This window comes from Lygodium microphyllum, chromosome 20 (genome assembly GCF_053477565.2).
Source record: "Lygodium microphyllum isolate KBCC chromosome 20, Lygodium_microphyllum_v1.1.10, whole genome shotgun sequence".
Taxonomy (NCBI): Eukaryota; Viridiplantae; Streptophyta; class Polypodiopsida; order Schizaeales; family Lygodiaceae; genus Lygodium; species Lygodium microphyllum.
The window spans coordinates 65899396-66174514 of record NC_141154.1 but is presented as its reverse complement, the minus strand read 5'-3'; the positions used below and the strand labels follow the sequence as shown (position 1 = coordinate 66174514).

Below are 275119 nucleotides of genomic sequence, written 5' to 3'. Positions count from 1 at the left end.
GTCGCCAATACCCCAAATCCCTATCAATGCTATTGTCGACAGCCTATCCACCTCTAAGAGTAATCAATTGTTGCTGGTCTACTCCCTATTGGTTAGAAATGGCCTCTTCTTACTAGCTCCTATATTCTACAACACTTGCTTTGTCTCCCTTAGCCTCCATTGGCTTTAAAATGGTTGGAATGACCCTTAGCTAGTCCCCCAAATAGTCCTCATGTAATTTGCATTGGTAATTTTGATTAGTAGCAATCTATTTTATCGCTTGTCAATCTTCTAATTAAATTTCTAGCATTAATTAATTTTAAAATCCATTCACCTTTAATGTACTAATCACCATGGGATATGTAATTGCCTCAATATTAATTAGACTTGGACTAGTATTAGTTTATTAATTAATGCCTAGTCTTGAATGCCATTACAAGACATTTAATGGCCTAATCAATGGCACAGATCCAAACTAACTCTAGGCACCCACAATTACTTACCTATCATGACTTTAAACAACTTTTGCCAATGTCACCAATTGGGATACTTAGGTTGCCAATGTCATGCATTGATTAGTTGGGGTACTTAGGTAATCAACATGACTTAATAGACTTGCTCTTCCCATGTGCACCTCACATGCATACAACCTAATAATACCAAAGCTAAACATTAAAAATACATATCCAAGTGACAATGTGTGTGCATATACATGCACATGCACATGCACACGTACGCACACAGGTGTGCACACACATACACACAGAGAAGAATAATAAGAATAGTATATTAACATCTCTAAAAGGCCAATGTGGCCTATGAGACCAAACCAATACATGCAATGCTATGCATGTCTCATCTTAAAAGGTAAAATATATGCCTATGAGACCAAACCAATATGTACAATGACATGCATACACACACACAGAAGAATAAGAAGAACAATATATTAACATCTTGAAAATGCCAATGTGGCCTATGAGACAAGACTAATACATACAATGACATGCATATCTCATCAAGGTAAAATATGTGCCTATGAGACTAGAAATTATGCACTATTCTGTGTAAGAATATGCTCGTGGTATAAATTGAAATAATAATACTGAAACATGGAAGAAAGGGCTTGTTTTTAGTGTTATTATTTTCTTTTTTTCTTCCATGTTTTAGTGTTTATTATTTACATTTGTATCGTGGGTGAAGTCTCTCTCTCAGGTGGAGATGTATCTCTATGTGGTTAAGATGCATTGGCATCTATCTCCTATAGTGCTCGATGATAGCTCTAATTTGTTTGTGATAAGGGTGTATGGGTCTACTCCCAAGTAGATGTGGGCATCTTAGTCGACTGAATGCCATTGCTTTATCCAGGGAGATACCTCATGAAGATGAAGTTGCTTTGTGGTGTGTCCTTATTGGTTGTTTTTCGACAATGGTGGCCAATCTAGAACTGTGTGGTAGTGAAAAAGTCTGCTCCAATCACATGGTTTAGCTTTCATTGAGTGAGTTGAAGTGTAGGAAAATTCAACATGTAATCATAGGGGGGTGGTCAATCAATTTGTAAACCATGTACACTCATCCATGTATCCATTTAAGCATACTAGTAATGTTTATCACCCTTTGTTTCAAATTGTCTAGATAAAGCCAATGCTAGCCGTAGGTATTTATCTTAAGGAAGTTCACATAATTTATGTATAAAACTCATTGCTTAGAGAAAGGCCTCAACCACCATAGATGCTACTGCCATCTATACTCTGATGATCTTGTGTGGGGTTGAGCTCTTATACATGATATCATCACGACTAATGGTCACTCCATATGCTCTCATCCATCATAAAACTCCCTCTTTGGTCCATCATGATCTATCAAGGGCTATCTCCTCATGTGATAGAGGCTTGGTCCCTAAATGGCTGCCCCATAGAGGAGTGTGGGTGTAACCAATGTATCAAAGAGCCATAGTTTGGTGCGTGGTTCATGGAATTGTATATGTGCATATTGCCTCTCTAGTATACCTAATGCTACATATGCTTGTGCTAGTTGAGTTTCTAATGTCTCTCTCCAAGAAAATTGTGGCCCTTTGAAAGTAACTTCTAAGTATATATACTGTCGGAAAGTCTCCATTGATTCTCCACCAAATGTAAACGGATGCTTAGATCTCGTTACCCAAGTGGTTGAGATGTTGAATATCATAACCTTGGTTTTCTCAAATTCACCCCAAGGTCTCTATCTTTGCAAAAAGTTGATAGTGCATCCAAGTGTCTCTGTAGTCCCTCAGGCAAGTCTGATATAAGCATGATATCATTTGCATAGAGCAGTATTAGTATCAACACCCTAGCTAGAGTAGCGTGGGCTCCTCCCTTGTTGAGATATATGACATAGGGCAAGCCTATATCCTATGCATGCACTAAATAAAAAAGAGGTTGTTTGTAAAGTGACTTTAGAGTCAAAATGTATCTATCATTTTGTGAGAAACTTTGTATATAGATTGTTGACAATGGAAGAAGAAGAAGAAGAATAAGAAGATTGATTGAGCCTTCATATCTTGTGCCATCTCCCTTTCATGTGTATCTGAATCGAATCCTTTTAGTTCATATCAAAGCATCAGTACAAGAGTGAAATATTAGATTGAGGAGTGTGACAAATCGAGGTCTACATTGAATTGAAAGCTTGCCGTCTGCCATTAAATCAGGTACAAATCCTCATCAAATCCACCTAAAAAAGATACATGAATTTGAAGAGCCATTGGAGCTTGGATTTGGGGTGTTATTGCTCACTTTGAATGCTAATTGGAAGCCACGGAAGGCTACATATTGATATATGATAGCAAGACTCTGATCAATTTTGGTTCAAAATTTGGTCCATGTATGGATGCTAGAAGCAAAGGGGTTGCTTAAGCTGAGGGCCTGCTTGAGCCCAAAAGCATAAGGGCAACTTGTGATAGAAGCACATGGCTTGCTTGAAAAAGAGAAGTAGGGGGTTTACTCAACATAGACAGAGAAGGAGAAAGAGTGTGAAGATTGTATATTGCCTTTGGAAGAGTTTAAGGCTCTCAATTCAAACATTAGGTACTCTAGTATGTTGAAGATTGATTTGTTGCCGGCATCAACATATCCCGAGGTGTTTTTGACTGATTGGTGACAACATAGGTTGTTTCCCTACTCACAATTATTTTCTTTAAAAAGACTTATGTATAGCCTTAAACCTTACTACTTAAAACCCCTTTTCATACCAGACTTTAAATTGGTTTATATTACTCTTTGTTTACATTGCAAAGTACTGAACTAGATATCTTGCTAACCACTTTCACATTGGAAGAGCATGAATTGGTTCACAAATGTAGTTGTTCACACTGCAATGGATATAACTAGCTTTTTCAAGGACAAAAACATTGTTTCTATGCATTTCAAGTGTCAATTTGAAGGGCAAAAAGTCTCAAGAGAACTCTAAGAAAATTATTATGAATTGAACTTGTCTGGGAATTCATTATTGTCTTTGAAAATTGTAGAAAAACAAGAAAAATGTTCAAATTTAGACGTGGATTTCAATGTTTTTTGGATCATATCGGCATTGTTTAACCCAATTTTCAATGTTTCTTGTTGGACAATTGATATATGACATATGGGCATGATGTATGGATGCATGTCATAGTAGTTGGACACATGTGATAGCCAAATAATTGGAACTCGATTTGTATATATTTTCTTGGGCATTTTTAATGCTTTTTGGTCTCAAATTTGAGTGGTGATGCTCGGACTTGTTCACATGCTTTTTGAATAGTGGTTTGGCACATTGCATATTGTTGGTTTTTTTGAATTTGTAGCTATCCTAATGTTAGAAATGGCACAAATTACTCAAATTATTGGTGACAAGTTGACTAAGAATAACTACAATGTATGGTCCTATTGCACGATGAAGTTTTTGATGGGGAGAGGTCTATGGGACCTCATTACAGGTGAAGATGCATGCCTTGGAACTTCTTGAAGATCCCACAAAGGAAGAAGGCTTACAAAGACTGGATAGGTAGAAATATGAATGTTCTGTAGCATCGGATATCTATATGCATTTTACATACATTGATCTCGCACATCAAGAAGGCTAGTATATGTATAGATGCTTGGGAGATCATTGAGAAAATATGTGGCCCTTGCATAGAGACAAGAAAGATATAGCTAAAGTAGAGGTTGCATGGTGCAGGGCATGAAAATTGAAGCATTAGCGGTTATTTTGCATAGATAAAAGTAGATTGTGGAGGACCTTGCTTCAATAAATGCATATGAGGAGTGGAAGTCCTCTCAATATACATATAAAAGTAGATTGTGGAGGACCTTGCTTCTTTCACTCCTAGATTGTGGAGGACCTTTGTTGCTTATTGAAGACATGAAGTTGGGCCTTAATACATCTAGGAGTGGAAGAATACAAGTCAGCATAGTGTATTCTATTATTAGAGAGATCGTGGTAGCTTAGAGGATCTTCATATGATTGTGGAGATAGTTTTGCATGTGGTCATAGGTATTTTGGATGTGGTGACTTTATGCCTAAAGGTAGGAGAACATCCTACTCTAGAGGTAGAGGATGTTCTAGTCCATAAAGAGATGGCGTATACCATTACTATGGTAGTTTGGCCACTTTGAGAGGGATTGTTATCATAGGTAGAATGCTATGTTTAGGGGTTGAGGAAGGACCTATTTTGGATACTATGCACGTGGATATAGTGGTGTTGGCTATGGTTTTAGAGGTAGTTCATCACCTAGAGGCCATCTTTTTGCTACAAAGCATATACTTGGCAGTTTGACACATTCCCCTAGACAGGATGATTGGTTTTTGGATTCAGAGTTACAAATCGTATGATACATCATGTCGAATGGTTTGATAGAAAGCAACAAATACAAAATGAAGAGTATGTGGCTACAAGAGATGATGTATTGCATAAAATAACTCATATTGGTAGTGTTCTTTTGGTGACTAGGGATATGATATAGAATAAGCTTGGAGATGTCTTGTATGTGCCTACCATCACTAAGAATGGACAAATGGTTGATCAAGGGCTACAAGTAAGGTTAAAAAAATATGGTTGCTTCATAGAGAAGTTTAGAAATGGAAAACTTGGTAGGTTGATTGCTCCTGGCCAAAAGAAAGGCAGAATGCTTGCTTTGGATGCATGAACTATTGTCATACAAAGTTCTATGTATGTGGAGATTAGACATGGACAAGATAATGATCTTGAGTTATGGCATAGAAGAATTAGTCATGTTAACTTGCAAACATTAAAACAACTGCAATCTAGATAGGTTGTTCATGGGTTTTTGTAGTTTAACTATATTATCATGTATATGAGGCGTGTCAGCTTGGCAAGTAGTCTAGAATCTCATTTCCAAAGAGAGGAAGAATTAGCATATATTCTTAGGAAATGGTACATTCAAATATTTGGGATCCATGTTAGAATGTTTTCTTGAGTGGAAAATGTAGGTTTTACATTACTTTTATTGATGATTTCAATAGGATGACATGGATTTATTTCTTGCAATATAAAAGTGAGGCTTTTGAGAAGTTTTTGGAGTTCAAAGCTATAGTAGAAAGTAGTTTGGGAGTTGCATAAAGTTCTTGTGATTAGATAATGGAGGTGTTAAATGAAAATAACAGAATGGTGTTGCAAAAAGAAAGAACAAGATCATTGCAGAAGTTGTAAGAGCTATATGAACCACATGCATATACCTTTGACTTGTTGGATTGAGGCTGTACATATTGCAGTTTATATTATGAATAGGACTCCTATATCATTAACTTATCACATGTCACCATATGAGAATATGTATGGAAGAACACCCATAGTTGCATATTTGAGCGTGTTTGGTTGTGCATGCTATGTTCATGTCCTTGATGATTTGAGGAGAAAAATTGAACCGAATGGTATCAAATGTATTTTCCTTGGCCATCCAAATGAGAAGAAGGGTTATAAATGATATGATTATGTCACTAGAGAGGTCTACATAAGCAAGGATGTAAGGTTCAATAAATACGAGTCTTCATATAGACCTAAAGTTGTCATTGAGATGGATGCTTATGAGAGTAGCGATGATGATGGTTATGAAAAGAAAATTGCAACAAATAATAGTCAAAGAGATCTGCATATTAGGAGATGTTTGAACCTCAAGACCATGAAGAAATTAGTGGGATTTATAGCCCATGGAGTGGCAAGTTGAGGAGTGCACAAAAGAAGACAGAAGCACAAGGAAAGAAGCCTATGGGTGAGAGTCCAGAGGATGAGTCTATGGATGATGATTTTGGGATGCCTCATGTCAAAAATCTAGAAATAAGAGAGTAGGAAAGTATGTACCATCACATGCAAGAATGATTGAGACAACATCTAGTGCACCTCAGTTGAGGAGATTGGAAAGAGTAAGGCATCCAATTGATAGGTTGACATATAGTGGCTTTATGAAGATGCATTATGCATACATGGTATCTTATGTGCAACATGTAAAGCCTACTTGCTTTGAAGAAGCAGTTGGAAGAAAATATTGAAAGGTAGCCATGGATGACGAAATGGATGTATTGACTAAGAATAACACATGGGGATCTAGTTGACTTACCTTATGGGAGGAAATACATTGCATGTAAGTGAGTCTATAAGATCAAGTGCAAGTTGGATGGCCAATTGGAAAGATACAAAAAAGCAAGCTTGGTTGCAAAGGGTTATGCATAGGCATATGGATTGAACTATGATGAGATATTTAGTCGAGTGGTAAAGATGGCTATAGTGAGATCAGTCGTTAGCTTAGCTTCAATTTATGGCCGAAATATATACTAAATGGATATCAAGAATGCTTTCTTGAATGGCACATTAGAAGAGAAAGTATACATGGACTAGCTAGAAGGGTATGTGTACCCTAAGTATTCCATTACGTATGCAAGCTAAGAAAGGCATTGTATGGGTGGAAGTAAGCACCTAGAGCTTGGTGTGAGAGGATCAATAGGTTTCCATACATCACGAGATTTTAGCAAAGAATGGATAATGATTCACTCTATGTTAGACATAGAGAGAATGGAATGGTGGTTATGGTCATCTATGTTGATGATCTTGTCATAATAGGTACCCTTGAAAGAGAAATTGCTGAAGTAAAGCATGGTTTGCAAAATGAGTTTGACATCAAAGACCTTGGATTGTTAAGGTACTTTCTGTGCATTGAAGTGATTGACAACGTGGAATTTGGTTGGTGCAAAGGAAATATTAATTGGAGATGTTAGAGAAGTATGGGATGATAGCATGTAAGCCAGTATATACACCATCCGACCAAAACATAAAGATGATTGATGATGGATAATATGTTGAGGATATCACTATGTTCTCAAAGATGGTTGATAGCTTGATCTACCTAACCATAACAAGACTAGACTAGAGTTATTCAATGGGAATGATAAGCCAATTCATGGAAAAGTGATGCAAGTCCCATTTGGATGCAATGAATAGAGTGTTGAGGCATGTGAAGAAGAGAATTATCTATGGCTTGTTCTATGAGAAAGGGATCAAGCCTACATTGTTTGGATACATATACAAACTAGGCAATAAGTATAATGGATAGGAGATCCATCAATGGTTATGATTTTTGAGTTGGTTCTTAGCCATGGTAACTTGAAGGAGCAAGAGACAACCCACAATTGCTTTGTTAAGCACAGAAGTAGAGTATACATGTATAGCATTGGCAACATGTGAGCAAACATGGTTGAGACTACTTCTATGTGATACGGGGATTGGGATAGATAGTGAGTTATCATGTAATTTGATAATATTAGTAGTATCATGTTGGCAAAGAACCCAATCTTTCATGCAAGGAAAAAATATATTGAATTGCACTATCATTTTATTGGAGAGGAAGTTATGGGTTGTGGATGATCCCTAGTCAAAGGAACAGAGAGACAGAGATGCAGATAGGCAAGAGTACGAGGAGAGATACCGGAAAGAAGACGACTAGAATGGAGAGGAGAGCGACATGCACAAATGCTATACATCCCAGTTTGGTGATGTGGATGAAGAGGAAGGAGTGTACGAGGAGAGGTACTAGAGAGAAGACGACCAGACTGGAGAGGTGAGCAACATGCAAAAATGTGATACAGCCCAGTTTGGTGATGTGGATGAAGAGAAAGGAAGGTATGAAAGAGAGTATTGGAAAGAAGATAGCCAAATTGGAGAGGTGAGCGACATGTAAAAATGTTATACAGCCCAATTTGGTGATGTCAATGCAGAAGAAGAAATGCAGGGGGAGAGTCATTGGTATGTAGAACGTTAGTATGAAGAAGAGCCGAGATGGCAAGGAGGAGATGACCAGTTTCAACAAGAAGGGCATTATGGCGAAGATCCAAGACGGAGAGCAAAAAATGAATAGTACAACCATTATTATAATCAGTACTGTGAACCTAGATATGAAGCTTATGGTGGAGGGTAGCAAGGAGACAATGAGGAGGCTTACGAGCCTTACTATGTAGATTATTCCCATGAGCAACGGCAAGAAGAACTAGAATGGGCCGATAGGCCATATGTAGAAGAATACTGTGAAGAACTTGTGATGGCACGGATGAGTATAAGCGAAGCCGTGGCCGGGGAGCCTCCGATGTGCATACAGGTGGCTAGTGTGTCTAGTTACATGATGGATGGAGTGCTCATTGAAAAGTATGCAGAAGAATACACAACCTTCGGGTCGTTTTTAGATACAGAGGAGCAGTTTGAAGAACTCATGACGGCATGGGCAAGTATACAGAAAACCGTGGCCGTAGAGATTCCAGTGTGCATACAGGTGGCATGTGGGCCCAGTTACATGTTTGATGGAGTGCTCATAGAGGAGTGTGCTAAAGAGAAGGTGACTTGCGGGTTGGATCTATTACCAGGAGGAGTGATTCTTGAAGACTGTAAAATGGTGGACCAGGCAATTGAGGCCTAGTCCCACGCAGATGACCCCCCCTATGGCATGGAGTCGAGTTCGAACTTGCATGGCCATTTTACATGTGAAGACTCTTGGAGCTGGGAGGATAAACAAACGGCCACCTAACTACCATGTTGAAGATTCCTTGTGCTGGGAGGATAAATGAACGGTCAACAATCAGGGTGATACTTATGAAGACTCCTTGAGCTAGGAGGATAAACGAACGATTATCCCTCGCAATGTTATCTCTGAAGACTCCTAGAGCTGGGAGGATAAACGAATAGTTACCCATCATGATTCAATCTTTGAAGAATGGCCATCCACAATGTTGATCCCTTTGAAGACTCCTTTAGCCAGGAGAATAAATGAACAGCTAATTTCCATGATGATATCTATGTAGACTCCTTGAGCCAAGAGGATAAACGAACGGCCATTTTCCATGATGACACCTTTGAAGACTCCTTTAGCCAAGAGGATAAACGAACTGTTAATTTCCACGATGATACTTTTGAAGAATCCTTCTGCTAGGAGGATAAAGAAACGGCAAATGTTTTTACTGATACTTTAGAAGACTCCTTGCAACGGGAGAATAAAAAAAGGGAAAAACCCTATGCATATGAGGGATATCTAGCAAGCTCATTGTGCCAGGAGGATAAATTAAAGGCCACTTATCTTGTGCCCCCATCAAAGATCAAAAGGATGAAGAACTCATTGTGCTAGGAGTCTAAACGAAAGACCACTGTTTAGGCTGCCAGACGCGTAGCAACAGACTCGCGTAGCTACGAATATAAATCAACAGCCATTCCCCTTTCCAATCACACTTTATGCACAAAGAGAAGTACCATCTTCGCAAGATGGCGGTATACTCAAAAGATTTGGGCATATCAAGCTCAACTTTTTTCAAGGGGAGGTGCGTCTTCAAAGCACACATTGCGCAAGTTGAGGCATGCGGTCACCCCACGGTGGTCAAATGTTGCCTCATGTAGACAGAGAGATGCAACCATTTCAGCATGGTCAAATGCTCTCTCCTACCGTGTTTGTGGATTGACAGATAGGCCAATTGGGGCCATCTTCCATAGGGCACTACTTCTTGGGCCCTTGCATTCATGGCGTGGCATGCTCCCTCTTGAGCTACTTGCCTCGCCTCCTACTCCACTGGCAGTTTCTGCACACTCATACTGTCAGGACAATCTATTATGGCAAGTGAGCACGACTTGTCTTAACTCGGTTATCCTCCATTCTGTGACTATAAATCTAGTAAATTAAAGTGTCCAATATTATCTGTCTGCCTAGTTAGCTTGTCTAGATCAGTCCACAATCGTAAATTGAGTTAGTGGGTGATTACCTTCCTTTGAGTCTGAGAAGACCATGTTTCACATTTGTAATTGAGTTCGTGGGCATGGCACCTAGCAAGTAGACCCTGGTCGGCTTGATAGTGAGTCGGCAAAGACCCCCAAATTTTTGAAGTAAAAAGAGTCTAGTGGGTAGACACTAACCGTCTTGATAGTGAGGCGTGTTTAGACCCCCGAAGTTTGAGTCCTCATATCACTGCCCCTTGGGCTCCGAGTATGGTTTTTGTTCGCTCGACGAGGATGTCGAGTTCTTTCAAGGGGAGGTGTGTATGAGGGTAGTCCTCCTTTGAGCTCCCTCACCCACGTGTTTGGCGTCGTGTTATAGCGCATTGATAGCTCCATCCTCCACACGTGAAATCTAGCCCCGCAAGCCTTCTGGCTTTATTGTAAATATGATCGTGCCTTAGTTGCACCTTAGAATACATAATCGGGCCTTAAGAAGGGCCCATCGTTTTTCGCCCCATTTCACTTGGCGTTTTCTATGTCGTGTCGTGTTACCTTGATACCGTATTGTGTTACCTTCCATGACATGTTATGCTTCTACGTTCCGTGTTGTGTCATGTTATGCTTCCGCAGACTTGTGGGAACGTCGATAGGTGGATGTTACCCCATGAAGTGGGTCCCATGGGGTGGGTGTTGCCTATCCCTTGATGGACCTTGTGGTGGTCCGTCACACTTGGTGATGAGGGTAGTACCTCCTTTGAGCTCCCTCACACCACGTGGTTTGAGTGTGTGATGCGAGTTGATAGCTCCATGCTTCACCTGTGAAATCTAGCCCTGCAAGCATTTCGACTTTCTTGTAAATATGCTCGTGCCTTAGTTGTACCTTGGAATACATAATCAGGCCTCAAGAAGGGCCCGTCATTTTTCATCCCTTTTCACTTGGTGTTTTTTGTGTCGCGCCATGTTACCTTGATACCATGTCGTGTTACCTTCCATGACGTGTTACGCTTCTGCGTTCTGTGTCGTGTTGTGTTACGCTTCTGCAGACTTGTGGGAATGCCGATAGGTGGGTGTTACCCCATGAGGTGGGTTCCATGGGGTGGGTGTTGCCTGCCCCCTAATGGACCTTGTGGTGGTCCGTCACACTCTGCGCACCAATGATATATATCAACCCTATAGGGATCCCTAAACCACTTGCTTATATTATTACCTATCCACCAAGTGAAGCTCCAGTGAACCCCTAGAGAAAGATTCTTATTTGAATCTTTATGTTTCTTACGAGATGAAGAAGGCAATCCAATATTGATGGACTATAGACCCATGCCTATCATGGCCTTAGGCAAAGGAAGAGATGGAGGCCTAGGAGGAACTCAGAATCAGGAGCCCATAGCATATTGGACATGTGGTCATCCAAGGCATATCTTGTCTCGTTGCCCTGAAAAGGAGCATGTAAATAGAGAGAAGGTTGATTTCAGGTGCCTCAAATGCGAAGTCACACATCTATTCATTGATTGCCCTAGGTGGAAGTCCTCCACTAGCTTGACAATTGTGCCATCTGTACTGCTTGGGATCTTTTGTGTCGAGTCACATGACATCGATGCCATGCCTATGCCCCTAAAATTGACGACATGAGCTCAAATGAAGCAAGTCACTACCTCACTACTCGGGCCTAGCAACTTTGATGTATCCTCCATAGGGAAGAATAATCAACAATAGTGAAAAAAGCAAAGAGGTGGCCCAGAAAGAAATCAAACACAACAAAAGAAGCAGGAAGGGAAATGGTTGAAAGCGTAAGGGTGGCCTTAAAAGATAAGTCAAAGGCAAAAACACATTTTTAAATGTAAGGTGCTCCTAAAACTCTTTGTAAAAGAGCGCCAAGCTCCCTCCTATGCAAATTGTAAAGGTCGATAGCAGTAGGAAGGAAGCTAGGAAGATAGAAGAACAATGGGAAAGAGGGCCTAGGCCGGCCATGTAAAAAGGGGATGACCGCTCAACATGGATTTAGGGTTTTTTATATAAAGTTGAAAAGTGAATGAAGAGCTTATTCTTGTATGTGGCCAAAAGTAGCTCTCCGCCTCCTCCTCTTTTTCTTCTTCTTGCTTGCTTGCTTGAGCTTGTGCTTGAGAGAGGGAGTGTGAGAGTGTGAGGGAGTGAGTGTGTGAGGGTGAGGGACCGTGGTGGAGAAGCTCTCCATATTCTCTTCTCTTCTCTTGCTTGAGACAATGGAGCTTGGAGCGTGGAGCTTGAGGATTGAGCTCGCTTGAAGCTTGCACTTGGATCGTGGAGCTCCTAGAGTGTTGGTAACTCGATCGGGCATGGAGGTAAGCTCATTACACTCGTATAGAGAGAGAGCACATCGGCTATGTGAGAGGTAGCCATTAGTGCTCGACTTGAAACACTTGAAAGAATAAGTGATCTATGGGTCTTGGTGACGGTTGAGGCAATCATGTCGCTATTTTGGCTACGGGTACGCCTCACCCCAAGGCCTACCACTTGGAGCACAAGGTGTAGCCGCCTCTAGTGCAGCAGCAGGTGCTTCCCATAGAGCACAATAACCACCACAGAAGAAGAGGAGATGAAAACCGTGGGCACTGCTGCCCTTTAGGAGATAAGAAAATCCATCATGGATACGAGATTCTCATCCTGAAAAGATATTTTCATGAGGTTGTTTGGGAAGTTATGCAAGACTTGGAGCTAAAAGGGATGGAAAGATTTTGGGCGTGAGTGTGCAGGATGGGCCACCAACAAGAAAGTAGACTATTGCAGCTATGAAGGCCCTACAAACAGATGTAGAGGGGTTTCTCATTGACTTGTTTGATGATACACAACTAGTGGCCATCCATGCAAAGCGCGTCACAATCACAGATAAAGACATGAACTTTTTTTTTTTGGCTTCGATAAGGCAAGGGGACTCCTCCATAGGTTATGAGATTAATGATGCAAGTTTGTGTTATAGCACCTAGCATCTTGGAAGGCCAAAACATTTTTATACTCTACCATATTGGAATATATATATATATATATATATATATATATCGTGCGATGTGTATCGAATTCAAATAATTGAGTAAAGTTTTGTTTTGTTTCTTGAAATGCACGACTTTTAATTTTTGTTTAACGTACACACACATTGAAAGTAGTAGTACAAACGGATACGAGTCATGTTATTACCTATGCACAATTACAAGTGTAGTACTACACGACTATACATTGTCGTTACACTTACATGAACCACATATTCATTCAATGAATACTTATTTATAAGAATAAAATAAAATATCTTATATATATCAAGAAAATATATGCGATGGATAGTGATGGCAGATACAAAAAGTTGATAGCCAATAAGAACTCACATTCATTCCTTAGCTTTTTCATCGGTGGAGAGGAGGGACCAACTTCCGGATGAAAATAGAAGTTCCTTCTTTGCTTTAAAAACGATATGCTCTCACTTTAGCTCTTTCTCCAGGAGAAGCGGATCTGACACTTTAGAAAGGTTACCTAATGTAGCAAGCACACACATTGCTCCACCACGTGTTTGGTCAAACAAGTAAAGAAGCTTTGATCACTTGACTAGCACCACCTTCTCCAAACTAGATGTCATAGGTATCACTCTAAAAGGTCCAAACTTGATCAAAGCTCAATTTTTCATGATTGTTTGTCCTCGTGATGAGCACTTCTTATGGAAAACAACCAAGTTTGCAGCAAGGTTGTCAATGTACTCATTCAGAGCTAAATCCTTCTGTCAATTTGCATGTCGCTCCTCCTTGGCTTGATGCAAAATTATTTATATACAGTATGTCCTCAATGAAGAAGTCAAATCAAACAATATAATTTGCAACTAACCTAGAGTTATCAAAAAGCGACGAAACTTGACAGTAAGGTGCCTCGGGTCCCTCGGAGTCCCACGATGAAATCTTGGCAAAAAATGATGCATGCAGAGAGCAGCTGCCCTGTCCAAACATTTCATTGTGGCAAGAAAGTAGCCCTAGATGCTAGGACAGGGTAGCTGTACTATAGGCATCATTTTTTGCCAAGACTTTACCAATGGACTCTAAGGGACCTGATGCACCCTATCGACAAGTTTCATCGCGTAAAAATATATGGTAGTTAGAAATCTCACATTCTCCATATCATCTTGTATCTTTATTTCCTCGTGTGTCAGCAAGGTACCTCTTTGGGTAGAGGGATCTACAAGCTCCTTGGTAGGAAGCTGGGGCCTTGGTTCGAACAATAGATCATGCTGTAGTACTTCAAATTCAGTATTTGGCACAAGGTAATCTTCTTCAACCGAGGTAATCTGCTCTTGTGCTGCTATGATGGCACTCACTGTATTTAAGCTTGTGCCATCATATATTCCAACCTCTGCCATCGTTGGATGCACATCCATGTAATCATAATCGATCAGGCCTTCCATCGAATCCTTGACTAGGATGGAAAACAACTCTTCTTCCTTCATTTTCAAGTATTACAACACATTTGACATAAGCAAGTACTGTACACTATCTACTTCAATGGGTGTCAAGGAGGCAAGGTTGGGTTTGTCGGCTTGTGGGCTGTTCTGAAGAAGATGGCACCATGAGAGCCAACCCTTGCGCTGCCACTACCCGATGTTCTTCTTCAATATTTATGAACTTTTCAATCGGCTCTTCTCCCGTGTACGTGATAGCACAACTTGTGGAGTTGTATCTCCATTGCTCTTCTCCTCTAGGGGTGTTTCTAATGAAAGGAGGTAAATTGCCAAAGCATAATCACACTCAATGAGATCCAAATGTGTTGTACCTGGTGCACTGCCCATGGGAACAATGCATACTATGTGAGAATGATCCACGTGGGCCAAACACCTTTTCACCACTTTTTGGCGATTCTTCCCTACTTGAAATACCATGAGTTCTTCCAGAGGCACCTAAGTCATGTTGGATTCCTCGATGGAGTATGTGCAAGTAGAAATTGTTTTCACAAAGTCTTCCAAAACCTAAAGGGGGGGATCCAGCGATGGGAGCATGCTTTCAAGGTTGAAGTTCTTAGAGAAAACCTAAAATATATCATCACCCTGACAAGAAAATATAGTTCTGTGGATCCACTAATCAAAGTGTGCGCGAGCATCCGTCGTAGCAGGTAGGAGGGATGTGGTGGATGTAACATCCACAACTACACTTTCACACGTGTCTTGATCAAGGTATAACCACTTACCCTTGAGCATCCTCCATCTATGATACTTGAACACTAGGCATAAAGTCTATTATGTGACAAAGTACCTGTAATTAGAAAGGAAAGTTAGCTGATCCATACCAAAGTAAGATAATAGTTAACTAAGAGAGAAAAATTTTACCTGAAAGTCATGTCCCTTGTTGTGACTTGACACTCCATTGTGTTAGGACTGTGAGTCATTTTTGATGTCCAAGTTTTGGCTAGAATCCTTGTTACATAATCATCCGATGCACTTTTTATGATGTATGTGCTTTTGGTACATCTCAAACTCTTACATTCCTTGCACGTATGTGCAAAAATTACAATTGGTATGAATGAGCTTAGATGTGTATTCTTTGAGCAAGTGCTTGGCTTCATAGAGTTCAATATGTCTGTTGAAATTTTTATGCTACACATGTGCAAAATGTCGCTACTATACAATGGCCATTCTTTGCTATTGAGATTTGGTATGGGCATAGACTCAAGGGTTTCATATTCTCAACCCCCCTTGGGCAATATGTACTTGGAGTCAAGAAAAAAACAAGGTCCTCTACGAGTTGCTTAGCTGTACACCGCTCAAAGTGCAACCTACCAATTTCGAGGTGGTAACACTTGAAAGAACGTGTAACTCTTGACATTTTACCACTCACATCAATCGGAAGGGTATATTTCTGTAAATACGAGACAAGTTGTTACATAGATATCATGAAAATTCTCATTCTCAATGAGTTGCAAATACATGTTTGCAATGTTTCGTTGAAAGGGCATAGTGGGTGCAATATATATTTATTTTTGCATGAATACATGTTGTACCAACGCCTCTGCTACAAGGTTAGAATCAACATTTCTTTGTCTAAGAGCTAACATTTTACCCTTCCAGTGCTTTGATACATCTGCAATTGCAGATGCTTTCACTTTGAAAGCTCTCTTCATACTTGGACACATATGTATCCAAGATGAGCAATGATATGTATATGTGATAGACAAGTAACCCTTCTATAAGATTTGAAACCCCTCTAATGCCTTTTCAGCTTCCTAAGGAGCAAGCTAAGTCTCCATAGATAGAATAAGTCGGTTTCATTGGAACCTCAGGAGACCACTCCCTTGAGGGAGTTAGATCTCTACCCTGAAGCAGTCAGTGGGACCTTCATATGTGAAGTGGAAGGCAAAAAGCAATTAATGTTTATGGATGCTGATGGTACTGAATGTCATCCGAAGGTGGGTATCGGTCTTCTAAAAGAAGACTATCGGTCTCGCATGACCTACTGAAGGTGAACTTGGATGTGTTTGCATGGTCATACAAAGATCTAAAGGGGATTGATCCTACAGTATGTTAACATCACATCAACCTAGAGCCTGTGATGCCAAGCCTGTGAGGCAAAGACAAAGGTGCATGAATCCAAATTACTTTGCCCTAGTGAAAGCCAAATTGTTGAAGCTCCTTGAAGTGGTGTTTATCTATCTAGTGGCCAATAGTGAATCGGTTTCACCCATCGTGGTAATACCCAAGAAGAATGGAAAGCTATGAATATGTGTGGACTTTTGAAAGTTGAACTCCAATACTAAAAAGGATCATTTCCCTATCCCTTTCATAGATCAACTATTGGACACAGTGGTGACAAGCCATGAACTCTATTTCCTCTTAGTCGGATTCAGTGGATACAATCAAGTGCAAATCATAGAAGAAGATCAATCCAAAACAACCTTTATAACAGAATGGAAAACCTATGCTTATAGAGTGATGTTGTTTGGGATCTGTAGTAACGCTCCTGCTACATTCCAACAAGTGATGATGGAGGCATTTCAAAACCATATGCATGACTTCATTGAGGTATACCTAGATAACTTATGTGTCTATAACCTAATCCACAAGCATTGGGGACACCTAGAGCAATGCTTTGATAGATGTCGAGAGTATGGGATCTCTCTCAACCCTGACAAATGCGTCTTTGGAGTCTTATCTTTAGGAGTTCTTCTGGGCCACAATGTCTCTACACAGGGGATAGCAATAGACCCTATCAAGATCGAGAAGATTACAACTTTAATAGTGCCAACCAACCTCAAATAGTTGAGGGGATTCCTTGTCCATGTGGGCTATTATAGAAGGTTCATTGCACACTTTGCAGGAAAGGCATCTCTCTTGCACAAGCTCCTTAGAAAAGATGCAGAGTTCACGTGGACCATTGATTGTGATGAGGCATTCAACACCCTGAAGTAGTGTCTAATTGAAGCACCCATCCTGCAACTTCTTGATTGGATGAAGGAGTTCCATGTGCACACTAAAACATTTGTTGAAGGCCTAGGTGCAGTCCGATGCCAAAAAGGCCCCTAAAAGTTGGATCAACCTATATATTATGCAAGTCAAAAAGTAACCGATAAAAATAAAACTACATGGTGATAGAGCTTAAGTGCATAGCAATGGTGTTTGCCTTGGAGAAGTTTTGACACTACTTGGCTATTGACATACTTCAAATTCTATGTGGACCATGAAGCCCTATTCTTCTTGATGAACAAAGTAGATGTAAAGGGAATAATGATGAGATGACTCCTTTTGTTTAAGGAGTTCCACTTTGAAGTGGTTACTAAGCCCGATCGTTTCCATGTTTGGCTAATCATCTGTCACGAATCCCTCAGAGAGATGAAGAAGAGCAATATGACCCAGACCTCCCCGAGACTTCCCTCTTTCTAGTCAAAATGGTTATCCCATGGTACGTAGACATATCTAATCTCTGGGCAGCACAATAGTATCCCCCTAGTATCTCTAGCTGTGAGAAGAAGAAGATCCTTTTGAAATCAATCTTCTACACCATGTTAGGCAGCCCATTGTACAAGAAAGGCAAGGATGAAGTACTGCGTAGATGTGTTGCAGGAGATGAGATTCGGATTGTTCTGAAAGCATGCCATGATGAGCCGTGTGGAGGAAATTTTGCAGGAGAAGTGACATCCAAAAAGGCCTTACTCAGGATATTGGTGAATGACCGATCCTTCACAAGGATACCTATGACTATTGCAAACGTTGTGATGCTAGTCACAATGAATGGGAAAACTTACCAAATCTAGTACCATGCCCCTGCAACCCATCCTCCCCCTAAAGCCATTCAATAAATGGGGAATTGACTTCGTGGGCCTCATTAATCCACCAACCAGAATGAAGCATAATAGAAACATTTTGGTTTGCATAGACTATGTGACGAAGTGGTGTGAAGTCAAAGCTCTAAAGTGGGATGATGGCAACAATGTGGCTTTGTTCTTGTACGAAAACATAGTCACCCATTTTGGCAATCCCCTAGAGCTAGTAAGTGACAGAGGTACTCACTTCCTTAACAAGATTATGGAAGACTTGATAGAGTTATATAAGATCCGCTATCGCAAATCGACACCTTATTATCCCAGAGCCAACATCCAATTTGAAGTTACGAATCGCATCCTCAGCTCGATTGTAACAAGGATGATTGTTGCATATCATCGTGATTAGGACGGTTGACTTATAAAGGATCTCTGGGCATAGAGAACCTTCCATAAGGTTGCTACATGATAGACACCTTTCTAATTGGTGTATGGTACAGAAACCATTTTCTTTGTTGAATTAGAGTTACCCTCTTTGTGCATGGCTATCAAAGAATGCTTGGGAGATGATGAGTCCCTACAATGCCGTCTCTTGCACCTAAAATGTCTGGATGAGACTTGCAAGATGGCCCTACAGTGTATGGAAGCCATGTAAGCTCGCAAAAAGGCCTATCATGTGATAGCTTCATCAAGCCGAAGGAGTTTAAGAAAGGCGACTTAGTCCTTGCTTATGATTTGAGATTTGGCAAGTTTCCAGGTAAGCTTCAACAACGATGGATGGGTCCTTATAAGATACTTGTCATCAACCCTACTGGCTCTGTCCAAGTGCAGATAGTCGATGCTTGTGATTATCCCTTCCTGAATAATGGCTATCGCCTCAAAAAGTATTACCCTCATTGGGGATCCTGAAAATCACCATTGTGATAGCTCCTTCACTTTTTGCGCATCGATGTACTGCTTTACCTATTGCTCATGATAGCCCTCGTTCTTATCTTGATGAGGTGGCCTCATTTTGTTAGGCCCTCATAGCCACCTTCCACCTCTCCTTTACTCCCTTTACATCTGATCCAACAGAGGTGGCGAGGATGGTTCTGATACATGTTGTTCTTGCCAATCACCTATTTTAAAAGAAAAAAAGAAAGAATAAATATATATCGGTCATGGGAGAAGAGGACTTTGATCGTTGTAATGCCGACCTATTCTTCAAGAAAAGGTGGAGACACCCTTAGAAATAGAAAAAAAGAAAAAAAAAGAAAAAATAAACAAACAAAAGCAAAACTGTTATGGGAGAAAAGAAAGAAACTCCCTGTCATAGCAGGCCCTCGTTTCACGAAAAGATGGTATACACCCTTGAACAGAAAGCTGGCTATAGAAAAGGTGGCAACACCCCACAGTCTCCAGGATAGCTTTCAGAAGAAATTCCAAAGCCGCCTCCCTTGGGGCACTGAATCTTGCAACTCCATTAGTGCTTCTAATTCCTACAACACACGATATTTCCAATATGCAATCCAAGTACTCGACTTGTTGGCTACCTCCCCTAGGTACGCCTCTTCATCAACCGATACAAGTTGACATCCTCAACCCAATGAAGTCGATCTTCATTGACAAACCTTAAGCGATGTGAGCTTTCATCCTAGCTGGATGGAGATGTGAGTATGGGCTACCATGTGTAACCATCAATAGAGTGTGAGATAGAGGGTGGGGTGAGTGACCAATCTTTGCCCTTTATATCCAATAGAAGGTGTGATGTGTGAATGGAGTGTTACATGCACAACATGGGCCTCTCAATGCACAAAGCACAAATTGTTCTTATGTGCATGGCACTATAAGGATCCCTGGCCTTCCTTCTCGCACCATGTGTCGACACAGGGTGGGATGCACTATTGCACCATCAATTGCGCACGAGACATACAACATTCGCACACGTGGCAATGAGGATTCAATCAACAAGGTGTAAGGAACTTCGTTGCCCTCCTATAATCATCAACAGAGCATGAGACAGAGGGAGGGGTTGAGCGTGATTGATTTCCCCTTCATCAACAACTGAGAGGTGAGGATTGAGGGACATTCTAACAATTGGAGTCAAGCACATTCTCATTTCCCCATGCACCCACGGGATGGGTCTCCTTCACCACCCATCATGATACACATCACTCTATTTGGCACACTGCATGATAGGGATCTCTGGCCTTCTTGCTTGCACCTATGCCAAAATGGGTTGGGATGCACTGATGCACCATCAATTGTGCACATTGGCATACTCCCTTTGACTCATCCCTCGTGTGTCAATTTCTAAACCAGATGATGTGAGATATGAGTTTCAATCCTTCCCATTGAGTGATGCGAGTTATGGGGCGAGCGACTGATCTTACATTCCAACACGAGTGATTATCGCAATTGAGTGTTATATACCTTGCCACACCAATGACCTAACCAATGCTTCATCAATAAAGCTACCTCCCTGGGTGTTGCTGCATGGTTTCTATCATGCTGGACGAGTGTGATATGGCGAGTTGTGGTACCTCCTGGCGATGACTACAACTCTTCACGTGACATTGACAGTTCACCTCGACCATCTTCGAATCGAGCCAAGTTTTTCTAACCCTACCCCTTTTGATTACAAGAGTCAATCATGTTTTAAGTGTGGGATGTACATATATGGGTTGTGATTTAATGTTAGACCCTTTGGATTAGTCCATCTGATTTATTAAGGTCTTAAGTATGGAGACGTGGCCCTACGCGTCCACATTGCATATCTTTCCTAATGGATGATTTAAGCATACCATGTCCTTATTTTTCCTTGATGGGCCACCCGTCCTATTCTCACCCCATCTTGGGGTCGTTCCTCGTCTGTTTGGCTTTATCCTTTGTTTTGCTACTTTTTAATGAGAACGCACTCTACATTCACCAAAATTATGATTTGACCTTCCAACCCTATTTTTCCCTTTGCAATGGCCACTTTTCCTTTTTACATCCCCCAGTTTGGAGCCATGGATCATGAGTTATTAATTTTTGAAGGATTTTCTGTCAATTTACGGTGTTTCCACATGAACGCATCTTTGTCACTTCAAAACCATGATATGATGTCATATCCCTAACCTATGCCTTGCCCTTGATATTTTTCCTTTTTACTACCCATCATTTTGATGCACGGTTTATTCGTTTATTAAATTTTTTGTATTTTTAGGTATTTTTGTGTGCAATTTTGGCTCTTTTTTCATGTGAACCTGCCCTATGCACCTCGGAATTCCATTCTGACTAAATAGCCTTGTTTTCCTTACTCACATGCACAATTTTCCTTTTTTCCTCATCCTGTTCTGATCCACCGATTTTATGATATTAATTTTTCAGTGAGTTTTTGTTACCAAAATTTTTCATGTGAACATCCCCTAATGCCACCGAAAATGCATTCTACCCTAACAGCCTTGTCCCATAGGTTTTCCTTGCCATTTTTTCTTTTCGTTGTACTCCATTTTGATGCATAGATTTTCTCCTATTAATTTTCGACTCCATTTTCGTTTGTATTTTTACCATTTTTTCCATGCGAATGCGCCCTATCACCCTTGGAACCACATTCTACCTTACCCATCCTGTCTGTCACTTCCCTACTACAAACATCCTTTATGCTCATTCCTCATTTCCACTATCAAAATTTTTTGTATAAAATTTTATTCCCATTTTTTGGTGCATTTTTATTGTTTTTTCCATGCGAATCAATCTTATCCCTGTTAGAACTACATTCTAATGTGATAGCCGGTCTGCGACATCATCAGGATATTTTTCCTTTTGTTTGTAGTTCACTTTGGTTGACACATTTTTAGTATTAATTTTCATGTTTGTTTCCTAACCCGATTTTTGCCTTTTTTTTCCATGTGAACACCCTTAATTGTCACTGGACATCTTGTTTCACTTTCTTGCCCTTTTCTCTCGTCCTTCGACATATTTTTTCTTTTCACTATCCATCCATCCGATGCTTGATTTAATTGCTATTAAATTTTCCATAATTTACGTTTTACCATTTAGCGTATTTTCGTGCAAATGTCCATGTTTTTGCGATTTCTTGCGCGTCCACACGTCCGGGACACCGTTTTTCCCTTGTATATACACCTTGTCTATTGTGTCAAACTTGCTGTCACAAAATTTTTTACCTCCCCCACCCATGCTCGTGCGCATGACGGGGGATCCTTATGCTTTTTTTAAAACAAAAACAAAAACGAAAATTTTTTAAAAAAGAAAAAAAAACACCCCCCTTCACCGCCCCCAATTTGTCATCCCTCTTTCCCTTCCCCTTCTCCCTCTCCCCCTCCTCCACGTCTTTCTCCTCTTATCTCCTCTTTCGTCCTTCCCTCTTCCCCGTGCAGTGCCGCCCTGCCCCTCGTGATGTGATGAGCCATCGCCTATGGCCTCACCTAACATTGTTGTTGCCATTCGATTCATTAGCACGCCGCTTGAGGAGGCTGTTGCCCGCTACTCCATCGGGGAGTGCATGCCTGCCACCCATCATCATGGCCACCGCTAGCTGGAGCCGCCACCTTGTGTCTCTTTCCCTCTCACCCTCGCATCGCCTCCTAGTGGCCTTGCCCACTATGAATGCTCCTGACTGCCCTGTTCAGCCACTCGCGCCCTAACCTCACCCCCACCAGTCCTACCCGCCCGTGCCCTAACCTAACCCTCCATAAGTCCTACTCGCCCATGCCCTAACCTACCCCCCCACAAGTCCTACCCCCCGCCCATGCCCTAACCGAACTCCCCACTAGTCCTTCCTGCCCGCACCCTAACCTACACCCCCACCCACCGATCGTGCCCGTTCCTTATGCCCCTTGCCGACTTGTGGACCTGGTACCCCCCAAAGAAAAAAAAATCCCTCATTGAAAAAAATTATTATGTTTTTAATTAGAAAGTAAAACACACTTAACCATTAACAAAATTTTTAAAAACCCACAAGACAACACCCCCACATACATACATACATACATATATATGTATATATATATACTTTCCTCCTTTACATTGTAAATTCCATTTAAAAGTTAAAACACAAAAAACACACAAAATAAACACACCACACACAATACACATTAATACCAACTTGTTTTCCAACACACATTAATACCAACACACATTTTTGCATGTGACCACCTTGTTTTCCACCGTCTAGTGCGTGTGCCCCCCTTACGGTCTTATTCATGTGCGAGGTTTTTAACCTTGTTGCCTGTGTTCGTGATCACGATCGTTCACACGCATGCCGTTTTGTCCATGTGGTGGATAGCCTGCAGCTGTTCACACGCAGTCCACATTGTCTGTTACCAGGTACTAAATCTCCTTCCTTTTTTATTAAAAAAAACCATAAAAACATTTAAGAATGATTTAAAATCCATAAAAATCAAATAAAATGAAGAAAAATACCAAAAAATCATAGAAAAAATTTGCAATTTTTGAGAAATTGAAGTATTTTTTATTAAAGAAAAAATACTTAAAAAAAAGAGAAATGTTATAATATGTTTTAAAAAATCATAAAGTTTCAATATGCATATAAATTTGCTAAATTTTTGAAAAAAATAAAAAAGATAATTAAAAAAATAATAATTTCCATTATGATTATGACTCGTTAAAAAACATAAAAATTAGAAAACATATTGCACATGATTTATTTGAAGAAACAATAACTTTAACAATGAGACATTGCAAAAGTTTTCAAAAATAGTTATTTTTAATATGTTAAAAAATTCAAATAAAAGTATTTTTATATTTTGAATTTACCATTTGGGTACTCACATTTATTTATCTATTTATTTATTTATTCAAAAAAAGAAAAAAACACCAAAATCAACAAAGAAACAAGAAAGGAAAAAACAAAAAAATCAAACCCAACTTACCATACGTAACAACACATTTAAAAAAATCCATTTAAAAAATAATAAAACAAAACAAAAACCCCAACACATGATTGTCCAAGTGTCAAACCCTTTTTTTGTCCCCGTTCTTTTTATATTAGTAATTGGTTTTTTGTACCTTACAGGAGGTTGACTGCCACTTAGTTGCCCTGTTGTTTGCGTACAAGGATTTTCCTATTTTTTTGGATTGTTTGGAAGTGGGGTTTTGTGCGTCTTACCTTGTGGATGTCCACATGCTGCCATGTTTTTCTCTTTCCCTCCTTCACAGATACTGTTACACACAAGAAATTGTAATGAAAAATCAATTGACCATTACAGCCACAAAAGTGACAAAATGCATATCCTAAATTTTTTATTAAAAATAATTGGTTAATTTATAAAAGAAAATTCACCGTTGCACGAGCAGATAGCACCATAATCCACTTAATTTGGTAACTTAAAATCCATTCATAAGTGCACGCACGTGCTATACACACAATTAATTTGTAATTAATAATGAGCACCCCAAAGTCACGCATACATGCGCCTTGCGCCACAGATCATATAAATTTTTAAAAATGAATTGCATTTATAGAGACTCCTAATCTAATCAAGTCAGTTTAAGTTGGGGATGGGGGCTATACAAATGACTCACCATGCATTAACATAATAATTTAACAATGATGAATTGTGAGTAATTGATTATCTAATACAATGAGTCATGTAGTTTTCACTCACCCACTTCATCACACCATAGGTATATGCCATATATTTAGGGCGAATGTGATTTTTCTTGGTTAAAGATAAAGGTCTTCTCTATCTATATTTATTGTGATGGTTGGAGTTTATGGGTTAGTCATGATTTTTGTATTATGTATGGGATACGAAATGCGTGAAATTTTATTTTCTTTTAAATATTTGATTACGGGGTTTGTGAGTGCATGTATGTATGCATCACATGAAGCTTTCGGTCCCATATGTGCGTAGGTTATGCCAAATGTTTTGTAGGATGTGAAATGCTTGGGGAGGTCAATGTGTTGATGTTGCTGTTTTTGTTTCCCCTATTATTTATCTCAATGGTTGTATGTGTGGGTTTTGTAGGAATCCTGCCTCATTTTCCTGGTTTTGTGTGTATGTGGATACTCTAGTGTGGTCTAAATGGCATCTTCTTTCACTCCCCACTTGTGATCCAGTATGTACCATTACTGGTCCATGATTATTCTCTTCTGTTTGATGCTGATGAATGTATTCAAAAAAGGTTGGTCTTCATCTCTTTGTGGCCTTGAAGTTCCCTCTCGTGGATGCAAAGCTCTGTTATTCTTTTCTGGAGACTTACAAGAAGCTTTCGGGCTTGGTTTATGGTCGTCAAATTTTTTTATCCCTTGTTATTGGCAATGAGGCCTTGTTCTTACCTTTTGCAGCTTTTCTTGTGTCTTGTCTCGCAGAAGGAAACCTCTACTCCTTTGGTAGCACCTAAAGTTATCACTAGTTCAGGAGTATCAGTGACACATATTTTCTCTCCTTTATGGAACCAATTATGTCAATTTCTCCAGGATCGCTTTATGTTAGGCAAGCCTGCTTTAAAGTGTTTGTCCAGAGGACTCTTTACAGTCTCTATCAGGATCCTAGAAGGGGATAAGCTTAGTTGGAAAACCTTTTGTTGGCTAAGATGGATCAATAATTTCAGCGAGTCATGAAAGGTCAACTTAGTAATGTGTCTTATGGGGTTTTTCTACAAAAAATCATTCAGTTGGCATCTCCCCCAGGTGGTATTCCTGTCTGTCTAATCCTATTCCCCTTTCACAATAGTCTCCTCCACTTGTTCCTTTTGCTCTTATGGAAGTCAATTCAGATCGAGCAGATATACCCCCTACCAAAATCATTTGAAAGAAGCACTACACACAGGGTCTTCTGATACTTTACCTGTTCCAACCCTTGTTGTATAGATTCCGATCCCTGAGGTGTTTGGTAGCTCTCTTTCCTCGTTCTTGTCTTGTATCAATCTCTTTGTCGCACAATAGGAAGGACAATCGGATCCACAGATTCCTCCTTCCTTGTAAATAGTACTGTTTAGATCTATGCTATCACAACTAGTTTCTGGTGTTCAGAATGCTTTCGAGACTTCCATGAGTTTATGTCTTCAAACAATCTAAGGTGGGATTTTTGACTAGTCACAGCTGAGCAAAGCTCTTGTAGATTTAGCTTACGAAAAGATTGCTTTGAGTGATATCCATACACAAATGACTGGAATTATGGCTTTGATGGATTCATAGCATGCCATGATTAAAGAGTTAGAAGCTAAGGTTGCCATTTTGGAGGAAGTGAATGTGTTCTTAACCAAAGAGAAGATTGCCACCCTTGAGGAAATGATTGAATTAGCTCGAAGCTTGGTATTTATGAAGACCAACTACAATATTCTCAAGAGACTACAGAGTTGCAAAATAAATTTAGAACCTCCAAAGTATGGGTGGTAGAATCTGGGTCAGCAGATTTAATCAAAGTAGTATTTGACAGATTTGTTGATGACTTAATCTCTCATGAATCTCAACTATTATCTTTTATGTATCTTCAAGGAGATCTGCACATCTCTGATGGAGGAGGACATGAACCTTTATGTAGGAGATGCAATTTTGCAAGTAGCCATGTATGTCCATTCAATTGAAATGACTTTGGTTGATAGCATGAAGAATTATCATCAATAGAAATTGTGGTGTAAGGGCTATGCTTGGCATCCTCCTTTGGAGGATGATGTTCTAGAGCCTCGCCGTCGATGAAGTGTACTTTATAGGTCAGATATTTAGACCTTGAGATCCCAACTATTAAACCATATTGCTAACAATCCTTTATTCACTAAGGATTTCTTTTCAGCTTTTGATTTATGTTGTTCCATCTATCCTTATGAACCTCATGATATCCTATCTTATTCCTTAATCTCTTATCGATTACCATTGTATATTGCCATCCTCCAATTAATCTAGATAGTATTCCTCTTTTATCTTTTACCCTTGCAGTTTTCCCTCACATTCTTGTTTTTAGTACATGCCCCTTTACTATCGATCCTATATCCTCGCCTACTCCTATTGAACCACTTCTGTTGTTCAACCTATTACTTCTTTTTTCCAGTAGAATCCCTTTAGAAATTTCTACTTTCTTTCCCTTCTTTCCCACCCTCATTATCCCTTCAAATATCTTCATTCTATGATTTATCCTATCCCCCTCTTCATTGTTCTCCTATTATCCCTTTACCATCTACATCTGATTATATTAATCTCCCTCCCTGATCAATGATGGATACTCTTGGTGGGTATAACAATGATATCCTCCGTCGACAGTAGTGGACATTGAATGATTCTTTGACAGGACCAGTTGGCCTATCATTCTTGGTTTCTGGGACACTTCTGCACAATGTTCCATTTCTTATCTTCAAATTGCTAGAGCACATGCTTGTTTTGAGGATACTTCGGTACACTTGGTGTATCATTTTTGCTGGTATCTTGCTTTTATGCATTAATAGTCTCACCTGAATACTAGGAATAGTATGAAGTTCAGGAAAAAATATATTTATCCTACATAGCTCGTTGACACTCTCTTGGGCGTTTTATGCACTAGTAGTCTCACTTGAATAGTAGGAAGAGTATGAAGTTCAGGAAAAAATATATTTATCCTACATAGCCTGTTGAAACTCTCTTGAATGTTTTATACAATAGTAGTCTCACCTGAATACTAGGAAGAGTATGAAGTTCACAAAAAAATATATTTATTCTACATAGCATGTTGAAAATCTCTTGGATATACTGATTCTTTTTAATGGAAATCTTTCTCTTTGCTCTTCAATTTTTGGGAGCATGTGCCCTTTAGACTACATTGTCTTGTATCCATGTGAGTTGCGTATATGTTTTATGGTGTATATGTGGTATTTTATCCCTCTTGCATGGAGTTGACGATAAAGATGAAGCTGATTCAGAAGATAATTGATAGTGATTTGAGATATTAGCTTATGGATGGATGCTTATGGCGAAAGAAAATCAACCTCTTATATCCTTTAATAGTTTGTCATGCTTTCTTGTTTCTAAGATGTGATAATGGATAAAGATGTTTTCCTTTCATTGTATTCTTTATTAGATACATGTTATGAGTTGGGGTTGTATTTGAATGGTGTTCCTAAAGAAGTTGAAGAAGATCAAGTTGAGCTATATTTTGAACTTGCATTTTATTTTTCCCAGGTTGCGAGGATACTTCCTGATTAAGTGTGGGGATATGTTGAGGGTTGAAATGACTTGATTTTTGGCTGTTTTTTGTTGTTTTTAAGAATTGAATGGTTGATTTTTGATGGATTTTGAATGATGATTAGTTGTTTTGGAAGTGTTTGGGAGTGTTTTTTATGAGGTTGATTGTGTTTTGAAAGCTCATGATATTTTATAGTGGAGATATGATATTCTAACATGTTTTATTTAATGTCTTGTTAGCGTCTGATTGGTTCTATTTAGGTCTGTTGAGCTTTTGTTTTGCTCTCTTTTTCTTTTGTGTAAGAGGTTAGAATGATGATTGATGAAGTTTGAGAGTGTTTGGAAGTTTTGACCATTTGTAGAGTCTCTGCTTTTGTTATGTTTTCTGTTCTATATGCCTCTATAAGTGTGATATGGGATGAATATAAAGCTTGGGGAAGTTTTCCAACCTTGGGAAGAGATGAATATAAGTTCAAAATAGCTCGAAGAAGTTGAAGTAGCTGCTGTGAAACTTTGAAGTAAAGACTGAAGTGACAGTGATAGTAATGAGCTCTCAAGGGACATTGTAGTGGTCTTGGTGACCTTTCATATTAGACATACTTTTTGGGAGGGGTATCCACGACCAAAGAAGGATTATGGATGATTATTATTGATTATTCCATTGTACTATTTAGAGAAAGAATATATGAGAGAGAGTGTTTGAGTGTTAATCCTCAAACAAACAAGGTGGAGAATTTAGAAAATCTAAAGTAGAAGACAAAGGCAAGGCAAATGTGGAATGGAGAATGAAGGCACACCAAGAAAAATCAGGAAATACAAGAAGTGTGAAAAAGTTCTAAATCAAGGAGAGACGCTCAAGAAAAAGTGCAAGTAAATATTTTTGTAAAAGAGCGCAAGGTGCATCGTGATTTATTTTAGGAGCGCCAGGATCTGACCTGTGCAAATTATAAATGTAGATGGGCGGTAGGAAAAAAGCTAGGAAGATAGGAGAACAATGGAAAAAATGTCTTAGGCTATGGTCAGCCATATAAAAAGGGGATGACCGGCCAAATGGGATTTAGGGATTTGTATATGAAGTTCAAAAGATGAATGAGAGCTTATTCTTTGGTGTGTGGCAAAGTGGACTCATCTTCTCCTCTCCTTCTCTTCTCTTTGCTTGCTTGTGTATGCTTAAGGGAGGGAGAGTGAGTGTGTGAGGGTGAGGGATCAAGGAGGTGAAGCTCTCCACTATCTCCTCTCTTCTTATTCTCTTATCTTCTCTTCTCTTCTCTTATCTCGCATGCGGCTATGGAGGATGGAGCTTGGAGGTGGAGGTTTGAGGATGCTTGAGCTTGCATCAAGGATCGTGGAGCTATTAGAGTGCTTGAGAGAGGAAGCAACTCAATCGGGCATCAATGTAAGCTCACTACACTCGTAGAGAGGGATAACGCATTGGCTATGTGATAGGTAGCCACTAGTGCTTGCTTGAAATGCTTGAACAATAAGCAGTCCGTGGATCTTGGTGGTTGAGCTTGCGCTTGCCTCTACATTTTGGTTCCATTGCCGGGACCAATAGATTTAAGTATGAGCACTTGCGTTCTTCAAATCGAGCATTGAAGCAAGGGTTTCAATCATCCCAAACCAGAGCTTTAGATAGATAGAAAGTTTTGGGTTTTAATCCATGCTACAAGTAAGTATTTTTGGTTTTTGATGATTGGTTGAGTAGGAGAAATCTATTCACTACCATGCTTTTGATTTTTGTCGCATTTAGAGTAGGATAGGTAGGAGAAATCAGAGGAAATCAGAGAGGGAAGCTTGTAGTTCACTGCTATAAAATAGTCCTGAACAGGGAAATAATAGGGGAAAATGAGAACAAAAGAGTGCTCAAATGTCTTAGGGTTGAAGGTCGAGTGATTGGGAAGGCTAAGGTGCAGGCCAGTGTGGGCTTAAGGTCATGGGTGACTAGGGAAAACCTCATTTACAGTCTGGCTTTGAGAGAGAGAGAGAGAGAGAGAGAGAGAGAGAGAGAGAGAGAGAGAGAGAGAGAGAGAGAGAGAGAGAGCTTGTAAGTCTAGGTCTACATTAGGTCGATTGGAATATATCGGGTTTTTAGTGAGATTTAGGTATGGAATGTCCTTGGCCTACACTCCTCCTTGATTCTTGAAAGTTCTGGTAGCTACTAGCAACACTTATATTTAGATTTTTGGCAAATAAGTGATCGATACGTATTTCGGTTGACAAAATCAAACGCCTCGCACAGTGTTCGATTCTCAGAATCGGATCGAGCGAACTTGTTCGATCCCCAGGATCAAACACTCGGACAAACCGACCTCGTCCGATCGGACATCCTGTTCAATTTTGAAAATCGGACAACCCATAATCGGACTACTTGGACTCGGACTATGTCCGATTGGCTGATTGGACCAACTCTAATCGGATGCTCGGCCCGTCACGACCGCGACGATCGAACCATAGAATGAGACACTCCAAAATCAGTTACCTGTCAAATCGGACGTCTGATTCCAAGAATCAGATGCATAAAAATTGGACACACGACAATCGGACTGCTAGAATTGTGGACTAGCTTCAGTTTTTCGATCGGACATATAGCTGTCCGATTGTGACAATCGGACCCGAACGTGTTTGATCCTCAGAATTAGACATTGGTAAATCGGACCTCCGATTTTCAAAATCGAACACTGGTAAATGGGACATAGCGCAAGAAGGAAAACTCGGGAATTGAATGAACCCCGACTAACGAGAAGTGTGATCCGCACTGGAAGAACCCACTGAATGCCTCACAGGTAGTTACAAACCTAGAGATTGTGGTCGAATGGTCTGAAAGGGTGATTGGTGTTGTGTGCTGATTATAAGACCCCAACTCGACCTGAACCGAGCTGAACAAGATAGCGTAGGAAATAAACACACGACCTTATTAAGCCAACCCATAGACAAGAGCATCGGAGCTACGCACACTTTGTTTTTTCACTCACTCTGGGTTCCATCACTCGAAGCTTAATTAAGAAAAGCTAAAAGCCTGATTTTGCACAGTGCATAGAAAAGAGCACACATACACGTACCCATGCACAAAGTGAGGGTAAGTTGAGGATTGATTGTAAGTAACAAGGAACACACCTGGACTTAAGGACTTGAAGGAACCCAACAATAAGAGAAGACCCAAAGACATAGAAGGGATATCGAATCCCCAAAGGTAGGACCAAGCGGAGACCACTGCAAAAAATATTTAAATGCCACAAGAAGGGACAATACCACGGAAGTGGATATGCCTGGCCTTGATCGACAACTTGGTAGAATAGGAAGTCCTAGACATGGAAGGAGGTAGCTCAGGTCATAGAAGCAATGAGGAGCTTAACCTAGGAGACTTTCCTGAGGTTGTCCAATATTCAGTGAACCAATATGACACTCAAACCCGGCTAGAACACCATGGTAGGCCGGTAGAGGACATCATAGCAAACCTAGATGAAGAGAGAAAACTGGCCCGCAGGGCTCTGCAAGGCCTGATTGCATACAACCAGGATCAGCAAACCAAGAACTTGCATCAGAGCTTAGAAATGTGAGAGATCCAGAGAGTGCTAGCCTTAGCGACGGGCAGGAATCGGTCAGAGAGTGAGAGAGCGCTGGAAGGAGATCTCACACTAAGCGAGCTCCTAACAAAGTGACTGCTAGATAACATGGCCACTGCAGAACAAAGTGTTGTAGCATTGGAAACATCGCTACTAACAGGGTTGGGAGTCAACCAAGGCTCTAAGAGTCAATTAAAAATCCCTATGGTAGCAAAGCAGCTGGACAAATACCAAGCTACCAACGAACCATACAGCTTTGTCGAGTAGTTTGAGCAGTTGTTGAATGGTGATAAGCTGAAAATCAGATCTACTAGGGATTCCCTGTAAACGGATGAGCTGTCCATTGGAGAAAAACTCCATATATAACTGTGAGAAATCCATAGTAATCCTGCCTAAGGTCATCAACCAATCACAACCAAGTACAATATCTATAGGCCCCATTTCCAAAGTGATCAGGTTTACTTTGACTTCAAAACTTTCAGCCATCTGCAAAGAAACCTGTGGGCAAATCTGTGTGCTGATTTCCTCTTCACCATTAGCCACTTGTACTCTAATGGGCTGCTGTAAGTCGGTGGGAACACAATTCAACTTGTACATAATGGATTTATTGACAAAACTGTGGGTACTGCCACTATCTATCAGGATGAACACTGGCTTTCCACATATGCTTCCCTTCATACGAAGTGTATTAGGGTTCTTAGATCCCGTCCAAGCATCCATAGAGATAGAACAATTAGTGGCAGCAGGCAACTCATTACAAAATCCACCAGGATCAAATGGGATATCACCGCCTGGATCAAAAGGAAAAGAGTCAGATGGATCATAGAAGTACTCCTGTCCACCATCATCCTCGAAATCTTCATTTTCAGCATTGATTGTGACTGCATTAACTTCATCTATGTCATTTTCAAGGTCCTCAAGAACTAGCATACTCTGAATTTTTGGCTTGGCATTTTTGTATACACACTTTGAAGCATGGTCAGGAGTATACTTTTCTCCACACTTGAAGCATAGGCCTTTGTCCTTTCTTTCCTTGTAAAGATCCACGGGAATTTTATCCCCAAAAAGAGATGTGGATCATAAGATCAAGTTGATCCCAAGAGCAGTACCACCAGCCAAAGCCCCATATACGACATGAATCACACTGACTTGATGGAGTTAAACAAGAAATTGCATGAGTTGGAAGAGCAAGGCTTCATCTAACTAATCAAGTTCCCATTTAGAGCCCCAGTGTTGTTCATCAAAGAAGAAAGATGGAGGACATAGATGGTGTGCAAACTATAGAACACTCAATAAGATCACCATAAAAAACTAGTGCCTCGTGCTCTTAGTAGAGAATTTGTTAGATAGATTGCATGGGGCCAAATACTTTAGTTTCATAGATCTTAGGTCATAGGCTACTAGCAAATCTGCATATCTGAAGAAGACATCTCAAAAACCACATTTTTCACTAGATATGGAAATTTTGAATGGCTCGTCCTCAGATTTTCGGGCTTAGGAATGGGCCAAGAACATTTAGTGGATTAATGGATGGAGTATTCGTGCGTGAGAAAGATGTGCTCATTATAATTTATATAGATGATTTTTTATTCTACGGTGAAACTTTAGAAGAGCACAAAGAACACTTCAAGTAATTATTCAAGAAGTTGTAGTAGCATAAATTGTATGCCAAGCCAAAGAAGAGTGAGTTTGTAGCAAAGGAGCTAGAATTTCTAGGATTTGTCGTAGGGGAGGAAGGAATCAAAGTAGACTTAATGAAAGTAGAATCATTGAAGAAGTGGCCCATCCTAAAAACTATCCATTAGAGAATCTCTAGGCTTCACAATATTTTGTAGAAGGTTCATGAAAGATTACAGTATGGTCAAAGCCCCACTATCTCAACTACCAAAAGAGACAAAAATTTCACATGGGGGAGTGATTAAACAAGCAACCTTTGACTTGATGAATGAGTGTATGAGCAAGACCCTTGGACTCAAAGTGCCAAACTTCAACAAGCCCCTTGAGATCTCAACAAAAGCATTTGGTTATGGCATTAAGGGAGTGTTGATGCAGGATGGTCACTTCATTGCCTTAGAAAGTGGAAGCACTATGTGCAAGACAAATACACAATTGTCTTCACATACAACATCTACTCAAATGCTTCTAATCACAACCCAAGTTATCTGCCAAGCAAACCAGATGGCTCAACTTCTTAGCAAATTTTGACATGGAGATCAAGATTCTACAAATAAAATAGCTAATGCACTAAGTCAAAAATTAGACTTAAAAGCAATGAGCATAGCCACCAATAGCAACTTCTTAGAGTTATTGAAGGAGCCCCTAGATCATGACAAGGAGATGCATGACCTCATAGAAAAAGTGAAAGTTGAGAAAACACCGCATGGCATGCATATACTTGAAGAAGGGATCATTTTTAGAGGAAAGAAACTATACATTCCCAATAGTGTGGAGTGAAAGAAGATTATATTACATGAGATGCATGATGGGAAATTAGGGGGATAGAAAGGCCAAAGCAAGTCCCTAGAGGCCTTAATGAGGCAATTCTACTACCCAAATATGAAGGAAGAGGTTATAGACTATGTCAAGACATTCCCACTTGTCAACTCTAGTTAAAGCTCCACGCACAAGGATACTCACTTGCTTCAACCCAATGCCAATGCCAAGCTACCCATAGGACGTCATCAACAAGAATTTCATTGCGGGATTCCCAGAATCCCATGGTTATACAATCATCTTTGTAGTGGTGGACTATTTTTTCAAGCAAGCACACTTCATCTTGCCAAGCCATCATTGAATGCTACTGAGGCTCAAATTGCACTTGCTATTAGTACTTTTATACCTTACTACTAGTATACATGTAGAACCAACATATGTAAAGTGACTTAAAATGTCATATGAAGTTTTTACCTGACATTTAGGTGTCTTGCTGATGTTCAAGAAATTGTATCTTTTGAGATCCTGCGTGATGAGGAATGGGATATTCTTCAGGACAACGCTAGATTTTGGTTGCTTATGTTTGGTTCTATTAGTGTGTACCCGTTTCCTGAATATTTACGCTATTTGTTTCGAGTTATCTAATTAGGAGTGGTCATGATGACAGAGAACTGTGTGATAGTTTTCAGGACAGTAGTTGTGCGTTGATGAATGTGATATGTAGTTCGTGTTTGCATAGTTTTCATGAAGAATAAATGTGTGGAATGGTTGTAAATCATGTCAGGAAGTTTCCTGTAGTAACACAATTGTTTCAGGCAGTTTGATGTTTCATGTATTTCTTGTTATGGTCTTGATAGGCCATAACACTTTGGCGATCCTGCTAGTTTCATAGGAATAACTCTCATGATTTAGGCATCAGGCTTCGAAAGAATAATTACAAAATTGGGATGCATGAATTCAGGATGCTAATGGCATTGGAGATGTACAAGTTGCTGTGTATGAGCAATCTTTATGTTAGACAATTATCCTTATTTATCCAATCCTATCCTCACAAGGAGCAGATTTCAAGAATTGAGGGAGGTATTGTTAAGATAGCAACAACAAACTACAAGGCCTAATGCTACAAATGAAGTAGTGCAATTAGGTAGGTTGGATGAAGAAGAGTTCACAGATGTTGGACAGAATCCCTTGGGGGTGGTTTCCTCTGAGGGTACCTCAACAGTGTACCATTATCCTACCACCTCTACAGAGTCTCCCCCAACACCTCCAACTCCTTCAAGCATACCAGGTTTGTTAGATAATGAAGAAGCAATATTTCCTCTTGACTATTAGGGTACTCCTCCAAGACACGCACTTGAAAGATTGTAGCATGCAGTGTTAGGAAGGGCATTCCTATGAAGGAAGGCAAGGGTTCCAATAAATAAATCATTGAGTTTTAACCCTTTACCACCATAGAGGAAGCCCAAGAAGCAAAACAATATGAATCAAAATCAACTATTCAACCCAAAGGTGAGAGCATCTAAAATTTCAAGCAAGAAGAAGGAAGATCCAGATTGCCATGTGGCTCAGTTTGAGACAAGGTGGACATCAAGTGGATTTAATCAATTGTATGGAGATCTGGTCAAAGAATAGCAATTTGCAGCCACTCTGCAGGGAAGAGCCATGGACTGGTTTACCAATTATGGTATGGCAACATTTAATACATATGATGAATTAAAAAAATTCATTTTTGGACAGGTTTCGAAAAGATAAAACCCAGGGGGACATTCTGAGGAAGATCAAGGGGAGTAAGCAAAAGAGTATGTTGGTGGAAGATTATGCTCAAAAGTTTAGAACCTATTGAACAGGTTGAATAATGTTGATGCACCATCAGTGGAGATACAAATTACTTACTTCATTAAGGTTTTGAGGAGTAGAATCGGGAATCCAATCGCTAATGTAGAATTGGGACAAAATGGTACATCGGATACTATGATTAGGGTTGCTATGAGAGTCGAGAGAAGGCTGGGTACTTCTCGTTCAAAAACACATAAAGATGATGATTCTTCAAGTTTAGATTCTAATACAGATTCAGATTTAGGATCTGAAAGTGATACTGATCATGATGATAGTGAGAATAGTTCAGATTCAAAAAATGATTCTAGTGACTTCGATGATGAGGAGTCTAGTAGGAAGAAATATAGGAAGAAGAAGAAAAAAGCAGGACCAACCAAGTCTAAAAAGAAGAAAACAAAAGAACGAAGTAAAAGAAAAGCAGAGGAGAGTAAATTGGATATGAAGATTAAGCAAAACCTTAAAGATTTAGGCCTGTAGGACACTAAGAGGAAGGAAAAGTATAGTGAGATATGCCAAAGAAATGGCCATGAAACCAGGACATGTTGGTACAATCCTAATGTGAGGATGCTACAACAGATGCCAATGGGGCAGCCTAGGCCAAGACCTATGCAACTAGTTGCAGTAAATTAGGTTGTTTACTGACACAATGCATCAAAGATCTTTTAGGGGATCTGGAAGAATGCATGCAAGACAACCTTGGGGAAATTTAAGAACACATCAGTAAACTACTCAAACCAGAGCATGCCACTATTGTGGAGGTCAAGGACACTTTGTTGGACCAAACTGTGAACTTTGGGCAAGGCATAGGATTGAGAGAGGAATGATAGTAGCAAGGACCCATAATGACAGAAGACCTACGGGAGCATCTCATCTATAGCATCCACCTGCCCTAGTTGCAGCAATCCTTAAAGAGTTACATGACCAAGATAAGAAAATGCAATTTTTAGATGGTACAAGAGTTGCTAATTATAGGAAAAGTCAGCAAGAAGAGGTTCAAGAATGGCGAGAGGGGGTATTAGGTGACTCAAATGTTGCAAGTACGCATGTTGAATGTGATTGTTCTAATTGCATTAAAGTAGAGGATTGTCCTGATGAAGCTATAGTATTAGCTGTTACTAAAAGCCAAGCAGACTTGAAGCTTGATTGGTAGAAATAAGAGAAAACCAAGGAAAAGGCAACAAAACACTTTAAAAGGTTTCAAAAATTTGCAGGGAAAGTTAGATTTGAAGAGCTTGATGATCAGGTAGATTCAAGAATCCTGTATCCTGATGAGCAGGATCAGCATCCTGAAGATAAAGAATTAGGAAAATTTCAGGAGGGACTTTCAACAGAGCTATTCCATGCTCTAGCAAAGTGTTCCTTGCAATTAACATCGGATTAGATCTTGGATTTAATTCCAAGTTTCAAGGAGAAGTTGCTCCTGAAGATTAGGGAAAAGCAGCAAGCGGTTCTTGAAAGTACACCAGTTCAGGATTAGGCAGTTCTTAACTATCAAGCAGTTATACCAACCCAACAAGAAGTTGTGGATTATCAAGTGCCCAATATTCAAGTTGCATATGCACGAAGGAAGCATGATGATGTCTTGTTGGATGGGGGTTCCGGAGTTAGTATACTCCCTGAACATACATATATAGCAACCAAGCACGATGAGTTGCTACTAGCTCCGTTTTAGGTCAGGATGGCAAACCAGAGGAGTTTACAACCTCTAGGAATTCTCAGGAATCAAGAAATTAAAGTAGCTGGCCTGAAGTTTAGGGTAAGTTTTGTTGCATTACGAATGTCAGAGATCGCAGATTCCTATAAGATGCTTTTGGGTAGACCATGGTTTAAGTTAGCTAAATTGAAGCAGGATTGGGGGAATGATTATGTATGTATACCAAGGGGATTGAAAGAGACCACATTATCAACAGTTAATAAGGTAAACTTGAAGAGTTCTTCTCGATCTGTGGTAGCTCATACTATTAATTTGGAAGATGAAGTGGAAGATGATGAGGAGGAAATGTTTCTTCAAGCAAATCCTTTTGTAGTTCCAGTGTTTGAAATTGATGTGGACAATATTATTCAGAAGTATCGAGATTCTTCAATAACTACAGGACATGAAGTTTTGGACCACTAGGTTGTTCAAATTGCAAGTAGAAACCAGTCAGGATAGCAATTTGAAGGTTTTCCTAACGGTCAGGAGCAACATAATGTTTAGGAGAGATCAGAAAATGAGACCCATAAAACGATTCATCATCGGGATAGTAGCTATCCTGAAGAATTTTAGCAAGAAACACTTGGAAATCAGCTTACTGATGTGGATAACTGTAGGGATAGCCATGAAGTACTGGATGTTGAGGGTCAAAAAGCAATTATTCAAGCTAAGTTGAGATATGAGCATACCAACTTGAATCTTGAAGGGGAGGTTCAACCCATTAAGGTTAGTATCTTTGTGGAAGAAGAGTTCAAGCAAAACCTCATCCAGTTGTGTAAAGAATTTAAGAATATATTTGCTTGGGATTACACAGATATGAAGGGATTTGATCCGACTATTTGTCAACATAGAATAAATCTTAAAAAAGATTCCAAGCCAATTATTCAGAAAAGGTATAGGATGAATCCGAATTATAGCAAGCAGGTCAAGGAAGAAATTGACAAGCTCTTGAGGGTTGGATTCATCAAACCTGTAAATGAGGTCACTTGGCAATCCCTGATAGTGGTGGTGCCTAAAAAGAATGGAAAGATCAGAGTTTGTGTGGATTATAGGAAGTTGAATGCAGCCACTATTACGGATCCTTTCCCTATCCCTTTTGCTGATTCTCTTCTTGATGATGTGGCTGGCCATGAAATGTATAGTTTTCTGGATGGTTTTTTAGGCTACAATCAAATAAGGATGCATCTGAAAGATATGGGTGACTAAGTGGGGAGTATATGTTAGTACAGTCATGAATTTTGGGTTAAAAAATGGGCCTCCTGAGTTTCAGGGAGCTGCCCATAGGACCTTTGGGCCGTATCTAACAACCTTTATAAGGGTGCTTATTGATGGTTTTTGTGTTTTTGGCACTAGGAAAGAGCATCTCCAACACCTTAGATTATGCTTTGAGAGATGCAGAAAATTTGGTATGTCCTTAATCCTTTCAAGTCAGTGTTTGCAGCAAAGAGAGGTGTGCTCTTAAGTCTTATTCTATCTAAGGAAGGTATGCACATAGATCCAAGAAAGATTGTAGCTGTATAAAAAGCCAAATCTCCAGCCAATGTGAAAGTAGTTATGAGGTTTGTTGGACAAGTGAAGTGGCATAGCAGATACTTAAGGTATCTCTCACAGATTTGTGCTCCTCTTACTACTTTAACCAAAAAGGGGATGCAGTTTGTCTGGAGGGAGATCATGACAAAACTTTCAGCGTCCTCAAGAAAATGCTCGTTGTAGCTCCTATATTGCAACCTCCTGCATGGGATTTGCCTTTCCATATTTTTGTTGATGCTTTTGATCTTGTTGTGGGAGCTATGTTAATGCAAGACAAAGTACCTAGATGGTATATACCTATTTACTAATGCAAGTCGAAGATTGAGTGTTGTTAAAAAGAATTATTTAGTAACTGAAAGAGAAGCACTCGGTATGGTGTATTCAATTCAGAAATTCAGACATTATTTGCTTGGGAATTAGGCCATATTTCATGTGGACCATCATGCACTCTTGTTCCTGATCAACAAACCTCAGACAGGAAGATTGGCTAGATGGATGTTGCTGTTGTAGGAATTTGATTTCAAAGTTATTCATACTCCTGGGAAAGTGCATGCTATAGCTGATTATCTCAACGGACCGAACAATGATGATATGGAGGGAAGAGTTCCTAATCAACTTGCTGATGCTGAACTTTTTGAAGTTCAGGTAATAGACCTTGACTCCTATTATGATCAACTGTTGCATTTCTTAGAGGATGGAGTGATACTGCACACTTTACAGCAGATCAAAGGAAAAGATTGGCATTGAAGAGTCGGTCATTTCAGGTAATTATGAATCTTTTGTACAAAAGAGGAGTTCATAATGTTTTACGGAGGTGTGTTCTTGAATTTGACCAACCAGCAATTCTTTATGACGCTCATTTTAGACTTTCAAGATGTCATTTTTCTGGATAAATTATAGGTAGAAAAATTCTATAGGCAGTCTACTGTGTTGAAGGATGCTCATCAATATGCTAAGAAGTGTTTGCAATGCCTGAGGGAGGGTCAACCTCTTGACAAGGATAAAATGTAGGATCATCCTGTATTACCACTTGAACCATTTCATAAATGGGGAATAGATTTTGTTGGACCCATTAAGCCAGTTGCAAAAGGGACAGGTAATTGGTACATTTTGGTTTGCACTGATTATACCACAAAATGGGTGGAAGCTCAAGCCTTGAAGGATAATAAAGCTATTAGTGTGGCCAAGATTTTGTATAGTAACATCATGACTACGTTTGGATGCCCCATTGAGTTGGCCAGTGATAGGGGTAAGCATTTTTTGAATTGAGTTATTCAAGTCCTAATTGTCAGATGCATGATTCTTCATAAGAAATCAAATCCATACCATCCTTAGGCTAATGGGCAAGTTGAGAGTTTCAACAAGATCTTACTCCATATCCTAAAGAAAATTGTTGAGGATAACAAGAAGGATTGGGATGTAAAGTTGGATTTTGCATTGTGGGCTTTTAGGACTGCATACAAGGTGACAACCAGACTTACACCTTTCAGGTTGGTGTATGGATTAGAGGCTGTGGTCCCTATGAAGTTTGTGGTCCCAAGTTTAAGAGTTGCTGTTGAACATAAATTGGATCCTGAACAGTCAGTGCAACATCGGATGGAACATCTCTTGAAGTTGGAGGAACACAGGGTGTTAGCTGTCTATGTGTCAGGAATCACACAGCAAAGGAGACAAAGGCTTGGGTGAATAGACACATTAAAAATAAAATTTTTGAAAAAGGGGATTGGGTTGTTGTTTACAATTCCCAACTGGAATGGGAAAATTCCCGGGTAAACTGAAGCTTCGGTATGGTAGACCATTTATCATTCATGAAGATCTTGGACAAGGGTCACAATTGCATGATTTTGACATGACAATTGGCACAAATGAAGGGTCACTCAAAGATGACTTAGACTTCACTTTTGCAATGGAGAAGGACATAGGGTCTTTTGCTGTTTCTTCTCTTTCTCCATCACCGTGTGCCTCACGCCCTGCTATTGCCGCCATGACTCACACTCGTCGAAGCTATGCAAGGAAGTTGGCTTTACCAAAGCATGCTCGACTACTGGAAGAAGAGGAGGACGAGGAGGAGTATGATGTGTTTGATGATGAACGACTTATGCGACATAAGGATGCCAAATCAACACCGAAGTAGGGGTTGCAGTTGTTGGGTCCCAATGCTAGAACACTGGCATACCGAATTGGGCAGGATTGATGCTTGATCGACTAATGGTTGGGATTAAGATATCAAGGCCTAAAAAGGTTTTTCAGAAATCTCGAATGGGGTGTTATTTAGTTGCACTCTATGAAAATGCTCAGTCATAATACCCTGATGTTGCTTTGGAGACTTTGTATGGTTTGAAACAATTGTCTACAAAGGGTGATGCAGTGCACATTGATGGTCAGAATGCAGGTTTTGATTTTATAAAAAAGGATGATGACATTGATAGCCTCTTTGTAGGTGGTGAACACAAAAAGGCTATTTACAGGGATTTAGTGCAGGTTGGATATAACAAAGAATATGCTTGCAAGGTTATATTGGAATTTGTTAAAAAAAATCATCAAGATGTGTCTTTGGATGATGTTGTTACTCATGGGAACCAAGAACATGCAGGTACTGTTAAATTTGAGGGCCAAGAGCATTTAAAAAAGAAACAAAAAATTGGCAAAATTTGGCTAAGAAGTATGCATGGATCTACTATTAAGCAGCATGATATTTCTGCAGATATTCAAGTTCCTACAGAATCTGTGGTTGTTGGTGAGTATGTGGATGTTGATAAGATAGATGTTCCATTTGTTTTAGCTCACTCTCGGGTTGATGATGCTGCATTCGACAGTTTGTCAAATGCATTGAATATGATGAAGAAAGTGATGCTATATTTTGAGCAAACTGAAAAGAATAATGTTCAAACAATAGTTGAACTTAAACGGGTAAAATTTCAATTGGATATTCAACAGAAGAGGTGTGATGAGTTGTCCAAACACTTGCAGGTGAAGCAAGTTGAATATGATTCACTACAAATTGAGTATCTTGCAAAAATTGTAGATTTGGAGCAGTTACTGGGATAAGCGGAAGATGTCAAAATCATTGTTTGAAAGACGGACTCATGAATTGAAGGATAAATGTATGCAAGAATTGCAAAATTTTGTGGATATGGATGTTGGGTTGCAGGTTGAACATAAGATGCTGATGGAGAGGTTTAAGCCTCTTAAAAATGATAATTTTTTTAAGAAACTTCTTAACCAACTTTGAACCACGAGATATTTTGAGTATTATATACTACAACTTATGGATCAAGCAATTTCCAATTTAGATATAACATTGCCTTGATTACTCTCAAGTCTATCCCCTTGGATCGGTTTGGCAGGTAATCCAAGAGGAAAGTTAGAAATTGTGTATTGGAAATTACTTAGTGGATGTTGAAAAGATCAAGTACATTGAAAATGATATTCTAAGAGCTCAAATTCTCAAAGAACTTAACTTCATCAAAGCCTTTTGGTTCTTCATGTAAATAAAAATACTCTTGAAAAATATATAGTCAAGCCTCACAAAACCACTATCAATTTGCCAACAAAGTATAAATTTAGGCGACTAGAATCCTTGAAGTTCAACTTGATAGAATCCTGGAAATCAGAGAAAAGCCCTTGAGAAATTCTATATTACAAGAATATCTAATCCAATGGGGAAAGAATTCCCAAGTGAAGATACAACCTAGATTGAGGAATCAATCCCCCAAAAGAAACACCTTCACTTTCTCTCAAGATGAGGATATCTCGATTTCTCTAAGGGGAAGAGAATGTTACACACCCAAAAATCACCATCAAATATACTAAATTTAGATGTTTTTGTCATTCATTTCTACTTAAAATAGCTTGAAATAATTCAATTAATTTTTTAAACATAAATAATTGTTATAAATTATTTTTAATTTAAATAGTTTATCTTAAATTTTGAGAATCATTTTAAAATTTTGATAAATTTAAAATCAATTTTTAAATTTATTTTATTAATTAGAAAGCATTTTTTAATCATAATAAATTTTCTTTAAATTATTCTCAATTTTTTTCTTAGTCATAATCACACACACACACACACACACACACACACACACACACACACACACACACACACACACACACACACACACACACACACACATGTATGTATGTATGCATGCATAAGATTAAAAAAAAAGTGGACTAAGCCTTAATGCTTATAGGAAGTTGAAATTGTTCATTTTTATCTTTTTTCTTTAATATCTATATCTTTTAAAATTAGAAATATAATCAAAATAATGTCAAATTTTTAAAAAATTTGATAAAGTTAAAAATATAATAAACAAATTAAATTAACATTTAAATTAATTCAATATAGATAAGAATAATAATGGTAAAAAATTAATTTAGAAATTAGTTAAAAATTCTTATTAACACTTAGAGTTTATGTAAATTTTTAGAAAAAACTTATTTAATATCTAATATAGTTGGTTTATCAAATTATTGAAATATGAATTTAATTTTCTTCTCTTAAATTAAAAAGTAAACTCTATAAAAAGCAGATTTTCTTGTATAAGGTCATTTTAAAATATTTTTTAGTTATTTAATATAAATTATAATAAATACTCAAATGTTTATAAATTAATGTTTTTTCATTAAAATTTTGATTTAGTTTCTCATTATTTCATTAGAGTGCATTCACATGTATTGAAATACTTGGTATACTTTTGTGAATCGAAAAGTAGGAAATAAGATGCGTTTAATATGTACATAAGTGAAGTACATACAAATATACAAAGTTGAATTTTATTTAATTGATAAATCATAATAAAATATTTAATTAATTGATTTTTATTTATTAAAAATATTTTAAAATAAATGATTGGTAAAAAATTTAAAAATTGAGTGTGGTTGCTTGAAAGTATAAAATTATATGAATCATGTCCATGGCTTCAGCAAAACAACAACCAGATGGGAATGAGGCATGATGCCATCCCTAGGGCCATCTAGGTTACCCTTCACTCGAAGTACTTGTACACTACCTAATGCGATTAACCATTGCTTACATACGTTTGGTCTTTCATGTAGGAAGGTTCACCTTCATAGTGAGTGAGAACCAAAGAGGCTCTAGTTTGAGTTGTAATCTTGGTCTCAAACCTAAAATAGTGTTGGAAACCTATATGAGCCTAGTGCATTAAGTGTTAAAAGGCTTGGGATGAATAGAATAAGGGTGATAACCCAATTTCGGATTGGTTCATTTTTGAAGCAATTGTATGTTTGAGAATAAAATAAAAAATTGCTTTGTTTTCAAATGGATTGCTTAGTATCAATATCTTAAGGGCATGCCAATAAAGTCTATGCAACCACCACTAATCAATGAACCTATTTGTATATGACATCATAGCGTGGTAGCATGCATATTTAAAATATTAAAATACACCTCAATACCGTGGGAAGTTGGTGGATGACTTTTTGACAGAATGGTCCTACAGTCAGGTAGGCCTAGTTGAACGGGTGGCTTTCCCCAAGTTATTGTAAAGATTGACAAGTGTGGCCTTCTTAAGAATCAATTTAGAATTGGTAAGCACTGTTTAAGGGAGCTAATGTGAGACTACGTCTTATGGACAGAGGGGTTGATGCTTAGCTCCCCCTCATTTCTTACTCTCGTTGAACCAAGTGCGATGCTTGTCTACCAGCTTGATCTTGAACTATTCATGAAATATGTGCATTTTAAGCTCGATGTTAGATTACTCCTAAATACCGTATACTATGCATGCTATGAAACATATAAAAATAGTTTATTTGATTAATCCTTATACAAGTTTGTTAATACATTCTTAAATACGAATACCAAAACAATCTCTTTGAAAAACATAGTGATTTATATTATTTTTATACTTTCAACCACTCTGAAGAGAAAACCAACCCAAAAATCAAGTTGACACCTTGCCTTGTTCCCAAGTCGTCCAATGCTAAACCATGTTGGACTCACATAGGTTTCCTTTCCTATCTTATGACTGAGATTACGATTATAACCTCAAGCCAAAGCCCCATTAGTTCTCGCTTGCAAGCGGTGATCGTTCATCTTAGATAGTTTATATATAATTTTGGGCAAAGAGTAACCTAGGCGTGGCCCTAGGGATAGCATCATGTCTTAATCCTGTCATGTTATTAAAGGCATAAACATCATTAGGATCTTTTTCCTTGAATCAATGCAATCAAAATCACTCAACAAATAATTAACAACTAGTCATCAAGAACCAAACCTTTTTAATAAGGATCAAGTTCAAATTTTCAATGGAAAATTTAATCATTTACAAAATTTCAATGAAATTTTTTCATAATATCTATTCAACCACTAAAATCCAACTCATGATTTGAGTTTAATTTTACATGTGTGAATGCACCTTAAGAAACTTAAGGTATTTAGATTGTTTTTTTATCAACTTGGAAAAATACAAAAGGAACAACTTGTTATTTATTATACCTCTCTTACTAACTATGATAAATATAAGCATGATGTGTATAACCTATAAGAAAATTACTTTTTAAACATGATTTCTAGGTAATGACTTAAAAAAATACTATCAGATACCTTTTCTTCACTGTGATCTTATTAAGATCCCTGTAGTCAATGCACATTCTAAAAGATCCATCTTTCTTTTTGACTAACAGAACTGGAGATGCATAAGGTGAAGAACTTGGTTCAATGAACCCCATCTCAAGAAGTTCCTTGATTTGCTTGGCTATTTTTGCTATATTTTTTCATTTGAAAAGTTAATGATAATTCAAAAGATAAAGGTGATAAAATAAGTTTTAATTCTAAATTTTTGAGAAGTTCTACAATTAAAATTGAAATAATACAAATTATTTGGAAGATTTTAAGAATAAATCAGTATATCTAGGATGTATCCATAGGCATATTCTCAATGTTTTGGTTGGTTGACAATCCCATCAAATCAACACACTTGCACGAGGCAATGGCATCTAAGAAAGGGTGTTTAGAAAGAAAGGATTTGTAGGTAGAGTGTTAGCACATGAACATGTGTTATCTCCTTGTAGTGAAAATTACCTTACCTCTCGCTAATCTCACTCTTTTACTCTCATTAACTCTCACATTTACTCTCTCAAGAGTAGCCTCCTCTTGATCATGAGTTGAATTGTGAAAATATGGCACTCCTTTATTTAAGGGGGAGGGCATGTTCATTATTTATTTATTTGATTAATAAGGGGGAGTCTTTGTTTTTTAATTAAGTGTAGAAGAAAAGAAAAAATCTATTACGATAATGTAATTTTTTTTGTATTTTTTCTGCAAGAAAAAAAAAAGCAGGGGGAGGGGAGACATCGATATCTCATTCCTAAGAGGGAGGGGGGATTCGTGCATTGCGTGCTCCTTTAAGGGAGATCCCCTTATCCCATAGCCCCCCTTAAGGTTTAGACTAAGGCTTTTTAAAATTAATTGGATATATAATGGATTTTATTTTTATTTATATATTCATTCATTTATTCTAAAAAAATTAAATACAATTAAAAGTATTTCAAAAATTTTACTTAAAAATTAACCAAAATTTAAGATAAAATCCAAGATATTTTTCATATAAAAAATTTACAAAAAATAAGAATAAATCCTAATAAATTAAAAAACCAAGAACTAAAATACGTTAAAACATTATCAATAAATAAAAAATAAATCAAGAAGATTAACATAATTTAAAAAATATATTAATAATTAGAATACTAAGAAAAATTGATAATAAATCATTGTAAAAAATAAAATATATCTTAAATTTTTTATAATAAATAGAAATATAAATATTTAAATTTAAAAAGCATAATTAAATTTTAGTAAATATTTGAAGCTAATAAAATAGAAGATAACTTTATTTGAGCTTTTACGAGGGCATGCAAACATATCTAAATGCGAAAAGTCATTGATAAGCATGCAAAGAGATGGAATTAGGATAGTCACATGCAATTGATTGAAAGAATTTGGGTACTTTATGTACACTCCATAACCCAAACATGTTCATGACACTTGTCTTTTTTCATCTGATGTTTCTCTTGGCACATTAAAAAATTAATCATGATGTATGCTTGAGAGTATTTAGGGTTGGAGAACTAGTGATCCTTGGCTTATTACTTCATGATTTATGGTTTATTAGGGCATGTAATGTCATTTGCATGATTCAATATTGTATCTCATGTTTCATGTAAAATGGTAGATTCATATTCTTTCTTCGTGCTATTGATATTGAAGTAGTAGGCACATTTGAACCACTATCCCTATACACCCTATGTTTTTGTGGTATACCTGTAGCATATGACATAAATATTACTTACTTGTTTCTTAAATTTTGCTCGCACACATTGTAGGCAATGAAGGAGTTGTGGTAGTAAGGCTTTACACTACCTAACAAACTCTTTGAACTTTTGAGGAATGAGTTGCATTATTTTGTACTGAAAATAAAATGATCCAATTCTAAGTATGTATGTTTTCATTGAAGAGTAAAGGCTTTTCATTGCTGGTGAATATAATAATGAACTCAATAAACTCTATGTATCTCAAATAATATGCATATTTTAGAATTGAGACTTCAAAATATTTTCTTCCTCAACCCATTCTTTTACATGTAATGATCTATATTGCTAGTAGCTATGGAATAGGTTTGGCTAGGTCCCATTATTTCTAGTGGCAATTCCATACCTACCTTACTCCTCCAATGGTAATGGTCTTCTTTCCAATTGTAGTGTTAATTTACTAGTTTTTTTCCACCTTAGTTAATTAAAATAGTGTAATGGCTTTGACATCCTTAGGTTTCTTTGATAGTATAGTCATCATGTCTTATTTATTTCATTTTGCATTGTCCAAAGGCCTCCACGAGTTGCTAGGGTCTCACACATGATTGTGCCATTTTTGTTATCATGAGTTGACCTTGATCCACATCTACATGGCACTAATAGTCACTCACTGATACAATTCCTTTATCATTACCTTGATAAAGCTTTTCAAGAATTCAAAAGGTCATTATTTGCATGGCCAATATTGATAGTTCAAACTCCATGCTCTCCCACTATCAAAACAATAATTTCCAACATTGTAAAACCTCAAATAATGGCTCCCAACCACTATTAATAGTAGCCCATTTGAGCTAATTTCACCTAGCCCATTGCTGTACATTTGCTCTAGTCATCCACTACTTTTTCACTCGTCTCATATAGTTTCCATCATCAAGCCTAAATATCTTAGTATTGTCCTTGCATTTTGAGAAAGAGCCATGCATTTGATCTTCCACTCCATGTGTTCTCTATCTTTTAATTCTTCTCAAGATTCTCCAACATTGTCTCAAGGCACCCCACAATCTCTATCTTATAGTGTACCCATTCAAATCACCACTCCTCTTATTGTGCACCACTGCATCCCAATGTCCTCCATTGTCTTGCAATACCATAGATGCTAATGCCCCTCCACCCTCTATAGAGAGACATATGACTACTAATCACTACTCCTATTGAGACCACTAATGAGGAGAACACCAATCAACCTTGCAACAATGTAATGCCCAATTAGGACTTCCATTCTACATGAATTTTCTTGGTTTAATGGGAGCGTGCTTTTGATGATGCAAGATTGGAAGGGGGCTACTTAAAAAGTCAAAGAAAGAACTAAGAAATGAGACAACATGGCATGAATGTGTGTTTAGAGAGGCATTGGAGTTAGGTGTGGCTAAAATGGCATTGACTATAGCATATTGATTAGAAACATCACATTCCAAGTGTGAAAATAGTTATTGAATGTTGAGATCCAAAGGATTGAAGAACCATAAGTTTCATTATTTGAATTTTAAGCGCACTTGCTTGATTTATGGAGAGAACCTTTGGTTACAAGAGAGTAGTAGATCCCAATGTCCATATTATTGATTCATTTAAGACCCTTCACATAAGTGTTTTTTTATGTATTATCATTTTCTTTTTAGTGTGGTTTATACCTATGCTAACCTCATGAGTGAAGAAGGATGAAAATTCAAATGGAACCATACAATCCAAATATCAAAATTATTTTAGAAATGACTACTTTTTCAATGTGCAAGTAATTTGGTTGTGCTATTCTTTTCTACCACCACAACAAATATGAGGTTACGTGAAGCAAAAATTTTCTATTCACTTTAGGTAGAGATGGTTCAATTAACATAAGTATACATAAATTAGAAAGACCAATCAAGAACCTAAAAAGTGGGTAGGGTGCCCAGCTTATAGGAGGAAACTCTAAATCTAATCCAATAAAAGCTAAAGAGTGAATAGAGGAGCTCATTCTTGTGTGTGTAACTTTGAGAGCAACCCTTCTTCTTGCTTCTATCTCATCTTCTTGTGCACCTTGTTGAGATTTAGGGAGATTGAGAGTGTGAGAGTGTGAGTGAGGGAATTGGAGAGTGAAACTTCTATGTCTTCTTGCCTTTCTCCTCTTCTTACCTTTCTTTCTTCTTCCCCCTCTTCTTCTATAGCTTAAAGGGTGGCAAGTAGAGTGTCAGAGGTTGAGAGTGGTACTTCTCCTTATTCTCTACCTTTCCTCTTTTCATGATGGATCACTTGTAGTGGTATCAAAGTAGAGCAGAGATCAAGAGCTTCCAATCGCTACCAATCTCGGGCGAAGGCAGAGCTCCAGGAACAAACGGGCTCTACAGTCAATCTCGTCGCGAACCGTCGATACAGGCAGACTTCTGGCGATCAAGAACCCCTGTTTTTACTGTCAGATCGCGAAGGACCAGGCTCTGCAGGCGGAGGACCACTCCTACATCCTCACATACAAGTCGTGAAGAAACAGTGAGAAAAACTCTTAATCCTCTTAATCAAAAGCTTAATCTTAAGCTTATAAGCCTTAAAGAAGCTTAATAAGCTTCATAATTCAAAATCGTGGAGAAACGGCATCATTCCGTGATTTTCGGCACAAAAAACGGCCCCCCCCTCCCCCCCCCCCCGGGAAATTTCACGCCGCCTGTAGTCCATTAAGCTATTAAGCTTAATCTCTTTAATCAACTAAAGCTTAAAGCTTTCTGCAAGTCTGACAAGACAGACAAGTCGGCAAACTCCAGGTCCTGCGCTGCCAAAGTCAAGTTCAGCAAGTCAAGTGGAATCAAGTTCTGCAAGTTCTGCAAGTCGGCCTAAGTTCAGCAAGTCAACAACTCTGCAAGTCTGCTAAGTCTGCAACTCTGCAAGTCAGACTAAATCAGAACTGACTAGTGCTTAAAACTCCTAGAAGACTTGTTCATATGCAAAAACTCTGAACTGGAAAGTTGTTCGCAGCAAGCTGTTCTACCTATCTACAAGTTCGTTGAAGTATTTTCAGCAAACGGATACAGAAATATTGTAGATTTTCTGAAAATTGAGAAAGAAATACCCAAAAATACTTAGCCTTGTAACCCCGAATTTGAGCCACGCTCATCCCGCTAACCTGATTTTGAGTGAGAAAGGTTTATTGAGTTTTACAGGATGACGACCCCACATATGGATGATCCTATGACTGAAGACGACTTACCTGAGCCTACCATGGAACAAAAGCTGGATCTAATCATGCTGCAATTGGAAGAAGAGCGAAGGGCTAGGCAAGCACTGCAAGCGCAATTGACAAAACTACAAAGAGCATCCACCGACAAAGAAGAACCACAAGCTGAAGATTTGATTCGCCGTACCATTGACGCCACCCTTGAAGCACAAACCATTCGCAAGGAATCAAAGATAAGTAAACGAAGTTTCAAGTTTCGTACTTTCAATGGTATATGAGAAGGAAAGACTGTTTTATCATTCATTAGCCAGTTTGATGACTATTTCCATGAGGAAACTTATCTAGAAAAAGATAAAATCAAGTGTGTTACTAACCATCTGATAGACAGAGCATCACTTTGGTGGACTGTAGTCCGCAAGAGCATAGAATGTCCTACTACATGGGAAGATTTCAAGAAGAAGTTCATGCAGAATTTCCTTCCACCGCAATTTCATGAGAAGGCTATCAAGCAATGGGATTTACTTCAACATCGAGATCGTGAGCCTATTCCACAATATACAGAGCGTTTTTGGAATGCACTCCTACAGCTACGCATGCTTGAAGACGTACCAGAGACGACACATAAGCGAAAGTATATGTCTGGACTTCTTGGACATTACTACGCTGAAGTGAACATGTTCAAGCCTGCTACCCTTGAAGACGCCATCTCCTTAGCTCACGACACTGAAGATAAGTTACGCGGAAGAGACAGACGACAACAACAATTCCAAGTCAACGGTAATTATGGATCTAAACAATTCAATTCCAATTTTAGAAGGTTTAATCCAGGTCGTTTCTCATCACCATCTTTCCGCAAGAATTGGCCTAAACCACCTGCATTACCCTCAAATGTCAATCCAAATCCTAAGTCTATTCCACAAGCAAATCCAAATGTACCCAGACTTCCAGCCATTGCAAATAATGTAACCAAAGCCAAGCCAATAGTATGCTATAAATGTCACCAGCCAGGGCATCTCGCAACAAATTGTCATTCAAAGAAGCCACCAGCACATATCAACTATCTTGGAGCCATGGACGAAGACGAGCATGAGGATATGCCGGATTTCACTGAAGATGAGGATGATCCTACTACTACTTCCGACACTTTACTAGGTATGCCTACCCCACATTCATTGTTGACTATGAGATGTTTGGTGCATGGAAAGGAAAGAACTATCTTGCATGATGACGGTAGTACTCATGACTTTATTTCAGCAAAATTGGTAAAAGAATTGAATTTACAAACTGTACCTACGCATTATCGTATAAAAGCTGCATTTTTAGGCACTAGGTACAATGGCACACAAGAAGTACAAGATTTAGAAATTCAAATTGGTGCATACATTGAAAGAAGAAATTTCTTAGTTGTTCCATTACAGTCAAGCGACATTATTTTAGGAATGCCATGGAGACACCAGCATAATCCAAATATAGATTATTCCACGCACACAATGAATATTAATTTTCAAGGAAAATCTATTATATTATATGGTATGCATGCATCTCATATTTTTCCACTACTTTCGTATACTCAAGCAAAACGTGCACTACGCAAGAATACTAAATCATATCTCATTTGGGTGAATGAATTGCAAGCAAAGGAAAATCATATGCACCCTAGGCATAAGGAATTTCTTGCATATTTTAAGGACTGTTTTGCAGAAGACCTACCACCAGGTTTACCACCATCATGTCCAGAAGACCATAAGATTGATTTAATACCTGGCACACAACCACCTTGCAAAGCACCATATAGGCACAATCAAATAGAGCAAAAAGAAATCCAGAGTCAAGTTGAAGAATTACTAAATAGAGGCTTAATTCGACCTAGCAGTTCTCCATTTGGCGCACCTGTACTCTTAGTCAAGAAAAAGAATAATACTTATCGTATGTGTATTGACTACCGAGCATTAAATAAGATCACTGTAAAGAATAGGTATCCTATACCTAGAGTTGATGACCTTATGGACAAACTGCAAGGATCTTCTATATTTAGTAAAATTGACCTTAAATCTGGATATCATCAGGTGAGGCTAGATAAATCCGACATATTTAAGACTGCATTCAGGACACAGTTTGGCCATTACGAATTCTTAGTCATGCCATTCGGATTGACTAATGCACCTGCTACTTTCAGTAGAATGATGTTTTTTCTGAAATATCAGTATTGTGTGATTGTTTTCTTTGATGATATTTTGGTGTTTAGTCAAAGTGAAAAAGAGCATTATGAGCATTTATCATTAGTTTTTCAATTACTGAAAGAAAATCAATTGTTTGCAAATCCTGAAAAGAGTAAATTCTTTAAGACAGAAATAGAATATTGAGGTCATATTGTATCAAAAGAAGGAATAAAAGTTGATCCTAAGAAAATTGATGCAATATTACATTGGCCTATTCCTAAGAATGTACATGAATTACGCTCATTCCTTGGTCTTGCTAGTTTCTATAGGAAGTTTGTACGTAATTTTTCATTACTTGCTTTACCATTAACAAAACTTCTTAAGAAAGGAATTGTTTATCAATGGACTGAAACTCAGCAGAAATCATTTGACTTATTGAAACGTGCATTAACTAATGCCCCTGTTCTACAGTTACCTGACTTTAACAGACCATTCTTTCTAGTTGTGACTGATGCTAGCGGATCAGGAATAGGAGCTGTATTAATGCAAGACAATCATCCAATAGCATATTCTAGTTCTAAGCTGAAACCCTCTGAGCTCAAATATTCCACTTATGACAAAGAACTATTAGCAGTTGTACAAGCATTAAAACAGTGGAAGCACTATTTAATGGGTTCAGAATTCATGATAAAGACTGACCAGCAAAGCATTAGACATCTACTTAGCCAACCCTAAATTTCCGACCATCATATCAAATGGGCTTCCTTCATCCAAAGCTTTCATCCTATCATTCAATACCAACCTGGAAAAGAAAATGTAGTTGCTGATGCATTGAGTAGAAGACCTGCAATTCATAATATTTCTATCATATCTTTTGATTCTTTAATTGCTATGAAAGATACATATCACCAGGATATTACTTTTCATTCTGATTGGCAAAAATTAGTTCAAAATAATTTCATTCCTGTTGATTCATTGTCATATAATGATGGATTCATGTTCTTTGAAAAGAGACTGTGTGTTACTATTCCATTTCGATCTTTTGTTTTGAATGAAATTCATTGTCCCCCATATCAAGGTCATAGAGATATCATTTCTACATTACGCATGTTAATTGAAGATTTTTATTGGCCGCATATGGATGCAGATGTATCTAATTTCGTTTCTGAATGTTTGATTTGTCAAAGAATAAAGAGACATCATGGTAAACAGTATGGATTACTAATGCCTTTATCTATTCCATCTAAACCTTGGGAACATATATCTATGGATTTCATTACTGGTTTACCAAATACTAAATCTAACCATGACATGATTTGGACAATTGTAGATAGATTTAGTAAGCAAGCATATTTCATTGCATGTAAGAAAACTTTAACAGCATCACAAGCAGCACAGTTATTTTTTAAAACTGTTTTTACTAACCATGGATTGCCAAAAGTGATTATTTCAGATCGTGATTCTCGATTTTGTAACAATTTTTGGATTACACTGTTTGCAAATCTAGGCACAAAGATTGATTTCTCATCTGCATTTCATCCAGAAACAAATGGACAAACAGAAGCCACAAATAGCACCATTCTAGATCTTTTACGTGCATATACTATCTCTAAATCTCAAACATGGGACACTCATTTGTATTTATTACAGTTTGCATACAACAATACACCGCACACATCTACAAAGAAAGTACCTTTTGAAGTCATTTATGGATATAGATTATCTACACCTGTTGCATCATTGTCTAATAGAATTCAAAGTGCTGATGATATTGCCACTATGCATAATACTATTTTTGATGAGGTTAAGGATATGATTGCTAAAGCCCAAAAATCATATACCAAACAAGCCAACAAGAAAAGACAAGCTATGAATTTCAAAGTTGATGATTATGTTTGGCTTAGAATAGAAAAGCGTAGACTGCAAAGTGTAGATAGACATCCAGTTGTCAAATTAGCTCCTAGATTCTATGGACCATTTAGAATCATTCATAAGATTAATGATAATGCATTCAAGTTAGAATTGCCATCTCATTGGAAAATTCATAATACATTTCATATTAGTTTATTGAGACCATTTAGAGGCCAATTACCTATCCACCATGTTTATGAAAACCCACCTTTATTAGAGGAAGAGACTGAAATACTTGAACCAGAAGCCATCATAGACACTGACTACATGACCACTAGAACTGGCCGAAGGTATTCTAGATATCTAGTAAAATTTAAGAACCATCCTGTAGAGGAAGCACAATGGATGCACGCTAGAGACTTAAATGCTTTCCCCACTCTGTTAGCTCCACATTGAGCTAATAGCAATTGAGGTCAATTGCTATCCCACCCCGGGGGTATGATGCCAGGAGGCATATTCCACGGTGGATTCCGTGAGGTTTTACCACCGATTTCGTAAACTTAGATGACCGGGGCTCATACACAAAGAGGATTCTTTGTGCGAGAAGTTGATGGGGACGCCTGTCCTTTTCGGGCGTTTCATTAATTTAGTGTGTACATGGGTGATTCCATAGCGGGTGATTCCGCAAAATGCATATTAAATTAATAAACGTTTATGAGTTTAGAGTGCGCACTCGTAATAAATTAAGGTTAGGATTTATTTCTAACCAGTTGATTTATTTATGTAGCTGAAGACTGCTAGGTATTCACTTTTGTCGGTTTAATTGTATTATTTTACTAACGATTGTGAATGCTTCAGTTGATGTGTAGAGATAGCAGCAGTGGCGGAGGAAAGCATTGGAGTCTAGCGAGTATTCGACCTTTGGACTATATTTTGATAGGCGCCACGCCTATATTTTGTTATGTCTATTGAGACATTGATTATTGATTATTATTTTGTATGCGCCTATGCGCTTGGATATGTTATTTCTATTTGGACATTGAGATTGGGCGTGCCAGACTCTATGGGCTTTGTCCATTAGCTTTATTTCCTATTTTTGTAGAAAGCAAACTCAAAAGCTAAAAGCTTGTCATATTTTTGTAAATTGGGCTATTATTGAGCATGAAGATTGAAATATACATAAAATACATGCTTTGTGAAGCGCTCACACAAGGCATGGGGGATATTGAACCCAATTTGTCTCTTGTCTCTTGTCGTTCAAGCTTTTACATTGTTTTTTGTGCAAAAAGGTAGAGTTCATTGTTCTTGGGGACCTTCAGGGATTCACTACGTGAGCTATCTGCGACCGATCTGCGCACCACTTGTAGATCAAACCAATTGTGATGAAGTAGCAAAAGTGGATTGAAGAGTAGCACATGAATCATGAGGCTATCACAACAAGCCTTCGAAGGCATTTAGACTATAATGCATGAACACAAGAATGTGAGTTTACCCTAAACTCTTAGTCTTAAATTTCTTGCTTGCATGGGATGGTGAGGAGAGAGTGAATGGCTTTGAGATTAGAGTGTGAGCTGACTATATGAGTGATGGTTGTGTTGAAAGTGTTTCAAACTCTTGAAAGGATAAGCGTCATCCAACATCCCATTGTTGAATGAGTATTAGTGCCAATATTTTTTATTTCATTGCTAAGATAAAGGACGTAATTAAACACCCAATGTTTCTTTCATTCCCACTATGTGATGGAATAGGAGGCTTGTGTGCTTGAGAGTGGGGTGGAGCAATGAGGAACCAATATCCCATTTTCATGCGCCACCTACTCGAAAACTCATGTGACTAGATTAGAAAGGTTAGATCAAAAGGGGATTAGTTTTAGGAATTGAGATTAAGTGCAATAAGATACATTCTAGTGTAGAAGAAGAAAATGAAACAAAACTCAAAAAACATGAAAACTCCAAAATAACACAAACCTCAAAATCTATGTTTACCTCTTGTGTGAGTGGAGCACTCATCCACAAGGACTAACTCATCATAGGTGCATAGGCACTTGCAAACAAGACCTGTGTAATAGAGTAGTTTTAGAAAAATTAGAGTGTATGAAGGATGAAAGAAGGGCTCTCTTTCTTCTATAGGACTCATAGTTTCCAGACCATACCTTCTTTGTAACCTGATAGTCAAGAGTAGTACACGGGGAGTGATTAATCGAGTGTACGGTAGTGGTAACTGACTTAGCCCAAAAATGCTATGGTAAGCTTTCCTAGCTAAGCATACTACAGACTCACTCATGAATTGTCCTATTCATACATTCGGCCATACCATTCTAGGATGGGGTATATGGGGTGGTCAACTGATGTTGCTTGATATTCCTCTCGTAACACAAAACTGCTCAAAGACTTTAGAGACATACTCACCCCCATTATCTGACCTTAGGTATTTCAACCTATACCCAGACTGGTTCTCAACCAAAGGAAGTCAATGCTAAAATATAGCCAAGACTTCTTATTTCTGCTTAATTGGATATGCCTAGACCTTATGTGTATAGTCATCAATGAGGATAACAAAATACTTTGTGCTACCTAATGACTTGTAGGGCATGGGACCACATACATTAGAATCAACAAGAGACAAAGGCTCACCTATGTGTGTCATACTAGACCATTTTATGCGTATTACATGTCTGCTAGCCATATAAACAATGATCACAAGACTCAAAACACTTATACTTTAAGCTTCATCGGTAGAAGCCTTTGGGCTTTATACATATTTGTTTTACTCATGCAAATGCAATCATAGTCTAAGTGTGACATAAGCAAATATGATAAGCCTATAATATAAGGTGTTCAATAGGTTCAATTCCTACTGTATAAAAAAAAATGCATTGAATAGATGCCTAGGCATTGTGAAGGAAGGACGCTTTCAGTAGTGAAAGGCCATGGGGAGATATTGTTTAGAATCCATGGATCTCCATTCGGGAAACCGTATTCGAGCCCATTGGGCCTGCCATATGCTGTGCCTTCATTTTGAATTTAAATAACTTAGCAAATTGAAACATAATTATAGCTAAAGAAAATAAAATCAATCAAGACTCCATTATAGTAGCAGCAAGCGAACATTGATTAGGCAAAGAAAAGGAAAAAAACTGTTTTCTCAAACCCCTAAAAGAAAAGGGGAAGACTTGTGGAAAAGGAAGCATGAGCACCGTAGATTTCTATTAGCAAGTCTAATTACTATGATAAAATGCAGATACTGTATTTAAATGACAATTAATTTATATGCAATAAAGGGGGACCACCCCCTGGCCTAAGTATTCCTCAATGACCGATAGCATACTATAAGTACTATGAGGGAAATGTGAAAAGACCCTGTCAGGAGTGTAATAGAAAAGTTTAAATTCGATGCAAACTATTAGTCAAAGGAGCAAGGCTGAGAGAGCAAGATAGCTTTCTCGAATGAAGCCACTAGTGTTCAATAGAATGCATACGTGAGGCTAGGAAGGTATGATAGCTTTTTTTAGTGAAGTTACTAGGATTCGATAGAACTCCTGAGCGGAGCTTAGCATTGTTGACTTTTTCTTAGCATAATTATGACTTTAATGGCGTACCTTTTGTCTAATGGGTTAGTGAGTCAATGGAAAGAGTGGCTTAAGCCATTAGGTGCAAGCACAAGGAGACAAAGTTCCTGTGTTGTTTTTGTTGGACTCAAAACTAATTGATCCAGCCATGAGCAGGTTGAATTGAGCTCTCCATAGAGGCCTTGGAGGACCGCATGTATGTGGCAAAATACGGGGATGATTTGTGGCTAGGGGTGAACTAAAGAGCTGTAACTCTGTTGAGGGCCTATGACTAGGCATATGTATGCCTTTTAAGCCTTTTGTCTCATAAGTGTGCCAACGCTTCTTTAATAATTGGCTCATAATGGTGGAACCAATGAGTTTTTTTAAAGGGGGATAGCCATACCATGGGAAGTCATAGGGGCTTTTTTTATTTTACAACCGAGTACCCCAGCTAATGGAATATATTGAGGGACGTGGGATTTTTTTGTCTTATTTTCTGCCCTTTTAGTAGAAATAGAAGCACTTTTGGTTGGCATGAGGGATTTGATTTCAGTATCTTTCGGGATTGAAAACTAACTTGTCCCCTTATCAATTGTGAATTCCAATGAAGGAAGGTGATCTAACAAGGGTCACTTGTCAAACAAAATGATATAAAGCTTGTTTCTTGCTACCATAGTGCAAAAACTGGAATCGTAACGAATGATTGGGTAAGACCTATGAGGACTAGGGAAGCTGAGTGGTTACCAAGTTGATTTTCTTATGCCTATTAAAGAACCTTTTGAAGCTAATTCACGGAAAACTATGTGAAACATGCGAAATAACCGGTATATGGAGCAAAAGCGACCAATGAAAATATGTTGGTTTTTTACTCATGTAAATGAACTATTTCTTGGCAACTTATATAACTTTTTGAGAGTCTTATTTCGGTTATGGTAGACCAATCAGTTTCATGTTTGACAGCCAATCTAGAACCACTCATGACGGTTTCCTATCATATGGCTTTGTGCATTCGGGAAAAAATAAACAAATGCAAGCTCTTCTTTTTCCTTTAAAAAATGGCGATGTCTATATAGCAATTGCCACTGCAGGTTATTTGATTGGTTTTGATTTGTCAATGGCATAAGTTAAGTTCATCTATTTCCACTCATTGGACGTAAAACAAAGAAGCACTAAGCACATCATATACTTTGTGCTTGGAGTTTGACCTTAAAGAAAGGGGCTTTGGGCCTTGTCCCTATTCTAGAGATTTCGTCTATCCATCAATATGACTCGCCTATAAAGTTTAATGTTAGCTGAGGGATGGGAGATGGTTTAAATGAAAAGTGATTTTTAAATAGGCCAAAATCCTTGTTGTTTCTAGCCACAAAATCATCTACTTTTAAATCTTTATTCCATTATAAAGTGTTTGTCAGTATATTGGCATGGCCATTAGTTACTTACTTTTCCCTTTTGATCATTAAATTGCCCTAATAGCGCCATAGCAAGATCGACTTGGCATGATTAAGTTTTGATTTTGCTCTCGTTTTGTTTTAAAATCATGTGGGCTTCTAGAAAAGCCACATCTTTTATTACATTTGCGCTTGTCGAAAAATTAGATCATATATTTTATTTGTAACAAAGCAGGTGCTCTTTGTGATCTAGAGGCAAGGTATTAGCAGTTCTTTGTCTCTCCTTATCTGCACACATTTTTATGTGCTAGGGCTTCTTTCGCAATCGGATGCAAGAACATTTTAGCATATCCTAATTATGACTTTAGGGCTTTTGCATATTGTCCCTTCCTTTTCATGTCCACCCTATGATTAGCTTTTTTGGGCGCAATCCCAAGAGTGTACATGGTTCCCCAATTCCAGAACTCCATATATTTTGCATCGAGTCGTAAGGCTTCTGCTCTATGTCAGAGGTGCATTCGAAAAACAAAAAGAAACAAACAATCCCTTTTCCTTGGCCTTTGCTCCATGTTATGAGCACATGAGCAAAAATATTGTCATGTTTTCTTGTCTCGCCGCTTCATATGCTAGGGCTGTTGTTCCCTATTATCTGTTTTAGCTTGGTTTAGCCTGCAGGGTTGTAATATGGAAATTGAGTATTCATCGTGCATGTGAATACCCGAGTTCATAAAATAGGAATAACTTTAATAATTACTAAACGTACCCTTGCTTGAGATTAAAAACTCCCTACTTTCACCAGGTTTCAAATCTCTTGATTGCCCAGCTTTATGCCTTTGGATCCCATTCTCGTAGTTAACATATGAACAGGCTGTTACCCTATCTTCAAGGGAGGAGGACTTTCACCTTCATGAAGACGAGATTCATTACATTTATCGCTTTAGATTATTTTTCTTTTCGTAAAGAAACAAAATCGACCCAACAAACAGAGAGCTTTAAGGTTGCTTGTGAAAAAGAAGGCAAGAAAAGCCAATTGTCCTATGTGAATGTTTATTTTAATGAAAATAAAGCCTTCCAAAAATGAGACTTTCCAAAGCAAATTGCAACTCTCTGGCCTAAAGGAGGCCCATGAGCTAAGGGTTGGGATAAGGATAGTTATTTGGACTAAAAGACAAGAGCTGGGTGGCCATCAATATATTTTCAATTTACTTTGCCTTAGTACCTAACTTACGAGTAGTTGGATTAAGGAATACGCCATTTAGAATTGCCGAAGAAAGTCAAAAGTCTAATGACTATTTCCTTGCATTTGGATGGACTTGATGATTTACTGACTTAATTAATTGGTTTAGCTAAGACAACCAAAGGCCTATGACATATCATATAGTGAAGAACCATTGACTTTGCTTAAATGAGTTTTTTAACTTGACTAGGTTAAACTTTTAACTAAATGCAAAAATATCTAGTTTTAGCCATTACGAGTCCAAATGGTTTGAGCCTCCAAAGCCGCTTCAACTGGATAAGAAAATAGCCTAATGTCTAAGGGTAGTCGAAAATTAAAAGGTAGTGATGTTATCATCTATTTAGAGATGAGCGAAGAGCAAAAATGATATAAGGGCAACACAAGACATTCCGCTTGCACAGTGTTAGTTATTTTAAAAATGGTAGTTTTGTTTGTGCGAGTTGTTTGATATATTTTTATATCATTTAATATTTAATCATTCTTTAATGCTTAAACAATTAAAATTGCATGGAAAGGAGGATTTATGAAGTTCTTGCCAATATCAGATCTTAAGGATCTATTGTTACTAGAAAGTTTATTTGGCAAATCGACTTAAAATATCATAGTTTATTTTTGGTGTTGTTTTGTAGATATAATTTAAACTTAACATCAATGTTTGGGCATTTTAGTTATTCGTAAACTCATTAATCCTCATATGATTTAATATGGCTAAAAAAAAAATAAATTTCCATACAAGGGTTTCGGATTAGCTTAATTGGTAGAGCAATGGACTGTTAATCCATAGGCTGTAAGTTCAAATCTTGCATCCAGAGTTTAAAAATAAATAAGCAAAATCGGGATGGGATTTAATTAATGAGAGCCAGTCTACACTTTTAATTTTTTGTTGTGCTATGATTTCATATCTTGGATAACGGGAATGTATCTCTTTCTTAATATATGTTGTCCTATTTTATCGACAAATGTTAAAGCTCTGATTATTGGCTTATATTGGCAAGGATTTAACCTAACACATACATGATAAGCACTTTAAATGTATATACATTTAAAGACAATAGTATGTTAATTACTTTAGTTTGCGTGGTAAGACTATTTAGTTGATTTAATTGTGTGCAATGTATAGAGGTGTTCATGGGTTTGAATGCTATTTTATTTGCTAGGGTTTTTTCAATATGAAAATTAAGCTTTTTGTTTGATGGCCTTGCCATATGGGGCTTATGGAATGATTTGTGGGGTAAAGGATTGAGTTTTCATATATGCTTTTCTCCTTTAATGCTTGCCTTGTTTGTTGGGTGAGTAAATGATAGGTTTGTTTGCTTTGCTATCGTTTAGTTTTTGGCTTTTTGTAATTAACAAGATGTAGTAAAAGAATCGGTTAAGCTTCTATCCCTGCTCTAAGTACAATCCATTTGTTATTTGGTTCATTTAGGAGCAAATGAGTTATTTTTAAATTGTTTATTGATTTATTAATTGTTGGATTGACACTGAAAATAGGCAGTTTCCACTGTGTAGAAAGAAATTTTATGGTCTAGCTTGAATATACGTACATGGAAGTTTGCTACTTGGAAGGAAAAGCGTGATGACTTGTAATTTGTCAAAGATGCATAATGCACTGCATAAGAGTATTTTAGTGAAACTAAAGATAAGAATCACAAGTTTCTTTGATTTTTCCTTTCAAAGGGATGTTTGGCAAAGAAATTATGATTTTCATAGAAATTACTTAACAAAAGAAAGCTTAAGACAATAATTAGAAATTTTTATGAATACCGAAAATGTTTGACCCAAAACTCTTAATTCTATTTGTAGCTAAACTAATCTAATTCTTGCCATTGCAAGCCTTACAAGAAATGGGAAATAATGAATGCAAGCTATATAAGAATTGCTTGAAATAAAGGCTATAAGCTGTACAGAAAATACAAAAATTAGGAAATTGCTTAAAGTAATGGCTACAAACAAAAAGAGTAGGAAATTGTGTAAAATAACGATTTAAGGTGAAAACACTAAATCTAATATCGGAAATACATGACCCTAATTTTACATTGCAATACAACACATTAGAAAATGGTAATCCGAAGCAATTAAAGCATAAAACAATAACCAATATTAATTGATTTTATTCCTTCCACGAAGGTTGTGATAAACCATAAAGCATGTCTTGTTTGAACACATATGAATACTAGAAACACAAGAGAAGTGCACAAAAGAATACATAGATGTTGGCTTTGGGATCTAAAATCCATCATTAAATAGGGAAAAATGTTTGAAATAAAAGAATTCAATCTAAGAAAGAGAGCCCTTATTTGGAAATGGGAATTTCCCTTCATTTGAAAAGAAAGGTTGTTAAGGAAATGGAGTAAAGCAAGTAGGTTCAAAAATTTGCCTTTGACTTTAGGATTTTCCTCTCTATTGCAAAGAAAACCATTCAAGAAGTGTCAATCCAAATATTTATCCGGAAAGTCAAATACCTCGTGAAATTTATCCCTTTCCTACGGATTACCCATTAAGGAAAAAATATAAAAGCTAAAAACGATGAAAGGAAAGCATGTTAATCTCTCGCCCTTTCTAGAAAGAAGATCGAATGCCATTTTGGTCTGCATTCTCTTCCGCGAGCACATCTCCTAGGCCAGATAGTTAATAAATCATAAACATATTTATGTCAATTTTAAAATACTTAGTATCCCTAGTTATTTGCGGTGATCTTATATTCGTTAGAGAAGCTTCTTAAGATCTTATCTAATACAACATAGGTTGATATGGAAATAAAAAGGAAAGGATTGGAAATTCAATGGAATAACTGAAATGGAGAAAACGATCTTTTCTAAGACCTCTCCTTTATCCTTCTATGCGTAGAGATTCTTGCTATTGTCTTTTCTGTCATAAAGATTATTGGATATCTGAAAAGCATTCCCTTATTTTCCATGAAAACAAAACAACCTTTATTTTTACTTATCACTATTTAGATTATTACTATCCACATTATTTAGAGATTGAGCATGAAGGACTTTATGCCATGATATTTATTGAACCTTATTATAATGATATTGAATTGCCCTATAGAAATAGTATAAAAAGATATTGTCTTCTTTAGAATGGGATAAAATGTATGGTCTACATAAGCTACATAAATCACTAGTAAAGTCTTTTAATTGCAGACCCCCATTGTTTCATTCATATATGTCTTTGTCATCCATGTTATGGATATAATATCCATATATGTATGGTCTACATAAGTTACATAAATCACTAGTAAAGTCTTTTAATTGTAGACCCCCATTGTTTCCTTCATATATGTCTCTATCATCCATGTTATGCATATAATATCCATACATTATGGATAATTTACTCAAATCACTGGCATGGTGGCTATTCACTTCAAATGCCACCAGCGAGACACTTCTTTATAATGTTTTTTATTTGAGAATTTGAGTTCTTGAGTTATATAATGTTTATGAATATACAAGCAAAAGTAACAAAATAGTAACAAATGAACTACTTTAATCCAATAGTTGTGCATTTCTTAAATGAGATGCAATTTTTCAATATTAAGTCCAATTAGCTATTCGATTTTTATAATGAAATTCTCTTGCATAATTTCTATATGTATCTTTTATCGGTTTGATCAAGTCATTTGTTGTTAGAAATGAATGTGGAGTCGGAATCCTGCCCTTTGAAGTTTTGGGAAATCATGAAGTCAAAGGAAATGGAGACATAATCCATTACTTGTGTTAATTTCAGTGCCTCAACAAGCACTGCAAAATCCTGCAAGCACTTTAAACTCCCATAGCTCATTTATTTGAGGCATCTTGATTGAAATATTTGAGAGGGATCTAGAGGTTTCAATAATTTGATTCACCACTTCTAGGTTTGGTTGTGGTAATCTAAGTGTGAGCTATTAGCTAATACACTCCCTCACTTTGCTTTTATGATTGGTCTTTAGGGTCCATGTCTCATTGATCATCCTAAATTGGTAGTGGAGAGGTTAGTCTTGATGGTTCTAGTGTTTTTGCTAGTCCTTTTTGTTGATCACGAGGTGTAACACTAGAACTACATGGCTCTGTTGATGTAGTTGCCATTGTGAAGCACTCCTCACTTTGCTACTATGATTGGTCTTTAGGGTCAGTGTCTCATTGATCATCCTAAATTAGTAGTGGAGAGGTTATTCTTGATGGTTCTAATGTCTTTGCTAATCCTTTTTGTAGATTGCTAGGTCTAATAGTAGAACTACATGGCTCTCCTGATATAATTGCCATCTTGAAGCCCCATATATTTAATTTCCTAGTTATCATAGCCAACATTTCTATAAGTTTCGATTAGGTCCTCTTTGGAAATTCTACATTTGTCATTGGTAACATTGTGCTAAAATTATATACGAGAGATACTTTAGCGCAACCTTTTTCCTTAAGCTCTCCACATCAACCTCAACTAGACTTCAGTAGTTTGCATGGATTTTAAATACATACATTATTGAATGAACACGAGATGTCTTATGACCAACTCTTTCTCCTTCAATAGGTCTCCTCTTGATGACTCATTATTTATCCTTAAGATTCCTTTAAAAGTATTGATTGCTTAAGTTGCCTCAAGGATCTCACAAGCTACATTCTTTTCATTTGCTTGGTGTAAATCTTTCTCTTGATATAGCAAACTTTGTGCCTCCTACCTCTCCTTGATTGCTTTATCCTTGTCTTCTTGCTACTCCTAATAGAGTTTCTCAAGAATAGGAGTTGAAGCATCCACTCGTAGTACCTTGGTAGGCCAGCTTATTTTGTTGGAATGACATCCACAATTTATGCTGCATTCTTTTTATTTGCTTGGTGTAAGTCTTTCTCTTGATATAGCAACCTTTGTGCCTCCTACCTCTCCTTGATTGCTTTATCCTTGTCTTCTTGCTACTCCTAATAGAGTTTCTCAAGAATAGGAGTTGAAGCATCCACTCTTAGTACCTTGGTAGGCCGGCTTATTTTGTTGGAATGATATCCACAATTTATGCTAGTAAGAAAGCTTTTGAAGTTCACTATAATGAAATTATTATTATTGTTCCTTTTTTTCACCATGATTATTATAACACAATATGTTAGGGTCACACTTACTTTTTGTGAGCCCTTGCAAGTGCAATGCTTTGTTTTGAAAATTTATATGGTGGACAACATGTTGATAAGTATACACAAATTTATTGCCACACACATCCTTTCATACTTAGATGCCTTTATTTTCACATTTCCATTTTGAATTTGTTACATCTATTTATTGATAAATCTATTATTTATTATTTTTGAAATTTTTTTGGACAAATAAAAAACGACTTTCATCTCACAATTATAGATATTCCTAAACATTAAAGTTTATAAGATATATATGCATGTAATATATGCATTTTTAGGAGGAATACAGTTTGCACGTCACAATTTATAAAAAGGGCAATTGTCTATTCCATTACAAGTATTCTAGAGTAGTGGAAGCTTCACTATGCCTCTTAAGGTTAATGCATTCTTATTTAATGACTAAATATAATCTATGAAAGAATATTCTTTTAAAACAACTCACCCATGACTACTTTGTATTCTACCATGGCCATCGACTTGTAAATGAAGAATAAATCTAGTTGCATGAGCCAAGGATGTAGAATTAGTGAGAAGGCTCTAAGAACATGAGAAACCTATATCTATAGGCACTTGAAGCTTTATACCAAGTTAAAAACTTCAAAGATAGTGAAACTTAACATGCTTAGAACCAGATCTAGTAAACACTAGAACAAGTGCCTAGCAAAATCACGCACAAATGATGTCCAACATTAGACTACTCTTAGAAGTTGCAAGCTATCTAGGACCTTATGACAATAAATGTATAAAGGAGACTTCCCTCATTTGTTTCAAAATTTTGCTTCCCATCATTGACACCATCGCTTTTCATCTTTTATGCCATATTTTTCCCATTCCTACTCAAAATTCAATCTTTGCACAAACATAACTTCATTTAAGCAATAAAGTTTCCACCTCGATACTCTATTACCAATGTTGTTGCAAGTCCAATTCTACCTCCTACAATCTTATTGTAGCACCCCCCCCCATCTTGTCCTTAAGTCCCTTTCTCCCTTCCTTTCCCCTTCAATATTCTTTCCCCCATACAAAGAAAATTATTTTAAAAGCACCTCAACAATACTTCAATATATGGGTCAACAACTTCTTGGCTATCTACTCAAGGGAGTTGTCTAGTCTAAGGCTAGTTGATATATTTAGTATTGTGACCAATAATCCAATACATGTGGGCCATCCATAAGTAGAAGGTGATAGATTCCCACATATGTGAGATGGTATCGTGCCTTCTACTCATGCACTTCTTACCTCATGGATTTTGCTCATATGCTTTGAATCACCCTATAATCTCCTTGAGTGAGAGTGTTTTTGTTTGAATATAGATTGTCACTAAAGTAGGAATGGGATGGTCATGTATATAGCTTTATTGTATTTCCTTAACATTTACATAGAACGACACTATGGATAAGATCCCATTTGTGGCATTGTACTAAAATTAATTGGTCTAACAAAGGAGTGGGGATAACTCTAGACTATTGATATGTTTTATGTAAGGCTATGCTCCCTTAGAAGTCCATATATATGTAAGTAGGACCTTTGTTTTGTGGCACATGCTGTTGCTCCCTAAGACACTATCATGTTTCCTAAGATTGATTCAAGAACTCCCTTCCCAACCTTTTAGGCCCTAGAATATTCCTAATGCAATGCCTCTATCCCTTTTTTCACACCACATGTTACACAAGCTATTCAAGAAATCCATTCCATTGCCTACCACCAAACTCTTGTACACCAAAATCCAAAAGAAGTATTTGATCTTTGAAAGGGTTGAAGTCACTCAAAAGTCTTAGAAATGCCATGCTATACCAAGTTTCAACAATGAAAATTTATAGAGATTATGATTGAAATTAGCCTTTGATGAAAATAGATGATTGTAGAAGGTCAATGATTCCCACATATGTGAGAAGGTATCGTGCCTTCTATTCATCCACTTCTTACCTCATGGATTTTGCTCATATGCTTTGAATCACCCCATAATCTCCTTGGCTTTGAGTGAGAATGTTTTTGATTGAATATAGATGAAGGTCACTAAGTAGAAATGGGATGGTCATGTATATAGCTTTATTGTATTTCCTTAACATTTACAAAGAATGACACTATGGATAAGCTCCCATTTGTGGCATTGTACTACAATTCATTGATCTAACAAAGGAGTGGAGATAACTCTAGACTATTGATGTGTTTATGTATGGCTATGCTCCCTTAGAAGTCCAGATATATGCAAGTAGGACCTTTGTTTTTGGCACATGTTGTTGCTCCCTATGACATTATCATGTTTCCTAAGATTGATTCAAGAGCTCCCTTCCCAACCTTTTAGGCCCTAGAATATTCTCAAATGCAATGACCCATTTTCCCTTTTTCACACCACATATTACACAAGCTATTCAAGAAATCCATTTGATTGCCTACCACCAAACTCTTGTACAACAAAATCCAAAAGAAGTATTTGATCTTTGAAAGGATTGATATCACTTTAAAGGCTTAGAAATGCCATGCTATACCAAGTTTCAACAATGAAAATTTATAGAGATTATGATTGAAATTAGCCTTTGATGAAACCAAGCTATTGTTGAAAAGACTAAAAATCACAATATGCCTGATTTGAAGTTCAGCAACAAACGATAAATTGATAAGTATGTAGCTAGAATGCTCCCATGTTGAAGAGATGTTAACAACTAGCCTCAAAACTTGGCACCCCTTTGGTTTTTATTTAGTTTATTCAAGATTGTTACAAAATGCTATGTTGACGCTTAATTTGGTAATGGCTTCACATAATGCCTTTTGGTTGATCCCCATCCATAAATGAGAGTATTTATTGCAACATGCAACTCTATGTAGCCCCAATTCAACATAAATATTGTCAAAGAGAGAATAATTAGCCCTGATCCAATACAAATCCAACAACAAGATGCTACATAAGATGCCATACATCCTAGTTGTTTATCCACAACATCAACATGATGCTATTAGTAACCACTATTTTGGCACTTAAAATGAAATTTCAAATTCTAGCCTTTGGAAATTCTATACCCCAAGGTCCTACTCATGTCCTATATTACAACTAATGCATGTCCATCATGTCTAGATCTAGGAGTAAGTTCACATGCTTATAATGTACCCCACCCTTATCAATCCTTATCAATTTGGTCATGCCTCGAATATGTCTCCAAGATTCTAGGAACAACCCAAAAGCTCATGAGACATTTAGTGAAGTTGCTACACCTTTCTCATCGACTCAAATTACCACTTAGGGAATAAACAAATCACCTTGTGAAGCGCCTTCCCTTGATTTCCTAAAACTAGGAGGTAGGCTATCCTCAATAGTAATTAGTCTACATTGACTTGCACATTTTTCCCAATTTGGATCTAGTTGCATAACCAACAAAACATAATGCATACAATAATTTGTGCTTGTTGTTGAGCAGTCCATCCACTTATGGAACTCCACTTGTTGAATTTGTGTTGAAATGTATAGGTTAGATCTTTCCAGTTGTTGAACTTGACTTTGTGGATCTTTCATTGGAGTGTACAAAGACATCTTTTGCTACTACTAATTTTATCCCTAAGATCAAAATCTTTGGCCTAAGTTCTAAATATTTCCCTATTTTATATAACTTAGCTCTCAAGCTTAAAAATTTTGCCTAAAGGCTAAATACTTGTGTATGTTAAGGCAACAACCAAGGATAAACTAGTCATTTTGAACTATTTACAGATTATTAGGATTATCAAGGTGGACTCACTTGATTGGATGTTAAGAGGCCATGTCTAGCACTAGAGTATGAGCTAGGGATAAAGATGGCTTTCTATTGAGAGCATATTTTCCATATCATAGGTGATGGTTATTATTGTTTGCTAGTTGTGCACCTCCTTGACCAATTAGAGTTTAAGACTAGCAAATATAGATCCATACCTCTAGAGAAGTATATATGCTAGATATGTTAGTTGAAGCCAAAGACAAAGGAGCGCTATGTTTGTTATTGCTAAGCATATATTGAAGTTTAAGGGCACTTTCATTCTCTTCAAAGATGGGTTTGGGCTACTATTGAGAGTCTTGGATTACACAAATTTAATGGGAGTAACATGATCATATTGTGTTGAAGATAAAGAGTACCTAATTTTTCATGGTCTATGTTGAAGATTGAAGACTAGTCTCTCACAAACTAGCACACAATTACTAAAGATTGCGAGTGCTGATAGTTGGGACCAATAATGCTCACACAACCCACTTTGTAATCCAGAGTTGTATATCAAAACTTAGGAATCCCAATGATGTTTAGACATTGCCTCAACTTCCAAGGCTGAAAAATAGACCCTAGTAATTAGTACTCTTTTTGTTTTAATCTTGATTTTGTACTTGGGTCATCCTTGAAGAGATGGGATATTATTTTAAGGACTAGTTGGGGTTATGAGACTAGGCTAGACCCACCTGTTGTGGTTGACACAAATCAATGATTGGCTAGGCAAGAACCTTAAAACAACCATTGGAAGAAAACTAATTTGACTCTCTAGTAAGACACCTGAATACTGACATATTACGGTCTTGTGCATTACCATTTTGTAGGCCATCAATGGTCTCTTCCATATGTCAAACAATGATATGTTGGAAGCCATAGCTTTGGTGGCTGAGCAGGGAAGAGTGGGTCAAACTCTTCTTCAAATTTTAGCATAATGCGCTCTCTTGTTTCAATCTTATGAAATGTTGGACGACAAACATGGTCTAAGCACAATTTCCTATCATCAAAATTGTGCTGTCTAGCTAGACTCATCATCATTACACTTATTCTGTGATACTTTTCCCACAATGTGGTCCAAGTCTCCCATATCTGAGGGAAGGCAGACAGGACCCATGCATGCGAGCCCATCTCCTATATGCAAGACCCTCCCAAGTAAGGCATGGTGAGCTCATCCAGGACAAGGGCGAAATCAAAACCTATTTTTGAGATCACCTATGAGCCATTAGAAGATGACATGTGAATGACAATGTATAAGTTGAACATTTAGAGTTGAGCAAGCGTGGTCCAACTCATCATGTTGACTGTTCTTGATATTCTGTACTATATTGTCAAAAGATGGTTCAAAGTTCCCTTCTGTTCATGGCCAAGGTGTGCAAGCATGTAGTCAGAGCCATGTGCACTTCAATCTTGTATTCATATCCACTACTCTTTGGAATGTTTCAGTAGGTTTATGATCGGCACGCATCATGATTATGCGTTAAAGATTTCCATTGAATCTGTTTCTAGGTCAGCCTTGTGGCACAATGAAGCAGCCAAGGTTTTTAGAATATTAGACTTATCCAAGCAAAAAAGGTTTGGAATAGAAAAACCAAGTTTTCTAATCTATACCAATGGAGACGGCATGCCAAAGACATCACACAGCTGTAAGTTGGGACAAATTGAATGCTATACACCATCGTGTTCCCTTACAGTCCATCCACTGTTACAAGAATTGGTAATGAAGCAGTTTTGACATTACACATTCATCCACATTGGCAAGCAGACATTGCCAACAGTACGGAATCATTGTACTAGAAAATCTCTCATGATTTGGATTGTGTCTTGAGAACTTGCAGAACTGTTAAGTACCCACAGGATTTCAGCTTTGTATAGTACACTTCCATTTTCTGCACAAAACTCTGTGTTGCCTACAGACCAAAGGTCATCAATACAAAGCTCACACAGATAGCATGAGACATACAGTCAGCTACACCTGATTGGGAGAGTTTATCCTGCTTGTATATAGACCTGACCACGCCTGCACCTCTAACAGGTCACAAGCAATGCATATATTACAAGAGCTTCTAGCCACTGTGGAGTGGGATGACCAAGATGGGATCTCAATTCAAGAAGAGGTGCAGGTGATAGTCCTGTTTTGAAAATACAGCTGATAGTCTTTTCTTCTTTCTTTGTCCTGTGGGAACATCAACATTGGTCGAGGATGATCACAGAGTTAGCCTGGTTCCTGCTCTTCCTTGAAAACTATGGAATCAACATGTTTGGATTAGAGCCGCCTTGCAGATAATCATGATACTCTCTAGGTCAGTCTCTCTCAAAGAGGACACTGCTTTTCAGAAGTGAGCTCTCAAACCAAACTCAGCCTCAGAAAGCAATCTGGTAAAAATTTTTGCATCAAAATCCCACAAAAAGGGCACACCGGTTGAACATCATCAAGTGGTAGACTTTCAACTAACTGATCAGAAGGATGACCAGAAGAAAGTGTAAGGAAAGATACTGGGGTCTGTTTTGAAGCCCGTCTAGCACAGCAGTTGCAAAACCAGAGGGCATCAGAAGGACATAATCTAAAAGTTGTTGCACATCGAGGAAGCTTGTGATGACTCATGCCTTCACATTCCCCTGTTTCTGCAGAAAGGTATGGAACTTTTGCACCGCATATACTGCATACTTCTGTTTGAGAATATGTTTCTCTGCACATAAAAAGATTATCATGAGGAGCACTTCTAAAGCAAAAGTTAATACGCTAGTATCTGTAAAAACCAGTCTGCATTGAATCTAAAACTTACAAGTTTTCAGCAATCTTCTGTGCTTTCCCCAATAGATGTGGTGAGATTCTGAATGAATTGGCCACTACCCACTGTAGCATACACATGACACTCATCAAGTTCATACCATCAAAAGCATCCTTGCCTTGACCTTTGTTCAAGCTAGAGATTACTGAATTCAAGGTCAAAAATACAAGGCGCTGCCTCAGCTCATGCTCTACATCAGACAAGAACCTCCACCAAACTTGGTCAAGGTTCCCTAAACTGCTGCTTTCTGTACCTGCAGAGTCCACATCCACTAATGTCTTACCATTCACTGACTTCAGGTGCCTGAATATCACACAAACAATTTGCAGGCAACGAGAACTGGTAGATCTAAGACTCTGTTCATAACTCTCCGACAGCATTAGGTCCTTGTCAGATGCTGACTTAACTATTTCCAAGCTGAGAAGCCATTCAGATATAACTGATTTCACAAATCTGCTCCCAGCACATGTTGAGAGAGAAACCAGGCAAGTAACAACATCCCAAAGTACCAAAGGTATTGCACTGTTTTCAAAATGATGAAGAGCTGTAAGCAGTCGAGACTTCCATTGGACCAAGTCACTGTCAGGAATCTTGTACTTGATATGCTTCAGTGTGACTGATATATCTGCAGTAACTTGCTGACTGCCAACCCAATATACTTGTGCCATTGCTTTCATAGTCCTGAAAATATCAAACAAAGAAGTGACCATCTAAATCTACAAATTATTATGCATGAGAACAATACCAAGCTGTGGTAAGGGTTCAACGAAAAAGATCACCCAATTACATTACGATGTGATATTATTAAAGTTGTTAAGGGTTTAACAATAAAGTTAACTGACCACTCAATTACCAAAAATCTTAGCCACCAAAAGAAAAAGCAAACTTTCTAGTGTCCTATCATCTACAGCCATGTAGTGTCGACAAGGTGCACGGACAATGAGTGAAGACCATACAAATAATCTCAAGCCATAGAGCAGATATAAAGCATATCACCTGCCATAAATAGAAAGCCTCTATGGAACTGATATCATCGTGAATGCCAGATGCTGAATTGAAAGACAAGTGTTCTTTGTATGCCAAATATGTTAGCCTGGCTATGTTAGTTATGTCAATCTGTCATCTCTTGGTTGTGAGCTCCTATCAGAGTTTGATGGAGACATCAGAGCTCTGGCAGTTTAGGTGCAATTTCTTTACTTGTTGGCCTCCTGTGTGCATTTCTAGGCCAGTTACTGCTTTCCATAGTCTGCCTACACCTGCCGGACATTGTCATTGTCATTTGGGAATTTTCTGGGGTCACCCTATGTTTATGGCATTTTTTTCTACAGTGACCAGCATTTATTGCTAGTTGGCCAGCATTTATGGCCTCTCCTGGTGCAGGCTGGCCAGATTTGGGCATTCATGGCTATTCATAGCAAACTTTCTAGTGTCCTATCATATACAGCCATGTAGAACAAGGTGCACGGACAATGAGTGAAGACCATACGAATAATCTCAAGCCATAAAGCAGATATAAAGCATGTCACCTGCCATAAATAGAAAGCCCCTTATGGAACTGATATCACCACGAATGCGAGATGCTGAATTGCAAGACAAGTGTTCTTTGTATGCCAAATATGTCAGCCTGGCTATGTTAGTTATGTCAGTTTGTCATCTCCTGGTTGTGAGCTCCTATTAGAGTTTGACAGAGACATCACAGCTGTGGCAGTTTAGGTGCAATTTCTTTACTTGTTGGCCTCTTGTGTGCATTTCTAGGCCAGCTACTGCTTTCCATAGTCTGCCTACACCTACCGGACATTGTCATTGTCATTTGGGAATTTTCTGGGGTCGACCCTATGTTTATGGCATTTTTTTTACAGTGACCAGCGTTTATTGCTAGTTGGCCAGCATTTTTGGCCTCTCCTGGTGCAGGCTGGCCAGATTTGGGCATTTATGGCTATTCATAGCAAACTTTCTAGTGTCCTATCATCTATCGCCATGTAGAACAAGGTGCACTGACAATGAGTGAAGACCATATGAATAATCTCAAGCCATAAAGCAGATATAAAGCATGTCACCTGCCATAAATAGAAAGCCCCTTATGGAACTGATATCACCACGAATGCGACATGCTGAATTGCAAGACAAGTGTTCTTTGTATGCCAAATATGTCAGCCTGGCTATGTTAGTTATGCCAGTTTGTCATCTCCTGGTTGTGAGCTTCTATTAGAGTTTGACAGAGACATCACAGCTGTGGCAATTTAGGTGCAATTTCTTTATTTGTTGGCCTCCTGTGTGCATTTCTAGGCCAGTTACTGCTTTCCGTAGTCTGCTTACACCTGCCAGACATTGTCTTTGTCATTGGGGACTTTTTTGGGGCCACCCCTATTTTTATGGCATTTTTTCCTACAATGACCATCATGTATTGCTGGTCAGCCAGCATTTATGGCCTCTCTTGGTGCAGGTTGGCATAGAAAAATGCAGAAGGACCGAGGAGAGAAACATAGAGGAGGTGGAGGTGGCTAACTAGGGAGGCCGGCAATGAGTAGACACATCAACAAAAGGTGGGTGTGGAGGAAGAGGCTGGGCAGTGGGAAGGGCAAAAAGAGGCAGAACATATGGCTGGGATAGGCATGGCACTGCCTGTGCACAGTGCAGGACTGTCTCTTTTAAAACCCTTGTATTTATCATCAATTCTGAAAAGGTATGGCAGCTAGCCCTGGAGAGGAGATATAGGCTTTTACACATTTATACTCCCTCTTTTATGAAAGTCATATAACAGCTTTAACTTTGTTCCAGAATATGAAATGTAGCATGTTGGATGTATATCTGCTGATGAAATTGGCATCCAGATTCAAGGGATCCAAAATTGCGGAAGGTTCAACACAGTTTTCTTTTGGGTCCACTACTTGTGGTGCAAGGTAAATTTAGATATTGATAATATGGCAATACATATTTCAAATTTTGAACTAAAATTATTACCATCAAACTAGGAGGTTTGTTTTCTTGGGTAAAATGCTAGAAGAAATTGAAGCCTTTAGAAAAATATGGCATAAGCCATGATGTAATCCAACTAAATTCAAGGAAGTTGGAGAGAGTATGGGAGTAGAGTCTCAACCTTAGGAAAGGTGGAGATGATTTAGGTTGGCCATTTAAAGTCAGAGGAGTTGCAGTTTGCCTATTTAATGGTACCTTGAGTAATGTAAAAGTTAGTGTATCCATTCCACTTGTGTAATGATTCCCACCTTCCTTCGTATTCCTGAAGTAGCTGTTGATGCTATCAGCATTTAGTTTTGCCATTTGTGCTTTAACTTCTGATTTCTGGTTCAGCTTTTAACATTTGAACCTAGCTTTTTCCCAGCAGAAATGAGAAATTACTGAGTGTGGGAACAATGTGATTATTGATAAAAGCAGAGTGCTCATTCATTAGTTTTTTAAAAGAAAATTCTATTAACACCACCTTGGCATAAAACCTGAGGCAAATACAAAGTACAAGGAACTCTATAAAGAGTAACTAAGTACATCATAAAGACAATGGTTGTGTGAACAACCAATTTGGTAGGCTATAATGCCAAACCATTTGAAGGGCAGTATGGAAGAAGGTGTGCAAGTTCCTTGTCTGCAGGAAAGCCTCTCTTCTCTTCCTCATCCTTGAAGAACTGCCCTTCATACTCTCTCATCCCTTGTAGAGTGTGTGAATGATCTCTATCCAAATCCTCAATAGTCTCCAAAGTGGATACTTCTCAAGGTCAATAACATGGCTGCATCTTGTGGTTCAGATGTATCAAGCTATGATACTGGCAATCAGCTCCCATTTTGCCAGTCCTTGGGTCCATTGTGGCTGAGTCATCTAGGGTAGGGACCCTACTTATATGCTGTCCAATGATGAGGAAAGAAAGACTCCCTTGAACATCTTCATAGCTGCATGTTGGGCCTCTATCTATGACACACGCTATAGCCCCCTGTGTCACCACCATGGTCTCTACTATGCCATGGAGTATCATCCTGAGGACTCTCTTTCATACCTCTTGAGCTCTAGGGCAGTCACATAGGTAGTGTCTCTGTGTCTCCTTGGGCTCGTCGCACCATACACATGCCACTAGGTCCCCGTTGTATCCAAGCAAAGTGTCAACCACTAGGCTACTATGAGCTATAAGGCATAGTGTGAGAGAGATCTTCCTAGGCATGAAGCTCTCATGTAGCCTCCTCCAAAAGTCATATCATATAAGAACTCAATTGAGATTCCCTCTCTATGCCAATGAGGGGTGGTTGCTGGCTGTGCTCTAATCCTGCTCATTTGTATCCTCCTCCCTAGCCTACTAGTGTACCCAAAGAAGGCCACATTGCATGGTCTACTAAGAAACAGATCCCACCACAACCATTCTCTTGGATCCCACTACAACCTTTGTAGAGGCCTCCTCCGATAAGCCCAATATCTCCATCCATCTACAAGGCTAGGCCCATGTCAATGTGCTACTTCCTCTCAAAGTGTGTCACTACTCTAATTCTTTGTTTGGAGCATTTGCTGAACGCTATTTGGTCAACGTACTCACATTGAAGGCAACCATCCTCTCAATCATGAAAGTGATTGTCCTATCTCTGCTAGTTGCAATGCCTACTAGAAGAATGTTCCCTCTAAAGAAGAGACCAATCCAAGTCTAAGAAGCGATTGCATCTATTTGCTAATTTGGTGGAACTCACTCCATCACAATCTCAATCATAGCTTTGGCTTCCCTAAGATCCTATAGTCTTTGTCTTTGAGTCTCTTGCGATAACTCCTAGAGTGAAAACCAATCTCTCACTGATGTAGTGACCTGTACACAAAAGCTCCCCCATGATAGATATGTCCTCTATCTAAGAGTGTGGTCTAACTCTAATCTCAAATAGTGATTGAAAACAAAAGAGGTTGCTTCCTCTTCTCTTTGATTGTAGTCAAGGGTAGTTGATCAAGGGTGAATGATATGGATATCCACGCTCTAATAATTGCAGGTTCGAATCAAACCTCAAAATTCTTCCCTAAGTCCCTGGTACTAATCTCTTGAAAGATCCATGGGCTGCCATGGTCCTCCATGTGAAGGCATCATAGTCTGTAGCCTCCTTATAAGAAGTTTTTTCTAGGGCTTCTGGCATGGAAGCAAAGGGTGCAATGTACTTGAATTACCCACAACACTATCCATTCCAAATGTGTATTTGCCATCAACTCAAGATATCCAAATTTTTTTTCTAGATAGTTCTAGGTCAGCCACCCATATATAATTATGTGAGATCACATGCACTATTTCCATGCAATAGACATCACTTAACCCAAATTCTCAATTTGCAATTCTCTAAGAATTCTATGGATTTTTACCAATTGTTGTTGTGGGATGGCTGCAAGGGGTGCTGCAACTTTATGAAGCTCAATAACTGAAGCCTTTTATCAATGTTGAATGCTTTTTGATATGACTAGAGGATGTAATCTTGTAAATGGTTGTGCACAACAATGTTTTAGAATTTGTGAATATTGCTATAAGGCGATGATAAACCTATTTTGGATGAAACATACAAAAGTATCCCATTTCGTGAATAGATAAAACAAAATACTTGGGACTTTGTGGTGCAACCATACTATAGATCTCCAACATGTGTCAATTGTAGACGCTATCTTGAGAATTTGGACAAAGATTATCTATTGTCACAAGAACGTAAAATTTTAAGATGCTTTAATCTTGCCGATAACGTTTGATTAAGTTATTTATCAAATATGCAAGGTTGTTTAGCACATGTGATGCACATGGCAGTTATTTCATGGTAATAGGCCAAAGACCCTGAGGATGTAGTGGGTGTCAAAGGCAAAAGTTGTGATAAGTTTGTGATAAGTTATGCCAGCTGGGCTTGGGGGTTAGTCGGTGTCCGTTTTGACCCTAGCACAGTTATTGGACCAATAAGTGTCAATGGTGAACTAGGGACTAGCATTAATTAATTAATGCCAATCTAATGGTCAAGAGCCCCAAGTTGTAAATGGCCTAGACAATTTAATTATGGATGGGCACATTTAATTTTGAAAAGTAATTATGGATGGTCAGAAAAGTTGATATTAATGTTTAAGATTATCTAATTCTGAAAATGAATTAAATGGTTGGATAGTGCTGAAAAATGGATTTAGAAGGCTATCACTAGGCAAAAATGCCCATGCAAACTGAGAAAACGTTTTTTGGGGCTGGGTCTTAGCTATTGAGTTAGTTTACGGCATGAGAGAGAGAGAGAGAGAGAGAATAGCAATGTGCTATAGAAGATAATCATCTAGGGGCCTCAATAGGGAGGGGACAATAGAGAGACACCTTCTAGGAGCTGGAAATAGCATTGCTGATCAGGTGACAACATTTTGGAGACTTGGCAATAGTAGGTGATTGCATTAAATCTAGGTTGGAGTAGGCATTAGGCATATTTCAGGGTTTTCTCGCGAAGAAAATTTGATCTCTCTCTTATCTTGGCTTTCTCTCGCCTTCTCCGGTAATTTCTCAAAAGATCTCAATATTTATTAGCCATTTGGAGTAGATCTTAGCCATATCTGGTGAGAGTAGGAGGATTTCTACTGTAAACTCTAAATTTTTGTAGAGATTAGGGTTTGGCAATCACCTTGGGGTCCATGCGAATAGGAGAAGGCAACATACTCTAAATCCAGCACTTGAAATTTGCGTAATTGTCAGGAAATTCAAATCCTTTTGGATCTTTAATAACTGATGCTCAACAAAAGAGGAACAGGAATTTGATGACCAATTTATGATCACTTGAGGTTAGTAGCTGAAATGCTAATGCAATTGGCAAATGATCCTTAGTTCATGCGCTTTTTGTACCCTTAAAAAAGGGGACTAAAGGCAAGAAGAGAGAATTGTCTTCAAGAGCTTTGAGACAATAAGATACACTAAAGGAAGAGCCAATACAACAGCATGATGTTTTAAATGTGGATAGTGAGCATAAGCAAATGATGCAAGTGGGGCAATTGTTGCATATGCAAGGCCAACTTGGAAGTGTCGATTCAATGCTTTTTGGATAGCAAGGCATGCATGCGATTATGAGGCAACCACGTTACTTTGGTGGTGGCACTAGTTTCCATGCTATGGTGGGTCAGGACCATTTACGGGGATTTATGGCACAACTCCTTATGGTATGTAGTAACCAATGCGTGGTGTGCAAGGCCCAATGTATCCATGTATGGCTTGTAGTATGCATAATTCCATGTAAAACAATGTTGGCATGATGTTGGGGCACAAAGTGGCAAGTTTGGCAATGCATATATACAGCCCATTATGTTTGGGACTCGTGGTATTAATGCTAGTTATGCAAATGCTCCGTATAGTGTTGGTTATGAGGAAAAACGATGCTAGTAATGCATGCAATGTATCAAAAAATATATCTTGTATGGCTAGTAGTATGCAAATTTCCATACATAGTCACATTGCAATCGTCCAAAATATGCAAACAATAATGTTTCCTAATATATTGGTGCTCCTAGCATGTTGAATACGCATGAGGGGCTGCATTGGAAGCAATGTTGCATATTGGTTAAGTTGGAATTACAACAATGTGAAAGTATCAAGAATCGCAATGCTTAAGGGGAAGCATGGCCTACAACCTAGTAGAGGTTTCCAGGTAAGTAAAGTCGGAGGTAAAGTTTTCATATGCTTCTTGGTGAAGCTTTAACATTGTTTCACTAATAGATATAAAGTGGATGGAAGAGGATGACTTGGTAGACTATCCGCAGTTGTTGCAACTTTACCAAGACGCCTTTTAATTAGAGCAAACTTTGGTTCAGTTTTAGTCAGGTTTAGCAGAGCAAGGGTTCGAAGTATTGCTTGATGCTCAAGGGGGAGGTACCACTTTCACTTTGCAAGTTGTGGACAGGTCTTGTACGTAGTGGATCTTGAATCTATTCAGTATGCATCCAAGGTATTGTGCTGATAGTATGTCTGCAATGAGGTCACTACTCAGTGTATAGTCATTATGAGATGTATACTCATGCCTCACTTTTTGTGAGATCGAGACAGGATCGAAGCTCAACATAGAAATCAGTAGACAGTGTGAGAGTGAAGCACGACACCCAATGCAATAGACTGAAAGAGTGTAAACCTAGAAGTACAAAGTAAGGGGTGTTCACACCCGAACATGATAACTGTCCGTAAGTGTATGACATAAGCACATACGAAATAAGACCATAAGTCTAGGGGAAAAAACCTCTCCTACCGAGAGTAAAAAGTGCCCCAGTGTCCTACTAATCACCGACACTCCTATAAGCATAGACGTAAGTGAGGCGTAAGTGAAATACCCAACAAACCCCCTGGAGTGAAGAGTGATCAAGAGTACAAGGATCATCCGCCACCAAAGGAGATCAAATTTAAAGCATTGCGAATTGCTTCAAACTTGTCACGAGGAAGAGCTTTGGTGAAGATATCTGACATATTACTAGTGGTAGGACAATAGACAAGGCTGATATCACCTGCATGTAGCCTCTCTCTGATAAAGTAATAATGTATCTCAATGTGTTTTGTGCGTGCATGAAATACTGGGTTTTCCGTGCCACTGCAATGACACTCGGACTATTAGTGAACAAAGAAGTAGGCTCCGTAATAGATACATCCAAATCAGCTAGCAAGTGTCTAATCCATACGCATTCAACTGTGGTAGTGAAAGCTACCTTGTATTCAGCTTTACATGATGATGTGGCAACAATGGACTGTTTCTTGCTAAGCCAAGATATGTAAGACGAGTCAAGAAAGAAACAATTGCCACTAGTGAAGTGATGTGAATCATAATCACCAACCCAATTAGAATCACTATAAGCATGTAATTGTAGGGTCCCCCCTTGGCATAAAGTAATCCAAGAGATCTAGTACCCTGCAAGTAACGGAAGATATGCTTAACAACTTGCCAATGTGACATGTGTGGTTGATGCATATATTTGCTCAGGGTTGAAACTACAAACTATATGTCCGGCCTAGTATTGTATAGGTAAGTAAGATATCCAACTACTGGAGCATATGTGTGTATATCAAACAAATCACTGTCATCATGTAATGATAGCTTTAGTCCAGGTTCCATTGGTGTACAGACTTGCTTGCAATTTTGCAAGCCAAACTTCTCAAGAAGTTTACCAATGTATCTTGACTGTGATAAACCAATACCTCTAGCATCATGTATGAATTGAATGCCCAAAGCAAGAGATCATCAACATATAGACAAATGATTAGCATTGATCCCCCCTCTTTACATACGTAAAGGATAGACTCAGATGAGCTGTTTATGAACCCTTGGCTAAGCAAGAAAGCATCTATCTTTGCATACCAAGCTCTAGGAGCTTGTTTTAAACCATATAAAGCTTTTTTCAACTTGCAAACCAAGTGTTCTGATCCCTCAATTGCAAAACCAATGTGCTGCTGTACATATACTTCCTCATGAAGTTCCCCATGTAAAAATGCAGTTTTAATATCCAATTGATGCAAAGTCCATCCATAATGAGCAGCCAAAGCAACCATAGACCTGATGGTCGTCATGCGAGAAGTAGGAGCAAATGTCTCCTCATAGTCAATGCCTTTTTTCTGTGCATAGCCTTTAGCTACAAGCCTTGCCTTATATTTGTCAATGGATCCATCTGCATTTCATTTCAGCTTGTAGACCCATTTTCTTCCGATGGCTTTCTTCCCAAAGGGCAAAGTTATCAAATCCCATGTTTGATTCTTACTGATAGAATCCAATGCAAACTCTATTGTACATCCTCAAAACATTCAAGCTTCTCATCATCAAGGGTGCTTGTTGCCATAACAAACTCTATGGTATGTGCAGTATCATGCATACGAGCTTGCCTTCTAGTACGACCAGCCATGGGTGCATCCAGATGACTATCTTTCATAGTCTATAAATACCATCTAGACATTTGTATTGCCTCTTGATTGTGCATAAGCTCTTACTAAATTTCAATTTCAGCACTTTGTTGAATATTCAGATAAGCCAATCGTTGATTTTCTGCATTTTCCAAAGGAGCAGCTGGCTGAACATTGAGTTCACTTGCTGAAACTCCAGCTGAATCACCAAATGTAATTGGCAGCAACCCGCCAAATACATCACGGGCAGCCTGATATGTGTCTAAACCAGCCAAGGAAAGTTCTGATTTTTCATCAAATAGTGCATCCCTACTGATAAACACCTTTTTAGAGACAGGATCATAGAGTCTGTAGCCTTTGCTCTCACTACTATATCCCACAAAAATGCATTTGATAGCCTTGTTATCCAACTTTTTTCTAAGTATCTGTGGAATGTGTGCATATGCAAGGCACCCAAAGGTATGAAGGTGTCCAACAGAAGGTTTCCGGCTATTCCAAGCCTCAATCAAAAGGTGTAATTTTCTTCAATGCTTTGGTGGGGCATTTGTTCAAAACATGGCAAGCACACATGATGACTTCCATCCAAAAACTATGTGGCAAGCTCTTTGCTTTCAGCATACATCTGGCCATCTCCATGAGTGATCGATTCTTCCTCTCTCCAACCCCATTCTGCTGTGGAGTATAAGCAGTAGTGTACTGATGGACAATGCCCTTTTGCTTTAAAAAAGAATTCAGCATAGAGGACATATTTCCCCTCTCGGTCCGAACGGAGAGTCTTTATTTTACAGCCACATTGGTTCTCAACAAGTGCAACAAAAGCCAAGAATGCATCATACACTTCTGACTTTTTGACCAAAGAGTAGACCTAGCAAAATTGAGTAAAGTCATCAATAAAAGTCACAAAATAGTAACATCCTCCCAATGACTTTGTCTCCATAGGCCCACATACATCTGAATGCACTAATTGCAACTTGGTTGTTGCTCTAAAAGCAACATCACGGGGAAACAAAAACCAATTGCATTTTCCCCAAAATACATCCTTCGCACAAGTGCTCAGGAGATCTCTCTAGTAGAGGTAATCCATCTAGCATCTGTCTATGCTGTAAGAGCATCAAGCTACCAAAGTTTACATGCCCCATCCTAGCATGCCATAACTCTGCCTGTATCATAGTAGGAGTAAGAGTAGATACCAAGTACGCTGACTAATCAACTGAAAGAGCATCCAACTCGTATAACCCATGACATAAAGTGCTTGTCAAGACCAAAGTCATGTGTTCTTTGTCTCTCACCATGTTTCTGTCATCATCAAACGTGACTTGCAATCCACAACGTGCCAAAGAAGAAATAGAGAGCGAATTCTTCTTTATGTTGGGCACAAACAAAGCATCCTGTAGCGAGAGAATAGAGCCATCAATGGCTGTGAGCACAATCTCCCCAATACCTCTAACAGGGTATGATACATTGTTGGCACACTATACAGACTTGCCAACTGGAGCTGCACCAATAGAAGCAAATAAATCTTTGCGAGATGTAATATGCCTAGAAGCACCACTGTCAAAAAACCAAGTGCCTGCATCCTCAGTAGAGCTAAATGCTCAATTAGCCCAAGAAGTGTCATAACTGCATGTGTAAAAGAAACAGTCCATGTCTGTAACAAAGGATGCAGACTCAATAGCAGTGGAAGGAGCATCAGAAACAGACATTCCTGACTCCTCCTCAGCGATGCGCTTTTCTGCACTCAGTGATGTAGTGGCCTGGCTTCTTGCGATAATGGCATTTTCTCTTTTTGGCTTGCATGCCCCCTTGTTTTTACTTGCCTGTGATGTGCCAGAAGTCCCAAAACTCTACGGAGCATTATTTATTTGACTGCCTTTGCCTTTCTGTCTAGCTCTAAAAGCATGTTCAAAGGCTATGGCATCCACACCACTATTTCTTCTTGTTTGCTCCTCTTCTAGAAGCAAACTGACTAATTGAAGAAAAGTGATTGGCTGTGCAGCAATCCTCATGTTGAAGTTTAAGGCCGTATGAAAAGCCAAGTACGAAGGAGATAATGAGTTCAAAGTGGTAGATATCATTTGTGCATCCAAATAGTACTCATCAACATTCATGAGTTGCTCACGCAAGTCCTGAATTTTGTTCAAGTGATCCTGAATAGAATCACCTTCATCCATTTTCAATGTCTCTAGCTCTTTCTTAAGAAAGAGATGCGAGTCTCATTCTTGCCTGCAAACATCTACTTCAAAGCTAGCCAAAGCTTATTGTGAAGAAGTTGCTGAACGAATGTGGGGGATGATGGACTGCTGAACTGCCAATGCAATCAGCAACAAAGCCTGTGCATCCCGTGTATCCCATGCTTTTTGAGTTGTTGATCTGGGGAAGTGGCTGAAGTGGAGCAGGCTGAGGTTCCCATTGTGCACGTCCTCCTAGAGGAGGAGTAGCTAGAGGCCAAAGATTTTTCACCACAAGCACATTCTTTATCATAAAGGACCAAAGTGAGTAGTTGCTTCCATTCAATCTGTCCTCCTTGGATACATATATAAAGACATCTCTCTTGGCATCCTCAATGTCTATGCCCCTACGGAGGTTAGGGTATGCAACAAGTTTTGGGTAAAGATCGCAGATGGACTCCCAGAGGTGAACTCTTGGATCGTTGGAGGAGACTTCAACAACCTCAAGGCTTTGGAGAACCAGCAAGGCAGAGGCAGAAACTACCAAGGGATGGCTGGGGAGGAGCAAGAGGCATGGGAGGTCTTTCTGCTAGCAGTAGGAGCACGCGATGCCTGGAGAGACTTTGCCTTCCACAGGAGGGAGAGGTCGTTGGACTTCTCTTGGGGATACGGGAGGCTAGGTGGAGTCCTGCTAGAGCGGTTGGATAGGTTCTATGTGGGAGAGTGGGGAGGCTCTCATGGAGGCTAGATTGAGCAGTTGGCAGGCACCACGTTGTCTGATCATTGCCCAGTTCTCTTGACACTTGATCCCCTAGCATCCGCTCTAGATACATGATCCTGTCGGATCCCTGACTCGATCTATAGGAGGGAGGAGGTGACGAGACAAATAGAGCAGATTGGACCAGAGAGTGGGATAGAAGGGACCGGATAGCAGAGGAGCTTGCAGAGGTCCTAGCTGAGTTGAGCAGAATCTGCCACGAGGTAGCTATACAGGCTAGACAGCAGAGCTGGGAGGAGGAGAGAGCACTCCGGTAGGACCTAGCAGCCACGGAGAGATTATTACAAGAGGCACCAGGGGATCCAGACTCTAGAATGGAGTGGGGCGTCCACCTGGGATTTAGATGGGTGAGCACAGGATAGACCGTCCGGTACCTAGGGTTCTAGGTGGGACTTGACATCACTCCTGCCACAGCAGTTTCTTCCTGTCCTTGATTCTATTCGGAAGAAATTGACCTCCTAGCAACGGCCTAATATATTACCTCGTGTTGATGCTTCTCATCCTGCATAGTGCAGCTTCGTCGCCTAGTGTGAAACTTCCTTTGATTAGGGTCAGATGGTTCCAGGGATTCCAAGGCCAAGGTGGTGTGGGCGACTATCATATAGTATCGGTTAGAGGGAGGGCTGCCAAGAGAAGATAGACCGTCAGTCGATGATTTGGAACCCCTAGGTCAAAGATCGGGTTGGGGCACAGATCGGCGAGTGTCCCCACATCCAGTGGGCTGGTTGGGAGGCCGACCTGGCTCATACCATCAGGACACGACGGCAGGTGTACAGGATGGCGGACAAGGAGGTACTGCAACAAGTATTAGGCTGCTAGAGAGGAGTGGAGTTGAGGAGAAGGGAGATAGACACAGCAATATCTCTGGAGTAGCTTGCTTCTCCGATACGAGAGCCGATAGAGTTCGGGGAGGTATGGGCACCTAGGTTTTCACCAACATGCATCCCCCTACAGGTGGCAAGCAAAGTGGGTAGCGCCTTGCAAGCGACTTTCTTCGCCGTTTAGGAGGGAGGGCGTCTGGCCCTTGACAGAGCAGTAGGATGAGGGGATAGCCGCCCTTTCGTGGAAGAGGATTTGGGAGGTGGACCTTCAGGTAAAGACATGGCGACTGGGCCCCTATATTTTATGGAAGGAGCTCAAGGAGTGGCGCCTTTGGATCTGGGAGAGCAGACCACTTGATGAGTGGGACCCAGGAGAGTGGCTATGGCCGGCCACAACAGTCGCGACTCGCCAAGAAGCCATCCAAGTTCATGGAGTACACTGCCATGATTGGCAGACATGTATTGATGCAGGAGGATATGGATTGGGCGCCGTCACATAGCAAGCATCGGGCGGAGCATAGCATCACAGAGCCTTTCCGACGGACCTTCTGGCGCCGCCTATGGGATAGCCTTTCTGACGGACCTTCTGGCGCTGCCTATGGGATAGCTGGAGGCCAAGGAGGGTGTCGTATTTCTTATGGCTGGTGGCACATGAAGGCTTGGCGGTGGGAAGTTGGCTTGCCCAAATGCAAAAGAAGGGAGGTTGTAAGCGCTGCACACAGCAACCTCTGGAAACACCAAAGCACTGCCTTTGGTTATGCGAGGAGGCGCAGCTCGTATGGAGAGGAGCATGCCGCATTCTTCGCCGTATAGCACCCAACCTTGGATGAATCCCATGGGGAGCTTTCTCTTGGCAGGCAATCAACCAGGGCCGTCACCTTCTGTATGAGGCTGGGATGCAGGACATAATATTCATTATCGAGGCAGGGTCGTGCACAGTAGTTGGTTTGGAGACCCTATGCATCCGCCTGGTACTAGAACCCACAGCAGACCACTCGGAGGTATGGGAGATCATAGGGAGTCCAACTGGATGGCATATGTGGAAGGCACGGTGTCAGATGGCTTTCGGTAGAGAGAGACTCTCGGTACACGCGACCTTAGCGGAGCTCTGGACCTCCATCATCCACTCCCTCCGCGGCCGATGGGACTAGGTGCGTGCAGGGGCGAGTCCAGGGCTTGTTAGGAGCTCTATTGTCATTTCATGCGCACTTGGGGCAGCTAGGACCTGTTCTTTATGTCGTCACAAGGCGCAGGCGGGCTTAGTGGTTGTAGGCATTGTCAGGGGCAGATGGACGCATTTCTCTAAGGCACAAGAGGCGTTTTCAAACGACGGGCGACGTTCCCTGACGCAAGCGGCGTTTGCCACAGACGTAGGCGGCTAAAGATTGGCGGGGCACTGTTGGGGCAAGGTATTGGACGTCGTTGCCAAAGGGCAGGCATGGCCAGAACAGGGGCGACGCAGGCAACAGCCTGGCGAGCAACCTTCCAGGTGGACTGGCGAAATGCAAGGTAGCTCCAATAAGCAGGTCGAGTTGCTGTAGGACAGGGCGCAGCTCTGCAAAGCAGAGGGGCAAGGCATCTTTTTTTGAAGTTTGAGGCTGGACCCTACTGCTGAGCTGAGAAGCTGGAGCTTGAACTGAGCAAGAAGCTCCTGGAGCCTAAGTGGAGCTGTGCAAAACCTGAGCTGAGCTGAATAGAGCGAATGCTCTAATACCAAATGTGAGATCGAGACAGGATCGAAGTTCAGCACAAAAATCAATAAATAGTGTGAGAGTGAAGCACGACACCCAATGCAATAGACTGAAAGAGTGTAAACCTGAAAGTACAAAGTACAACCCTTAAACCTTCGGTTTGTAAGGGGTGTTCACACCCGAATACAATAAGTGCCAGTGAGTGTGTGACATAAGCACATACGAAATAAGACCATAAGTCTGGGGGAAATAACTTCTCCTAGTGAGATTAAAAAGTGCCCCAGTGTCCTATTGATCACCAACACTCCTATGTGAGGGTAGATGTAACTGAGGCGCAAGTGAAATACCCAACACTTTTGAGATAAAATTTTTGATTAGTTTGAGAATCGGTTATGATTACTTTTAGGATCAGTTTTGCATTAGTTTTTACACTAGTTATTGATCAATTCTACCAATCAGTTTGTCATCAATTCTCAGATCAAAAAGTGATTAGCTTATGATCAGTTGATACTCAATTTTCAATGGTTTACAGTTGATTCCATGGACAATAGCACATTAGTAAATGCAATTGATAATTTTAGCCATGGTTTATGTTGAGAATATGCTTTTAATTTCAATCCCCTTCTACGCCCAAGTTCATGCAAAGTAGGGGGTAAACATTACAATTTTATACTAGGCTTTATTATGGTTGAGAAACATGAGTTATGGATGCATCCAATGGGTTTCTAACAACAATTTCGGACTATATTTCAGATTTATATCATGTTTATGCTGGCTGAAAATTTTCAGCAAGATTTGGGGCATATAGCATGGTTAGACAATAGTGACCAATGTTGTGATGTGATGCCCTTATGGAAATTCGAGTGCAATGTGCTTTCCTTTGGCACAATGCAGTGCAATCGAGGACGATCGTAAGGTTTTCAAAGGGGAGATTTGTCACAAGGACATGAAATTTTCAGATACTTTAATCTTGCCTATACCATTTGATTAAGTTATTAATCAAATGTATAAGGTTGTTTAGCACATGTGATACACATGGCAATCATTTCATGGTAATAGGCCAAGGACCCCGAGGATACAGTGGGTGTGAAATGTAAAAGTTATGATAAGTTGTGCTAGTTGGGCTTTGGGGGTTAGTTGGTATCAGTTTTGACCCTAGGACAGTTATTTGGCCAATAAGTGTCAGTGGTGACACTATTAGAGTCTAGCATTAGTTAATTAATTAATGCCAGTCCAAGGGTCAACAGAGATTGGCGACCACTCCAAGTTGCAAATGGCCTAGCCAATTCAGTTATGGATAGGCATATTAAATTTTGGATAGGGTAAGAAGTCTTGAAATTAATTTTCAAGATTATTTAATTCTGAAAATTAATTAAATGACTGAATAATGCTGAAAAATGGGTTTAGAATGCTGCCACTTGTTGGCAAAAATGCCCATGCAAATTGAGAATAGCAGTGTGCTGCAAAATATAATCATTTGGGGGTCTCAGCAAGCAAGGAACAATGGGGAGACATCTTCCAGGGGCTAGCAACAACATTGCTAATGATAGCATTTTGGAGGTGCTTGGCAATAGGTGACTACATTAAATACAAGCTAGAGTAGACAATAGGCATATTTTAGGGTTTCCTCACAAAGAAAATCAGATCTCTCTTATCTTGGCTTTCTCTCACATTCTCTAGTAATTTCTCAAAAGATCTCGGCATTTCTTAGCCATTTGGAGTAGATCTCAGCCATATTTGGTGGACAACAAGAAGATTTCTGTTGTAAATCATAAATTTCTACAAAAATTAGGGTTTGACAGGCACCTCCAGACTCGTGCCAATAGAAGAAAGTATTGTATACTAAATTCAACACCTAAAATTTGTGTAATTGTCAATAAATTCAGATGCCAAGAGCTCCTCATTCTTCTCCACAATGCGTAGGCCTCTTCACACGCAAGCGGTGATCAAGACAAGCCTCTATCACAACCTGATAATGAGATGTTAACGAGTGCCGGTGAGAATTATTGACTTTGTTGGATGTTGGATGCACAACACAACACAAAAAATTTAAATATTCAACAAACACCACAAGACATACACGAACCCAAACAACACACAATGCCTCTTGTAGCTCGGAAACAATTAAATAAACTTAATTCCGGGTAGAGCATCACACAAGCCTAACAAAAACTTCGAAAACACAAACTTCGAAGACAAATCCAATTGAATTAAATTCTCATACCTTGACAAGAACCTTGAGCCGACACTCGGCACCTCAGCGTCTTCAACTTCCAAATTAGCACGACAAGAGCACACTCTCGCATGTGACCCTACCCCATGTATGCTTATTGTATCTTGTGAGGAGAGTTTTCATCTCTACATATAAATCTTGAGAAGGACACATGTAAGTCAAATTGCTACTATTGGACTTGCAAGTTTTGTGAAAAGACGATTACAAGTAGCGTGATGGGGCTTATTATTTACTTGACCAAGGCAGGTGGTCAATGCAGCCGGTATCCTTGAATCCCTCAATTCATAGCCGATGATATCATGAAGTACTCTCTTCTCTCCGATCAAAGCAACAATGTGTCATTGAGCATGGCAAAGGCTAAAGAGGAGGTGGTCACTACTGACATGAAAGTGATTACTTCAAAATCCTAGTCGTAGTTTATGTGCCTTAATAGCCTCGTGCTCTACCAGCACTGTTGAAAGCAAAAGGCCATGTAGGAAATCTTTAATAAAAAAAGCTACGGGTGGTAGTTCCGATCCTTGGTTCTTCCTTAAAAAGAGGCCAAAAAATGCAAAGGTAAAGATTTCACCCACTATCATTGAGTGCAATCTCCCATTCCATTTGCTTCGAGTGGATAGATAAAAAAGAATGTTGAACGCTATTGCCATAGTTGATACATATAAGAGGTGCTACGACATCACCTATAACCACATGCTGACCAAAAAGCTCAATGAGGAGAGGGAGAGAACCACCGAATCTCTCAACCCCGTGCATACCAGATGGGCAAAGTATGGTTGTATCATACTTTTCAATGAATAGAGTGAGAAATGAGGCACCATCAATATTCTTGTTTCTTCACCTCTTGACACATTTTTCTTGTGAGCCACGGATGCAAGGCAAAGAGGATGAAGAACGGCAAGATCTTTTACACACATACACATACAATAAACTATAAATGAGATAATCTTATAGAACAAGATTTATCTTTTAGTTCATAATTCATTATTTATTTTATGTTTCAACTTTTTATCTCTTATCTCCTCATTCATGAATCATGATTCTCCTAGCCTAACATCTCTTCTATATTCATAAATCTCTACCTCTTCTACTTCATCTACATCCTAAATCTTACCAAACTCCTGTTTTACTTGTGCCATGTAGATTGATATGGCCACCAAAAAAACCATAAACTGTAGTGAACAAAGAGGAACTGATGTTGCCATCGTGTAGTGCTGAAAGAGGCTCTCTTTGGTCAAGCCTCTATTTTGATGAAACCTTCTTAATATATCCAATGTCCAAAAGATTGCCCTTACAGTGCTTGCACAAGTGAGTTGAATCTTGAGGTTAAAAGTTCACAATTTAAACTTGTAAGTTGTTACCTTGAACTTAAAGAGTTAATAATCTTTGATTGCTACATGAACATTGAAGTTGAAACCACTTAAATTATTTGCCTAACATAGGATTGCTCGATTGGTGCGTGTAAGAGAAATTGGTCAACATACTCTTTGATACACATTAAGATCCGAAATAACTTGAGCACATAGCAGTTAAATAAGTTGAGAATATGGTAGTTAGAGCAACTGATTTATTGTGGCTCTAACTTACATATGCTACGGACCATGTATGAGATACCTATTGCCAAATAGGTAAGTTGTAATAGTCTAATGTCTTCCACTTGTTAAATATTGTAAATAATGAGTTAGATTCGAATCTTCGTATGCAAATTATCATTTTGCTCCAATTACGTCTTTGTACTTTGTACTCTACATCAAGGGATTTCCTTTGAGTTGTTATTAATAGAATTTTCTTTTCTTTGGAGAAAAAAAGGACAGTATGGTTATCTCCAAAAAAATTTGTAGATCATGGAGGTGTAGATGCAGGGAAACTTCCTATAAATTGACATTTCTTTTTAGAACACTTCTTTGATTAAAAAGAGGTTACAGTAGTAGTTCAGCTACAAGTATTGGCATTTCACAAGTGTATTGGGGATAAAGCATGCCCTTGACTCGTTTGTTTCCCAAGGCAACTTGATATTCCCTGGAGCATGGAGAATCTATTCCTTGCTGAACAGAGACCTTCAATGGCTGGGAATTTTATTAAACACAACATGATTCCTAAGCTTGTGTTTAATCAATCACAAAATGAGCTGGTCAAGACAGGGCTATTATGTTCTCTGAGCGAGTTAAGTGACATGCAATCCATAAACCGTTAAAGAAACGGCCTTTTTTCTGTGTACACTCAGGAGTAGGATGACTCTAGATTCAAACAATAATGAGCTTTGTGTGTCAAGATGATGGTTCAATTTCAATGTGTTGGCTGACAGCCAGACCAGACAATCTCCACTGTACTGTAGGACTTTGACAGATGTCTAGATTGGCACCCTCCATACAATGGTCATTGGCATAGTTTGACCTTTGCCAATGGCATGATAAAGAAAGGGCACGGCACTATCTTATAGGTGATTTAAGATTCCATACTTGGAAACTCTTCAGCCTTTCAACTAGGATGGGGACAAACTAAGGTTCAAAAGAATGATCAACCTTATTTATTTGAAAATTACTGAGTCACTCAACCTAAGATTTTTTATGGACTGGATTTTCTTTACTTTAACCTTTGATCGCTGTTGCAGATGCCTTGTGTTTGTCATTGCACTAGATGTTTCTTGTCAAAGCTTTGCTGTTTAAAAATGTTGTATAAGCCTCAGCTAGTCTGGAAATAGCAAAGTGACTGATAACAATGCTTTCTTGCACGCCCTTAGTGTCCTTGTTCAATTTATTTGACCAATTTCATTGACCATTTTCTTGACTTCCAATGCCACAGACAACATTGCAGCATTTCCTAATCCTAGATTTGAAGGAACTGCAGCCCTTGTCCTTGGGCCCAGTTTCTGGATGCTGTAGTTCCCAGTGGTTTAGTTGGCAACAGACACACTTTTATAACAACCTTTCTTGCCCTATTGACCTGATCCATAAAATGGTCATTTAATGTGCATGTCATTGCAAACAAAGAATACAAACTTGGACAGAAACTTGAGATCCAAACTTGCCTTGACTGGTACATTTGGTCCACCAGTTCTTTGTCGACTCCTCGTACCTGTCCCAGACACATTAGCATTCTATATATACTTTCACATGCATATAGACAATTTAAGCTCAATTAGCAAAACATTGACATAGCTGCCTAACAGGTAAGAAACCAAATGACCACTTACTGTAGCAAGTGCAAGACATCCCTTTGATATGGCCAAACCATAATAGCCATCAAATACTGAATCCAGGAGCTGCAACATTTGAACAATATAATAAACTCGTATCAGCCTTACTGGCTTCTGATGAAGGAAAATCATTGATCTTGCAACAAAAACAGGAACAACTCACATTACATGACTTCTCTGTTGAACAAGTATCAGCAAGGAGAAATGCATGAGGAAAATTTAGCGACAGTAGTTCTCTTCCAACAAACATCCAAACTCGTAGACTGTCATCCTTGTCACAGTAATGCAACTCGTAAGCAACATAATTTATAGTTCATAAAAACAATCAAATCATAGAATGGCCTGAAACAGTACTTCTGCATGTAACCATGTGCAAAGAAGGCATGAACTGCCCAAAAAACTCTAGCTCAAGCTTTTCTAATAACACAGTACCTTGAATGTGAAAAAATTGAACTGCTTATTGACGTACAATTGCAATAGGATTACATACAACATGAAGCAAAGTCATTATTCAAGACATCTTCTTTGGTCTGACTGCTTAAATACAGCTTTCCTACTAACTTCAGATAAGAAAAAGATAATAACACTTTTGCAGCTTTCTGATATCAGTGAACTAAGTAATTACCTGACTTGTTGAGTATAAGCATTGCCCATCGAATGACCATACAATCCCTGTAATCTGCAGAATGTCAAGCAACACAGAAATTATACACGTCCTTGTCAGTACCACATTATCAGCTGAACCTTGCCCATATTTATTTTCACTGCAATGAAACTGTAATTTTTTTATAAAGAGATGAAAATTCATTAACGTAACCTTAGAGAAATTTCCCTAAGGTAAAAAATGAAGTGCACAGAAGGCCATGTAAAGGGAAACTAAGTACATCATAAATATTTGTGTGAAGTTTGAACAACCAATCTGGTGGGGCAACTACATGCCAAACCATATGAGGGCTAGCTGAAAGAAGGTGCCCAAATCCCATATCCACAAGAAAGCATCTCTGTTCCTCATCCTCTTAGTATTACAATTATCGTGTTCCTTTGTTGTTTAGTTGTGAACGCTCCCTTATCCACATGCACTTTTTACCTTGTACTTGGAGAACGGTTTCTTCACTTGTGTGAACACCCACCTTGGGTGTGGTACTATAGTACCTTAGGGATTGTGCTTCCATTCCATCATTCTCACATTAGTGGATGTGACTTTCTAGCAATCTTCTCCTCCCTCTTGTTCATTATTCAATATCAGTGTGCGCGCGAGTACGTGCAGTTGAGCATTGACCTATCAATGGTCATCCCATTGAGTCATTGTGCCTTGAAGTATGGAAAGTAAGGATGGGTAGCCCCACTACCTTCATAAAACAGGTAAAACAATCCCACACACTACTTGGATAAGTGCCTAGGGATTACCTGAGGAGGGGAGGGGGAGGGGGGGGGGGGGGGGGGGGGGGGGGGGGGTGGTGCTAATAATATAGAGAATATGTGAAGAGAGACATGAAGATTGGAGAGGAAGTAAGATAAGCAGAGCCAACATGCAAGCATAGGGAACTGCCTTTGGAGACTACCATGTGCAATGCCACGAGTATGGTGGATCCAAAGTGGACCACTCCAAGGGTGACCAAAAGGGGATAAATGCACACAAATGCATGTTGTCATGAACAGAATGCCAATACACTGGAGTTATACAAAGGGGAATGCAAGATGTCACGCTCACGCAAAATGCTATGCAATGGTGCCACTTAGATAATACCCCTGCAGGGGAATTGTTCACTTGCCCAAGCACCCTTTTACAATCATGCCATCCTGACAATGTGGATGAAGGTATAATGTTCGAAAGAGTACAAGTACAATGTCTGAAACAAAATTTGTAAGCATTATCACTACCACTATTAAGAGAAGAAGCTGCCCCCTTGCAAAGTGGAAGGAAAAACTGTAGACCGCTCCCTCTCACCATTGGACGGTGGAAGGAGAAGTAAGCACCCCCTCTGTTTACAAAATGTTCACATCGATGGGGAAAAAGAGTAGCACCCAAATAAGAAGAATGACATACATATCTAGCTGAAAACCTATGAAATGAATAGCCTCCAAGGTGGCCTCCAAAGAGGCAATGGCAAATCGTGTGAATGAAGCATCACTAAAAGATGCAGCCATGAGAAGATGTGTCAAACAATCCAAAGCTTTGCTAGTGATACATTCGGTGGAAGCAAATGTCAACCTGCAAAAGGAAGCAAAAACAACTACATAAGATCATAAAATATGCAAACCTCGACTTCAATGTTAAGTGCAAGTGAGTCCTATGGACAAATGTGAATAGGATTCCCACTACCAAAAGATAGAGATGCTAAGAATGTGAGAAAGTAAAGGAGAAATGTGCAGCAGAGAAGAGAAGAGAAACTAGAGCATGCCCTACAAGGATCAAGTGATGTGTAGGTAGGGGGTGGAAAGGAATCCCCGTCAGTATCACAGAGATTTCAATTAGAGAGAGACTCCACAATTTGTTGTACCATATGGTCTCTAGAGAAAGTGGACTCAAGTGCTGCTGGCTGAGAACTTGAAGGAGAGGGCAACTCGGAGTAGAAAGGAGACTCATCAAGTCATTCCTCAAGAGAGGCAACACATGCCCAATGATAACTAAAGTCCACAATAGTAGGATGGGCAGAAATTTCTAACAACTCCTCAAGTGAAGAGGGACTAGAAGAACCAACTGCCATGTCGAAGGAGAGGGCAGCTCAGAGCAAGAAGGGGACACATCAAGTCATTCCCCGAGAGGCAACACATGCCTGATTATAACTGAAGTCCACAATAGTAGGATGGGTAGACATTTCTGACAACTCCTCAGGTGAAGAGGAAGCAGAAGAACTAGCTCCCATGTGAGTAGTGGGTCTACCCTCTTGTCTCGGCTGTGGAGGGGGAGCAAGAGGGCCCCCACCAGATGGGTTCGAGACAGGAGTCTTGGGCGGACTGCCCTTAGCCTTTGAACGACACTCATCAAAGTGACCAGCCTTTTGACAATGTTGGCAATACTGACTTTTCTTTGGTACATCCTACCACCCACGTTTGAGTTTTGAGTGGGAAGTGTTTGGTGACTCACTAGCTTGGTTTGGATATGCATGTTGATTGGAAGGTGGAGTTTGTCCTTTCCTTGTTGCCTCTTCTGAGAAGATGCAACAAAGGCCTCCTTTGTGGAGAATATCTCATGAAAGTGATCGAACACCCAAGCATAACGCAAGAGCTGACACCCAAATTCATAAAACGTGGGCATCTGAGGCTATGAGATCACCTATTGCACAAAAAGGAAATATTTCTATGGTAGCTTATTAACGAACAATGTAACCTGATCATCAAGGGATTTAGGACCCCAGTGGTTGAGAACTCAGCGAGTAAATGCCAATACTCAGCCAGCTTGACTTTCAAGTCATCCTTATCAATGATGGTGAAGTTTTGAAGCTCATGATCTAAGTTGATGCGACGAGTCCAATCCTGTGCTGCACAGCGATCAATCAGATGGGCCCATCACTCAGAGGCAAGATCAAAATATTGGAGTTGCTATTGAAATTTAGGAAGGAGACATTGCATCAACTCGACGATGGCTATGGTATTTCTGCTTTTTCAAGAGCGACAAACCTCATACGGATACCAACGAGGGTCAAGCTGAGGTTCTTATCCAAGGACAAGTTTCCATAAACCTTGGAAATCCAATACATGCCTCATGATATTGAACCAAGTGGTGAAATTCGACCCATTAAAACAAGTCTTGTCTAAAAATGCATGCTTTGCAGATGAGGATGAATGGGAAGCTGGGGGATAGGTGGTGTAGAATATGAAAGTAAATAAGGTGGATTTGGTAGAGGAGTAGGGGGCTAGGCAAAAAATAGGTGATGAGTGTCAAATGGGTGCCATTCATGTGGAGGCAAGAGAACATGAATGTTTCCATAAGGTGCCAATGGGAGAGGTGGAGGCAACGTGATACCTAAACCCTCTCCAAATGTTGGCTAGGGAATGAAAGAATGACTAGTCAAGCCAATAGATAATCCCACAGAGGCAGACTGTGTGATCTACTAGGGCATACTTGGATATATTCGGGATGCACTCCCAAAGGAATACCTCGAAAATGTGTGGGGGGAGGCCTAGCCTCCATCACGGAGATGTTGCTTGAATAAGGGAAAAGATATGCCTAAAGGCTGTGCCCATGTGTGGAACCCCCCCAAGGTGCTGTGTGTTGCAACATGTGATGCACTTACTAAAGGTTGAAAGGAAGGTGCAACGAAATATAAGGGTGGGATGGGTGGGAGCTTAAAAGGATTTGTGATTGGTGTGAAAGTGGGAAATGATATGGGTTCTTTTTGTCCATTAAATGCATTAAATTGAAAAGATAATTGTGATGTGAATGTGGATGCGCCTGCTCCAGTTTGACCACGAGAAACAAAATCATTTGAAAGAAAAGGAGGTGAAGGGGTACTTATAGCTTGTGCATTCAATCGAATACCTTCTTTTGAGTTCAAAAAGAAATATCTATCTTCATCATTGCTCATAAACCAGAAATTATTGTGGATAGTCTCTTCATTAAGAGGATCTCCTGATCCTTAAGAAAAAGAGGAATCAGTATAAATAGATCTGTTCATACCTGACATTGGAGTAAAGATGAATGATGAAAGTGGTGTATAGTCCATGCTAGTTTCCACTTGTGGATGGGCAGTCCGTGGTTAAGATTCTGTCTTTCCTCCATGGTCATTAGTTTTATGCAACGAAACTAAAGGAGAAAACTTAGTCTTACATTTAATTTGCTACTAAGCCCTATGCATAAGAATGAGATCATACTCCGCAGCTGAAATCTCGTATGATCAATAGACTCCATGGTAGTTTGAAGTCTCTCTAGGCATGCAGATCTATCGGAGGCAAGCTAGGAGGCTCACAACTGATTGTTTCTAGACATGTTTGGTTGTGAAGACTGAACTGGTGTGGAAGTGTTTGAAGTCATCTAACCCTTCTATTGTTCTTGCTTCTACAGATGAGCTTTCCATTCAAAGTCCTAGGTATCTAGAAGAGAAACCGATTGTATGACAAAGCACAAACTGATAAACACAATATAGTTGGGATTAGGGTAACTCAGAGACAATGAACACAATGAATAATGAAGTCAGAAGTGAATGACTATTGAATATACAGTGCTCATGTAGCAAATACACTATGCAGTGAATATTGAACCTCGAACACTCGAATCTCTGGGATCAAGGCAAAGGTTATGAGCTGAAGTGTGTTGTACTTTGAACGGATCTTGAAACACAGCAAGGCAAACTCTATGTGTCGAACACCAAATGCAGCTTTGAAAGCTAGATCTGATGGTCTAATGATCTGATTGCTTGTTAAAGAATGGTCTAATGTAATCTTTGATAAGGGCTCCTTTGATAAGCCCAATGTCTCAATCAATCAATCAATCAAACAAATAATTAGGTTTGGGTCAATATATCATCTCCTCTCACCAAGCGACACTACTTTGATCCTCTATCTAGAGCAAAACCCTGGACTCATCCTAAATCAAGTCCTCTCTCTAGAGACGGCTACCCTCCACTGTGAGAAAGTGGACATTTTATCTCTCCTAATTGTAATGATCCTAATAAGGATACTCTTGTAGTAGCCTTGGAAAAGCAAACCAATCTTCCATTGAGAAAGCAACCTGCATGGAAAATCTCCTTCAAGAAACACAAGTCCTTTGTCTAAGAGTGTGGCTAAGCTTTGATCATTACTAGTGCTTAAAGAGAAGAGGTTGCCTCTTCTTCACTTCAACAATGGTTGATGGTAATTCATGAAGGCTAGAAGCCTAGATGTACAAAAGTCCAATGAATTCTAGGCTCTCTTGGTTCTCCAAGTGTAAGTATAGTAAATTGTAGCCTCAGAAAAGTTTCTTTCATGGCTTGTCACCTAGAAGAAGGCCCTTGAAAATGAGCTAACCAATAAGGTTTTTCTTTGGCTATCTAGGTCTAATATCCCCAAGCTTCCTATTGATCTAGGCTAAATAATAATATTCAAGCCTTCACTAACTGTAGGGGGTGACAATTGACTACTTGAGACGTTGGTGGTGGTGGCAACCCATGTGATGGTTAAGACACATGTAAGGCATGGCTTTGGAAACTCATCTACTATAGCTACTCATGCTCAACAAGATGCTCTTTTTTCGAGAACATAGTATGATGATGATGACAACAAGTTAAATAGTGACTTTGTTGCAACCTCACAAAACTATCATGAGTCTCTCCTTAATGATGAATTTGAGGACTAGTGATATGAGCTCTTCAGTGACAAGTCTGAAGCTCTCTAGAGTATTGTATTTGAGTGACTACTCGTTTCCTATATACTAAGTCTAGTGACTCAATGGCAAGTTGAAACTTGATACTCGTGTAGACCTCTTTTTTTTTTTTTTTGCAAATAAAGCGTGCCTAATTATATTACTTCATAAAAAACCGAAATACAAGAAGGTGCTCATGCTCAACAGACTAGCTGGAGCTAATGCAAAGTCATAGATATATCAAGTATACAAGCCTCTCCGGGGGGTCTAGAGGGGATGGGGGCAAGAAGCCATGGAGGGGGGGGGGGGGGGGGGGGGGGTTTGTGGGGGTGTATCGCCATTTGGGGCTGCCTGTCTGCATCACGAAAAACATGTCTTGGATGCCCCAAATGCGCATGAAATGAAAACACGGAGCTCGTGCTGAGCTTGAGACTCGCCTTGCACCTGGTCTTATCGGCCACAAAGGGAGTGGATGATGGAGATCCAAAGCTCTGTTAAAGTCGCCTGTACTGAAAGTCTCTCCGCGCCAATAACTTCTTGATATTGCGCCTTCTAGATATGCCATCCAGTAAGACTCCCTATGATCTCCCGTACCTCAGAGCGGTCTGCTGTGGGCTCCAGTACCTTACCGATGGGTAGAGACTCCAAACCAACCACTGCGCACGACCATGCCTCAATAATGAATATCGTGTCTTGCATCCCAACCTTATACAGAAGGTGACGGCCCTGGCTGACTGCCTGGCAGTAGAAAAATCCCCATGAGATATATCCAAGGCTAGGTGCTATACAGCGGAGGATGCGGCATGCTTCTCTCCACTCACACAACAAAAGGCAATGCTTTGGAGACTCCAGAGACTACTGTATGCAACATTTACAACCTCCCTCCTTCTGCATCTGGGCTAACCAACTCCCCACCGCCACGCCTCCATGTACCACCAACCATAAGAAATACGAAACCCTCCTTGGCCTCCAGCTATCCTATAGACAGCGCCAGAAGGTCCGTTGGAAAACCTCCCTTATGCTGTGCTCCGCCTAGTGCCTACTGCACGACGGCGCCCAATCCATGTCCTCCTGCATCAGTACGTCTTTGCCAATCTTGGCTCTGTCTCCAAGAACCTCAATGGCTTCTTGGCGACCGCAATGGCCAACCATAGCCACTCTCTCGAATCCCACTCTAGCTCATCAAGCGGCCTACCCTTCCAAATCCAAAGGCGCCACTCCCTGAGCTTCTCCCAAAAGACATAAGGGTCCAACCGCCATGTCTTCCCCTGAAGGCCAACCACCCGAATCCTCCTCCATGAAAGGACAACTATCTCCTCATCCTGATGCCCTCTGTCAAGGGCCAGACGCCCACCCTCTTGTACGGTGAACAAAGTCCCATATGGGGCACCTCCCACTCTTCCTGGCACCTGTAGGGGGATACCTACTGGTAAAAACCTAGCGGCCCATACCTCCCAAGCTCTACCAGCTCTCGTCTCGGGGGGGCAAGCCACTCTTGAGGTATTGCTGCATCTATCTCCCTTCTCCTCAACTCAAATTCTCTATGGCAACCTGATGCCCGCTGCAGCACCTCATCCACGATCCTGCATACCTCTCGTCATGTCTAGATGGTGCGAGTCGGGCCGGCCTCCCAACTAGCCCACTGGATGTGGGGGCACTCGCCAATTTGTACCCCATCCCGATCTCTGACCTAGGGATTCCAGACAAGCAGCTGGCAGTCTATATACTCCTAGCAACTTGGGGGGCTCTGAATTAGGGCCTTACGGAGGCCGTGCCACACATGAAACAAACTACGTAGAAAGGGGAATCTGGGGGGAGGGGGTGATCTGGGCTATCGTGAAGATCTATCTCAGGAACAGTCTCCAATCACCGCCAAGCCTCGATCTACACTCTTCGACATCCTTCTGCAATAGGACCTTCTAGGTCTACCCTCTTGGTGTGAGGCCGCAAACTACTAGCTTGCCCAAGAGGGCCATACTCTGATACTCTGGGTCTATGATCCCAAGCCCTCCCTCTAACCGATGCCGGATGATGGTCACCCACGAAACCTTGGCCTAGGAACCCCTCAAACCGTCTTACCGGGCCCAAAGGAAGTTCTGCACTAAGCAGTGAAGTTGAACTACACAGGACAAGGAGAAGCACCAACACGCGGCGATGTACCAAGTCGTCGCTAGGAGGACCTGGTTAACCACCACGGCTCGGAGTACTAGGGAAAGGCAAGCGGTACTCCAGTAGGTTAACTTCCTCAAAATAGAGTCAAGGACTGGAAGAAACTGCTGGGCGGGAGTGATGTCAAGTCCCACCTAGAACCCTAGGTAACGGACGACGGTCTGCCCTCTGCACACCTATCTAAATCCCAAGTGGATGCCCCACTCCGTGCTAGAGTCCGAGTCTGTAAGGAAACCAACTCACTTTCGCCTATTGATTTTCCCTCCCACTGCAGTACTGAACACCTCAAGAGCCACTCTTACTCTCTCCAACATCAACTCATCGTCCTCTACGTAAAGTGTTGTATCATCTGCATAATCTGAGTCTAACAGCTTCGTCTCCTCTCTCACTGGAAGTCGAAGGCCACGTAACCCCCTTACACGTGACCTGAGGAAGTGAGACATCGCCTCTGCAAAGAGTAAAAACACGTACAAGGCCAAGGGGCAGCCCTGCCGAACTGATCTCTCCAATCGAAACTCCTCCCCTCGCTTGCCACCTATGAGAACCCCACTGGTGGCCGATCTCTAAAGTGCGGAGACCCCACGGATCCATGCTTGGGGGAAGCCCAACCTTACCATAGTGCCCTCTAAGAAGTCCCAGTCCACCCTGTCATAGGCTTTCTCGAAATCCTAGAGTAGTACAGCCAATCCCTGACCAGTGTGCTAGGCCTACTCTATCGCCTCAAAGAAGGTAAAGACATTGTCTAAGATGTTCATGTCCTCGACAAAGCCTATGTGTGTGTCATAATGATGTCTGGAAGCACACGGCAAAGTCTCCTACCAATCATATTTGCTAGTGCCTTACTGGCCACTGACAACAAGGTGATTGGTCTCCATTGGGATAGCTCCAACCAATCTCCCCCTTTGGGGAGGAGATTGATAAGACCTGCCGAAAGACTCCCTAGCATCCGTCTTGAAGTGAAAATCTCTTGGAAGGCCAGCAGTAAGGGGTCCTTCACCACCTCCTAGTAGGTAGTGAAGAAGGCCTTAGAGAGGCCATCCTCTCCCGGCGGGCATTTCTGCCCATCTTATGTACGGAAAGTCTCCTCTAGTTCCTTCTCTGTGAAGGGGGCTAGGAGGGAGCATCCCATCTCCTCTATGACAAGGGACGCGATGTGATCTCAGACACTATTGGCTGCATGAGTGTTGGATGCCAAAGACCCCTTATTGAGAGAGAATCAACGCCATAATTTTGGGATATCCAATAGGGTTGAGATAGGACTCTAGGTATTAAATGAATCAATTTCTGGATGCATTAGAGATAATTTTCTCTATTCCAAGCATTAAGGCTGGCCTTTACAAGTTTGCTTGAAGATAAGTGAGTATGGTCTGATCTTCTTACTCATTGATACCATGGTCTAAAGAAGCTATTATGAGAACTCTTAAAAGCAATTAAATTCATGTAACAGAAGAGCGGAAGACAACAATGTTGGTGTGGTCAGCGACGGGTGTTTTGAGATTAGCTTAGGTTTGGTGAAGCTACTTTACCATATATAAGATGCTATCTTTGTATCTAGCATTGCTAAAAGATTCCCAAACCCTTAAAGAGTGTCAAATCCTTGACATGAGAACTGATGTCACAGTGTAGACTTCTGGTAGCTGACCCTAACCCTGTCCAAATGCCTGTCTCTTCCCTGCTTACACCCAGAAGACCTGCACACTGCCAGCTTTCTCTGCCACCAGGTTAGACAGCACACAGCTCCAAAAGGGGGGTAAAAATTTAGCTCAACTATAGGAAACCCTGCCTTGCACAACAGCCTTTGGATTGCAGTAATCCCAAAACCTGTAAGTCTGTACTTCTTACATGCTGCATGCCCATTGTATGCACAGTTCTACCTTAAATATAAACACCACACATTTGCTTTACATGAGCACTATTTAAATTGTAAAGCACACAGATGTAATGTCAATGGCCACCTTGCTTGGAAAGGTTGTAGCATAAACAGAACTCACCAGCATCGAGTGTGCATCAGCTTTGTGTGCACTTCTGCAGTTTGTTTCTGCCTCATGCACTTCAAATGCCATTAAACTGCCTGAGCCTTTACCAACAGCCACTTGAACTGCCTCCGATGATTGATTTAATGCCATCATAGCAATTGCTGTAACAGGAACACAATCTTCCAAAACCACCTGTTAATGCAGCATAAGGGTTTACTGTCACACAACGGGACTCATTATAACCAACATCAACAGCTAAGCTGTCTGCAGTATTGCCAACCTTTTGAAGTAAACTCAAAGGTACCGTTCTAGAACTCGGAAGAGTTCTCATGAAATCTTGTGCATCTCCAACCCACAAATTTACACTGGAAAGGAAAATACAAACTTATTGTAAGCTACTAAGACTCAAAATGATGAGGAACATCTCAACACCAAGAAAAGTTTAAAGTTTGCTTTCATATAACTGAATATGAAAGTAGAAAACATCCTTAGTTTGGCTTCAGGGTATTGCCTTAACATCCATACATAATCATGCATAGTCTGTTTATGAAAAGGTTTGGAAACTGTTGCAGTAGTTTGCAGTATACGCAACATCAATGCAAAGGAGTTTTTCTTTCCTCTTTGTTGCACAATTCCTTACTAAATGCCCAAAAACTACAGTATTGAGGCTAATGATTATCACAGCCAATACCTGCCATCAAAGCTGCCAGTTGCAAGAAGAACTTGCTCAAAACGAACTTTGGTTGCAGAATCATCCATGTTGTACCTTGTTTGATATCGTTTGCTCCAAGCAAGGGCAGAGACCCATGATTTATGTGCCTCAAAGACCCCAACAATATTCACAGTTGGAGTTGGTGAGGTTCTATCAATAGAATACACTGTTGGAGGAACAGCTTGCAAAACAGATACCTCACCTGATTTACTCCCCATCGCCATCAGCACAATCTTCTCAGTTTTTTCTTTTGCAAGTCCCTTATCACCACAATTCACCATAAATGTTGATGACCAAGCAACTACAGTACATGCTAACCTATTGGCATAACTCGTGTATTGAGATGGGGAAATGTAATAGCTAGAAATATGGTCAGGGGCAGTTCCATATTCTGTCATAGCTTGAACTGATGGTATCTCACAGTTTCTTTGAGCATTGGTTGCTGCCGTATTGCTGTTAAAAGGTACCTGGAAACCAAAACAATTATTTTCGCTCAAAACACATCTTCCCTTGAAAGATGAAAAATAACTAACATGTGGATCATCATACCAATGTTAGGAGATTCAAATCTTGCACTTTCGATCTTGGACAAGGTTTTACAATCTTGGTTATGGATGTCTCTGGCAAATCAGGTAGTTGGATGTCCTGATCTAAAAGAGAGAACATATCATATCAGGCATATCATATCAGGCTGCCAGCAAATGGTCTGAAGGGTGAAACTTTAATAAAAGAAACAAACACAGACATGCATGCACGCACAAGCACATGCACACAAAAGCAAAGATTGCCTCCCTTTAACTTAATTTTTACACGTCCATGTTACATGTGACTGAACCTAGCCCTTAATGGCAGTCATGTTCAAGGATGTAGGATACCAGTGGATCACCTGATCACAGTGAATAAAGGAAGGCAGAATGATCAGGTGACTGTATGGCCAGCAGGTGCATTGAAAGGGGAGACAGAAAATGAACCTTAAACGACGGCATAGAGAACAAATGGATTCAAGACTGAGTTCATATGGGGCCTTCTCCAGCAAGGTCAAAAGTGCCCATGTGCAATGATGGACAAACCCCCGCCCCCCCCCCCCCCCCCGAAGGAAATGTATCATGCAAAGATGTAGAAACACACATGTATTATCTATTATGCAATGATAAGAACTGATTTCTTTACACTATGAGAGAAGAAAGAGGGGAAATCAGCCTTTCTCCATCGTTGATCAGCAGTACATGGATAGGGCTTGCTTCTTGTTGCTAAAATGGAAGAAAGAGCTCGAGAAGGAGGTGCTGTAATGAATTTACAGGCTTGCTGTCCTGTAAAACAGCAGTGATAGAAGAGGAAATATGGAGGAATTTGATAATGGAGAAGTGGGGAATGATTATGGGAATGGATGGGGCCAGTTTTGGCTATCTGTGGGTATTGTACATGAATTTACAGCAAAGAAAAATAATGCTGAATAAAGAAAAACGAGCTCTTATTTATAGGAGAGGGAAGAGCTAGTACAAAAGGGGAAAGTGGAGTAGCACGAGACAAGTGTCCAGCCACATGTCATGAGATGTGACAAGTGGTGGGACACTTGGAAACTTGTGTGACAAGTGTCTTGACACTTGTCTCTTCTCTATGGCCTTCCTTTTTGGGTTGAATACTGTCAAGAATAGAAACAACCAAATTTAGTAAGCACAGTCAGAGTACAGAATTTACTATTTTTAGAATGACATTCCTATTTTTTAGTAGTAGCATTTTTAGGCTAATTCGAGGCTCCTAAAATTTAGGGACCCCCCCCAATACGGGTATCATATGAAAGCTTTTTCCGTGTACATCGCAAAAACGGTATCAGAATCTTCATGTGACTTTCCTATGCAAAGAAATGTGCATTTCAAGCTTTCAGCCCACACATGCACATTGTACAAGCATTTTATGATCATGCCATCTTGTTGATTGTAATTGTCTGTTCTAGCGGATCTAGCCCACACTTCAAGGCATCAATCCTTTCTGTGTGCGAGTCTAACCCTGATATGTGTGAGTTCTGGTCACAGGCGCCCAATCGGGCCATATAGGTGGAAGTGTGAACTATCTTTTCTCTAACCTAGCGCGTGGGTCTACCATAACCTGTGACCACTCATCAGTGGCCAGCTCCAATGCACTTTTCCTTATATCTAATTAGTGCAAAGGAAACAAATTTAATAAATCATTATATAGACAAATTAATGAAAAATGATATAAATTCTGTTTCTATAGAGTTGTGACAGCCCTTTGGCTTTTATTCAACTGTTCTCAGCTGAAAAGCTTCTTGATATGGCTGAAGAATGTCTGGGTAATCCTTCATGAATTTCTAATCTACCCACTATGTATCTGTTGTGGGTAGATTCTTAAATTTTAGTAAGAATTTTCGTGTCACAAGGCCACTTCTCGTGGTTCGATCCTTGTGAAACAAAATCTGTTCAAGTTCCAAGAGTTGCTATGTTTCTTTAACTTCTGGGGGATCTTCAGTAATGGGTTTCTTTGGTTCTGGTCCTATGTAAGGTTTTAGCAAACTTACATGAAAAGCATTGTGTATTTTCCAGTGAACAAGAAGCTCAAGTCGATAAGAAACTTCATTTATTTTCTCAATCACTTTGAAGGGTCCAAAGTATCTACTCGAGAGCTTTGGAAAATATGAATTTTGACAGGAACCTTGTTTGAGCCCTGCTTTTATCAAACTTTAGCAAGACATATTGACCTTTTTCAAAAGCCAAATATCTTCTTCGTTTATCTACTTGCTTCTTTTGTCGCTCTTGGGCAACTTTGATAGTGGCTCGAACTTGATCCATTGCTGTTTTTAAATCTGAAGCAAACTCATAAGCAGCAAAAATCTTATCTTTAGTGCGAATAATTGGAGGAGGAATCACTTTACCCTGTACTATTTCATTTGGAGCTTTCCCTGTGGATGAGTGTACTGTATTGTTGTAAGCAAACTCCAATAATGGAAGATATTTCTCCCATTGTGATTTATGTTCACTAACATAAGCTTTCAATATATCCAAAAGAGTGAGATTCATCGCCTCTGTTTGGCCGCCAGTTTGAGGATGAAAAGCTGAGGAGAACTTTAAAATGGTTCCCAAATTCTCAAATAAAGCACGCCAAAAGTTACTTGTGAATTTGGAGTCTCTATTTGAAATGATCTCAGAAGGCATACCATGTAATTTGAAGATATGTTGAATGAAAAGTCTTGCAGCTTGTGCGGATTTCAATGTTTTATGACATGGAATAAAATGTGATTGCTTGCTGAATCGATCAATTATGACCCAAATCATATCATGACCTTGAGGTGTTCTTGGAATACCTGAGATGAAATCCATTGTGATAGATTCCCATGGATCTTTGGGCACCGGAAGAGGTTGCAACAATCCTGGAGTCTTCTGCCTATCATACTTGGATTTTTTGCATACTAGACAAGCCTCAATGAAGTTATGTGTATCTCTTCGTAATGTTCGCCAATAAAAGTAGCGCTCAATTGCACTTAGAGTGGCTGCCCTCCCTCTATGCCCTGCATAAGGGGGTTCATGACTTTCTTTAAACACCTTTTGTCGAACAAGAAGAGTGACACAAAGGCGATTGTTCATGAGAAGGTAACCGTCTTTGATGGAATAATCTGGATGAGAACCTCCTTGCTGTAAATTTGATCAAATTGTTGCAAAATCAGTATCTTCATCATAAGTATTCTTCATCGTTTGAAAATCTTCATGATGAGCCACTGTAATAGTTGCAATGCGAGGCACTCTAGAAAGTGCATCAGCAACTGCATTTTGTTTCCCTGGAGTGTACATAATTTGAAAATGAAACATAGACAAGAAATTTTCCCATCTTGCATGTTTCTCCTGCAAATGCTTTTGAGTCTTGAAATACTTCAAGCTCTGATGATCAGTTTTAATAAGGAATTCATTGCTTAAAAGATAATGTTTCCATATCTTCAAAGCATGAACCACTGCTAAGAGCTCCTTTTCATAAATGCCATATCTTTTCTCCACATCATTTAGACGGCGGCTTTCAAAGGCTACGGCATGGCCTTCTTGATTTAGCACTGCACCAGTACAATCATCGCAAGCATCTGCTTCCACCACAAATGGTTTTACCAAATCTGAAATGATAAGAACAGATCTAGAAGTAAGAGCTGTTTTCAGCCTTGTGAAGGCTGCCTTTTCTTTTTCCTTCCATTGGAAAGAGGTCTTCTTCTTTGTAAGGTCATGAAGTGGAGAAGCCATATGTGCAAAATGCTTGATGAAGCGGCGGTAATAAGAGCATAAGCCAAGAAACGATCGCACCTCATGTACATCATGAAGATGAGGCTATTCTTGGATTATCTTGATCTTTTATTGATATGGCTTTGTCTCCTTGAAGCAGATGGGCTTCTTTCCTTGAATTCTTTGGCATTCTCAACTTTTTCTAGTTTGAGAAATTACTCACGAATTTGCTGATTCTCCTCTCTAAGACTTTGAATGGCTTGAAGGATAGCACTCGACTGATCCATTGAGACTCTAAGAAAAATATGCTCAAGCACTCAATGCAAGGGCTGAAAAGAAACAAACTTATAATTGTAAGCACTACCAGTGTTGGGGTGACGACCAAGCCAAAGCTCTGATACCTCTGTAAACGCCCCAAACAATGTAGTATGCTTAACAATTATGATATTCGCTTGTTTTCGAGATTTAATATAAAAGAGAATGAACACTTAAAGCTGAAAATGAAAATTACTCACAAAATTACAGCCATGAAAATGTAAAAGTAATGGAGACAAGATTGAGGGTTGAAGATGGGCAATTCCCCTCCCCCCCTCCCAAAGGAAATGTATTTCTGCTCAACCCAAGTCCCTTAGGAAAGAGCTCCGTTACAATCAACCTGAGAGTGAGGAGAAGTAATTCTCACTCTCACAAGATCATGCAAAGATGTACAAACACACATGCATTATCTATTATGCAATGATAAGAACTGATTTCTTTACACTATGAGAAAAGAAAGAGAGGAAATCAGCCTTTCTCCATCGTTGATCAGCAGTACATGGATAGGGCTTGCTTCTTGTTGCTAAAATGGAAGAAAGAGCTCGAGAAGGAGGTGCTGTAATGAATTTACATGCTTGCTGTCCTGTAAAACAACAGTGATAGAAGAGGAAATATGGAGGAATTTGATAATGAAGAAGTGGGGAATGATTATGGGAATGGATGGGGCCAGTTTCTGGCTATCTGTGGGTGCTGTACATGAGTTTACAGCAAAGAAAAATGATGCTGAATGAAGAAAAATGAGCTCTTATTTATAGGAGAGGGAAGAGCTAGTACAAAAGGGGAAAGTGAAGTAGCACAAGAAAAGTGTCCAGCTATATGTCATGAGATGTGACAAGTGGTGGGACACTTGGAAACTTGTGTGACAAGTGTCTTGACACTTGTCTCTTCTCTATGGCCTTCCTTTTCGGGCTGAATACTGTCAAGAATAGAAACAACCAAATTTAGTAAGCACAGTCAGAGTACAGAATTTACTATTTTTAGAATGACATTCCTATTTTTTAGGACTAGCATTTTTAGGCTAATTCGATGGCCTTCCTTTTTGGGCTGAATATTGTCAAGAATAGAAACAACCAAATTTAGTAAGCACAGTCAGAGTACAAAATTTACTATATTTAGAATGACATCCCTATTTTTTAGGACTAGCATTTTTAGGCTAATTCGAGGCTCCTAAAATTTAGGAACCCCCCAATATGGGTGTCATATGAAAGCTTTTTCATTGTACATCGCAAAAACGGTATCATAATCTTCATGTGACTTTCCTATGCAAAGAAATGTGCATTTCAAGCTTTCAGCCCACACATGCACATTGTACAAGCATTTCATGATCATGCCATCTTGTTGATTGTAACTGGCTGTTCTAGCGGATCTAGCCCACACTTCAAGATATCAATTCTTTCTGTGTGCGAGTCTAACCCTGATATGTGTGAGTTCTGGTCACAGGCGCCCAATCGGGCCATATAGGTGGAAGTGTGAACTATCTTTTCTCTAACCCACCGCGTGGGTCCACCATAACATGTGACTACTCATCAGTGGCCAGCTCCAATGCAGTTTACTTTATATCTAATTAGTGCAAAAAGAAACAAATTTAATAAATCATTATATAGACAAATTAATGAAAAATGATACAAATTCTGTTTCTATAGAGTTGTGACATTCTCAGATAGAGAAGTTTAGAGACAAAGACAGAGAAGAGTCTAGGGAAGAGGAGAAGACTTGAGGCAATGGAACAATCTAGAGATGGAGATAGAGAAGTCTGGGGAAGAAGAATTCTTGAGGCAAAGAATTTTGGAGGCAAAGAAGAAGAGAGATGTAAAGTTTCGGGTGAGGGGGAGAGAGAAGAGAAGTTTGGAGACAAAAATGAGAAAAGAGAGACAGAGTGATGCTGAGTGGTGAGAGACAAAAGCAAATAGATTTGCAAGACCATACTTCTATTAGCATCAAATGCTTGCTTGATACATTAGTTGTCTCCCTCTCTTTTTATAGTAGTTGAAGAGAGGGGAGGGCAAAAGATCTTCATACAATATGAATATCTAGAGATGGAGTGGTGGAGGAGGTTTTCTCAAGACCATCACCAAAAAATCTCAGGGTCAACAGTTTAAAAAGATCCACTGTGCTCGAACAAAAAGTCTAGAGGGGAAAATCCCTAGCATGGCAATTGTCGAGACAAGTCCACCTGCCAAGGAGAGGAGCTAGTGGATCCGATTCCACCAAGACATTTACTCCAAAAAAAAGAGGAGGAAACAAGAAGGGAGACAAGAAGGCAAAAAACAACAAAAAACAAGATGACAAGAAGAATCAGAAGAACGATGAGAAAAAGTCTAAGTCTAAGTGCCTACGTTGTGGAAAAGGCACTCATCTAAAGGAGAAATGCTAGCAAAAGTACCCCCATTTGAAGCCAAAGGAAGGTTCAAAGAATTCAAAGTTTACCTTTGCCATTACAAGAGTCTGCTATTGTGCATTGATTTCACGTTCAGGATACAACCTGTGCTTCTATCATTGAGGAGAAGCTATGGCTTGTTGACAGCAGGGCCTCTCCACATGTGACCTACCGACAAGATTGGCTTCAAGATTTACATTCAAGAGGGGGTTCCGTCACCATTGGTGACAACTCCTTTGTACTGATTTATGGAATGGGAACTATGCACCCTTTTGCCAAATAGGTAAGCTTCATCTACCAAAGTTCCTTATGTACTAGATTTAAGATTTAGCCTTCTTTTTATCCATGGTTTAATACAACTAGGTACTGTTTTAGTATGCCTGTTATAGCCACCTACATTGTGAGTCCATTAGACAAGCTTCTCCAAAGAAGTTAGTGGAGGGACTTCTTGATTTTCTCTTATTCACTCTCTCTATGCCCTAGCTACTTATGCGCCAAGCAACATAGATAGCCTCATCCACAGTTTACTTCTCGCAAGGCTATTACTTTACTTGAGTTGGTACATACCGACTTGTGCAAACCTATTGTTGATAACTTTAGCAGGTATGTGTGACCTTTATTTCTAGGGTATAAGAGTGAGATACACTCCAACTTTTGTGATTGTCAGGTGTTTGCGGAAATGTAAACTTCTTTCAAAGTTCGTGGTGTAAGAGCAAATCATGGAGAGTTTTGCTCCAAAACTTGTGATAGATTTTGCAAAGAGCATGGAATTTTGATGGAGTATTATCATTTGGACACACCATCTGAGAATGGTGTCATGAAGCCCACCAACAGGACCATGCTTGAGATGGCTTACTCGATGTTGAAGCATTGAGCCTTCCTCATTTCCTTTCGGGTGAGGCGGTTGCTACATCAATACATATCTATAGACTACAACAAGTCTACGACTTTGGCTTTACAAGACATGACTCCATATGAGGTTTTCTTTGGGAAGAAACTTATCATGTCTCATTTTCACATCTTTGGGTGCAATGTCTATGTCCATGTGGACAAGAAGAATTGTGGCAAGCTCAATCCGAAGTCAAAGAAGTTTATATTAGTTTGTTATAGTATGACCATGGAGGACTACCAGCTCTACGACTCGATGAAACAAAAGGGGATGTGGTATTTGAGGGTGCTGCCTCAGATGATCTAATTTATGGTACTTCTACTGCAAGTGGTTCTTCGTCATCGACTAGCCCCTCCCCCCCAACCATCAACCCATCCCTTTCCTTCCAAGTCAGTGATTGGCACCCCTCCTTCCTCTTCGACTCCTCCCCCTCCATCCCCTCCTTCCCCCCTTGAACTCTTGATGGCTCCTTCTACTCCTTTTTCCTGTCTTGTTCACGTTTCTCTTCTGCTACACACTCTCATATGCATTTCTTATTCAGTGAGTGTCAAGAACATTCCCACTCTGCAGTAGGCAGTTTTCTGTTTTTTCAGTTGGCAGCCAACTTGGATATCAACGAATGGAGCAGAGCAGCCTGATCTCAAGCTTGCATTATCATTTTTCATGCCCACAGAGCTTGTGTTGTGGCTTGGGAGCTTGCTTTGCTATCCAAAACCTCCAAAGGATGGCATCTTCTGCTTTGCCCTTGATAAGCTTCATCAAAGAGTTCAGGAATCATGTGAGCTAAGGATCCTTAGCCACTTGGGCAAAGATATCAGCTGCTGTCCTCAATCAAGCCTTCAACAAGTCATCATGTTCTTCATCTTCTTGCTGGTCATGAGCATTGTGTGGCCTTCAGATACCAACTTCTCACTCTAAACCACATTCTCTCCTTGTTGCCCATATTGCATGTCTTTTCCAAGATTAGGCATTTGCATTTTCCCTATTGTTGTGTGTACCTTTAGATTGTGAGACATTATCAGGACTTGAACCATTGTATCATGACATTCTTTGGCTTCCACATGTCTCGTGCTTACATATTCAAGGGAGTTGATGTATCCCGGAAATGGAACCATGAAACCAACCTCAATGCTCAGATAGGGTGGTAGATGACCTGATTTTATACAAATTACAACTAGCAATAAAATTCACAAATCCGAGTGTAAACTTTACCAATCAATCTTGTACAGCCGATACACAATTGGACCCAACAATTGGTGTTTCTTGTGGTATTTATTTATTGTGTATTGCTTGAGGTTGAAATACACTAACATTTGGACTGATCTCCATCAAGCTTCAATACAAATGGAGTCGTAAATGACCAACAACTCTTTGGAACAATCTGCCCCTTGATTGGCCTTCAATGTGAGCACAATTGGGTCTTCAAACTCTTACATGTGGACCATAATAAATGGAGAAGGGCTCACCCCTTAGATCAGCATAAATTATCTATCTACCGGTGCTACATTAAGTAGGGGGGTCTTGAATTCATGTGTACAAATCCCATGGTGGCTAAGAAACCCTAATTCATACCGCATAAATTAGAGTTCCAGCAGCAATTCCTTCAATTTTAATGGTAGCTTTGATAGCAATTTTGATGGTACCAATAGGCTCAAAAGGAGGGTGATGTTGGAGTGGGGATGGCAGCTCCAACTTGGAAACAGAGTAGACAATAGAGAGAGTGAGAGTGAGAGTGTAGACACAGCTCGACACATGATGCAAATCTCAATGTGTGAATGCATCCTAAGGCACTTACTCAACCCTAGGTCTAAGAGTTGTACTTTGTAGAGTAAAAAGTGCACCAATATCCTACTGGGGATCACTAACACTCCTCTGTGAGCGTAGGCGTGAGAACCCAACACGTGAAGCCCCACTTTAACTAATGAGCCCTCCTCTTGTATCGCCCCTTTGATTGAGACAAAGAAGGAAACTTGTCATAACTGTCCTATCGCACTATACGATCACTTCTCACCTATCTCAAAGCTAATCCAACGGCTCCTTCCTCCATCAACCTCTTAATGGCTGCCTCCACACTCAACCAGCCCCAAAGAGCCTTGTCTCAACTTGCATGGGCAAGTTTGCAAAATGGCAACCTTCCAAAGCAATTTCCAGCATTAATTAATTAATCTTCAAAATTAAGTTTCTAAAATTAAATTTTTTATCAATTTGACCTACTCAAGAACTAGCTAGTGCCGAATCTCATTTAACGTGCTAACCCCCATGGAATTTTAATTGTTCCAACATTGATTGGGCTAGGACTAGCATTAGTTAATTAATTAATTGTAAAATATTACACGGCGTAGCGAACAGAATCTAAGAAAGAGATAGAGAGTACACAACAGATAAGAGGAGAATCAGTAAATTCTTTAACTCCAAACAACTGATACAAAGATGGCACTGTCCACCCGTGCGCTTCCACTGTGTGAAGCTTAGATGGCGATCCAGATAGAAGATGGGTGAAGAGCTTAAGGCTAGCTGGAACAACAACTCTGACTGGGTGAAAGATGAGTGAGAGATAGTTGCGAAGGGGTTTAGCTTTTATAGCCCGCGAAGGTCGTTAGGTCGGCCTGCTAACCGACCTAACATATGAGCCTCCACTAGTCGGCCAGGGAATATTCCCTTTACCATCGGGCCGGGGGCAGCACCCCCGGACCCCCGCTAGGGGGGCCGCTGGCCCCCTTGGGGACCCCCAGCCAGGGGCCGCTTCTGCGGCCCCCGGACCTCACAATAGGAGCCCCTTTTAACTCCCTTACACCACAACTCGATGCAATGCGCCTCGAGTTGCTACCAGCTTAACCACTCCGTCTAATCCAAAGATTAGACCCACAATAGTCACCTTTTTGCCATCCCGTCACATAGACCTCATGTGATATACAAGTCAGGACTTAACCAATGTCCGGGCTCACATTTGGCTTCTCCTCATAATGGAGGCCTTACAACTTTGAGCACCATGGATCATTGGTAGCACCTAATGAGGGTGGGGCATTGATCATATCTAACATTAATGCCTAGTTCTAATGTCACCACTGGACATTTTAATAGCCCAATTAATGGCCTAGACCCAAACTGACACCATGCACCCACAAGTTACTCATGCTCTCACCATGTCTTAATTGGCTTGCACTTCACATGGGCATCTCACATATGCACAAGTTAATAATCCCAAAGCTAAGCATTAAAAATACACATTCCCATGATACACATCTTGCCCAAGAAACTAAAAATCTCATGTACATTCTGCAAGTGAGGCTATAACCATATTGCCTCAACCTTTGAGCGATCCATAGGTATCCCATCAACAAATACAATGTCCCAAAAAGTGGATTTCATGCAAAAAGAACTCACGTTTCTTGTCATTTATGACCAACCGATGCTTACGCAGTTCATTGAACACTATGTCCAAATGCTTGTTGTGCTCCTCATTCTTTGAATGCACTATCATGTCATCAAAGAAAATGCCCACAAAGCTCTATGTGGTATAAATATTCTTTCCTCATCTGATTGAATGTGGCAAGTGTTGAGAAACCCTTCACCCGTAGTCTGCGTTTTTGTGTTTAGCATTTAAGGTTTGCAGCCCCAAAAAGGGATGCCATCCTAGACTCACTGTGCCTATTTATAGGCCACTCTCTCACTCATCCTTTATGGTTGATTCATTGAGTCCGTCACCTTTTCTCTCCAACCTCTCCACTACCCTCACACCCCTTTAGGAGGACATTGTCGTTCGTGGTTCGTGGTTGTCTCATCATCTTCCTTGTGCTACGACACCCTTTTTCCCTTGTATCACATTCACTCCATGATTTAGAACTTCATCATTCCATTCATCAGATTTTCTATTCTGTTCTCTTCTCTTCTCCATGTTTGCCAAGTTCACTCCTTGTTCCTCCCCGCAAACCCTACTGTCTTGCCCGTACGTCATCTTTTCACAAAGATGTCCTAAAAGCTATCTTTATTACATCCTATGGCCATATGTGTATTTGATCATATTCACTTTTTCAATCAATACGGCTAAAAATAGTTGAGCCTTGCAATCTATCTATGATGCAATTGATCCTAGGAATCAAAAATTGATTCTTGATCATGATCTTACTCAATGCATGGTACTCAATAAAGATACAATACCAAATGCACCATTGAACAAAAAGGACGCGCAGTGAGAGAGACAGAGAGAGTGCGAGTAAGCAGAGTAGAGAGTGAACACGTTTTTCGGTACAATGACGAGTGTGTACCACTTTAGGTTTTTAGATAGATATATGTATGAAAGTACAATGTGCTAAGGGTATGTTCACACACGTGCACATATAAAAGGCACACTGGCCCTTTATTCCCAACAACCTCCCACCTAAAGGTGGTGTGCCTTAAGAGGAGAAAAGAATCAGCTAAGTCTACGTATGTACAAAGCTGAAATAAATATATCTATCCAACTCCCATCATTTGTCGGCAATGAGCAAACCGCTCTGCTGGAAGACCCTTCGTAAGAAGGTTTGCAAGATTATCATCTGTATGCACTTTGACAAGCTCAATGCTCTTGCTGTCAAGTACATCTCTAATGAAGTGGTACTTCACCTGTATGTGCTTTGTCTTTACATAAAAGACACGATTCCGTGCTAGCATGATAGCACTCTGACTATCACAATGGAGAACATGTAACTCTGTGATGCCAAGCTCTCCCACCAGACGTGAAAGCCATAAAGCCTCCTTGCATGCCTTAGTGGCAACTACATACTCTGCTTCTGTAGTGGACAATGCAACACACTTTTGTAGCCTGTGAAGGAAACGATTAGGGATAGAGATAGAGGTAGACAGACCTTACGCTCTCAGAGAGAGACAGAGAGAGTGCGAGTAAGCAGAGTAGAGAGTGAACACGTTTTTCGGTACAATGAAGAGTGTACCACTTTAGGTTTTAGATAGATATATGTATGAAAGTACAATGTGCTAAGGGTGTGTTCACACCCATGCACATATAAAAGGCACAATGGCCCTTTATTCCCAACAACCTCCCACCTAAAGGCAATGTGCCAGAAAAGAATCAGCTAAGTCTAGATATGTACAAAGCTGAAATAAATATATCTATCAAACTCCCATCATCTCTCGGCAATGAGCAAACTGCTCTGTTGGAAGACCCTTCGTAAGAAGGTCTGCAAGATTCTCATCTGTATGCACTTTGACAAACTCAATGCTCTTGCTGTCAAGTACATCTCTAATGAAGTGATATTTCACATGTATGTGCTTTGTCTTTGCATGAAAGACAGGATTCCGTGCTAGCATGATAGCACTCTGACTATCACAATGGAGAACAGGTAACTCTGTGATGCCAAGCTCTCCCACCAGACATGAAAGCCATAAAGCCTCCTTGCATGCCTCACTGGCAGCTACATACTCAGCCTCTGTAGTAGACAATGCAACACACTTTTGTAACCTAGAGATCCAAGAGACCGCTCCTATGAAAGTAAACAAATACCTAAAAGTGGACTTCCTGCAGTCCGCATGACCAACATAGTGTGCATCCGTAAAGCCAACAACAGATGCCTTCTGCTTTCCAAAGCAGATGCACAACTCCTTTGTACCTTTGAGATATCTCATAATACCTTTCACTTCATCCCAATGCTTCTTGCTAGGGGTTGCCATGTATCTGCTAACCACTTCCACTGCAAAAGCAATGTCACGACGTGTAGCAACCATATCATACATCAAACTGCCAACAGTTGAAGCATATGGTGTCTTGGCCATTTCAGCCTTCTCATCATCAGATGTAGGGTTGTCCCCTGCACTGAGTTTCACATATAGAGACAATGGAACCCCAATTGTTTTCACCCCCCTCCATATTGAAACGCAGCAAAACTTTGGATATATACTCTTGCTGAGATAGATAGAGTAAACCTTTAGATCTATCTCTGAGTATTCGCATGCCAAGAATGTGATTTGCATCACCCAGATCTTTCATGTCAAAGCTGCCATGAAGACTTTGCTTCAAAGAATCCAAGGCATGAGTATCCCTGCCAGCAATCAGCATGTCATCAACATACAAAACCAAGATAATCAGGCTGCCATCTGCTGCGTTCTTGGTGTACAGGCAGTGATCCACTTGACTTCTATCAAAAGCCTTGGGACTGCATGAATGTATCAAACTTATGATATCATTCTCTTGGTACTTGTTTCAGCCCATACAAACTCCTTTTCACTTTACAGACCATTTATTCTTTCCCTTGTTCAACAAACCCTTCAGGCTGCTGCATATATATGTCTTCATGTAGATCACCATGTAAAAACACAGTCTTTATATCCATCTGTATGAGCTCCATATCCTCAATTGCAACCAAGCCCAAAATGGTTCTCAATGTGGTCATCTTGACTACAGGAGAGAAAATCTTATCAAAATCAATTCCATGCTCCTGCTTGTACCCCTTTGCAACAAATCTTGCTTTGTACTTTGGTGAGGAACCAGCAGTGACCTTCATTTTGTAAACCCATTTGCATGGAAGGGTTTTCTGCCCTTTAGGCAACTGCACCAAGTCCCAAGTGTCATTTTTGTCAAGAGATTCCATTTCTGACAGCATGGCTTTATAACATTTCTTGCTGTCCTGTCTGTCCATTGCTTCCTAGAAGCAAGACGGTTCACCACAGTCTATCAACATGACATACTCATCCACATTAATTGCACTTGGAACAAATCTGTCAGGTTGTTTAGTAGCTCTAGACAATCTCCTAACCCAATGGTCATTGTTTGCTGGCTATTCCTGCAAATTTCCATTTTTAACATGCTGTCCTGGCATTTCAGCCTGCAAATCAGCATTAACAGCTTGCTGTCCTGGCTGTTCCTGCACATGTAATGGCTCATTTTCATGGACAATAGCTGGGTGATCATTTCCAGCATCATTTCTTGCATTTACAAGTTTATTTACAGCACGTATTTCCTGCTGTAGAGTGGGCACATTTTGCTGTTGAAAAGGTATTTCTTCCCGGAACACAACCCTACGGACCTCCTCAGTCTTTTCGGGTTGTTCGTGCATGCGATCTTCTCGGAAGATAACGTCCTTGCTGCGTACTATTTTCCTTTTCTCGAGATCCCACAATTTATACCCCATTTCACCCTCGTCACCATATCCTAGGAAAATGCATTTACAGGACTTTGGCTCAAGTTTGCTGCCTTTTTCTTTACGAATGTGCACAAAAGCCTCGCAGCCACACTTTAAAATGAGCATATGAAGGTGGCTTGCCCGACCACGCTTCTTGGGGAACTCCCCTATCCCCCCCCCCCCCCCCCCAAAGACCTATTTGGTGACCCATTAATCAAGTGAATGGTTGTCATAACAGCCTCTGTCCAAAAACCATGGGCTAATGCAGCATGAGACAGCATCGTACAGACCTTATCCTGTATTGTCCGATTCATACGCTCTGCAACTCCATTTTTGGGTGGATTATGAGGGGCAGTGAGCTCCCTCTTTATCCCTAACGGTTGTCATAACAGCCTCTGCCCAAAAACCATGGGCTAATGCAACATGAGACAGCATCGTACAGACCTTATCCTGTATTGTCCGATTCATATGCTCTTCAACTCCATTTTGGGGTGGATTATGAGGGGCAGTGAGCTCCCTCTTTATCCCTTTGCTATCACAAAATGCCTAAAAGGCTTTGGACACATATTCCTTACCATTGTCAGAGCGAAGACACTTTAGTGTCTTATCTGTCTGATTTTCAGCCAATACCAAGAATTTTTAAACTTGTCAAGCACTTCATCCTTGCTACGAATAGGGTAAACCCATACTTTCCGTGTAGCATCATCGACAAAGGTGACAAAATATTTCTTTTCCCCTAAAGATAATCCTGGCATTTGACATACATCCGAATGTACTAACTCTAGAGGACAAGATTTCAAAGAAAGAGACTTTTTGTGAGACGTTTATGCATGTTTGCCATAAATGCAATGATCGCAATGCTCAAAATCAGCATAATGAAGACAAGGCAAGTAACCCAAACGAGAAAGCACTTTCATTCCTGTTTGACTCATGTGTCCCAACCGGCCATGCCACAAAGAAATACTTGGCTTCTCGGTCACGGCAACAACATGGTCACACACACTAGATACATGGAGTGGATACAATGTATTACTCTTGCAACCTCTGGCAATAACCCTAGATCCCTTACAGAGCTTCCATTTTCCATCACCAAAGGTGGTATAAAAACCATCATCATCTAGCTGCCCTGTGCTAATCAAGCTCTTCTTGAGCTGAGGTACATGCTGTACATACTGTAATGTAAGGACAGAGCCATGCTGAAACTGTAACTGCACACTGCCAATACCTACAATCTCACATGCATAGTTGTCCCCAAGATGAACAACACCATGTCGACCCCCTGTATAGGCGGAAAACCACTCACGATGAGGGGTGACATAAAAGGAAGCACCTAAATCAAAAATCCAGGTATGCATGTCATCATCTGTATCTGCAAGTAGAGCATGTGCACCAAAATGTGAAGAGACAAAGAGTACATCACTTCCACTGTCACTGTCATGAGTGACTATATTCACCTCTTCAATTTTTACACAACTTTTCTTAGGCTGACTGTCCCTCTTCTCTTCCTTGCAATCATCTGTCTTCTTGCCTTTTCCTTTCTCTTTCTTCCATTTGTGCCACAATAATGGCATTCAACATCTTTGCCACGTGATTTACAACGTTCATTGCCATCATATTTGCCCTTTTGTTGTGATCCGCCCCTAGTATGCAAAGCACTGGAAGACTTACTGGATGCATTGTTCTACCGATTCATCTCTTCCGTAAGTAGAGCACTCTCTACATCAGCATACAAAAGGATCACATTAGAATTGCTCATAGCAGTCCTGAATGTATCCCAACTCTGTGGTAGAGTGCAAAGCAAGAAAGTAGCCTTAAATTCCTCATCAATCATGAACTTCAAGGCAACCAGCTGGCTGAAAATGGAGTTAAACTCACTCGAGTGAGTAGACATTGTTGTACCTTCTTTCATACGCAAATCCATAAGCTTTTTCAGCCAATACACTTTACTTGCAGCACTCTTCTGTGCATACAATTCTTCCAATCTAGTCCATATAGCATATGCAAAATCCAAACCTTCAATGTTGAAGAGCAAGGCATCAGAAATCGATAGCTCTATGGTTCAGCGTGCGAGCTCATTCAAGTCATCCCAATTGTCCTGATCCATGTCTGTAGGCTTTGCCCCTTTAGTTTTGATTGGCTTTGCCTGCTTCTTTTGTAACAGGATATTGTAGCACTGTTTTTTGCCGCACTGCAAAATTATGTGCGCCTTCAAGCTTCTTTATATGCATCAAATTACTGCTGTCATTGCTGCCAGCCATGGTTTTCAGCCCAAATGTGACCAAAAAACCAGCAAATGCAGGCCCAAACTGTCACCAAAGTGACCAAGGTACAAACAAGTACCAATCAACAATAAATGACCACGCAGAAGAAGAGATTTCAGATCTGTAATTAAGTTTTCAAAATCACCAAACCAAGTGCTACAGCATTATCCAATTGATTAGAGCTGTTCCAAAGGGCATGTGCATCACATTACATGAGGAATCCCAACATTTCAGCTGCAATTTCTGTTGTGCATGTACCCACGGGCATAAAATGTGACACGAACGGTCAAAAGCCCCGAAATTTTGTGCTCAAAGCGTCAAACACACAACTGCATTTCCTCTATCGTACATAGGACTATCCAATTTTGCCAAAATAAAGCAATTTCAACAAAACCCCCAAATTTTACGAAGTGTTGATGTCCAAATTGCGCGGAATTCAACCTGCATGTATATAAAATGACCAAATGCTGCTCAAATTTTGCCCAAACTGCAAAAGCCCCAAATTGCACGGGTCCAATGTGCCTCAATGTCGAGAAATTGGGTTAATTTCAGCCCAATTTGTGCATGTACATGAAAAGCCCCAAATGTCGGGGACAAAGTGTCACAAATTCCTGCAATTTCTGAGACAAATATCACTGTTGCATCTTGCTCCCACCAAATTTGGACAAATCCCCAAATTTCCCAAGTCCTGCGTGCACTAATATCAGTGAAATTGAAAGAATCTCACTAAAATGTGAAAAGCTCCAAAATTCCCGGGAAAATGTGCACCAACTTTGCAGTTTCTGAGTCAAATTGTCCAATTTTGTCTTGAGATCCCCAAATTCGAGAAACCCCCAAATTTCTCAGCCGATTTTGCACAAATCTGAGATTTTGTGCTTACGCCTGTCTGTTCGCCGTTACTCGTTGGTCGCCCCACTAGACACCGCACCTGTCACAGGTTCTTTTACGCCGCGTTAGCTGGTGGCCGTGCATTCGCCCCATCGCATTCAGCTATCGCTTGTCACCGTGCAGCTGTCGCTCGTCCCACGCTAGGTCCACGTTTACTACAGTTGCTTGCAGCAGTCGGTTGTCACTACCTGCAGCTTACACCTGTGACTCTCCTACTCGCCTTTGAGCACTTGTCACCACGTTGGTCTTTTGCCTCTACCTAACGACCGTCTACAGCACCTTACGCTTTGATACCAGTTTATAGGAATCGATTAGGCATGAAGATCGAGGCACATAGTCATTACGCACAGTGAGAGAGACAAAGAGAGTGCGAGCGAGCAGAGTAGAGTGAACACGTTTTTCGGCACAATGATGATTGTGTGGAATAGCATTTATTTTTTATTTATCTTAAGGTATCTATGGTCACATGACCTATGTTCAAGAATTACTATTATGGCATATTTCTTCCATGGTTTTAGCTAGCTTGGTCCTCATTGAACTGGCTACTACATGGTTGCATATTGTTCACTCCACGCTTGTTGTGCCTTTGGCTACACTTATGATTGCTGGGAGTTTCTTTGGTTGGACAAAAGGCCTAATGTAAATATTCTCATTTAATGAGAACGTTCTTCATGAAAAAGAGATGGAGATAGAGAGGTGTGTGTGAGAGAAAGAGTGGCAAGAGAGAGAGAGAGAAGGGAATGTCTGTTAGTAGTAATGTTTGTTACGCCTTGTCATCTCCTTCCTATGAGCCAATCTAAGTTAGACGAGGACTTTAGGAGCTCTGACCTATCTGTGACTTGTTTTGATGTAGGAGGTAGCTCATTCTAGAGCACTCAGTTTATTGCATTTTAATGCATTTTCTCCTCTAGACGAGGTTTTATGTCCATTTCTTGGGCAGTTTCTGTATGCATCAGTTTGCCTCACCTGCTAGACAGTGTCTACTATTTTTGGGGTTTTTCTAAGCATTTCTAGCATTTTACTAACATTAAATGCTGGTCGGCCATTTTGGCCCCAGATTTCAAGTCAACCAAATTTGGGGGTATTTGGCTATTTATAGTCTCCCCCACTCAGTTGATAGATCATCTTTCTTCTTCCTTGGCAAGTGCACACTCTTTGACTCCTCCATCTCTAGTGCTATTGTCATCATCAACTTGGTCTCGTGCACTAACACACACTATTGGCTGCATGTAGGGATTGATCAGTCCTCCTATATTTAGCATTCTTTCCTTGTTCAGTGCAAATTTATTTCTTCTTCTTGCAATCTCTCTATGTTCTCTTGTCTCTGTGTTCACGTTCCTCCTTCCATTGTGCACTCACCTGGTATCAAAGACTAAGAGGGACACAGAGCTAATTTCTTGCAGAGGAAACCACGCCAGATTGCCAATCGGCCTTGCTACATCAGCATTTTGCTGAAAACGCAGCTTACTACTTGGAAAGCTGAGGCGTCAATTTTCCTTGTCATCATCAACCTAACCTAGTGCCCTCACTAACCTTGTGGGCTGTATGTAGGTACTAATCAATCCTCCTGTGTTCAGCATTCTTTCCTTGTTCAGTGCAGATTTCTTTCTTCTTTTCTTGCAATCTCTCTGTGTTCCTTTGTCTGTGTCCGTGTTCCTCCTTCCATTGCAGACTCACCTAGTATCAGAGCCTAAGAGAGAGACAAAGCTGATTTCTCGCAAAGGAGAACACCCCAACCAACCAGCCTTGCCACATCAGCATTTTGTTGAAAACGCAACTTATTGCTTGAAGGGCCGAGGCGTCAGTTTTTCTTGTGTCAAGTATCCATTTTGCTGCCCACTCCCTCTCCTACTAGAGGCAATATGCTCTCTTAGTCACGCTACACTCTTCTACTACAAACACAGTGTTCCTTGGTCAAGCGACAACTCGCCTCAACAAATGCAAACAATCCTTGTGCAGGCAACACTCTCTCTCCCCCAAGCAGAGACCCTCTACATCGACTTCCTTGTGATCCTATAGCCATTTCCTCCTCTTTCAGGGCTGTCTACAGTCAAAACGCAAATTTCTTGTGGGTGTCTTGCACAATTTTGAAGATGCCTTACAACTAGTTTTGTGGCTTTGATGATACAAATGAGGAGCCTTCTCAACACTCCACCGAACAACGTTGAGATTATCGCAATGACTATCATGTGGATCGTGAAGAACGGAGGTCACCTAGCCTGTTTGTTTAGGAACCCTCTCCTCCCCAATCTCTCCATGTTTCTCAAAAGGCCCATTCTCCTGGCCTCAAAATCCTCTCTATGGCACCCTCCATATTGGTGTCCATACTCCCTTTTTTGCCTAAAGAAGACCGGCTTGATGGTTCAAACGACTCACTTTGGTCCTTTAAGTGAAGTGTATCCTTGATACCTTCGATCTTTGGAAGTTTGTTATCCACCCTATTTCGCATCCAATGGAGGATCTCACCATTGCATCATCGCATGGGAGGAGCTTGCCCCGCTTGTTTTGGAGCATAACGAGCTAAAGAGGGAGCCAATGGATCCACCTCCACTAAAGCTTTTGTTGCAAGTTCCGGAAGGGGGAAGAAGAAAGGGAAGTTAAAGACTAAGCCACACAAGAGTTCTTCAGGCTTTGACTCCAACTTGGAGAAGCCTAAACGCCTATATTATGGGAAGGGGACACATCCAGAGAAGAAATGTTGAAAGAAGTACCCTCACCTTCATCCGGGAGCAAAGGATAGAGCTAACACATCTGCGCCTTCTTTCTCTACTCAAGAAGTTACCCATGAGTCAATGTTCCTTCATATTGTTGACTTGGAGGAGACTTCTTCAATGAGTCAATGTTCCTTCATAAACGTATACAACCAACCAACATAATACATCGACAATGATAGCTTGCTACACCTAGGGGTGCAAGAGAAAAGGGGGGGGATAGAGTAGTAGGGGAGTAGGCAATCATGTGCACCACCAGCTGTGCACAAATGCAGCCTACATCAACTACAAACCTGCACACTATCCAACAAACCATATACGCACAAGTAGGCAGATGTACATATAGCCACACAATGCTATAGAAAGATGCACCCTTAACAAGCTTGTATACAGACAAACACAACACAAACAAGGCAAGCTTCCAAACGTGAAATGTAGCAGACTTGCAGTGATAACCTACAGTGTAACACTTGCTAGGCAGCATACTTATGACGCAGAAACATATATATATATATATATATATATATAGAGAGAGAGAGAGAGAGAGAGTGTGTGTGTGTGTGTGTGTGATGCCTTACAATTTGGTATCCTTCTCATCTTTCAAAAGAGACTAATTCCTTCCAAGCAAAAGTGTTGGCCACTTCCAGGATGCTTGATTGGCCAGATAAAGATTTGCATTAAGACAAATTTACTCAGGTGGCTTGATTGGGGTTGTTGACAGTGAGTGATGTTGTCATTATTTGGCATCACATACACCAATACTTTTGGGTGCCTAGAGGCTATGGCCACATATGGTTCACCTTGCAAGGGCACCATAACTCCATTGCCTGCTCTTTAGCCTGCTTCCCCTTGGTAGGATTGAATGTTTGTGAAACCTGATGACTTTTGAAAAGGGTTGGCTAATCGGATCTACCATAAGTTAGTAGAGGATGAGAGATGGGTTACTGAGAAAGCCAATTAAGTTTGGCGTGCTTGGGATAGCAAAGTGAAGTGGCGGGCCAAATTTCGTCAATTGTGGAGGTCCAAGATTCCTTATCAAGGGAAAGTATTTTTATGGAGATTGCTTATCCAAGGTCTTTCTACTAGGGATGTGCTACATGCCCGCAAGATCTCACATGGTAGATGTATCTTTTGTACTACATGTGATGAGATGCCAAATCATCTCTTGATCTCCTACCCTCTAGCAAGACAGATGTGGAGCTTTGTTTCCGTGTGTGGACCTCGATGACTTGACAACAGACGACTGCCCATTCTTGGGTCCTAGGCAAGATGCTTTCTTTGTCCACTTTGCAATCAAATGCTCCCTGTCTCTTTCATTTTCTTAGATGGACCACTCGCATATTCCGCACACCCATAATACCTTCATTTTTGATTCAGCCTCAGGTATTCATGGTCATGTGGCCCGTGTTCAAGGATTATTGTTATGGTAGATATCTTCCATGGTTTGGCGAACTTGGTCCTTCCTAATGTGGCTGCTCCTCGGCTAGATATTGTTTGATCTACTCCTATTCTGCCACTGCCATGATGTCTATGTGCTAGGTTTTGGTAGCCCTTTGGTTTCACTTGTGAATTGTTAAGATTTTATGGCTGGCAAAAAGGTTTGATGTAAACACTTATTAAATCAATGATTTTTCATGAAAAAAAAGAGAGAGATTGATTGTTGCAAGACAAAGCATAAAACAGACCTTCAGCTTTCTTGGTCACTGTAGCTGAGATTAACGTGTCCTTCATCAACCAAGCAGTGGCAAGCATGGGACCAGGCTTTGAAGACAAGGAGGGAATGGTACATCACACTGATTTGTAGCTAGTTGTTAAATGGGGCCAGCATGCTGACCATGTAGGGCTCTAATGGCTCTTTGTGTCACCACTCAATCAAACAATTCTTAGAATATGGACGGGAGAATTTATTGGAACGGATGCACCAAAAGGTCATGACTAGGATGGCTTTGCATCAGTGGTCCTTAAACAAGATATTTAGCCTTAAATATGACAGTTGATTCTGGATATACCTTCCATTCGGCACAGCATAGTGAGACAAGGAGTTGGCTAGATTGGATCTATGTTATATAAGATAATGTTTTTTTGCCAGAGCTTTTGAAAATGAAAGTTTTGCAGCAATACATTCTATCAGATCACTTTTCCCTACAGTTTGTCATGCTCAAACAGCCAATTAGTACCTCTATGCCATTTATGGACAGGCTATCCTTGCACTTCAATTCCTCCTTTTTGAGTGTAGTTGTCAAGTATGAAAGGTACAATACTGTAGAGTATGATAAAATATGACACTAAATGGCACCTTAAGATGTTATACAGTACGATACGATATTAGTACAAAACCAACAAAAAAAGCCACCTAGAGTATTTTGGAGTAAATATGATAAAATAGATGTTTAAAGTCTATATGGCTCATGCACAATCTGTACTACAACTTACAAGTGTGAAGTACATAGATGGGAGTGTACACACACACACACACACACATCTAGATAAAGACAGAGAGAGAGATGAAATAATATCAAATGATATATCAACATTTGCAAAAGGACCAAAATGAATTGAGAGAAAGAGGCTTGAGAGAAAATCATTGGGCAACATTTGAGTAGGATCCTTGGTAATGGAGACAAGGTCCAAGGCATATGTAATAACCCCATTCCAGAGATGAAAGAAAGACCCCCTTGAACATCATCATAGACATACGTTGGGCCTCCACATCCACAACATTCTCTATCATTTACCTTCATGGAATAAAGCCGTATTGTGTGGGATGCAAGCCCATATGAAGTACAACTTCCAAACATTCTACAATCATTTTGGTGACGATTCCATAGGCCACAAGCATCAACTTACTTGGGTACCACTTAGCCAAAGTTACATAAAATTACTTTTTTAGGAAACATTTTCACCAAACCCTGTTTCCAAGAAGGTAATATTTGCCTTGAAACACACACACATCCATCTATGTGTGTCTATATTTGGTATGTAACATATATGCATCCAACCTATAAAAACAAAGGTCCAAAATGAAGAATATTTGATTGCATTAAACCCTATGCTTGTTCATTCCAAACTTAATCTAGAAGAAGGGGAGTGTCCGAAGAAATATGGGTGTGGAAGAAAGATGTATCTCCTCAAATATGCAGACCAGATTAATCTATCAAAGACATTTTTGGTTTGAGATCACACATCTCCCTAATAATAAACCTTACCTTGCTTTGCCTATCCATCTCATAAATTCCACCCGAATTTGGTCTGAAACTTGTTTATATGTTTTCACCAGTAGTGGAGATAATGGATATGGTAATATGGAAACAAAGGAGACAAGTTCTTCCATAAAATTCAGCTTTACACAGAAACTCCAAAACCATTTACAACGTAACTTTGAAAAGCAGTTCCACTAATGCATCGAACCAAGCTGTTCCAGTATTATAAACAGAAAGTACAGCAGTGCACCATGAGATACTCCAAAACTTGGCGATGGAATGATTCTTCCTCGATTGGTATTGTCCAGGTACCTGCAAGCCAGGGGAAAAAAATGAAAAAGCATGGATACCTCCTTAAATACAAATAGAAAAGTCAGTAAAATTAGAAACAGAAATATGTGAATTACAGTCAGCAACCAAAAACATAGGCATGAGTTAGTAGGCCATACTGATGCACCAAGTTCAAACACGTGTGTCATTTTCTCTAGAGAGACAAACACCACAAAAGCTGAGAAGAATTCAAACACCCACATATTCTTACGACTAGAAGCCTACATCAATCTGTGGATTTATATTCTCCAAACTCTGAATTTGGAAGTTTCTCATTTTGCTAAGTGCATCAATATACAGTCACCTCAATCCAAACAATCACATGCAAGTGTATTTAGGAAATCAAATTGTGGCACAAAAAAGCCTCATCTGATTTCATCACTGCAGAGGTAGAACAGCTAGGGGATCACTGACTGTTCTCGAGTTATTCTGTCGTGTCTTGAAGAGAAGAACATTTAATAGTGATTTGATTATGGTGCACATGATACAGGTGTAATTGAAGATAGGGGAGAGACTTTTGCAATAGCCTTATATATGCCATATAATCTCACTCACGAATGGCAGCCTTAATAGCATAACATGTTCCACAACCCTTAAGAGCATTCAGGCATACAGAGAGATGAAAAAAGAAGAAAAAAATGTTGAATCCCATTGGAAAATGTGAAAAGCAATAAAAACCATGTAGTATCCACAAGTGATAAATGTTTCAAAAGGAAGAACACAAGCATATTAAGCCTTTTAACAAGCCCCAATAAAAAATGATAAGATTGAAAAAGATGAATGAATAACAATAAGATATGGTCATGAGAGCATGCCAAAAGAATTAACATAGTGAGAAGAGAAGATAAAGACAAAATTTGAATTAGAGAGAATGAAGATAAATCCCAAGTTCAATTATGAAATATGAAACCTTGAATATCTTTCGCGTTGAAGGATGATGCATCCTTCCCAACTTGGATTTATCTTTGGAATCAAATATTTCTTCCACGTTGACGGATGATGGAAGGGGTATGTTGCATCCCTGAATGTCTCGATGGGTGCCAATAGCATTGGTCACAATGGTCATTAAACTGAACTTGTGCAAATGCACTAAGGGCACTTTAGAGATCTCGCAGTCGACCCTCTTTAGAGGTCTCAAGGCCCTATAGTACAAGTCATTGAGTGATCACCACTCTTGGACTCATAGTCAATTGGTTGGTGTCTATATACTAGAATAGTGTGGGCCAGTGATATGGGATGCTAGTTCTTGGGATGGTTGTGACCCAATTCGCCACTAGCTCCCAAGCTCAGGGGTGAGCTGTTCAGCTCAATGGCTGGGAGGTGAGTCTAATGTCCATTCCTTCTATGCCATTTGCCATGGGTGCTATTTGTGTCATGCCTCATCTGCAAGTTGAATTGTAGGGGGACGTTTTAGAGTAGCCAAGATCTAGTATAATATCTTACAGAAACAGAAAACCTGGTTCTTAAATATATGAAACCGCATCAGTTTAATTGAAATGGAAAAATAGAAATTAAAAAGAATAATTTACACAACCATTAAAAATTGGCAAGATCTTTGCATGCCCTTAAGAAAGAAAAGGGGATTCAAAAGGACTCGGCTCAATTTGAAGTTGTCTAGATAAGGTTATGCAAACGAGTAGACCCTTAGTGGAACACATCGCCTAGTACTAACCTTTTGTCATAGATAGAGCATAGGCAAAGTGTTGAGCTAAAAATGAATTCTAAACTAATTAGCTCTTTAAAACAACCTCAAAATATGTAAATCACCTAAAGTTTCATTAAACAGTGTGTGATCCTATAGAGTGTCTGTGTCCCATAAGCCAAACCCTAATTTGGGAGAATCCACTCATCTATGTCTCCCTCAACTGGTGCCTACCCTGCTGCTGCCCCTGGTTCCTGCATTTACTGCTGCAGCAGGCCATCACAACGTCCAGCAGGCTAGGGAACCATCACAGTCAGCCTGGAGTTTGTGTATCATCATTTCCATTGTCAAATTATCAATTTCTGCAAAAATAATTCACAGACTATTGATTATTCCCCTTTATATTCAGTAGACAGACAGACTATTGATTTTAAAGGAAGGACAGAACCTCCATTTCGTATTGGCCATGATATCGGAGAAACCAACACAGAGCACAAACCTACATTCTATTCTCCGCCTACTCCAGTGTCATGTACACATGCTTTTACTTCTATATCACTTGTTGTTTCTACTTCCATGCAAGATATTGTAGTAATCGAGGAGGAAATCTTTGGACTATTCATTCAAATTTAAGTCTTGAAGAGCATCAGTATTTGTGTGTAAACACAAGAAAGGAGCATATAAGAAAAAAGCAGACAATCCCCTTCTTTCAATTTTTGTTCAAGTTTTCTTTCTCATAAGCAGCCAAATTTTCATGTATCATCATTTCCATCATCAAATTTTCAATTTCTGCAAAAATAATGCATCTCCATATACATCCATTCCTTCAACTCCACAATTTGCAATCTCACCTATCCCACCCTTCTCTTCCTCTAGATCCACATCTACCTTTACACCATTTATCACATCACCATTCATCATTCCAACTACCCAACCACACACCACACTCGGAGTATCTTCAAACATAGTCACATCCTATCCTTTTAAGTCCTTTACTTTTGCACAACCCGATGGTGGAGATAAACCAGTGGTGGGGGTTTATCCCCAAACCAAGCCATCTCTCCATATACATTAGCCAAGTATGCGTTTTCAGATAATATTCATCTTAATAAGTCCAACTTTACCACTTTGTCCAATCTTATGCAGCATATCTTGGATTTTCCATGGCTTATGGGAATTTGTTCAAGAGTAAGAACCATAGTCTGACCCTTGCTTCTTCTCATATGAGGTAGTTCACTCTTAGAATAGCAAAAGTGCCATAGCTATACTTGTCACGAGGACGTGAAATTTTAATGCTTTGCTTAGAATTTGACTAAAAGTTAGTCAAATGTGCTAATGTGACTTACACATTTGAGATGCAAGTTAATTATTTCAAAATCAAGAACCCACAATCCTGAAGTATTAGTAAGTGCCAAAAGGCAAAGTTGCAAAAAATTATGTTTGACAGAACCTAAGTGGTGCCCGATGTTAGATTTGGACCTAGACCAATTTATTGGTCTCTATTGTCAATGGTAACATTAGAGACTATGCATTAATTAATTATTGGTCAATTGCATTATTTTACTGAACAATAGAACAATTATTAATTTAATTTTCAGAATTAATATTTTCAAAATTAATTTAATAAGTTGGATAACGCTGAAAATGGGATTAAAAGGTTGCCACTTGGCAACACTTGCTCATGCAAGTGGGAAAAGACGTTCTTTTGAGCTAATGGAAGTCTATTCCAGCCATTGTGGGAGAGAAGGAGATGTTTCTTATGTGATTTCAGCCACCAAGGACCATTCCTACAATAGGTGACAACAATTTGGAGCCCTCCAAGAGCAAGTGACAGCAGTCCAAGGTCCTTCTAGTATAGGTGATAGCATATAGAAGAGGCAGCCTTTATGGTGGTCCTAAACTAGGTGATAGCTTCTATGGCTATTTGAGTAGAGCAGTAATACTTTTTGAACATTTCTCACGATAAAACTTTGAAATTTCTCTCTACAACATTCTCTCTCATTCCCAAGCCATTTGAGTTCTCAAAGATGGAGATATTGGAAAATCTCTACTGTAAAACCTAATTTACAGCACAAAGTAGGATTTGACAGCACTTCGAGATGCATGCTCAAAATTGAGGGCCTAGGACTTGAATTCAAGTAGCTAAAATTGAGGAGTTCCATGGAGATTCAAGAGGCCAGCCAACCAATATCAGATTTTGGGCTAAATTTGTCTTTCAAGGTGCAAGGTGAAGGCCAATCCCCGAGCAAACCAAGGGGCAAATTGGTTTGGAGGCTTGCTAGTCTGTTTTGAAAGCAAGAGGCATTTGGATTAGCGAAAGAAATCAAAGGATCTCAATTGCACTCCATTCATTTGCAATAAAAGTTAAAGAAATACCGCAAGAGGTGCCAGTTTTGGAGCCAACATGCTATCTATTGTCCAAGATTAAAGTGGTAACCTTTGCATTTTTAGTTTAGGTGAATTTTACGCTTGTCGTACTTACTCTTAAATCAAGTCATTAACACCCTCTCCGAGGAGGGATGCTGGTTTCAATAGTTGAGTTGATGCAAGGTATGACGCTTGAATTTCGCTCCCAACTCCAGCACTTTGACATTGCATTTAAGCATTGGGTATATCTAGTCAACCGCTACACAGTTCACAATTATACCCGACATATCAACCTTAGCCATGAGCTCCAAGATTTCAAAATCACTCAAAGGGATGTTTTGACTGTCAAGTTGTCTGAATATAAAAAATTGTTCACTTAATTCGCCACAACTAGCCTACCCAACTCAAACAATGATCAAGTCACTTTGTTCATGACCAAGTCGCTAAACAAAAACTTCAATTTTATCCAACAAGTCATCTCACAACCCCAATTACCCATCTTCCATGAGTTTGAATGTCAACTTTTCCGTTTCGCAAGGCTTGATCAATTTCATAAGAAACCCCAATTTTCATAGTCAAAGGGGGACCTTCATTTCCCAAAAGGTAAAGCAAGGTGGTGATAAAAACAACACAAAGATTGAGTTGGATAGTGAGAAGCAAAGTAACTTCCCACCCCCCCCCCCCCCAAATCAAGACCAGGTTGGCAAAATATCCCCGAAAAGAATAGGTACTCTCAATATTACTAATAGACAAGTCATTTTAACAATGAATGTCAATCAAAGGCCAAGGGTAGTCTGCCCAAGACTCAAGCCTAGTTTCCACCTAGGACCTCCAGCACATCAAGTGAGGGTGTTTCTACCCCATCTCCACAACCGAGAGGGTGTCAAAAGACAATGTACCAACGAGACAATACGTTTTGCAGGGAGGAACACGGAGTGAACTCGGCAAACATGGAGAAGAGAAGAGAAGAGAGAAGAAACTCTGATGAATGGAATGATGAAGTTCTAAATCATGGAGTGAATGTGATACAAGGGAACAAGGGTGCCGTAGCATAAGGAAGATGATGAAGACAGCCACGAACCATGAACGGCAATGTCCTCCTGAAGAGGTGTGAGGGCAGTGGAGAGACTGGAGAGAAGAGGCGATGGACTAAATGAATCAGCCATAAAGAATGAGTGAGAGAGTGGCCTATAAATAGGCAAGAGACTGTCTAGGGTGGCACCCGGAGGAAGAGCGCCGACAGTCTAGGGTGGTGTTCCACTGTGAGCGCTAAATCCCTTTTTGAGACTGTCCACTATGAAACCCTAAACGCAAAATGTGAAACCCTAAACGCAAAATGCAGAACGCAAAACTGCGGGTGAAGGGTTTCTCAACACCCCTTCTCAAGCCCAAAAAGAGAAACAATAGAAGAGTGAGCTGGAGATGGAATGCTACATGCTAAAGAATGCTCATGCACCAGGTGCCACTTGGATAGTCTCCCTCATGGGAAAATTGTTCACTTGCCCAAGCGCCCTAGTACAAAGATAATGATAACATGCAATGCATAGGACGAATGTTGGACTTTGTGTGGTGTCGAGAACCATAAGGATACGCCTATACTCAATCTTGGGAGTTGGCTCCGTGCTAACGAAGTGACCAAGGCAAGAAGAAGAGGAGGAAGAAGATGTAGAGGATCCCTAAGATCCAAGATTTCCACGTAAAAGGTAACCTGCAGTAAAGAACAGTAAACAGAGTGAACTGGAGAACCTAAAACTCAACCTCAAGAGAGAAGCCACTAGCTCCATGAATTCATGTAAGAAGGAATACGAAGGCCTAGTCAACCAGGTCGCGCTTGAACCTCCAAGGCCCCGATCTAGGTAGATCCTCGATTTCCTGAGTATCAATAGGTGAGAAGGCACCCCATCCAAGGGTAGAAAAAAAAGGTAAAAGGCCTCCGCCAGGGTGTGCAAAGGATCGAGCAGTGGGTGGGGTGAAATTGGAGGAATAGGAGCCCCCTCTGAAGTCGCAGAAGATGCCACCTCAAAGGGCAAAGAAAGATCATTCCCCTCTAAAATCCCCCTCTTAGGTAGACAGGGAATCCAAAAACTCATGGATCACGGACTCCGAAATGTCTGCGGATGAAGGAAGTGCCGTCGGTCGTGCCAAAGAAGGTATCTAGGGTAATGAAGAACTCCCAGAGGTGGCCTCTCGAACCTAAGTAAGCAAGGGTGAAGGGTGGGGCTCAGGGTGGGCAACAGTCGTTGCTTCTCAATGGAGCAGACTGGGAAGTCGAAGGAGTCGAGTAGCCACTCTCTCTCGAAGGAGCGAACTGAGACAGTATCAAACAATCACTATCTCTCGATTGGAGAGGACTGCAAAACCGCGGGCCATGGTAGCCACTGTACCCGAATATAGGTGGGAGAAAACTGCCGCTGGCATTGCAACGATCTCCAGGAGGTCCTAGCGCTAAACGATCCTCCATGTGCTCGAAAAGACTTAGTGCACATCGGATGCGTCTTATTGCATTGAGCACAGTACTTTGATAGTCGATGCAAAACAATCTCTATAGCCCAAAAAAGAGAGGTGGCACAAGAAGTGCCGGGTGGGAGACACAGATACTCCAAGGGGGGTGGGAAACAAAGGTCGAAGTCTACAAGCATCGGTGGTGTGTCCGATGATGCCATAATAGGAGCACCCAGTGGATTGGTCATCTGTTGGTAAAGAATCCATAGATATTAGTGTGCCTTGCTAAAGAAGAAAGAGGACAGCCACGAACCATGAATTGCAATGTCCGCCTCAAGGGGTGTGAGAATAGTACAAAGCACAAACTGCAATGTCTATCTCAAGGGGTGGGGAGGGTAGTGGAAGGGCTCAAAGTGAAATGTCAGTGGAAGGAGGATGCTACCAACAATAAGAGGTTGCAACCAATAGAAAAATGCAAGGTACATCAATATGGTGGAGCTATCGGGTTGTAGAGAATAGCCACCAGTAGATTGGCTGAGCCGCCAGGTTGCAAAGAACACCAGCCAGCAATCTAACTGAGCCGCTAGTAGTCTAGCTAAGCCACCAACAGCAGGGAGGAGCCGCTAGTAACAGTAGAGAATAGCCGCTAGCAACAGAGAGTAGGTGCTAGAATACCACTAGGTGTAACAGAAGAGCTGCCAGTAATAAATGCAACAAAGGGAAAGTGGAGGCAGCAGTAAAAGCCCTGAACACAGGCTGGAAAACAACGAACGCAGAAGGAAGCAACCACCAATTAGGGTGTTGATGCAGCGGAAGAAGAAGAGAAGTGGATGCCGAACCCGGCACTGATCTTTGCCTTCATTGGAGTGGAGGATCTTTGCTACTATTTGAGCAAATCCAACTCTAATACCATGTCAAAAGACAACGCACGATCCAACTCTAATACCATGTCAAAAGACGACGCACCAGCGAGATAGTAGGGTTTGCGGGGAGGAACACGGAGTGAGCTCGGCAAACACTAAGAAGAGAAGAGAAGAGAGAATAAACTCTGATGAATGGAATAATGAAGATCTGAATCATGAAGCGAATGTGACACGAGGGAGTAAGCGTGCCGTAGCACAAGGAAGATGATGAAGACAGCCATGAACCACAACCGCAATGTCCTCCTAAAGGGGTATGAGGGCAGTGGAGAGGCTAGAGAAAAGAGGTGACGCACTAAATGAATCAACCGTAAAGAATAAGTGACAGAGGCAGTCTGTAAATAGGCAAGAGATTGTCTAGGGTGGCACCCAGCAGGAGGGCGCCGGCTGTCTAGGGCAGTGCCCCACAGTGGGCACCCAACCCCTTTTTGGGATTGTCCATTGTGAAACCCCAAACACAAAATGCAGAACGCAAAACTACGGATAAAGGGTTTCTCAACAGAGGGGGTCATCCTACCCCTAGCAAGGTAGATCTATTGTACACATGCCGGCAAGCCCGTCTCCTGCTATGCTCAATGGGTTATCTAATTGGTTCGCCGATACACTACTACGGATCTTGGTCCTCATGCACTCCTTATCTCCCTTGAGGATCGACTTATTGAGTCTCCTTTTTCTAAGGAGCCCTCTCCATGGAGTGCACAGCCAAAAGCCATTGAGCCCACTTTCCCTACATATACTCCGGTCTAGTGGATCATAGAGCCTTCCTCCAATTCGGATATTGATGACATTGACCAAAGTCCTAGCACACTTCCCACCTATGTATCATTTGATTCTTGAAAGGCACACTCTAGCTTGTATTCTCTCTTTCACTTCACATTTCTACTCTTATTTTCCTATAACTCTAGCATGCCTACCTTTTGGTAGTGGAAAAATCCCAAAACTCAACACACCACACTCACAAGTATCTTCATTAACATTAAGGTATATGTGTTTAATGGTCTTATGTGGTCTCTTTTTGCTTACAACTTGTCTTTTCAAGTTGACACTGATCCCTACATGGTCTATCGTTTTATCAAAGCAAAGACTTGGATCCTTTGACACTCCTTAGTATGCGCCATAGAGTCTCCCCATCCCAAGGGCAAGTTCTTGCCTTCCTTGAGGCGACCTTGGAGGCCATTCATTTCACACATTTCCAACTGGGCATGCATCTCACTCTTTTTCTTTGGGTGCTTCTTTTCCCCATCGACATCAACAACTTGGGAAAAGAGTAGATGCTTATTTCTCCTTCCATCATTTGAAGGTGAGAGGGACAATATTCTTCTATTGGTGCTTAAAGGATCTTGGTTACTCACATCACAGTTTGCATCAACAATTTGCATCTTGATGATCATGGTTGTAAAAGGATGCTTGGGCAATTACACAATCCCCCTACCAAGGCACTCTCCAAGTGACACTATTCTATCGCATTTTTCTTGAGCATGACATTTTGCATTGTCCTTTGCATTACCCCATGCATTTGCATTTTGTTCCTATAAACATGCATCCGTCCATATTTATCCCTTTTCAATCAAAAGTGGTGAACTTTAGATCCATCATATTCACGCGACTGTTATAGTAGTCTCACAGGGAAGTCTCTATGCAACATCCCACACATATCCTCCATACTATCTTCTTTACCGACAACCACGGGTGGATAGAAGCGCTTTCTACTTTGTGATGTATTAGATCTAACCATCCCTTTTCTTTTTTCCCTTGGCACAAATACTTGATAGGATCAAAATAAACCCAAAAGTAAAAACCACAAAAAAAAAAAAACAAAGAAACAGACACAAAAAAAAAAAAAAAAAACTCGAAGTCGTTCAATCACCTTTGTAGGTCCTAGTAGGCCATTGGACACCTGACAAGCACCCTTTCTCCAATGCCTTCACTTCTTTGGGGTAACCCTTTGGGCTCCCAAGTTAAGATAAACATTATCTCTATAGTATTGATAGACCATAGGGCAGCCAACATACATTCTTTGTTTGTCACCCTAGCTGCTTTGGGGTGGGAGGCCTTCCCTTCCTAGTTTCAATTTTTGGCATGACGAGGCTCAGGGAGTATTGAGCTACAAAACGCATTATATACTAATTAGTTCTTTATTACAGCCCCAAAATACGCTTATTGCCAAAGTTTTATTAAATTATCAAATCCTCAAAGAGAGTGTGTTTCCCCCATAAGCCAAACCTTAAGTTGGGAGGATACACTCATCTATAAATAGGAGATAGCTAGTCCACTCAGCCTAATCTCATTTTTCAGGTCTTCCTATTGTTGCCACCTACTTCTCCACTACTGTACCCACCCTCCTCGACAAATGTCTTGATTTGTGGTGATCATCAGAATTCATTTGCACCTACGGCAATCAGCCCATAGCCTTCTAGGCCTTGCATTTGATGCTCGCAGCAGAATTAAGCTTGTTTTCTCCTTCATAAAATCATCGCCATCGGCATTCTCTCTAGATGCTTGTGTTTGCTGCAGCCTGACCTTGTATGGTCTGCCTTTGCAGCATCTTATTGATGCGAGCCCTATCAAGAGCATTCAAACAGCTGGATTTGCTGTCTACAATAGTTGCCTATTTCTCAACTTGCTGCCCGCTCTTCCATGCTGCCATTACATGTTCAGCCTGACCTAAACTCTCCAAATCTGTGTTTGCAACTACTGCAGCTCACATTCGGAGGTTGCTTGCTGCATTTCAGGATCAGTACAAAGTACAACACACTCTCTAGCTTGTAAAGAAAATTACTCATCTACAAAATAAAACACAACTACGACAAAGCACAAATTGACAAAGGAAACAATTAGGGTTAGAGTAACTCAAAGACAATGAATACTGAAGAAGATAATGAATAATTATATTAACGATGCTCAATGCAACAACCACACTATGCAAAGGTGAAATACTAGCCCCCAAACTCCCATGTCTCAAGGACCAGGGTAGAGAGTATGAGTTGGAGAGTGTGTCGTACTCTAATAGATTTTGAAACGTAGCAAATAACCTCCGGAGCTGTCAAGCAGCAGCAAACACAACTCAAGAGAGGCCAAGCAAATCAATGTCTAACAAAGCAATCAGGGACAAAGTCAGCAAAATGATGATGTGGCAGCTGGGTGACAGGCTGGAACAGCAAAACGCGTATCTAGTTGAGTTGTGAAAGTGCTGGTACAGCAAATGCAAGGTCTACTGATGATGTCAACAACTAGCGACAGCAATGAGAGGATAAATGCAGGCTGGAACACAATCTGCAGCAGTAAACACAACTATTCTGGTGATGACAGTAGGCTGGAAACAATTGCCAACAGCAACAAGGGGCTGGACAGCACGTGTCTAATGATGGATAAAAGTGGGCAGCAACTTGAACTGACATATCCTCTCTGAACGAGGTGTGGACAACAGAGAGAAGGCACTTGCGAACTGCAAAACGGAGATTGTGGCTGACTGGTGGGCAGTTTGTCTATTTATAGATGGATGGATCCTCCCAAACTAGGGTTTTGTTTATGGGACACAAACACTTTGTAGGATCGTGTTCCTTTTTACTAATAGTTTTGTAAATTTGAGTTTTGGGGATGTAATTAAGAGCTAAATAAGTTTAGGATGCATTTTTAGCTCAACACCTCCTCTTTTGCCCAAAGCTAGAGCAAAGGACTATCACGATAGCTCATGCCCAATTTTCCTTTTACCCTAGAGTGTGCCACCCAAAGCAACCAAGGCATAGAGCAAAGGGCACTTTTCAATTACCCAATGACCTACCAAGACTACAGAGGGGATGGTTATTTTACCAAGAGAGCCCAAGCGATCACCCTAGATAGGCCAAGGCATCAAAAAAAGGGTGCTCTAGTGGCCTACCAAGACCTAAAAAGGCAAATGGAATCGCAATGGACTTTGCTTTTTCGTTTTTCTTTCCAAGTGCTTTGAATTATAGTTTTCGTCCTATTGAGTAATTTCTACCCCAAAGGGAGAATAAAAGGGATGGTTAAACCCAACACATCACAAAATGGATCACCTAGGGGTGTAGATGATGAAGGAAAGTACAAGTGTTGTGGCAAGAAACACAAGTAATACTCTCTTAGAGGACTACCATGTGAACGGCCACAACTACGGTGGATCTAGAGCCAAACCCTCTCTAACTAAAAAGGGATAAATGCGCAGAGATGCATGTTTACAAGAATAGAATGCTAATGCATGGGGTAATGCCAAGGGCAATACAAATTGTCATACTCATGCAAAACGCTATGCAATGATGCCTGGCAAGGGAATTGTTCATTGATCGCAAGCATCCTTTTTATAATCACAAGCATCCTTCTTATAATCACAATCATCCTAATGATACGGATAATGATACAAAGTATAAAAAATGTATTTGAAGTAATCAAAAACCTATAGACACCAAGAGTAGTCACTGCCGCCTCTCACTATCAGATGGTGGAAGGAGAATCACCCCCCCCCCCCTCACCCCAAGAGGTCGATGTCGATGGGAAAAAGGTGAAGTATCCAACAAAGAAGAGTGAACCACATGTCCAGCTGAAAACTTCTAAAAATAAATGGCCTCTAGGGAAACGTCAAGGAAGGCAAGGACTCGACCTCGCCTTAAGAGGAAAAGACTCCCTATTGGTCTAGAGTGTAGATCCCTATCAAGGAAGTGCAACCAAGGAGTGTCAACCCATCCAAGTCTCCACTCTAATCAATTGGGAGGTCCTGTAAGGGTTAGTGCCAACCTGTAGAATACAAATTAGGAGCCAAAAATACCATATAAGGCCTTAAAACATGTGTACCTCAACTTCAATGAGAGTTGCTTGTAAATGCAATGGGATGGGTTTTGAGATGGCCCCACTACCAAAACATAGGCACATAAAAGAGATAAAATCTACCAATATCTCAAGGGGCGATACCACTTGAACTCTATTTTCAAGTTGTATTTTGCATGATCCTCTTTTGTGAAGGATAGCTAGGATTTATGTATTTTCTCCTACACAACTCTCTCTCCTTCTCCTACCATTTTAAAGAACCTAAATACAAAATATTTTGGTGAGATTATTTTATCAATGAAAAAAATCCCCTATTAACACAAAAAATTTGGCCTTTAAATCCTATTGGGTGCTAGTTTTTGGGTTTGGAAAATCCTATTTGTGTTTGGTGAATTGATTATGATTTTCACTTTGTACCTTTTGTACCTATTCCTTTTGATTTATGCCTAAAGAGTGTCTCCCCAATGCAATACTTCCCAAGATTGCAAAGCATGACTTGTGGATATAGTGATTTTAAAGTATGTGGGTTTTTAGCTATGATATGCTTGTGCACTTATTTGCATACACGATGATATGATACACAACTACTTCTACATCAACCAATTGTTAAAGTAATGGTCATATTCAAATGTTGCATAATGATCCATATCATGTGGATGCATGCCACCATGTGTAATATAGATCATGAAATTGGTTAGGAAATCTTTTTTTTTTTTTTTGCAAGTAGAATGTGGGTGATTATATTACTCAAAAAGCTGATTACAACTAAGTGCTCCTGCTCAACAGACTAGCTGGGATTGAAGCAGAGTCACCAGTACATCATGTATACAAGCCTCTCAAGGCGGTCTAGGGGGGATGGGGGCAAGAAGCCATGGGGTGGGGGGGGGGGGGGGGGGGGGGGGGGGGGGGGGTGGGGCGGGCGGGCGATTATCGCAAAATGGGACTGCCTGCCTGCATCGCAAAGAATAGGCCCTGGCCGCCCTAGGTATGCATGAAGTGACCACGGAGCTCCTGACTCGCCCTGCACCTGATCCCATAGGCCATGGAGGGAATGGATGATGGAGGTCCATAGCTCTGCTAAGGTCGCAAGTGCTGAAAGTCTCTCTCCGCCGAAAGCCACCTGGCATTGCGCCTTCAAAATATGCCATCCAGTAAGACTCCCTATGATCTCCCATATCTCCGAGCAGTCTGCTGTGGGCTCCAGTACCTGGTGGATGGGTAAAGCCTCCAGACCGACCACTGCGCATGACCCTACCTCGATCATGAATATCATGTCTTGTATCCCAGCCTCATACAAAAGGTGACGGCCCTGGCTGAGTGCCTGCCAACAGAAAGCTCCCCATGAGATACACCCAAGGCTAGGCGCTATACATCGAAGGATAAGGCATGCTCCTCTCCACACGAGCTGCGCCTCCTCACAAGACCAAAGGCACTGCTTTGGGATTTCCAAAGGCTGCTATGTGCAACGCTTACAACCTCCCTCCTTCTGCATCTGGGTAAGCCATCTTCCCACCGCCAAGCCTCCATGTGCCACCATCCATAAAAAATACGACACCCTCTTTGGCCTCCAGCTATCCCATAGGCAACGCCAGAAGGTCCGTCGGAAGGGCTGCGTGATGCAAACCTCTGCCTAGTGCTTGCTGCGTGATGGCGCCCAGTCCATATCCTCCTGCATCAGTACATGTCTGCCAATCCTGGCAGTATACTCTAGGAACCTGGGTGGCTTTTTGGCGACCGCAGAGGCCGGCCATAACCACTCCCCTGGATCCCACTCCAGCTCATCAAGTGGTCTATCCTCCCAGATCCAAAGGCGCCACTCCTTGAGCTCCTTCCAGAAAACATAGGGGTCCAACCGCCAAGTCTTCCCCTGAAGACCCACCACCCAAATCCTCCTCCACGAAAGGGTGGCAATCCCCTTATCCTGGTGCCCTTTGTCAAGGGCCAGACGTCCCCCCTCCTGAACGGCGAAGAAGGTCCCTTGGGGGGCGCCACCCACTCTACCTGCCACCTGAAGAATGATGCCTACTAGAGAGAACCTAGCTGCCCATACCTCCCCAGCCTCTATCGGCTCTCGTATCCCGAGGGCAAGCCACTCCGGAGGTATTGTTGCGTCTATCTCTCTTCTCCTCAACTCCACTCCTCTCGTGCAACCTGATACTCGCTGCAGCACCTCCTCATCCGCCATCCTGTACACCTCCCGCCATGTCCTGATGGAACGAGCCGGGCCGACCTCCCACCCAAGCCTCCCACCCAGCCCACTAGATGTGCGGGCGCTCACTTATCTGTGCCCCTTCCCTATCTTTGACCTGGAGATTCCGATCACCAGCTGACGGTCTATTTCCTCCTAGCAACCTGGATGGCTCTGGATTAGGGCCTTACGAAGGCCCTGCCACACGTGGAGTAGGCTCCGTAGGAAACGTGATCTGGGGGGGATGATCTGGGGTGAAGTGAAGATCCATCTCAGGGACGGCCTCCACTCACCACCAAGCCTCGGTTTACAGTCCTGAAGGCCCTCCTGCAGTAAGACCTTTCAGGTCTGCCCACTTGGTGTGAGACTGCGGACAACTAGCTTGCCCAAGAGGGCCATACTCTGATATTCTGGGCTAAAGTGAAGATCCATCTCAGGGACAGCCTCCACTCACCACCAAGCCTCAGTTTACAGTCCTAAAGGCCCTCCTGCAGTAAGACCTTTCAGGTCTGCACACTTGGTGTGAGACTGCGGACAACTAGCTTGCCCAAGAGAGCCATACTCTGATATTCTGGGTCTATGATCCCAAGCCCTCCCTCTGATCGATGTTGTATGATGGTCGCCCACGCCACCTTGGCCCTGGAGTCCCTGGAGCCATCAGACCCAGACCAAAGGAAATTCCGCACTAGGCGGCGAAGCTGCCCTACGCACGATGAGGAAAAGCACCAACACAAGGCGATGTACCAAGCCGTCGCTAGGAGGACCTGGTTTTTAACCACCAGGGCTCGACCGGCTAGTGAGAGGCGAACCGTACTCCAATAGGTCAGTTTCCTCCGAATAGTATCTAGGATAGGAAGAAACTGTTGGGCAGGAGTGATGTTGAGTCCCACCTGGAACCCTAGGTATCAGACGGTCTGCCCTCTACTCACCACTCTAAATTCCAAGTGGACGCCCACTCCGTGCTGGAGTCCAGGTCTATGAGGAAACCAACCGACTTTCGCCAGTTGATTTTCGCACCCACTGCAACGCAGAACACATCAAGAGCCAGCCTCATTCTCTCCAGTATCACCTCATCGTCCTCTATGTAGAGACCTGTGTCATCTGCGTACTCTGAGTCTAATAACTCAGTCTCCTCTCTCACTGGAAGTCAAAGGCCACGTAGTCCGCTCACAAGTGACCTGAGGAAGTGAGACATCGCCTCTGTGAAAAGTAGAAACAGGTATTGGGCCAAGGGACAGCCCTATCGGACCGATCTCTCCAGCCGAAACTCCTCCCCTCACCTTCTGCCTATGAGAACCCAGCTGGTGGCTGATCTGTACACGCCGGAGACCCCGCGAATCCAAGCGTGGGGGAATCCCAACTTCACCATGGTGCCCTCTAGGAAATCCTAGTCCACCCTGTCATAAGCTTTCTCGAAATCCAAAAGTAGTACTACAAATCTCTGCCCACTCTGCTAAGCCCACTCTGTCACCTCAAAGAATGTAAATACATTGTCTACGATACTCCTATCCTGGACAAAGCCTGTCTATGTGTCATGAATGATATCTGGAAGCCTGTCTATGTGTATCTAGAGCGGATGTTGGGGGGTCAAGTGTCAGGAGAACCGGGCAGTGATCGGATAACGTGGTGCCTGCCAACTGTTCAATCTAGCCTACACGAGAGCCTCCCCACTCTCCTACATAAAACTTGTCCAACCGCTCCAGCAAGGCTCCACCTAGCCACCTGTATCCCCGAGAGAAGTCCGACGACCTCTCCCTCCTGTGGAAGGCAGGGTCTTTCCATGCATCACGTGCTCCGACTGCAAGCAAAAAGACCTCCCATGCCTCCTACTCCTCCCCAGCCATGCCCTGGTAGTTTCTTCATCTGCCCTGCTAGTCCTCCAAAGCCTCCAAGTTGTTGAAGTCTCCTCCAACAATCTAGGAGTCCACATCTGGGAGTCCAACTGCAATCTCCACCCAGAACCTGCTGCGTGCCCTAACATCCGTAGGGACATAGACATTGAGGACTCCAATACAAGAGTCCCCAATATCTAATCCGATCCATAGAACCCTTCTTGCCACTATCGTCCCGTGGTCTCATACACAAGTGGTGAGACTCGCACCAATAGAGGTGCATACGCCCCCGCTCCTGCCGCAGGCACCTATGGTATGCTCCCAATAAGTATGAGAGCTGCCCGAAAGTACCTTCCCAACCTGCTAAGCCATGGCGAGGGTGAGCTTGTGCTCCTGCAGAAGCTAGATGTCGATCCGTCCTGCAAGGGCAGGCTGCAACTCCTGCCGAACAATCAGCTTCTTGGAGCCACGTGCCCCACTGTAGTGGAGACTGTTCACATTCCAGGATGCAAGATGTAAGCTCATGGGAAAACCTGTGACTGACCGAAAAGGCATCTGTTCGGTGTGGATGTTGTAGATGAGGAAGAGAGACTGTGAGGCACTCAACTGCGCTTTGCCCCACTGGTCTGAATGGTGAACTCCAGTCCCCCATGGTGGCCCTCGGCCCCACCATAGGGGTGATAGATGCTCCAAGTGGTACTATCAATGCATCTATCAGCCATGCTGAAAAACGCGACTCTGTACACTGGTAGAAGCGGGCCGCCTGTGCCGAGGGCCACTCGATCACGTCCCTTGGTGCTCTCCACTGTGGGGTGGGGGGGGGGGGGGGGGCTCGAAAGATAATGCTCAAGTGCGGAACGTCGGCGCCAGCCCACCAGTTAATGTCCATCATGCAACCTTGCCATTGTTGTGCAAGCAACTCTAATCCTTCATCTCCCATCCACTGGGAGATGTGATCCACCACCTGACTCTTCAAGTCCTCCTCAATCCGTGTAATCGTCCACTCCTCTGAGTAAGATGACCGAAGAAAAAAGGTATAGTTTGGTCCATCCGGTAGTGCTAGTAGGTGGACCTTGCCCCTCCTTGACTTATGAACCACGAAGATCCCCACCTCTAGAGGTAGTGGAAACTCTCCACGCTCCACAACTCGCAGGTAGGACCACGAGCCACTGCGGAAGAACTCTTGTGGCAGCAGTTATGCCTGTCTCGAGAAAGTGTGGCGGGTGGCAGGGACAGATGAGCTAGTGGCTGTGTGGGCGGGGGGAGACTGCTGGCGTGCAGAGGAGGTAGGTGTGTGTGGCTCATCGCCTCCTGTGGGAGAAGGGGGGCCGGGTGTGGGGGGGCTCACCTGACCGGGGTGCGGATCAGGGGGGGTGATGGGGGTGAAGAAGATCGAGATATGGGGGGGGGGGGGGGGGCATGTTTTTTAACTGCACACATATCATAGGAATGGATCCGCCAATATTCATAGCATTAACCTTGTGTACTTGAGGCTAGAATAGCCTGATTTGGTTCTCCTTAGCATCTTCGTACTCAGCGCCACTACTAAATCCAAAGCTTTAAAGTATTGAAAAGTTTACAGAGTTTCAAGATTTTCATATGAAAAAAACGTTTTTGAAATATTTCATATGTTTCCAATCTTGTAAAGCAATGTTTAATGCAACTATGTATTGTGTAGAGTGTGGCTAGCTCTCTACTTCACTAAAGTCACCTTGTTGTTCAATCACTAAACCATTTGCTTGGAGTTGGTTTGTAGCTTTAAACCCCAACCTTAGCCTTGACCAAGCTTCTTGAGATCCAAAAGAACAACAGCCATCCCTTAAACCATTCAATTGAGCCCACTCTATATCCTCAAATAACATAAAGATGTACAAGATACCGCTATTGTGGACAAACTATCAAAGTGTAGCAAATGATGCCTTGAAAGAAGAGCCTTAAGAGTGCTAAGTGTGCCCTTATAGGCTACTAACAAGACATATCATTTAGATATATTATATTGGTCCTTGAAAGATACCAAGGCTTTGGCATAAAACCTTGAAGTAAGGGTCTAAATGATTCGCTCAAGCAATTGATGACGCTCTTAGCCTTACAACAAAAGTTGATTTGAGCTTCACTCAAGGCTTGACATTTGGCTTTGCATAGATCATTACATCATTGCACAACGCTATCGTTTCTTGCTTCAGCATGCTTAGTACCTTTGCTAAAGATGCTCATCTGGCTTGTACATACAATGCCTTTGTTTTGCTTAATCAATGCTTTTGGCATTGCTTGTCTCCATGTGTGTGTGTGTGTGTGTGTGTGCGTGTGTGTGTGTGTGCTTTTTGGAAAGCTTCCTTCTTATGTCCCCAAGTTGTGCTTTGACACCTAACACTTAACAATTGGTCCACACTTTAAGAAGTATAACCATCCAAGTTTGAAAGTTATGGCTTCCTTTTTTACCACCTCTTGATGAAGGATAGCTAGCTTCTCCCATAGTGAGGCTTTAGGCTTAATGCCTTCCAAGAACATTGCTTTGCTCAAGGTGCCACTACAAGTATAGGGTTGGCATGAAATTTTTGACGCTGCGATTATACTCTGTATACGACCCAAGCTTCAAAATGAGCTATGGATTGCTGGAGATAATTGTCTGTGGGCTAAGCTAGAAACAGAAAATCAGCTGCCTATTTCTGGCAATAGCAAGACTAAATGTTTGAGGGCTCCAATGTCACTCCTAATGCTTTAAGGTCAAAGCATTTTACAGTAGCTTTTGAAAACCTATATCTTGGCATTGGAATGAGCACTATAGGCTTCAGTCTGGAGTTCTAAAAGATGAGGAATGATCTGATTTGTATGGCCAAGTTTATCTAGATGAAGGTAACGTAGAGGTTGTTGGAGTGTTTGATGACTACAAAGGTAGAGGGAATGCAGTAGGCCCTCATTCCACGTTCAAAGTGAAAGCATGCTAATCATGATCTTAGACATAACAGGGTGCCATGAGAGAATGGAGCCATTAAAAAGAGACTCCATCGATGCAGACCTTAAGTGTTTCTTCATGAACGTGCTAGCCGTTAAATAAGGTTGCATACACCAATTTAGGTTCCCTTTATGGCTTTGAAGGTCATCCCAATCACTTTTCCACCTCCCTAAATAGGAGATCGAACTCCTTGATTCTTTCCGCCTCTTTATGGTCATGCTCAGACTGACTCTCTTTATATGTTACATCACTGTTTACATGCTACTGTGCCTTGAAGGCAAAGTACAAACCTAACCCTGTAGCGGATGTTGAAAACAACAAAGTCAAATTGAAGAGAAGAGGCAACATCATCTTCTCTTCGACGGTGGCTGGAGCAATCTATGCTGCATGTAATATGTTTATATGTCCTTCAGCAAGTGCACTGTTTGAACACCTACAAGGCTGCCACTCTGTCTCTGATGTCTAGCTGTACATCAGGATCACATGGTCTACAGGAAGTACAGCTGAGGAAGCTGTGGTGGCTACATTGGAGGCCCTTGAGGAAGAGGAACCAGCTCCTGTCTGAAAAATCCAGCTTCCTTCTTCATTTTGCTGTTGTGTGTGTTCTCGTAATCCATAAGGCTCCAAGCCTTGCTGGTCCAGTGATGTCACTCAAGGGGGAGGGGAGAATTGAGGAGGAAAGGGCAGAGTCAGACAGGAGGGGATCAAGGAGGAGAGGGTGGCCACTGCTTGATACAGGGCTGCCAATGTGGGGGGTGTGGAAACCATTGAGGGCTGGCAGACTGAGTGGTAATACAAGAGGAGGAAAAACACAGTCAAAGGAAAGCAACTGAGAAGGTGGCAGCTAGGAGGGGGGGAGAGAGCAGCTGACAGGAGTGGTCAGCAGGTTCCAGGCAGGAGCTGGCAGGTGGCACAGGAGGCAGGGAAGGCCGGAATGGTAGATGGCGGGAGGTCATGTATCACTGAACCGCACAAGGGCTGGTGTCACAGCTTCAAGGACCATGGTCACTAGGTTGAACCTGAAGTTCTATTGAATCATAATGCAATCTAGCTAGCCAATATGATATCCTTGCATTCTGAACAGCCCAGCCACATCTCTTCCACAACCAAAACACAAACAAATCCCCGTCCATCCTGATGTCAGCAAAGGGAGTCCAAGAACAAGGGAATAGCAAAACACTTAACAAAGCTGTGTTCATCTTGATGTCGGCATAGGGAGTCCAAGAACAAGGGAATAGTAAAACTCCAATAAACAGTGAGAAAGGCAGACAAGATTCGAAGGTGCTTTTCAGACTCTGTGGAAAGTATGGGTAGGAGCGCTCAAGAGTAGGTCAGTAAGGTGAATTAGCAGGTCATATATAGGATTCAAAATCACTGCAGGTTGGCTGCACATTATAAGCAGCAGAATGCAAAGACCAAAGACTTACTCTTCCCTTGATTTCTGTGCCTTCTGATGCTTAGGTTCTTCAGAAGAAGGTTGACTCCGCTTACTTCTTCCAGTCCAGCTGTTAACTCCATTCTATAATTAGCATTTGACAAATGATTATCATGTAACTGCAAAAGCCATGAGGTTTGGACAACTGGAATGTGTTAAAAAACTAAAACCTGAAGAGCTTGATTAGCAGATGACACGGTTGCTGCTGTATTTAACTTGTCTCCAAATAAAAGGCTACCTAAGATTTCTGATAGGTCTAGAACCTGCAGAATAATAACAGAATTTTAGATCATCCCAAACTCAAAAAAATCCATTTACTATGTTATGTTAGATTCTCAATGGTCAACCCTGGTCAAGCCTTCAGCACAAAGAAAAGAAAGTTCTATATCTTCAAAGGGAAAATCTTGAGAGCTTAATTCCAATTATATAGACTTTGCTGCCACACATTTGGATATATTGAGAAGGAAAGTCTGTCTGATGCCAGTACATTATGAAGTTACACTCAATCTATATTGAAGCAAACCCTTACATCTATTCATTGCCAAGGTAACTTCACATAAACCTTTTATAATTAATCACTTCCTCAAGCTGTATCTTTCTATTTGAATGGCTCATTGTAACTCATAAACATTAGATAATTGACAGAGCAATATGTACCACTATATAAAGAGGCATCTTATTGTGTGAAAGCATACGATGTGCCATTTCTATCAAAATGCAATTCTTTCTGTCAGTCACACCGTTTTGTCGGTGTGTGTAAGGTGTACTACATTGATGTGTAATGCCCCTTCAACCAAAAAGGATCTCAACTCTGTTAGATTTATTTATCCCCGTGTGTGAACCCACATTATTGTGTGTAAAAGTGTGTGTTTAGGTGTGAACACCTTTTACACCACTTAGCATTAAATAAGGGTCAAAGGGTTAGCTATAGAGCCTAGACTATATCTTTAGGCCCTATCACTTATACTTTCATCAACAACTATCACTATCAATCTATCTTTCAGTTTGTGTGTGCTTGCAAGAGTCCTCTCTCTCTCTCTCTCTCTCTCTCTCTCTCTCTCTCTCTCTCTCTCCATGGAGTTCCATCCGCCATAGCCTACTAATCACACACACGGGCTCCATACCCAACAATGGTATTAGAGCAGGTTCAAGTGTCATCTCAGCCTGTTGTGCTGGCTGCTCTGATCTACTGCTGGCCTCTGTCCTTTTCGCTGCCCATGCCACAAGAAAAAGGTCTGCAGCCCATGACTGAAGAAGAAGAAGAGGAGGAGGAGGAGGAGGGGGCAGTGCTGTGTTCAAAATTTTAACATTTTTAAAAACTTGAATTTAAAAATTAAATTATATAAAAATGTGTGATCAAAATTAGACAATGGCCATGTTCATGCATGTGCTAAGACCTTTCCATCACTTACTAAATAATTGTCTGGGATACTCTACCCAGATTTAATCCAAAATGAGTTGTATTTCTTTCTATTCCATCCGATTCACCAAGGAGCTATGTTTCAAGGGGGATTCTAGCCACTTTGCATATGCCCTCTAAGTTGATCCCGAAAGCTTTACCCGTATATTTGGCCTCTAATCATGTGCCCGGTGCCTTTGAGCCACACTGGCTTTTTATCAACCTCTAAGCCATACACAGGCATCTCTGAACCATGTCTTACAATAGGTCCCTAAGCTTGTTGGTAGACCATGTCATGACCTACCTTGAGTTGTATCTCTCTCACTTATGTATCTCCCTTTTCAAAATCATTGTACCAAATTAGACACAATCTCTTCGAGGTACAACCTTCCCTTTTCCTTTTTCATATGTTTCGTGTCATGCATTTGGTCACCCATGACCTGAAGGGGGTTTGTTAGATTTATTTATCCAACTGTGTGAACACACATTATTGAGTGTAAAAGTGTGTGTTTAGGTATAAACACCTTTTACACTACTTAGAATTAAATAAGGGTCAAAGGGCTAGTTGCAGACCCTACTCCTCTCTCTCTCTCTCTCTCTCTCTCTCTCTCTCTCTCTCTCCATGAAGTTCCATTTGCCAGACACACGAGCTACATATCCAACAAAATTTGGTGACATGTATTCCCCTCCTTGATCTGTATGGAGTGTAATCAACTTGCATCCACTACCATTTTCAGCCAAGGCCAAGAAGGTTTTTAAGCATGCAAATACTTCTAATTTGTGTCTCAAAACATATGCCCATCAATGCGAAGTGTTGTCGTCAATGAAGGTAACATAGCACAAGTCTCCTTCGATGGATTTGACATGCATGGGTCGACAAACATCACTATGCACAAGCTGTAATTTCAGATCAACATGCATAGATTCACCATTGGGAAATGAAGGATGATGCATTTTTCCAAGCACGTAACTCTCACATACATTATGGGTAGATGCTTTTAATGGAGGGAGATCAAGCACCATATTTTTGCTTCTGAAGCGAAGCAACCTACCATAATTAAGATGACCAAACCAAGCATGCCATAACTCCGTGTCATCCATAATGCTAGCATCAACTTGTAATGCATCCTTTGATGCTCTCCTCTCATATAAATCAAGATAATAGAGGCCAATGTACAATGTATCAATGACAACGAGGGCATCCCCATCACTACAATCATAGACACTGCATCGATCCTTGTGGAATTTAACCATAAAACCAACACATGCAATGGCTGAAATTGAAAACACTTTTTCTTTATGCCAAGCAAATATAACACATTTTCTAGTATGATAGTTTTTCCATCTACTGCAATAATGGGAATCTATCAAATGCCTTGGACCACGTACAAAGTATCATTTGCGTGTACAATTGATTCCTCCTTTTGTACATTTTCATATGATACAAACAAGTCATGAAAGGATGTTATGTGCTTAGAGGCATTGTTGTCAAAACACCATGTAGAGTTGTTTATAACCACTAATAAGCCATGTGTATTTGAAGAAGGATCATATAAACAACGCACAACAAAAGCATAAAACTTACCAATGTCCAAATTTGCTGAATGTGTCGTTGTATCCTTGCACTTGTTGAATTTTAAACAGCACTCGTGCCCAATCCTTTTTCTACATATCTCAATAATATGCCCTTTTTTTCTACAATAATTGCATCTCTTTTTCTTAGCACCCTCATCCGTAGTCCTCGAAGAATCTGTGGAAGAAACAAATTTGCCTTTACCTTTTCAGTTTGATGTTTGCCATGACTTTCCTTTGTTCCCATGGCTGATTGCAAATGCTTGATTTTCCATACTTATGTTAGAGTGATTCACATGTGATTGCTCTTCTTGCAATAAGTTATAATAATAACACCAATGCATCAAATGTGTATGCATCAATATCTCCTTTTGCAAATAAGCGAAGTGTAGTGGTGAAACTCTGGTAAGTATCAAGTCGGCCAACCAAGATTGTAGAAACAAGAGAGACATCAAGAATTATTTCATAAATATTTGCAAGCTGCTCCATTATGTCCTTGACACATGTAATGTATGCATCCACTAAATCACCCTATGTCATGTGCTCCATCTCAAGTTGTTTGCACAAATGGTCTACACAAGCATCATTGCACACAACAAAGCTTGCTTATCCCAAGCATCCTTGGCTGTTGTGCAAGACCAAAATTGTGGGATCCACTAGTGATATCATGCCCATCCCATCTCAATTGATCCGCAGTGGGAGATGCAACAAAGGCTAAAGAGAAAGATCCACTAGTGATAGTGGATAAACTAGATGAACCTATAGCATTTTGTATAGTGCAACTTGCAAGCCAAACCTCTGAACGAGATACATAACCTTTAAGTTGATTGGCAACTAAAACATGCTTCATCATGTATGCCCACATCAAATAATTGGTGCCATCCAATTTATAAAAGTCTCTAAACACATTTAGCAAATCGTTTTGACTTGTCGTTGCTTGCTACATACAACTAATTTTTCATAATAACTGTCATTAGGACATGTATTTCTAAAACCTCACTTAACATGTGGATTAATTTCTAATCACATGATTCAGTAAATGTTACACATGTGAGGTGCACCTAGGGTTAAAGTAAATTTACGAGTCCGTGACCCGAACAAATCACGGGATGTCAAAGGCAAAACTTGCTATAAGTTATGCCGCACATGTACTTGGTGGTATTTGGTACCTGATGTTGGCCTAGGTCATCCATTTGGCCATAAGTGTCAGTTGGTGACACTAGAGAAGTGGCGTATAATGGCACCTAACGCCAATCTAATGGTCAAAGATGACACAAAGACACTCGGGAAAGGAAGTTGCTGAGCCAATTTAATTATTGGCTAGTCACATTATTTTTCACGGCACCAAAATAATTATTAGATTAATTTTCAGTATTTAAAGACTGAAAATTAATATTTAATTATAAAAAAAGTTGAAAAAACCATTTGGGAAGGCTACCACTTGTGAAAAATGCCCATGCAAGACTGAAAAACGTCTTTAGAGACTGGAGAGAAGTATTTTTATAAATTCAGCCAGCAAGAGAGAGAGAGAGGAGGCTGTTGGTCTGATTTGCAGCCACTGGAGGACCTTCTAAGGCTACCAAGGGCAAGAGAAAACCAATCAACAGCAAGAGGCAACATCTACAGGCTGTCGAGACAACGCAACAGCTGTAAATGACTGATTTTCTTCAATTCTTTGCATCTACAAGCTGTTGTGGCAGGACAACAGCTGCATTTGAATGATTTTCAGTCATTCTTTGCGACAAAACTCTGAATTTTCTCTCTCTACAGCTTTCCCTCTCATCTCCTAGCCATTTCATAGTCTTGTTCCGAAGATCTCAGCATTTGAATCCTTGGAGGCTGAGAAGTTACAAATTTCTTTGGTGTAAACCCTAATTTATAGCAAAAATTAGGGTTTAGCAACAGCCTTGGGAAGCGTACCAAAAATTAGGGGTAAATCGGAAAGACTTGCTAGTGATTCATCACAGCAAGGGGAGTTGGAATACCGAAAGGGATTGGGAGAATCCCATTGTAATTCAACTTATTCTTCAATAAAGCTAAAGAAATACCGAAAGGGGTGCCAATTTTGGGGCCAATCGGGTGTACCTTGTCCAAGATCAGTAGGTAAATTTATATTTGCAGATTTGCATTTATTGTTTGTTGTTGTAATTAAGTTGTAATCAGGGATTTACCACCCTATCCGAGGAGGAAGGTTGGTTTCAATAACTGTTGCAAAATGTGTACCTATAGATACAATAGTATGAAAAAGCAAAGGTGGCCAAAAAACTTACAATTCTTTGCACAATTGATTATGGCAAAAAAAAATTTGCACCTGAAAATGCTCCAATGTCCACGAATATTAGTGTAGAAGGTATAATTGTCCTCTAAGGTCAATGGATTTCAAAAAGTTTCACAAAAAACCCAATTTTTTTACATGAAATTGGGCAATTTTGGTACGCTGAGGAGAGGATCCAATTCTGGTGAATTATGGGGGTTTTGAATAAAAGCTCCATTTTTTTTAATGAAATTGAGAGAAAATTAAAGTCAGCTGCAAAAATCCCCAAATTTTCTGCATGTTAAGAGGGCTACACATGAACAAGAGTTTATTTATGGGGCTAATGCTGATTAAGGCTGGGGGGCATGAATATTTTAATGATATTCACTATCGGTCTGAATTTGGCCAACGAAACACATCTGCAAGCTATTGGCTTGTAGCATGGGTTGTCAACTGATGAGATGATGATTGTCGACTGATGGGATGATAGCTGTTGGGCTGAATTGTTGGGCAGTGATACATATGGACTGGCACAAACAAGTCGGCTATAGAGCTGAATCACCAAGCAAGGACAGGCGCAAACAGGTGGGCTATTGGTGTGGGACTGCCAAGCAAGGACATGCTGAATCACCAAGCAAGGACATGCTGTGATGAACAGTTTTGACCTTGAGATCCTAGCCATGCTGTCAAGACAGACGACGAGTACAAGGCTATCTGAACAGGGCAGACTGGTCGAATTGATGCAGGCTGCACATACAAATGCAAGGCAGGTGATTAGCTGGCTGCTGATGAACAGGCTGATGATAAAGTCAACACAAACAGAGCAGCACTTTGTAAGCAGCAGCAGAAGCCAAGGTCAAGGCTCAACGGCAGCCGAGGTGGCAGTGGCCGATTAGAGGCATGGCTCTAATACCACCGTTATGTTGGGATTCAGCCACGCGCGCGCACTCACAGTGAAGTGAACAACAAGAGAGAAGAGAGTGCTAGAATGTGGCATCCGCTATGTAAGAATGATAATGAAAGTACAATCACTGAGGTACTAAGTACCTCACCCACTAACAAGTGTTCACATGGGAAAAAAGCACTTCTCCAGCTAGAAGGTAAAAAGGGCCCATGGATAAGGGAGCATTCACACCAAAACTACGGAGGAACACGATAAGTGTAACAATGACAAGGTAACCTTGAGGCTTTATGGGATCTACAAGAGAAGACTAATTCGACCATTGCTCACTACTTCTACCTTGATCACATTGCCTTTGATGGAGAGTGATACAGCCATTGCTCACTACTCCTACCATGATCACATTGCCACGAGGTTAAGTTTAAAAAATAATAGACATATCATCTATTAACAGATCAAATTTTGATGACAATTTGATTTTGTATGCAATATGTTAAATTTTATAGCTTATTGTGTGCATGTGCATCAACGTGTACAATTAGGTCGGGTTTCAATGCTAAAGAAGGTTGGGAAAGATTGCCCCACATACACATGACCATCATCAAGGACCTTGCATACTTCTCTATTGGAGGAGAAACGCAAAGTTGGGCAAGCTACAAAGATCATCTTTTAGAGATCATGACGATGCTTTTGGCAAGGAATGGAGTCACCTTCTTTGCAAATGGATGGAGTGGCAATTGTAGGAGATTCATTCATGGGATTAAGGCATACTCTCATTATAAGATCTCATCGCACGATGCATCAAGCTAAGGTAAGCGTGCCAATATACTTGCCCATGAGTGGACAAACAACATTAAGATAGATGGGTGTAGAATGGGTGGCATTTGTGGTAGATGGTGAATTGTTGGTGCTATAGTTAAGGGGCATTACCACCACATTACAAATTGTTTTTGCATGCCTTACTAGTTGAATCATCTCATAAAGGATATCAGCAAGCTTTCACAAATAGAGTCAATTAGCAAGCTTTCACAAATAGAGTCAATTATTTGCTAAGCCAATGAGATGGTAAGATTTCTCTTCAACCATCAGTTTTTTTGCCATGAGTTCTTCAAGAAGAACTAAAAGATTCAAGTAGTTGGAAGTCCAATACTCGCTTTGCTTTCAATCTCTTGATATTCGTCATTTAGGGACTATAATGGTGTAGTGAGGCAAGTCTCCATGGGTGATGAATTCAAGGGCTCCCATTTGGCTTCTACTTTTAAAAGAATCTCATCCTTAGGCCCACCTAAAGACATGGGCTTTTGGGATGACGTGAATGGGTTGATACCATGGTTCAACCATTATACATTTATTGCACCTTGTAGATGCTATGCAGCCACATCTTGGCTAGGATGATTAAGAGCCTACACAAGTTGGTGCCAAATGAGGATCAATATGACAAGATTTGCACCTTATGTGTAACATTCTGGTATGCCCATGCACCTCCTTTGTGAGCTATGTCGAGCAAGGTAAAAGGATTAGATTCACATGCAATTGCATTCATGTTGGACCTTGAGTTTGAAGATTGTGGACAAGTGAATGGAAGGGAGGTCAATGATGACTAGAGGCACATCTTGGAGCACATGGTACCTAGTGTTGACATTAGATGCTTAGTACAGGATGAGCTTCAGCCTACATTACTTTTTTTTACTCATTTGGTGATTGTAATGCACAATTGGACAAGTTCATTTAGGGGTTGGGGGGTGCCTTGTGGTGGGAGGATTCTAGATCAAATGGCCCTAAGCTTTAGCAATTATTCTAAGCCATGTCATTAGCTCCTCTTGTTTGAAGCAATTGTGGATCTCTTACACTCACATTGCCTCCAATAACAAGAGCCACCTTGGTGTGTATAAAGCGAGTGATCTTATCTTCATTGGTACAAACTTGTGTATGCTTTGCAAAGTGTGACTGTAAAGGAAGCCAATCCCCTTAATCAAAGATTGAACAAGAGGAGAAGCATACAGAAGGGCATGTCCAAGATCCAAGGGAGGGAATTGAGGGGCCATTAGAGGAGAGCAAAGATGAGGTGCGAAATGAGGATGCTATCGAGGACATCTTGGAGGAGCCCAACATCCCTTGATCCTTGAGTTAATGCCATGTGATCGAGGTGAGCAACATGTTCTATAGCCTATGCTCATAGCCTAATATCAATGACTTTTTCCAAGCACCACCTCAAAAAACATGATATCTTATACTCTACATATCACATCATTAAAATGAAAATCCTATGCTTGATGGTGTTCTAATTAAAAGCCATTAGATTCATACACATACAACATCATTCTCCAAGATGGTGTACAAATAAGTTGTGAAATGCAGGTCATTAAGAAGACACATTAGATTGTTAATCTGTGCACATGTAGGGGTTACTGAGGTGCTAATGCTCAAGCAGGTGAAGTGGGCAATACAAGATATGCAAAGCAATGGTAGAGTCAGGTGTAAATCCCATCAAATAATCCACTGCATTAGATCCATACACACAAGAGGGCCATAAACTCTATGAAGCAAAGAGAAGGCTGCAGAGACAAAAAATCCTTAAAATCCTTCATTTAAAAATATGAAAGACAAGGACTTACTAGAAGTACAAGGCTCAAGACAAAGACTAATCATTACTATGTGTAAAGGGCAATTGTTTTTAAAGCACTTGATGAATTTCATTTGAAGCATCCAAATTCTATGGCCCAATGTACATAACCTGCCCCTCAATGGACACACTTGATTCAAAAAAATTTAATAGCATATCAACTCTTGAATTTCCCTTCACAAACTTCAGGCATACCTCAATCCATTCGGCCTGAAACTCGAAAAAAGGAGCACGATACAACTTCACACGATAGTTTCTTGTGCACACTGCTAGCAAACATCTGCACATTGCAGAAACACATCATAGGAAAATTTAGCAAACATAGCAAACTAGTTAGTAACTTAAGACTGTCCGGCAGCATCCTGAATGTACTCAGAAAAAACAGACTAACCCTCATGGCTCATGTTTCATGCAGCGGACAAATAGGCTCAAGCTATAGGATCCCTTATAAATGCAAAAGCTGTGAATGGGAAAAAGAAGACATGTAATGTGGCACAGCAAACAGGAGTATGCAATCTCAGAATGCATTTCATAGTTCTTTTGTTGAATAAATCTCTGATTATGAAGGCTACTGAATCCCAGCTACTTAAAAAGACCAGCCCACATTTAGAGGCCTATGGAAAAAACTGCAATTAAATCGATGGTTGGTCTTCATCTAAAAGCAGTCATCAAACTGCAGAAAACCTGATATAGAGGCACCAAGCATTGGTAAATTGATGTGTCCTGTGAAAAATAATAACACAGGAGAACCCACTATTGTAGTACGTACCCTAGTGATAACCAACACACAAGAAACATCAGTCTCATATTCGCAAAGAATCAGAGACATTTTTAAGACAGAACGTGGCAGGATCAAAAACCTAAAACCAAGCAATGTGGACAACCGCTGAAGCTCTCATTCACGACTCAGAACATTCACAGCAAATATGCAATCATCTTAGAACATAGCACCCACAACTACTTTTTACCCCCGCTTTTCATCAATGCACCAATGTACAAATAACATAGTCCTCAAAGCAAGGATCATCCAAAAAAATTTCAAACATGGTAAAACACATCCAAGTGACAAATCTAAAAGCAGCAGCTATCAAATAGGAATTGCTGCAATGAGCATCTAAACAACTTTTTGGGCATCAAAAGACTGGCCTCCAAGGAATGCATGATCCCTTTCTTTCCATATTCCATTTGACTTTCTGTAATTTGATTAGAGAAAGGTTTGAGTTTCCTGAAATCAGTAATTAACAAAAGGTGACCAGTGGAATGTCCCATGACAATGGCGACAGGAGCAAGGACCATGAATCCCCTCAAGATAGGCACTCTTTGCATACTTTTGAGTTATCTAATGCAAGAAATATATCAGGCCGACAAGCAACAAACGTAATCATGGGCATGCAACTCATTCTCATGTAATTCAACAGGTTCAAGACAAACGGGAAGCAGATGTTTCCCAAGTTCACCCACTCACTTCTGTGAAAAAGACAAAAGTTGAAAGCCCACAATGAAAGCATATGCACACACAAACAATGAAGCAGTCAAGCCTATCTAATACCATCTCATGGCAACCACACGGCACAACACAACAGCTCAAAAGGAGCAATTGAGAGAGAGAGAGAGAGAGAGAGAGAGAGAGAGAGAGGTGTGCAAGAGCACAACAGCCAAGTGAGCAACAGTTGGAACATGCTCTGGGTGATATGAAAGTGCAAGACAGTGCATCTTGATATGTAGGCAACATGGCCTGAGACTCCAGACCATTACAGAAGGGAGGTATAGGCAAGCATTTGACCTTCAATGACACAGGTAATGAGACATTTTCTCCTCACTCCTTTCTTAAGCACAAGCTGCTAGCAGCCTTTCAGCAACAATATCTAAGCCCTGTTTTGACAAAACCTTTCTTCAACTAGTCTCTGCCAGCGCCCCCCCCCCCCCCAAAAGGGGCCGGTTATTCCCAAACAAAAAGGAAAATGCAAGCCATATCTTCCAAGTCAAGACCTAAATTACCCACCATATAGGGCATGCAGTGCAAAAAGGTATAAAATTAACAAATCCCTAAGGATTCTTGGAGGAAAAAGGCTAGACCCTCGAGCCTTTTTAGAGCTAATTTATAGCTTGTAGAACTTCACATCACCGATACATAATACATTGCAACCTATAGGAAAAGCATACCCTCCATTTGACGCCAAACCTTGAGGAGACCAATCCAAGCTACGCACAACACCACGTCCATCTCTTGAGAGACAAACAGGGAGCAAACACTGTGCTTTTATATCTGCTGTGAAACAGTATGATGATTAATAAGAGAAATGATTGGTCATACATAGTTTGTTATCAACTTGATATAGGATTTGAATGATGATACAAACACAAAAGCATTTCCTTACACGGAACTCATTAATAACTTGCATGTTAAAACGAGTGGACATGTAAAGGAAAACAATGTACAATGTATTTCATTATGGACAACTTATAACTTAACAGAATAAGTACTCCATCCATTTCTATTTATTGATTTCTAGAGTATCCTAGAAAATAAATAGTAGAGATGTCTTACAGCTTTTTATTAACCCACACTTCCTTGAATGGCATGCATGTCAATCGATTCCCAAAATAAATTCCACAATTTGAAGTATCCAAATTAATCATGAGACACACAAACTTCCAAAAGTATATTCATTAAAAAGGTTGCCTTAGCTTTGAGCCCAAACACCCTACATTATCAGACCCCAAACTCCAAAATGTGAAGTCTCAAGTTGATTGTAAGACTGGCAGCCTCCTAAGTTCACGGATCAAAAGAGTTGCATTGGCTTGGACCCTAAAACACCCTAAATTTTTGCACTGCAAAATAGAAGGGTCTTATGTAAGATATTACAGCACCATAACCCAGGTCCAGATCATGAGGTCTCTTTGGTTGGCACATTTAGCAACTTGGAACTTCGAAACCTTGCCACTATCTTATCTCTGCAAAAGAGAACTTGGTAAACTCCCATTTTTGGTTCCCCAGAGACCCACACCCTTAGCAAATAAGTGACCCCCCCTTTTTTTTCTTTTTCCAAAATCAGAGCCTTTCTGCATGCTAATCCTCAAAATGGCAAGCTCTGCTCTTGAATCCTTTGATTTGCATCTGATAACTCATAACTTCAAAGTTCTCCACTACCCTTTATAGTATTGAAAACAGCAGGATACAAATGAAAATCATCAACCTGTTCTATTTCGCAACAGCATGAAGGATACGTCTTCAGAAAGGCTATAGTCTGGAAATTTAAAATCGTCTAAACAGCTAACATAACAATATTATCGCACAGAAAATAAGGTTTCTCCCCCATAGCAGACAGATATGTTTCTAAGAGGCTCTGGACACAACAAAGTTTACCATTGGGCCTATTTGGCAGTACTCAACAATGAAGACCATTAAAACAAACCTTGATTTCAAATACAGCTTTTCCACTCAAGATCTCATTAAGAGTTTATTTCCACATGATACAAGTTAGCATCGTTGTTATTCAACATTCTTAGATCCTTAGATGTTACACTCTAGCACGTATGCAGCCTTTACTCTATGCTGCAAAATACATTCATAAATAAACTTAAAACAGCCCAACTTTTTACTTACCCGTCATCCACCAAACTTTGGCTCCTCTTGAAGAGCCTAGTACAGTGGGATATTGCAGCTCCACCAAATCACTCACAAGAGAAAGAAGTTGTATCATGCCACTAGCTAGAAGCTCCAATCTATAGACCCTGTCTTCCACTGGTTGTATTGTGCAGCAATCAAAACTTCCCATGCAAACTAGAGGACTATTTGAGGCCTGGCAAGGTCATTCCTGTATTCACCAAATTTGACATTGGCTGCTGGCCTCTTGAATCTCCCTAAAATTCTTTAATTTCAGCTATAAGAATTCAAGCCCTAGGCCCTGAATTCTGAGCACGCATCCTGAGGTGGCTGTCAAACCCTAATTTTTGTTGTAAATGAGAGTTTACAGTAGAGATTAATCCAAATCTCCACCTCTCATGACTAAAATTTTTCAAAATTCTATCGCAAGAATGTGGAAAAAATCAGTTACTACCCTGTCTAAACAACCATGAAAGTTGTCTGCACTGATGGAACACATCGAATACAATGTTGTTTGGCAAAAGCAGCATTCAAACTACCTTATTTTCCAACATTTTTCAAAAGAATAACTTATTTTTCAAACTATTAGTTCTAAAAATTAATTTAATAATTATTCTAGTGTCTAGAAAAATACTTTCACTAGCCAATGATTAAGTTTGCTAGGCCACTTGCATGGGAAGGTTTTGCCAAGTGGCACCTTTTTTATCCCATTTTCCAACATTTTTCAAAAGAATAAATTAATTTTTAGAATATTAATTTTGAAAATTATTTTAATAATTATTCTAGTGCTTTGAAAAAAAATTCCACCGACCAATAATTAAATTGGCTAGGGCAATTTGTCTTCCAAGTATCCTTGAGTGATTATTAACCCTTAGACTTGCGTTAAATAATTAATTAATGCTTAGTCTCTAATGTCACCACTAACCTTAGTGGCCAATAAATTGGCCTAGGCCGAAATCTGACACTGGGTAGCACCTAGTACCTATCAAACATAGCTTATTACAACTTCGTCTTTGGCACCAACTAATATATCACGGTCCTAGGTTCCGCATTGTGAAATAATTAACTTGCACCTCACATGTGCAAGTCACATTATCACATTTGATTAACTTTTAATCAAATGCTACGCACAGCAATAAAATTTCACATCCTTGTAACACAATTTGTACTCAGATTGTTATACTATCAAGGGGCAAATTGTGCCCGATCATTAGTGACAGCCCATTGTATTGAATTTGAAGAGAGATCAGCCTATATGTCATTCTACTTCAAAAAGAGGGATGGAGATTGGAAACACCATGTTGGCTGCCTACATCCCATGCCTTTGTACACTCTTATACTTTGGTATATGAATTACGTTTTCGGAGTTTATTATCTTTTGAGTTCATGTGTTTTTGTTCTTTTGTTCATTTTTCTACATTTATAGAAGCTCTTATCTTTTTGCTTCCATTGCTCCACATCATTCTAGCATTAGGTTGGTTGAGTTACTTGCCAAGTTTGCCACCATTGGCTTACTCAAGTTAGATGATAATCAAGTCATTTTATTCTTAAACAAGCTACCAACCATTTACTTCCATTTTATGCAGCAAAGAATTTCATTGTCCCACTTGCCAACCTTCTATGAGTTCAAATAGCAACTGATGCATTACAATCAGCTACATGACCAAATCTAGTGAAAACCTCCTCTTCCTCATTGTTATCTTCCACTTCTACAAAAAAGAAATCTAGAGGCGGCAACGGCTCTCAAAAATGGAAGTCAAGTCCTAAAAGGGGAGACTCCCCTTCTTTAGACAAAACTAAAAATACTAAACCAACTTGGTAGAATATTCCGAACAATTACAAATATTGTACTCATTACCAACGTAGGGGTTATGTAAACGAGGAGTGTAGTTCCAATGCCCAAGGCAATCCCCCTAGATCTTCTACCCTCAGCCCTCAAGCACGCCCATGCACAATACTCGCCATGGGTAGCCGAGATGGGGTCATGACTCCTACTCCAACACTTGTTCCCATTGTTCCTACTCCTCCTGATGCCCACTTGGCAAAACTTAATTTAATAAGCTGGGAATGTTAGAAAATGGAATTAGTAGGGTGCCACTTAGCAAAACTTGCCCATGCAAGTGGGAAAAACGTTTTTAGGGACTAGTGGAGTCTATTCCAACCATTGTGAGAGAGAATGAGGTTGTTAGAGATCAAGGAGAGGCCATTAATGTGATTTGCAGCCACTATGGACTACACTATGATGCTCCAAATCACCTAGTAAGTGCAAGTGTAGTTTTGGGCAGATTACGTTGACTTACACTATTGTGCATAGTCACATGGAATGGCCATTTTTGGGTCCCCTGTCCCCCTTCCCTATTTATAATTCATGTTTCATGCATATTGCATGCGACTATATAGTCACATGGAATGGCAATTCATGGCCCTCTCCGTTCCCATTTTCCATTCCATGTGACTATGATTGTGTGTCTTGACCCTAGACTTGACAATTCCAAATTACACAATATCTATAAATTTCCTCCTAATAGCTTGGGGCCCCTACTCAAGAACCTTTCGCAAGCTCTGTCAAACTCATAACACGTTGCAAACAGTCCTACAGCAAGTGATAGCAATTTGGAGTCTTCCAAGAGCAAGTGATAGCAGCCCAAGGTCTTTATGGTCCAAATGATAGTATACAGGAGGAGGCAACAGTCTTTCTGGTGGTCCTAAGCTGTAGGCGACAACATCCATGGCTATTTGGGCAGGGCAGCAATAGTTTTTCAAGATTTCCTGCAATGAAACTCTGAAATTTCTCTCTCTATAGCATTCTCTCTCATCCCCTAGCCATCTCTCAAGTTATCTTAGCATTTTTCAGAAGTTTAAGCCATTAGAGGAAGAGATTTCAATCAATCTCTGTTGTAAACCCTAATTTACAGCAAAAATTAGGATTTTGACAACCGCCTTGGTATGTGTGCTCAAAATTGAGGGCCTAGGACTTGAATTCCAACAGTCGAAATTGAGGAATTTCAAAGAGATTCAAGGAGACCAACCGGCCAATATCAAATTTAGGACTGAATTTGTCTTTCAAGGAGCAAGGTGAAAGCCAATCCCCAAGCAAACCAAGGGGAAAATTGGTTTAGACACTTACTGGTTAGTTTTGACAACAAGAGGCACTTAGATTAGCGGAGGAGATCGGAGGATCTCAATTGTACCGCTTCCATTTGCAATATAAGATAAAGAAATACCACAAGGGGTGCCAATTTTGGGGCCAGCCGGGTATTCAATGTCCAAGATTAAAGTAGTAAAGTGTGCATTTTCAATTTATGTGAATGTTATGCTTGCTTTAATTAGTATTTAATCAAGTTACCACCCTATACAAGGACGAAGGCTGGTTTCAACATGCCCCTTATTCCATTAACCCTTGAATGCACTGTGTATATATATTGGGAATTCGGGACACATGAAAATGTATAATTACACATTACTCCAAATGAAAACCCATATGCATATTTGCCATTGAGCAAAGTATGTTAAGCTTTCATTGCTTACCCAAGATCTCAAGCAACTATCAAAGTGCAGCGAATGTGGAATACTAAAAGACAACAAATACAAGAGAATAGGGAGAGAGAAAAGAGACAGTAGAACACAAAGATCTAGAGTAAACAAATGCTGAAATGAAGAAGGCGGATATACAAATGGGCTGTCGAAGTATCTCCACAAGCCAATCTCTCTTTCCACCTAAAAATAACAAGTGTGGTTGGCTGGCTGAAGGCATAACTAAAAATAGGCCAATAAAATGGCCAGGTTGGCCAGCTAAATCTCGCCAACCAGCTGCTGAAAGTAGCCGACTGCACATAAAATAAGCAGAAAATCTGCAATCTGCCACATGGCGCTGCCGCCTGCCCACTAAATATCCAATCTACCCAAAAAAGTGCATGCACCTAGTTACTATTGGAAAATGCCCAAACTAACAAGAAATGTATAATTGTGCCCAAGAGAACTAACTATACAAATGTAGCTTGGCAATGCCAGTTCAAGGGATGAATAAATCTCTAACACCCCCTCTCAGTTCCTAGACAAGGCATAAGGCTTAGGGATATGTAGACTGGAGTGTTGTTGAAGAACAACTTGAGAAAGCAGTTTCGTAAACAAATCAGCAAAATTGTCCTCTATCTTGCAATATACCACATCAATTGTCTCATCCAAGATCTTCTCCCGCATGAAATAGTACTATATCTCAATGTGCTTCGACCTAGCATGAAACACAAGGTTTCATGCCAAAGCAATGCAGCTCTCATTGTTGCAATGCAGTGTAGTAGGACTTGGCTAAGGACAACCAAGCTTTGCTAACAATCACCGAAGCCACATTGTCTCACATGTGGTAGAAGACACCGCTTCGTACTCTACCTCTGTAGAAGAAAGGGCAACTGTGGGCTGCTTCTTGCTACTCCACAAGATAACACCTGCACCCAAAGTAAAGCAATAGCTTGTCGTTGACCTCCTATTGTCAACATCTCCGGCCCAATTTGAATCCATCTAGCCTCTAAGAACCAAAGCTGAATCTCGAGCACCTACTAGATAATGAATACCAAGATAGGTCCCCCTCAAGAACCACAAAATCCTCATAGCAGCCTACCAATGAACTAGCTTGGGTCCACTCATGAACCAAGGAACCCTACAAACAAACCTACATGAAAACACAAATCAATCAAAGTGTTAAGAAGCTATATCAACCACCCAATAAACTGCCACTAGTGGATAGCATCCACCACCAATGAGTCGGCATGGACCGTAGCCTTCCAATTCAAATCCATAGCAACAAAAATAGCCTTACAAGGCCCCATCTCACGCATAGTGAAAAGCTCCTATAGATACCACTATTGGGGGATAAAAATCCCCCTCGAAGTCTACCAAATCTCATGACCTAGAAAGAAGTGGAGAAGGCCTATATCCATCATCTGGAACATCTTGTGTAGTGTCTCCTTTGTCTGCTTGACCTTCTAGGCATGGTCACCTACCAGCATGAGATCATCTACATAAAGCACAAACAACTGTTAGATATACTCAATGCCCCACCCTCATAAGGTGCCATCAATGACCCATGGTGCTCTAAGTTGTAAGGCCCATATTATGAGGAGAAGCCATGTGTGAGCACCGACATTGGGTGGATCCTGACTTGTATGTCAAATAAGGTCTATGTGACCGCATGGCAAAAGGGTGACCTTTGTGGATCTAGCATTTGGGTTAGATAGAGTAGTTATGCCGGTAGCAACTGGAGGCACAATTAATCGAGTTGTGAGGTGTGGGGGTTATTCAGGGCCCCTATTTTGGGGTCCAAAGTGGCCCTTGGCTAGGGGGGTCTCAAGGAGGCTAGCAACCCCCCTAATGGGGGTCTGAGGGCAGTGGCCCCTGCCCGACAGTAAAGGGAATATTCCCTAGCCAACTAGGGAAGGTTTATAATATAGTCAGACATGCCGACCAAAATACCTTCTCGAGCTATAAAAGGAATACCCCTCTAAAGCCATCATCAATCTATCTTTCACCCATTTAGAGTTCTTCCAACTACTCCAAAGCTCGTTGCCTATCATCTGTCTAGATTGCCATCTAAGCTTCACAATGAAAGTGCACAAGTGGACAAAGCCATCTTTGTATCTATTCATTTGAAATTAGAGCAGCCTCTATTATTCTCGTATTTGTTGTGTGTTCTCTACTCCTTGCTCAGATTTTGTCCGCTATGCCGTGTAATTTCTACAACAACATGTGCAAGGAGATGTGGACATACAACTGGGGATTAGAACAAGAACACAAGTATCCTAACTTCCCTTGGAGAAATGAGTTGATCTTTTCAGTCCAAGCATGTGGAGCTTATTTGAAGTTGTAAAGGGCCTTCTTCAACATGTATACACCTTGGCATTGGATGAGAAAAATCCAATGGCTACTCAACATAGATCTCCTCCTTCAAATCTCCATTAAGAAACACAAACTTCACATCAAGCTAATAAACTAGTCATCTTCTATGGCTAGCTAAGGCCCTAACGGTAGCCATCCAAGCTATAGGTGCAAGAGATCATGGAAATCCCCCCTAGTCGGTGCAAAGCCCTTTGCAATGAGGCCCACCTTATGCTTATCCAAAGTACTATCACTATGATACTTGTTCTTAAAGACCCATTTGACTCCAATCCCTCTCCTATGAGCGGACCGACACACGGAGGCTAGAGCCCTTTGCAATGAGCCCCACCTTATGCTTATCCAAAGTACCATCACTATGATACTTGGCCTTAAAGACCCATTTGACTCTAATCACCTTCCTATGACCGGACTGAGACACAAGATCCAAAGTGTCATTCCGCTCAATCGCATCCAATTCCTACTCCATAGCCTTCTTCCAATGCTGGGACTGTAAAGCTTCATTCACAGAGGTGAGCTTTGTATCTTGCATGGCACAAGACATCGAACAATAGTTAACGCAAACAAGCTTGGTGTGTAAAGAAAACTATGGAGTAGGTGCTAGGGTTGGCATTGAGGAAACACAGTGTACAACCACAACAGAAATACAACAGTACAGACACAGACATGTGAAACTCAAAACTCGAACACAAAAACAAACATAAGCAGAAGGGGAGAGAGAGAGAGAGAGAGAGAGAGAGAGAGAGAGAGAGAACATACCTTTGAAGTGAATGAATATTGTAAATGAATGTAAGAGTGTGCAAGGTGTCCAAGGGCAGAACACTAGTATCAGAGAGTAATGTCCACCAGATATGGATCTTGAGTGTTGTAACCACCAATTGGAGATGAGAAAGCACATCATCAACTGTCAATGAAGTGAAACACAGTCCTCATATGCCAAGAAGTAGATCAGGCTCCAAAACGCAGCAATAGAACACCGCAATAGAACGCCTCAACAAAATGCTATAGTAGAACACAGTAGTGGAACACCATAGTAAAGCATAATAGTAGAATGCAATAGTAGAATGCCACAGTAAATGCAGCAATAGAATGGTCGCTAAGTAGCAAGCGGCAACATGGAAGAAGCCATCAGGTAGCTAGAGGAGTAGATGACGTGATGGCAACAGTCACAAAGAATGGACTGTCACACGGTGGGAGATTGATGGCTAAAATCTAAACACAAGGGTGAGAAACTTCCATAGAAGAGATAATCATTGAATGGGGGCAGCCTGACTATTTCTAAATGTGGATGGATCCCCCAAATTAAGATTTCACAAAAACTCTCTCAAATTGCACACCATTTTAGGTTTTTCATTAAATAAGCATGTTTTGGGGCTATTTAAGAGGCTAATCAGAATGGAATGCATTTTTTGGCTCAACACCTCCTCTTAGACCCAAAACAAGGTTAGAAAGAAAGGCCAAGGCATCCCACCCTAAAGTAGCTAGGGCATCGAACAAAGGGTGCACGAAGACTGCTTGTTGATCCTACCAAGACTAGGAGGCGATGGTTATCTTACCAAGGAGTCCAAGTAGTCACCCCAGGGAGGACAAGGCATCGGACAAAGGGTGCTCATCAACTACCCAGTGGCCTACCAAGTCTTGCAAAAGTGAATGGAACCACGATGAACTTTTTCTTTCCTCTCTTTTTTTTGAAGGTGTTTGCACAGATGGTTTGCAGCTGATTAAATAACTATACCATATGGGAGAATAAGAAGGGATGGTTAGGTCCAACCCTTCACAAAACAAACCAACTACCCATCCACTAAAAGGTTGTCAATGACAAGGGAAGGGCCATGAAGTAATGGTAGTGGAGTGTACAAATCGCCAGTGGAAATCGCTTAGGATCTGTCTAGTGGTGCTCTACACAATGAGGATCCTATTGTTAGCAATTGTGTGTCTTGTATGGTCATCTCTTCCGTATGAGCCTCAGTCTGACTCCTGAGTCAAATGAGGACATTCGCAGCTCTAACATTGTATTTGTTTGTTATTTTATGTGTTTTAGAAACTTTAGCTGGAGGGCACATTAGTGTACTTTTGGCTATTTTTTAGGGGTTTGAACACATTTAGGGTTTTCCCTATTTTTCATCTGTATAGGGGGCCTTCCCTCCCACTTTCAATATCCATTATCCATCATTGATCCTTCATGATGAGCCATCCCTCCTCATTCTCTCATCTCCCTGCTACCGTTTGGCGCCCACAATGACACATAGAGCTGCATGTTGGGGTTGACTGTTTTAGCCTTGTACCTTCAGCCATTGAAGTCACATTGTTCCTTCTCTCTCCTGGGTTCTCTTTGTCTCCTCCTCTCCATGTTCAGTTTCCTCTTTCCATTGCACAATCTCACATGGCATCAGAGCCATGCGTGGGAGCCGGAGATCTCAAAGAGGAGCATGCTATCTGCGACAAAACTTGCCTGGCGTCATTCCCACATGCGGCAAACCTTGGATTTGGAGACAAACTGGGCAGGGCGACCTATATCCAACCCTTTTTTAGGCTTCTTTTACCAAGGTTGATTTATGTTTTGCTCTTGGGTGGGCCTTACCAAGCTAGACGACACCGTTATCACACCTGGACAGCGTCAAACAAGTTGGGCAGCCATTCTATTGGCTGGGCATCACCAAAACAAACCTACGTTTTTTGCAGGCAGCCCCCAACACACGTGCTACAGAACCAAGCCTTGCATTACCTGCCCCTTTGTGCAAGCTGCCCCTAGATTTTTGCATTTTGTGCAAGTAGGTCATCGGTCCTCCTAGGCAGTACATTTACAAGCTAGACGGCACCTATTCTCTACTAGGCGACCTATTTACAGACGGACAAATTTCTTTCTTTGATGCATTCTGATACTGGATTGCAAGCCCACATTAGGGCAGATTTGTGTGTATTGCAGGGACTTGATTTCTGAGCACTCCTGGTCCTTTACCAACCCCTGGATTGGCTGTGTTTCGATGTTGAAGCCTTGTTTTCCTTTGCATTTACTAGTCCCTCTCTCTGCCCGGCATTATGTGTTCCCTTCGCCATCAGATAATCCCTGTCTACCTTACCCCAATCAGTCTTCTTTTGTACCATAGCCCAACAAACCTCAATTATCCCGAGGACACCTCTTATTGTTCACCTTTATTCCAGTGGCAACATCTTCTTTGGTTTCTTGCAAATATTTCTTGAAGAACATCTATGGCCGACGCATACGCTATGGGAGATTGTGTGGTTCAAGATCATTCACCATCTTATTACTCTTTCCCATTATATTCTTCCAAGGCTTCTAGTCCTCAATTGGCATTGATGGCATCTCCTAAGCAGGTGTCACTCCTATTCTCTCTCTCTCCGCATCCAACAAGCTAGATGGGACAAACTATTCTCTATGGTCATGCTACATGGAGTGTCTCCTTGATGATTGTGAACTTTGGGATTTTGTAGCAATTCCTATAACCCGACCTACCGTGGATCCTCGTGATGGTGTGACCGCGGGTTTGGCAGCTTCATGGGATCGGTCAAATGCCAAAGCCCCCTCTTCCCTCCTTTTGAGTTGTCAAATTCTGTGCTCATGCATGTTAGACATCTCTCCACCCTACTAAGATTTGGAGGAGATTTGCATCTCCCTTTCGATTCAAGCATTTGGGCATCGATTATCTCTTGAGTTGAAGCTAAGACAACATTTTGGCATAAATTCCCCTATGATGCGGGATCATATCCACATGATGGAGGACATTTGGGATGAGCTTTCGTTCCTTGGTACAAACATTTCTTTGGAGGACCTAGCTGTGACACTTCTCTCACATCTCCTGACACCGACATATGATGTGTTTTACACCAATCTTCTCACTTCTCATAGCTAGGAGACACTCACTTGGGAGGAGCTAGTTCCATTGGTGCTTGAGCAAGATGCATGTCACAGTGAGACGGAATCTTGCAAAGCCCGTGCAGATGACCGTGCTGATGCCGTTTTATCTACAAGTACAAGACAAGCCATGCAAAAGAAAGCGAAGAGGAAGATGTTGGAGTCATCTTCCTACTCTGAGACAACTTTTGTGGGGAAATGTAGAGAATATCCCACGTGTCCTCATTGTGGAAAGACTTGGCACCCTAAGAAGAAGTGCTGAAGGACATACCCTCACCTTTGTCTAGCAACGAAAGGTGGATCTACATTGAAGCCTTTGTCTATCTCCACTTCGTCACCCGCTATTTCCACTGAGTCAGTGTTTTATCATGTGGAGGAGCCTTCTTCGATTGTCTCCACTTTTGAGCAACCTTGGCTCTTTGATAGTGATGCATCGAGACCTATGACTCCCCGAGGTGATTTGTTACAAGATCTCCATTCGTTAAGAGGGTATTGTCACTGCTCATGACATTTCTTCGATGCCTATTAATGGTGTTGGCATCTTGCCTCTATTGTCTGAGTGTCCATCAAGGTCCATTTCTAAGGCCCTATATGTTCCTAACTTACGCTTCCCTCTCCTCTAAATTTATGGCCTTCCTAGACTCCAAACCCATGTTGTCTTCACCAACCCCGCCATCTTTGTTGAGGATTCTTCTACAAGAGCCACTTTTATGACAAGTTGGCAAGAGAGAGGGGTATCTATGCTCCATTCTCCTTTCCTTGTGCAAGGCCCCTCGAGGCAACTTTCCCTTACCACACCTATTCCCACTTGTGCATCATCTATTCCACAAGTTCCATCCCATCCCCCACCATCTCCTCTAGTGGTTTCCTCATACCTCTCATCCCTTTTAGAGGGGGACGATATTGGTGATGCAGCTATGGATTTCGTGGCCCTTTGTGTTTCAGAGGGGGTTTCCTAGGATCGTGAGAAGTTTCTTTAAGATTTCCACTCTACTTTGGGCCTTTTTTTTTATGCAACTACCCCTTTTCTTCGTCCTCGAGACACCATTCTCTACCACTTGGCCCTTGGTCCCTGGTGTTTCTATGCAACTTATGGCACCTTCAATAGCTCCTTGCTATCATCTCATAGTTGGGTTAGAGGCTTGGTTCACTCATCCCTCACTGGAGTTTTTTGGAGTAATCCATTCAAGGCCTCTCTATTTTCATTGCCCTTTGGTGGCCTTCTATTGGATCAGAGTTTTATGTGGAGAGGCGGTCTTGCTCCTTGGCTGGCTTTCTTCCTCGACAGACTACAACGACATTGGCACTCTTCATGGCACCCTCGGATCCACATGTCCTTTGGCTTTCCATCACATCCAAGGTCTGAGAGGGGGAATTAGCAATCATGTGTGTCTTTTGTGGCCATCTTCTACCTGTGAGCCTCACTCTAAATCAAACGAGGACATTACGAGTTCTAATGTTATATTTGCCTATCATTTTATGTGTTTTAGACACTTTAGATGGAGGGTACGTTAATACATTTCTTTTTGTGTAATTTTGGCTATTTTTTAGGGGTTTGATCACATTTAGGATTTTCCCTCTTCTTCACCTATATATAGGGGATATAGGGGCCTACCCTCCCACTTTGATTATCTATTATCCATCATTGATTCTTTGTGATCAGCCAATCTTCTCATTCTCTCATCTTCCTTCTACCGCCTAGTACCCACACTAACATGTAGAGCTGCGTGTTGGGGCTAACTGTTGCAACCTTGTACCTTCAGCCATTGCAATCACATTGCTCCTTCTCTCTCCTGTGTTCTCTCCATGTTCACTTTCCTCTTTCTGTTGCGCACTCTCACAGTTACATGCTGTGAAATGCTCATGCAACAGGTGCCACTTAGACAATGTCCCTCATGGGGAAATTGTTCACTTGCCCAAGCACCCTTTACCAAGATGATGAAATCATGCAATGCAAAAGAAGGTATAACAAGGGGGAAAGGCCAATGTTAAAGAGAAATCCCGAGACCTGTAGAATACCAAGAATGATAGCAACACTCTCTTAAACTTGGGAAGAGGAGTTGAATGTCAATCTTCGTGTGGTGTTGAAAACCATGATATGAGGAAGCATCCCAACTGGAAGAACAACATAGAGGTCACTACCATGACAACATCAAGAGAAATGTTGCACGATCCATCTCGAGAGGGAAAGCCTCCATGCTAGTAGAAGAGCAAAACTCCTAGGATAATGAAACCATGAATGAAGTGGCACACATTCCAAGTCTCTAGCCTAAGTAGAACTAGTGCAAATCTCCATATTAGCCCTACACTAAAAACAAAACCCTACAAAAGAGATGAAAATCTACAAGCACAGAGGTCAATAGTGAGACCCTAAAAAAAAACAAAACCAAACCGAAATGAAAAGATAACTGAATGAACAATGCAATGATGCAAATGGGTATGTTTTGTGAGTAAATATAGCAAAAAACTTAAGAATGAAAATCTAAGGAAAAAATCTTATAGGCCCAACTCAATAGCCTAAAGAACTACGAGTGAGAAGATTAAGTGAATCGAAGGATGTGGCCACCATCACATATGCCCATTAGCAGGTCTTGCCAATGAAACACCTAACGAGATGCTAAGGTAGTCCTAGATGGAGATGGATGTGAAGTGAATGTGGGAAGTGCAATGGGATCCAGACTCACAAACCAATCAGTCAACCCCTTAGTAGTAGAGAAGAATGGTTGCTGAGGTTGTTCATGTGCCACATGTTCAATAGTTGTTGGAGCCAAAGGAGCAAATGGGGCAGCAACGAGAGGGCATAGCCCCACTAGACTGTCCAATAGGAGTGGAGACAATTGCAACGGTCTACTGAGTTTTCTTAGGAGGAAGGCCCTGGGCCTTGGTACGACACTCTTCGTCCACATAGCCTGATCTTTGGCAGTGTGTACAAAACCTATTTTTCTTAGGGAGTTATTGCCAAATGATTTTTGTTTCTTTTGTTCCATCAAAAGAAGGGGAATTGCCCTTGGTTTGGCTTGCCTTCACATCTTACGAGTTCTTGCCATTGTTGGCTTTACCTTGTGAAAGAGATGCAACCAACCCCCTCTCCGAATAAGTATGTGTGGAGGATTTTTTGTGGACCTAATCATACAGCCTTGCGTAACGCAAGAACTAGCACTCAAACTCGAAGAAGGTCAACAATCTAGGTAGTGAGATAATGTGCTAGATAAGTGAAAGTATTTTTTGGGCAACTTATTCAAGAAGAACATGACCTGATTTGTCATCCGACTTCAAGAAGCTAGTAGTTTCAAGCTCCACAAGTAACTCCCAATATTTGGCCAACTTGACTTTCAGATCCTCCCCTTTCTTAATGGAAAACTCCTAAAGCTCAAAATCGAGATTGATACATTAACTGCAATCTCTTGCCGCGTAGCGGTCAATGAGATGACTCCAATGCTCTGATGCGAGGGGAAAATGTTGTAACTGGAAGTGGAACACATTAAGCAAACCCTGCATTAACTTAACATTGGTTGTGGCATTGCGAGCTCTCCATTGACGTATGTGATCAGGGTGAGCTAATTGAGGGTCCGGCATAAACTCTAGACTAACAACAAGGTCCAAAATTCCTTGTGATTCAAGCACTTGTTGCATGAAGTATGACCAAGTGGTGAAATTCAACCCATTAAAACAAGTTTTATACATAAAGGCACTCTTGGTCATTGCAACAATAGTAGTAGTACTTGGATAGGATGGATAGGGTGGGTAGGGGGAGAATGAAGTACACTTGGGAGTGGGTGCCAAAGTGGCCACCATACATACAGAAAGTGTGCACAGTGGATCCAAAGTGTGCATGGGATGACTAGGCATGGGTATGGTCGCCACATAAGTGCCCCATAGTGGAGGGATAGGGACATATGGAGTAGAGGATAGGAATCCCTACATAGAAGTAACCCATGGAAAGTGTGATGATGCACCATAAGCAAAGGATGGAAATCCATGCATCTCAGAAGCCGAAGGACGTGTGTGACTGGGGATATTGAGGGGCTATGCCTATCATAGGATGCACAAGTCAAAGGATGTGTGTAACTGGGGGTAACCATGCCTGATGCACAAGTCAAAGGATGTATGTGACTAGGAGTAGTGAGGAGGATGCCTATCACAACCGTCCCAGTGGAAAACGATGTACTCACTTGCGGAACGATGGAAGGAACTGTGTTAAAGGATGGCACTCCTGGTAACAAAGCCCCGTGATAGTAGGTACTAAGTGGCTTGAGGGTAAGTGGATGATACTGTATCAAATAGTGGCATTCCCTGTAACAATGCACCGTGATGTAAAGTGGTAGGAAAATGTATGAAATGGAGAATGAAAATGTACTAGGAGTAGAAACAGAGGTTCTAGTATGGGGGATGGGGTTATGGAGTGTAATCCAAGGTATTGGAATGAAGAGGAGAGAAAATCCAAGCGTGGGATAGAAGAGAGTGGGATGGGAGAAATTTGAGAAGAGTGTCTTACATGCTCAAATGAAACAAAAGATATGGACATACCTCATGAAGGATGACTGCTTCAACAGCCCTCTCTATTGAACTTTACATACAAAAAATCATCCGAAGTCTGCATATCAAAAGAAAAAACAAGAGAGGATTTTGATTCATACAACTCAAAGGGGTTGTAGGAACCTAACACTAGGCCTAGCTAAGATAAAGAAGATAGGACACCAATCATCCCAAATGTCATATATCCTACATGATCGACAAGGTGACCTAGCTCACCAACCAATCCAAATGGAGTAGCAAAGCTAGTAGGACGGTAACCATACGTGATGCGCAAGTACTCTTCAAACTCCTATGTCATGAGACTAAAATTTGAAACAGGAGAAAACAAAGAAGGTGAAAGTGGGGTGTCGTCATTCTCGTCAAGTCCATAATGCCTCCTCAATAAAACGCAACAATAGAATGGTCACCAAGAAACAGGCGGTAGAATGGAAGAAGTCACCAAGTAACTGGAGGAGTAGATGAGATGATGGTAGCAGTCGCGAAGGTTGATAGACTACCACATGGTGGGAGACTAATGGTTGAAATCTAGACACAAGGGTGAGAAACCTACACAGAAGAGATAATCACTAGGAGGCAGCTTGTATATTTATAGATGTGGATGGACCCTCCCAAATTAGGGTTTCGTAGAAACTCTCTCGAACCACACACTATTTTAGGACTTGTTATTAAATAACCATGTTTTTGGGCTATTTAAGAGGCTAATGAGCATGTAATGAAGTTTTTAGCTCAACATGGTGGAGTGTGTATAGTTTCTCTAAGATTGCCACGAGTCATCCTTTGGCTGCCACTTCTCAAGAACTCCCTCAATCCCTAAATCACAGTGTATCACATGCCCAATGAGGAGGAGGTTGATACTCCCCTCGCCGCTCTGCCTTTGCCAAATCTCTAGCATGTCCGTCGAGGTTGGTGCAATGGATGAATCCAATGGTGAAGCAATCTTCTCATCCACAAATGGTGGAGCCTCAATACGCAAAGGCTCTAAAGGCATTGGATCAGGATATCCAACTATCACCTGGATCTCCAAGGACAAGATGTTCAACATCCCTCTTTGTGACTCGAAACTCCACGAACCAACATCTTGGCTCATGTATACCTCCCGTTAAACAAGAACATGTATCCCTAGGATTGCGAGCTATAACCCACAAACACCTATTGTTTGAAAGCAGGCTCAGACTTATCCCTCTTTTTCTTCAGGATGTGAACATAAGCATCACATCCAAAGACCCTAAAATAAGACACATCCAACTTTTGACCAAAATAAGCCTCAAAAGGTGTCATACCAACCATGGCCGATGTAAGGAAGCGATTATGGATGTGGACAACGGTGGCCATTGCTTCTACCAATAGACATTGATGTGACAGCTGATGTCCCATCATAGTCGGCGCCATCTTGATCACACTACAATTCTTCTACTCCAATAAGCCATTCTCTTGAGGTGTGTTTGTGTTGGCTAACTCCTAATGTATGCCACGATCTACACAAAACCGAGCCAACTCGTTGGAGACAAACTCCCCTCCCTTGTTAAAACACAAGGTCCTGAAACTAGACTTGTTCTCCTCAAAAATCAACCAGCCCTTAAAATATGAGAATGCTTTTGACTTCAGCTCCAAGAAATATACCTATGTCATCCTACTAAAATCATCAACAATTAGCATCACGAATAAACTCCCTTAAAGGGATTCCGTCCTCATCAATCCACGTAAGTCCGTCGAAACAAGCTCCAAGGGCTCCTTTGCTCTACGCAAAGCCTTGCCAGTGTTGGCTTTATTTATCATCGTATGTGAACACACATTATTGTGTGTAAAAGTGCATGTTTAGGGTATAAACACCTTTTACATTAAATAAGGGTCAAAGGATTAGCTACACAACTCAACCTACGTATTCAAACTCTAGCACTTATACTTTCATCACACATCTCTCCCTTATTATTATCAATCTATCTATTCAGTTTGTGTAGTTGCAAGAGCTCTCTCTCTCTCTCTCTCTCTCTCTCTCTCTCTCTCTCTCTCTCTCTCTCTCTCTCTCTCTCTCTCTCCCCAACACGTCACTTCTATAAGTTGGCACTACACAAAGAGGGAGATATCAATCACAGCTCACGATTTCTTCCAGTCGGTGACCATATACACAACACCCACAAACAGAGGGGTGACAGTCCAAAGAGCCAAAGAAATCAAAGCAGCACGCTGCCCGTGGACACAAGGATACCAAACAAATGCTACATCAAAGAGAGATGAGGGAGATCCGCCAATGACATGAGCAACAGCTAAGAGAGTTGATGGCCCAGTCTGGATGCTACCCTCATAGTATTTCATCCGAGATATATGATATGCTCTATCCACCAATTCTAACTGGATGGAACTAGATATAGGGATATCATTCAAAAACGCCTAGACATGTACTACCTCATCCTTCCATTGTATCCCCATATGAGCACTATTTTGTTTTGTACATCACCTTTGTTTTTTTCCATAGTAAATCATTGGCCATCTTTTAGCATGTCACATTTTGATATCTAGTGATGACCAGCATTCTTCATGGTTGCCATAGCTACTACTCACACGTGAGCTCCATACCCAATATCTAGAAATAGCATCTCTATGTTGCTTGCCACAAATGCAAGATACACGTGGCAAGTGGCTCATCCCAATCTCTCGCAATCCACGCACAAGCTAACGACAAGCTGCCTTCCAAAGGTACTTGTAGTTAAGGAGGCCAAACCAAGCATGCCATAGCTCAATCCAAGTTTGAGAAAAAAGAAGAAAAGAAGAAATGGCTAATGAAGGTTGCATCTCGTGACTCCATCATTCTCATGGCCTACACAAAAAACCTATCGAGAAGCTCCATCAAGAACTAGAAAGGAGTCCTTATCAAACTTTGTTGAAAGACCAAGAGCACAAATCTTGCTCACTGAAAGAAAATGATATCCCAAGCCCAACACATAGAGAACTTCTGATGTGTGGGCACCTAAGAAGACTGCTAGGGTTTGCACTGAGGACACACAGAGGGTACGACCACGACAGAAACACAAAGACACAGACACACACACAGAGGGCAAAACTCAAACCCTAAATGCAAAACTCAAACACAAAAACTTAAACATAAACAGAAGAAGGGAGAGAGAGCACATAACTCTGAAGTGAATGAATGTTGTAAATGAATGTAAGAGTGTACAGTGTGCTCAAGGGCAGAGCAATGTCGCAGTGTGACATCCACCGAAGACGGATCCCAAGTCTATGACCACCAGTCGGAGTGTAGGAGTGCTAAATAGTGAATGGCAGCATACTGGTCACCAAAGCGCAGCAATCTGGAGGCTAGAAACTGGTAAACGCAGCAGTGTACCATAGATCGAGGGTTGGAAACTGTGCACAATCTGCTGTAAACAGCGGGCTGAAACAGAGTCTGAGAGTGTCAGGGCTTGCAATGCTGAAAACGCAGGCTGGCTGACCCTAGAGATGATGGACAGCAGGCTGAACATTCTTGGACAATTTGGAGCAATCGCTAGCAGCGGAGAGCTGTCGCCTACAGCAATGGACAGGCTGAAGATGATGTGGCTGCAGTCGATGATGGCTGGACAGCAGATGGAGGCGGGCTGCAGGCTGGAAACTGGGCACCAACAGCAGCAGAGGGTGTGTGGGCTGGTGTAACCTGCAAAACAAAGATGATTGCTAAATGGGGGCAGCCTATCTATTTATAGATATGGAAGGGCGCCCCAAAAATTAGGATTCCCAGTAAACTTTCTCGAACTGCTCCCCGTTTTAGGGTTTCCACTGAACTCTCTCGAACCGCTCTCCATTTTAGGGTTTTACTCTAAAAGAGCATTTTTAGTGTGTTTTGGGGCTGTTTCAGAGGCTGATCAGCAAGTAATGCATATTTTAGCTCAACATCCCCTCTCAGGCGGAAAACAGAGCCGAAAGGTCAGGCTAACCATGAGGATGTTTATGTACCCCAAGGCGTCCCACCCCAAAGCAGCCAAGGCATCGGACAAAGGGTGCACGTCGGCTGCCCAGTGGCCTACCAAGACTACAGAGGCGATGGTTACCTTACCAAGGAAATCCAAGTAGTCATCCCAGAGAGGGCAAGGCATCAAACAAAGGGTGCACGTCGACTGCCCAGTGGCCTACCAAATCCTACAAAGGCGGATGGAACCACATTGAACTTTGTGTGTTTTTTTTTTTAATAAGTGTGGTAAATTTTATGGGATGCGGCCAATTGAGTAATAGTGACCCAGAAGGGAGTAGGGAGGGTACACCCAACACATCACAAAACAATACAAGCTAACCCATCCACTCAGGGTGTCGATGACGAGGAAAAATAGGTGATGAGGCATCCATGGGATGAATGATGGTGGTGTGGTAACAACAGCCGCCAGCAATGTCCCTCATGGGGAAATTTTTCACTTGTCCAAGCGCCCTAGTACAAAGATGAGGAAATCATGCAATGCAAAGGGTAAGATACAATAGGGGGGAGAAGCCGATGTCGAAGACAAAGTGCTGAAGCCTATAGAATACAAAGAAGGGTAGGAACCCCTCTCAACCTAGATGTAGATGCCGAAGAAGGAAGAGGAGACTGATGTCGGTCTTCGTGTGGTGCCGAGAATCATAAGGAATGAAGAGGAGGAGGAAGCATCCCAGCTAGAAGAGCTAGGTAGAAGTCACCGCCATGATAGCATCAAGAGAGATGCTGCACGATCCACCTCGGGAGGGAAAGCCTCCATGCTGGTAGAAGAGCAAAACTCCAAGGATGATGAAACCATGAAGGAACGGCGCGCATCCCAAGTCTCCAGCCCAAGTAGGCCTCGGCAAACCTGCATGTTAGCCCTACACTGAAAACAAAACCTGCAAAGGAGATCAAAGTTTGCAATCACAGAGGTCGGTAGTGAGATGCTCCAAAAACTAAACTAAACTAAAATGAAAAGCTAACTAAAGGAACAAGTGCAAAGATGCAAATGTGTATATGTGTGTAAGTAAATGCAGCGGAAGACTTAAAATGTAGAGATAAAAATCCTATGAGCCCAACTCGAAGAGTGCGAAAAATGAATACTAGACTAACCTAGGATATCCAAAAGGACCTAGAGACATGCTAGCCTAAGAAGGTAGCCACCATCGCGTATGTCTTGTAGCAAGGCTCTGCCAAGGAAACGCCTGACGAGGTGGGGAGGAAGGTGAGATAGATGCATGAAGTGCAACAGGAACGGTACCTACAGACCAATCAGCCAATCCTTCAGGAGTAGAGAAGGATGGCCACTGAGGCTGTCCGTGTGCCACATGTCCAGCAGTCGCTGTGGGGGCAAGAGGAGCACATGGGGCAACAGCGGAAGGCGTAGCCCCACTGGACTATGAAGTCGCAGCAGTCTACTGAGGCTTTTTAGATGGAAGACCTTAGGCCTTGGAGCGACACTCCTCGTCCATATGGCTTGCTCTCTGGCAGTGTGTGCAAAACCGGTTTTTCTTAGGAAGTTGTTGCCAGAGAAGTCTTGATTCTTTGGTTCCATCTGAGGAAGAGGAGTCACCCTTTGATTGGCTTGCCTTCGCATCTAGCGAGTTCTTGTCACTAGTGGTTTTCCCTCTCGAAGAAGAAGCAACTAGCCCCCTCTGCTCTGAATAAGGCTGTGATGAGAATTTCTTGTGGACTTGATCGTGCAGCCTTACGTAACACAAGAACTGACACTCAAACTCGTAGAAGGTTGGCAATCGAGGTTGGGAGATGATGTGTTGAATGAAATTGAAATATTTGGCGGGCAACTTATTCGAGAAGAATGTAACCTGATCATCATCTGACTTTGGAGAGCCAGTAGTAGCGAACTCAGCAAGTAACCACCTATAGTCAGCCAACTTAACTTTCAGATCATCCCCTTCCTTAAGAGAGAACTCTTGAAGCTCAAAGTCGAGCATAGCGGTCGAGAAGGTGACTCCAACGCTCTGACGCGACCAGGAAGTGCTGCAACTAAGAGTGAAACTCAGGAAGCAATCCTTGCATCAGCTCAACATTGGCTGTAGCATTGCGAGCTCTCCATTGACAGATGTAATCAAGGTGAGCTAGTCGAAGGTCCAACATAGGCTCTAGACCAATGACGAGGTCCCAAAGACCCTGAGACTCAAGCACTTGTTGCATGAAATTCAACCAACTAGTGTAATTTGACCCGTTAAAACGTGTCTTATCTGTGAAGGCATTCTTGGCCGTTGCAACAAGAGTGGTAGTGCTCGGAGATGGATAGTGTGAAAAAGTATAGTGGGGGTAGGATGGGGGAGTGGAGTACACTTGGAAATGGGCCCTAGAGTGCCCACCAGGCATGCGGATAGTGTGCAAGGTGGATCAATAGGTAGGGATGGGCTGACTAGGCATGGGCATGGTAGCCACATGAGAAACCCAAGGAGGTGGGATGGGAACACAGGGAGTAGAAAATGGGAATCCCTACGTAGGTGTAACCCTAGGAGAGTGTGAAGACGCACCATAAGCTGAGGATGGAAACCCCTGCGTATGAGTGGTCATGGGAGATGTGAAGCTGGGGATAGTGAGGGGGATGCCCATCACACTCGACCCAGGAGTGATGGGTGTGCTCATTTGCTGAAAGGTGAGAGGCACTGTGTTAAAGGGTGGCATTCCCCCTAACAAAGTACCATAGTGCAAAGAGAGAGAGAATGGGGTGGACAAGGAAAAGGTGCTAGGAGTGAGATGTGTGTGTAATATGCTCAAATGAAACAGAAGCTGTAGATGTACCTAAATTTCGTCTGCTTCGTGAGCCCCCTCTATTGAAGTTCACATACGCAAAGCCATCCGGATCCAGTACCTCAAAAGAAGAAACAGGTGAGGGTTTTGATTCATGAAACACAAAAGAATTGTACAAACCTGACATTGAACCTGGCCGAGATGATGAAGATGGATCGCCATACGTTCCGAATGCCAAATGTCCTCCATGATCGGAGAGGCAGCCAACCTCACCAACCGGTCCGAATGTGGTAGCAAAACTAGGAGGGGGGGTGTAAACATCACGATTCACCGTACTTGTTGCGATAGTACTCCTCAAAGTCCTCCTCTGTCATGTTAGTGAAATCTGGTAAAGGTGGAGTGTCGTCCTCCTCACCGAGTCCATAATGCCGTCTCAGGGCCTCCAATGATGGAGAAGCCTGATAAGACATCATAGGAACTGGAGAAGAAGGTGTCTGGGACATTGTAATTCGGGTACGAGTCGTATTGTGTGCCTCGCACAAAGACTAGCTCTCCACAATATCTGAAGGATACTCTTTACAAGAGTACCGGCTCCGATACCATGTTAAGAAGACTGCTAGGGTTTGCACTAAGGGCACACAGAGTGTACGACCACGACAGAAACACAAAGACACAAACACAGACACAGAGGGCAAAACTCAAACACTAAACGCAAAACCAAAACTCAAACCCTAAATGCAAAACTCAAAACTCAAACACAAATAGAAGAAGGGAGAGAGAGAACACAACTCTAAAGTGAATGAATGTTGTAAATGAATGTAAGAGTGTACAATGTGCTCAAGGGCTCTCTTTGAAAAAATGGCTCTTCTACCCGTCACGTCGCCGTGCCCCCGCCCATCTGATCGTCGTGCCCCGCCCTGCCATCTAATCGTCGTGCCCCGCCGATACAACGCCATTGCTAGCGACACCCCCCCTCGCCATCAACAGGAACAGCACCACTCTCCTCATCATCACCTGCGTCCCATGCCTCTCACCTTCTCCAGGGCCCCCATCGCCAACTCCCTGCGTGCCGCCTACGCCCGCCTTGCCCCCCCAGCGCCCGCCCTGCCTCGTTCTCCTTTACCTACCCGCCCCCCTGCACCTGTCCGGCCTGTCCGCCGCTCCCCCCCCCTATCTTTTTTCTCCTCTCCAACCCCCCGCCCCCCGCGTGCTGTCTTGCCGGGAGGCCTGGCCCTTTGTCAGGCTGCCACACCACCGCCATCAAAAACAGAAATCCCCCCTTCGCCATCGACACCCCCCCTCCCCCCTCTAGTTGCTCACTCCCCCTGCAACAACTCCCCATCCAGTAGCATAGCAACGTGATAGATAGGTTTTCCCAGAAGGAACGCGCAATGGAAACCTATGGTCAGACGCCGGTGCACTCAGGGAGTGCCCCCCAGGCAAACACCATGCACGTAGTCCTCTCTGAGGAGCAGCTCTCAGCCATCCGAGCTAAAGAGTTGGAGCTAATGGAAACAGCGATTTATGGTCAAGTAGTAGGACATTCCCCAGCCACGGCCCAGCTTCGGGACTGGCGCTTCACTCCACGCTGCGCATCGGCACAGCGCAGATCATGGAGGCAGTCCTATGGCCAAGGGACCTTCATGGTCTGCCTCAGCTTGGCAAACGTAGCTCACGAGCTACACGCCAATTCACCATATGCATCCACGAAGGGGGTCATACACATGGTCCCTTGGTACAGTGGCTTTGTTGTGGAGGCGTTTGCACTCCACAACAGGTTTCTTCGGCACCCGGTCAACCTTCTTTTCCCCGGTCTAGCGATTGAGTATCGCCAATTGGTGGAAGACTTTGGACGGCTCTTCGGCACTGTCCTTCCCCCGCCCTTCGCGGATGCAATGACAGCTGCAAGAGTCCCAAAGGTACGGGTGGCAGTGAAAGAGGTCAAGAATATCCCACAGTTCCTAGAGATTGAGGCAGGCGAGCACTCCTTTAGGCAACAGGTCATTGTGACTGGGCAACCAGGGCAGTCCTTGCGCTGCCACGACTTTGGGCATTAGGCAACAGTTTGTACGCGTTTTGCAGCCAAGGCGGCTCCGCCAACAGGTCCGCAGGTGAACGCTGACGGTTTCACACGGGTCCAGAGACGACAAAGAGGGAGACGGCAAGGGGTGGTACAGCCAACTCCTCAGACCTAGCCGCGTCAACAGGGTGTTAGCGGGCGAGCGACCCCCTCTCGGCAGAGCACTCCACAGCCCCCCCTATCCACCCCACCCGACAGGACCGCATCCCCCCACATTCTCCACATGCGCCACAGACTGCCTCGCCTAAGTTCCCACATGCCCCTCACCCATCCCCCCCCACATCCCATGCCCCCCATGCGCCACAGACTGTCTTGCCTGAGTTCCCACATGCCCCTCACCCACCCCCCCCACATCCCATGCCCCCCCTCCCTCCACTGACCTTGGCCTACAGCCCCCCCTTGCCAGGGCCACCACCCCCCTCCCCCACATCCGCCATGCATCTCTAGCCATCCCACCATCTCCCGATCCTCTTCCCTCCCCATCACCCCACCTACCAAGCACCCCCCCTGATCCGCACCCACGTCAGGTGAGCCCCCCTAGACCCACCCCCCCCCCTCCCTCCCACAGGAGGTGATGAGCCACACACACCGACCTCCTCTGCAGACCAGCAGTCTTCCCCCTCCCACACAGCCACCAGTTCATCCGCCCCTGCAACCCACCACACTTTCCCGAGACAGGCACAACTGTTGCCACAAGAGTTCTTCCGCAGTGGCCCATGATCCTACCTGCAAGTTGCGGAGCGCGGAGAGTTCCCACTACCTCTAGAGGTGGGGATCTTCGTGGTTCGTAAGTCAAGGAGGGGCAAGGTCCACCTACTAGCACCACCGGATGGACCAAACTACGCCTTTTTTCTTCAATCATCTTACTCAAAGGAGTGGACAACTACACAAATTGAGGAGAAGTTGAAGAGTCAGGTGGCGGATCACATCTCCCAGTGGATGGGAGATGAAGGATTAACATTGTTTGCACAACAGTGGCCAGGTTGCATGATGGACATAAACTGGTGGGCTGGCGCTGACATCCCGCACTTCAACATTATCTTTCGAGCCCCCCCACAGTGCAGACCGCCGAGGGACGTGATCGAGTGGCCCCCGGCACAGGCGGCCCGCTTCTACCAGTGTACAGAGTCACGATTTTCAGCATGGCTGATAGATGCATTGATAGTACCACCTGGAGCATCTATCACCCCTATGGTCTGGCTGAAGGTCACCATGGGGGTTTGGAGTTCACCATCCAAACCGGCAACAAAGCGCACTTGCATGCCTCACAGTCTCTCCTCCTCATCTACAACATCCGCACTGAACAGATGCTTGTTCGGTCAGTCATAGGTTTCCCCATGAGCTTACATCTTGCATCCTGGAATGTGAACAGTCTCCACTACAGTGGGGCACGTGGCTCCAGGAAGCTAATTGTTCGGCAGGAGTTACAGCCTGCCCTTGCCGGACGGATCAACATCTTGCTTCGGCAGGAGCATAAGCTCACCCTCGCCTATGCTCATCAGGTTGGGAAGGTACTTCCGGGCACCTCGCACACTTAGGGCCGTTACACACTGGTCTGTGGCCGCCCAAGCATACCTAATCCGGCCAATAAGAAGGCCGGATTTCGAAAAGTGGGCGCCCCCCACTTACACACTGGGGGCGCCCGGCACGTTGCCTTCTCTCTGTCTTCAATGCTCCCCTCGCCCCCTTTCTGCATTCCGCAGGGCGGGGGAGCTCCCCCGTCCTATTCCATCCTCGCCTCTCTTGCCGATTGTGATTGGCCGCTCCTCTGTTGGCCTATGGTGGGCTCCAGGACAGAGAGAGGGCTTCCCGTTGCCCTAGTTCCCGTTGCTGCAGCAGCCCGTTCCCGTTGCACGTTTCCATTGCTGCAGCCCGTTTGGCTCCACCTTCTGTGATGATCTCTCTGGCTGCCATGCTCATCAGAGCTCTGTTTTCTGCCCACATGAGTGGGCTCCAGGTAGGTGCACCCTGTGGCCGTTGACACACAGGGAGCCGTTGATACACAGGAGCTTCCCTGTGTTGCCCGTTTCACCACATGCATAAATGTACACATCGTGAAGGTTCATCTCTCTGTGTTTTTCTGGATTCATCATCCCTCTCTTCGCATGAAAATGTACACATCGTGAAGGTGGGAAGGCATATCTCATGATGATGCATCCAGCCAGGTCTCTCTCTCTTGCAGAAACCAGTTCAGGGTTTAATCATGGCCAATTGCTTGCATGTAATTTAACCAGTTCAGGGTTTAATCATGGCCAATTTCTTGCATGTAATTTGTAGGCTTCACAGGTGATTCGCAAGCTTCAACCGAGGGTTTTATCATATCTCTGGCTCGGAGGCAGAGGTCTTTATCAGATCAGAACTTCACAGCATTCACAGGTATGCTCTCTCTCTCTCTCTCTCTCTCTCTCTCTCTCTCTCTCTCTCTCTCTCTCTCTCTCTCTCTCTGATTGCCCTGGTAATGTTTTCACAGGTGATTCTATTGACCTTGACTGACCAGTTTGCAGCATTAACTTTAGGTGTGGTTTTTTCTCCAAAAAGGAAGAAGATATCATGCATTTGTTTTGGGAATGTACCCATTTTAGAATGACATTAGAAGAAGTTTGAGAAAGTCATGTTTACATTAAGGTTTCACAATTTATTACTTGTAAGTAGGCAATTTTGGGGGGGAGAGAGAGCTCATAATAGAGAAAGCATTGTACTTATAGGCTATGATAAGAGCATTAGTTATAAGGAGGGTATGATATATAAAAAATAAAACAAGGCACAAGGAATCTGTAGATTGTGTAAGTCGGATGTTGAAAATGCCTTTGACCCTTGTCTTTTTAGAAGTGATATCCATTTAGTCTATAAGATAGCACTTAGGGCTTTTGAGAAAATATGAACTACCTTGAAGGCTGAAGACATCTTTACACACATAATGTTTTGTAACACTCGAGAAGTAGAACTTAAGATTTGAACTTACATACCTTCAGCACTCAACCCATACTCAAACCACTAGGCTATAACCCCATTGGCTCTCTTGTCCTTGAGAACCACTAGGTCACAACCCCATTTACAATCAATCCTTTCTTAGCAGTATTTCATCGTTGCGATGAATCCTTTCTTAGTTCCGCTATATATGTTTGGCATCTATTACAGGTTGACAATGGCTAAAACTTCTTGTCTATACATACATCCCATCATTTTGTTTGAATCAATGTATATGTATAACATTTCCTTTTCTTTATTATTCTTTAACCATATTGTTTGATATATGTTCATCATTGCAATGAATCCTTTCTTAGTTCCGCTATATATGTTTGGTATCTATTACAAGTTGACAATGGCTAAAACTTCTTGTCTATACATACATCCCATCATTTTGTTTGAATCAATGTATCTGTATAACATTTCCTTTTCTTTATTGTTCTTTAACCATATTGTTTGATATATGTTCATCGTTGCAACGAATCCTTTCTTAATTCCGCTATATATGTTTGGCATCTATTACAGGTTGACAATGGCTAAAACTTCTTGTCTATACATACATCCCATCATTTTGTTTGAATCAATGTATATGTATAACATTTCCTTTTCTTTATTGTTCTTTAACCATATTGTTTGGTATATGTTCATCGTTGCAACGAATCCTTTCTTAGTTCCGCTATATATGTTTGGCATCTATAACAGGTTGACAATGGCTAAAACTTATTGTCTATACATATATCCCATCATTTTGTTTGAATCAATGTATCTGTACAACATTTCCTTTTTTTTATTGTTCTTTAACCATATTGTTTGATATATATTCATCATTGCAATGAATCCTTTCATAGTTCCGCTATATATGTTTGGCATCTATTACAGGTTGACAATGGCTAAAACTTATTATCTATACATACATCCCATCATTTTGTTTGAATCAATGTATCTATATAACAATTCCTTTTCTTTATTGTTTTTTAACCATATTGTTTTCTAATTGTAAGATAAATTGCAATGTAATTGGAGTTATCCTATAGTTGTCACCTTACAATCAATTATTAAAATGTAAATAAAAAAAATGGAGTACATTATGTAAAGAACAATAAACTTGTTTGTCCATTCACATAGTATAAATGATGAATCAATTTTCATGCGTAAGGTGGATGATTGGAATGGATTCTCAAGAGAGCACTCCCATGGAGGAGTTTCACCAGTTCGTGTCTCAAATGAGCCAAGATGCAATATGCAATAATGACTTCATGTACTTTTCGAGCCAAAGTGTGGGTGTTCCAAACCACATGCCAAGCCACACTGCCATTGGCAATATCCCTGTAAATGTGTTTCCAAACCGCCCTCCTTTGATCAATCCCCGTCCTCCTCAATTCGTACCTTTCCAACAACCAAGACAATTAGGTATAGAGAGACCCACAACAGTACACAATAATGTAATTCTTCGTCCAGTTGCACATAGTCCTCAACATGGTCTCTCAGCACCACGACAACAAGAACCACAAGCAATAAGTTCTTGTGATGCCAACCAAGACTCGTGAAGAGGTTGACTTGGTTCAAGCTCAAGAACCAATGGTTCCATCTTCCGAGAATGCCACCAAACAACGTCCACGACGAACATCATCGGAGTCTGATGCTCCTAAACCTCCTAAACCAAAGAGGGCGCGGAAAGAAAAGAATCAAAATGACGGTCTTGAGACACAAGATCATACAATAGCCACAAAAAAACCGTTTGCGCAATGGAAGGATGCATGGACAGTACAAGTCATTCACATCCGAGGATCCATGAGTGTGGAGTTCTCAAAGCCACCGAAGCAAGGAGTGGATATATGGTCCAAGGTTGCCACCCAGCTAGCATCGCTATTTCCAGAGTTTGACAAAGATGGTGAGGCATGCAGAAAACGTTGGGGACGCGTTTATGAGTCATATAGAAAGGATAAGGCCCACGATGCCATATCAGGCAATGATCGCAGAATCATTTGTCAGTGGTATGATATTGTGGATGAATATATGTGGAATCGTGCCAATGTTGTTAGCGATGCACATGCCTCGTCTGTTGGTGGGTTGTCTTCGTCAGAAGACAACAATACATCAGTCTCCAACGATCAGGGTGACCACACCCAAGAAGACATTGGCTCCAATGAGCCTTCGAAGATCGTGCATGATCAAACAACCAACCAAGGAGCACGCAATAAAAAGGGTAGAAAGATAGAGGAGTCTCTCAGTGACATGGCTAGCACCTCCCGATCAATGTTAGCCAACCAAAAATCAAACCTAGAGGAAAAAAAAACATTTGAAGAGCGCAAGCTCGTTATGATGGATACACTTGCCTCCTCGGTATCTGGTCTATTAGATATAATCAAAAGTCTTAAAAAGGAATGATGAATTCAACTGTAGATGAATTTGGAACTTTTAAAAAAACAAGTTTTTTATTCTACTTTTACATCTCTCTTCAAGTGTCTCATAAAGTTTCGTCTAATCTTTTGACAGGTGAATGGACGGCGAAAGTCTTTTGATAATGTGTGTCATCGGTGTTGTAGTCCCTGTCATAGCAATGTTTCAACTTTTGTTGAGTGATTTGGATGACGAGGACAATGACAGTATGCTATTGCATACTTTGATGGAGTGCATGGCTCGAGGTTACGTTGCACGCCAAGCCAGAATAGGTCAGCGAAGGCACGATCGACGGTCATGTCGGGCCTATCCAAGACCACAAACTTTTATGAAGCAGGGGCTTATGGGGAGTTATACAAACCGAATGTTTAAAAGCAGGTTACGAGTTAGCAAGAGTACATTTGAATATCTCGTCGCGAAATTAGCACCACAAATGCGACGCAAGAATACGAACTATAGAAGGGCAGTACCTGTGGAGAAGCAGGTCTGTGTGGCTCTGCATCGCTTGGCAAGCGGCTCAAGTTCGGGACTAGTAGCCGATTTGTACGGAGTCTCAACTTCGTTTACACAACTGGCTGTTTTGGACTTTTGCGATGCACTGGGTGCTTCTGGGTTGCATAGTATGTATGTAAAGTGGCCTTCCCCATAACAAATGCAAAAATATGCTGGTGCATTTCAAGCCCTTCGAGGCATACCGTATGTTATTGGTGTAGTAGATGGTAGTCAGATACCCATAATTGCCCAAGGGAGAACCACGAAGATTATTTTAATAGGAAGGGCTTCCACTCTATTATTCTACAGATAAGCGTGGCAGCCAATTGTGTTGTTTGGGACTATGACATTGGCTGGGCAGGTTCTATGCACGATTGGAATGTTTTTCAACGTTCAGACCTAGGAAAACGATGCACAAACAAAGCTCTGGGACAATACTGTCTACTAGGCGATTGTGCTTATCCTGCACGCTTTTGGATGCTTCCTCCTTTCAAGGGTAGTAAGGATGGGCTATCTCCGGAACGTTATTATTGGAATTACATACAATCAAGTACTCGTATGCCAAAGGGCATTTGGCATCCTTAAAGCGCGATTTCGTATATTGTTAAAGAGATGTGACATGCTTTTACAAAATGTCCCAAAGATAGTGGCGGCATGCATTGTTCTACATAATATATACATTGTGCATGGAGATGGTTTTGATGATGCATGGATACATGAAGCGACAGCAGAACTTGATAGAGAAAGTAATGCGGCTCATCAAGACATGGACCAGCAAAATAGTTTGAGGAATGGATTAGCAGAGGTTGCTATGCTAACTAACACAGGTACCACACAAGCAATACAAAAAGCTCAAGCAACGGAGCCAACACAAGAGGCAATCCATCTTGGGGGGGCATCTCGAAGAGATAACATTGCTCGAGCCATGTATCAAGAGAGGGAGAGCGCAAATGTGAGAACAATATTTGGTGATTCTGACTCTGCGGAGGAGATGGACGACGAAGACAATGGTGAGTAAACACAATCACATCCAAGTAAGTAATTTTCAGCCCATACTGTTAAGCACAATCACATCCAAGTAAGTAATTTTCAGCCATCCTTGCATGATTTTTTTAAGTTTTCAGTCATCCTTGCATCTCCAGCGTATGTGGAAAGGTGGAAAGAGGGGTGGTGTGCTAAAAAAATTTCCCTCTTTCCAGCTTTCCGCAGAGAGCTCGGTAGAGCCATGCCTCAACAATATGGCGAAGGGGTTCAACTCCCCTGCTCTCTTGGAAGTGAGTGAGCTTCCAAAAGCATGAATAGTAGTCACCATAGAAACAAATATATTGGCGAAGAAAGCAACGACGCAATAAGGTCATAATCTTGGAGTTCTTTGGTAGGAAAAACTTCAGATTCATGCTTTTAGTTTTATTGGTGACTTTTTTTAAAGGTTTATTAGTCGGTTTAAAGTGTTTAATCAAGTATTCTAAAAATAATTATTATGAGAATGATGATCAACATCCGTAGTGTCCCTTCATTCACATGCGATTCAGGAAGTGTCCAATGGTAGGTGGTGGCCGGTGTGTAAACTATTGTGGATGGAAGATGGACGGACACTTATGGATAACGAAAAGTGTCCACTGCCCAGTGTGTAAGCAGGTGGCGGACAAGTGACCGCCCAAGTCAACTTTTCCTGTGCCCACAAACTAGGCACAGATTGGGCGGGCAATGGTGGTGTGTAACCACCCTTACTAGGAGCACGCCATAAGTGCCCACGACAAGAGTGGAGGCGTATGCACCTCTATTGGCCCGAGTCTCACCTCTTGTGTACGAGACCATGGGACAATAGTGGCAGGAAGGGTTCTATGGATTAGACTGGATATTGGGGACTCGTGTATTGGAGTCCTCAATGTCTATGCCCCTACGGATGTTAGGACACGCAGCAGGTTCTGGGTGGAGATTGCAGTTGGACTCCCAGAGGTGGACTCCTGGATTGTTGGAGGAAACTTCAACAACCTGGAGGCTTTGAAGGACCACCACGGCACAGGAAGAAACTACCAAGGCATGGCTGGGGAGGAGCAAGAGGCATGGGAGGTCTTTTTGCTTGCAATCGGAGCACGTGATGCCTGGAAAGACCCTACCTTCCATAGGAGGGAGAGGTCGTTGGACTTCTCCTGGTGATACAAGCGGCTAGGTGGAGCCTTGCTGGAGCGGTTGGACAGGTTTTATGTGGGAGAGTAGGGAGGCTCTCGTGGAGGCCAGATTGAGCAGTTGGCAGGCACCACGTTATCCGATCACTGCCCGGTTCTCCTGACACTTGACCCCCTAACATCCGCCCTAGATACACGATCCTGTAGGATCCCTGACTCGATCTATAGGAGGGAGGAGGTGTCAAGACAGTTAGAGCAGATTTGGACCAGAAAGTGGGACAAGAGGGACCGGATAGCAAAGGAGGTTGCAGAGGTCCTAGCCGAGTCAAGCAGAATCTGCCAAGAGGCAGCCATACATGCCAGGCAGCAGTGTTGGGAGGAGAAGAGAGCACTCTGGTGAGACCTTGCAGCCACGCAGAGATTATTGCAAGAGGCACCAGGGCACCCCACCCTCCACGCACAGGAGGTGCACGCGCGTGCAACCATTGCTGGCCTAGAGGACAGGCGCTCTGAGTTCTCTTTCCGTACCTCAACAGTCTTCTCCCCAAAGGGGGAGACCGGTTGGAGCTTTCCCAGTGGAGACCGATCACCTTATTGTCAGTGGCCTATAAGGCACTAGCAAAGATGATTGGTAGGCGATTACGCCCCCTGCTTCCAGATATCATGCATGACACACAGACAGGCTTTGTCCAGGATAGGAGCATCCTAAACAATGTATTTATATTCTTTGAGGCGACAAAGTGGGCTCAACACAGTGGGCAGAGACTGGCAGTATTACTCTTGGATTTCGAGAAAGCTTATGGCAGGGTGGACTGGAATTTCCCAGAGGGCACCATGGTGAAGTTGGGATTTCCCCAGGCTTGGATTCGTGGGGTCTCCGGCCTGTACAAATCGGCCACCAGCAGGGTTCTTATCGGTGGAAAGCAAGGGGAGGAGTTTCGGCTGGAGAGATCGGTCCGACGGGGCTGTCCCCTGGCCCCATACCTGTTCTTGCTCTTCATAGAGGCGATGTCTCACTTCCTCAGGTCACCTGTGAGCGGATTACGCGCCCTTTGACTTCCAATGAGAGAGGAGACTGAGTTGTTAGACTTAGAGTACGCAGACGACACAGGCCTCTACCTAGAGGACGATGAGGTGATGCTGGAGAGAATAAGGCTCGCTCTTGATGTGTTCTGCGTAGCAGCGAGAGCGAAAATCAACTGGCGAAAGTCAGTTGGTTTCCTCACAGACCCAAACTCCAGCACGGAGTGAGGCGTCCACCTGGGATTTAGATGGGTGAGCAGAGGGCAGACCATCCGATACCTAGGGTTTCAGGTGGGACTCGACATCACTCCTATCCAGAAGTTTCTTCTTGTCCTTGATTCTATTCGGAGGAAACTAGCCTACTAGAGCACGGTTCGCCTCTCACTAGCCGGTCGAGCCCTGGTGGTTAACCATGTCCTCCTAGCGACAGCCTAGTACATCGCCTCGTGTTGGTGCTTCTCCTCATCATGCGTAGGGCAGCTTCCTCGCCTAGTGAGGAATTTCCTTTGGTCTAGGTTTGATGGCTCCAGGGCCAAGGTGGCATAGGCAACCATCATATGACCGATCAGAGGGAGGGCTTGGGATCATAGACCCACAGTATCAGAGTATGGCCCTCTTGGGCAAGCTAGTTGTCCGCGGTCTCACACCAAGCGGGCAGACCTGGAAGGTCTTACTGCAGGAGGGCCTTCAGGATTGTAAACCAAGGCCTAGCGGTGAGTGGAGGCCGTCCCTAAGTTGGATCTTCACGTCAACCCAGATCACCCCCCCAGATCACCTTTTCTTCGGAGCCTACTCCGTGTGTGGCAGGGCCTCCGTAAGGCCCTAATCCAGAGCCCCCTAGGTTGCCAAGAGGAAATAGACCGTCAGCCAGTGATCTGAAACCTCCAGGTCAAAGATCGGGAAGGGGCACAGATAGGTGAGCGCCCCCACATCCGATGGGCTAGGTGGGAGGCCCACCCGGCTTGTTCCATCAGGACATGGCGGGAGGTGTATAGGATGGTGGACGAGGAGGTGCTGCAGCGAGTATCACGTTGCACGAGAGGAGTGGAGTTGAGGAGAAGAGAGATAGACATAGCAATACCTCTGCAGTGCCTTGTCCCCCCCGATACGAGGGCCGATAGAGCCCGGGGAGGTACGGGCAGCTAGGTTCTCTCCAGCATGCATCCCCCTTCAAGTGGCAGGTAGAGTGGGTGGCACCCCCCAAGGGACCTTCGCCGTTCAGGAGGGGGGACGTCTAGCCCTTGACAGAGGGCATCAGGATGAGGGGATTGCCACCCTTTCGTGGAGGAGGATTCAGGTGGTGGGTCTTCAGGGGAAGACTTGGCGACTGGACCCCTATGTTTTCTAGAAGGAGCTCAAGGAGTGGCGCCTTTGGATCTCGGAGGGCAAACCACTTGATGACTTGGAGTGGGATCCAGGAGAGTGGCTATGGCCGGCCTTTGCGGTCCCCAAAAAGCCACCCAGGTTCCTAGAGTATACTGCCAGGATTGGCAGACATGTACTGATGCAGGAGGATATGGACTGGGTGTCGTCACATAGCAGGCACTGGGTGGAGCACAGCATCACGGAGCCCTTCTGACGGACCTTCTGGTGCCGCCTATGGGATAGCTGGAGGCCGAGGAGGGTGTCATATTTTTTATGACTGGTGGCACATGGAGGCTTGGCGGTGGGAAGCTGGCTTGCCCAGATGCAAAAGGAGGGAGGTTGTAAGCGTTGCACACAGCAGCCTCTAGAAACCCCAAAGCACTGCCTTTGGTCTTGTGAGGAGGCCCAGCTCGTGTGGAGAGGAGCATGCCGTATCCTTCAACGTATAGCGCCCAGCCTTAGGTGTATCTCATGGGGAGCTTTCTATTGGCAAGCATTCAGCCAAGGCCGTCACCTTTTGTATGAGGTCGGGATGCAGGACACGATATTCATGATCGAGGCAGGGGCATGCACAGCGGTCGGTCTGGAGGCTCTACCCATCCGCCAGGTACTGGAGCCCACAGCAGACCGCTCGAAGGTATGGGAGATCATAGGGAGTCTTACTAGATGGCATATTTGGAAGGCGCGATGCCAGGTGGCTTTCGGCAAAGAGAGACTTTCGGCACTTGCGACCTTGGCAGAGCTATGGACCTCCATTATCCATTCCCTCAGAGCCAATGGGATCAGGTGCAGGGCGAGTCCAAGGCTCGTCAGGAGCTCCGTGGTCTCTTCATGCCTACCTAGGGCGGGCAGGGTCTGTTCTTTGTGATGCAGGAAGGCAGCCCCATTTGGCGATATACCCCCTCCCCATGGCTTCTTGCCCCCATTCCCCCTAGACCGCCTTGAGAGGCTTGTATACATGATGTGCTGGTGACTCTTCTTCAGCTCCAGCTAGTTTGTTGAGCATAAGCACTCTGTTGTAATCAGCTTTTTGAGTAATATAATCAGCCACATTTTACTTGTAAAAAAAAAGGACAGAGCAACGTTGGAGTGTGTCGTCCACCGAAGACGGATCCCAAGTCTGTGACCACCAGTTGGAGTGTAGGAGTGCTAAATAGTGAATGGCAGCAAGCTGGTCACCAAAACGCAGCAGTCTGGAGGCTGGAAACTGGTAAACGCAGCAGTGTACCACCGATCGGGGGCTGGAAACTGTGCACAGTCTACTGTAAACAACAGGCTGAAACACTGTCTGAGAGTGTCAAGGCCTGCAATGCTGAAAACGCAGGCTGGCTGAACCTGGAGATGATGGACAGCAGGCTGAACAGCAGTCTGGGACAGTTTGGAGCAATCACCAGCAGCTGAGAGCTATCGCCTACAGCAATGGACAGGCTGAAGATGATGTGGCTGCAGTCGATGATGGCTGGACAACAGATGGAGGCGGGCTGCAGGCTGGAAACTGAGCGCCAACAGCAGCCGAGGGTATGTGGGCTGGTGTAACCTGCAAAACAAGGATGATTGCTGAATGGGGACAGCCTGTCTATTTATAGATGTGGAAGGGCGCCCCAAAAATTAGGGTTCCCACTAAACTTTCTCGAACCGCTCCCCATTTTAGGGTTTCCACTGAACTCTCTCGAACCGCTCTCCGTTTTAGGGTTTTACTCTAAAATAGCATTTTTAGTGTGTTTTGGGGCTATTTAAGAGGCTAATCAGCAAGTAATGCATATTTTAGCTCAACACCTTGCCCATCCAGAATCAACTGCATATCACCTTCACCTTTGATAGGGACAGAAAAGCTATCACCTATGAGAATTTTCCCATGCATCAGACACATAGGCAATACGATCTGAAGGAGGAGTCATGTGGTAGAAAGCGCCACTATCCACAATTCACTCACAAGACTAGAAGGCCAATATCACTTGTTAGTGGCCATTGGAGAAGCATCCTCAATTACCTCCAAATAAAGGCCACCGATGAAGGAGTAGCCACCACTCCTGAGTCCTTTATAGTGTCCTTCTTGTGCTTCTCAAGGCAATCCTTCTTCCAATGACCTATCTTGCCACAAATGGGACAAGTAGGCTCCTTGGCTTTTAGTCTTCTTCTTCTTCTTCTTCTTTCACTTCTGTAGGGAAGACTACCTATCAACACCTCTGACTTGGGGGCATTCTGCCCTGTGAGTTATTCCTCTTGGTCTGAGACCATCGAAACCAACTCCTCCCACTTAACGGTATCTATCCACCCTAAAGCAATCAAGGCAGAGAAGAAGACACTAAATCGAAGTAGTAACTATGAAGGAAGAGTTATTGCCATCTCCTCCAAGGTAATCCTTCCCTACATTCTGGACCTGCATCTACAATTGACAAAGCTTGTTGACATGCTCCCACATAGAATAAAACTTGTTAGGACTTAAAGTCTACATCTAAACCTCCAAAGACACCTGCTTTATAATGGTCATCCGATTCTACATTTGATCCAACTCTTGTCATATCTCTCAAGCCACAATTAAGTACTTGATGTGGACAATAACAGCTAGAGTGTAAGAGAGAAAGAGGAAAGAGCAGATGTTGGCATTCAGTTTATCCCAATGTGCCTATACCTAAAGCAACTCACCTTTCTCATCAACAAAAAGCTTAGAGGGATCACGAGCTATAGGACGGTCTATAGCCTCGATCACGAGCTCCACCAAATTATAGGACTCCAAGATGGCAAGCATCATTACCCACCAAAACAGCCCTTTTACGCTGCTCTAATATCATGTCAAAGTGCAATAAATGCAGAAGCGTATGGACAAGAGTTGTTGGGTGTAAAGTCCCTTCATCTTCGTGTATAAAGTTATACGAGCGTAAACACACTCTTATTTGTAGCCTAATATATAAATACACTTTACTCTTTGTGTACCGGTACAATCTAGTACACTCATCTTGGGATTCTCTCACTCTCACACTCAACATGCTGCTCCACTTTTGACTCACACTCCCATTGCACACTCATCCCTACAAACTAGTATCAAACCAATGGCTAAGGTGTGCGTGCTTCCCAAGGTCTGTGGAGATTGGTTTCAACTCACGCACACGAAGAGAATAGTAGGTTGTTACTTCTGCAAGCAAGGGACAACTCACATGTGTACAAGCAACAATGTTTTCAGTAGGCAACAGCTCAACGACAACTCCTTGACCAGGTAACAAACAAGTGATAGCTGACGTGACTAGGCGGCAATCAATTTCGACCAGCGGAACAACAAGCAACATCTCACAACACGTCATGCTAATCGCTGCAAGTCACATCTGCAAGTTTTAGGCCAAATTCGTCTTTTTTCTTAAATTAGCAAGCAGGTCCCCCCTACTCACTAACAAGGGTTCGTGCCTGTAAGCACAGGTCACACATTTGTGTCCGAAAATTTGGGGCTTTTCCCAAATTTGGTGTTGTTCATGCATAACAGTGACATTTGACCTGGAAATTGCAAAAAATTGTGCACATTGGCTTTGAAATTTTTGGGGCTTTTCATGTATCAGTGAAATTTTGCTTGGCTACCCTAGCCTCAATTACTAACAGTGGCGCACACTTGGACCTGAGAAATTTGGGGCTTTTGCAAAATTTTGTGAAAAGAGGAAAGAGTCGAGCAGACACTGTCTCTCAAAGGAGTGGACTAACGAGGAGACGATATCAAACAATCACTGTTTCTCAATGGAGCAGACTGCAAAATTGCTGGCCGTGGTAGCCACTGTACCTGAAAATAGGTGGGAGAAGATTGCCACTAGCATTGCAATGATCTCCAAGAGGTCATAGCGCCAATCGATCCTCCATGTGCTCGAAAGGACTTAGTGCATATCGGATGTGTCTTATTGCCTTGAGCATAGTGCTCTGATAGCCAATGCAGAACAATCTCTGTGGCCCAAAAAGGAGAGGTGGCACAAGGAGTGCCTGGTCGAAGATGCATATACTCCAAGGGGGTGGGGAGCAAAGGTTGAAGTCGGCAATCATTGGTGGTGTGTCCGGTGATGCCACAGTAGGAGCACCCAATAGTCTGGTCATCTGTTGGTAAAGAAACCATGGGTACTAGTGTGCCTTGCTAAAGAAGGAAGAGGTCAACCACGAACCATGAATTGCAATGTCCGCTTGAAGGGCTAGGAGGACAGTGAAAGGGCTAGAAGTGAGCTGCCAGTGGAAGGAGGATGCGACTAGCAATAAGAGGTTGCAACCAATAGAAAAACGCGGGTGAGGAGAAAGTGAGGAGAAAGTGAGGAGAGGGAAAGACTAAAAACGCAGGAAAAAACCAACAGTAGCAGTCAACATGCTAAAATCAGCTCCGAACAGTGTGTGATAGGCTAGAAACAAGTGTCAAACTGTTGTAGACAGCAATGGCCAGCTTGGACCACGATGTCCCCCGCGTCCGGGGTGTGGACAGCAAGCTGAAATACCTGAAATCTGCAAAAACGAGATTGTTTTCTGAATGGAGAGTAATCAGCAATAATCGCTCTGCTGTAAACAGCCGCAAACTGCGGATGGAAAGCTGGAAACAGGCGCCAGACTATAGATGGCAGCAAGGGACAACTGAGACTGTGATGTCCTCCACAAAAGGGGTGTGGGCAACAAGCTGAAAACACTTGAAACCTGCAAAAACGAGTTTTTGATGCAACGGAAGAAAAAGAGAAGTGGATGTCGACAAATCCGCCACCAATCTTTGCCGTCGCTGGAGTGGAGGATCTTTGCCACTCGAGACAGTAGGGTTTGCAGGGAGGAAGACGGAGTGAACTCGACAAACATGGAGAAGAGAAGAGAGAAGAGAAGAAACTCTGGTAAATGGAATGATGAAGTTCTCAATCATGGAGTGAATATGATACAAGGAAACAAGGGTGCCATAGCACAAGGAAGATGATGAAGACAGCCACGAACCACGAACCGCAATGACCTCCTGAAGGGGTGTGAGAGTAGTGGAGAGGCTAGAGAGAAGAGGTGACGGACTGAATGAATCCGCCATAACGAATGAATGAGAGAGTAGCCTATAAATAGGCACAGTCAGTCTAGGGTGGCGCCCCTTTTTGGGACTACAAACCCTAAACGCAAAACGCAAAAATGCAAAAACACAGAAACACAAGTGAAGGGTGAAGGGTTTCTCAACAAAGGATACACTAGAGTTGCAAGGATTCTGTGATTCAGACATGGCAGGAGATCTTGACACTAGGAAATCTACCAATGGGTATGTCTTCACTTTGGCTAGTGAGGCTATCTCTTGGTGTTTAAGGTTGCAAAAAATGGTGGCACTAAGTACTACAGAGGCTGAATGTATTTCAGCCACAAAAGCTTCTAAGGAAGCTATTTGGCTTGGTTGTCTGCTCAAAGATTTTGGTCTTTCTTCACGTATTCGAGTGCTTGGTTGTGATTGCCAGAGTGCAATATGTCTAGCTAAGAATGCCATGTTTCATGCACGTACCAAACACATAGATAATCGGTACCACTTCATTTGAAACGTCTTGGATGATGGTCTTGTCGCACCAACTAAGGTCAAAACCCAAGATAAACCTATAGATGTTCTTACTAAGAGTCTTACAAAGGCTCAACATGAGCATTGCATCCTGGGAGTTGGTTAGCTTAAAGGTACTACTTCGCGCCTTTAACTGAGAGGTTGTTGGGTGTAAACTCCCTTCATCTCCATGTATAAAGTTATACAGGTGTGAACATACCCTTATTTGTACCCTAACATATAAATACATTTTATTATTTGTGTACTAGTACAATCTGGTACACTCATCTTGGGATTCTCTCACTCTCACACTCAACACTGCTGCTCCACTTCTAACTCACAGTCCCATAGCGCACTCATCCCTACAAGAGTGAAAGACAATGAACATGAGAGAAGAGAGAGAGAGAAAAGAGAGTAGAATGCAAAAATCTGCAGTAAATGAATGCTGACATGAAGAAAGCAGATATACAAACGGGCTGTCAACGTATCTCCGTGAGCCAATCTCTCTCTCCACCTGAAAATGACAAGTGAGGTGGGCTGGCTGAAGGCTGCCAATAAATAGCTAAAAATAGGCCAATAAAATGACCAGGTCCACCAGCTAAATCTGGCCGACCAGCTGCTGAAAACAGCTGACTGCACATAAAATAAGCACAAAATCTGCAATCTACCACATGGCACTCCCTGCCCACTGCATGTCTGATCTGCCAGGAAAAGTGCTTGCATCTGGTAACTACTGGACAATGCCCAATCTGACAGGAAATGCATAACTCTGCCCGAGCAAACTAACTGTACAACTGTAGCCTGACACTACCCATCCAAGGGATGAATAAATCTCTAACAGCAGCTACAACACTCCTTTTAGAAGTCACCCTCATCTATCCCATCATACTTCCACATTGCGCCAAGGTGACATCTTGGGCAGCTCAAAAAAAGATATCCATCCCCTCAGCAAGCTTGGTAGGCCCAGGAGCAATCTCAAGTGACAACCTTGGACCAATGACTTGGTCTCTTTGGGGTAGCACCTTTTGGGTCAGGAATAGAGCCTTCTTTTCACTCTCTTCGATCACCCTTTTGGGGCCAGAGTGAGGGTGTTGAGCTACCTAAAATTGGGATTTAATTCGTCATTTTTTTGGATTTTTTGGCTCTTAAATCAGCCCTGAACAGCAATGTTCAATTCAGTCAACAATTGAAACTTTTCAATAGATCAATTGGCTCAAAATGTTCTATAAAAGAGGTACTCAGTTGCTATGCCACTTTCATCTCTCATCCTTCATCTTCACCCCCATCAATGCTGGCTCCCCTCCATCACTCTCCTCATCATTACCATCATCTTCATCACTGACATTACCCTAGGCTGCTACGTTTGGTGTTCTCAGCTCCTCGACATCCTTCATCACTGACATTGGTGATTTGTTGAACTTGGGATCCATTCTCAAACAATGACATTCCAATAATTCTCCCTCAGCCTGCTCCCATGAGAGATGTTGGCTCTTGGAACAGCCTCCACTCCTTGAGCACACTTGGTTGTATTTCTCCCTTTCATTCATTAATTTGTTACAGCATTCATTCAGAGATCCCTATGTGTTGGTTGTGTTTGTACACTGTTTTGCAAATCCTTGTGCATCCTCATGCTACATCCCTCCCTCTCCAACATGGCATGACATGCATTTTCCCTCACAAGACACTTAAAATACATTGTGCAGCATCTCTGCCTGTATTGTGATCATTAACAAACTCCTCAACTCTATGTAATATATGTTCATTGTGCAAAATCACTATGTACCATCATATTTAATTACAGAGTATAACAACACCTTACTCAAAGCACTCACAGACTACACATAAAATTTGACCCAAAAACTGTCTACCGTGGCAACTTTTCAATATTAGAACCAAAGAAGAACCATTCCTTACTTTGCATCATATGCTTTAGAGTGACTAAACTTAACCCCCTCTCCCACAAGAAAAAATGGCATGAAGCTCTATCAATTCTGGCAAATCAAAACCTGCAACCAAAGCTGATTAGTTAACTAACCTTGAGGGCGTACACATCCAACATGTAATGGTTGCTCTGTAGAAGCACCGATGAAATTACGAGGGCCATCAATAAAAGCTGGGTTCTGCATATTAAACAGAAATTGGTTCAAAGAAAAAACTTTTATGCTGTAAGAACGAACAAAACATGCCAATTTTTTTGTAAAACTCAGTGCTGCAGAAGCACCAGTTTGCAAGTGCATCAGAATATATTGAGTGAGTTATTGAAATAATTGCATAAATACTTCAAATTGCCACATCACCTATACTAGATTCAGTGTTCTGTCATTAACACTGGCCACTCTACTGGGTTAGAGAAAGTTAATCCAAATATTTTCACTATTTTAACATGTAAATTACATGCGAAACTCTAGGTGATACAGGTAGGTATGATGAGCCGTCAGCTTTCCTTTGCTTGAATGGAAAAGAAACTGTACCAAAGTTTTTCATTTCTTTATTGGTGAATTCTAGTGACATCATCTCAATGGCGTGCATCATTAAGCTATGAATATAATACAAAGTCAGTGGTGTACATCATTAAGCTATAAATATAATACAAGGTTATGAATATAATATCATTGAGCTATGAATATAATACAAAAAGCCCTAAGATAAAAATATAGCATAGGCATGTTAAGCCACTAAAATTAAGCCATGCATCAATTCTTAAACAATTTACAGTGCATTAATGCCCATTTTATTCTCCCTAAAACAATCCCAAAAAGTAATTAAATGCTAATTACCAAAAATGAAAGGCTTTACTTTCAAACAGTAGGAAAAATGCCCAAGAATCCTCTGTAAAAAGAGCATCTCATGGGCATCCAGTCCATCCCTGGTCATTCTCAAACAGCCAACCTACTCGACATGCTGCCCGCACCCCCTAGAGATCATCACCGGCTCATCTAGAGGTCTTTCCAGCATGCTACAATGTTCACCCCAATTGCTACCTATAAGCTGGCATTTCAAATTCAGCATGCATATGTGCTGAATTTCCACAGAATATGACATCTCTACTCATAAAAACCTTGCCTATGGAAGGGTTATACAGCCTAACCTTTTGCTTTCATATCATACCCAACAAAATGCATTTTACTACCTTGTCATCAAGCTTTCCACAAAGCTCTTTGGATACATGTGCATGTGCAACACAGCCGAAAACATAAAAATAATCCACACTAGGATTCTTGTCATACCATGCCTCATACGATGCAATTGTCTTCAATGATTTTGTAGGAGCATGATTCAAAACATGATTTGCACACATAAGACCTTCAAGCCAAAATCTATGAAGTAGCCCCTTGCTCTTCAACATGCATATCTAGCAATTTTCATAAGAATGCAATTCTTGTGTTCCACTACTTCATTTTGTTGAGGGGTCATCCTCATTGGAGACCAATGTGCAATGCCATTGTCCAACAAATAAGCCTCAAAGGCTTTAGAAATGTACTCCCCCCTCTATCTATACAAAGAGTGTGCACTTTCAAACCGATTTCAATTTCCAACTTGGCAACCAAATGTTCATCTGATTTGGCCTTCGAGCCGTACACCCAAGTGTACCTAGAGTAGTCATCAATAAATGTGACAAAATAAGATGACCCCCAAGAGCCCACAACTCTGCATAGGACTACATACATCATTGTGTGTAAGCTATAATTTCAACAGCTAGAACCAAACCCAAGTGTGGGAAGCCTTTGGATGACCACAGTGGCAACTGGAAATGATGAGAAATGAGTGGGCAGCAATAGAAGGAGGAGTTGGCAGCCACATGATGATGAATTGGGGATAGACTAGGATAACTTGCAAAACAAGGGATGAAGCAAGTGGCTGGGTAGCCTTCTATTCATAGATGTGGATTCCTCCCAAAGTTTGGATATTTGCTTGTGGAACACAAAAACTTTGATAATTTTTTAGTTTTGGGGCTGTTTTCATGAGCTAATAAAGGTTTAACAAGAAAGATTCCTTTGTATCCTTAACACCAAATTCTAGTATTTTGCAACACTCTAGAGCTTTGATAGAACAACTAGATCAAAAAGTCCTCAAAAAGATTGATTGTTGTCACTTTCATCCCTAATTACCCACACATCAAAGCCAGCTATCCTACCATTCTGTCAGAGTGCAGCGGTGCGGAAGCGGACTGAGAGAGAGAGAACGCAGAGAGAGAAGGGAGAGAAAGAGACAGTGTACACTGAAGATCTGCTGTATAAAGAATGCTGAATACAAAGATATACACAGGCGCAGTGCGCTGGACTGCGTGTCTCCACCTCGACGATGCGACCTGCTGTCCACCTCGAAGTCTGCTGCAGTCTGCACTGTCTGCTGTCTGAAATCTGCGAACAGAGACAGAGATCTGCACGGCACCGGTCTGTAATCTGCGACAGAGAATGATAGGCAGACTGCTGAAAAACGTCAGCAATAAATAGGCGAAAAACTGCCTGGAATGGGGCTCAAAACTGGGGTGCAGCCTGGTAAAAGTGGCTGCAGGCAGTCGGACTGCCACGTGGCAGTCCGACTGCACAGTCCGACTGTGCAGCAGTGCTGCTGGTCCGACTGCTGCAGCTGGACAGGCTATGATCTCTGACACCCCCTCTCAGAGCCTGGACAGGGCAGAAGCCTGAGGGATCTGGAATGTTGCCGAAGTAGAGCCTGAGGAAGCGCCTTCGTAAACAAATCCGCAAGATTATCCTCCGTCTTGCAATACTCCACAGTGATGGTCTCATCCAAAAGCTTTTCTCGGATGAAGTGGTACTGGATCTCAATGTGCTTCGTCCGGGCATGAAAAACAGGGTTCCTTGCCAAGGCAATGCAACTCTCATTGTCACATCGCAGCAATGTAGGACGAGTCTAGGGGCACCCAAGCTCCTCCAACAGTCTCCGAAGCCACACAACCTCGCATGTGGTGGAAGACGCGGCCCGATACTCCGCCTCAGTAGACGAAAGGGCTACCGTGGGCTGCTTCTGGCTACTCCAAGAAATAACACCTGCACCCAAAGTAAAACAGTAACCTGTTGTAGACCGCCTGTGGTCCACGTCACCGGCCCAATCCGAGTCGCTCCAACCTGCAAGTACAAGATCTGACCCATCTGTCCCTGCGGGGTAATGAATCCCCAAATCAGATGTCCCCCTCAGATACCGAAGTATCCTCTGAGCAGCCTGCCAATGCACCGTCTTAGGTTCACTCATGAACCCTGCCAAGAGCCCAACAGCAAAACATAGATCAACCCTGGTGTTGAGAAGCCAAATCAAAGACCCTATCAACTGTCGATAGCGGGAAGCATCCGCCAAAGGAGAAGCTGAGTGGGAAGTGGCCTTCCAGTTCGGATCCATAGGAGTAGAGAGGGCCCGACAATCTTCCATCTCAAAAGACACCAAGAGCTCCTGTACATATCTCTGTTGGGAGAGAAAAATCCCCCTCTGAGACTGAAAAATCTCATGTCCTAAAAAGAAATGGAGTAGCCCCAAATCCGTCATCTCGAACGTCCGATGTAAAGCTGACTTTGTCTCCTGGACCTGCTGTGCATCATCACCTGTGACAATCAAATCATCAACATATAATACAAACAGCACACAACCTTCCCCGGAAGTGTGAACATACAGCTGCGGATCGGCCTTGGACCGCCGATATCCCAACTGAGTCTGGAGGAACGAATCAATCTTCTCGTTCCAAGCTCGCGGGGCCTGCTTGAGACCATACAGGGCCTTCTTCAACCTGTAGACTTTCCCGTCCGAAGAACCAAAGCCAGAAGGCTGCTCAACGTAGATCTCCTCCTTCAAATCACCATTCAGGAAGGCCGACTTCACATCCAGCTGATAAACAGGCCATCTCCTATGGCCAGCCAAAGCAAGAACAGCTCTAATGGTTGCCATACGAGCTGTAGGGGCAAAGGTGTCATGACAGTCAATCCCTGGGCGCTGGGCAAAACCCTTAGCAACAAGGCGAGCCTTGTGCTTATCCAAAGTACCATCACTGAGATATTTGGTCTCGAAGACCCACTTGACTCCAATCACCTTCTTCTTCGGGGGGCGTGGCACAAGTGATCAAGTGCCATTCCTCTCAATAGCCTCCAACTCAGCTTCCATAGCTTTCTTCCATGGGGCGGACTGTAAAGCCTCCTTCACGGAGGTGGGCTCTCGATCCTGCATAACTCGGGACATCAAACAATAATTGGAGCACACAAGCTCCGAAGAATGCGCCTGGTGCCTCCGTGACCGCCGCGGACCATCCTGCGGTCCCCACTCCTCAGGAACCCCCTCGATCCCTGAATCACGGAGTGTGTCACGGGCCCAGCGAGGAGGAGGCCGAACCTCCCCTCGTCGTTCTCCATCAGTAGAAGACTCTGGAATGTCCACCGGTGGTAACTCCTCAGAAGGATCCGGTGGAACAGTAGACTCTGTGTCAGAAACAGAATCATAATCAAACGGCACAGGCTCCAGTGGAACTGTAGAAGGAGCCAAACTCTCCCCTGGATCTCCAAGAACGGGATGCTCCTCACCCGTTGAAGAAGCCGGAACCTCCACAAACCGCACATCACGGCTAGTATATACATCCCGCTTGACGGGATCATAGAGTCGGTAGCCTTGGGACTGGGAGCTGTAGCCAACAAATACCTGTTTGCGGGAAGCCGCTTCGAATTTGTCACGGTGAGCTTTGGGAATGTGAACATAGGCATCACACCCAAAGACCCGAAAGTAAGAAACATCTGGCTTCGACCCAAAATACGCCTCAAATGGAGTCATCCCTTCCACGGCCGAAGTAGAAGATCGATTAAGAATGTGGACTGCAGTAGCCACAGCCTCGGCCCACAGAACCTGGGGGGTCTGTCGGTGCTCCATCATGGTGCGCGCCATCTCGATCACACTGCGGTTCTTCCGTTCGAGAATACCATTTTCTTGTGGAGTATTCGTATTGGCAAACTCCTGGTGAATTCCTCTATCTGCACAAAACCGAGCAAATTCATTAGAGACAAATTCACCTCCCTTGTCGGATCGCAAGGTCTTCAACTTCCGGCCTGATCGGTTCTCCTCAAAGAGAAGCCAATCCTTGAAGTGCGAGAAAGCTTCTGATTTTAGTGCCAAAAAGTAGGCCCATGTCATCCTGCTATAGTCATCCACGATCAGCATGAAGTACGAGCTCCCACGCAGGGACTCATTCCTCATAGGGCCACATAGATCCGTAGATACTAACTCCATCGGTGAAGTAGACCGCCGCGAAGCGGTGTGGGGAATGGCATCCCTATGCTGCTTCCCCCTTATGCAGGAGACACATGGCTGCTGGCTCACCACTATATCCGGCAACCCTCGAACAAGCTGTCCCCGTGACGCCTTCCGAAGATAGTCATAGTTCAGGTGACCAAACCTAGCATGCCATAATTCAGACTGTGACTGTGAGGTAAGAAGAAGAGTGGAGAGGGCAATGGAAGACTTCAGTTTGTAAATGCCGTTCTCCTCATATCCAGATGATAGAACCTTCCTCGATTCACGATCAAGGACTCGCACTGTAGAACTGTCAAACTCCACCAGAAGACCAAGAGAACAAATCTTATGGACTGAAAGGAGATGGTACCCCAAGCCTGGTACATGCAAAACCTCTGAAGTATGGGTGCCACCTCGTCCATCCGGAATAAGCTGCATCTTACCCCGACCTGCAATAGAAACTAAAGAGCTGTCTCCAATGAGAGCCTGCCCACGCGAAGTTCGCAGCTGGGCAACACCATCTGATGAAGGAGTCATGTGCCGTGAGGCACCACTATCAATAATCCACTCTCGAGATTGGGAAGCCGCCATCGCAGCATCAGAAGCATTCGGTGAAGCGTCCTCAATGACAACTAGATGTAGAAATGCAGCTGATGAGGGTGCAGCCACCGCTCCAGAATCCTTGGTTTCCTTCTTCTTGGTGTCCTTCGAGTCTTTGTCAAGGCAATCCTTCTTCCAATGGCCAGTCTTTCCACAAATATGGCATGTGGAGTCTTTGTCCTTGTCCTTCTTGGACTTGTTATCCCCCTTCTTCTTCTTTTGGTCCTTCCCCTTCTTCTGAGAGGCTTGACCTGTCAACGCCTCCGTCTTGGAAGCATTCTGTCCCTTTAACTGTTCCTCTTGGTCCAAGACCATAGAAACCAACTCCTCCCACCGAAGAGTAGACTCTCGCCCCGAAGCAATAAGGGCAGAGTAAAATGTACCGAATCGTGGCGGCAACTGGGACAAGAGTGTAATCGCCATGTCTTCGGAGGAGATCGGCTTCCCCGCATTCTGAACCTGCATCTGTAGCTGCCTTAGCTTGTTAATGTGTTCCCTTAGCGAAGAAGACTTATTGACGGACAAGGTCTGCATCTGAACCTCCAAAGAAACCCTCTTCATCAGGGTCATCCGATTGTACATTTGATCAAGCTCCAGCCATATCTCACGAGCCACCGTCAAGTGCTCGATGTGAGCGATCACGGCTGTAGTGCATGATAGAAAGAGAAAGGATCGAATCCTGGCATTCAGTTTGTCCCAATGAGACTGGGCCCTGGCCAACTCCGCACGAGCATCGGAAGAGAGTTTGGACTCATCTCTTACCGAAGGCCGGTCAATATCTTCCTGTACCAACTCCGCCAAATCATAGGACTCCAGAATGGCCAACATCATAACGCGCCAAATGCGGTAGTTGTCGCCGTCGAGCTTCTGATCTGTAGGAAGAGCCGGTAGGACAGGCACCTTCCGGTCCATAATCGCCTGGAACTCCAGGTCCATCTCTGTAGACATCTTCACCTGCAATGCCTTCTCAAACGCAAAAGCAGCCCCCTCTAACTGAGTAGACTCAGCCTGCTAAGGCTCTTCAGCGTCCCGAAGCTTCTTCACCCGCCGGAGGCGATGAAAAAGCAAAACCTGCACTTTTAAATTGAAAACTCAAACTTTCTCCGCGTCAAACAGCAGTAAACAGCAGCAAATCCACCACCTGTACTCCTTTCCTGTGCGCCCACACTCGTTTCAGCCTTGTTCCAAGGCGCAGCCCTCCTGTCTGCCCTTAAACGCAAAAAACGCAAATTTGTGTCGCGATGGAAACTCCACTTCAGGTTGATTCTGCGCTCAGTCAGCCCTCAAACACTGCTCTGATACCATGTCAGAGTGCAGCGGTGCGGAAGCGTAGGACTGAGAGAGAGAGAACGCAGAGAGAGAAGGGAGAGAAAGAGACAGTGTACACTGAAGATCTGCTGTATAAAGAATGCTGAATACAAAGATATACACGGGCGCAGTGCGCTGGACTGCATGTCTCCACCTCGACGATGCGACCTACTGTCCACCTCGAAGTCAGCTGTAGTCTGCACTGTCTGCTGTCTGAAATCTGCGAACAGAGACAGAGATCTGCACGGCACCGGTCTGTAATCTGCGACAGAGAATGATAGGCAGACTGCTGAAAAACGTCAGCAATAAATAAGCGAAAAACTGCCTGGAATGGGGCTCAAAACTGGGGCGCAGCCTGGTAAAAGTGGCTGCAGGCAGTCGGACTGCCACGTGGCAGTCCGACTGCACAGTCCGACTGTGCAGCAGTGCTGCTGGTCCGACTGCTGCAGCTGGACAGGCTATGATCTCTGACACATTCCCTGTTGCCTTGTTCATCATTGCGAGCAAGTATCATCTCTCTCATCATCATCATCATCATCATGCCATCTTTGGCTGGCTGCTGCCCTATTACTCCTATGCCTCCAAGGCTATCATCAATTGTCCTTAGCCACTTTCTAGCCATCATTAGCCTTCTACAGTTGTCACCTACTTCAAACCTACTACATTTTCATGATCTATTGAAAGGTGAGAAGGATCGAAGCTTGCACGCAAACTATGGCGGGAGAGCAAGAGCAAGAAAAGAGAGAGACAAGAAATGGGAACTCCAACAGTCACAATGTGTGACCGGGCCTTCCTTTATTCAAACTGTCACTAAAAGAATAAAGAATAAAGTGACATGACGGGCGCCCGCCACCTGCAGTGTGCAGTGGCGGGTACTGTCAGTGTAGTAATATACGGGGCGGCACAGCGGAGGCGCCTTTACCCCCAACAACCTCCCACTTAAAGGCGAATCTGCCCTAGTGAGAGAGAAAAGAAAAAAGAAAAGACTGTACAAATGTACATAGGTACAAGGGATGAGGAAAGGCGACATCTCATCCAACGCCCATCAACCTCCTGAGGAAGGCAAAGCGCTCAGTAGTGAGGCTCTTCGTGAGTAGATCTGCAAGATTCTCGTCAGTGGAGATCTTGACAAGGTCAACAGACTTGTCCTCCACGACACCACGTATGAAGTGATACCTCACCTCAATGTGTTTTGTCTTCGCATGGAAGACCGGATTCTTAGCCAACTGAATGGCACTCATAGAATCTGAATGCAGTGTAGGTATAGCATCAATCCCAAGGTCAGCAACTAGAAGGCCTAACCATATGGCCTCCTTGCAAGCCTCAGTGGCTGCAACATACTCGGCCTCAGTGGTAGACAAAGCCGTACACTTCTGAACCCTGGACATCCAAGAGACAGCCCCTCCAGCATAGGTGAATACATAGCCAGAAGTGGACTTCCTACTATCTGCATGTCCTGCATAATCGGAGTCAATGTACCCCACGACCCCTGTATCCTGGCTGCCATAGCAAATACACATATCTGTTGTGCCCTTCAGGTACCTCATGATACCCTTCACGGCATCCCAATGTCTGCTGCCAGGTGTAGCCATATAGCGTGCCACAACACCAACTGCATGCGCAATATCTGGATGAGTGGCTATCATGGCATACATCAAACTGCCCACGGCTGAAGCATAAGGGATCTTGGCCATCTCGGCCCTCTGCTCATCTGTCTGCGGACAATTGGCCTGTGATACCTTCACATAAGAAGGTAATGGACAGCCAATAAGCTTTACGTCCTGCATGCGGAAGCGCTCAAGGATTTTATGAATGTACTCCCGCTGTGAGAGATACAAAAGCCCCTGATGCCTATCGCGCTTAATGCGCATCCCAAGTATATGTGAGGCCTATCCCAAATCCTTCATCTCAAAGCTCTTCTTCAACTGAGATTTAAGAGCATCTAGCTCATCATGAGCTTTCCCTGCTATCAGCATATCATCAACATAGAGTACCAAGATAAGCAAACTGCCATCACGGGCTTTCTTCTGTAAAGACACGGATCCATAGCACTCCTGCTGTAGCCCTGTGACTGCATAAAGGCATCAAACTTATGATACCATTCCCTAGGTGTCTGTTTCAAGCCATACAAGCTCTTCTTCAACTTGCACACTAGGTGCTCCCTGCCAGGTTCTGCAAAGCCCTTAGGCTGATCCATATAAATCTCATCATGCAAGTCCCCATGTAGAAAAGCCGTCTTGACATCCATCTGATATAGATCTAAGTCAAGCTGTGCAACCAAAGCCAAGACTAAGCGCAGGGTGGTCATCTTAACCACAGGAGAGAAGACCTCATCAAAGTCCACACCATGTTCCTGCTTAAAACCCTTTGCTACCAATCTAGCCTTGTATGCCGGCTTGGGGTGTCCAAGGGTACTTTTCAGCTTGTACACCCACTTGCATGGCAAAGCCTTCTTGCCCTTAGGCAAGGCAACTAAATCCCAAGTCTCATTCTTATGCAGGGAGTCTATCTCAGACTGCATAGCCCTCTCCTAGGAGTGACTGTCACCCTGCGCATAGCCTCATCATAAGTGAAAGGCTCTCCTGCATCTGTAACCAAAACATAATGCATAGAGGGCTGAAATCTGTCAGGTGGGCGTCTGTCTCTAGCAGACCGTCTCACTGCAGGCTCTACTGCCTGTCTAACTGCCTGTCCAACACCCTGGCCCTGTGGAGGAACTGCTGCAGGCTGTACTACTGGCTGTGCTGGAGCTCTAGGCTCCTCCTGAAAGATCACTCTACGGATCTCAACCACCTTCTCAGGCTGCCTGTGCATCTTGTCTTCATGGAAGACGACATCATGGCTGCGTAGTATTTTCCGCGCCTCCGGATCCCATAGGCGATAGCCTATCTCTCCTGACTCACCATAGCCAAGAAATATGCATTTAATGCTCTTTGGATCCAATTTACTCCTCTTGTCCTTGGGCACATGGCAGAATGCCTCACATCCAAAGACACGGAGATGCGCATAAGAGGGTGGCTTACCAGCCCAAACTTCCTCTGCAACCTGGAAATCCAATCCACTGGAAGGCGATCGGTTTATGACATGCACTGCCGTACTAACTGCCTCAGCCCAAAAACTCTGGGGTAGGCCTGCATGGCTAAGCATAGAGCGCACACGCTCCTGAATAGTCCTATTCATGCGCTCAGCCAAACCATTCTGGGGTGGGGTGTAAGGGGCGGTCAACTGACGCTTAATACCCCTGTCATCACAAAACTGCTCAAAAGCACGTGAGACATATTCTCCCCCATTATCTGTCCTAGGGCATTTCAGCCTATATCCAGTCCGGTTCTCAACAAGAGCAAGCCATCTCTGAAAAACTGCCAAGACATCGGACTTCTGCTTTATGGGATAAGCCCACACTTTCCTAGAAAAATCATCAATGAAGGTAACGAAGTACTTCGCGCCACCCATAGACATGCAAGGCATAGGCCCACAAACATCGGAATGCACCAATGCCAAGGGCTCACTCATGCGTGGCCTACCCGATTTCTTATGCGTAAACCTATTCTGCTTATCATAAAGACAATGATCACATGAGTCAAAACATGCATAATCCAAAGGCGGAAGATACTACAAAACTAGATAACATTTTCATTCCCTTCAAAGACATGTGCCCTAAACGAGCATGCCAAAGTGATACATGTGGGATAGAACCCACTGCCAAAACATGGTCAACTGAGGACCCAGATACAACAAGAGGATAGAGGCTGCCAGACTTGGCGCCTCTAGCAAGCACAAGTATACCTTTGGTGATCTTCCAGGCAGAATCCCCAAAACAGACATGAAACCCTGCATCATCCAACTGTCCTGCAAACATAAGACTGCGCGTAAGCGCAGGTACATGACGTACATCCCTGAGCAAAAAGGAACTGCCAGTGGAAAACTGCAACTGAATATCTCCACAGCCCACAATATCAAGAGACCTGTCATCTCCAAGTCTGACTGATCCAGATACAGTACGGTAAGAGTGAAACCACTCACGGTAAGGCGTCACATGGAAGGACGCACCTGAATCCAATAACCAGCACTGTGCATACATACTAGGTGTCTCAGTCCAGTGTGAAGCATCAGAAGAACTAGCTGCAAGTATAAACTCATCACCACCATCGGACTCCTCAGTCTGCGTGACATTAATTTCCTCAATCTTGACGCTGGACTTCGCAGGTACTATGCTGCGATCAGAAGACTTCTCCTGCACTTTATCTTTCCCCTTATCCTTGCGCTTCTCATTGCGCAACTCATGACACTGTGGTCTAATATGGCCCTTTTTCCCACAATGATGATAAGTGACATTTGCATTGTGCCCACGCGACTTGCCACGAGATTTAGACCGACCCTTCTGCGAGTCACGACCTCGGCCATTACCACGGTCATACCTGTCATTCCTGCCTCTAACTGTCAAAGCATGACTACCACGAGAGGCATCCAAGTTTTTGCGATTCACCTCTTCCTGAAGAAGAGCACTCTCAACATCTGCCAATTTTAGAGTCGCACTAGAGGCACAAAGAGCAGTGCGGAATACATCCCATGACTCATTCAGAGTCCCAAGCAAGAAAAGAGGAGTTACTTCCTCTCCAAAGGTGATATCCTGCGAAGTCAGGTTCTTCAATATAGCATGGAACTGGCTCAAGTGAGTAGACATAGTCGCATTATCCTTCATGCGCAGATCCATAAGCTGCTTCAACCAATACATCTGACTCGCCGGACTTTTCTTATCATAAAGATTCTTGATCTTATTCCATAGATCCCATGCACTCTGTGCTTCCTCAAATACATTATAATGTACCTGTTCAGTGAGAGACAATACAATCGTGGACTTGCATAGCTCATCAAGTTCAAGCCAGTCGTCATTGTCCATAGTTTCAGGCTGCTCCCCACTCAACCAAAGTGGCTTAATCTGAGATTTCTGCACCAAGACCTGCCAAATTTGACTCTTCCAATAAGAGTAGTTGGTACCATCCAACTTTGTAATGTTAAAGATGGCACTATCATGCGAAGATGACGCCATTATGCAGGCTGAAAATGCCCAAACAGTCCAAAAACCGCTTGCTGTTTTACTGCAGAAACTGCCCAAAAATGACCAAAACGGGGTCCAAAGGGCGAGCAAAGTGTGCCAAAAGTTGCTGCCCACTTAATACTAGGTGCGGTACACCAAATCAGGATATTTCAGCATGAAAAGTACACCTCAGTCCACCAATAACTGCTTGCTGTAATAAATTGCAGGTATTCAATCTAGAGAGCAAACTGTCCCAAAATAGGATCCAATGTCAAGCAAACAATGCTAGGTCCAAAGCCGGTATGAAACGGACATAAGCAAGGCCAATGACAGTGAAAAGAACATGAGCTCAACACCGAAGCATGTCAAAATAACATCTGCCAGTGAAAGACACACCCCCAGACACTCTAGGCAAAGTGTTCCTGTAACTGCCAAAACCTGACACAAATAGGTGTTTGCTCAAAGAGAAAGATCCAAATATAAGACTCAGCTCATAAGCATCCTGTGAACCAAGAGTACATCAATGCATATCCATAAAGATCGGAGTATGATCCCAAAGTCTCAATGCGTATGTAGCTGCTCAAGACATAAACTGCTCCAAATACATGTAAGTGCTCCAATAGCATGCAACTGTCAAAGGTCAAGCAAGCATGTAAAATGCTCCCACTGGCACAAAAGGCGTACAAAGCGAGCTCAGAAGCTCAAACAACCCAAGAGAAAGCACCAGTGATAAGTGACCCTGTCAATGCATCAAGCGCATCCAAGAGAGCATGACATACATGAAGCACCGGTCGTATTAACCATGAAGCAATACATAAGCCCAAATAAGCTCTCGGTCAACTCAATGACATCCAAATAGCAACCAAGATCAGTGATCAAGTAAGCCGGGAATGCTCAAATATATCCAAATCCAAGCTCCAAATGTCGGTATGGCATACACGAACCAAATAGCATATGTCACGAACCAAAGCATGTAATGCAAAAGCCTAACTATCAAGCAGAGACGTGAGGCATAGGCGGTCCACGAGCATGCCAAGTCGGTCCAAATGCCAGTGAAGACGGAGCTAATGCGAAGCTCAAAAGCATCCCATAATCTTATACATATGCTCCAAGCCGTCCCCAAATGTCAGAGACATCATGCCAAAGCTCAAAGCATACATCCGGTAATCGGTAGGTAAGTGCCAAAGCCTGTAAAGTACCTTCAGCCCACTGTTATTCCAGCATGTATTTACTGTTCTAAACAGTAGATTTCAGCCCAAAATTCAAGCCAAAATCATGGTCAAACCAAATGCATACATCCCCAATACATCCGGGTAGGAAGTAGACCGCATACGGGCATCAAATAAGGTAACCAGAGTAGAGTATAAGCATCAAATGCCAATGCCAAGTGTGGCTGCCCTGTTTCCAACACTGTATAACAGTAAATAACAGTCCCAAATCAGCCAATATTTCAAGCCAAAATCATGGCATAATCATGTGCATACATTCCCAAGGCACTAGGCATCATGTAGACCGCATACGGGCATCAAATAGCACAACCGGAATGGAGTATAAGCAACAAATGCTAATGCCAATGGTGCTGCCCTGTTTTCAGCCTGTTATAACAGTTTATGACAGTTCCAAATCTGAAGAAATCAGCCCCGAATGATCAAGACCAATGCCCAAAGCTTGAATGACATCAAACATGAAGTCTATAGCCCTCTTGATCAAGGTAGAGAGTAAGAAGCAATAGCCAAGTGTGGAGCTGAAGTAGATGAGTGCTCACAGCCTAGAAAAAAATGATGCAATCTGCCCTGTTGGTGCTGAACTTGCTGCTGCTCCACATGGGCTGAAAAGGGGGTAATGGGGGGCTCAAGAAGGGCCTATCAAAGGCCTATGACAAGCCTCTTTGAGCCTTGATAGGTGTAAGGCACAATATGAGGGGAATAAGCTTCAAGGGTTTGAAGCCATGGCTGCCCTTGCTGTTTGCAACCTGTAGACTGAAATAAAACCCTGAAAGAATGATCAAATACCTCAGTATCAATGCCTTGAAGGTGCCTCAATAGGCTGGGAAGGTGCTCGGGAAGCCGGGGAGTGACGGGAGCTCAGGGAGATTGGATATGGCTGCCGGGATGGAGACCCAATGCGTGAAGCGAGTCGATGCAAAGGTCGGGAAGCACCGAGTCGAGCTCAAGCAAGAGAATGCCAAGCTCTGATACCAGTTGAAAGGTGAGAAGGATCGAAGCTTGCACATGAGCTATGGCGGGAGAGCAAGAGCAAGAAAAGAGAGAGACAAAAAATGGGAACTCCAACAGTCACAATGTGTGACCGGGCCTTCCTTTATTCAAACTGTCACTAAAAGAATAAAGAATAAAGTGACGTGACGGGCGCCCGCCACCTGCAGTGTGCAGTGGCGGGTACTATCAGTGTAGTAATACACGGGGCGGCACAGCGGAGGCGCCTTTACCCCCAACATCTATGTCCGTTGCCTATATTGCTTCTTCACTTGCAATTTGTTTTGAGTTCACTGTGTCAATCATCTTCATACACTCTTTGTGTTTTCCATCCAAACCCTAGTGGATCATCACATGGTATAAAAACCATTGCTCCTTAAAAGAGTATTGAGACTTTTGTTGTCCTGTGTGATGACATGCTTGATCTATTGCCTTCGTCTTTTGGGTTGGGACCTTGTAGGTCCAACTCAAAGCCTATTTCTCATTCCCTCTAATCACCTTTTCAAGCCTAAGAGAGGGTGTTCAAACACCTACAAATTACCACAAATTTATCCTATTTTTCAGGTATTGTTTAGCTCTAAAAACTATTGCAAAAACCAATATTTTGTTAAATAAAGCATTCTAAAACTTTGGTAGCACAGCCAGCTCTAAAAGCTTTATTAAAGCAAATCATTGGTCATTGCCAGTTTCATCCCTCATTATCCATGCATGAATGCCAACTATCCTACCACTACTTGCTTTATCATTTCCAGCACGCATGTGCGCACACACGCACACACACACTCTCTCTCTCTCTCTCTCTCTCTCTCTCTGAGGAAGAAGAGCAGCAGCTGTCATCAAGGAGTTCCGCATTCACACCCAGCTTTCCTGAAAATAAATGTACCTTCTAATGAGATTTAGCTACCCTCTATTTTTGTAATGAACTCGATGTTCACTAAAGCTCTTATGAGTCATAAGAGTTTAGAATTCATTCTGTTTTAGTTATTTTTCTCCTCTTTCTTTTTATGTGCCTTCATGGCACTATTACCTAGACTGGAATGTAATGAATCATTTGATATGTCCTATAGGTCAATTTTGGGCTCCAAAGGGCGTTAATAGAGCGCTCTCTCTCTCTCTCTCTCTCTCTCTCTCGTATAATAGTGCCTTAAAACAGCCACATGGGTAATTATATTAATTTCAAAGACTATCCAAGATTCACATGACTACTAATTATCAACCAACGTGGCTAAAGAAATGGCAGCATGCTGTTAGGTGAATGCTCAATTACACACATGCACACACACACACAATGAACAGCGAACAGCAAGAGAGGAGAGGGTGACTATTGTCCCAAGATCAACCAAAGGGCATTTGAGCCATACACATTCCAATGTAGCTATAAAGTTTGCCCTATATTCAGCCTCACACCTAGATGTGGCCACTGTACTCTTACTTGGCCAAGAGATGCAAGAGTCGCCAAGCATGAAACAATTAACACTAGTGGACACTAGCGTGCCAAAACAACCACCAACCCAATCACTATCCGTAAATACATGCCAGCAAAGAGAACCGCCTCCAAGGTAGAAGAGGCCCAATGATTGAATCCATGTATTTTCTCATATCATGCCCTAGGTGCCTATTTCAAACCATACAAAGCCTTATACAATCGGCACACCTTACCATTTAACCCTTTCTAGATAAATCCAGAAGATTGAGTGGCATAAATCTCCTCATGTAAATCACCATTCAAAATGGGCAATCAAAGCAATAACACGATGAATGATAGTCATATGTGAAGTGGGTACAAACATCTCATCATACTCAATCCCACGCTATTAGGCATACCTTTGGCAACAAAACGTGCCTTATAGTGATCAATGCTACCATCAAAATAGTGTTTTAGTTTATAAACCCACTTTGTGCCTATTTTACACTTTCCAAGCGCTAAGATGTAACTGTGAAAATATGCTAGGGTTTGCACTGAGAAAACAAAACATGTACAACCAAGATTGAAACACAAAGACTTAGACAGAGACAGGCAAAACTTAAACCCTAAACCCAAAACGTAAAACCCAAAACACCAAAACTCAAAACTCAAACACTAAGAGAAGAAACTCTGAAGTGAATGAACGTTGTAAATAAATCTAAGAGTATATAGAATACCCAAGGGCAAAGCAATCCAATATTGAAAACTGACGTCCACCGGGGATGGATCCCAAGTGTTGTTGCCACCAATCGGAGTATCGAAGTGCGAGAAACACCAAACGTTGGTCACCAAAGTGTCAAGGAATCGAAGTGACAATAGGAGAGGTGTTTGTTGATGTAGACAGCCTACCAGACAACAAAACGCAGGTAGTGCAGTAGCAGTCGCCTATGGGAGAGATGGCAACAGCCTGCTACCTAGCACTAGATTCTAAAAACACAGGCGGATTAGGTGCTATGATGACGCAGCAGATGGAGACTGAAACCAACCTTTCTCCTCGGATAGGGTGGTAAATCCCTAATTACAACTTAATTACAGCAGCAAACAACAAATGCGATGCCTGACCTTGAACAAGGCTCAAACCATGGACAGCAAGCTGAAAATGTTGTTGTTGGGCAAGATACACGGCCTTTAGGGCATAAGGAAGCTGATGACCAGCAAAGTGAAGAGGAATTTCATGACCAGTTCAAGAATCACATGAGGACAGTAGCAAATCTCTTTGCTGAATTGGCAAAGGATCCTCAATTTACCCGATTTTTGAATGCTCCAAAGAAGGACAACAAAGGCAAGAAGAAGAAGACGTACTCTATACCTTAGGACTCTCTTCTCGATGGGCTGCTAAGACATGTCCTACAAGTGGACAAGGAGACATGTTACACAAGCCTAGACTTTGTGGAGTGCAACAACTTTAATAACCTCAAGAGTCTCTTCATTAAGAGATTCTTTGAGGTTGGATACTCCAATAATATCATAGTGCGGCTGATGAACGTTAAGTAGAGGAACAAAGAAGACGTCAGGGACTATGTTACCCACGTGAAAAGTCTCTTTAAGAGAATCTTGACTAACAAACGACCCACTAAGAGAGTGGTGTCCATAGTCTTCACCATCAATGGAATTCATAGCAAGGAACTCTACAAGGCTGGGGAGCCATTCTCTCTCTCTCTCTCTCTCTCTCTCTCTCTCTCTCTCTCTCTCTCTAGACCGCATACGAGAATGTATAGCACAAATCCCTATGGTATGCAGCAACCAATGCATGTAGTGCAAGGCCCAATGTATTCGGGTATGGCTGGAAATATGCAAAACCCTATGTATGGCAACATTGGCTTGATGCCTGGGACACAAAGTAGCATATTTGGTATTGCATCTGCACCCTCAAATGCTTATGGGACTCAAGGAATGAATGTTGGTCATGCAAATGCTCCATTTCGCGTTGCTTTTGATGTGAATTCAGCAAATGCACCCTTTTTGCAACAGCCAGTGTATGACAACTTGACACCCAAAGGGGCAGCAAAAGACTATGATGAGGGTGGAAAAGGAGTGAATTTTGAGTCCTTCAGCGGTGTACAAGATAGGCTGAAAGCTTTGACTTTCATTCAGCAATTTGATGCACCCTATTCAGGGAGAAACTTCACGGAGTCCTCAAAGATTCGAAAGGCAGCCACTTTCTTGAAAGGGAATGCATTACAATGGTTGTCCACTCTTTTGATGCAAGGTAGAGCACCGTCAACGCGGGTACAATTCAAGCAAATGTTTGCATCGAATTAGTTGACGAGTACCTTTGAGGTGGACATCATGACAGCTTGAAATAAGGTGGATGCTAAGGAATGTAAGAATTTGGAGCAATATAATAAGAAGTTTTGGGATGCATTGCTTCCTATTACTTCTTATCGCCCCGTACCCCTTCATGAGCAAGTGGAAAAATATGTTTGTGGGCTGCCCAAAGGAATCAAGGATTTTTGTATTAAATCCACCGTGTCTAACATGTTTCATCTTATAGAGACTGCTACTACAGCCGATGCTTTGCTGCGTGGGAAGGATTCGGGCTTCCTAGAGAGTGGGGAGAAGCCGAATAAAAAGTCTGTTTAAGGCTAAGAAAAGGAGCAGATCTGAATATCAGCCTGAAAAGAGGCCAAAACAACAAAGAAAGGGCTTGAAAACATTGGCACAACGTAGGGAATTGATGGCTGCAAATAAATGTTTTATTTATGAGCAGGAGGGTCACATTGCAAGGGGCTGTCCCAATAGACAGCAAGCTGGAAAATCAGAAAATCAGGGAGATTCTAAAGGAAAGAAGCCTAAAACATCAATGGTATAGGTGCCCGATGTTGTTAGTGATCAGCCCAATGATGATGCTACTGAGTTGTGCAGAGCATGGTGCAAAATTAGGGATCAATATGCATTCATTTTCTTTGATAATGGTGCACGAGCCAACTTCATCTCTATTGACATGGCCGCCCGTCTAGGCATCAGAGAGGATGAGATAGGACCCATGAGGGAAGTTGGAATGGCATGTAAAGGCCATGCAGAGCCTATCACACCGCTCATTGGAAAGCTTCAGTTGCACATACAAGGATATATGGACGGTGAAGAGTTCTTCATTGCTCCATTTGAGAGTTGTGATGTATTGCTTGGTATGCTGTGGTGTCACCGTATGCATGCAGTGATTGATTCTCGTGCAAAAAAGATCACTATTCAGCATAAGGGAAAGGTACTCACACTTGATGTAAAGTTGAAAGGTGAATCTATCCCTATTGTATCTGCAGGTGCCATTTCTAAAGTAATGAAAAAACATCTTTCAGTATACTCGGTTTTTACTAAGGATAAAGATGATAGTGAGAATGTTGGGAACATATCAATTGCATGTCATTTCTAAAAATGTATAATGATTGCTTCTCTCAGTCACTTCCAGGGCAGCTACCGCCTGAAAGGCCAGAAGATCATGGCATAGATCTTATTCCTGGAAGTAGCCCACCTAATAAGCCACCCAACAGAGTCAGTGGAACCCAACAAGAGGAGATTATGACTCAGGTAAATGAGCTATTAGAAAAAGGATTGATTCAGCCCAGCTCATCTCCTTTTTATTCTCCAGTGCTTTTGGTGCAACAAAAGGATGGTTCATGGCGTATGTGCATTGATTATCGTGCTTTAAACAAGATCACAATAAAGAATCACTTTCTGATTCCTCGGATTGATGATGTTATGGATAGATTGCAACGGGCAACTGTAAACGCCCCGAACAACGTAGTATGCTTAACAATTATGATATTTGCTTGTTTTCGAGATTTAATAGAAAAGAGAATGAACACTTAAAGTTGAAAATGAAAATTACTCACAAAATTACAGCCATAAAAATGTAAAAGTAATGGAGACAAGATTGAGGGTTGAAGATGGGCAACCGCCCCCGAAGGAATGTATTTCTCCTCAACCCAAGTCCCTTAGGGAAGAGCTCAGTTACAATCAACCTGAGAGTGAAAAGAAGTAATTCTCACTCTCACAAGATCATGCAAAGATGTACAAACACACATGCATTATCTATTATGCAATGATAAGAACTAATTTCTTTACAGTATGAGAGAAGAAAAAGGGGAATTCAGCCTTTCTCCATCGTTGATCAGCAGTACAGAGATAGAGCTTGCTTCTTGTAGCTAAAATGGAAGAAAGAGCTCAAGAAGGAGGTGCTGTAATGAATTTACATGCTTGCTGTCTTGTAAAACAGCAGTGATAGAAGAGGGAATATGGAGGAATTTGATAATGGAGAAGTGGGGGATGATGATGGGGATGGATGGGGACAGTTTCTGGCTATCTGTGGGTGCTGTACATGAGTTTACAGTAAAGAAAAATGATGCTCAATGAAGAAAAACGAGCTCTTATTTATAGGAAAGGGGAGAGCTAGTACAAAAGGGGAAAGTGGAGTAGCACAAGACAAGTGTCCAGCCACATGTCATGAGATGTAACAAGTGGTGGGACACTTGGAAACTTGTGTGACAAGTGTCTTGACACTTGTCTCTTCTTTATGGCCTTCCTTTTTGGGTCGAATACTGTCAAGAATAGAAACAACCAAATTTAGTAAGCACAGTCAGAGTACAGAACTTACTATTTTTAGAATGACATCCCTATTTTTTAGGACTAGCATTTTTAAGCTAATTCGAGGCTCCTAAAATTTAGGGACCTCCTAAAATTTAGGAATCTCCTAGAATTTAGGGACCCCCCCAATATGGGTATCATATGAAAGCTTTTTCCGTGTACATCGCAAAAATGGTATCCGAATCTTCATGTGACTTTCCTATGCAAAGAAATGTGCATTTCAAGCTTTCAGCCCACACATGCACATTATACAAGCATTTCATGATCATGCCATCTTGTTGATTGTAATTGTCTGTTCTGGTGGATCTAGCCCACACTTCAAGGCATCAATCCTTTCTGTGTGTGAGTCTAACCCTGATATGCGTGAGTTCTAGTCACAGGCGCCCAATCGGGTCATATAGGTGGAAGTGTGAACTATCTTTTCTCTAACCCACCGTGTGGGTCCATCATAACCTGTGACCACTCATCAGTGGCCAGCTCCAATGCACTTTTCTTTATATCTAATTAGTGCAAAGGAAATAAATTTAATAAATCATTATATAGATAAATTAATGAAAAAGGATACAAATTCTGTTTCTATAGAGTTGTGACAACCCTCTGGCTTTTATTCAGCTGTCCTCAGCTGAAAATCTTCTTGATATTGTTGTAGAATATTTGGGTAATCCTTCATGAATTTTTCATCTACCCACTGTGCATCTGTGGTGGGTAGATTCTTGAATTTTAGCAAGAATTTTCGTGTCACAAGGCCACTTCTCGTGGTTCGATCCTTGAGAAACAAAATCTTTTCAGGTTCCAAGAGTTGCTCTGTTTCTTCAACTTCTTGGGGATCTTCAGTAATGGGTTCCTTTGGTTCTGATCCTATGTAAGGTTTTAGCAAACTTACATGAAAAGCATTGTGTATTTTCCAATGAGTAGGAAGCTCAAGTCGATAAAAAACTTCATTTATTTTCTCAATCACTTTGAAGGGTCCAAAGTATCTACTGGAGAGCTTTGGAAAAGATGAATTTTGACCAGAACTTTGTTTGAGCCTGCTTTTATCAAACTTTAGCAAGACATATTGACCTTTTTCAAAAGCCAAAGGTCTTCTTCGTTTATCTGCTTGCTTCTTTTGTCGCTCTTGCGCAACTTTGATAGTGGCTCGAACTTGATCCATTGTTGTTTTTAAATCTGAAGCAAACTCATAAGCAGCAAAAATCTTATCTTTAGTGCGAATAATTGGAGGAGAAATCACTTTACCCTGTACTATTTCATTTGGAGCTTTCCCTGTGGATGAGTGCACTGTATTGTTGTAAGCAAACTCCAATAATGGAAGATATTTCTCCCATTGTGACTTATGTTCACTAACATAAGCTTTCAACATATCCAAAAGAGTGAGATTCATCACCTCTGTTTGGCCGTCAGTTTGAGGATGAAAAGCTGAGGAGAACTTTAAAGTGGTTCCCAAATTCTCAAATAAAGCACGCCAAAAGTTACTTGTGAATTTGGAGTCTCTATTTGAAATGATCTCAGAAGGCATACCATGTAATCTGAAGATATGTTGAATGAAAAGTCTTGCAGCTTGTGCGGATTTCAATGTTTTATGACATGGAATAAAATGTGATTGTTTGCTGAATCTATCAATTATGACCCAAATCATATCATGACCTTGAGGTGTTCTTGGAATACCTAAGATGAAATCCATTGTGATAGATTCCCATAGATCTTTGGGCACTGGAAGAGGTTGCAACAATCCTGGAATCTTCTGCCTATCATATTTGGATTTTTGGCATACCAGACAAGCCTCAAGGAAGTTATGTGTATCTTTTCGTAATGTTGGCCAATAAAAGTAGCGCTCAATTGCACTTAGAGTGGCTGCCCTCCCTCTATGCCCTGCATAAGGGGGTTCATGACTTTCTTTAAGCACCTTTTGTCGAACAGGAAGAGTGACACAAAGGCGATTGTTCATGAGAAGGTAACCATCTTTGATGGAATAATCTGGATGAGAACCTCCTTGCTGTAAATTTAACCAAATTGCTGCAAAATCAGTATCTTCATCATAAGTATTCTTCATCGTTTAAAAATCTTCATGATGAGCCACTGTAATAGTTGCAATGCGAGGCACTCTAGAAAGTGCATCAGCAACTACATTTTGTTTCCCTGGAGTGTACATAATTTGAAAATGAAACATAGACAAGAAATTTTCCCATCTTGCATGTTTCTCCTGCAAATGCTTTTGAGTCTTGAAATACTTCAAGCTTTGATGATCGGTTTTAATAAGGAATTCATTGCCTAAAAGATAATGTTTCCATATCTTTAAAGCATGAACCACTGCTAAGAGCTCCTTTTCATAAATGTCATACCTTTTCTCCACATCATTTAGACGGCAGCTTTCAAAGGCTACGGCATGGCCTTCTTGATTTAGCACTGCACCAATACAATCACCGCAAGCATCTGCTTCCACCACAAATGGTTTTACCAGATCTGGAATGATAAGAACAGGTCCAGAAGTAAGAGCTGTTTTCAGCCTTGTGAAGACTGCCTTCTCTTTTTCCTTCCATTGGAAAGAGATCTTCTTCTTTGTAAGGTCATGAAGTGGAGAAGCCATATGTGCAAAATGCTTGATGAAGCGGCGGTAATAAGAACATAAGCCAAGAAACGATCGCACTTCATGTACATCACGAAGATGAGGCCATTCTTGGATTATCCTGATCTTTTCAGGATCCATCTGAATCCCTTCAAAAGAGATGACATGCCCAAGGTAATTTATTTTATGCATGAAAAATTCACTCTTTTTACCATTTACCAAGAGTTGATTTTGTTGTAATAATTGTAGAACAATTTCCAAGTGTTGATGATGCTCCTCTTCATTCTTGCTAAAGACAAGAATATCATCAAAGAAAGTACCGACATATTGTCGATGCTCTCTAAAGATGCGCTCCATCATTCGATTAAAGGTGGCTGGTGCATTGGTTAATCCGAAAGGAACCACCAAGAATTCATAAAGACCGTATGAAGTGTGGAAAGCAGTTTTGTATACATCTTGTGGTATTACCCTAATTTGATGATAACCACTCTTTAAATCAATGCGGCTGAAAACCTTTGAGCCTCCTAGACAATCCAAAATGTCGTCAATTCTGGGAATAGGAAACCGATTCTTCACGGTGATTTTGTTGAGGGCTCGATAATCAATGCACATCCTGAATGTGCCATCTTTCTTTTGAACAAGAAGAACCGGTGAACAAAATGGTGAGCTACTTGGCCTAATTAGCCCACGGTTGAGTAGGTCTTCGACTTGCTTTCTGATTTCTTCTTGTTGAGGACGGCTCACACGGTATGGTGCTATATTAGGAGGAGAACTGCCCGGGATAATATCAATATGATGGTCTTCTGAGCTTTCTGGGGGAAGCTGATAAGGAAGATCTTCCAAAAAACAATCTTTATACTTTTCCAAGAGCTGAAGTTGCTCTTGGTTTTCAGCATTCATATTATCTTTTACATCAGTGACATAAAGCAGACAACATTGAACACAATCCTTAATTGCTCTAGAGACTTGCATATGGCTTACCATAGGTATGGTGTCTCCAGAAACTCCAGCTTGGATCTCGTACTTCTTGCCTTTGTTGGTGAGTTCTACCTTCTTTTTCTGAGAGAAGATGGTTGAATCTATTCTATGATTCCAGGGCATGCCAAGAATCACATCGCAACCATCAAGGTCTCCGATACAGAAGGTATCTTCGTCACTGTAGCCTTGAATTTGAAACTTGAGCTTGCCAATGTAGGGTATCACAGTCTTCATTGTGTCACCTTCATCAACATTTAAAGCTTGGCGAACTTCTTACGGAGTGTCCATCTCTTCATTCTTTAATCCAAGCTCTTTAGCTAATTGCAAGGAAATAATATTTTCATTCGCCCCAAGATCTATCAAGAATAGTGATTGCTTACCTTGCAACTGTCCCCAAGCTTTTAATAATTTGCGCGTCTCTGAAGTGTGAGTTGTGTTTGCAACTACATCACTGATAGCATTGATTTTCACTGGCAACTTAGGCTTGTTGTCAGAAACCTTGCTTTGTCCCTTGTTTGGACATTGCTTCGCTATGTGGCCTGTTTGTCCACATTTAAAGCACTTCCCTTCTTTCATGAAGCGTTGCTTTTCTTCTTCGGAAAATTGCTTTGCTTGTGGGTATAGATTGGAGCGAAATTGAGGAGCATTAGGAGGTGCATAGGGCTTCATCTTCTTTTGATTTGATGGCTGCTTTTGCCACTGTTTTTGTCCTTCATTTGGGGCTGAATACTCCTCATCATCAGCTACTCTCTTCTTATCATTCTTTTGGAATGATTTGTTGCCATTGTGCTCCATTTCCCATGTCTCAGCATGGTCAATGAGTTCCCTGAGACTAGAACAATGATAATGATTAAGAGCAGTACGAAGTTTAAAATACAAACCTCCTTGAAACTTCCTAAGCTTTTCCGAACTGCTGATCTTCTTGAAATGTTGGACCTTCAAAAGTAGCTCCCAAAATCTCTTGGTATAGTCACCAAGTGACTCATTTTTCCTTTGCCAAAGCCGATCCCATTCCATTTTTACATCTCTTTTGAAATGAACAGGAAGAAATTGGCTTTGTATCAAGCGAACAAAGGACCGCCATGATTTTGGGGCAGCATGATCATATTCCAACCCCGTCCACCAAGTATGGGCTAAGTCGGTTAAATGTAAAGCTGCAAACTTAATCTTTTCTTTTTCTTTATACTTGTCACGACCATACAAAATTTGAAATTGACGAATAAACTTCAGAAGAAGATCAGGATTTCGGAAACCATCATACATACTGAACTTGATATTCTTTTCAAGTTGAGATAGTGACTTAGTCTTCTTCTTCTTCTTATGCCTTCGTCCATGCTCGAATATTGAGGTTGAAGATGATGAAGTGCTTGATGGGGATGAAGATGGAGACGAGGGTGAAGAATGTCAACGCCTTTGACGATGATGAGGTCTTCCACGAGAAGGGTGTGACTCTTCATTACTAGAAGAGGATCCATCAGAATAGGCGCCAGATGACTTTGAAGAAGAGGATGAGCTTCGACGCGATCTCTTTCTTTGTCTTGAAGTAGAATGGGACTGCCCCTTAGAAGTAGTTGGACTTCTTGATCGGCTCCTTTCATTGGTATAGCTTTGTCTCCTTGAAGTAGATGGGCTTCTTTCCTTGAATTCTTTGGGATTCTCAACTTTTTCTAGTTTGAGAAGTTGCTTACGAATTTGCTGATTCTCCTCTCTAAGACTTTGAATGGCTTGAAGGATAGCACTCGATTGATCCATTGAGACTAAAGAAAAAAAAATATGCTCATGCACTCAATGCAAGGACTGAAAACAAACAAACTTATAGTTGTAAGCACTACCAGTGTTGGGGGTGAGGACCGAGCCAAAGCTCTGATACCACTCTAAACGCCCCGAACAACGTAGTATGCTTAACAATTATGATATTTGCTTGTTTTCGAGATTTAATAGAAAAGAGAATGAACACTTAAAGCTGAAAATGAAAATTACTCACAAAATTACAGCCATAAAAATGTAAAAGTAATGGAGACAAGATTGAGGGTTGAAGATGGGCAACCCCCCCCGAAGGAATGTATTTCTGCTCAACCCAAGTCCCTTAGGGAAGAGCTCAGTTACAATCAACCTGAGAGTGAGAAGAAGTAATTCTCACTCTCACAAGATCATGCAAAGATGTACAAACACACATGCATTATCTATTATGCAATGATAAGAACTGATTTCTTTACAGTATGAGAGAAGAAAAAGGGGAATTCAGCCTTTCTCCATCGTTGATCAGCAGTACAGAGATAGAGCTTGCTTCTTGTAGCTAAAATGGAAGAAAGAGCTCAAGAAGGAGGTGCTGTAATGAATTTATAGGCTTGCTGTCTTGTAAAACAGCAGTGACAGAAGAGAGAATATGGAGGAATTTGATAATGGAGAAGTGGGGGATGATGATGGGGATGGATGGGGACAGTTTCTGGCTATCTGTGGGTGCTGTACATGAGTTTACAGCAAAGAAAAATGATGCTCAATGAAGAAAAACGAGCTCTTATTTATAGGAGAGGGGAGAGCTAGTACAAAAGGGGAAAGTGGAGTAGCACAAGACAAGTGTCCAGCCACATGTCATGAGATGTGACAAGTGGTGGGACACTTGGAAACTTGTGTGACAAGTGTCTTGACACTTGTCTCTTCTTTATGGCCTTCCTTTTTGGGTCGAATACTGTCAAGAATAGAAACAACCAAATTTAGTAAGCACAGTCAGAGTACAGAACTTACTATTTTTAGAATGACATCCCTATTTTTTAGGACTAGCATTTTTAGGCTAATTCGAGGCTCCTAAAATTTAGGGACCTCCTAAAATTTAGGGATCTCCTAGAATTTAGGGACCCCCCCAATATGGGTATCATATGAAAGCTTTTTCCGTGTATATCGCAAAAATGGTATCCGAATCTTCATGTGACTTTCCTATGCAAAGAAATGTGCATTTCAAGCTTTCAGCCCACACATGCACATTATACAAGCATTTCATGATCATGCCATCTTGTTGATTGTAATTGTCTGTTCTGGTGGATCTAGCCCACACTTCAAGGCATCAATCCTTTCTGTGTGCGAGTCTAACCCTGATATGCGTGAGTTCTAGTCACAGGCGCCCAATCGGGTCATATAGGTGGAAGTGTGAACTATCTTTTCTCTAACCCACCGTGTGGGTCCACCATAACCTGTGACCACTCATCAGTGGCCAGCTCCAATGCACTTTTCTTTATATCTAATTAGTGCAAAGGAAATAAATTTAATAAATCATTATATAGATAAATTAATGAAAAAGGATACAAATTCTGTTTCTATAGAGTTGTGACAGCAAGCATATTTAGCCATATAGATTTGAAAAGTGGGTATCATCAGATACGCATTAGACCAGAAGATGTGCCTAAGACAGCTTTTAGGACATCTTTTGGATTACATGAGTTTCTTGTTATGCCTTTTGGACTTACGAATGCTCCTACCACTTTTAATCGGATGATGGATCGTATCTTCAGGCCACATAGAGAATTTACGGACACTTTCTTTAATGTACATGATTGTCTATTCAAAGAACGAGGCAAAGCATAGAAAACACTTGGATATGGTATTCAATAAACTGCGTGACCATAGGCTGGTTATCAATGACAAGAAAAGTGAATTCTTCTTGCATGAAATCCACTTTTTGGGGCATATTGTATCGGCTAATGGTATTCGCATGGACCCTGCAAAGGCTGAAGCAATACGATCATGGCCGCCTTTGAGGAATGTGCGTAAGATCCGCAGCTTCTGTTCTTACTACAAGAAGTATGTACCCAGGTTTGCTGAAGTTGCATCTCCATTGCATGCCTTGCAGAAGAAGGGTGTGCCATTTAGATGGACAGCAGTGGAAATTTGAGCATTTGAAAAGTTGAAGGAAAAGGTAACTTCAGATCCTGTGCTTGTGTTGCCCAATCTAAGGAAGTCATTCATAGTTTAATGTAATGCATGTGGTAACAGCATTGGGGTTATTCTAATGCAGAACGGCCGAGTTGTGGCTTATGAGAGCCAAATTCTCCACGGTGCAGAAAAGAATTTGCAAGTCTATGAGAAAGAGCTCTCGGCTCTAATTCATGCACTATCTACGAGGAAACATTATTTGTTGAGGGCTGATTTTACAGTGCAGACAGATCATCAAACTTTGAGGTACTTTCTGACGCAGAGAAAGTTGTCAGAGAAGCATATGAGATGGGCAAATTTTCTCTCTATGTTTCATTTTCAGATTATACATATTGATGGTAAAAAGAATGTTGTGGCTGATGCACTGTCACATAAGCCACAAATTTCAGCTGTCAGCATGGTTTATCACACTGAGTTGGATGCCATGAAAGAGCAATATGTTGTTGATTTGGACTTTGCTAATGTTTATGATCAGCTTTGCAATGGCCAAAGGCATGAACACTTTGTGCTAAGATGGATTTCTGCTGATGCATGGACGACTAAGTGTCACAAAGCAGTTAAGGCCTAGAGTTATAACTGAAAGTCATGTTCCTCCGTACGCAGGACACAGAGGTATTGAGGCCACGGTCAAGGCAGTGGAGCATTTCTTTTATTGGCTAGCCCTGAGGCATGATGTAGAATAGTTTGTTAAGACATGCATCATATGCCAGAAGGTAAAGCACGATAGGCAAAAGTTGTCAGGTTTATTGCAGCCCTTGTCAATTCCAGATCGGCCTTGGCACAGAATTGCAATGGACTTTATTTTTGAGCTTCCTAAGATACCTACAAGTAATGATGGGATTTGGACTATCATTTGCAAGTTTAGTAAACAAGCCCATTTCATTCCGGTGAGGAAGAAAATAAAGGTTGATCATATGGCACGATTGTTTTTGCAGCACATCTTTAAATATCATGGTATGTCAGAGTCAATCATTAGTGATCAAGACCCCCGGATGACCAGTTTATTTTGGAGGGGCTTGTTTGACATATATGGGTACCACGCTGAAATTCTCATCATCCTTCCATCCACAGATAACTGGTCAATCTGAGGAAGCAAATTCCACAATATTAGATCTTTTAAGGTGCTATGTTTCAGACCACAAGATAGTAACGGGTGGAAGGATGACGAAGCAAATTCCACAGTGTTAGATCTTTAAGGTGCTATGTTTCAGACCACAAGACAGTGGGAGAGCAATGTTTGCCCTTGGTTGAGTTTGCTTACAACAACACGGTGCATAGTTCTACGGGCAAAGCTCCATTTGAGGTGATTGAGGGTGGCAAGAAGGATGGGATTTGGACTATCATTTGCAAGTTTAGCAAACAAGCCCATTTCATTCTGGTGAGGAAGAAAATAAAGGTTGATCATATGGCACAACTGTTTTTGCAGCACATCTTTAAATATCATGGTATGCCAGAGTCGATCATTAGTGATCAAGACCCCCGGATGACCAATTTATTTTGGAAGGGCTTGTTTGAGATATATGGGTACCACGCTGAAATTCTCATCATCCTTCCATCCACAAACAATAAGCAAATTCCACAGTGTTGGATCTTTTAAGGTGCTATGTTTCAGACCACAAGACACAGTGACGGGTGGAAGGATGATGAAGCAAATTCCACAAGGTAAGATCTTTTAAGGTGCTATGTTTCAGACCACAAGACACAGTGGGAGAGCACTATTTGCCCTCGGTTGAGTTTGCTTACAACAACACGGTGCATAGTTCTACGGACAAAGCTCCATTTGAGGTGGTTGAGGGTAGCAAGAAGGTACCACCTATTCTGCAAACTAAGGATAAGATCTTTGAGGTTGATCGTTATGTGGAAAACTTGGATGTAGCCTATGCAAAGATAAAATATGCACTTCAGAGATCGCAAGAAAAGCAAAAGAGGACAACTGATCAAGATAGACGTGCTTTGCAATTTGCAGAGGGTGATTATGTATTGTTGCGTTTTAAAAAGGCAAGGCTGAAAAAGATGAAAGAAAGAGAAAGATACTATGGGCCCTTCCAGGTATTGGAGAAGATCAACGATGTGGCATATCGGCTGAAATTACCTCCACATTGGCGGATACATAATGCCTTTCACGTTTGTGGCATATCAGTTTGTTGAGGCCTTTTCATGATGATGTGCCAAAGGATATGTCTCCTGAAATTCAGCCTGAGGTTGAGGAGCTAGATGAGATTTTGGTACCTGAGCAAATTTTGGCACATAAGGAAAGAAAGGTCAAAGAGAAAGTTTCCACGAGATACTTGGTGAAATTTCAGAATTATTCACCAATGGATGCCAAATGGAGGAAGAGGATGACTTAGCAGACCATCCTCAATTGTTGCAGCTTTACCTAGATGCCTTTCAGTTAGAGCCGACTTTAGTTCTCGTCCGTCAAGTTCAGCAAAGCAAGGGTCTGGAGTATTGCCTGATGCTCAAGGGGGAGGTAGCACTTCCCCTCCTCCACTTATGGACAGCTCTCATATGTAATGGATCTCTGATGTATTCAACATGCATCCAAGGTATTGCACTGACAGTATGTTTGCCATGAGATCACTACTTAGTATACTAGTCACTGTGAGATGTATGCAGATGAGTATGAGTTTCACCCGGGCACTGGAACTATACTTTTGCATTAGCTTTTGAACAATTTAGCATGAACTTTGCCTCAATTTTGAGACAAAAATTTTGATCAGTTTCAGCTCAATTTTTTATGATCTTGAGAACCGTTTATGGTCACTTTTTGAATCAATTTTTGCACTGATTGCTGGTTAGTTTTTGCAATGAGTTTGTAATCAGTTTGGGGTCACATTTGCAACAGTTTGTGATCAGTTCTCAGATCAAGAAGTGATCAACTTATGATCAAATTATGCTCAATTTTCAATGGTTTACATCTAGTTCCATGGACAACATGATATGTTATGATGCCATTGATGTTTTAGCCATGGTTTATGCTTGGTTATGCTATGCTATGGTTTGGTCTTGCCAGATGAGGTGAGCTCATGAGAAATAGACATTCACATGATAATTTGGCAATGTTTTTGAATTCTTTGTGGGTCTTATGTTATGTTATGTTGGCTGGTAACTTTTAGCATATATTGGACATATGGAATGGTTAAACAGCAATGCGCAATGTTGTGTTGACTATAATGCCCTATGGAAATTCCAATATAGTACTTTGCCTTTGATGCATTTGGCAGCGCAATCGAGGACAATTGCAAAGATTTCAAGGGGGAGGGCTGTCATGAGGACATGTATTTTTGAAATCTCACTTAACATGTGGATTAATCTTTAATCACATGATTAAGTAACTCATACACATGTGAGGTGCAACTAGGGTTAAAGTAAATTGCTCTTACCAGAACACCGCGAGCTTGGCTTGCTTTCTTGAGCTCCTTACCACGAACAAGGCTCTGATACCATGTTAAGGTTGTGGGAGAGAAGGAAGGAGTCTCACTTGTAGCTTTCTTGCTTGCACAATGGGGGAATACACACAAAGGTAGAGGCTGAAAACAATTTTCCTCTTCTTAGTTGTGTAAGCCAAAAAGAACTCAAGTAAAAGGAAATAGAAGAACCCTATATATGGGTCTCAAACCAAACTAAACTCAACTAACTAAGGTGGCATACTAGCTGAGCCACGAAACACAAGTGTAATGAAATGAGGATGAGAGGGAAGAGGAGAAAGAGAGAGGAATGTGCAAGTGAAGGAGATTGTATATAGGCATTCACTCAATTGCAATACTACGATATGTGTAAATAAAACACGTGTAAAATATCTAGGGAAGGGTGGAGTATAGAAACATGCATGCATGTGAATGTGTATGTGCATAGGGGATTGAGTAACAATGAGGTAATATTGTTGTCCCGATATTAACTATTTGAACAAAGTAAAAAACAATCGATATCGCACATTATTGTAATGAGTGTAATAAATTGTTTGATATCCTATCCTCTTGTAGTAAATCCACACAATAATTCTCAATTAAAAGTAGTGAAAACATGTGAGCCCGGGACCCGAAGAAATCACGGGATGTCAAAGGCAAAACTTGCTATAAGTTATGCCGCACAGGTACTTGGTGGTATCTCGTGCAAGTTGTTGGCCTAGGTCATCCATTTGGCCATAAGTATCAATTGGTGACACTAGAGAAGTGGCGTTTAATAGTACCTAATGCCAATCTGATGGTCAAAGATGGCGCAGAGACACTCGAGAATGAAAGTTGCCTAGCCAATTTAATTATTGGTCAGTTTGATTATTTTTCAAGACATCGAAATAATTTTTAGATTAATTTTTACTATTTTAAGGCTGAATATTAATATTCAATTATGAAAAATGCTGAAAACCCCATTTGGAAAGGCTACCACTTGTGAAAAATACCCATACAAGACTTAAAAACGTCTTCAGAGACTAGAGAGATGCATTTCTATAAATTCAGCCTGCAAGAGAGAGGGAGGGGAGGCTGCTGGTCTAATTTGCAGCCATTGGAGGACCTTCTGAGGCAGCCAAGGGGAAAAGAAGACCAATCAACAACAAGAGACAGCATCTACAAGTTGTTGAGACAGGGCAGCAATAGTAAATGACTAATTTTCTTCAGTTCTTTGCATCTACATGTTGTTGTGGCAGGGCAGCAACTAACCTTGACTGATTTTCAATCATTCTTCGCAACAAAACTCTGAATTTTCTCTCTCTATAGCTTTCCCTCTCATCTCCCAGCCATTTCACGGTCTTGCTCTGAAGATCTCAACATTTGGACCCTTGGAGGCTGAGAAATTCCAAATTTCTCTGCTATAAACCCTAATTTACAGCAAAAATTAGGGTTTAACAGCAGCCTTGGGAAGCGTGCTAAAAATTGAAAGCTCCAAGACTTGGATTCAACAAGGCTGAAGGTGAATTTCAGCTGAATTCAAGTGGAGGACTAGCCAGCCATTGAATTTGGGGCATTTCCATCATTTATGAAGTGGGTGAAGGCCAATTGAGTGACCGAATCAAGGGGCAAAATAGATTGAAGACTTGTTGGTCGCTTTGAACAGCAAGGGGAGTTGAAATACCGAAAGGGATTGGGAGAATCCCATTGTAAGTCAACTTTTTCTTCAATAAAGCTAAAAAAACACCGAAAGGGGCGCCAAATTTGGGGCCAATCGGGTGTGCATTGTCTAAGATCAGTAGGTAAATTTGTATTTTCAGATTTGCATTTATTGTTTGTTGTTGTAATTAAGTTGTAATCAGGGATTTACCACCCTATCCGAAAAGGAAGGTTGGTTTCATGGTTCCGTAAAGATTGAAAATTAATCTAATAATTATTTCGGTGTCTAACTAGCCAATAATTAAATTGGCTAGGCAACTTCCATGAAACCAGCCTCCCTCCCGTGGATGGGTGGTAAATCCCTGATTACAACTAAATTATAGCAGCAAACAATTAATGCAAGTCTGAAAATACAAATTTACCTACTAATCTTGGAAGGAAGGCTGGTTTCATGGTTTCATTGCCGGGACAGAGTTGTTTCCACAATGTTAAATCTTTTGAGGTGCTATGTTTCAGACCACAAGACACAATGGGAGCAATATTTGCCCTTTTTTGCTTTTCTTGCAATCTCTGAAGTGCATATTTTATCTTTGCATAGGCTACATCCAAGTTTTCCACATAACGATCAGTCTCAAAGATCTTATCCTTAGTTTGCAGAATAGGTGGTATCTTCTTGCCACCCTCAACCACCTCAAATGGAGATTTGCCCTATAGAACTATGCACTGTGTAATGCTGAGATCTTCTAAGCAAGGCTGTGAAATGGCTGGGAGATGAGAGGGAAAGCTGTAGAGAGTGAAAATTCAGAGTTTTGTCTCGAAGAATGACTGAAAATCAATCAAGTGCAACTATTGCCTTGCCACAACAACATGTAGATGCAAAGAACTGAAGAAAATTAGTCATTTACTGCTACTGCCCTACCTCAACAGCCTGTAGATGTTGTCTCCTGCTGTTGATTGGTCTCCTTTTGCCCCTGGCTACCTCAGAAGATCCTCCAATGGCTGCAAATCAGACCAGCAGCCTCCCCTCCCTCTCTCTTACAGGCTGAATTTATAGAAATGCCTCTCTCCAACCTCTAAAGACGTTTTTTAGTCCTGCATGGGCATTTTTCACAAGTGGCAACCTTCCCAAATGGTTTTTCCAATATTTTTCATAATTAAATATTAATTTTTGGCCTTAAAATACTGAAAATTAATCTAAATTTTATTTCGATGCCTTGAAAAATAATCTGACTGGCCAATAATTAAAATGGCTAGGCAACTTTCATTCCCGAGTGTCTCTGCGCTATCTTTGACCATCAGATTGACATTAGGTACCATTAAACGTCACTTCTCTAGTGTCACCAATTGACACTTATGGCCAAATGGATAACCTAGGCCAAAAACTGACACCAGATACCACCAAGTACCTGTGCGGCAGAACTTATAGCAACTTTTGTCTTTGATATCCCGTGATTTCTTCGGGTTCTGGACTCGTAAATTTACTTTAACTCTAGTTGCTCCTCACATGTGCATCATTTACTTAATCATGTGATTAAAATATAATCCACATGTTAAGTGAGGTTTTAAAAATACATGCCGCCTAGGGCTGGATAGTGATGGGCTACAAGTGGTAGGTGGCTGATGGCTGAAATCTGTACAATAGAGTGAGAAACCTGCACAAAAGGATGAGACTGAATGGTTTTGGGGGACCACTAAAACGCTCTCGAACCGCGTATCAAATTTGTGTTTTTCATTAATTAAGTGTGTTTTGGGATTGCTTAAAAATATTAATCAGCTATAAAGCGTGTGTAAGCTTAGCACCCCCTCTCATGCCTAAAAGGGAAGGCTGGCAATATTTACCCCAATTCATCCCACCCCAAAGCAGCCAGGGCATTAAACAAAGGATGCACATCAACTGCTCAATGGCTTACCAAGACTACAAAGGCGATGTTTATCTTACCAAGGGAGTCCAACTAGTCACTCCAAAGAGGTCAAGGCATCAGACAAAGAGTACTTGTCGGCTGTCTAGTGGCCCAGCAAGCCCTATAAAGGCGGATGGAACCACATTGAACTTTTTTTTTTGTGGGGGGATTATAAAAAGTTAATTTTAGGGGTGGCTACCGATTAAGTAACAATGACCCAAAAGATGGGAGTAGGGATGATACACCCAACACATCACAAAACAATACAAGTTTACCCAACCACTCAAGGATATCGATGATAAAAGAAAGGTGATGAAATATCATGTGAAGAATGGTGGTGTAATCCGCTGATGGAAACAGCTTAGGATCCATCCAATGGTGCTCTTCACAATGGGATGCATAGTATGCTACATACTGAGGAATGCTCATTGTGGAAGTGCTACTTGGACAATGTCCCTCATGGAAAAATTATTCACTTGCCCAAGCGCCCTAGTACAAGGATGATGAATTCATTTGGAAGGGCCATAAGAAACCTGATTACAGGTATTACAAGAAGGAACAAGAGAGAAAGAAGAAAGCAAGAGATAAAAAGGAGGAGGATAAGACAGATGCATCTTAGGCAGCCAAAGGCAAGGAAAAGGTCAATGTAGCCTCTAGTGTGGTCATAGAGGAGCTTTCGGATACAGAGGCTGATGTATTATGTGTAGCTGATCATGATGCCCTTGTATGTCACAGCAGGATATGCAAATTATCAAGGCTGAAGTAATTGATGCACTTTTGTCAGTTGATGATGGTGTCACTCAAACTTGGATTATAAACTCTAGTGCCTCTTTCCATGCAACTCCTTGCTTTGAGTGTTTTGTTATGTTCAATGCAGGTAGTTATGAAAAGGTATATCTTGGAAATAACCATGCTTGCAGCATTGATGGGATTGGCACTATACACTTGTCTTTAGACAAGTGTTGTCTTTAGACAATGGACAAGAGCTTGTGTTGAAAGATGTTAGAAATGTGTCGAAATGTGTCTGGCATTAAAAAGAGTTTACTATCTGTTGATCAGCTTGACTTGCATGGTTACACTACACTGTTTGGTGGTGGATTGTGGAAAGTAAAAAAGGGTTCCATGCTGATTGCAAAAGAAACCAAGAAGGACACTTTGTATTGTTTGCATTGTAAAGCCTTGAATGCCAAGTTTCTTGCAATTGCTGAAATTTGCAGTCACTTGGAGTTATGGCACAAGAGACTAGGCCATATGAGCCAGAAAGGACTTGATGTCCTTACCTCTATAAAGAGGGTTGATGGAAAAGGCTCTGAACTTGACTTTTGTAACGAGTGTCAGTTTGAAAAGCAAATACAAATTTCCTTTTACTCTGGTGTCTCTCGTAAGTCCAATGTCTTGGACTTAGTGCATTTTGATGTATGTAGTATGCCCATGAAATCGTTGGTTGGTGTTGCATATTTTGTCTCCTTTATAGATGATTGTTCCAAAAAGATTTGGGTATACCTGTTGAAAAAGAAAAGTAAAGAGTTTGTTATTTTTAAAACTTTTCATGCATTTGTGACCACTCGGACAGGTAGAAAGCTGAAATGCTTGAGAACTGATAATGGGGATAAGTTCACATCAACTGAATTCAAGTCCTTTTGTGACTTGCATGGAATTAAGAGGGAGCTTACAGCCCCTTACAGCCCTTCTTCAAATGGGGTGGCTGAAAGATATAATAAGACTTTATGTAAAAGATGCAAAGTCGAAGCGAAAGCAGATAGAGAAAGAGAGCTGAGAGCTAACACATTAATCGAGGAGTTCAATGACATAGAGCTGACATGAAACATGGCATCCTTAGCCAGGCATGCAGCACTCTGGCTATCACATCTAAGTACGAGTGTTTCGGTGGGCAACCCAAAATCCTTAACCAAACAACCAAGCCAAACTGCTTCTTTTGAAGCTTCAGTGGTGGCTGAGATATATTCAACCTCAGTGGTGGTAGAGAGTGCTACTATTTTTTGCAATCTAGAGCACCAAGAAACCGCCCCACCCATCAAGGTAAAGATATACCTGCTAGTAGACTTGCCAGTATCCAAGTCACCTGCCATGGCTGCATCACAATATCCCTACAGATCTAACATACCCTTGCCATAGCAAATACATTTTCTTTATGTACTCTTAAGGTACCATAAGATACATTTCACTACTTCCCAATGTGCTTTGCCAAGATTTGACATGAACTTGCTTACAACTCCCACTGCATAAGCAATGTCAGGTCTAGTAACAACCATAGCATACATGAGTGAACCACAAGCTGAAGCATAAGAAACACCCTTCATAGTATTGGCTGCCTTATCATCTTTTGGGCAATCTACTTTGCTAAACTTAAGATAGGGTGAAAAAGGTACACCAAGAGGCTTAGCATCAGCCATAGAAAAACGATCAAGTACTCTGATGTACTTTTCTTGTGAGAGAAATAAGAGTTGCTCTCTATCTCCTGTTACACGCATGTCCAAAATATGTTCAGCTGGACCCAAATCTTTCATAGAAAAGGCTAAATTCAGCTGCCTTTTCAATGCATTAATCTGGCTTTTATACTGACCAGCAATAAGCATATCATCCACATAAAGCACAAGTATAATAAGGCTTCCATCATTAGCCTTCTTAATATATTAGCAGTGATCTGTACTACTCCTTTTAAAATATGTGAGAGTATGAAGGCATCAAACTTTTTATACCATTGTCTAGGAGCCTGTTTCAAACCATACAAGCTTATCTTAAGCTTACATACCAAATGCTCCTTTCCATGTATAACAAAGCCTTCGGGCTGTTTCATATACAACTCTTCATCCAGATCACCATGCAAAAATGCAATTCTGACACCCATCTGATCAAGTTCAAGATCCATAGATGCTACAATGGCAAATAACACTCGAATTGTGGTCATTTTGACAACAGGAGAGAACACTTCGTGAAAATCAATGCCCTCCTTTTGTGTATAGCCCTTAGTCACAAGTCTGGCTTTGTATTTGGGTTTGCCATCCACACATTTGATTTTATAGACCCATTCATTAGGAATGGCTTTTCTATCCTTGGGCAATGTAACCAAATCCCAAGTATCATTCTGATACAATGACTTCATTTCTTCCTGCATAGCAAGCTCCCATTTTTTCTTTAACTCACATGATAAGGCCTCTTTATACGTAAGAGACTCACCTTCATCTGTGAGCAAAATGCAGTCCAAAGAAGGATCTATAGGTCTTCTAACACGTGTAAACCTTCTTATCCAATAATCTGTGTTATCAGGTAATGGATCCACATCCAAGGGAATGTCAATGACCTCGTTGTTTGGCTACTGAACTGCATGTCCAGGTTGCTGTAATTCAATTTCAGGCTGCTGTAATTCATTTTCAGCATGCTGATTTTGGTGCTCGAGCAGATGTTCAGCATCCCCTTACTGCCCATTTTCATCTGGCTCAATAATGATACGCTAATTGTCATAATCGGCATTAAAAGGAGCTGAAATTTCAATGGTTGATGGCTGTTCAAGTAACTGATCATGCTGAAATTTAACTTTCTTTTTATTTGAGTCATTAGATGTGACATTTTTCAGCAGCTTTGACTCATTGAATACCACATCCTAGCTACGTAGCACCATTTTTATGCTTGGAACCCAAACTCGATAGCCCATTTCACCTTCATCTCCATAACCCATGAAGATGCCTCTATGAGATTTCATGTCAAGTTTGGTTCTGCTATCAACACGTACATGTACATAGCATTTGCAGCCAAAGACTCTCAAGTGGTCATATGAAGCAGGTTTGCTAGACCAAACCTCTTCAAGGATGCCACTTTCAAGTGCACGATATAGAGATCGGTTGCAAATATACACCGTAGTTTTACATGCCTCTCCCTAAAACAATTGCAAGAGATTAGCTGTGGACAGCATGCACCGGATCTTCTCACATAACGTGCGATTCATTCGCTTAGCCACACCATTAGATGTTGGGTTGTAAGGAGCTATAAGCTCTCGTTTAATCCCATTGTCATTACAAAACTTATTGAATTCTTTAGACACATACTCTCCCCCATTATCTGTTCTTATGCATTTTAACTTTAAGGCTTTTTTAGTATTAACCAATGCATGAAACCTTTTAAAAGCATCCAATGCCTCACTTTTCTACTTAAGCAAGTAGACCCATAGCTTCCTAGAATGGCCATCAATAAAAGACAAAAAATAACGGGAACCACTATGAGTTTTTATTGGCATGCAAACATTAGAATGGACTAAATCCAAGATACATGCCTTCCTAGAGGCTCCATGAGAGTAGAGACTCTTTACATGTTTACCAGAAACACAATCATCACAAAAGTCAAGCTTTGAGCTTTTCACATCAACTCTTCCAAGTAAAGAGAGTACCTGAAACCCTTTTGGCTCATATGTCCAAGACGCTTGTGCCATAACTCCATGTGTGACTGTACTTCAACAACTCCAACAAACTTTCCAGGAAGTACCTTGCAGTAGAGATAATACAAAGTCCCCTTTTTACTACCTCTAGTGACTAGCATAGACCCTTTCTGTATTTTCCACATAACACCCCCAAAAGTAGTGAAGTAACCTTTGTTGTCTAGCTGCCCAACAGAAAACAAGCTCTTCTTGATGCCAGGAACATACCTAACATCATGAAAAATCAATTCTTAACCATTCTCTAGAGCCAGGTGTATGGTGCCTATTCCTTCAATATCACATGCATGATTGTTGCCCAGGTAGACTTTTCCAAGATTACCTTCTGTATAAGTAGAAAAACACTCCAGAGATGGAGTTACATAAAAAGAAGCACCGCTATCAACAATCCACGATTGTGACAAACCATCATGAGCTAACAACAAAGCATCTATCACATTTGTTTTAGTGATATACATGTCCTCCACTGTCATAACAAGCGGATCTAAAAATGCAACCAGCAAATCAGCATCTTTATCATCTTCTATTTCCTCAATAACAACACTAGATACCACATTTGCTTTTTCTATCTCTTTAGGGGTAGAGCTGTCATCCTTGTCATTCTTTTTGTCTTTTGCATTAGCCTGCTTCTTACGTTCTTGTTCTCTTTTAAAGTACCTGCAAAATCGAGCTTTTTATGCCCTTTGTGACCACATTGATAGCAAGTTACATCTTGCTGTTTTTCCTTGCTTTTGTTGCGATTTTTGTTTTTATTAGCAGCATTATACCTTTTTTCAGGTCTTCCTCTTACATCGTAGGCTGATCCACTGTTTTCCCCACTTGCCTTGCGTCCAATCTCTTCATTCAGAATAGAACCACGCACACCATCAAATGTCAAGTTGGGGTTATTGCTCAATGACACAACCAATGCTTCCCATGAATCGGGCAAGGTCATAAGCAAGAAGATAGCCCTCAATTTAGGATCAAAAGCTAGCAAACCTGAATCCTGTAATTGACTCAAAATACCTGTGAAAGCATTCAAATGCTCTAAGGCAGATTTGGACGAGATGTATCTGATTGACAGGAGTTGTATTCTCATAAGTAGCCTTGAGCTTCTTCCAAACTATATAGGCAGTATCAAGCCGCTTTATATCAACCAAGATATCATCTGTGACGGCCATTTTAATGTAAGTAATGGCCTTTTTATTCATTTTAGCCCAATCGTCATCTAACAAAGCAACAGGCTTATGTTCTTCTAAAGCATCATCACAATCCTTTAGAAAGAGTATGCCCTACATTCGATCTTTCCAAAGATCAAAACAATTTCTGTCAAATTTACGAATCTCAAAGAGATTCTGTGTCAAATGTAGATGCACTGCCAACCATCTTCAGCAATACACAACTGCAATAAAGGGCTGAATGCTTTCAGCCAATAGCAAGGTTTCTAAATTGTACCAACAAGTACACACTCTTGTACTTCCAAGGTGTCCAAGAAGCAAGCGTTTAGCTGCAAATTTCAGTCTCGGTACTGATTACAACATACGCACGAAACAAATCTGATACATTTGCATTAAGGATAACTCCCACTTCAATAATACATCACCAAAATCCCCAAATGCTGTATTTACCACTATTTCACTGCATAATGAGTATTCAGCAATACATGTACCAAGAGAAGCTGCCCTTTTTCAACATTTGAAGCATCCAATACTCAAAAGACTCCCACTCAACAATGAATTTGCTGCAAATTTCATTGTCCAGTCTCAAAACGACTCAAAAATACATCACCAATGTGAAAAGCCCCAAAATTTCTGCGATGAATCTGCTCCAATTGCATAAATACATCTTCCCAAGCATCAAGTATGGGCTAATGTTGCAGAAATTTCACGATTTCTGCAAAAGCCCCAAATTTTGGGATCCAAGAGTGCACAATTTTCAAGAAATTGGCTCAACCATGCAAAATTTTCACTTGCATTTGAGAATCCCCAAAATTTCTGAGGCCTGTGCACTCAATGTCTACAATTTATGGTTCAGGAGTCACTAGAATATGTGTCAAGCACCAAATTTGGGAAAAGCCCCAAATTTTAAGAGGGAAACTTGCAAAGACACAAAGAATAAAAGAATGTATTTATACCTAGGGTATGGTACACTTACACCTATTAGGGTGGATTCACATGTGTGAAGTAATATATACATGGGACAAAAGAGTGCAGTGCATGTTTTCCACTGCTAATTTTCCTCATGAATTTTGGGGAGAGGCACTCAAAACGGTGGTTCACATTTGCAATCACTCTCCAAACAAGTCCTTAAATAATGGCATCCTTGAGGAGGTTCGGTCTGGCAAATCGGCCTCATATGACCATTTACGCATATTTGACTGTGATGCTTTTGTGCATGTTTGAGATGAGCTGAGGAACAAACTTGACCCAAAATCCACCAAAGGCATCTTCATGGGCTATGGTGATGAGGGTGAATTTGGCTACAATGTGTGGTTACCAAATTATTCGCAGCCGTAATATTGTGTTTAATGAGGAAAATTTGTTGAAAGGTACTTTAGCCTCAAATGAAGATATGAAAAAGGTCAAATTTCAGAGTTTGCAACCAACTATTACTTCAGAAAATGAGCCACATGGTGCTGTACCACAGGCTGAAACTGATGATCAGCCGGTTATTTTCGAGCCAGATGATGATGGACAGCAAATAGGAGCACAAGGAGGTCATGGACAACAAGATAGGCTTGCTGATTATGAAATTGCAGGTGCTGGTAATGAAAATGAAGGTGCTGCACAGCATGAACAGCATGCTGAAAATGGCTTACAGCAGCCAATAAATGCTGAAAATAACATACCTCTAGATATAGACCCAATTCTTGAAAATATTGATCATTGGGTACGCAAGTCTACACATGTTAGAAGGCAACCACATAGGTTTGACCCCTCCTTGCATTACCTGATGTTTACAGATGAGGGTGAGCCTCTTACATACAAAGAGGCCAAGTCATGTGAATTTAGCAATAACTAGAAGCTAGCTATGCAGGAAGAGATTAAATCTCTATATGCAAATGATACTTGGAATCTTGTGTCATTGCCCAAAGGAAGGAAGCCTCTTCCAAACAAATGGGTTTACAAAGTAAAGACAATTGGTGGGAAACCCAAGTACAAGGCAAGATTGGTTGCTAAAGGGTATATGCACAGAAGAAAGGGATTGACTTCCAAGAGGTCTTCTCACCTGTTGTGAAGATGACCACTCTATGTGTGCTTTTTGCTCTCACTGATGTATTGAACTTAGAGCTGTACCTAATGGATGTAAAAACAGCTTTCTTGCATGGTGACATTGATGAGGAAATTTACATGAAACAGCCTGAGGGATTTGTAGTTCCTGGAAAAGAGCAAATGGTGTGTTAAACTAAAACGCAGCTGGTATGGGCTGAAGCAAGCACCACGGCAATGATACAAAAAGCTTGACACTTTTATGCTATCTCATGAGTTTACACGTAGCCATGCAAATCATTGCTTGTATATGAAAAAGGATACAGATGGCAGCCCCATCATACTTGTTTTGTATGTGGATGATATGTTGCTAGTTGGGAAAAGGAAGACTAGCTAGGATGCTCTCAAAAATCAGCTGAAACCAACTTTCTTCATCAAAGATTTGGGGAATGCAGAGCATATTTTGGGCATGAGGATTCACAGAGATAGAATACAAAAATTGTTGTTTTTATCTCAAGAAAAGTACATTGAAAATGTACTGGGCAAATTTAACATGGTTGAAGCTAAGGCTTTTGAGGTACCCTTACCTCCTTACCTTAAGCCTAGTAAAGCCAACAGCCCAAAAGATGATGTGGAAGCAAATGCTATGAAGGGATTCCCTTATGCGAATCTCTCTTCGAACCGCACATCTCAGCTTGTGTAGACATCCCGCTTGACGAGATCAAACAAGCGATAACCTTGGGACTGGGAACTGTAGCCAACAAAGACTTGTCATCGAGAAGTTGCCTCAAACTTGTCATGCTACGTCTTCGGGATGTGCACATAGGCGTCACACCCAAAGATACTAAAATAAGAGACATCAGGCTTAGTCCCAAAGTAAGCCTCAAAAGGTGTCATCCTGTCAATGGCCAAAGTGGGAGATCGATAGGTGTAGGGACCGGTTAGGCACGAAGATCGAGACAAACTGTCCTACACGCACTAAGAGAAAGAGAGAGTGAGAGAGAGTGAGAGAAAGTGAGAGAGAGCAGAGTAGAGAGTGAACACGTTTTCAGATACAATGACGATAGTGTACCTTTAGATTTTTAGATAGATATATATGTGTAAGTACAAGTGCTAAGGGTGTATTAACACCTGAGCACATTTAAAAGGCACCAGGCCTTTATTCCCAACAACCTCCCACATAAAGGCAATGTGCCTTAAGAGGAGAAAAGAATCAGCTAAGTCTAGACATGTACAAAGCTGAAATACATATATCTATCCAACTCCCATCATCTCGACAATGAGCAAACCGCTCTGCTGGAAGATCCTTCGTGAGAAGGTCTGCAGGGTTATCATCTGTATGCACTTTGACAAGCTCAATGCTTTTGCTATCAAGTACATCTCTAATGAAAAGATACTTCACCTGTATGTACTTTGTCTTTGCATGAAAGACAAGATTCCGTGCTAGCATGATAGCACTCTGACTATCACAATGGAGAACAGGTAACTCTGTGATGCCAAGCTCTCCCACCAGATGTAAAAGCCATAAAGCCTCCTTGCATGCCTCAGTAGCAACCACATACTCTGCCTTTGTAGTAAACAATGCAACACACTTTTGTAGCCTGGATATCCAAGAGATTGCTCCTCCTGTGAAAGTAAACACACACCCAGAAGTGGACTTCCTACAATCCGCATGACCAGCATAGTCTACATCCGTAAAGCCAACAACAGATGCCTTCTGCTTTCCAAAGTAAATGCACAACTCCTTTGTGCCTTTGAGGTATCTCATAATACCTTTCACTACATCCCAATGCTTCTTGCTAAGAGTTGCCATGTATTTGCTAACCACTCCCACTGCAAAGGCAATGTCACGACGTGTAGCAACCATAGCATACATCAAACTGCCAACAGCTAAAGCATATGGTATCTTGGCCATTTCAGCCTTCTCATCATCAGATGTAGAGCTGTCCTCTGCACTAAGTTTCACATATGGAGGCAATGAAACCCCAATTGTTTTTCCCCCCTCCATATTAAAAGGCTACAAAACTTTGGAGATATACTCCTACTGAGATAGATAGAGTAAGCCTTTCGATCTATCTCTGAGTATTTGCATGCCAAGAATGTGATTTGCATCACCAAGATCCTTCATGTCAAAGCTGCCATGAAGACTTTGCTTCAATGAATCCAAGGCATGAGTATCCATGTCAGCAATCAGCATATCATCAACATACAAAACCAAGATAATCAGGCTGCTATCTGCTGCCTTCTTGGTGTACAAGCAATGATCCACTTGACTTCTATGAAAGCTTTGGGACTGCATGAATGTATCAAACTTATGATACCATTCTCTTGGTACTTGTTTCAGCCCATGCAAACTCCTTTTGAGTTTACATATCATTTTTTCCTTCCCTTGTTCAACCAACCCTTCAGGCTGCTGCATATATATGTCTTCATGCAGATCACCATGTAAAAACGCAGTCTTTACATCCATCTGTATGAGCTCCATATCCTCAACTGCAACCAAGCCCAAAATGATTCTCAATATAGTCATCTTGACTACATAAAAGAAAATCACATCAAAGTCAATTCCATGCTTCTGCTTGTACCCCTTTGCAACCAATTTTTCTTTGTACTTTCGTAAGGAACCAGAAGTGACCATCTTGTAAACCCATTTGCATTGAAGGGTTTTCTATCCTTTAAGCAACTATACCAAGTCCCAAGTGTCATTTTTTTCAAGAGATTCCATCTCTGACAGCATGGCTTTATACCATTTCTTGTTGTCCTGTCTGTCCATTTCTTCCCTGAAGCAAGACGGTTCACCACAATCTGTCAACATGACATAATCAACCACATTAATTGCACCAGGAACAAACCTATTAGATTGTCTAGTCGCCCTGGACAATCTCCAGACCCAATGGTCATTGTTTGCTGGCTGTTCCTGCAAATTTCCATTTTCAACATGCTGTCCTGGCATTTCAGCCTGCAAATCAACATTAACAGCTTGTTGTCCTGGCTGTTCCTGCACATGTAATGGCTCATTTTCATGGGCAATAGCTAGCTGATCATTTCCAGCATCATTTCCTGCATTTACAAGTTCATTTACAGCAGGTATTTGCTGATGTACAGCGGGCACATTTTGCTGTCCAAAAGGTATTTCTTCCTGGAATACAACCCTACGAACCTCCTTAGTCTTTTTGGGCTGTTTGTGCATGTGATCTTCCCGGAAGATAACGTCATTGCTGCATACTACTTTCCTTTTCTCGGGATCCAATAATCTATACCCCATTTCACCCTCCTCACCATATCCTAGGAAAATGCATTTACAGGACTTTGGCTTCAGTTTGCTACATTTTTCTTTACGAATGTGCAAAAAAGCCTCGCAGCCAAACACTTTCAGATGAGCATATGAAGGTGGCTTGCCCGACCACGCTTCTTGGAGAACTCTCCACCGCAAAGACCTGTTTGGTGACCGATTAATCAAGTGAACGGCTGTCATAACAGCCTCTGCCCAAAAACCATGGGGTAATGCAACATGAGACAGCATCATACAGACCTTATCTTGTATGGTCCGATTCATACACTCTGCAACTCCATTTTGGGGTGGATTATGAGCGGAAGTGAGCTCCCTCTTTATCCCTTTGTTGTCACAAAATGCTTGAAAGGCTTTTGACACATATTCTCCACCATTGTCAGAGCAAAGACACTTAAGTGTGTTATCTGTCTGATTTTCAGCCAATGCCAAGAATTTTTAAACTTGTTAAGCACTTCATCTTGGTACAAATAGGGTAAACCCATACTTTCTGTGTAGCATCATCGACAAATGTGACAATATTTCTTCCCCCCTAATGCCAATCCTGGCATTTGACTACATCCAAATGTACTAACTCTAGAGGAGAAGATTTCAAAGAAAGAGACTTTTTATGTGATGTCTGTGCATATTTGCCATAAATGAAATGATAACAATGCTCAAAATCAGCATAACGAAGACAATGCAAGTAACCCAAACGAGAAAGCACTTTCATTCTTGTTTGACTCATGGTCCCAACCCGCCATGCCACAAAGAAACGCTTGGCTGCTCGGTCACGGCAACAACATGATCACGCACACTAAATACATGAAGCGGATACAAAGTATCACTCTTGCAACCTCTGGCAATAACCCTAGATCCCTTACAGATTTTTCATTTTCCATCACCAAAGGTGGTATGAAAACCATCATCTTCTAGCTGCCCTGTGCTAATCAAGCTCTTCTTAAGCTGAGGTACATGCCGTACATGTTGAAGTATAAAGACAAAGCCATACTGAAGCAATGACTGCACACTGCCAATACCTGCAATCTTACATGCATAGTTGTCCCCAAGATGGACAACACCATGTCGACCCCCTGTATAGGCGGAAAACCACTCACGATAAGGGGTAACATGAAAGTAAGCACCCGAATCAAGAATCCAAGTATGCATGTCATCATCTATATCTACAAGTAAAGCATGTGCATCAAAGTGTGAAGAGACAAAGAGTACATCACTCCCACTGTCACTGTCATGAGTGACTATATTCACCTCTTCAATTTTTACACTGCTCTTCTTAGGCTGACTGTCCTTCTTCTCTTCCTTGCTATCATCTATCTTCTTGCCTTTTCCTTTCTCTTTCTTCCATTTGTAGCAGTCACGTTTAAAGTGACCCTTCTTGGCACAATGATGGCATTCAACATCTTTGCCACGTGATTTACTGCGTCCCTTGCCATCATATTTGCCCTTTTGATGTGATCTACCTCTAGTATACAAAGCAGTGAAAGACTTACGGGATGCATTATTCTGTTGATTCATCTCTTCCATAAGTAGAGCACTCTCTACATCAACATACAAAAGGATACATTAGAATTGCTCATAGCAGTCCTGAATGTATCCCAACTCTGTGGTAGAGTGCAAAGCAAGAAAGTAGCCTTCAATTCCTCATCAATCATGAACTTCAAGGCAACCAGCTAGCTGAAAATGGAGTTAAACTCACTCAAGTGAGTAGGCATTGTTGTACCCTCTTTCATACGCAAATCCATAAGTTTTTTGCCAATACACTTTGCTTGCAGCACTTTTTTGTGCATACAGTTCTTCCAATCTAGTCCATATAGCATATGTAGAATCCAAACCTTCAATGTTGAAGAGCAAGGCATCAGAATAGCTCTATGGTTGAGCGTGCAAGCTCATTTAACTCATCCCAATCGTCCTAATCCATGTCCGCGGGCTTTGCCCCTTTGGTTTTGATCGGCTTTGCCTGCTTCTTTTGTAACAGGATATTGTAGCACTGCTTTTGCAAAACTGCAAAGTTATGTGCACCTTCAAGCTTCTTTATGCAGGCCAAATTGTCGCCCAATTGACCAAGGTACAAACAAGTACCAATCAGCAATAAATGACCACACAAAAGCACAGATTTCAGATCTGTAATTAAATTTTCAGGAGCACCAAACCATGTGCTACAGCATTATTCAACTGATTACAGCTGTTCCAAGGGCATGTGCATCACATTACATGAGGAATCCCAACATTTCAGCTGCAATTTCTGTTGTACATGTACCCATGGGCATAAAATTTGACACGAACGGTCAAAAGCCCCAAATTTTTGTGCTCAGAACATCAAACACACATCCGCATTTTCTTTGTCATGCATAGAACAGTCCAATTTTGCCAAAATAGAGCAATTTTAGCAAAACCCCCAAATTATACCAAGTGTTGATGTCCAAATTGCGTGGAATTCAACCTGCATGTACATAAAATGACCAAATGCTGCACAAAATTTGCCCAAACTGCAAAAGCCCCAAATTGCATGGGGTCCAATGTGCATCAATGTCGAGAAATTGGGTAAATTTCAGCCCAATTTGCGCATGTACATTAAAAGCCCCAAATCTCGGGGACAAAATGTCACAAATTCCTGCAATTTTTTAGACAAATTTGTTTGTCCTGCATCACATTCCTCAAATCTGGGAAAAGCCCCAAATTTTCTGGCCAAAATATGCACAAATCTGAATTTTGTGCTTAGGTGCGCAAACCTTGGTTAGAAGGGAGAGGACTTTTCAAAAAAAAAAAAGGAAAAAAGGAATAGATGACGGGTCCCTTGACCCGTCAGTCGAGTGCCATGAGCCCCACTACCGGTTCTGTCCGTGCTGGTCACGCTCGTCGCCCGTGCAGCCCAGCACCCTGTCCCTGTTTTGCGTGAGCCTGCCGTCGTGTCACGCAGCAGCAGCCTCCTCGTTCGTCAGCAATGCAGCCGTCAACTCGTCTGCAGCATCGCCTGGTGTTTGTCAGCGCTGCAGCCCGTCGCACGCCTGGTCCACGCCTGCTGCAGTCGCCTGCTACAGTACAGTCGACTGCTGCTCCCGCTACCCACTGCCTGCACGTCATGTCTGCTGGAGACGCTCGTCAGCTGGTTGCCAGTCCGCCACACTCTCCTCGCTGGAGCCTGGCCCTGTCGCCTGTGACTAGCGATATGATGCCTGCAGCTCACGCCTGCGACTCTCCTGCTCGCCTTTGAGCTGTCTCGACAGCGCACTGGTTTTCTGCCTCAGCCTGAAGATCATCTGCAGCACCTTACGCTCTGATACCAGTTTGTAGGGACTGGTTAGGCATGGAAATCGAGACAGATTGTCCTACGCGCAGTGAGAGACAGAGAATAAGAGAGAGCAAAGTAGAGGGTGAACACGTTTTCATGTACAATGACGATAGTGTACCTTTAGGTTTTTAGATAGATATATATGTGTAAGTACAAGTGCTAAGGGTGTGTTCACACCCGAGCACATTTAAAAGGCACAAGGCCTTTATTCCCAACATGAGGATGTGAACTGTCGTAGCCACTAGCTCTGCCCACAGAAACTGAGGTGTCTGTGGATGCTCCATCATGGTGCGCACCATCTCGATCACACTTCGGTTCTTCCACTCCAAAATGCCATTCTCTTGAGGAGTGTTGGTATTCGCAAACTCCTGGTGAATGCCCCTATCTGCACAAAAACAAGCAAACTCATTAGAAACAAATTCACCACCCTTATCTCCGGCCCAATCGGTTCTCCTCAAAGAGAAGCCAATCCTTGAAGTGGGAGAAAGCCTCCGACTTCAACGTCAAGTAGGCCCATGTCATCCTGCTATAGTCATCTACAATCAACATGAAGTACAAGCTACCCTTCAGGGACTCATTCTTCATTGGGCCACAAAGATCCATAGATACAAGCTCCATAGATGAAGTAGACCGCCCTCAAAGCTTTGTTGGGAATTGCATCCCTATGCTACTTCCCACGAATGCAGGAGACACATGGCTGCTGGCTCACCACTATGTCTGCCAAACCTCGAACAAGCGATCCATGTGACGCCTTCCAAAGGAATTCATAGTTTAGGTGGCCAAACCGAGCATGCCATAGCTCGGACTATGTCTGAGAGGTAAGAAAAAGAGAAGTAAGAGCGGAAGAAGACTTCAATTTGTAGATGTCATTCTCCTCATACCTTGAATAGAGAACCTTCCTCGATCCACAATCAAGAACACGAACAGCATCACTATCAAACTCCACCAAGAGACCAAGAGAACAAATCTTATGTACCAAAAGTAAATGATACACTAAACCTGGCACATGCAACACCTCGAAAGTGTGGGTACCACCACGTCCATTTGGAATCAGCTGCATCTCACCCCGTGCAGCAATAGGCACAGAAGAGATCTCCTATGAGTATCTGCCCACGCAATGGTCGCAAATGGGTAACACCTACCATTGAAGGAGTCATGTGCCGTGAGACACCACTGTCCATGATTCACTCTCGAGCCTGGGAAGCTGTCACCACAACATCAGAAGTCTTCGATGTGGGGTTCTCAATGACCGCTAAGTGTAGAAAAACAGTTGATGAGGATGCAACCACCGCTCCATAATCCTTCGTGTCCTTCTTCTTGTCCTTGTCGAGGCAATCCTTCTTCCAATGGCCGGTCTTACCACAAATATGGCATGTTGATTCTTTCTCTTTCTCCTACTTGAATTTGTCGTCCTCCTTCTTCTTCTTTTGGCCCTTCCCCTTCTTCTGAGAGGCTTGACCGACCAATGCCTCCGATTTGGAAGTATAATGTCCCTTCAATTGTTCCTCTTGGTCCAAGACCACAGGAACCAACTCTTCCCATCGAAGAGTCCACTCCCGCCCCAAAGCAATAAGAGCGGAATAAAAGGTACCAAATGGTGGCAGCAACTAGGACAATAAAGTGATCGCCATGTCTTCAAAGGAAATGGGCTTCCCCACATTTTGAACCTGCATCTAAAGCTGCCGAAGCTTGTTGATGTATTCCCTAATCCAAGAAGACTTATTTACGGACAAGGTCTGCACCTGCACCTCCAAAGAAACCCTCTTCATAAGGGTCATCCGGTTGTACATCTAGTCAAGTTCCACCCATATCCATCGAGCCACCATCAAGTACTCTATATGGGCTATCACGGCTGTTGTACAAGACAAAGAAAAAAACGAATCCTAGCATTTAGTTTGTCCCAATGAGACTGGGCTTTGGTCAACTCCACACAAGCACTGGAAGAGAGTTTAGACTCATCTCTCACCGAGGGCCAGTTGATCTCCATCACATGCTCCGCCAAATCATGACTTGATCTGATGGAAGAGCCGGTAAGACAGGGACCTTCCGGTCCATGATCGCCTGGAACTCCATATCAGTCTCAGTAGACATCTTCACCTGCAATGCCTACACAAATGCAAAAGAAACCCCCTCTAACTATGTAAAGGCAGCCTGCTAGGGCTATTGTCTCTGCGTCTCGTACCTTCTTGAATCACCAAAGACCATGAAAATGTAAAATCTGCACTTGAAGGCAAAAACATAGCCTTCTTCCTTCTCTAACAACAAAAAAAGACAGTAGCTTTAGCAAATCTTCTTTTTTTTCGCACGCCCACACTCACCTCAGCCTTGTTCTAATGCACAGCCCACCTGCTCACACTTAAACGCTGAAAACGCAACCTTGTGTCACACTAAAAACTCCTCTTCAGTTAGATCCACCCCAGGTTAGTGCTTCAATGCTATGATACCATGTCGAAGTGAAGCAATGCAGAAGCGAATGACCATAACAAAGAGTGAACGGAGAGAGAAGAGAGAGAAAAAGAGAGTGAAACGCAAAAAATCTGCAGTGAAGAATGTTATATAAAAATGCAGAATTATACACGGGTGCAGAGAGAATATTTGCGTATGTCTCTACCTTAAGGACCTTGATCTCCATCAGCCCGAGTGCTGTCTCCATCACCAACAAGCTAAAATCTATCAGATACAAGTGATCATAACTGCTAGAAACTCAGCCTTTAAAATGCTGAAAAGAATGCCTCATAAAATGCCAAAATAGGCAAAATGCAGCCGACTACAGACGAGGACAGTCCAACTGCTACCACGTGGCACTGTTGACGTGGCAAGGAGCTAACTCTTAAGAGGTGGTTGATGGTTGAAATCTGCACGGTAGAGTGAGAAACCTACACAAAAGGATGAGGTGAAGGGTGTCCCAAAAAATTAGGGTTTTGGGAAACCACTGAAACTCTCTCGAACCGTATACCAAATTTGCATTTTTCATTAATTAAGCGTGTTTTGGGGCTGTTTAAAAATGCAAATCGGCTATAAAGCATGTGTTAGCTCAACAATAATAACCAAAGTTGTATCATCATTGCCAAAAATACAATGTTCCATGTGCACACCAAACATATAGAGATTCAATAGAACTATATGTGTGATTTGATCAAAAATGGGATAATCGAGTTGGTTATTATTTTTCTTTGGGTTCAAGAATTTTCTCTTGGATTAGCAAGAAGCAATGAACAATGGCATTGTCTTCTCCCAAGGCAGAATATATGCCAAATTATTTTGCTATATGTGAAGCCATACGATTAAGAAGGATGCTATGGCACATGGAAGCGCAAGATGAAGAGCAAATTGTGCTAAGATGTAATTATGAAGATATGCTAGGGTTTGCACAGAGAAAACATAGAATATAGAAACACGACTAAAACACAATAACTCAAACAGCAATGCAATAAACGCAAACCCTAAATGCAAAACACAAGATGCAAAACACAAACAAAAAAAAAAAAAAAACTGAAACACAAATAAAAAAGGAAACAGAACTTTAAAGGGAATGAATCAATGTTGTAAATGAATGAGAAAATGTACAAAATGCTCAAGGGCAAAGTTGCCCAACAACCACTAGCACTCATGGAACCAAGCTCAGGGAGGTAGTGATGTCTCATCTACCAAAAATGGATCCCGAGTGTAATAACCACTAGTTAGAGTAGAGGCTGATGAAGAAAAGTGCTAAAAACACAAAAGTGACATGTTGTAGATGCAAATGCAAATTAGACCAATGCCAGAAATGGAAGACAACACACTAAAAATCAGAGCATACCAATCTTTGGGACTAGAACTGGTAAACATAGCAATGTAACCACCTGAAAATGATAGCAACTGATCCCGACAATTGTGGGAGACTAGGCGACAGGTATACACCATTGTAGTAGCAGTCGTTGGGAGCTGGACAATCAATGGGAGAGGGGTTATGGCCGAAACCTACAAGACATGGATTGGCTATTTATAGATATAGAAGGATCCTCCCAAACTAAGGTTTTGCTTAGGAAACACAAACTCTCTAGGATTGCACACCATTTTAATGAGACTTTTTGTACTTTACATTTTGGGGCTGTTTTAAAGAGCTACTCGGATTGTAATGCATTTTTAGCTCAACAATAACAACCAAAGTTACATTGCCATTTTCAAAAATACAATGTTTCAAGTGTACACCAAATATATAAAGATTCAATATAGAACTATATGCATAATTTAGAATGGGATAGAGTTGATCTAGTGTCCAAAAAAAGAGAATGAAGCAAATATCTTGACCCAAGCCTTTTACAAAGGATCTACTTTGAGTTCATTTTCAGAGACTTAACCCGCATAAGATGCCATCAATGATCCATGGTGCTCAAAGTTATAAAGCCCCCATCATGAGAAGAAGCCATGTGTGAGCTCGAACATTTGTTGATTAAATCTTAACTTGTATGTCAGATGAGTCTATGTGACCGTATGGCAAAAAGGCGACCTTTCTAGGTCTAGCCTTTAGGTTAGATAGAGTAGTTAAGTAAGTAGGAAGTTGAAGCACATACATTGAGTTGCGAGATGTGCGAGTTATTGGAGACTCCTCTTTTGGGTCCTAGGGGCCAAGAAAAGAAATCCTTGATTGAGGGGTCCCATTGGCCCCCTAGCAGGAATCTGACCTGACCACTTTCATGGGCTATAAAAAGAAGACCCCCTAGAAACCATGATCTATCTATCTTTCACACGATCTGAGTTCGTTTAGCTAGCCTTAAAATCTTTACCCAGAATCTATCTAGATCACCATCTAAGCTTCAAAGAGAAAGCATACAAGCGGACAGCGCCATCATTGTGTCACTTTGTTTGCAAGTAAATACATCTTAGTTTTTCTTGAATTAATTGTGTACTCTCTATTGAGGGTGCGAGATATGCTCAATAACCCACCCTCATAAGATACCATCGATGATCCATGATGCTCAAAGTTGTAAAGCCCCCATCATGAGAATAAGCCATATGTGAGCTGGAACATTTATTGGACCTTAACTTGTGTATCAAATGAGATCTATGTGAATGGATAGTAAAAAGGTAACCTTTCTAGGTCTAGTCTTTAGGTTAGATAAAGTAGTTAAGCAAGTAGGAACTTAAAACACATGCATCGAGCTGCGAGGTGTGATAGTTATTAGAGAGCCCTATTTTCAATTCCAAGGGCCAAGGAAAGGAACCCTTGGTTATAGGGGACCCTAGCAAGGATTCTGAGGTAACACCTCTAGGCACATAGTAAAAGGAATATTCCCTCATCAATAAGCAAAGGTTAATACTATGGCATGTCAATCAAGCAGACCTAACTACTTTCATGGAGTGTAAAAAAGAAACTCTCTCAAAACCATGATCTATCTATCTATCTTTCACCCAATCAAAGTTCATTCAACTAGCCTTAAGATCTTCACCTAGAATCTAGCTAGATCGCTATCTAAGCTTCAAGAGAAAGCCCACAAGTGGAGAAGGCCATCATTGCATCGCCTTGTTTGCAATTAAGTATATCTTAGTTCTTCTCTAATTCATTGCGTACTCTCTATTCTTTACTCAATTGATATTTATTGTGCACTATGTAAATTCTTACACTAAGTTGATGAAATTCCACCAAGTCCAAATGCTTGTTTGTCTTTGCATTCACAGCAACACATTCTGCATTTCTATTCTCTTTTTCTTTTTCATTTCTCTCTCAAATCAATCATCTAATGTAAGCTTGGTTTTATAAAGAATCATCCTTGTATCAGCAACGATGAATCCACACTTTCCATTCTCTAAACAATGACTTAAGGGCTTAGGACTATCGGATTGGAAAAGCTATATTAACAGAACGTAAAGGACTGTAATATCTACCATTAGACACATCAAGCTCCATCATTTGGACATGCTGCTTGTTAGTGCCTTCGAGTGATTCATCTACCTGTTACAGTAAATAGTTGAAAAGAAAACCAGCAGAACGGTGTGCAAAGGAAGCCATCCAAAGCACAATATTTCATTTTTTCGTTCTTCTCTTTTTCTTACTCTTTCCCTTTGGAGAGATGGTATAATGTATTTTATCCCCCTATTTCTTCTTCTTTAAAGATAGGGTAACAGGATTCCACAGAGCTTACGAGAATAGTGACGATGTTAGAGGTGGCAACGGCAAGGAGGTTGTCGTCGGACCACTTGACAGCATCAGGGTAGGCGGGGCTTCCAATCAAAGGCGTACAAAAAGCAGGGGCGGAAGCGTCTTCGTCCTCTTCTTCTCCTTCTTCTTCTTCTTCTCCTCCCCCTTCCCCTTCTTCTTCTTCTTCGACTCCCTCCGGGTATTCATCTCTGTCTCCGGCGTCATCTACGTCTGCAGTTTCGTCGTCTGCTTCGTTTTCTCGAGCTCGTATGAGAGCATTTACGTGAATTACCTGCACAGAGGACTGCTGATGCGATGGCCGACGACGAGCGCTGGTCTTTTGCTTTTGCTGACGGTCAGTGCTGGCCTTTTCTCGCCGTGGTGGCATCGTCCCGACGCTCGATGCAGGATTCGAACCTGCGAACCTACATCCCCTCGCTCTAACCTCATCAGCTCTCTCGCTCTATCTAACCTCCGAAAGTTACTTTTACATTTGTTTTATGTTTCGGATTCTATGGAGTGTCCGTTGAGAGGGTCTGAGGCCAAGGCTTGGTTCGGATGAACTAAGGCTGGTTACAAACCAAGTGATGGTGGCCAAGCCCTATCTAGAGTGTGGGCATGCATTTTTTGAAATTGGGCGCTAACAGGAGCGTCATACCTTTACATATCAAATAGACATAGTTTGTAAAAAAATAAAAAATTAAAAAATTATAAATCTTTAATTGGTTGCAAATGCAAAAAGTGCACCTTGGTCCACCACTTTACAAAGTGAGTAGAGGAGACTCCCCATTCAAAAGTGGGCAAGGAGTTCACTTGTTTAACAAGTAAACAATAGTTCACGTCCTCTCCAATGTGTAAAGGATTGCGAATGCCCAACCCTTAAATAAGTGCTTTGATTGATTAAAGCTTACAAAATGGGCATCTGTCATTTGGTGTGTAACCAACCTAATTGAGAGTGAAAAATGCAAGAGCGTCGTGCCAATTTGTTTTGCTATGATTGGTCCCATATTTTCTCCGCAACAATGAGTGGATTTGGGTTAGGGATCTCCCCCACCCAACACTTGTACCTGCAAGTTCGGGAGGTGCTCAAGCATGAAAGACCTCCCAAACCGAAGCAATTTTGAATTAAGAAAGGTGGAAAGTGACAAGTGGTGGAAATGCAGCTCATGGTTGCTCTCTCTTGGCCGACTCTTTCCTCTCTCTCTCTCTCTCTCTCTCTCTCTCTCTCTCTCTCTCTCTAGCTGAGCAGGCGGAGGAAGTCGTGCACCTTCATTGGGCAGCAAGGATGCGCAGGGTCATCGCAAGGCCATTGGGCTGCCTAGCCACCATCAAGGCCACTGGCAAGGCCGCCATCAGGTTTGGTCAGGTTGCCATTATCGTTGGGCGTCGTGGTCAAGCCACATGGGCCGTCGTAGAGCCATAGAGCAGGAGCTATCGTCGGCCCACCCAAGAGCTACCATTAATCCCCTAGGACCCGCCTAGGTCCATCATTGTAGGGCAACAAGGCCACATGGCCGCAGGGGTCACCACCCTAGCCGCCCAAGAGTGTGTGTGTGTGTGTGTGTGTGTGTGTGTGTGTAGGTGAGAGAGGAAGAGGCAGAGAGGGAGAGGTAGTGAGAGAGAGATGGAGTGTGTGTTAGTGTGAGTGAGGTGAGAGAGGGGGAGAGTGTGTGTGGGTGTGTGAGAGAGGGGGTGGTGAGAGGTTAGAGAGAGAGAGAGGGAGGGGTTAGTGAGAGAGTGTATGTGAGGTGGATAGAGAGAGGGGGATTGGTAAGAGAGAGAGGGAGGGAGGGAGGGAGAGTGTGTCTGAGAGGTGGTAAGAAGGAGAGGGGTTGGTTGGCGAGGTTAGAGAGGGAGAGGGAGAGAGGGTAGGTAAGTTGGAGAAAGAGAGAGAGGGTTAGTGAGAGTGTGTGTGAGAGGTGGAGAGAAAGGGGGAGCTTGATAAGAGAGAGAGAGGGAGTGTGTGTGTGTGGGAGGTGGTGAGAGGTTAGAGAGAGAGGGAGAGGGAGAGGTAGGTGGGTTGGAGGGAGAGGGATTGGTTAGCAAGATTGAGTACGTGTGTGTGTGTATGGGCGAGGTTTGATATTTATTAAATTTAATTTATTTGTAAATATTTGATATATTGCTTTATTTAATATTTAGTTTATTGATGGTACAATTTAATTTATTGGTGTTTTGGTTGTGTATTTGTAGGCAAATGGGTTTGTGAGAGGGAGAGAGGGGGGCGATGAGAGGTTAGAGAGGGAGAGGGAGAGAGGTTCATTATAGAGAGAGAGAGAGCAGGTAGGTTAGTTGGAGAGAGAGAGATAGAGGGTGGATTAGTGAGTGTGTATGCTCTTATCATCTCCCTCTCTCTCTCTGTTAGTAGCAGCAAGGGAGCACGAGAGTAGCAGCAGCAATTGCATAGGGAGGATAATAGCAGTAGCACACCTCCCTCCCTCCCTCCCTCTCTCTCTCTCTCTCTCTCTCTCTCCGCCACTTGTGGTCCACCTAGGAGCCATCCACGAGCCCACTTGTGAGCCAGCATGCTTTGAGTTGAGTGAGTGGGGAGAAAGATGTGCACCTTTGTCGAGGAGGGCCATGCAGGGTTGCTACAAGGCCATCGAGCTGCCTAGGAGCCACCATCATTGTTGGTGTCGAGCCATCATCATCGAGCATCATGGTCGAGCTAGGTGCCATCATACGGTGGCAGGGCCACCGGCCCAAGAGCGTGTGATCTGCCCATAGGAGCCACCTAGGGCCGTCCTCATAGGGCAGCAAGGTTTTAGGGCTATAAGGGTCGTCGTTTGGCCTGTCGCCACCACCGCCAAAGTCACTACCGAGGTCACCACTAAGATCACTACCCTAGCCACCCGAGAGAGAGAGAAAGAGAGAGAGAGAGAGGATTATCGTGGGCCACACAAGAGCTGCCAAGAGAGAATGTGTGGGTGAGGTGAGAGAGAGAGAGAGAGAGAGAGAGAGAGAGAGAGAGAGAGAGGGTGTATGTGTGTGTGTATGAATGAGAGAGGATGTATGTGTGTGTGTGTGTGTACGAGAGTGAGTGGGAGAGAGCGAGTATGTGAGAGAGAGGGAGGTGGAGAGAGATGGAGGGAGAGTGAGAGAGGTGGAGAGAGAGACTCTGTGTGTGTGTGTGTGAGCGAGTGGGAGAGAGTATGTGTGAGGTGTAAGAGAGAGAGTGTGTGTGTGTGGTGGGGAGAGAGGGAGAGTGTGTATGTGTGTGTATGTCTGAGAGGTGGTGAGAGAAGGGGGTAGGTTGGTTGGAGAGAGAGAGGTTTATTGGAGAGAGGAAGAGGGGTTGGTTAGGGAGGGAGAGAGAGTGTGGGTGAGATTTGTTATTAATTTATATTGATTTATTTGTTAATATTTGACTTTTTTTAATCTTTAGTTTGTTGTTTGGTACGGTTTAATTTATTGATGTTTTGGTTATGTGTTTGTAGGTTGATGGGTTTTGCTTGTGAGGATTGTTTTTGTTTGCAAATTTTGACAGCTATTATCAAAGTTAGTGATCTCTCTCTCTCTCTCTCTCTCTCTCTCTCTCTCTCTCTCTCTCTCTCTCTCTCTCTCTCTCTCTCTCTCTATGGTTGTAATTTTGTTTTGTTCTATTTTTTTGTTTATTTATTGTTGGTTTTGTATGTGTGTGTGTGTGTGTGTTTTGTTTATGTAAGTGTCGATTGGGTTTGTTGGCATGTTAGTAGGTTGGTTATCTTATGTTGGTTACATTAGTTGGTTGATTAGGTAGAGAGAGAGAGAGAGTGTGTGTGTGTGTGTGTGTAGGTTAGTTAGTTAGTTAGTTGGAAGATTAGTTATGTTAGTAAGTTAGTTGGTTAGTTAGGTAGAGAGAGAAAGAGAGAGAGAGAGAGAGAGAGAGAATGGTTAGCACGTACTTCTTCTTCCTCTTCCTCTTCTCTCACCTCTCCCTCTCTCTCCCCTCCTCTTTGTCTTTTTCTTCTCCTTCTCTTTCTTTTTCTTTTTTTTTTCTTATTATTCTCTCTCTCTCTCTTTCTCTCTCTTCTTCCTCTCTCTCTCTCTCTCTCTCTCTCTCTCTCTCTCTCTCTCTCTCTCTCTCTCTCTCTCTTCTTCCTCTCTCTCTCTCTCTCTTCCTACTTGTCTTTCTCTCCCTTCTCACCCCTCCTTAGTGAGATAGAGTAGGTTCATTATGTTGGTTATGTTAGTTACTTAGTGAGCTAGTTAGTTAGGCAGGAGAAAGAGAGAATGGTTTGTATATCTCTCAAGGTTAACATATGCTTTTTATCCAATATGGAGGCTTCTGCAACAAACAAGAATGTGTTCGTAGAAAATGTTGTGCACAAAATGAAATAGGCCATAAGGAAGAAGGCAATTCATCACATGCTTAAGCATATTAGAGGGCACAATAGTTTTGGTGGTTTCTTAAGGGCCATTCATCTCTTCGATGGGATTGAAAAGCAAGTGAAGACATTGTCTCGGCATAAAAAAAGCTTTGATTTCTCTTGGTGAGAACATTGGTGATTGTTTGCATAGCATCGAGAGAATATTGGAAGTGAAGTATACGAATGTAACCTTGTTGATGGAGTAACAATGCAAGGCGAGTTAGAGGAGATTAGGAGTTATATAGGTGACATTTATGAACACATCCAGAAAAATTCGTGTCTACATGTTGGGTCTTCGGATGATCAAAAAGAGAAGCTGAAAGACATTATTAATAATACAACCCGTATAGAGTATGGAATGCGTGAGTTAATTGCCCACAAGAATTAGAACTTGGTGACACAAGAGAACATTGCTCCTGATGTGCAACTTACTTATTTGAAAGATTATCCTAATAGATTTTCTGCAATGTTAACGCAAATAAATCCCCGCGTAGGCTCATCACCATCGTTTGCTTGATATATGTAGTCTTTGCATGACATCTAAAATGAGTTTTTAAGGAAAATCCCCATTTTCAAGCACATTGTTTAACTCTTGCAAATTATAAAACTATTTTAAAGCCATTTTAATAGTCCATTCTTCCCTTTGTCTCTCTCTTGATTTTGCTGATGTTGTGACTTGACCACTTTCAAAAGGTTGTAGGCTATGTTATTGTGATTGAATTCTAAAAAAGGGGACTACCACATTCTCATACTTTGCTAATTTTAGAGAATTCTTTTAAACCTTCTAAAGTATGTCACTATGATAGAATGGTTTGTGCTAAGTTGCGTGATAGAGTTAAGTTTCTAGTCTTATTTGAGACAATTTCAAAATGCAACATTCATGGCCCTTGCAAACAATTGAACCCCAAGAGTCCTTGCGTGGAAAAAGGGTAAATGTACTAAAGACTACCCTCGAAAATTAGTGGACATGACAATGGTTGATAGTTCTAGCCATCATATCTATAGAAAGGCGAGATTATGGAAATACGGTGATCATAAATGGTAATGTTATTGGTAATTAGTGGGTTGTTCCGTATAATTCTTTATTGAGTAAGAAGTATAATGCACACATAAATGTGGAGGTGTGCTCAATAGTGGTGATTGTTAAGTATTTGTATAAGTATATATATAAGGGGCATGACCATCCAACGACCAAGTTTTCTACTAGGGTCGATTTAGTACAAAATGGTGGTAATGTTTATGAGGTGGACGAGATCTAGAGTTATTTGGATGCATGATATGTTTTTGCCTCCGAGGCATGTTGACGGATCTATGATTATCCATTGCAAAATAAAAAGCCTGATATATAGCAGTTGCAGGTGCACTTGCCAGGTGAGAACTATGTGGTGTTTTGAGATGCAAATAATATATCGAGTGTTGTGCAAAATGAAGACATTGAGAAAAATACTCTTACTAAATGGTTTGTATGTAATCACATTCATTTGGAGACTACAATTGTCCACTATCAAGACTTTCCAATATATTGGATGTGGAATGCATGATATAAGATGTGGATAAAGAGGAAGCGTAAGAATACATGTGGTCATATGTATTTTGTGGCACCTACCTATGGTGAGCTTTATTATTTCTGCATGCTTTTTTAATAGGGTGTCAAGAGTGTACTTCTTTTGAAGATATGCATATTGTTGACAATGTGGTCTATGATTCTTTTAGGGATGCTTGCGTTGCAAGGGGTATGTTGGAGAGTGATGATGAGTATGTTATGTGCTTGAAAGTAGTTGCCTTCGGTAAACTGGTGCTCAACTTTGTATTTTTTTTTGTTATAATTTTGGTATTTTGTGAGCCACAAAGGGTTGGCCAGTCATGGTAAAGATTTTTGGTGCCAATTGTAGAGGAATTCATGTATAGATTGCAACTACAACACTTGTATACCTCTCTTGGCATTCTATAGCATGAGGCGTCTAACATGGCTTTGTTACATCTCCAAGACCTTTTACTCCATACAGGGCGGCGAAGACTCTGTGATTTTGATGGGTTGCCACAACCTCATCAGTCAGACTCTCAACTGCGTGATAACCCCCTTTTGCAAGATGACTATGCATACAACGCATCGAAACAGTGTAGCGTTTCTGAATTTATGGAGGTAATGTTGAATGACGGGGAGAGAATTGCCTTTGGTACAATTATTGATGATGCTGATGCAAATATTGAGGGTGTATTCTTATTGGATTTCCTCGATGGGTCAAGAAAGACTTTCATGTATAACTGCTTGCTTGTGAGGGTGCGCAGTGGTGGTCGTATAATGTTGGCAGCAGCGTCGTGTAGCATTGATGCCGTTCTCTTATTGGATGCTCATACAACTCACACATGGTTTAAAATCCTAGTAAACTTGAATAGTCGATCCACTTGTAACATTCTTGTTCAAAGCGACCTTGCTTAGTTGTTGAGACAATCGAGCCTTATTTTATGGGATGAGGCTCCTATGACCCATCAATATGCCTTTATAGTAATTGATAAAACTTTGAGAGATGTTATGAACTGTGATATGCCATTTGGTGGAAATATTGTTTTATTTGGAGGGGATTTTAGGTAAAACTTGCCAGTTGTGGTGAAGGGAACACATGAGGATATTGTTAATGCTGCACTGTGTTACTTAGATTTGTGGCTTTATATGTGAAGGTGTTAAGGCTGTCTAGGAATATGCGAGTGTTAGCATCTAGTAATGTGGTAGACAATGGGTTAATTTGTTTGATTCAAGGGATAGGGGATGGAGTGGGCATATCCAAAAACTATGATAAATTGTGTGTTCCACTTGGCATGGTGTTAAATGGACACTCTATTGAAACCTTGATGAGTAGTGTATATAGTGATGTGTCCAGTGTGGGTGACTATACAACATATTTCAATGAGCAAGCTATACTTGCATCATGGAATACGGAGGTGGCTACTTTCAATGAATATGCATTGCAGTTGATGCCATGGGAGGCTAGGCAATATTATCGTGCAAACTTGATTGCAGAGACAGATGACTCATTTTTGTACTCTGTTGAGTATTTGAACACATTAGATCTTGGGGGTGGATTTCCTCCTCATTTATTATTGCTAAAGGTAAATACATATGTTATTCTTCTTGGAAACCTAAACCAAGGAAGGGGTTTGTGTAATGGTATATAGTTGATATGTAAGGCCTTCAATAGAAATGTGATAGATTCTAAGATAATAATAGGGGAAAATGTGGGTGAACCAATTTTTATTCCTAGGATTACTTTTATTTTCAATGTTGCACAGCTACCATTTACTATGAAACATAGGCAGTTTTCCATTCAATTGGCATTTACTATGATGATCAACAACTTGCAAGGGTAGACTCTACCAATTGTTGGGCTTTATCTAAAAGCCCCAATATTTACGCATGGTCAGTTGTATGTTGCATTTTCAAGGGTAAAATCTTCACATTGTGTGAAAGTCCTATTGTGGGCAACAAGGATGGGGACATGACCATAGACATTGTGTACAATGATGTATTTCGGAAGGTGTAGTGATGTGCATTGCTTTTTTGCAAGGCTGTAGCTATTGTCGATTGTGTAGGGTCATTGATTTGGCATATGTATGAATTGCTCTTTATGCAATGTTTAATTAGCATATACTCTTTTAAAAGTTATTTTTTATATTTTAATATTTATTCGACTTTTGTAGATGCCTACCTAGAGTGGGGCTATTACCCATCTTAAGGAGCTATAGTGCACATTGTGTACAATAATGAGCAATGATATCATAATAAGGACACTTGCAAGAGTTATTGAGTGTTTACATAATGATGTCAATATAGACATTAAGCTCCCAGTTTTTATTGAGGTTATACATTGTGGATATATGCAATGTTTTGGGGTGCATATGTATAAGGTTGACCACATGAAGAGGTTTCAACGCTCTCACATTGATAAGATACAGAGGCATTGGTCGAAGTATGGTTTCAAGGATTTTGGTTGTTTTATGATACTGCATCAACATCTGTCGATACCTATTGAATGGTTCACAAGTATTTGGCAAGGTATTATTATTTTGGGAGTGAAATGGTCTTTGTTAGTTGTTCTAAATACTTATGTTGAGATTTTGTTCAAATGTAGGTGCTACAAAGAGAGGTAGAACTATCACATTCCCCGTGCGATTGCCATAAAAAACTGTGGAATTAATCCTTGCTTCTCCTTCGCATGTTTTGCTCAAGGATGGCGATTTTACCAATGATTCCTCAAAGAAGCGGAAGCTTTGTTTCTATTAGGAACCTCTAAAGTGGTACTTTTTTTTGTTGGCATTGGCATTTACTTGTCATACTTGGAAATAGTTGAGCATGTGTGGACAGAAAATAGGATGTCTTAAACTTGGCCTTCGTGGGATGCTAATGGAAAGTAGGATGTCTTATACCTTCCCTTCATGTCATGGCTGGTAGAAAGAGGCTAATGATAATGGCGTTGAGCTCTACTTCACCTATGGATGCCCTACTTAGAGATAAAAACGATTTGTGCTTAGAGAAAGTCCTTTTGTGTTGCTTGGTCTTTATTTCAATTGTGATCCATTTTTTAGTATAACATTGCTATTCCTAAGTATCACACAAAGAAAGCATGTGATTTCTTGCCTTCCTGTAAGGGTGAAGGTTTATTACACAAAGAAAGCATGTGATTTCTTGCCTTCGTGTAAGGACTATGCATAGAATAGATTGTTTGTATTGAGAGAGAGAGAGAGAGAGAGAGAGAGAGAGAGAGAGAGAGAGAGAGAGAGAGAGAGAGAGAGAGAGAGAGAGAGAGAGAGAGAGAGAGAGAGAGAGAGAGAGAGAGAGAGAGAGAGAGAGAGAGAGAGAGAGAGAGAGAGAGAGATGGGGGGAAGAGAGAGGGAAGGGAAAAATATTTGGGACGCACAAAGAGAGGGAGAGAGAGAAATGAAACAATTGAGAAACGGAGAGGGGAAAAAGGGGAGAGAAAAAGGAGAAATAGATTATTGAGTGAAGTTATTGTGCGGTAGCACGACAACTTTGCTTAATGCTTCACGGCATCTTTGCACTATCACGTGGAGCTGTCATGAAGCGGTCTAGTGTTTTGTGCACACAAAGCACGTGCGGGATGCTAGTGTTCATTACAAAAAGTGAAGCACAACAGATAAGACCCAAACCATGGCTAATCATCCACAAGCCTTAAGCCTTAAGCTAGTGGACCAAACTCCTTTTGATGTTGAAATAAGGGTATCCTATGTGTAAAGTAATCAGCAAACACATTTCGCACTACCCTAGCTGTGCAAGGTAGAGTATAACCAGTTTGAGCAAAATCTTGAGAAATATTCCCAAATGTGTTTGTCTCCTCCGCATTGCATACCCTATGGCCCTTGAATCATGATAATTTGTTATGTGTGAAATTATATTTGTGTTTGTTGGTTATTCAGACTTTATCATTGACTTTCTCACTTTATCATTACTAGCCACCCAACACACTTGTCAATTGACTCAATATCTTGATCCTTTACACTTTTTTAATGCACCTACACACTTAGCTTCAGTTTCTATGGAGTGTCCCCTGATAGGGTCTAAGGGAACACTTAACTAGCTTGAGGAATATCCCCCAAAATGTGCTCATCTCCTACACATTTCATATGTATGGCCCATAAATGGTATTTATATTCACTAGTTATCCAAACTTTATCATTGACTTTGGCCATTATTAGGCACTCAACACCCTTGTTAATCGATTGAACATCTTGGTCCTTTTTATAGCAATATTTACCCTCGTGACCAACTAGGTAGGGCTATAGAACAAGCCTTTCTACATTATTCCTTTTCACTTACTCTAACCAAGCCAAGCAGTTTCAATTTCTATGCAATGTCCCTAAGAGGGTCTTAGCAAACTCCATACATGTAAAACATCATGTAAAAGTGCATGTCTCCTACACACTACACCACCCGTGTCACCTAAATTTCGACAATGCATCATGCTTGAAATGATATTGTATTAATGGATTATCTAGGACTTATATCATGGACCTTGTCATTATTACTAGGTGCCCAACATTGCTATCAACATTTATTCCTTCTCCAAACAACATTTATCTTAGTGACTCAACCACATAGACCTATAATATACACCCTTTTACATAATTTCCTTTTTCCCAAATGTGCCTCGCTAATTGAAAATGGAACCTATGACCTTTGGTTCATCACATTAATTTGTTTTTTGGGCTTACCTCTTATAAATGAGCCAAGCGAGGAAGATAAAACACTACCCTATGGCCTCTGAAATGTGACCATATGTTATACATAAGACAATATTGTATTGACTAGATATACGAGGCATATATCATGGACATATCATTATTGGGCATCTAATGCCCATGACAATTCTTATGAATAATGTATCGATTAAATATATGGGATGCATGTAATAGAGGTGTCATTACTAGGCTTCCAATGCCCTTAATAATTCATTCAATGCTTTATTCCTTTTACAATAACATTTACCCTAGTGACCAACCAAGAGTAGTTATCATCATTCCTTTTTCCAAAGTTGCATTGTTGCTTGCCAAAAAGAATGAGATCCATGACCTTGGGTTAATTACACCTTCCACTTTAACCTATGAAGTTGGTCGCTTTTACGTTTTACATGGCCTCGGAAGGTTGGTTTTAGTCCCCCTATAGAAATATATAAGGTAGGAGATCGTGTGCCAGAAGAGACCAAAGGTTATCCTCATTTTGTATGGGCCATGTTATTCTATTGGTTATGGTGGTCATGTTTTTTAATAATATATTTGTATATGAAACAATGAGAGTATGAACATAAAAAAATGTTGGACGGGGGGACCTTGGCATAACGTTACTTGCGCAAATGTTAGTATGCTATTTTGAAGACTTATCTTTTCAACTCAAAACTCTTAAACATGCCAATATTTCTTTTCCATGAGATTTTCTTTTCCTTCTTCATTATACTTTGTTTATATTCATCTAGATGAGTATTTTAAGCATTTTTCAAGATTCAAAATTGAGAGCCTATCACATGGAGTCATGATAGACAATAATTCTTTATATATATATATATATATATATATACTTGTTTAAACACTATGGATCTAGTTATATTCACATGACCATCCCTCTACCAATCGGACCGCTTATTGTTTCAAGCGTTCCAAGCCAAGCACTAACAGCTACCTCTCACATAGTCGACGCGCCATCCATATCTATGGGTGTAGTGAGCTTACCTCCATGCCGATCGAGTTATCTCCTCTCTCACGCACTCTAGTAGCTCCACGATCCAAGTGCAAGCTTCAAGCAAGCTCCATCCTCAAGCTCCACGCTCTAAGCTCCATCACCGTGAGCAAGAGAAGAGAAGAGAAGAGAAGAGAAGAGAAGAGAAGAGAAGAAGAGAGGAGAAGATGGAGAGCTTCTCCTCCCCGGTCCCTCACCCTCACACACTCACTCCCTCACACTCTCACACTCCCTCTCTCAAGCACAAGCTCAAGCAAGCAAGCAAGAAGAAGAAGAAGAAGAAGAAGAGGAGATCCACTTTTGGCCACACACAAGAATGAGCTTCTCATTCACTTTTCAACTTTATATACAAAATCCTAAATCCCTTTTGGGTGGTCATTCCCTTATCCCCTTTTTTATATGGTCAGCCGTGGCCTAGGTCCTTTTTCCCATTGTCCTTCTATCTTCCTAGCTTCCTTTCCACCGCCTGTCTACATTTACAAATTGCACGGGTGAGAGCCCGGTGCTCCTTAAATTAAATCATGATGCGCTTGTGCTCTTTTACAAAAGTATTGACTTGCGCTTTTCCTTGTGCGCCTTTTTCTTCCATTTCACTTTTCCTTGGCCTTTTTCTTCTGCTTTAGCTTTTCCAAATTTTCCACCTTGTTCGTCTGACGGTTAACATTACCCCCCTCCTAGACGAGTGCCAGTTCCATGGCACTCATCGTCGTAGGTAGCAGACTTTGGCCTGCACAGAAGGCATGGGTGGCAAGGACGTCTGTGGTTGCCATGGAGGAGTGTTGGTAGTGGTGGGGAGGAAGGTCGTTGGGGGCACGTTGGTGGGCTAGGTGGTTGGTGGTAGGGCTATTGGAGTTGGTGGTAGGGCTGTTCTTTGTGGGGATTGCACTGATGGAGTACAAGTGGCGGTTTGTTGGCGATTTTGCACATGATTATTCTTGGCGGGCTTACAGGATGATAAAGGATAGGAATTCAGAGTTGAGTGTTGATGAAGAGCGAATGACACTTTCGTTGGAGTCTTCAATACTTGCAATTGAAAACCTCTCATAGGTGGTCTCTCCCTAGGGGCAGTGTTAGTGTTCTCTATCGTGCACAAGACATAGTTTAATTAGTTTGGGAGACAGGTTGAACTCTAAGCAAGCTGAGAGTATTGTCGTGCACTTAAGGACCCAAACTGTGTATATATTTTGGTGCAGATATTATGTGAGTGCTCATGCATACTTAGATATTACGTAGTTAGAGATCGCGGGCTGGTTTCTCATAACGATGTGTGGATGAAGCAAAGTTGTCCATGTTGAGAAGAAGTACACGTGAAGGGGTATGCGACATCCTTTGCATTGTGACTACATGACGTAACATAATTGAACACATGGACACTGCACTATCCGTAGCTGGTAGTTGTTGGACCTGCATGATGAGGACAATGTACTTTTCATAGCCATTCGTGCAGGGCTTACCACAGTTGATTGCAATGGAATTAAGGCAAGTGCAAGAGGGAATCGTGTGAATGGGTCAGGTAACATGTCTAACCATAGGCGAGATAAGCTCCCTAGGTATGTCCTGCCCTTGATGTGCCCTAAACAATTGTGGGTGATGCTAAGGGGCTAGGGGACTAGGGACGGGGAGCCAGCCGACCAAGGTCACTGGACGCACCTAATTTGAGGACCCCTAGGTGCTGTGCTGTGATCGTGGGTGCTTGTTATCTTTTTGTTTTTTTTTTTCCTTTTCTCTTGTCTTTTTTTTCCTTTTTTTTGTTTGGTTTTGTTTCTTTTTCTTATGCTTTTTTCTTTCTTTTTTTATTTCTTTCTCTTTTTTTTTTTTGACTTGCATGAGTACAACCATTGCAATTCTTGTTGTTGTAGCTTGATGTTGGATTTTGCTCCGAATAGACATGGTCTGAACACAATGTCTTGTGTGGCCTTTTTGCCCTTGTTAGCTAGATCGGCCCATTGATGTTCTAGGGTCTCTGTTTCTCTCTGTTCGGATATGGGCTTTTGGTTGCTCTTTTGCAAAAGTGAGAATCCATGCTTGTGTAAAGCCATCACTACACTAGGGTCTAATTTGGAGGATTGTCACGGCGCGCGTTTTCTCTCCAACCTACTAGGGGGAGGTGCGGAGGGGGCAGAGCCCCCTCTGCGGGGGTCCCGGGGGGGGGCAGTCTCCCTCGGCCCGTAGGGCCATTACGGTAAACACCATGCGCAATTTGGAGTACCAAATTTTAGCCCAGTGATGAATCTGTGATGTGCCTTTAGCTTTACTTAGCCTTTAGGGTCAATCTCGAGGTTTAGATGCGTCAAAACTTGTGTTCTAGATGCCTGTTCGATTTTGATAGTTTTTTGTCAGATTCTCACATGTTCGATTTTCAGAAGTCCGATTATCAAAATTGGATGTCCAATTTTGGGTTGGTCCAATTGGCCCAGAGGTCCGATTTTGGTCACATTTGATTTATGGAATCGGACCTCCGATTTTGACAGGCGTTCGATTCTGATTGGTCCGATTCCTTGTGTCCAATTTCCAGGGTCTGAGTGTCCGATTTTCAAAATCAGACGGTCGAGTGTCCAATCAAACATGCAAAGGTGGTCCAATTCTAGGGCTGGTCCCATTCTGGGACTAGTCCGATTTTGGGACAAGTTCGATTTTCGGAGAGGTTTGATTTTTGGAGAGGTCAGATTCTGGGACTCGGAAGGCCTGGTCCGACGGTGCAAACGACAGCTCGTGAGTTGCATGCAATGCCTCTAGGTCAACATCTACTCTACCGAATCATCCAACACCTTCCAGATAGGTACAAATCACTACAAGGAAATGCCTGCCTGGAATCATTGTGGTGCTTGAATCAAACGGCACTCCAAGGATCTGTGCCCCTATTTCCCTGTTTCAGCCTGTTATATAGTAACAAAAAACCCTACTGTTTGCTTTTTTTTTTCTTTGTTTTTTCCTACCCTAAATGCATACAAATCTCAAAACAATAATCTACACTACTCCAACATGCTTTTCCAAATCCAAAAAATCAAAAACCTACTTGCTAAGGAGATTTAATACCTCTTCAAACTCCCTCGCTTCCTACCTATCTACCTCAAGCACCGGTTTGGGGAAAACCCTACTTCAATGCTCGATTCAAAGTGCGCAAGCGCTCAAGGCTTGAATCCGTAGGTCCTGGCAATGGAACCAAAATATGGGAGCTTTCGCTCAACTGCCAAGACCCTCGGACTGCTTATTGTTTCAAGAGTTCCAAGCCAAGCACTAATGGCCACCTCTCACATAGCCGACGCACCATCCATATCTACGGGTGTAGTGAGCTTACCTCCATGCCAATCGAGTTACCTCCTCTCCCGTGCACTCTGGTAGCTCCACGATCCAAGTGCAAGCTTCAAGCAAGCTCCATCCTCAAGCTCCATGCTCCAAGCTCCATCGCTTCAAGCAAGAGAAGAGAAGAGAAGAGAAGAGAAGAGAAGAGAAGAGAAGAGAAGAAGAGAGGAGAAGATGGAGAGCTTCTCCTCCCCGGTCCATCACCCTCACACACTCACTCCCTCACACTCTCACACTCCCTCTCTCAAGAACAAGCTCAAGTAAGCAAGAACAAGAAGAATAAGAAGAAGAGGAGATTCACTTTTGGCCAACACAAAAATGAGCTTCTCATTCACTTTTCAACTTTATATACAAAACCCTAAATCCCTTTTGGGCGGTCATCCCCTTATCCCCCTTTTTTACATGGCTGGCCGTGGCCTAGGCCCTTTTCCCCATTGTCATTCTATCTTCCTAGCTTCCTTTCCACCGCCCGTCTACATTTACAAATTGCACGGGTGAGAACCCGACGCTCCTTAAATTAAATCATGATGCACTTGTACTCATTTACAAAAGTATTGACTTGCGCTTTTCCTTGTGCACCTTTTTATTTCGTTTCACTTTTCCTTGGCCTTTTTCTTCTGCTTTAGCTTTTTCAAAATTTCCACCTTGTTCGTCTAATGGTTATGGATGATAAGAAAGGATGATTGCACCTCGTGAAGCGGGTATCACTCATATCCTCTAAGATTTCTAGGCAAAAGGAGGGAAGCATGGTTGCCCTTATCATTAATCTAGTCAAGGCTCTACTATCTATCCCTATGTTGATGTAAAAAAAGAGTGGAGGGAGGTGGGCTTACTCGGCTGTGGGTCTCAGCATTAGTAGGAACTTGATAAGCCTAAGATAATTACAAGTAGTTAAGAAGGCTGGATTTGGGCAAGAAGAAAAATCTGCGAGAAAGCAGTTGATAGATGGGAGGAGATCCTGTAACCTAAAGACTAGGCATTTCTCGGGGCTCCTGGCATTAACATTATATATCTTAGAAAAGTCAAAATCCCCATGAATATTTCGATCATAGTCAACTCCATGCCTACGGAGGTAGGGCATGTAGATGGGGTCATTGCGTTCTTCAGGGAGCGAGCTGTAGAAGGTGGTCCAGGCGTCACAATTGGTATTCCAAATCCTCCTTCGCCACTTCGGCTGTGCCTCGTAGCCTTGGACGGTTTTGGGAACCCTATTTACCTTGTCTTGCCAGTAGTCTTGAAGCTCTTGCCTCCATCTGGTTATTATGAGGCTTCTTTCCTCTATCCACCTGTTTACAAGATTATTAGCCAGATCCTTGATCTTGGCTAGAATACCTAGAGGCAAAGCACGGTCCAGAGAGCATGAATAAGCAAATGAAAGTTCAAACGGCCTCGTCTGGAACTCTTGTTGACGCCATATGACCAATTCCTGAGGCCAATCGATAGGATGGGGATCCCCCCGTAGTGACACAAGCTCTTCAGGGAATTGTCTTGGTAGTGATTGTACTCTGCGTTGGGGGCTTCCTCTATTGGTTCTTGTCTTCTTCTTCTGGCTGCCACAATGCGCTCGGGAATATGGGCATCTTCGGGCTTTTCAGGCGGGAGGTCTGGTAGAGGCAAATTGGGCATTCTTTGTTGCTCTTCTTCAGCATCCTGCTCAAAGTTCGGACCCTCTTTGACATTCAGCTCGACAACTGACGGAACCCTTGTGGTGGTGGTGGGGCTGCTCATGCTCTTCAAACCCAAGTTCCTTAAGCTCAACAGTGGAGAGGCCGACACGGCATAGGTAGTGAAATTACTGCTCTTTTGTGATTCCTGTGCCTGTTGGAAGCTCCCGTTCTTGAAGGCCATACTTTAGTGCTTGAGTGGTTAGTTCTAGCTTCCTTCTTACCTTCTCCAATGAATCATTGCCCTCCACCTGGGTGACATGTAGTACTGTGCTGAGGAAGGCTTGCCTTTGTGTGTTGGCATATACATGAACAGCTTTTGCCCTGGACTCCGCAAGCACTCTCTCGCACTCAGCCATCTGCCAAGCGTTCTGTTAAATCCCTAAGTCTTTCAAAATTGTTTCTTTCCCACTCACTGGCTCTCTTGTCCATCTTCTTCCTTCCCTCCTCCAGCTCACTTGCCAAGGTTATCACAACTTGCTGCTGCTCATTAGTTAAGAACCAGAGTTGGTTCCTTTCCCTAGATTTTCGAGCCAGC

At 41.7% G+C, this 275119-nt stretch overlaps 2 protein-coding genes across 4 annotated transcripts; one reads left to right on the top strand and one right to left on the bottom strand.

Annotated features, from left to right (window-relative positions):
* Nucleotides 1-71687: 71687 nt before the first annotated feature.
* Nucleotides 71688-258484, bottom strand: LOC148018975 (Transducin/WD40 repeat-like superfamily protein). Of its 3 annotated transcripts, none has more exons than XM_087701481.1 (17): nt 258027-258484; nt 202884-202968; nt 160489-160594; nt 158521-158605; nt 149747-149839; nt 149569-149660; nt 128942-129003; nt 105271-105371; nt 104701-105188; nt 104290-104374; nt 104025-104201; nt 94210-94263; nt 93748-93855; nt 93582-93650; nt 93417-93463; nt 72859-73545; nt 71688-72762 (listed from the first exon to the last, which is right to left on the bottom strand). In XM_087701481.1, exons 1-17 carry the CDS (start codon nt 258408-258410, stop codon nt 72420-72422), a joined length of 3066 nt encoding a protein of 1021 aa, XP_087557607.1. In that variant the 5' UTR covers nt 258411-258484; the 3' UTR covers nt 71688-72419. The 3 variants fall into 3 exon arrangements, with proteins under 3 accessions (XP_087557607.1, XP_087557608.1, XP_087557609.1); XM_087701482.1 differs by having other exon boundaries at nt 71689-72762; nt 160489-160591; XM_087701483.1 differs by lacking the exon at nt 160489-160594 and having other exon boundaries at nt 71690-72762; nt 258027-258166.
* Nucleotides 258485-264337: 5853 nt separating this feature from the next.
* On the top strand, nt 264338-265910 carry LOC148018974 (uncharacterized). Its single transcript, XM_087701286.1, has 3 exons — nt 264338-264652; nt 265051-265479; nt 265812-265910. The coding sequence occupies exons 1-3, from the start codon at nt 264338-264340 to the stop codon at nt 265908-265910; spliced, it is 843 nt and encodes a 280-aa protein (XP_087557412.1).
* Nucleotides 265911-275119: the final 9209 nt, after the last annotated feature.

Coding starts and splice junctions, on each gene's coding strand:
- LOC148018974 (XM_087701286.1), top strand. CDS start 264,338: ATGGCTTTGTTACATCTCCAAGACCTTTTACTCCATACAGGGCGGCGA. Junction 264,653..265,050: donor ATAACTGCTTGCTTGTGAGG/GTGCGCAGTGGT, acceptor TTATATGTGAAG/GTGTTAAGGCTGTCTAGGAA. Junction 265,480..265,811: donor CTCATTTATTATTGCTAAAG/GTAAATACATAT, acceptor TGCATTTTCAAG/GGTAAAATCTTCACATTGTG.
- LOC148018975 (XM_087701481.1), bottom strand. CDS start 258,410: ATGCCACCACGGCGAGAAAAGGCCAGCACTGACCGTCAGCAAAAGCAA. Junction 93,651..93,747: donor CAACAGAGAAGTCATGTAAT/GTGAGTTGTTCC, acceptor CAAATGTTGCAG/CTCCTGGATTCAGTATTTGA. Junction 72,763..72,858: donor CAGAAGATTGCTGAAAACTT/GTAAGTTTTAGA, acceptor TTTTATGTGCAG/AGAAACATATTCTCAAACAG.